Genomic DNA, 286206 nt, shown 5'->3' with positions numbered 1-286206 from the left:
CAGGGCCACCCCTCCTATAGTATCTGAGATGGAGCTTGTTGCATATTATCAGCAAGTTGCACCTAATTTGTTTTTACAACAGGCTTCAAAATAAGAAGAGCAGAGCAAATTTGGCAGCTGTCATTTTACATATGTATTTCCAACACCTCTGATGCATTTAGATTGTAGGATGTTTTAGTTCTATCAGTGTAAATCTTTGTCAATTACAAAGGGCTTTTATATGTAAAAGTACATTAACATACCAAGAATTGCACTGTATGATGTGAAAAATTGCATAAATCCTGGCAAAATTCTATGTGTAGACTAAATCTTGCAGGCTAAACCATATGGGTGAACAATGGTCTTAAACTGTAGAATCAACCTGAATTTTTGGCTTTTATTCAGGTTGTTGATGTCACTATTAACATGACAGAGGACCTAATCCTTCCTCTTGTGAGCAGCCAGTTGGAGTCCTATTGTCCTAACTCGGGTGCATCCAAAAGTTTGCATTTGTGGCAAACATGGCATTTTTGAAAACCACTTTTTTTGGATTGATTGGTTGAACTTCTTAACTCTTCATTGCTTTCTAGAGTAAGAGGGAAAAAAAGTATCAAACTTTACAAACAGAAGAAAAAAGGAAAGAAAGAGAAGAACACACAACAGCAAATGTTGGACACTGCGTAACTTCATGGAAGGATAGTAGAGCTTTACACAAGTGCCTTGGTAAAGATAAAGATTTTTAAACATATGTGAGTCTTGTTTCTGATACATCCTTGGCTGCATCCTCAGTTTCATTCTTATAAAATGCCTGAAGTCCCCAGGTTAACATCAGTCTTAGATCCCACCTCATATTTCTTCTCATTTTCTGTTTCCCAGGATCCAGTTAGCTCAGCAAAAAGAACTTCTTACCATCTTTTGCAACCTGACTGAAATTAAACTGGCCATTTGGGATTTACGGAAGCAGTGCCCCGTGGTTTTCAGCCACATTCTGCTCTTGAAGAGGTTGGCACTATATAGAGGTAAAGATTTCTGTATTGCAGCAAAAGATGTCAGTGAATAATCTACTTTAAAAAAAAAAAGGTAAATAACACCAGAGCAGCCCGTTACCACCTCTTCTCAGCCACGTTCCCTTTCAATCTGAAGGCCCAAGTTTGTGAATAGAGTTAACAGCTTTCCTGGAAAACTGGCCCATGACATTATTTCCTTGTGAACTCCATCCACCTGTCATGTTAGGGCTTGGTGCGATGCCAGCGCTGGCAGGAAATAATAGGCAGCAGGATGCTGGTGTGTGTCGATGGCCCTGACCCTCCCATTCCTGAACATGAATAAGCTTCGAGCTCACAAGGCGTCACAGCAGCGTGGCTGCTGGGCCCACAGAAGCGCATGGGTGGGATGCACAGCCACTAAAATAACATCCAGCCGGCCCAGCCGCAGCAACAGAGCTGCATGGGAAGGGACGGTGTCACATTCTCACTGCCTGCTGCTCTTTGTTCTTTCTCCTGCACTCTTGCTGGGCTGCAGATAGGACAATGGCAGCTTAACAAAGGAAGAAAGAAAGTACAAAGCATGCCTGTGTGTGAATTAGCTGAGGTTCCCCAAAAGAACACAAAAGCTTCATCGAACAACTTTCACCACTTCTCAAGGGAAACGCACTGGTGAGGGAATATAAGATATCAGCTTGAAATGATTTGCAGCTAGCTTTCTCCTGACACTGCACTGTTGTCCTTGGGAATGCTAGTTCAATTCAGGATTTAACAGGACGAACTCTTGGGAGATTAAATGATGACTTACAGGAGCCCAAATCATCCCTTAAATGAGATCTGGCTGCAGTTTGTGGCGTTGTGTTCTCCAAGACCACCCCTCGCTGATCTGGGCAGTCGGAGTCCCCAAATCCTTCACAGACCTTGGACGGAGTGCAGAGAGGAATATGGGGAGACTTCATATTCCCACTTTCCCCTCTGCCAGACCACATGTGACAAAATCTGTTCAGGTTATCATAAGGTAATTCCTTTCTGAGGTACTCAGAGTGTCAATCTGGAATAATAGTCCCTATGCTCCCCATCTCAAAGGTGTAGGAAATAGCTGTGCTCTCCTGGAAGGGCATCTCATTTTTAAAGCCAAAGTCACTGATCAATTTTTTAATATCTTGAGCTGTTATGTATTGGTAAAAAAACTGGACTGTATATACACACACATGCTGCTTTGACTACACAAACAGGGGCAAATATCTTGAGATATGTATACTTCTAATGCTTGCAGCATAAAAATTCACTCCCCCAAAGGAAGCTTCTTCCCAGGACTGATGGACAAGAGCCAGAATAATTACTGGAAAGGCCAGACATGTTGGGGCTGCAGCTGAAATGGACGTTTGTTTGTAAGCCAGTGCCCACCACCTCCCCGCTCCCTTTGCAGTCTGATGCTTAAGAAATGTCTGGTGGTTAAGAAATGACCTCTGCTATCACATAACCAAAGGGCTTTTTAACCATTACTCCGGCTTTTAAAATAAATTATAAAGAAACATCCTTCCCTATAAATAGATTTCATAAGAAAGTCTAATGACTGGATTAGCTGTTGCCTGATCTGGACCAAAACTGGTATGGCTAAAGTTTAGTGAAATCCAGGCTTGAAGCAAACCATCCTGTCACCCCTTACCCTTTTAACCCAAAGGCAAAACTGCTGAAGTGAATAATGTCATTCCTGTGCAAAGATCAGAAAGACAGTGAAGTTATTGCCGACATTTCAGCTCTTACAGGAGGAGTGATTAAGTGTAATAGGGCCAACACCTTCATTTGCCTTTTAAAATTTAAAAAACCAAACAACTAGAAAATAAGATTTTCTTCCCTTTGAAAAAGATTTGTGTTCCCTCATCACGGCAGCTGGGCCACGGCAGCTGTTGTGCCCTCAATTGCCACCAGCTCCCAGTAGCGTGGAAGATGTAAACCACAAGTGTCGGGCGCAGCATCCGTGTCACATTCGCTGTCTTGCTCAAGCCCTTCCCCGCTGTGTGCTGACATCCCTGGGGCTAAGGCGGCTTCTCTGAGCAGCCACCTCTTCCTCACTGTGCCCGGGCTGCTTGACCATGCCAGGCAGGACTAGAGAGACTTTTCTCCAGGCACAGAAAAGCGCAATTGGACTGTGAAGTGACCAGAAGAGAAAAGCATCTGGAGCTCAGGATGGGACACAAAAGAAAATCAGGGAGAATCCATGTGCAAATGTTTGTTTTGCTTATACTAATATTAAAGCAGAGGTAAGCACTCCAGAGAAGGACTGAAGCACATTGGCAAGCAGCTTGGAAAGGCTTTCACCATTGCTGTTCCCTGGCTTGATAAAGGGCTTCTGCAAAGCAGATGACAGGAGATCTGGGCTACATGCATAGTGTTGCCGGACACCCTGGAGCATCTGATGAATCACAGTGTGTTGTTGCTAATCCACGCCTGGCCGTGGCTTTTTGGGACTTCAGGGGAGCTGGTCATTAGATCATTTCCCCTGGGCCACCAGCCGGAGACTCGATCAGATGGTATCACCTTTCACTCTGGTCTTTGGTCAAATGGCCAATAAAAACCATTCCCCTGCTGGTGGTAAAACCATTTGTGCTTCTGTTGAAGAATTACTACTCAATTGCCTTTGTAATAAAACAAGTTCTTTCCAGTCAGAGCTACAAAATTTAAAACTGGCACCAGAACTGGCCATTATTAAACAACCCAACTGGCAGCCAGACATTCCCCTGCCCAGCAAGCCAAGCTTTACAACTGCCCCAGATCTCAGCGCTTTTCGCTGTGTTTTTATAGGACTCAGATCTCTTAATCCATTAACTTTATGTGTATTTTCTGTTAGCTTCACACTGAGATAGTCACCAGTAAACACAACCAATGGCTGTGTGTGTGACAGAGCAGGGTGCTACAGGGGAACTGGGGGGAACTAGGACACACGTGGCCCCATTTCCTATTGCACAGGTGAGCAGCTGCTGAGCCAGCCTTTGTGCACAGGTCCTGTTCCATCGTCTCCTGTGTCCTGGAGTGGTGGTGACATGGCTGTGCCGGACCAGCACCTGGCACCGCATCCCCTGAACCGCAGCGCTCGCGGAGCTGCTGGCAGAGCTGCCTGCACCAAGCCGTCTGCACAGCACCAAGGTCCTGTTGGAGCCACACAGGGACACAAATTTCGGATATTTTTGAGCGCCATCTACTGGAGTTTTATCCGTTTTCTAATTGTTTGCACACTCAGTGTACTGCTATATATATTCATTTATATATAATACTGTGTTAGAGGTATGAAGGATTTCCAGGTGAGAAGAATGCGAGAGTAAGGCTGCAGCAGCACAATGCTCCCCCAGCTGACAGGCACCCCTACAGTGTAACGACAAGCACTTCGCCATGTTTTCATGTTTCTGACATTCTTTAATTTCCCAGGGTGAAAGATTTCCAAATGACAGTTACAGCTGGTCAGAAACTCCCAAGTGAATACTCTTCCACTGGAAAATAACGGTCTGATTAACGCAAAACATTTCATAGAAATGTAACCATTTTGTTGTGTACGGATTTTTGCAGTGAATTATAATAGTTGTATTAAGATGTTTCATTTTTAGCTGCATTGTTTTTAAAAAATCAAAAAGAGAAAGATGACATGAAACATTTTCCTCTTGCTGGAATGAAATATTATACACATATATCAAAGCTCTATACCCTAAATCCATGCATAGATAAACTCCTGAGACTGAGGTTTGCATCCCAGTTTGGTAATAAAATGAGAACAATCCTGGATTTTTTTCATGGATTGAAATTCCGGAGTGCAAAGAGCTCTGATCCCTGAATTTGTATTTCTTTCTTCTCTGTTGTTTTGAGAGAAAATAATGTGACCTGGGCAATTCTTTCTCTCTGTTTCTGTCCACGCACAACTGCTGATACCTTGCTAAACCCTAATTCTGCCGACGCACTCAGTTCAGCAAAGCCAACAGTTGGCAGTTTCAGTTTCCTGTAGCAGAAGCAAACCTTTTGTACTTTTCCCCTTTGGGCGATTTTCTTTTTCCCAGTGTTAGAAGTGTGCGAGGTCTTTCCAGCTGGGAAATGCACGTTGCAGTCAGTGAGGCCAAGTGCACAAAGAGAAAGGAGGCTCAGTGCGAGCTACGGCACCAACATCTGGCATAGAGATTTGACGTCTCTGTCACCTCCTCTGCTGGACAATGCTCTTGTCCCAAGAGTGAAGTCTTTGTTAAATGCTGGAAGTCCACAAATGTGACTGGCATCAGCTCTGCAGGCTACTTTGAGAGAGGTCTTGTTTGCACAGATCTGTCATTTGAAAGAAGTAAAATCTTCTCCTCAGACCTCCTGGGCATCACGTCCTGAACATCAGGTATTTGGGAAGCCAGCCCGCTGCAGAAAGCTGTAGTCTGAACACAGGACAGCAGGTGTCAAGTTGGGCTGAAGATTGATTTGGAGTGAACAAGACAGAGAGACGTATGGGAGAGAAGTAGTAGTCACAGCTGGCTCTCCAGGTGACTTCTTGTGAAAACCAGCCAGTTTTCATCAGGAGTTCAGGGCTGTTGCTGAGACTCAGGCACTGTCAGCTCCTGCAGCTGACACACCACACGTGGGGGATCCCTGCTATTTCCATCGCAGCCACTCGGTTCAGCTGCTTTGTGGTGGGCGAGCTGTGCAGAGGGCTCATTTGGTCACACGGACAAGTCTGAGAAGGAGTCATGTGAAGGACACCCTATGAAGTCAATCTTCACCTTCTTTCCAGCAATTCTATTATAGAAGGAGGGTTGTTCTGTGGGTATGCTGGTGCTTGGGGATTTATCTTTAATTTCTCTTCAGGAGGTCACTTGTTCAAAAGCCCCTGGACAACAAGTGTTATGGGCAGAAGAGAAGAAATCCTTATTTCCAGCAGAGATGCTGTGTGCCAGTAGTTGGTAGGGGTGAGGTTGGCAGAGCTGTTCTGCATCCCCTGCGCATCACAGGCAGAAGGAGCAATGGTGTAAATTGTATTATATGGCCTGATTTATTTTTTTTTTTCCCAGCAAAATTTAAATCCACCTTGAAACAAAGTTTTCCCTTGGGCTAGGGCAGCAGTTCAGCTGAACATAGAAGATGCTATTGAAGCCATTTTTGGCATGGAAGAGATTAAGTACCATGAAGTCAAGATGAAAAGCTCGCAGTTCAGCAACACGCATAGCATGAAATTTCATTCCCTGAACATGTGAATTATATCATGGTCAGAACTCATGGCCATCTGACAACTGCCTTGGGAAGTTTTATATTAAAGTCCTGTTGAGTGTTACCAGTGTCCTAAAGTGATGAGGGAATGACTGATTAGAGAGGGGCCTGTAGCGTGGCTGGCAGCTGCTAACGAACGGCCTTGGACTGTGCAGAAACTCGGCGGGCTCCTCATGGACGAAGAGCACGTTCCGAAACATTTGCTCGTTTTAAAGGATTTTTAAGTCTGTAAATGAACATGTACATCCACAAAGTGGCCTCCTTCTGTGTGCTCAATGAGCACACCTAGATGCTAGAAAATAAAAAGCTGTGCTGTTTTTTGAATGAAGACCTTTATAGTGGGTCCAAGGAGAGAACTCAGCTGCCATGTCCATCTCTACATTTACTCTTTCTTGCAGAGGATGGAAAGAAAAGTGTCTACTTTTTAACATGTTCCCATTATCTTATTTGATATATGAAGCGTAAACAGGTAACACTCTCATGCATTGGGCTGTGTTTGTGTAACTTAGACTTATAATATGGTGTTGGAACCCTTCTATAGTGTTTGCCAAATGTAAGCTTGTGGCTCAAGTTTCTGGATATATTTAACAATTTTCCAAGATGGGCTCATTAGCTACACTTCCCATTAGTCACTTTCCCCTAATTGATGAAATTAATTCTGACTTGATTTTCTTGAAGTTATTTTTTCAAACATAATTTGTTTTATTGTTTGTTTGTTTTTAACATCTGTGCAATTAAGCAACATATTATCTTTGTGCATATAAACAACCATCCTGTAATGCCTCACTCTTTTCTTCACTAAAATAGATGATCTGAAAAGATTAATTCACCAAGTTTAGAAATGTGCCCTGAGCAACACACCTATCAAACTATGCAGTATAAAGAAGCTACAGAGCTTCCCTTATTCTGAATCCACCAGTTTATATCTTTGTCTCACTGTTGATAATAACACAGCTTTCAGATTTCCATAAACCAAGATTGTGCCCACAGCCGTCTATCTGTTGACAACTACTTTTTCTTTATAAAAGGAGTTTCATCTTTACGACAGTTTTATGGAACTGAAGAGAGAAATTTATTTCGTTCACTAAATCAAAGTAGGAAACCATTTCTCTCAACCAAATCTGAGGAACATTGGAGCAACAGATGCCTCCAGCAGAGTCACCTGGACCCAGGTCCAGAATCTGTTGGTGGATCTTTCCACACTTTCTGTGGGGTTTATATCTAGGGCATAAAGAAGGTTCATTTGCTACAAGCAAGAAACTGCTCTAGAATGCATTAAACCAAGTCAATGGCAGGGAATTCAAGTTCCAGAGTTTTTTTTTCTCATAGTGAAAGTCATTTGGTTTGGCGCCATCAATTAAGCAATGCAAAAATCCAGCTGAGCCAGAGTCTAATTACAGTCTAATCACATTGCGGTGAAACTGCAAAATAATCACAGTTGTAATTGCCACACAAAAGGTTGCTGTGAGCTGTCAGTCTTTCTATCACCAACAGGAAAGTCAACTTCCACACTGTTTACAGACCTCGCTTAGGGAAGCTTGGGCCTAACTCCTAAACAAACTTCCTCTGCAATAATTGCCAACAATGTGGAGACTTTGTCACGGGGAGTCCATTATTCTTTAAATTACCATAACACAAAGCCAGCTCACTCCTCTTCAACGCTCATTTTGTTTGTTTAGATGCCAGAAGTTCTGGTAGTATCACAATAAACTAAGAAAGCAGCCTCTCCAAAACTAGTATTGTTTGAATGCATCCAAAGAATAGCAATTAAACTCAATATCAAATCCCCTTATTCCCTGGCCTACGTATTTTATTTGGAAACTATTGAAAATATTTGTTCACATAAAAGTCACTGTGAGGACTGCACTTTGGAATGACGTTCTGCTATTGTTGAAAATTCAGCAAAGAATAGAGATGCTTAAGGTTAAATTCGGGTGCTAATGCTCTGCCCTTCAGGGACAGCTCAACGGGTCCAGCAGAAAGCTGAAACGAGGTGTTTTTCAAACTGCACATCATGGCTCATACAACAAAGGTTTCACAACTCATGGTCACAAACGTGTATTTTTCCCATAGGCCAGGGAAAGAATTTGCATACAATGAGAATATTTGTTCTAAGCTAAACCAAAACACAGTCTTATTTCATGTCTTTCAAGGAAGGCTTGGAGGAGAGCCATGTTCATTTTGAAATCCCTGGACCAGAAATAAGCCGCTCAAACAGATTTTGCAAGATGTGGGGTTTTTTACAATAAAGGGAGGGAATGGATCGTTTTGTTCATTTTGGATCCTAAGGGTAATATTTCATTTATCTTTTTCCAAAACAAAAGTAGAACAAATTGATTGCTTTAAGTTCCTTATTCAGGAACATTCCCAAAACATCACACCTTACGCTTTGGCTTCTGTAATAGCTTTTCCCTGAGCTCTTGACAGCGGGGTTCTGACTTTTGCTGAGTTAACAGCGTGTTCTCCAGAGTAACGGTTCTGGAGGCAATAAGGAAATTGTAAAGCAGAAGCTGGACACAAGATACAACATGCTGGAGAACTCAGGCAGACGGCTCTTTATTTTGCAAGGTCAATCTCAGACTTCACGTTAGGACTAAGGAAGCAACGCCCATTGTAAAGGTCCTTCTACATTTCTCCATGAAACAAAATCTCTTGGGCTTTTATACACATACCTGTGTGTATGTGTGTGTTTATACTTATGTGTATAAAACCCCCAACATTTAACATTCTCCCTTCAAGAAAGGTTATAATCTCTAAAAGTATTTTTATAATCAGAAGCATCCCTTTCTCTGCACTTTAAAGGTAGCAATTGATTAACTGAATTATTTACAGCTGCCAGTGATCTTAATTAGTTTCTAATGAACCCAAATGCATTATAAATGTAGTTGCAAGTCACTCAGCAGGATTCAGGTTTGTTGTTTGAGTATCAAAACTCTTCCAGTTTTTGCAGGGAATCGGTAAGTATAGCACACCATGCTTCAAGTTGATGAAGCCAATATGATACTTCTAAAATCTTTGAATTATTCTGTATCTTTAAAGTGTTCTGAGCAGGTTTGCATCCTCCACAGCAGCATACCTACACGTGGGAAAGAGAAATGTAACCAATTCCCCTGCTGACCTTTATCTTATTGTGTCTGCTTAAAACAGGAAAAGCATGCCCATTGGCCCAGCTAATACCTTAAATAACTAAGAGACACCCTGCTATTCCCAATTCCTGACTACTTCCTTGTTTACTTCCCTCCTGGCCAGCAGCAGCTTGCATATATATTTATATATGTATGCAAATTTTGAATTCCAGACAGGAGGGATGACTGGAGAGCTGGCCTTTGCCTTGGCTGGTGTCTCTGGGAGCTGTGCTGGGACTCAGGCTGGTGTTGGACCCCCGGAACGTGTGGGGAGCAGCGTTGCTCCCACTGCACTCATGGGGAACAGCTGGGGAAGGCGAGGTGCTAATGATGAGCAAGAATTCTGCTTTTGGTGACGTTTGTTCCTTCCAGCTTCTAGTAAACAAGGTGAACCCCAGCCCTTCCTCTCCCTATGTCGCTGCAGCCTGATGTGTTCGCTCTCTTTGCCCTCTCGTGAGAGCTGTCGACCATCACTTTAACAGCAGGAGGCTGCGCTGGTGTTGGCAACGCCTGAGCTCTCTGAGCTGCTGGTTCTCATGGCCCTGGGGCAGGGGCCAGGGGTGTGTTTTGGCATATCCCATGCAGTCCAGACCTCTCTGGAAGACGGTGGCCAACAATCCTTGTGTTTTGCCAGATAGACATGTGGTGGAACTGTCATTATGAGACATGTAGTTTTGGGAAAGGAACATACTTGCAAGAGTGATTATTTTGGAGTGAGTCAGTAGATCCACATCAGCACAGATGTGAGGCAATTGGGAAGAAGAATCCTTCCAGTCTTGTGTAAAATCTCGGCTCAATTTCTGTTAGAAATAGCAGAAACTTGCAAAGGCATTTAGAGAGATACTGTCCCTATATTTTAAGGGAAGGCAGCAGAAAGAAGTCATTGTAGAGTTAAAAATCATCTACCACCTTTATTACATGGAGGAAACGTGGCATGGGATGAAAGGAAGAGCTTTATTTGCTGTTGAAGATGTTAGATTCCATGTGGTAGACATCCAAAAATATGAAGTCACTTCCAAAAAACACAGCTGCTCTGTGAGAGCTATGATTTCCATATGACTGGGTTGTACGAGAACATCTCGGTGGCAGTCGCAGGACAGGAATGTCGTCATGAGCACTGCTGAACTTTAGGGACGACTGGATTGTTTTTCTGGTCGTATTTAGTGACACTATTTTGAAATGCTAGCCTTTTGGAAAAAAAGATTCCCCTGAATTAGCACATTACTGGCTTGTTTAATTAATGTTCTGCCTTTAAGACATGAGATTAAGCAGTGTGTTCTATTGCTCTAAAACTTGTATAGGTTTGATCTATCTTAAAGGGTATATTCTAGCTTTAACTGCTGGCAAATTAAAGAAATTACTGGATGAAATCCTGGGAATGGTCTTTTGCTCAGCTTAGATGTCTCAGATGAATGGCCATGATATTATCCCAAGAGACTGTAGCTGTAGGAGTAAAACTCAGAGTGTACTTCAGTGCTACTGAAAGTCATTAGGACTTGGCACTGACTTTACCTTCCCCAGCATGTTTTTGTAGCTGCACAGTGGAATCTCTCTCTGAGGCAGAAGGCAGTATCCTCTTCCACTTGCATGCTAAATTCTGTAACCATAACATTTATGTTTTCCGTCATTTGAAACAGACCTGGTATTCAGGTTTCAGTGTAGAAAAAAAGAAAGGTATTTTTTTGCCCTTCGTTCTTGCAGTGAAAGAGCAGTAGGATTTTGTTGTTTAGACACTTGTGTTAAAACAAATTTGTCAGCCACTGCTGTGAAAGATTGATGGATGACTAACAGAACCGAGTCCAGCTGCCTGTGAGGTCTGCACTGTGCAAACCCCAAAAGAGCCTAAACACACTCTGCGTGTGGGAGAGGAGCCTCGGCTGCCGTGCAATCACTTATGTCAGCAGACACGGGATATTCCAGCACTGGGCAAATAAATATACCAAAGATGAGGAACCAAGTGGAAGTGACAGCTTTGGGAATGAAGGTAGTGAACCTGTTTGAATGGAACGCACGCTGGGGCAGGGCTGGTGTGGGCTCTGGTTTCAGTGATGGGTTGAGAAGTGTTTGAAAAGAATGAGTGCTGTGTTCTCGCAGGGATGCAGGCAGCCCAGTTCGGTATGATTTCTGAAACTGCTGACAGGTCTGTATAAATAAAGCTTGCATGCACTCATCTGAAGCTCACAAGAGGTCATTGACTTTAATGATGGTTCAGCAGAAGTAAAAATTCAGCTGGAGGTACTTGAAAGGTGGAAAGCTCCATGTTCCTGGCCTCGGTTGGTATTTGGATTTCAGGAGTGTTTCTGAGAAGGCTTTCCCTGCGTGCGGCTTCCATCAGGTCACAGCTCACCACTGGTTCGTTTGGGCTTTGTGCACCATGATAACGGTTTCCCCTGGAGTTATATGTGTAGGCAGGTAGCACAGGATAGCATTAATTGCCATAAATTTACAAAGTCATTTCACCTAGCTCTGAGTGACTTCAAAAATGCCGCTTCTGAGGACAGAGTGCTCCAGCGAAGGCATTTAAGAGGCAACATGAGATGCTGTTGGATTTTGCAATTTACATACCAAATATAAGTTACTTAAGTGTTCCAGGCTTAGACCAAAGCCACAGACAGCAGTTGTAAACACCCTTTCAGAGGACCACACTAACTTTTTGGTCATGCGTGGCTGGTTTATTGTTTGTTTGTTTGTTTTCCTGTCCATCCTCCCTTGTCCAGATCCACTATTTGCTAGTGAGGCCTCCCAATTGCGGGGCTTATACCAATATTCATATTTTTGCCTTCATGCAAACAACGTAGAACTTGAGCAAAAGCTCATCCAGGATCTTGGGGAATTCCCTGCAGACCTCAAAGGACTTTGGAGCTGGTTTGTAGGTGAACAAACCCTTTGAATTAGCAAGGTTATGTTATGAATGTAATCCACGCAGGGCAAAAACCAGCCTGCTGCACACAAACCCCTGAGCTGCTTCCTTCTGTTTCTTGCTGCCTCTTCAAACTACTGGAGAACTTTCCAACATGTGAGTAGTTTATAATGGAAAACAGCTTGTATCTTAATTTTATTTTTTTAAGCCAACACCCTCAGATTTGCCTCATCAAATGTAGGAATTGTAACGATTCAACAAAGGTGTGGATGTGTCTCACTGGGCGCTTTTCTGCAGGCAGCGTGCTGCGTGTTCGGTAGCATGCCTTGGCTCACAAACTTTCACAGCAGGAAGCTTATAATGAAAGGGTTATTGAGCAAGAAACAGCAAGATTTAAACTAAAGGCACTCCCGACTGAACAGCTGGTTTTGTTTTTATTTTGTGCTATCAAGAAGGGATGGGGGTAGCGGGGAGGAAGTTTTCCCTCCTTCATGTAGGGGACACCCATGACCTTCAGGTGCTCAATCACAGCATTTTACTGCTCACTTCTAACACTTCCCCATCTGTAACATCTCTGTTCTGGAAAGTAGTGAAGTGCTTTAAAATCGTGATTAATTGTGAATTTAATTGCCAACCCCTCCCCAAGTGAAGCTAACCACAGCCAGAGCAGAGAGAATAACTGACTGGCCCTGGGAATGCCAAATATTGGAGCTCAGAGGTGGAGGCAGGGCTGAAGCCCAGGACACAGCACTCTGCTTTCTTTCCTGATGAGCGTATATGTTTTGGAGGCAGAAAGTGTGTGTCAGGATGGAGGGGAAGGGTGGAAATCTGGGGATGGAGTTGTACTTGCCAGCTCTCACCATGAATTAATTGCATTTGGCTTGCCCAGCAAGTATTCATTGCCTTGAGAGAATATAAACAGAATTTTGCAAGACTGAACTATCCCAGCTCCAGCTGTGATGCTTCCTACCCCAAGCACTCCAGCAAAAAACTGTGCTCTACCCTTTTTTTTAAAGCACTTTATGAAAGCACTAACGATCTTAAACTTGATAGATGCTTGTTGCCACTGTATCCATCCCCGACTTCTCCCGTTCTGTCTGCAGTATGTTCAGTACCAGCAGGTTAACTCCTTCACCTCCAGATGTGGCTGCATTTCATGCAGGATCTGCAAGCGGTGTAAAGTTCATTAAAAGTGTGGAGCTCTTTATCATGAAAATCGCTCTGTCAGTGTTAGGTATATTGTTGATGTGGCATCTCTTACCAACTGCTGCTGCATTTCTCACACTCAAAGCACGGCCATGGATTCCTGCTGAGCAGAAAGTTTGCACCACTGACCCTCACCTGGGGCAGAGGTTTCGTTTCAGTAGCTCTCAGCTGGGAACAATATTCCTCAGTCCTTCTTAAAGCTGTGTGACTTCTGAAAACTCCATTTGAATGGGCAGCTTCTCCCAAGGAGCAAGTACTACCTGGATTCTCTTCTCCCCTCTTTTTAGTAAGAATGGTGGTAAAGATGAATCTTCTATGTTCAGAAAGATTTTTCCTTCTTTCTTTCTCTCTTGGCTCCATGTGTGATGCCATGAACTCAGAACAACTGCATGCTTGGCTCATAGTGCCTGGTCTTCAAATTCTTAATGAACTGGGCAGTCAAACTCCTATGAGACACAACATTTATGTAGTGCTTTGCACCTGGAAAAGCTGGAAGATAATTGAAAGTCAAACCCAATAAGGGGAAAGCATCTGTACTCCCAGCTGTTGCATCCATATCTGGTACGGGATGATTTATCGGCAGCTCCTGTGTCCCTGAGGCTGCCTTCCACAGCTTCCTGGGGAACAAAACCAAAATCCAGAGATCAAAACCACAACTGGGGGCAGAGCTGTTCCTGGCTGCAGCAAACCTGAGCCCAGTGGGCTCCAGGAGCTCAGAGGCTTCATGGGCAGATGGTGAAGCAGCAGTTTTGTGGTCCTCTCTCATCATGCAAAGCAGAAAGATATAACATATAAGATATAACATATAAGCTGTATATTCAGCTGGGAGAAGTGTCAGTGATCCTAAGCCTGGTCCCATCCGTGATTGCTGGTGGGCAGGCAGTGCTGTCTGAGGGGAATGGCCGAAGCTGCACTGGGTTTGTGACTCCTAACCCTGATACCTGCAGGAAGCCTGTGCTGCTGCCATGTTGCAGCAAAGGGGATTTAACCTGTGATCTGAATGATTTTTGGTCCCTAGATTGGAGGGTACATGCTATGTACCCTTGTCTCTTGAGGTCTGACAGTCTCATACGGGGCAGATAGGTCCCCTCCTAGAGTCCATGCTTGCATCCAGAGCCTTGAGCCGTCTCGCTTGCCTCCTGGGATCCCTCCAGAGCCCAGCCTGCTTCTATATGATAAATAAATCTGTTTTCTTTTGCATTGAAAGGAAAAGGGCTGAGGGCTTCCTAAAACCAATTGGGTAAATTGTTTATTGTGCAAATTTCAATAAGGGTTTTAAAAAGGAAGTGGTCTGTAAGCCCTGATAAACATTGTGTGGTAGATAGCAGTAGGAAAGGGTTGCGGTTCCATCTGAATGTATACACAGACCCGAGTCTCTCATGGGTACGTGAGAACAATGAATTGTATATCATGTACTCCAAGGCTGGCTCCTGGGCTGGGGATGGCCATGTCCCTAAGCTGCTGGCACCAGTGGCCATCGGGGACAGGGTACCTGGTTGGTGGGACCTGTCTCTGACCAGGGACAGCAAGGACGCGAGTTCTTGATCATTAGGTGATACAGTTAGTGATGCTAATTGCTGCGGCAGGCTCTCCAGCAGAGACAGCTGCTCCTTAACAGTGCAACAAGAGGGTGAGCACTGAGCGGGGAATAAACCCAGGCAAACAGTGAGGCACAGGCTGAGCTGGGTCTTATGAGTGCGTTTGTTGCTTGAAGTGGGTCCTCTGCTCACAGAGCTCTGACAGATCTTGGCTCACAGCTCACAAATCCCAAAGAATATATATATATATATATATGTATTTTTTTTTTTTGCCTGACCAAGAACTATTTACATAATTAGGTGCTTGAAGAACTGAGTTCCAAATAAAGACATGATTTTAGCTATAAACACATGTTATCTTTCTTCAAAGCATTAAAAACTCCCAGAAGGTAAACTTCTAACTCTGTTTGCTTGAGTTAGGGTGTGTCTAGAATATTAAAAATCAGTGAAGGAAAGATGACTCTTGTGAACTTACAGCAGGAAAAGTGCAATATTAAGTATAAAATGAATGTCACCTATGGAAGATTACCCTTTTTGTATTGTTAAGGAAGATCATGGCATTTAGCCTAGTGGTTGTACTCTAGGACTTGCAAATGTTTGTTCCAGCAATTGGCTTTCAACTGAAATGATTTGTTTCTCATTAAAATGTAGGTAAACCCTTGCTGTAAATATTATCTTAAAAGAAAACAAACAAACAACCATACCACAAAAAACCCTCCACAAAACAACCAAGCAAAAACAAAACAAAGAAAATAAATTGGAACTGACATGGCCAGAGAAGAATCTCATTTGGAAGACGTATGAGAGCCTCATAGGATGTTGATTCGTATTGGCTCTGAAGTCCTTCATGTAATAGTTTCACTGTCATATTGAAAGCTATACATCATCTGTGGCTCAGTTTTTTTTCCCATGGTTGCTGAGAAATCCCTGGATACTGGTCAAGTTCTCTTGACAGATGAAGAGAAAATATTTGGTGTACTAAAATTGTGCTGGGATGGATTAAATAATTTAGTGGCTGTTTCTGTGAATCCATATGAAAGAGCTGCCATCTTCTGTAGGCACGCTTCCACTAAACCTGGTGGAACGGTATGAACAGAAACTACTCCTGCGAGTAAAGCTGTGTGGACTCGGGTGCGAGCGTTGCTTTGAGAGAAGGATGAAGGTGTGTCTGATGCAGCTGCAGAGGGTCATGGTGCGGATCACAATGAGGTAATAGGAAGCTCTGTAGTTTCTCTTGGTCCAGATGAGAGAAGTGTTTGTGTAGGAGTGTCCTCCCCAGAGCTGGGTAGTGGCAGAGTCGTAACACTTAACTTGCATTTTGGAGGTAGAGCTACAACTCTCTCAGGGTAAGGGTGGAAGCACTGCAATCAGCTTGATAGGAGAGGTGGAGAGGAAATGATTTCCCAAGTCACTCCTAGGAACTCTGTATTTTCATATGAAAAAGGCAGGCTTGATGGATTGTGCTGCCAAAGTGTTGGCTGGAATAGAAACTCCTCCTAGTCTGCTTTGCAGATGGGTACAGGACAGCTGCGCTAGCTTCTTCGGGGTATGGTTTTTTCTGCTTTAAAAATTTGGAGTATTTTGAGGATGCATTTGTGCATCAAGACTACCCAGTGGAGCTCCACAGAAGTAGTTATGATCCAGAGACGCCCAGCTGCTCTGGCGTGCAATGCCCAGTTAAATGTGGGTGTGAACATCCTCTTGTTCAAGGAGTTTAGGGGTCAGCTGGAACAGCCAGGGAGGAGGTTTTGCGATCACTAGTGCACCAGTGAAAAACCAGGACCAAGAGACCAAACAGAGGGCAAAGGATAATATGGCAAAGTAGAGTTTTGCACGTCACCTGCATCCCAGTTCAGCAGTGTGGCCTCGAGGCAGGAGCAGTGAAGTGCTGTCATCTCACATCCTGCTTCCAAGTGCTGGCAGGATTATGTCCTAAACCCCGCAGGACGACTGCTAGCCCCGGAATACTGTTTGTTGTGGGGTTGCTACTGGAGTCTGTGGTATAAGGGAGTTTCTCAGGCATGTTGGTGAGTCATCTGAGACAGGAGCTACACGTTGCCCCATGGCCCAGCAGCCGATCCTGGACGGTGGCTGCTATTTAAATCGACAGCAGAAGTGTCAGTGTATCTGTGACATTTTTTTAAAGATGGCTGAGGAGACCAGGAGCTGACAAATGATTCTGCCACTTCTCCTGGCTAATTTTGGATTAGCTGCATTTACAAACAGGTGCTGGTATGTCCACAGGTCCCAAAATTCCCAAGTGTGTCTCTTTGGGGTTTCCAATACCCAAATCTGCAGAGCAGAGAGTGGTGAGCTCAGGTGTGTCAGTGTCCCAGCTTTTGGTATGTCATGCATCATCAGGCTTGGTTTTAAATGCCTTCTTGGTTGATCTCTTAGAAGGAAGCTAAGAATCTTTCTACCAGCTGCTCTCTTCCACCCATGTTTTTGTGTAAACTGTGGGTTTTGCTCAGTTGTGGCTCAGAGCTTCGTGTAAAGGTGCCCAAGATAGCCCGGAGCCTGATCCAGCAGGGAATTGTACTGGTCGCAGCAGAGCCTGTGACGATGGAGAGATGACCGTGAGCTCAGCCTTTGCACCGCTCTGAGCTAGTGGGAAGCTGGACATGGTGAAATGGTTTTTACCACAGCAAGGCAGTAGAAAATGTTGCAGAGGAGGATGTGGATAAGAATTCAGAACTTGGGGGAAAATACGATGCCCTTGACTAGCCTGTTTTCCATGCCCCTTTAGTGGATATTGGTTGAAGGACTCTGAAGAAAAACAGGGCTTTAAATCAACATGCTATCAAGTAACAACACTGCAGAAAACAGAGCTCCTCAGAGCTGCTGCAGCTGAGCTGCCCTGGGAACTGCACAAGCCTAAGTCAAAAGCACTGACCTGAATTAGAATGAGACCATTTTGGGCAGCTGAAATTTAATGTGGAGCCTGAATAAATGGCCTTCCAGTTCACTGGGAGTAAATGTGAATAACTCACTGTTTCTTGGCTGAAATTGTGGTGTTAAGAGCAGACAGCAGCATTACACAGCACGCTTTTCATTACTGATGTCAATTTTGATACAGTCCCAGTGGGACTATAGAAAACTCTGCCCCATTATGTTTCAGAACAATAGGATCACTGCAAAAGAAAGACACCAAGTGAGAACATGCCAAGCTGATTCCTTTCCAGCTTCAGCTTGAGCAAAAAACATTCAGGAACGATCACCCTCTGATCCTGAGGTGGACAGAATCAATATTCGGCTTTGTGTGATGTGGCTCTTTATGGCCTTGCTTTGTTTGTACCCTGGTTTTCGCAAGGATGATGCATCACTTTCCTGCTCTTTGGAAAGGCCATTCTGTGTGCGTGGTAGGGCCCTGGTGCTGTGTGAGGGCTGGGTGCCAGCAGCACGTTGGGAAGGGCTGTTGTGGGCTATGACACCGATCCACTGTGTCCCGTCTCCAGCAGTGGTTGTAATGTGAAGGTATAAGATTGATTTTTGGTGATGTTTGGATGAAGATGTTCATTCATAGCATACATCTCCATGGACTGCTTTCTAGGATGGCATGGTTGTCAAGGAAGTGCTGATGTCTTATTGACCTGACTTCTAAGGGGCATTGGGGCTTCACTAATTTAATGGCAGATTTATAATTAAAGTCAGACTACTCTTCTTGTACCCAGTTTCGCAGAGAAGTTAACAATAAATGATCAGGACACTATTGAAGGTGTTTAACAACTCTGTAAATGGTGAGTTAATCCTGAACAAGCAGTTGTTGCCAAGCTGCTGACTTGGGCTGAGCCAGCAGGTGTAGTGAGCATGGCATTTGTCCCCCTATTTTTGTGTGTGTGCCTTTGGACAAGAACTTGCGGCTTCTGTCAATAAGAAAGTAACCAATGGGAAAGATATAAAAGCTTTCTGAACAGAAGCAGTCCTCATTTAACTATATCATGAGCGTTATAAATACATCAGAGGGGTAAGCAACAGGGAGGAAGAAGAGCTATTTAAACAGGACAATGTTGGCAAAAGAACAAATGAGTGGAGACTGGCCATAAATTTACTTGGGGTGGAATTTGGAAGAAGGTCTCTAGCCATCAGAGAGAATTTCTTTCAGTTAAAGGAGTGTGGGAAAGAAACTGATTATTTTTTTCTTCCCCCTAAGATGAAGCTCACTAATTGTCTATGAGCAATTACACGACACAACTGCTGTCTGCAATTCTGCAGATCCCTTCCTGATCTGTGCTCCTGTTTCAAAGGATAAAGGAAGATTTCCATTGCCCCACTTTAGCTATTTTTTGTAAAGAAGGACTTCCTGTGCAGTTCCTTGAAAACACAAGCAATTGTAATACCAGCTTTGGACAAAATATTCAGATTTCCAATGACTTTTTGAGCCTATTCAGAACAACTGAGAGCACCAGCTGAAGAGCGATGTGAAGAACTGCTCGCAGAACTCACTGGCATCGTTCTGCAGTTGACTCTTCCAGTGCTACGAACAGCAAATCATTGGAAACTGGAATTTGCAATAAAACCATTTCAATAGATAATAAACTGCAGGCAGAAGGTAGTAAATCTCTCATGTCTCATCTCTATAAACCAAATGATGAAATCCTCAACTATTCTGAAGGCTGTGTATTTTATAATCGGAGCTGGTATGCCTCTTCCGTTTTGGAAAGAAAGAATTTCATCACATGATGGGATGCAATGTCCATGTCCTCCTGTTTGCTCTGTTGGACTGGAATGACTCGGTGGGGGGACATGCAAGAAACAGCTGCCTCTGTTTGCTCTTCTCTGTCTTCTCTTCTATGTCCTTGATGTTTGCAGTAGCTTCCTCCGTGAGCATCACCCAAGAGCTCCTTTTGTCCCCAGGAACAGGACCAAATTCAATAGAGTTATCTCAGAGGTTCATGACTCAGTATCTCTAGCTCAGGTCTCAAGCACATCTTGTGCTTCATGGCCTCCTGGTTTGGGCCCAGAGGCAGGTCCATGTCTCCGTGTGGCTCGTAGCACCCCTTGAGTTGCTTCCAGGCCTTTGGCAGACTAGTTGCTAAAGGGGTTTCCCAATGGTTCCAGACAACAGTCCCAACATGTCTTGCACTTGATTTGGGGAGGAGAGTTTCCCCACTTGGTGAAGCTGAACTTCTCTGCAGAAAAATGCTGTTTCCAGCTAAACTTTCACTGTAGTTCTTTGATTAAGGGTGGAATTTCTGGGCAAAATTAAAGTTCAAGTGAGGCCAATTCTTTTGTTTTCTTTCCTCAAGATATTTGGCTCTTTCAAATCCTTTGTTGCATCCTAAGGGCACAACTGTTTGTCTGTAGATCACCCCTTCAACCTGCTCACAGCTGCTTTTTCCTCTTCTCTGGCTGGCAGTTCTCATACTTCTAGCTGGGATGAGCCTCCCTGTTAGTCCTAAATTATCTTCATACTCACCACTTCTTCTAATCTCAGTTTTAGGAGCTACCTGGTTTAAGACAGAGTAGACAAAATGTGTGGAACAGAGGCTTGTGGGAGTTAAGAAATCTGCCTCTGGTCCTAGTTTGTGGACCTTAAGGTGAAATCATTGGTTATGGACTTTCACCCCCCAAAAAACTGTTTGCTCCATTCTAAACAACTGAGTTTCAGAAGTTGGTGTTTGTGTTTTGTTTTACTTACCCCAATAACATATTTGGAACTGGTATTAAAATTAGATAGCTATGCTGCTAAAGTAAGCTCAGAGAAGCTATAATAATGTCACCTGACAATCTATACTGATAATATCAGAGGTATAGAAACAGTTGTAAACAAGCAGGTTTAAATTGCTTTAAACAGCCTTTGCTACAGAGAACTGAATGTACAAACCATTGCAAGCCATTAGGACAGCTGATATATGAGAAGATACTTTGGTGTTCCTTTACAATCAGATTTCCTCCCGTGATATAACCTGATTTTACTTCAACTCCTGCCTCTTTGTATGATTTCTCGTAATGACAAATTACCCAGCCTTAAAGAAGTTTATAGTTCTCAGTCATTAAGGGTGGAACAGATGCCAGTGCTCACATCTTCCAGTTGTCCTCTGAAGATGCTGTTACTGGCCATGGGGAAACATTGTCAGGAGGTGATTTGTGCTAATAAATATTTGTAGGTGCCCCTAAGCAATGGGAGATGTAGGCAGAGCTCTGAGATGGATTTTAATGATTTTGTGTAGTCAATTTTGTTGCCCTTTCCCCCCCACCCCCTCTCCCAAATGTACTGTAGGAATAAACTGAAAAGCAGTGTATATGTTATAAGCCCACAAGGAAATGAGCCAGAAAGTGGTAGGGTAGGTTTGAGTTATTAAAGTCGGGTCATACCCTGAAGGAGATTGCAGTAAGACAAGCCAATATAAATATACAGTATATTTCTGTCAGATGTCTTTGTTACCCTGGGTGGCCTGCAGTCAATTAGCAGGGCAAGGGGAGAAAAGTAGAATATATGAGTATTACAGGATCCTAATGTAACTGGTTGGAATCCAGTTTTCATTAACTAATTTACATTCCTTCTCTGGACCAGAGTTTGATATTGGTTTGGTGTAAATCTGCAGAAATGACTCTATTGATGTGTTTACTGAATTCAAGTCCTCCAGCTGTCAGAATCTGCCTCTTTTCCTTTTTTCTTGTTGAGTGTTCTTAATCCCCTAAATAACAAATGGAGATTTTCAGTCAAACAAGAGTGCCTAGTGATAAGAAAACCCATACTATATTAAACGCAAATCTTGCACAGCCAGTCTGTTTTACGGATTTTCAGACCTTGATCCCTGGATAACCCGCAAGGGAAAGCTCACAAAGGGTTTGGAAAAAGACGCACAATATGCTGGAAAACATTAGCATATTGGCCATGAGTACAGAGTCTTATCTCTTAAGATGTAGAGCCAAATTCTGGTTTTCATTAAACTGGCGCAAATCTGGAAAACACTGCTTGCAGTGCTGTCACTCAAGAGTTGCTCTTGGTGTAATAAGAAACAGAGAATTGTTCCAACCATTAAGCCACCAGCCCACACAGAATTAAGCTCTGCTGTTTAATCTGGGTATATGCAGGGTTGAACCTGAGCTGTTTGTGTCAAACACAACACTTCTAAGTGGTGCATGGGGAAGGGGTGCTGGAAACACCCATGCGATGGGGCTGGGAGCTGCAGTGCACAGCACAACCCTTAGATGAGCGGGAAATGCACCCGTGCTGGGAGATGGAGGCTTCTTCCATTGGAAACCACCATGTGTTGGCACCACAGTATTCCTGCTTGAATCCTGGCACACCTGGGAAAGGCCATTTTATTGAGCTCAGTCAAAGCACTATATGAGTTTTGGGCCACCACGAGCCTTGTGCGCAAGGTGCAGCACTGTCCCTCGACCTTGCAGGGAACTCGTATGGGTGCCCACCAGTGCTGTGTGGCTGGGATGGGTGGGCACGGGGAGGTTCTGCACTCACCCTGCTCCATCCTATGGCTGTAAAAATAAACACACGTGGTAGGGGGAAAACCCTCCAAAAACCTCACTCATTTTCTTTCCCTATCTTAAATCTAAACACAATATTTTCTCATTCTTGGGCCTGTATCAATTTCTGACAGTACAATTGGAGGCCAGCGCCCAGACCGTATTGTCTTGAGGAGCTTACCAAGGAAATCGAGAGTTTGGTCAGCAATTGTAAATATCCTCCTGTAACTGAGTTTGTTTGTTCTGCAGTGTGCTCCGGCGTCATGGGCTGTGGGACACCCTGGCACCAGGTTACTGGTGGGAAAGATCCACTGCTCAGATAAGGATGGGAATAAACTCCACCCACAGAAGTGCCACAGAAAACCCCTGATTTATCCATTAATTGCTTTAAGGGGTGGTGAGTGCAAGAACAACAATGGGGTATTGACAAATCCTCCTTGGCAGGAAAAGGGCTTTCCCCTTGCTCTGTGGCTTTAATGCGCTCATTCTTGGAATTATTAAACATTTGCAAATCCTGCACTGGCTCAGGAATGCAAAATGAAAGACAAGTACCCAGCAAAGAAACCGCATGTTGGAATGGCTGTTTGCTGCTTGGGATGAAGCAAAACGCTCCTTTCATTGTGAAATACTCCGTTGCTGCAGGCTGGGAGTCCAGTTGTGATGGAGTTTGTCTCAAGGGATTATTAGTTTTCTTTTTGCAACCTGCTCCTTTTGTAGTTCACATCGTAGATGGTGTCCTGGGTTCTCAGTAAGTATGAAGGAATCTGTGAGAGAATGGTTTACAAAACCCAGACATGTTCTAAAGGATCGCACGTGGACATTAGCAGAAACCGGGTTTCGGCCACCAAGGGCTGCTCCACATTGGGGTGGCAAAGAGCAAAGGAGCAAGCAGGGAGCTTGACCCCTCAGGCACCTGAAACACCGGAACTGCTGGGGTTCAAATGAGAAAAAGTGCTAAAAAGATATTGATCAAACCTCTTTTAAGTCTTTTGAGAGAGCCGGCCCTAGGTCAGTGTTCACACACCAATGTGATGCAGTACATTGTCTCCCTGCGGAGGCTGGGAAACTGAGGCACAGCTCATTGTTGAACCCTCTTGAAAGATGACAAAGATGCCAAAGGATCAAAATCCTCAGCGTGGCCAGGCCTTTGGATATAAGTGATATTGAGCCAGTTAGAACTCTATCGCCTGTATCTGACTGGGGAGACGAGGAGCTATTTTCTGTGCTGTTTGTCTTCATGTGCTTGTAAAAGCTGTGAGTGCTGCTGGGAGGGGACACCAGGGGCCACCACCAGCCAGAAAGGAGCAACCTGGCCCTCTATACAGCTGACCCACAGTAGCATGTTCCTCCATTAAGGGTTTTCTTCCCAAAACCCAGTATAAACAGTCTTCACTCTGATGAATGCATTAATAAATCAAATCCAGCTTCAGTGGACTTACTACGGAGGAACTAAGTATGACACACAAAAAATACCCCTGGGACTCAGGATTCATCACTGTGAGCTGCTTGTTGCTGTCCCATTGCCTCAAACTAATCTGCTTAAGGTGCACATACTCTATAGCCAGGATTTTGGGGCTTTTCTTTATGTCTGAAATGGCTTCTAAAGAGACATTCTCTGTTTCACTCTGTCAAGCAGTTGAAAACCTTTCCAATGCTACAGAAGTGGCCTGTTGCAGGCAGTGGGTGTCAGGCTACAGTTCAGTGGCATGTCATGCTGTTTTCACAACAAGGGAAAAAAAATGGGCTTCAGAGGTGTTTACCTACTGGGAATTTAATTTCAATGTATGTTCCCTTGGTAATGAGTCAGAGGTTCAAGTCTGTTCCCTATTATGCAGCACAAATCTAGAAAGCACACTAGATCCTGCTCTCTGTTAAATTAGGTTATGCTGTGAAAGTCAGTGGAGTTGTTCCAAATTTCTATTGACCTAATAGAGAGCAGAATAGGGCCCAGCAGCCCAACTGACAGCAGCTGAGTCAGTGCAACTCAATGTGACCGAACTAGTGAGACCATGAACAACTGGCTCTTACATTTGCTGTTTTATGACCAGCCTGGACTGCTGTAAATATTCCTTGTCCACCTGGTGCATAAGGTGGTTAGAAGATGCTTCAGTCCAGCAGTTTCTTTAAACCCCTCATGAAAGGTTTGGGTATGATGTTGTGTATATCTGCATATGGCTTGGTCCCAAAACACTGATGGGCACTTATGGAGGTGAGTTGCGTGGAGCTCTCTGTAGCTGTTGTCACAGGTAAGATGTTTGGTTTGTTGTGTCATTGAGCACTGGGAGAAGAACAAACTCAGTGTACGAAAGTACAAACACCTGAGCTCTCCAAACCTGCAGCATCCAAAGGGGTGGGCAGAGGTGCCTGACCAGAGCCCGCTCTGCTCCTTTTAAAGGCGGTGGGAACCGCTCACAAATGGCAGGAAATAAATGACGCTGTAGATGTGATATTGCAGTGCCGACTGCTGAGCAGATAGCAGATATCCGAGGTTCGTGGGGAGGAGAAGTTGGGCACATTGTGTATCTTTTAAAATGCCTATGGCTCTATTGTTCGCATGTTGTGCAGAGGCTGTTCCCTGGAGGAAATCCTGTCTGAGACAACCCTGTGCCAGTCTGCTCCATGCCTATGGAGGGGCTGGATGGTCAGCGTGAAAAGAATTAACTACCACCTCGTAAATGCAGTGATTTATCTGCAGGAGTGAAGTGGGCAAAGAAAGCCTAAGACTTTATCCCTCTTGTTGCGTTTTTAACTGGTGTGGACATCACAGTTTTGCTCCTGCTGGTGTTTTCCAGTGATGGTTTCAGGGATGTGCTCGGGGTAACAGACCCATCAAGCACTTCCTTCCAAGAGAGCAGCCGGTGGGGCTGCAGGCACAGTTTGGGCTTTTTGCCCATCCTATAACTTGCCCCTTCAATGCCAGCACTGCCAGTTGCACCAGCAGAGCTCTGCGTGCAGGGACATGGGGTGTTCCCAGTTTGGGGGGATGGTTGGGAGGTTGGGATGGGAACAGGCCCCAGGGTGCTGGCAGCAGCCGCTCTGTTCCCATCGTTTCTCTGTAAACACAGGCAAATGGTTCTCATGCAGCTTTTTCCAGTGAAAAGTACAGATTTGGTGACATCAGGATGTTTTCTGAGCTTATGCTGTGTTTGCTGAAGCTTCTGTTTAGATTTTTAGTTTTGTCTCTAAAAATACCTTCCATGTCCTCTTCTAACATTCTCAAAACTAAGGTGGTGCCCCATTTCAGGACAGGGTGCTGGAAACATCTTCAGCATTTCCTTCAATCGAGTAATTGAAAAAAAATAAAATTTGAGCGGGGACGCAGTCACAGTTTAAGCCCCATTTTGCAAGTGAGGCCATCGGGACATGATTGTGCCCATCATTTCATCCTGGCCAGCGGCTGTGGAGCCGCAGCCCACAGTGATTTAGCTTGTCCCCAAGGGCAGCAATTTATCTGGCCTTGCTTTCCCCGTCAAATTGGTCATCGTTAAACTCGCCTGACCTTAGCTTGCTCTGTTAGCTGGATGCTGGTTTCTGAGCAACGCCAGGGCAATTGGAGAGGATTTGTTGTATTAACAGTTATAAATCAGAGCCCCGAGCTGAACTGCCTCACCAGAACTTTCCTAGCGGCTCTTTTGCTCTCCCATCCAGAAAAACAGATGGTCGCCCTCCTCCCCTGTGTCTGCAGAAATGCATCACAAATCACACAGGGTGTGTTTTCGGATGTGTGTGTATGTGGAAAAGTCAGGCTTGCTCAGCTTTCGAATTTTACAAGAATCGGCAAGAATTCAGATTGTACTTTCCAACGGAAGGGGAAAAGAATTATTTGCTGCTGTTTGGCAAATGCAAGAGGGTGAGGGGCACTCAAGCCAGCGCCGTGATCCTTCCCTTTGGCTGCACCAGCAAGAACATTGCTTCCACAGAAGTTTTAAAAGGAATTACTTGTTTCAGCACTTCATTTGGCTACAAGTTCCTTTGGAATGGCTCAAGTCTGGCTTTTAATGAGCTGAGAAGTCTTGAAGTCTTCTGCACCCAGGCTTGATATTCACCAGAAGTCCAGCTCTATTTTGCTATGCACTTCCCATGAGCAAACTAGAGATGTGAGCAAGGCAAGGTTTGAAATTCCTCATCGGAGAGTTTCTCTGTGATGGTGCAGAGATGCAGGTCCCATGGGACACCATCCAAGGGACGAGGAAGGACCACGCTGTGTGCTGTGGTCCAGGGAACGATGGGACATGTGGGGCTCATCTCCTTCTGCCAGGCATGGACACGGTACCACAGGTCCTTGGTTTTGGCGGTGGATCGTGATGAGGTTGCTGCAAACGCTGACTCATTTGGCAGCTGGACACAGCCCGTGAGTCACCATGAACCGCATCCGTTGCATCTCGGGGTGCACCGCTCCTCTTGAACCCTTTGATGTGAGCTATACGTATGATTCCTTGGAAACAGCTTCCCTTAATTAAATCAAAGGAAAAGCATTACTGGAGTTCAGAGCCTCACTTAGCAGGAAAAGCAAACTCCAAACTTAAGCAGTTAAACCCATTTCTGGCAGGACACACCGAGCTCTGCTTCATGCAGCCAGGAGTTTCCAAATGGCAATGAGTGTTGCAAATGACATGATGAAGCTGATCCCAAAAATTGCTTCAATACAGCTTAGAAATGACCAGAGACAAGCAGCCAGGCTCAGCCTTTCCTCCCACGGCCGCTCCGCAGGGCAGGGCTGCCGCTGGCTCTGGAGGTGTGACCGGGGAGGGTAACTTGGTACCTGTGGTCTGCTCCAGAGGCTGTCAAAAGCATTCAGCAAAATCCCAGTGCATTCCATTGAGTTTTGCAAAGAATGCAGGCGAATAAATACTCTAATCGACTAATTCAACAAAGCACTTAAGCACATCCTTGAAGCTAGATGACTGTTTAAGTGTCTTTATGAGTGGGAGCCAAGAAAACCAGGGAACACAGAAGATAATTCTTCCCTGGCCTAAAATCAACAGCAGCTTCAGCACGTCTAATACAACCACCACCTCCAAATCCCATTTCTTCCTCCCCATCCCGTGTGAGCCCCAGTTCAGAGCCACCGAACTCACCGCAGTTGTCACCTCTACGCTGGAGCTGGCGTCACCTTCCTGCCAGCCTGGCTCTAAAGTGGCCCTATTCATCATCCCAAAAAACATGCTTTAACCCTAATTTTATCCATGCTATGACCCACTCTTTTTTTCCCCTCCAAGTCTTTCTGATTGCTTGAGGCTAGAGGTTTTTGGCAGGCTTTTCAGATGAGCGGGGCTTGAGATGCTGGGGCAGCAACGCCACTTGGGTTGGACCGGGGCAAGAAAAGCCAGATTACTCTTTGTGGCTCCCACTCTTTGATCTTTGATAAACACCCTGTTCGCTCTCTTTCCTCCACATTTTTCTTAGTTTCCTCCTCTGGCTCAGCCCTAGCAGGATTGGGAGAGCTGGGTAAATCCTTTACCTTTACCTGGACAGGAACGGCGGCTGCCCAGTGTTTCTTCTGTGTGTGCATGCATTCATGGATACAAGAAAGAGGGAGCTACACATCTCATCTCAATGAGAAAATGGGAAATAAGTTTTCCTCTTGGATATTTTATTATCAATGATTAGTTTCATTAGTAAGTGCCTGCACTTTTTCCTCTCAGGCAGAGTGTTCCTGACTCAGTGATTCTTTGGTTTTGTTTTGTTTTGGGTGGTGGTTTATTTTGCACAACAGCTGCTGGGAGGCAGCAAAGCTGTAAACCAGCCATAAATCCAGACTGTCAGTCCCCTGTGCCCAGTTGTGAAAACAGAAAAAAAGAAATGCTGTCTGCTTTGTTGGCTCCATTTTCCTTCACTTGAGGCAATTTCCTTTTGCAGTCGAGTTAAGCCATCCAAGGAGATGGTTGCTGCAAGAGAAGCTGTGCATTAACTGGAATCAGTGCATCTTGACTCTTTTGGTATTATAGGTTATTGCTTTTAGTGCTTTTTTAATCAGAGGAAAAAAGTACATAAACTGGGGAAAGGAGTTGGTCTCCACACAGTGCACACCAGGTGACACTCAAATTATCTTCTCAAACCCACTGTGTCAGTCCATGCCATGGCTGACTCTTTAAAGAGGAGCTTCTCAGGGACAGAGCCTTTCCCTCATTAAGTGATTTTGCTAAGAAAGGGAGGCCAGAACTCCCTTTTAGCTGCTTGTCCTTGGGGTACAAATCCTTACACCGTGAGCACCTACGAGATGCATCAGTCCTTTCCCCCTCACCGGGGTGAATGGCTGGTGGAAAAGCCATGTGTAGGAAGGCAGGATCCTGCTGGGAAAGCCTGGCTGATGCAGGGTCCACATCTTCCACCTTGAGGCTGGGCTGGGATCAGGAGCTGAAAGTGGAGTTCTAAGAAGTGACTCTAAATAACCCCTGTGCCACATGTTAGCTTTGGTGCGTGATCTGGCGAACCCAGACAGAGTCTTTCATCAACCCTGTCACAACAAATGAGCAAACAAAAAAACCACCCCACAATATAAAGAAAAGTGTTTTGTGAGCAAAAGAAAATGGGACAATTTGTTGCCAGTAAGTAAAGGAAAATAAAACCAAATGGGCTTAAGGGATACCAGAAAAACAACTCTCTGCGTTGTTCTTACCAGAGAGGCAGACACGTTGTAGGGGACAGAGGCGTGGGATTCCTACCAGAGCCGGTGTGGGTTGTGTGGCTGTCTCCTGGCTGGCTGTAAAAATCACTTCCAAGATGTATGTCTGTGGGGATGTGTAAATTACGGCAGGGAACACAACCCAGTCGAGTTTGCAGCCCTGATCCAAAGGAAGATGTTATTATTTCCTACTCTGCTTGAATCTCTCTCGTTGCCACTGGTAAAATATTCTTAACTGTTGATGCTCAGGTTGTATTTAGTGTGAATGTGGGAACTCAGAGGAGATCCTCTGCCCAGCTTGGGCCGAGAGTGGCCCTACCTGCTGTTTTTATCAGTTTGCAATTACATTAACATCTTGATGGTTGGATTTAGGATTTCCTGCTAATAAAAGTGTGGTGGTGCTAATGGGCTGGCGATCAGGAGACGGGATTAAGGGCCATTGCCGCAGTGGCCATGCAGGGTTGGGACACTGTGTGAACCCCACAGTGAGCCCTGAGCGCCTTGGCTGCGAACTTGCAGGCAGAACATCTGCTTTCTGTAGTGTGGTTTAAGTTACTGGATAATTTCCCCTTCTTTTTGCAACTTCTGGGAAGAAAACCCCAGGCTGGTGGTGCCTTGGAGATTTCCTTCGCAGTTAGATGTGCTGAGAGGCAGCTGTGACTTTCAAGAACATAATCAACGCTTACCTAGACATGAACATATTGGGGGTTAGAGCAAGGTGTGCTCTGCAGGCAGGGCAGCTCTGCTGGTCTGGCTCCATATGTGACTCTTTTGTCCCAGGGTCAGGAGATCCTCGGCCCCACTTTGATCCAACCTACTGAACTGTGTTTGCAGGATCAACGTTGAAGTGAAACATGAGCAGGTCTGATGTTGCCATGTTAACAGCCACTGTCATCTGCTTAGGGACAAATGCAAACTGTTTGGTCACGGAATACATAGTTTTGATATGTGTGCATGTAATTACTAAAATCAAGACCATCAGTTTTCATTTCTTAACATTTCCAAACTTTTTTCATGTCTAATCTGTTGCAAAGTGCTGGTGCTGCAAGTTCAGTCTTTCCTGGGTTAAGAGGAATGAATGCCTTGCACAGGCTTTCAGATGTTCTGTCTCTGTGGTTGTTGAGTTCAGCATTTTTGGTGTGTGTGTTTTAAGGAGTTACTCACTTATTTGTGCTCAGGGCTAGCTCGGTTTCAGCTAGGAGCATGCCAAGGAGGATATGGGTTTGGTTTTGCAAACCTCATCAGTGACTTTCAATTTGCTAATCCAAAGCCAGAACTAAAGGGTGGCTTGCGTCCAAGCTTCCAATTTATCTAAAATGAAGTGACTGAAGACCAAAGCTGAGCCTTGGGAACACAGATCTCCTTTTAACCCCCTCTAGCTCCATTATTTTATCTTCTCTTTGCAGAAGGAATGAGCAGGAGACTTTCTAAATGAGCATCAAATGCCAGAAAACTTTTGATGGCATCTTTTTTGATGATGTGCTTCTTTCCTGATTGTGACTTTATATTCCTGCATGGGCAGGCAGTGCTCAATACAACCCCTTTGCCCCCTTTTTCCCTGTCTCTCTGGGGTGTGCTCCTGCACAAGCGAGCAAGGGAGCACAAGGCAGCAGCTCAAACAAAAGATTTCGTGTCAGAGGATTTTATTTTCACTTTGGCATTTCAGACTTCCGAGAGCCTCCAAAACACAGCACTGCAGTGTCTGCGAGTGAGCATGAGCTGCACATCTGGTAAAGGTTAGGGTCAAACATATAAATGGAGGAAGCACAGCACATTTCATTAAAATACTGAATCTGTGACGTCAATTGAACTGATCAAGCCCTTCTGCGTTGCAGTCAGGGAACCATTAACTTTATCCAGTGGAGTGTGTTTATACGGAAAATATGAGGCCAGGAAGTTTCTCCTGATTGTGATATTAAGGCTATCAAAGGAGCTCGCTTCCCTCCCCCCCTTTTTTTATCTCTACGTGTTGCTTTTCCACCCCATTACTGTAACTCCAGCCTCCCCCCGGCCCCTGCGGGTGCCACTCGCCCTCCCCGCCAGCCGAGCTGCTCCTCCTTCTCGTGGACTTGGATGCCACCGGAGCCCATGGAGCTGCTCTCAGTTGTCCCGTTCTGCAGGGAGCTGTGCGAGGCGGCTTCTTACCACACGTGCACAGATTGGCCACTGTCCAAAATGTACTTGGGAGAATTAAGATTAGGTTTAGGAGTATAATAAAAAATAGCTTCCATGGGGGGAAAAAAAAATGCTCTTGCAGTTGTTTAAAAATCAAGATGGTATGTCTACAATGATGTAAAATATCAGGCGATCGATGTATGACACCCTGATGTGCCCACAGAGCACTTACCATTGTTGGCCTGCTGCATAAAACATGAAAGGCTCTGTGTTTTTCTCCAGTAATTCCGATTCCTTCAAAGCCTGTTCTCTTCCTGCCAGGCAAGTAAGAGTCTTGATTTCTGTGCTCCAGGAAAAAAAATATAACGCTGCCATTGAATGACTTGATTACAGTGTCCGGTTCTTGGAAACCTGACCAGCGGTAACAGTGGAAGCGTTCATTATGTGTCTGGAGAAACTGTTCTCCCGGCTGTGCTGGGGAGACCTCAGCCCCTGTATTTCACTTGTGGTTGCTCACGGTTGAGTTTCTTAAGTTACTGTGGTAGCATCGTTTTCCTGATGTCTGTCTATCGGGAAGGGGATTTGATGTCTTGTCTTAAATCCTGGGTATATATTTCCGTTGCTGAAATCTTTTCCTGAAATTCTCTTACCTAAAAGATATAGTCAGATCACACCCAACGCACACACCTTGGCAATGTTAGTCATGGGCCAGTTCAGCCTTGGATTTCTTGCAGACATCTCCAAAGCAAATTCTTCCTCCTTGTAGAAAGGGGCTCCCTGCAGGTGGGCTTTTTTGTTGTTGTTGTTTTCTTCTTTTTAAACTTGAAAGAGCTTTTGTTTAATTTCTGGGAAAGCCCTTTGCTTTCAGTGACCTGATCTCAGGCTCACAAACCAGCTGGGAAAACAAGAGAGCTGTAAAAGCAGCAGTCCAGCAAAGACATGGCCAAAACCATGAGAAAAATGGGTTTCTTGCCATGCAGCTGGGTGGTCTGCATGGACCCTGAGTGTCACACTGAGTCCTAACACATCTCTGAGCACAAATATCTGCTCTCAGGATCAGGCATCTTGTTTACCTCCTGTTACATCCCAAGTTTTTCCGACAGCCACGTGCTGCTGCTTTAAAACTCTGCCCTTTGTGAAGCTAAAGGACATTGGACAAGTGCTGGGGGACTGATTTCCATGAAGGTTTGTGGCTTCTTAGTAGTTTTCAGCCTTGGACCTGAAAAACACCCTTTGGTGTGAATCCAGCCCAAAAGGAGGGCTTTGTTCTGTCAGCCTCCAATGGCAGCCGATTGTGCCACAGAAGACCTGGAGATGTAACACACCCGGGTGTCACAGAGCACAGCCTCTTGCGATGGACTGAGCTTGTCATGGCCTTCAGCACAGCAGATGTGGCTTTCTGCCCTTGCAGCCTGGGTCAGGTCACCCAGATAAACCCATGGAGCTGCACACCCCTTCCTTGCTGTCCTGTGCTCACCTTGCCTCCAAGCGCTCAGATGCAGATCAGTCCCAGCACATGGTGGCTCAGCCCTTCTCCTTCCCAGCTCTTCCAACAGCAGCAGTAAGGCAGGCTTATCGGTGCGGGACTGACCCCTGCCCTTGGAAACAGCCATCTCAGACACGTACTCAACAGGAAGGACAGAGGAGCTCAAGAAAGTGGTGGGACGTATGGAAAGCCCTAAAACAAAATTGTTGTATCTGCAAAAAAGATAAATCCTCCATGCTTTTTCCACATTAATCTGACCTTTAAATCCATATGCTTACAGACACACACACTCATCCCGTTCCCTTCATCACTGAAAAACCATCCATGTCTGCTCTGGAGTTTCTTGTGCTGCTTGGTGGTTCAGGGCCATGCAGTTGGGGTTGGGACAACACACCAGCGTGGGTCATTCTAGACCTCTGTGTGTCCCCCTTGAAACAGTGTCACAGGGTGAATGGGCAGCTCCTCTCTCCTTACCGCAGCTGTGAAGCTTGAGCATCTGTTTGATGAGGCGAGGCACAAACCTTATTTTCAAAAATATGCATGTGAAGCTCTTGAGGTCGCGGTCCAGGATGGGTCAGCCAATGTGCTGTTTAAAAAGCATTACAGTATTCAAAATGAAATTATTTTTCTCCTTTGAATCACGACAGTCAACTGAAGTGCTTCCAGACCAGGGCCAACTGTTTGAAATTGGATATTTAATTTGTTTTCTGTAGTTTAGCACTGAGTCTCCATATTGTCTGACCATAAATAAATAAATAATTAAATCCTTCAAAGCCAAAAGTAGTTGCCAAGCATGAGACTATTATTTTGCACTCTAATTAGCTCATCTTCCAGAATAAGAATGAAAACAACACTTGGCTGCACTTAGTTTATTGAGGTACTGCCCAAACTAGGACAATACTGATGGTGGAGTTCAGACTTTTCACCATCAGGAGGTTCAGCCATCACTGCCCAGATGTAGCCCCCATGCAACTGAAGTGTGATCAGGGAAGTGGCACCAAAGAAGTGCTTGTTGTGCACCAGTCTCACATGGCACCAGGTTTTCCTTTGGTTTGGTTATGTCTCTGCACTGATTGAGTTTGTGTGCAATGCATCATTAACTCGCAGTCAGAGACAGCACACAGCTAACAATTTGACTACAGTATCTCTGTTCCAAGCGTTTATTGATTATCTGAGGAAAGTTGTGACCAAGAGCCACAAAATACTAGACAAAAGACAGGCTTGTAATATTAAATTGAAAGTAGACGTCATTCTCAGCACAAGAGCATAAATTGCTTTATCATCCTCCCTTTTCACAGGATGACCCACCTCTGACACAAATGGTGGATTTAATGTGTGGAGGATTTAAAGCTTAAGCTCTCAAAATTTCCTCTTTGGCCATCTTTGCTACATGAAGATTAAGTGTGCTGCTAATCAAAAGAAGCTGCTGAGCAATGGGCTAAAACTGTTGAAGCCATTCTCAGAAAATAATGTATATATGTCAGTTTTGCTGTGGATCTCATTTGTATCCTACCAATATAGAAAAGTATTAATATATCCATTTCTAGGGAAAAGCAACCTGAAGTACCAATGTAGAGTGCAACTAGGACTATGGCTATTGAAGTGATTTTTCAACAAATCCTATAAAACTCTAAGCAGTGCTGGATTTCGAAACAGAGCAGCATTTTGGCAGGAGTTCACACAAATGGGTCTGTAGTAGAGCATCACGGGGGTTTTGTTCAGCTAGGCTTGGGGGAAGCTCAGGGCAAACAAGTTCTCATTTCATGTTGTGCTTGTGAACATTTTCATGGTTACCTTCCCACCACCTGGACTTCTACTTCAGCTCAAGGCTTTTTGGTCAGTTGAAGGAAACATTTGATTTGAGTTCAGGTGAGTTTTCACTGAAAGAGGTTGAAAGACATTGACAGGAACAGAGCGAAAACAGAACTTTATGAATTAGCAGTAATGACATGTCTGATGAATGACATCAAATCTTGACTGAAGCTAAGGCAACAGTGAGCAGAAGACAGATAGAAACCACAGAGGAAGCCAAAAAGGAACAATGCAGCAATGATAAGATAGTGGCCTGGAGAGAACAATGCAAAAATGATTTGGGCTGAATTTGCATTAGAGAACGGTGCCTGGTGCCAAGAAAGAAACCCGAGGAACATGGGAGGACTGACTGCAGTATAACTGATGGGTGTGGACAAGAGAGAGAGCCCAGGTGTCAGAAGCAAGGCTGGAAGGAGGAGATCAGAGGCCCAGGACTCCCAACAGCATGGGGACGTGGTTCCCTCCTTGTCAGAGATTAAAAACTCCCAGGAAAAGCCCCTTGCAGACTGGAGTCTTGGGAATACAAAATAAAAAGGTAGAAGAAGCAGAGAAAAAAAAGAAGCTTGGTGGTAACCAGAGTGGAAGTGGGTGAGGCAGGGGAACAGGAATCAGTTCAGACAGACACATCAGTTATTTATTACTGTTTGTATCCCGATATCTTACATCTCAGAAGGAAGGCAAAGGCTTTGTCCTCAAGGGCCGGTTATCTGCGCCCGAGGGCGGCTGGCAGTAGCGTGGTTCCCATGACGTGGGACCATGTCCCGGCCATGGAGGTGACGCCAGGCTGACCTTGAGGTGCGGTGACGGGAATGGGAGCTCGGGGCACCGGGGTGGTGACAGGCTGCGGTCACGGTTAATCTTGCCCTGCGGGCAAATGAACTAACCGAAAGAAACATGTGCTGCTGTGAAGGGGGGAAAAGAGAGGTGACAACGCAGATTAGGTCTGAACATAGTGTGAATGGCATGGTTCAAGGAGTCCATCTCTATTCAGCGAAACACAGAATCATAGAATAGCTTGGATTGGAAGAGACATTTAAAGGTCATCTGATCCAGCCCCCATGTAGGCATGTGCCTCGCTGCAGGCATCAAACAAGTCCTGCAGCCTTGACTGAGGATTAGGTGTAAGCCTTTTCTGTTTTTATAAATTAAACTGATGCTTCAAAAACTTTGTGAACTTGAAATCAGGGACAGCAAAGCCACTCTTGCTCTATTTTTTCATATTTGTTCCCAGAGGCTTGTTGGCAAAATTGTACTCTGTGTACTTTTACAAAAGAAATCTAGGACATAATTATTTGAATAGAGAGCTATATGTGATAAAAATCTGTTTATACCACAACATCTCCAGCCAAATGATTGACGTATATGTTTCTGTCCTTCCATTGATGTAACTTTTCAATTTCCTGTTGATGTCTAAGCTTGATTTATTTTTCCATTTATTTGGGTTTTACAAAGAGCACTAAAGAGCTTGGCACTTAGGTCTCTTTTTTTTCATCGTTTCAACCCTCTTAGTCCTCGATCACTTCATTGTTTCTGCAAACAATGAAGAAGAGAGATGGAAAGAACAGCTGTGAACAGCTGGTTTGCTCACCGGGTGTCTGACTGGTATTCAAGTATCCTCTTTTGAGGGAGGCCTGTGTTCCCTGAAAACCCCTGAAAAAGCTAAATTCAGAGTTCAGTTTATTTGCTGCCTTGACACATGATGTGACTCAGATTTGCAGAGATTCTTGCGAGGAGCCTGAAAAATCAAAACAAACAAGAAAAGCTGCTTCAGGAAACCTCATGTTTTTTTTTTCTCTCTGGTCGCACCCCAGCTGAATGAAGCGGAATGCTCTGCAAGACCTTCCCAGGCAGATTTTAGAGAATCCTTCCTCTTCTCATCATCCAAATCCTCTCTGTCATCTTCGCCCACCGTTGTGTTCAAGAAAGCAGCAGTCAGGACGCAGAGCTGGAGTCCACTGGTTTTGTGGGGACACAACGGTGATGACTCTTGTTTTATTCTGCCCGCAAACCTGCACACTTGGGCAAAGAGCCTCCACCATTCCCAGCTCACAAAAGTCCCCTGGTTCCTTGAAATTTACCTACGTGTGGCCAGTTGTCCCAAGAGTCTTGAAAGAGAATCAAGAAAAAGCAGATTGAATTCAGAAGCAAAGCTGATTTATTGCCTGCAGATTTGTAACACGATCACAGCAGCACTCAAACATGCCCCAGGAATAGTGATGTATTCCTTACATCCCGCCCCACTGAGGTTTATTCAAGGCAAACAGAAAGAGAGGCGAACACCCGCATGTCACCCTGAGGACAGACGTACAGATTTTGTGCCGAAGAGAACCATTCAGCAGCTCCATCAGCAGTGGCAGAAATTGGTGTGCAATGTCGCCAAAAGTTGGAGCCTTCGGTTCCTCATCTTCCAGGCTGGGCACTGGAGTTTCTCCTGGATTCTTTAGCACCTGGCTTTTCTGGAAGGTCACCGAAGGGATCCGGCGCCTGTTCTCCTCTTCCAGGCTGCAGTTGTGTCGGTGAAGAAGTTTCTGTCCCCAGTGCACCCCCAGCTCTTGTGCACCAAGTGCCTCTTTCTAACATGCTCCGGCTGCTCCAGTCACAGGGAGCCAGATCTGCAAAATCCCGATTTACTGGGCCTGAGGAGGGAAAGAGTATAGGCCTTAATCTTCATAAGCAATAATACAAGAAGCTGTAGTGCTCTGAAACAAGAAGCTATAGCTCTCACTTTGTGATTTTTCATGTTAAGTGCTTTACAACCTATGATAATAATTGTATTTCTGGCAGCCACAATGTAGTTAATAGCCCAAGTTCAGCTAAACACATATGCCTGAGCTGAATGCTGTGTGTGCCTAAATCCATCCCAATTCAGCAAAGCATATTAGCATGTACTTCAGTGCCAGGGAAGTCAGGGAAGTGTTTCCTTAAAGACTTGGCTAAAGTTGTCTATGCAGCAACCCAGAGCAGTGGAAAGGATGGAGAGCTTACAGAGTGTAACTTTGAGATTTATAGTAAACTCAGATGCAACCATGTCTATGTCATTCTGATTTCATGTCTGCATTATCTTGATTAGCTCTTGCAGAAGATGTTACGGGGCAGAAGACAAGCCAAGCGAGCAGCCCAGCTCCAGCAGAATCAAACCCAATCTGAGTGTGCTTTACCCCTGTGTGATCCATTCCAGGAGACTTGCATTCAATATGAAACATTTTCGTTTTCTTACTTCTGTTAAGTCATTTCACCTTAATACTGAGAAGGTATTTACATGTGCATATGTTTCTCAAGCAGATGAGGATAAGCAGACTGACTAAATCTTGACTGTTGATATTGGCCTAGTTATATTGATGAAGTTATAGTGATACTGGATTTTAGTTTTCACATCAAATCTGTCTTCCTGTTTAACAAAAAAGTCAATTACATTTTAAAGCATTCCATATGAACATTCTGCATCATTTGCATTACATCCTGCTGGAGATCGTGAAAAGGAGCGCTGCCTGTCACGCCTCATGGACCCACTGGCTGGGGTCACAGCATCATAGAGGTCAAGCTCTCTCACCCCCCAGTCTGTTTGTCATGCATCATCCTGGACTTGTGCACACTTCTTTATCTTTTTGCTTGCAAAATCCAAATCCAAAGCAAACGTCACAGCACAAAATCAGATCCTTTGGGGTTTTGTTTCTTGCAGCACCAAACAGAGCCAGCCCAATAGGAGTGAACATCGACACCCCATTTCTGTTTGATACATCCCAGCTGGGCCATGGGTTTGAGAGATATATCTCACCTGGAGCCCTGAGACAAAGAAAAAGCAATCAGAAAAATAGCTGATCAGCATCTGCCCCCTCATGGTGACTGGCTTCGTTTTACTGAGGACCAAATCCTCTCCAGCTGAGACTTTTCTGGTAAGATGATTTACAGATAAAGGAAATTGGATTTCAGTCAGTATGTTGCCCTGCTGGGTACAAAGGCCTGTAGCTGGGAAGTGTTTTCATGCAGGTGATAGCAACAGTGTCTAAGCTTTTAGGGAAAGGAGTTGAAGATGTGCAGGGAATATTCACGAGCAGTGCTTAATATGGCAAGACTTCAGCTTTTGTTTTGAGCTTCTGACTTTGTTCACCACGGTTCAGGATGTGCTTAACCTCAAGTGCCTGTCTCTGTTACCTCTGGAGGATTTTCATAGTCTCAAACGTTTCACTGACTAATATATCTGGGGGTTTGGGGTTCCAGGAGGGAGCTGCGATACAAATAGCTAAGTAGACCAGTTCTGTATTAAAATGGCTATTTTGTATTTTTCTTTTCCATCTTTTGTCTTGTGTATCTATTGCTTTCTCAAAACCAGCATTTTAATAGTTGTTTTCTAATGCTGTAGAGATCAAATAGATAACAAATAGACCTCTAAAGCAGAAAATGGTTTAACTGCTGCACTCAAGTGCACCCTGAGAAAGAGCAGCTGATAAACCCCAAACAGTGGAAACTCCTTTCTCGCTTCAGCTGCTGGCAAAAATGTGACACCACTGACCAAAAGAGCCCACAACAGTAGAGCTCCCCTTCCTAACGAGTGGGGTTCTGTCTCGTACAGGGGAATTTGCTTGAGATGTGGGGTCCTGTGCTGGGCACAGGGCTGAGGCTGCTCTGGGGTTTCATTAGGAAAGCAACAGCTCCGGCGTGTGGTCAGACTGGAGAATGCTCTGCTGAGGAGCGGACAAAATCTGAGCTCAAAGAGGCCTGTAGGAAAAAACAGGGGTGTAAGTCATGATACTACCTTGTACGGTTTGCTTTGGGTGCTGCGAATTGAGGCGTGTGCCCCTGGGCTCCTGCCTGTCCCTTATCCCTCGTTATTTTTAGTGGCACTGGTCAATCCTAGTCCTGTTTCGCTGAAGTCCTCAAATGTATTAAATTGCTTCCTGCACTGTGGAAAATAGGCAGTAGGGGACCCAGGGGAGTGGATTCTTGCAGAACAGGACACTTCTGTATGCAGAGTAAGGGGGGGTCTGAGCCCTCTTGCACCCCAGCGGAGCTTGTGCTGTGGGAAGACAAGACCTCAAGAGCCACACACTAAACATGCTTGTGTGTGTCCCCTTTACAAACGCCAAACACTGTTCAAGCAGGTGTTTGCAGCCCCCCAGAGCTGTCCCCAAGGAGGAGCTCAGTGACCATGTTTCTGCCACTGTGTGCATAGCAAATCTGCTTTCACTGGGTTTGCCCTGAGCATTTAACATTTGAACTTGTAGGTATTGGAGTAAATAGAGTTTGGTTCCTGATCGCACCAGATTTCTCGCCAGTGCCCTTAAATCTCTGCAGGTTCCCTCTTAAGCTGACTTATTGTATGAGGAAGGCGAAGGACGTGGCAGCTGCGCACAGGCTGTGAGCGCCCACCTTTGCTGTCCCCAGCTGGGGGACAGGGCAGGACGAAGTGCTACCCAGGAGGTAGGTCTGTCACTTCAGATACCCCGTCTCAGTCCATCTGTTATTCTGTTTGAAATGTGCTGGGGGTTCTGTCATCTGTATTCCCCTCTTTCTCACTGCGCCAGGATTGAGGAGGTTTATTTCCCAGGGGCTATTTTTAGCCATGACACCGCAATTAAGCCAATCGAGCCTGGCAGTTTGCAGCATGCTGGCTCCAGACAGGGGCTGCTGTGAGCAGCCCCGGCTCCTGGGAACACAATAAAAGCATAAATGCGAGATCTTCTTGCTGTAAACCAGGCCCTGGGTGCAGCCTTCGGGAGGTGTTTTGAAAGCAGAATGTATTTTCACTCCAAAGCAGTGTTTTGGCAAGCTGTGGAGATGTAGAAAGGGTGGAGGCTTTTCTCTCTCCCAGAGACCATGTCAGCAGCAGCACAGAAGGTGGTACAGTAATCTAGCCCCTGATTTTTCCTTTTGAAAAGTCCCCCTAAAACCTGGCGTGATGCCTATCTAAATTAAACACTTAATGTCATGTATCTCTCAGCTGCAATATTAGACAGAAATCTGAAACCAAGCCACTGGAGTGGAGGACTTTAGAGGAGACAATTCAGGTTTGGCAAACTTGCTGATACTCAATAAATGCAAGGGAGAAAAATCCCCTAAACCTTCCTTTGCAAGCACAGTGCTGAGTTTTCAGAATTTGGGACTAGTTTAAAATCCTATCTCTCTCTCAACACATGAACTACGTAGTATTTATTACTTTGGTACTAATTTTTTGTAGTGGAACATGATTGAATTTAAGACCATAAACACTATCACCTTTTGAAGGCATTTCGGAGGCATTTTGGAGGGATTTTGAAAAGATTTTCAGTTCCCGCCGAGCACGGAAACGAGGTCCCAGCTCCAATCGTCATTGCTTTGGAGGGGAAGCACGTAATCAGAAGCCTTATCCTGTCTGGAAAAATCTCAGCCTCACCTCAATCACACTGAACAGCCAAATGCCTGCCCTGTTCAGATGTGGCACATGATTTGCAACAGATGCACAACGTGAGGGTCATGTAAATGTGTGTCCTTGGTTCTGTGGGTTCCCTCCTCCCTGCCAAGCTCCCGCAGTGCCGGCCTTGGGATTGCTTCTGAATACAAACTTCTGGGCTCAAGAGAGCCGGGAGGGCAGACGGTGGGGGACGCAGATGATGTTGGCCTCAAAACGAGCGGCGTGTGTTGAGGATGGCCCCATGACATATTTCTTACTCACAGGTTAGACGTGCCGGATTGGATTCCTGCTGACACGTAAAGCCCTTTTCCACAGCTCTGGCAGCGCTAAGAGCTGGGACAGCCTAATCTCTTCCTAAAACCCTCCTGCGCTGTAATGCTGACCAAAACCTTGGAGTTTTGCGTGGAAGCGGCAAGGATGCTGACATAGGGTCTTTGGTGCTCATCAGCATCACCTCCCGCCCTTCCCATCTGCCTTCCAGGTATCTTACACACTAGTACTTCTCTTTTATTTTTTGGAGGAGGGGTGGTCTCTGTAGCACAGTTTTCTAGGGAAACAAGCAAGCGCTGTATGGGCAATGCATGGCAGCTATATGCGTGTCCCTACTCGTGCATCAGTGTCAGGGATGTCAATCTGGAAGACGCGAAAAGTACTTACAGTTTTATGGCTGGTCAGCCACAGGCGGGGGACAGCCACATCACAAATTTCACCCTTTTTTTTAGCAAGCAGAGGCTACAGAAATGCTCCAGTCGTGTTGCACCTTCTTGTACGCAGGAGACTCAAAGGGGACACAGCAGCCTGTGGGAAGCACGTTCCTACAGCTCATTTGTGCAAGACTGGCTGGGCAGCGTGTGATACGCTGGTGAGACACGTACCAGTAATCCACACACAGAACTGGGTAATAAGAGTCTTTAATTCACTTTGAAAACCCTTCCATAGCACTTGGGCAGGGGAAAAACTTCTTAGTTGAGATCAAAACCAGGCTTATTAGATTTTGATAAACCTTACTTTCTCCCTAATTTCTTTCTGCATTCATTTACTAATTACACAGCTCATTTTTTCTTTTCAGCCCATGAGCCAAAAACCACTTGTAGAAGGGAGGTTCTACAAAATGTCCCTAGAGGAAACCTGTCCATCAAGGAAAGAATCCCTGAGCAAGGGGGATGTCTTCCTGTCAATATAGCATTCAAATTTAGCTTCTGCCACTGTAGGCAATGTGGCATTAAAAGAAGGCGCTTAAGTTATTAAACTGAGCTGCTTTAATCATCCAGTTCGGGGAAATCCATTGCTACAGGAGACCTGAGGATTAATGTATTTTTACCGCAAAGCCAATACATCTATTCCGATCAGTTAGCAGTCGCTCACTTGTGCATATGAAACTTCATTCTCTGGGTTTGCACTCAATAGTATGGGACCAAATGGAGTTTTATTTGGAGATTGACCCTGTTACCTTGAATCTCATCATTCTGGTGGCTAGTTATGTTATTTTGCTTCTGGTTTTCCTGATCTCCTGCGTGCTTTATGACTGCAGGGGGAAGGATCCCAGCAAGGAGTATGCTCCCGAGGTCCCTGCGGACACCCAGCCTCCGATCCGGCTGGTGGTGATGCAGCAGGGCTCCCCCGGCACCCGCTGGGCAAAGGGGCTCGTCTCTGCCTACGAAAACTCCTCCGATCTGCCGGGAAAAAGGACTACTGTTGTGTAAGGGGACCCTGCCTTGGAGCTCTCGTTTCTGCTGATCACCTTGCCTCGTCTGCTATGTTTACTCTCCGTTTGCAAAAGGATATCGCGTTCACAAGGTAAGTTGAGATGCCGATTTATTTGATACCATATCATTGCCAAGGGGGTCATTTTGCATTCGGCGGTGATCTGCATCGATACAGGCTTGCAGCCCTGCCTGCCATCCATAAAGAGACTGATTTCCATTTACGCTGCTGCTGCCTTGCAGCCCACTGGCAGTCAGAGGCAGTGACGCTGTTATCTACTCTGACACTGAAGAAGGGCCTTGGTTTAATCTCGCGTTGTGCTCGGCACTGTTATTTTTGCAGGAACACAGTGTTGCTCAACGCATCCCACCCTGATGGGCCGAGCCGTGCTGCCCTGCAGCCTCGGCACATCTTCCTCAGCCCGCAGAGCGCAAACGACCTTGGCAGGCTGTTTATCTCTCCAGTGAGGAAAGAAAAGCTAAGGATTTTAAAAGGATAGAGATAGTACCTTTCTGATAGAAGCCAGCTGCTGCTCCCTTCAGAATTTAATACTTTCCATGTTGTCTGTAAGCTCCCCAGAGGGCAGTGCCAAGCCTGTCTTGGCACTTACTTTCTGTAGGAAAAACACGAGCTCTGCTATTACAAGGCAGAGCACCCTTTGCCCTGCACAAATCCCCTGACAGGATACAATATGCTTCCTGGAAAAGCTGGGTACAATGCCTCCTGCCCAAGGGAAAGCGTGAACTGGGGTAAATTTACCAGTAATGTGATACACATGAGTCATCGCCGCTGTCTGCCCCACTGAAATGGGAATTTCTGACCCTCTGCAGCAAGTGTGACCTACGTCCTGGCCCTCAATGTGCATCTCCACGTGTCTGACCCTGCCTCCTCCCCTGAGCCTTCCTTCAGCTCTACCATCTGGGCCACACGAAGGTTGTTATTCTATCTCCAGTAAATCTAATATTATCTGCAACAACTCTTTTTGTTCTTCACATAATTTGGGAAGCTATAACCTAAAAGCCTTTTTGGCTAACAAGTTTCTTCCATGTCTTGCTGGTTTTCTCCCTCTTGGTGTTAGATGGAGATATCCTGAGCATCTTGCAAGCTCAGGTCCAAGCTGACAGCATGGGAAGGTGCTGGTACGCTTTGCTGTTGAGTAAAACTGCACTCGTGCTGGTCTTTGCACATACTCTGCATCTGGCCCTTCCATCGCTGCTCCATCACGGTTTTGTGCCTTGCTTCATCTTGACTGTGCCTCTGTTTACATGTTTTCCTACAGGATTAGGCAGTATTTTAAGGCCTGGATACCTAGCATAGAAATACTGTTTTGGAATGGGTGCCATTTGCAACTGAATAAGATGTTGGTAAAAATTGTGTTAATGTGTGTTCAGAAGCAGTATGAGTTGGAGAGTGTTGGATGATAGACAGGGATTTAGGAAATACACCCCATTTCCTATTGTGCCCTTGGCTTATGGGCAGCTCATGTTCCCACTGTGCTTTGCTCCATGTGTCTCTGCTTCACATTAATTTTCTCTGCTGTTCTGCCCTCTGCACTGAGATTTCTCTCTTAGACATTTGTGTGGTTCATAAGGGGGTTACTACAAAACTGGCACTCTACATGCTACGAACTAACCCCAGTAGGTTCAAAGAGAGCAAACTAAAACATGCTTCAACAAAGAGAGGATGGAGCGGAGAAATTGAACACTGGGGAAACATGGACATAGAGCCTTAAGACACTTGCTTGGGCGAGCTATGGTCATCGTGGCTGCGTGATGATCTGTAGCTCTTTGGCTTGAAGGGAACTGAGTGGTAGTGGGAGGATTTATTGCTGTTCTGCAGGAAGCAGGGATTCAGTCTGCACTGGCTTGGTTTCAATTGGCTTTAGTGCCCTGTTAAAGTTAGGTATTGCTGCTTCTGTAAAGCCTTTATTAAAGGGTTTCGCAAAAACAACAGAAAAAAACAAACAAAACACAACCAAACAAACAGCACCAGATTTCTAGATTTCTCCAACATTAGTTCGAGTCAAACATGTCATTAAATTCACTGAAAATATATATTTCATGGGAGCCTGTTCCACTGTAAATATACTGTCTTAAGCCTCGAGGTTGTTTTTTTTTTTAATCCCTAATAAGCCACCACATATGAGTAGAGGATTAGTCCAGACAGACTAACCCATATTCAGGAGGGAGAATTCCTTCCCATGCAGGGATTTTTTTTTTTTTTTAAATTTTTTTTAAATTTGAATTTGAATGGGAATAAATCTTCTATCACTTTTTTTTTTTTTAATCATATTGTTCTTCTTTTCAAATGCTCATCCTCTGATACCACTAAGTATAGAAGCACAATAGCATGTCCAAGTCAAACCCCTTGGCTCTAAGAAGAGCTTAAGAATATCTTTTACTGCCTAGAACTGCATCACCTTGTGTTATCAGCTATTCAGCTTGCACGATGTTGGCACTTCAGTGGGAATGCCAGGAGGTAGGAATTTATATTGGGTGTTTAATCGGGAATACTGTTCATCCAACCATGCGCCAGTACTATTACACTTCATGCTTAGGGGAGCCCTACAGCCCAGAGTGCCATCTTTTAGATGGGTTAAAAATAAATGCAGGCCCATGTCTCTCAAGCTACTTTTGTATTTTTTATAAGGCAAAACATTGACCTGTATCTTCTTGTCCTGCTCCAGTCCAAAAGATGTTGTGATTCTCCCAAGGGCTTGGCTCCCTGTGCTGTATCTGTCCCGTCATGCAGGGTCTGGGTGTTGAAAGCAAACGCGTATGTGCTGGTGATGATCCCGAGGGGACTCCTGCAGCATGAACCCAAAATAGCTGCGTTTCAGTGGTGGGTGAAATGACGGCCAGAGCCGTGGTGAGGACACACACGAGGGAGGCGTGAAGGAAGAATGGGGATGTGCGCTGGGGTCTGCTGTGGCTGTGCTGCCCAGAAGGACTCTGATGGAGAGATCTGGTCCTTCGTGCTTGAGGGATAGAAAGTCAAATTAATTGTTTATAAATACATTCACAGCAGAAAGCTAGCTAACTTAACCAGCAAAATCATACCACAAATATTAAAAAAAAATGGTAAATGAGAACAGCTGCCATCTCTAACTTCTGTTCCAATTCCTGGTTTTGTCTTGTCACTCCCTCCTTCTCACACGTGCTGGTTCCCTTGGAAATGCTGCTGCTTAGTTTTCCTCTCCAAGAATGACGCTGTTTGACATTAACCTTTCAAAGAGGCGTTTCTACCCTAATGCGATCATCCGGTTGCAGTTTTTTGGGGCAGATACTTGTCAGGAGGCATTGGAATCCAGCATCTGGTCGCTCACCCAGGCTGTGGACAGGTCAGTCTCTTCCCAGCTCTGCAGCAGATGCTCTGTGTGGGCAATGAAACTGTGCCCTAGTTTCTCCATCTGTTAATGGCAGCAATAATTGTTACACAACTGAGGTGCTGGGTTGATTTCATTAATGTTTAGGAAGGAACATGACATCCTTTCATGGGCAGTGATATCGAGATTTTGTTAATTAAGAATGATTATATATTTGCCTCTTTCTGAGTGCACAGGAGACTTGGACATATTGTTTGAGCACCCACATTTTGCACTCCTGCAGTACTGAAACTTATTTGGACCACAGCATAGCTCTTCATTACCCTAAGAATACACTGAATTTGAACTTAACTGCTATTGACTTCAGCGTGAGGAAAGAATACAGGCTTAGCATCCACTGCTATTTGTATTAATGATATTGCCTAAATCATCGATATTTTTGTATAACTTCATTAGGTCATATTTTTCATGTTCTTTTTTTAGCTCAACCACTTATTTTAAATAAAATAAATTTACGCATTTGGGCCAATTGTAGGTCTAAACCTTTCAAGAAAGGTGAGGGGAGGCAGGAATCTGGCACATCCTTCCCCCGATGCCACCTTCAAATGGCACAACAAAGGTCTTGACACTCTGAGGCGTTAATGTGAGCTGCTGCAAGCTTATTGCTGGAAACTGGGCATTCATAAATCAAATCCAACAAGCATAAATGTGGATTGAAATAACATCTCTAAGTAGCAGCACTCGATTCAATGTCTGCATGTGCCGTGTTCATTTGGTGTAGCCCTGTACTGCTTACCCTCCCCAACAACAATGAAAAAAGCCAGTACTTGATGGAAGCAAATTAATAGTGCTTATTACAGGAGATTTCTTTCCTATTCTCTGCATGTTCTTCCCCTCTCAGGTGCATATTTAGCACAGACTTGAGATGTCACATGCTTGTTTCCTCAAAAAGAGGAAACCTACTTGTTTTCCTTCCTTCTCAAAGAAGGATGCTGCTGTCTTGCTGGAGCACGGACACTTCGTGTGTCCAGAGCCTGAAGGACACGTCCCTTAGCAGAGAGAAAGGTTCTGTCTGAATGTCAGTCTGCTCCCTGCCCACAGCATCGCAGGGATGTGGTTTGCTGCCCACAGGGCTCACAGCAATGTTTCCATTGAATCATTTCTCATCAGCCACCAGCAGCTCTGCAATTTCCAGCCCTCTAGGCAAAGCACGCAGGTTACAATGGCAGATAAGGTGTGAACCCAGGGACACTGCAGGGAAAGAAAATCTTTTCACTGAGATGGGAATAGTATTTTATCACTTTTTGGGGCAATAGTTTTAGACCAGGTTTACTCTGGAACCGGGGTGGTTTAATAATGGATGGGTGTTTTTATTACTAGCAAAAACTCTGATGCAGACATGATTACACCAGGAAAAAATAATTTGACAATAAGCCTTATTTTGCTTGCTGAAACTATGCGTACTAGCTCGGCAAACAACCCCCTTAATTAATTGAAGCTCTATTTAGAGTCAATGCAGAGAGACAGCTTGTAGGGACATGCCATCAAGTCTTTTCTAGTGCGGACAAGGCTCTATAAAGCTGCATTTTTACTTATATACATCTGCAGAATTGAAAATCAGGGCAGCGCTGGTAAAGCCAAATGTTTTGTCCCTGGGGTATTGAATAGAAGGCAAATCTTTGGCATCAGGAGGCTCCGTGTTTGTTTTGGGAAGGAGAGCTGGCAGAGATCCCAACGCTAACTCTGAACATCTGAGGAAAAGGCTGGCTGGAAAGAATTATGTCGTGACGCAGACAGGGGAAAGCCAGGAAATTCAAAGCCAGGACGGACTCCCACCTTAACTCATTCTGGCATGGACAAAATAATTGTGAAGTGTTAACATCATGTCCTTGGGACACTTATTTACAAAATGTGCTGGTGTTTAAGAGCTGCTTGGGAGGATGGAGGTTTTTACCAATTTGTTGCAGTAGAGGTTAGAGAACCGCTTAGACAAGTGGGAGCTTTAAGCCATAACTGGAGGAGAAGATGCAGCTCATCATTGTCATGTCTGTGTGTTTTAGCAACTGTCTTGGTAGGGTTATTTGGCCTGGGAGGACACATGTACTCTCCCGTTTTTTACCTCTATATAGTTGAAGGGACAAAGGACCCATTATCTTTCCCTCCAACTTACTTTGTCTTGCCAGCTTTGCAATGTGGCAGATCCCAGGGGTTCCCTCCTCTTCTGATTTTGTGTTCTCCGTGTTACAAAAGTCCATCTGCTTCTTGAGTGACAGTTCAGCCGCCATTAGGAGGATGTAATATACTATCATGGGCTGGTTAATGGCAAATGGTTTTGCAGATGGACTTGCTGCCCTTCCCCTTTTGCAAACAGATAATTCTGTGTCTGCTTCATCTGCTTAGGGTGAATTGGAGGTTTTATTTTTTTATGTTATTGTGGCAAGAGGGCAAAGAAAGGTCCCAGCAGCGGGGGGGCTGAGGGGTGCTGGTTAGAGCTTCCCCCAGGGGTTACTGCAGTGTGTCCCGCAGGGCAGAGCTTCAAAGCCGGGTCAGGCTGTGGGGCGGCTCTTTCCTGTTGTGTTCAACAGCTGCTCGGGAGGAGGCGGGTTGTGACTGCGGTTTTCTGTGCCCTTTCTGCTGGGAAGCGCGTGGGGTAACCTGGAGTAACAGACCTCAGAGAAGCCAGATCATTTCAGTTTCTTCAGAGCAGAAGTCAAGGCATACTTACTAGGTGAGAAGGATGAAGGAAAATGGCTTCAGGCCAGGCTGTGCCCTCATCACATAAGGGTGAACTGCCTCTCTTTCTACGCTTAGCAAAGTCTTACTCCTACCTGGACTGGGCTAGGTCCAGCTTTTTGCTATTGCTTCCTCTCCAGGCAGGTGTACAGCTGCACTCTCACCTGTCTGCAATGCAGAGAGCACCTTCGATCTCCAGCTACTTCCCATCCTGCGCAGATGGGTGGGCTGAAAGCTGGAGCTCAGCAGCCACCAGTGTGTGCTCCAAGGCTGGACCCACAGATGCACAGCCCGACCTCTCTGGGTTCAGCGCATGGCAGTGCTGCAAGTGTGGGGCGGCTTCTTGTGACCGCATCCTGTTCAGTGCAGGGCTTTAAAGCGTCTTCTTGGGTCAGAAGCGTTTTACTGCTCTCGTTTGATGTAAGTGCTACCCCATCAGATTAGCTCTGGTCCTACAAGGCACCAGCTTTTCCTTCTTAACGGATAAACCTCCATCAGCCAGATCACATCCATCTCAGACTTGAAGAATAGCCCACAAGAAGGCAACAAGGGCTCAGATAAGCCTGGAGTTCAAAGGGACACTTTGGGCTTAAAACTCACTATGTGCCTGATTGTGACTTTAACCTGGGGTGGGGACAGCAAGTGCCTGAGATGACTGGAGCAGGGCAAGGCCACGAGGTTTCAGAGAGAGAAATAGGTTTGTAGGTACAGCCCTGGCTGCCAGCACGGCACAGGCTCCTGCAAGGGGCATGTGGGGAAGTCAGAAAATGCTTTAATGTTTTGCCACGGATTTAGAAAATTGAAACAATCATAATGCGTATCTCCTAATAGAAGATAATAGAGAAATAAAAGCAACTGTATCAGCTTCTTTGGTTGTCATACCCATATTAATGTGTAATGCATGCATATACCTGCACACTGGGAGATGTGTGTCTTTGTGCACATAATTGCAGGTTGTTGTATAAAGATTGCAGGTGCTTCTATTTTAACTGTGTAGTAGAGTATCTTTAATTCAATGCAGAAGTCACTCCAGCTTGATTCTCATTCTTCACCTTACCTCGGATCATGCTCTTTCTCATCTCCAGAAGCTCACAGACGAGGCAGATGATTTCACCGCCAACTGCATAAAGCAACTTGTGTCATCTTTCCAGAAAGCATGTTCTGGGATACAGGTACAGCCCACCATGTGTACTTTGTGTCTCCCCACAAATCATTGGTCTCTCCCTGCTCCAGTTTTTGGATTTGCGGGGGCCAGATTCTGCTGCATGAATGTGGACCAGCTCCAAAGCTGGCGGGCTGTGCTCTGCTTCCCCTTTCCCCGCTGCAGGCGGGAGGTTACTTGAGGTAATTCAATGGGATTTCAGTGGAAATACCCAGGGGTGACATGAGTGCAAGTGCAATGCAGGAGAGAAGGTCCAAATTTGCATGGGTACAACCACGATTAATATTTGGCTGCCACGCTTCAGAGCCTGTGTCAAGACACGATCTGGCTGCTGGACATGCTGCCTGAGTGTTTCTGCAATCTGCTTCTGGTTTCAGGCCCAGCGGCTCTCTGGCTGTTGGTTTGCACACTCCCTTTGTTGCTTTTTGTACAACAACAGGACCACTAATTGCTGCAGCTAATTAACTGTTAAAAGACAGTGTCTTGGTCCTCAGACCAACCCATGGATTTGAGGAGAGCTCTTCTGAGAAGCAAAGGCAGTTGCAGATCTGCATGCCCTAAAAGCACGTCATTGAGCGTGCGCCTGGGAGACACAGCATTTCGCTTTGTTTTCCTTTCGAGGGCCTCGAGCAATGCTTTTTCTTAGTCATCAGTCAGGATCTTCAAGTGGACAGATGGCATTTTTCAAGCGGAAATGGAAGGAATGAAATCAAATAGTTGTTTCAGTTTGAACTAAGATAACTTGGCTAATCAGACTATCTTCCTCTGATGTCTGTCCATGAAATACAAAGTGGCCAGCAACAGCTTTGGCCTTCAAACTTGAGTCCTTCCTTAAGAGACCAAGTGTCCTGTTCAGCAGAGATTTCACTGCATTCCCAGGGCTTTCCTGTGTTATTTAAGCTTTGATACAATAGCAAAAATAGCTTCTTTGCTTCTTTTGAAGACTGCAGTATCTGGCAAAGCACCTCATTCTCTGGGTAGCTTTGCACCTTCAGAACTGGGGTCCTGTGGATGAAGCCCCCCCAGGTCCCCTGTGCAGAGGGCATGTGTGATGCTGCTGGTCCAGCAGCGCTGGGAGCAAGACCCTTGTTTTGGTAGACCAGAGCTCCCAATTCTGGCAGATCTGTACAATGACCATGCAACCCAGAAGGCAAACTTGTACACAAGCTATAAATCATCAGGTCTTTTCTTTCCCTACCTTCTGCATATAAGGTAATAGCAGTCCTACTTTCTTTTGGCAATGCAGTAATTTATCATTCAACAGTGGCTTAATGAAAACACTGCTGTTCTCGCTATAATTTGAGACTCAACATTATAAAGAAGTCCTTCCTTGACCTTTCCCTCTTGGCCACTCCTGGAAATTAGTGTCTTCATTTTAATGAGCTCAGAGGTTTGGGGAGTTGCAAAGAAAAAAAAAAAATCTGCTTCAAAAAATACCTTTCCTCCTCTTGCAAATATGTCAGGACATGTTTTTAGATACAGAGCTCTCTTACCTGATCAGGCTTGTGCTCTTCTTATTCTGTGACTTCTCCAGCTGAGCTATATCTTGGCTCTAGCCTATGCTTTATGATGCAAGGTCATGTTTACTTTGCATGAGGTAAGTTGCAACATATAGACCAGATCTTCAGCTGGTACAAATCATCCAACTCTTTGCTCCCCTCTTTATCATTTCCACAGTCAAATCTTGATGGCAAACCATGGGTCACTTGTTTGTATGTGTATATATGCATATACACAAACACACGCATTTGCAATATATATACAGCTTTGCAAGGCTTCCCTTCCAGGAGCTGTATCTAAACTGACATTGCAATTGTGTAAGCAAAATGGAAGAAAATGCACTAAATGGAAATGATAGAACAGAATCTTTTTTGTTGAGTGAGACGATGTCTTCCAGAACTGGTGTTATGTGCTCAATCAGATTTCAAGCCCAAGCTCCTGGCTCTGGAAACACTCCTTCTCTTTTACCAGCCTGAGTGCCTGTTTAGAAATCCAGCTGGCTTTCCCAGCCCAGGGAGAGGGATGGGTACCTCCAGGGAAATTCAGATCTTAGTTAGATTTGGTTTCTTCTGAAAGCTGAAGGTGGTGACGCGCTTTATTTGGATGCTTAAGGTTCAGCGGTAAGAACGCAGGTTTGGTCTGTACTGTACATTTCGGGTTTCTGGTCCTGGAGGTGGTGTGAGCGCAGCTCAATAGAAGAACCAGTTCTGTGTCTTAGAAAATATTTGCTGTGTGAATTAGAATTCATATGGGTTTGGATGTTGTGTAAATAGTAGTCTTTTGTAGTAATACGCACATGCTATCTTGCATACATATTTATTTAGCAGCAAGACGGAAAGCTTGGAAGAGAACCATGTTTGCAAAGGGCTGTAAGGGCAAATGTTTCCTTCTCATGTCAATGTACAGAACATAACGGAAGCCAAAATATAATTGAGAATCTGCAGGAAAGTTAATTTATTCTATCAATGTCAAATACACATACAAACCAGTATGGCTCTATATTTATATTTGCAGAGATTATTAGCACAAATAATGGTGAAGTGAACAAAAATAAGCCATAGTGAACATAAAACAAACCATACTGAAATATGGGAGAAGTGTCAGTAAACCTTTCCTTGCCGCTGCTTCAGCGCATGGATCCACCGCTAGTGCCGAGCGCTCCCAACCGGGACTGAGCAGTTCAGCTACGGGAGAGCCCAGGAAGAAAAGACAGTGATTACTGTTTATGAAATCAGGGTAACATCTAGATGGAGCAGCCATATGTAAACACGGACATTGCTTTATGAAGGGATGAATGTGCATGTATAAAATTCCCTTAGGCCTTAAATCACAACAAGTGTCTTGCGGTGATGCTGCCCCAGGATGGGGTTGCTCTGCACAGAGCGGGACCTGCCATCAGCCAAGGGGTTCCTTCGTTAAGGACGGCCTTAGCCTATGCTGGTTTTAGCCCACTTTTAGTAAAAAACCCGAGTTTCACTATTTCCCCTGCAGTGCAGCAGAACACAGGGCTCACCCTGTCAATGCTGCGTGAGTCCCACCCAAAGAAAAGCGATTGCAAATTCCTTGATCGTGTCAAAAAGAAGTTTCCCATAGCTGACAGTTTCTGACTGTGACGTCTCTGGGGAGCTGGGTGTTATTGTTCCAGGTGGGATGGTTAAGAGATACCAGCTTTGCCACTACAAAACGAGGAAAACAGCTGCAGTTTGCAGAGTCAGGTAGCTAAGCATGGTCATCCCCGAGTAGGAATATTGTGTTATGCTCACCTGGCTGTAGCGCAGTAAAAATTATACACGCCTCGTCTCCCCAGGGATTTTACAGCTATGGAGCTGAGGCACATTAATTATCCTGCCATCAAAACAAGCCGTTCTCCTGCGCTGAGGATGGAGCTGCAGCTTGGAGCTGGAACACCAGGGGCCAGGCCAGGTCAGGGCTGGAGGTGAGTGGCATGGGGCTCCCCGCATTCCCTCACACTTAGCTCAAGCTACATCCCCCCTATCCTGCCCATTTTTGACAACAGAACAGCCTCACCACCTCCTCTCTGTGAACACTGGAGGATGGTTGGGCATCGTCCCGTTCCCTTCCAAGCTGGGAACTCTCTCCAGCGTGCAAAACTTCCCCGTTGGTGTAGACACACCACAGCCCATGCTGCCACCAGCCCTTTTGTGTCAAACGGGTGCACAGTGTTTGTGTGTGGGGGTCCCCAGCTGGGGGCCCATCCTCACAAAGCTTCAAAACCAGTAGCAGATGACTGGGATGCAATCCCACGTGGACTGGTCGGTCCTTCACAGGTGCCAAGACTGAAATGGTGATGAGCAGAGCTGGTGTCTTCACAACGCTCTTCTCCATCCCCTGTTCATCAAACCCTCATTGTAGTGGGTAAATTGTGACCGAAACAGAGACTCTGAACTGCTTGGTTTGTGTTTTCCCATTTCAGTACAAAAGGCAGGATTTGGGATGCAAAGTTGTGCAGCTAATCAGCCAGAAGAAAGGCCCAGAGAGCAGCTCTGGCTCCCACCGGCTGCGCTGGGGTCCCAGCTCTCCAGAGGGGTTGCGGATCTGCCCGTGGAGCCGAGCAGAGCGGCTGGTCCATGCCTGGCGGGCTGTGTCTGCTGCTGAGTGTGGGACTGGTGCCAGAGGTGGGCACATTAATCACCCGCAGCAACGTTTAATAGAGCACCAACCTTGTTGGCAGCTGTTTGTTGTAGGGAGGGGAGACAGCTGATGTGAACTGGATTTGTAAAGGTGGTTGTACAAATATTTGTTCTCTGCTACTTAGCAGCAAAGGGATGACTACAAACAACATCTCCATTTAAGGTCCCACTCATTACAAAAGACTTAATCCAGTTTTGGTTTTGCTATGGACCTCTGGCTTGTTCTGTAGGTTGTGTAACGTGTAGCTCAGCTCCCACCCCGCAGCACTGGATAGAGACACAAGCCTCAACAAAGCAAAGCTGCAATGACAGAAATCCCTCAGCACAGGGAAGAGCTTTGGGCTGGGTAATGCCTGTAAAAAAGGCACCTTTAGGATCCCCAGTCACTAGGATAATCCCTCCTACATCTACTTATTGCAAGCACCCATCTGCACCCCGTGACTGTGGGATCCAGCCACAAGCCACCAAGCAACCGCAAACCCAGTGCAGGTGATTGTGTACCTAAGGAGACATGGCTGCTCCAGGCAGTTCCTTCTCCTGCAGTCGCTGCATCAAAATACACCGTTCTTACTGTAGGAAGACAAAATAATAATAATTCTAAAGACAAAAAAAGTCACAGGAAAAATTTTAGCATGCAGATTGAAGTGCACAAGTTAGATTAGCACTGATCTGTAAACAATGCAGAATCAGATCAGATTATCAAGACTGCAGTTTATAAGACCTCCCTCTCCCAGCTTGGATTAAACCTTAGTCCACCTATTGAAAAGTAAAGAGAAAATGAAATATTGAATAGCTGTTCCCAAAGTGAATGTGGTCTACCCAGTGTGTGATTTTTCCTATAGGAAAAATACTGTTTGATTAGGGCATTAAATACTGTGCCATATTAGACATATACAGAAAGAGTCAACCAGAGTTGACTTTAATTCTAACGCTCCCTAATGCTAAGGCCTTTGATTTTGCAACTTAATACTATTCTTTTATGCTGTAGGTGGAGAGATTTTGTGCTTCAAAATGTTAAACCAGCCCTTGTGTGGTGGAGCACAGGTCTCTGCTGTGCCTGTAGGAGAATGGAGATAAAAATAACAGTTGGAACAAATTATCTCGGATGATTCCAAATCCAAAAGCATTTAGCCTTAATTTCCTTCAGTGATTTCCTATCAGACTTATATCATCACTGTAATTTGATACTGATATTTTTGAAGTTTAAATACGGGAACATTTCTGGCAGTTGTTTTTAGTAAGTTCCCCATTAATGTCTACTTAACCGGAGACAGAAAGAGTCGAACAAACATTTAATTATGGAGATGTCTGCATGACAGCGTAGAATCTCAAATGGAAAAGAAACACTCTTTTAATATGAATAATTTGGAGACTTAAAAGTATCGGTCATCTTTAAATAGCAGTATATTGATGACTAAAGCAGCACTAATGTTGATTGCACTACACAGCCTGCAGTTTAAGGACAATTATTTTAACTGAGGTTGCAGGCACAAGAGTGGAGCCCCAGTGTATCCCTTGGTGTGGGTGGGACCAAAGGTTGGGTCTCTGCTCCCCAAAACTCCAGAATAAAAGGAGAGAGACAAGTTTCTCCAGTGTCCCTGAGCTCTGCTGAGCAGCATCTCTCCTTGGAGGAGATTCCCTCCTTTTGGTCTTGAAAGACACTGAAGATCTTTTAAACAGCTAACATTAGTTCAAATGTACCAAATAGAGCTCTACTGCCAAAATACGGGAATTTGAATTTCCACTGAAAAGCTGAAATGTGCCTTTAGAAAATTCTGATTGAAACTTTTGTCATTTTCACCGAAACCTCCCCAGAGTTTGTCCTAGTGCCAAAGGAACTAATAGCTCTGGGTTTCTTTTCTACAATTTAAAAATCTGGTATTTAAGTAAAAAGTACTATTACAAGACTCCAGTAAAATTACAAGGAATTCAAACCCCCAAATTCCTACTTATATTAGATGAGAGGCTGTTTGAAATGAGTCACGAGGAGCCGATAACAGCAGGGGGCAGGGAGGGCAGGGACAGATGCCACCGTGGTTGTCACCTGTGTGACATCCACCGTGACGGGCCAGCAGCAGCAATTCCCCATCCTCACCCTCACGCCTGGGCTGTATCTCACCCTGTAATTTAGACAATTGACCCTGCTGAAACCAAGCAGCAAGGAGGAGAGCGGTGTGACCTCACCGGGAGGAATGGTCCCAGCACCGTGCAGGAATTCCCGGGCTTTGATCTGCTGCCAGCGCTGGGGAAGCTGCTGAGGAAACAGGTTTTGAAAGCGTGGCCTCCTCCGGGGCTCTGGGTTCCATTCCCAAAAATGTGGCCTTGCAATTTTGCATCCACAAGCTACAGATAAGAAGGCTGTGACGTCCCATGCAGCAGAACACGGTGAGGTTCCTGCCCCTCTCCTTGGATAACCAGGAGCAGCTCAGAAGTGACAGCCCCAGGGAAGGAGCAGCTTCTGAAAAGCCACATTCTGTACACACAGACATTTCTATTTCAGCTCTTCATTGGGGATGCTCTCTGATTATTTCTTGGTTTTGTTAAGCCAGTTTATCTTTTCCTTATAAATATTGCTAGCTGAGCCTCAAGACCCAAGAATCCGGAGGATGGGAATTTGCCGTCTGATGGTCTAATCTTGAAAAACAGCTTGAGGGACACCTGTGCCCCTCTGGATTGTTGTTTACCCGCTCAGTGTCCAACTGGCTCCTAAAAACCTCCCAGTAATTAGGGTTTTTTTTTTCTTTAGGCTTTCCAGCAGTTACCGGTGGGTCAGAGTCTCATAGGTGTAAGCCAAATCACTCGGTTACATCACTGGAATGCCATAGACTTCCATCCACCACGAGAAGTCAGGTCAGAGTCTGTCTGAAAACTTATCCCTTCCACCAAAGACAACACAATTTATAACTCTGTCTCAAGGGCAGGGTGAAAATTAACTGGATGCTGGAGGCAAGGCCACACAAAGGTTGCTAATAGCGGCAACATTCATTTTGCAATCACTGTTTGCCAGCCGAGCAGATGAATTTGAGCTGGAATCAAACCTCTTGATGCCACGATCTCCTGCGAGTCCTCCAACCCCTCAGCATCTTGGCCTGTCTGCCAGTAATTCAACAGTAAATACCAAGAGTTTCATATCATCCCAAAGGGACATTGTGAAACTGAACCACTCTTTATAACATACCACAACCAAGAGAATGTGTTTGGATTTTTGTCCTTGAATGCCATAAGTTATTTCTGCGGAAATACTGGAAAACAACATCTCTCAACATATCAGGGGAATTTAAAGTCAGACAATCTCCCGGCTCTTCCCCCAGCCAGCGCCTCCGCCTCCTCTTTCCAAGGCTAATGAGCATTATTTAGATTAGGAGATATGGTAGGGACAGCGTGTCTGATGTTCGTTGGACTCTAGTAAAGAACCTGTTCATTTCGCTTCTATTTGTAAATATTTGCAAGCAATAGAGAAAAACGGATTAATATTTCATTAAGTCTGTTTACAAAACCTAGAAGACCTGAGAGAATGCCATGCATTGGAGGTTAGATGCTTTCTCCCTTTCCAAATGTATTTAAAGAACCTGAAAAAATATATACATATATGAACAAGCTGTCAGCAAATGCTTTGTGAGAAAGCCCCAGGGTTGCTGCAGGAAGGGCACAGTGAGTTCACCGCCGGGGTTCCAGGACCCAGCAGGGCAGGCAGGCACCCCCTAATTCTGCTGACTTTCACTCATCTTGATCTTCATCTCATGTATTTGTTGTTCTCTAAAATGCCGAGAAAAGTAGGCACCATTTTAAGCTCAAATACAATCATTAAAAATAGTACCATTCAAGCAAATTTATCTTCAAAATCTCAAAATGAGAGCGTATCCAAACAGAGTAAAATTTCAACCATTTAGCCACTGAGAATAAATCATTTTGTTTTATTTTGCTAAATACGTTTAAAATCTCTAAGCAATCCAAATGGGATGTAGAAATCATTTCTTCTCAGTTGACAATACGCTAAATTCCACCCCTCTGTTCACTTTAGGCTTGACCTAGAGCTGATAGGAAACAATAGGAGTCTTTCCGTTAACTTAAATGGATTTTATGTCATATCCATTAAGTAACAGCTTATTTCACTTCATTGATTGTGATGTCAAAAATGAGGTATTAAGAGCGATTATGGATGGCAGATACGTTCACAGAGCAAAAACCCAGTGGTGGGCAGAAAAAAGTAGGGTAAGAGTTTTTGCATGTCAGTGTCATAAACATTGATTAAAGATGGTCTGCTTTGCCTGTGGGAAGGGATTTAGCCATGGAACTGGTTTATTGTGGCTTGGGTATGAGCATGAGTGTTTTTCGCTTACTTTTGACAACGCAAAAATTTGTAGATATATAAAATATTGGGAACGAAGAGAAATTATTTGTTCTGCACAGGTCACAGGTTGCAAAGAAAAATAATAAAAATTCTTCAAAAGCCTCCACTTTTTGAGACTCAGCATTGATACAAAAATCCAACGTCTGCAAGAAGGTGATTAATGTTCTTTCTTAAAATTTTATTTTATTTTATTTTTATTTCCAAGTGTGGGGTGCTGCTGGTGGTGATGCTTTACTTTGCAGGTCACAATAATGAGACTCCACCAGTGTAACCAGAGGAGTCTCAGTGTCCTATTATCTGCTGACTCTGAAAGTATATATTGTTATAGTGCAGTTAGAGGAATTCTTCATTCTCTGTGGTAGACCTCCTAAAAGCAGGCTACAACACAGTCTCATGACTCTGTTATCCCTTTGGTTTAGGATCTGTGATTTTTTGGGGGTTCTTGACAGTACGGTCCAAATTGAACCTGCAGATGGCAGCTGCTCAGCTCACAAGTCAGGTTGTCCTGATTTGGCCTTTTGTATAAAATTCTCTTTATGAGTGAATTTTACCTTTATATTGCCTTTTAATAATCTATTTGCCTGTTAGCTTAAATTACATACTGATTTCTGTTGGAGGAAGCGACAGATATTGCAAGGAGTATGGGTTACTGAGCCGTAACCAGCAGGTTAAAATCCCCGATCATCTTTTTTATGGTGCAAATACTAAAAGCCAAAACCCCCTGATGTTATTTCTAAACAAGTCTGGAATTCTGTTAGCTTTATGACTAAAGCTTCCCAAAGGAAATGCTACAGAATCAATATCTGAAAGCAGGATATCTCTGTATTTTCTGAAGTAAAAGGTCTCTGCAGTCATCAACAGACTTGATTCATCTGATGACTCAGAATTTGTGTGGCTGGTCCAAGGCCAGTTTGGAGCGTGACAAGTCTCTCCTTCTCTAAAGATGCATCTTGTCTCGGTTACACAAAGCAGCTCCCGCTCTTGTGTCAACTCCTCCATCTCAGGAGAAGGTTGAATGAGTAACATGCAACAAGGAGGAATTGGATTTTTCACTCCAGCAGAAAGTTCTCTTTGTAACAAATAAACCAGTGGGATCCTCCTAGAAAAATGTTACTGATTGAAATACATTTGAGGTACATTGTGAATCCAGATCAACCCAAGTTTGCTAATCAAAACAAGGAAAAATATCAGTGTTTTTGAAACAGTCTCAACAACTGGTATATTAGATGTCCTTGTGGGGTCAAGTATGCCATGGGATCTTAGCCCCCTTCAAAAAACCAATCTTTTCATATTTTCCTTTTTTTGAAAAGATAGATAATTGCCAAATTTGATCTTCATTAGTTTTCTCAATATGCATTTTGAAATCTATCTATCTATCTATCTATCTATCTATCTATCTATCTATCTATCTTTTTACTACTGGAAACGCAATACATGGCAGGACTATTATTTGATACACAGACTGCAAAATATTTCTCAATTATTTTCCTGATGATGCAATTAAACTTTGTTAGTCACATGGATAAACAAATTCTAATTTCATATCTGTCTCTTGTTTAGGAGCTTAACTCTCATTGATTTGAAGTCCCTAAATCAGTGAACAAACAACATATATTCTCTCTACATTTTGGTTTAAGTTTTCTAAACAATCTGAACTTACGTTTTCTGTGGCATCAGTTCCTATTCCTATTGACTTGAAGTAGCTTTGTATTATTTCCCAGGGTAACTGTTTATCTTGCCCACAAAATCTGGTGGGTTTGTGGCCACGAAAAATACACTTTTCTCAAAAATACTGACAAAAGACCTTCAGCAGAATTTAAAATGTTCTTAACTAGCCTAATTTAATCTAATAGAAGGCACATCCCTCTAAAATCACTTGTTTTCCTTGCAGTAAATCTTCTCTATTATATTACCAGGTAATGCTGTAATCCCATTTTGAGTTTAGTGCTGGCAGCGAGAGCGCGATGACATCAGGGAAAACTTCACGTTTCACCATTTCCACTGCAAGTGGCTGAATGTGCCAAGGAGCCAACCCTCTGAGGCACCTCTGTCACCCTGCAAAAGTTGTCCAGGCCAGAACTAATTCCATTAGTGTTTGGAAAGCTATTTATAAGCCTGTCTTCAGCGGGATGACCTTATTAATTAGATTGGGGGAAGGCTGAGGGAGGGAGAGGTGCTCGTTTCACAAGAGTGTCGACACGCATTTCAGTGAGAGATGCTTCTCCTTTACGCCGTGCTGAAAAAGGCTGTTAGATAAAGCAGAAATCTGGGTCAGTTTGCAGCAAGGGAGAAAAAAAAGAAAAAGCTCTATCCATGCTGCCTGCAGGACCCTTGTCCTGGTTCAGACCCACATGGCATTTGGTAGCGCTGGCTGTCGTGCGTCCTCAGAGCTGCTATGGGAGCCCAAGCGCTCTCTGAAGGGCTCTGGTTGATTTGCCCACTAGGTCTGTGCTGCAGAGACGTGTCCGAGGACACACACAATCTCAGCCTCATCTCCCCGTGCTCCGGAGCATCCCACAGCTCCCACTCCCACGTGAGCTTGTGCCCAAAGCGGAGCACGCAGTGCTTCATCTTGGGCTCACCCGAGACCTATGGCTGTCCTGCTCTTACAGCCCACGATTGCAAAACTCTTTTTTGTATCAGAAGTTTAAAGAAGAAATATAATTTCCTTCAAAAATTACACCAGTTACGTCTTACCATCCAAGAAGATCTCTTTAGAATGTATTTCTACCGTAGGCACACACACGTATGAAGCAGGCACTCAGCTACAGCCATGCCTTCCTCAGAATTCACTCTCAAAAGAGCTTTACCTCTAAAGTTTGTAAACCAAACCTTAGTGAAATCATCTCCTTCCCCCATTACGATGTACACCCCTAAGAGAAGAAGGCAAGATCCTCCTATTCAGTTTGTTACTAAGTCAAAAGAAGACAGAAGGGTATTTTTCTCCACCCTTAATTTACCAGAAATGCTTGATTTATTCTCCCGTGCAGACTGGGAGAGGAGTTTCACCTGTCAGACTAGTTTCTCGTGGCTCACCGCGGGCCGGGTGCTGCTCCGTTTCCCTCCCCACTGCCTTTCACTTACGAGGAGCTTGCCGAGCTGCAGTGTGCTGCCTCCAGAGCCAGCCTGGCAATCCAAAAATCAGTACCTGGGACCATCAGCACGGTCTTGTCACCCATACATCCGTTTTGGCAACCATGGTGCCGCTTATGCCTGTTTGCTTCTCTGTTATCTGTTTTACAAATCAGATTAGTTGCTGTGCAGGCATATAATGAGAACTTGTCTGTGCCAAACGGCGAGAAGAAATTCAGCTTTTGTGTGAGATGTTTAGTTTTATTGATATAACCTCCCAACAGAATTCTTTCACCACTGGCACCTCATGTGGCACTTAGATTTTCATCATGAGTGGGAAAAGGAAGCTTTCAGCAAGTCCTGCCTATTCATTTGATATTCATTTGATAGATTTGTGCAACCCAAGACAATTTTGCGATGCAGTGAAAACTACAGACCCCACTTTTGTGTCCTTACTTGCATAATCCTATGAAATCATTTGATGTTTGATTCAGAAATTATGTATGTCTGTGTGTGCTGATTAATGTTTATGAATAGTCCAGGAGTACTAATTCTTCCATCCCTAGACAAGTAGATAGTGGCTGTGAAGGACCAGCAGGAAATTCTGCATGGGCAAAATTTGACCTAGAAATAATACTTTTGGACTAATGGATAACATAAGCAATATGAAACTTTATTAGCAGCGACACTGTTAAATCAGATGACAGATTGTACCGCCTTATTAACAGTGATGCCTCACTGAGATTAATGGAAGTGCTTCTCAGGAACTCGCTTGGCTCTGTGTTTCAGGAGCTCTCCTTTCCAGGAAAAAATCTCTACCCTTCCCTTTGTGCAAAGCTGAGCAAGTGACTGAACGCAGTGGCCTCCTGGCCCAGCCCCAGCCGTGCAGCAAACCCCTGATGGAGACCAAAATCTGCATTTTGTACCAGAAGGGCTAGAGAAACCAAGGGGCAAGTCTTGCCATGGCAATTTACAAAGCTGTTACCACCTAGTTGTTTGCTCTCCTCCTGGCATGGAGGAAGAGTTCGTAAAAGGGACTGAGAGCTGTGAAAAGTCTGATTTAGCCTCCCTGCCAGCCAAGTCGTGGTGCTCACGCTTCCTTCTGCTGCCTGTGGTGGAGGTGGTTGCCTGTTCAGCTGGGGAGGTGACTTAAAAACCACAGCGGCAGCAGCCAGCAGATCTCAGTCCTACCGTAAAAAGATGTTGATGCCGGGTATAGTTTATTTGTCTAAACCAGTGGTTTGCTTTGGCGTACCTATGCTAATCACTTTTGTTGAGGGCTGGAACCATTTGAAATCCCATTGTAAACAATATCTTAGATTAGAAGACAGACACTTTAATAGAACTTAATTCATGACTGATTCGTGCTATACAAGGCAACACCACATTCATCTTATGGAAGCATGCCTGACAATCTCTTCACTCATGTAAAATAACCCCTGCTTGCAAAAGTTTGGTTTGAGTAGATAAGGTTATGGCTTAGGGCTGCGGGAAAGAGGAAGACAGCTCGCCAGGTTATCACGAGCAGTCTAGCCACTGTGACCTTGATTTAGAGCCAACTAAATTGTTCCACGTGCAGCTTCGAGCCCTGGCTTTGCCGGAGCGTGGTGCGGTGCTGTCCTGGGCCACGCTGGGCAGGGTCCCTGCGCAGGGGCCCAGAGGTGAGGGCACCCCCGGGTTGCAGCCTCACTCAGCCTGCGCCATGTCCCTTGCAGAGGGCTCTTTCAGCTTCTACAGGATAAATATCAAGCGTGTTGAAACCGCCACGTCCTCGGCTATCTGCTTATTGGGGGGAATGTGTTGAGATGATGGCAACTCAACCACCACGTCCTGGCACTGTTAAACCGCGGCCGCCCCTCCCGGGGCTCCGGGCAGAGCTGGAGGTGCAGCCCCGGCCCTCGGGGAGCCCCCTCGGCCCCGACATCGCTGCTGCCCCTGGTGTTCTTCTGCAAGCCCAGCTCAGCCAGGCTGCGGACCCCGCCCGGCGCTTCCACCCCGAGCCCCCAGCTCCCGGGGTAGACGTGGCCGCGCGGAACCGGCCTCGGCCAGCGGCCGCCGTCTCCCCTCGCCCAGGGGCTCCGCACCGCCAGGCCGCCTCCCCGCCGCCATCCTCCGCTCCCTCCCGCCATTGCCGCGGCGGGGGCGGGCCCGGCCGCTGGGGGCGGGCAGGGGCGGAGGGACGCGCGGGCCGGGCGGGCTGAGAGCCGCCGAGAAGCCGGTTAAAGCGGCCGCCCGCAACCGCCCGCCCGGCTCCCGCGCCTCACCGACGGACGGCGGCGGCCGTCGCTCCGCGCCGCGGCGGCTCGCACGCCAATGAGGGCCCGGACTCCGGCCCTCGCCGCCTCAGGAGCCGTCCGCAGCCTCCCGTCCCGACCCCCCGCCCGCAGCCCGGCCGGGGCGGGCGGCCCGGACCCATGCGGCGGCTCCAGGAGAGGTTCAGGAGGTGAGGTCGCCCCCTCCCCCGGCGAGGATCCCCATTTTCTTCGCCGCCCGCGGCCCCCTGGAGGGATGGGACCTCCCTCCCCGCTCCGCGCTCCCCTCGCTGCGGTGCGGGCGCGCTGGGGCTGGGACGACGGCGGCCGAGCTCGGGGTCGGGCTGGGCTGGGATGCGGGTATCTGAGATCTCCTCGTTCCCCGCTGCTGAGGCGCCGGTCGCCATCGCCGGTGCCGGGCGGGGGGAGCAAAGCCATGCGGCCGGGTTGTGAGGGGAGCTCTGCGTGTCTTTGATTTATTTATTTTCTTTCTTTTCCCCCCCGTTTAAATGGGTGAAGGTTCGCGCATCCGGCCGCGCTGCCTCCCCCGGCCCCGGCCGCGCCTCCCGACCTGTGGCTGCAGGGCCGGGCGGGCCCGCCGCTGCCCCGGCCGCGCTGGCTGTGCGCGGCCCCGCCGCGCCGGGCTCTTTGTTCGGGTGGCTCTCAGGGCGGGTTGAAGATGCTGCTCGTATTCACGGGGGGTGGACGGTGCGGTCGAGGTTCTTGGTAAACGTGTCAGTGTGGGTTTCAAGTACTTCACTGCTCCAAGTGCCGGGCAAGGCCAGTAACTGTTGAGTGAGGGTCTTGTCTCCCAGATAAGACCAGTTTCTGCCATGGTTTCCCTCAGCAGGCACACTGCTGTGGGGCTGCCCCGCTCTCCTTTCACCTACTTGACCAAGAAACCAAAGTCTAAGTACTAAAGGGGACATAAAATTGAAAAAGAGAAAAATATGAATGTGGTCAGCCCTGGTTTGTGTAGCAGCCCACACCTCGGCTGGTGCGCTGGCTGGTAACCTGGCCCCAAGCTCAGGTGATGGGCCGTGACTTCTGTTCCCCCCTGCTCCTCACTTAAAATTTGACCTTTCATGCTTGCCAGAAGGTTGAGGCATCTTTTGGGAGGTCAGTGGGATGCACAGATGCTTTTTTTCCATCACCTAATCTATACATGATACCACACTTGTTAGTGGATTCTTGGAGTATTGCAGATTTAATTTTATGTTTAGGGTCGTGCTGTAGGTACGTCAACCTTTACACAGCCTGTGATTTCACTGATATTTCCGAATAAGTGGTCTGCTTCAGATCTGAATTATTTCTGTGACTCAGTTGTTCAGCAATAGTAAAGGTTATGTGAACAGTTACAAACCACAAGAAGATATTTTCTAATCCAGGAAGGAAGGTTCCTAGTCTAGAGGTATATGGCTCTATTTTGAACTCAATGGACTGAATTAATAAAGAAGTATCTGCTAATTTGGTCAAAGAAGGCAGGCTTTTTATAAACCTATTTGTTTCTCTTCAAAATCTTGCCTAAATGGTCATCATGGAAATGTAGTGCTGTTTTATTTTGACCTGCTCGTGATTGTTGTGGTATTGTTTTTCCTGTTGAAAACAAAGAGCATAGATCACAATAAAATGGCTTCAGTATCTGAATATATAACCCCATTTAATGTGTGCTGCTGCTGGTTTTGTGGAGTTATCCTCACCTTGTTGCAGTTTCTCATATACCATTATTGTGGCTTACTAGGTCTAAATGGTCTCTCCTGCTGCTGGAAAGCACAAGAAAAAAAGAAGATGCAAAGGGGGTGATGTGTTTTTAAGCTGGTAAAAGGAAGTATGAGGCCTTTTGAGCTGAATAAAGGAAATGCACTTCCTGAAAAGACTAAAGAAGGCCAGATCTTTGAATCTATTGTCAGTGCTTGCTGTTTGTACTGACGTTTTACTTCATGCTTAAAGGAATAATTAATTCAGTAGATGGGAATCAAGACTAAGGCAAGATTTGAAAAGTGCTTTTCTCCGCTGCAGGTTGGGGTATAAGCTCACTGTGATACCAGACAAATGGCACACAGATAGGTGGAATCGATTTGGGATTTTATAGTTTATTTTTCTAAGTTGGGTTTGCATGCAGAGACAAAGCATGAAGAACCCACAGATTTTTCTCCTCCTTTCTCTCCCAAATACTATGATCTCTTAATTCTGGAGTCACTGTGAAACATACAGCATCTACTCCTTGGCAATGAATGGGAACTTGAGATCAGAGGTCTCTCACAAAGAATGGATTAATCTATATGTTTAAAATTTTAAATATTTGAAATGTTTCAAGATCAAAGTTCAATTAGTACAAAGGGAGGGGTAAGAGTTTCTTCTCTCTGGTTTTAAATTGTCATTTCTCAACACCCCTTTTCTGCTTAGATTGGGAATGTGCTCACCAAAGGTTGTTTGCCTGCTGTGAGATTATGAAGCTTGGACTTCCTCGGCCTCAAGTAATTCCTGAGCTTTAAGAACGTGTTTAAATTGTGAAAATGAACTGCTAGCTCAGTTTGGTGCAAAAGCATTCTGCTTGCAAGTGGGTGTTAGTCTGTTAATTTCAGAGACTTCACATTCTGATATTGAAGGAGTTAATATATTATAGATCATGGATTGTCAGTATCTTAAATGGAGAAGTATTTATACGTTCTTGTGAGATAATGCTGCAGATCCCCTCACGAAATGACTCGTCTTTCACTATTAAAGAGCATGTTAGAGATTTGTTAGAGAATCGGAAGGTTTCACTTAAAGATGTTTCCTGTAAATGGTAGTTCCTGTTCAGTGGGACCTTATCAGACTGTCGTGTGATTGATAATAACCTTACTAGTTGTATTATAAAGAGCATTTACTTCAGAGTAAACAGCCTCTGAATGCGGTACAGGGTGTTTCAGAAAGATGGACCCAATTTCAAAGCAGTGTACGATTCATATTTTGTCCATCTTTTTGTAACTCTCTGTATATGGAGTTTCCACTTTCAGGAAAGTGAGATTATATTTCACACAGTTATCTCTTTTAGAAGAGACGAACTTGACCCGCAGATAGGAGGGAAAACAATGTCCCTGTGTGGCAGAACTCACGTGGCAGAAAACAAAAGGCATTTGTTGGTGCTGGTGGTGTGGGTTCATTTATTTATTTATCTTTAAGAAAGAACAGAACAGTTTTTGCCTCTAGACTGTCAATAAGTCTGCAACCAGATTCTTTTGCCTTTATAGTGCAATGTCATACATATATATGTGTGTGTGTGTGTATACATATATGTAACTATGGGAGTTTATGACTGTTTTAACCGTGTGTCAAAACAATTTCTCCTGGTTTTGCTGAATACTTCAGCGCAGGATCCCGAAGCAGCTGTTTTCAAACTTCAGGTCTGTTTCTTAAGGCGTTAAACATGAACTGTTAAACTGAAAATTAAACAAACTCAAGGGAAGCATTGGTTGGAATTACTGCGCTATTCAGCCGCTTTTGAAATGATCCTTCCTCTGAAGTTCTTCCTGATAACGCTTGTGAATAGTATTATAAAAAGGGAAAGGGAAATAACCGAAGCTTTCTGTTCACCAGCCACGTTACTAAACATTTTGTTGTTGTTTTAAATTAAATAATCAGAATTGAAGCATTTCTTAGAGAAAAAAGAAGTTTGAGATGTTTTGTAAGCTTGAAGTTGTCTGAAACGCAATGCTTGTTGTTTTGCCAGCCCGAAGTTACCACCCGGGTGAATATTTGCATCATTCCTGTGCAGGCATGAACTAAGGGGAAAAAACCCCAACTCTTGTGTAGATAACAGGAAGGATGGCTTTGTTAATGTCTTTATGTTCTCTCTTGCTGCTAGTAACAGAGTCTTTAAATTAGTGAGAATAAGCAGCCCCAATAATAAATGGACTTTTCTGAAGTGTGTGTTCATAATTCTGTTTAAAATCTAACATTATGCCATGTTCTGTTGTGGCTGCTTTAGAAAGATCCAGTGTATTTTCTACTAAATAAATATAAGTGAAAATGGAAAAATAAATAAAAGTAATCCTCTAATGGATCACAGACAGTCCCATTAGCAAGCTACCTTCAACTGTTTATAGATTTTTAGATGATGGTAATGTCTTACATTGAAATTTGGAACAACGGAAATTATAGAGCTAATACTGTGTATAAACTTATTCCTTTGAGTTCTTTAGTTTGGGGTGTGTTTTGGGTTTTTTTTATTGCCTACTTCTTGTGAGACTTCCAAGGTACCACCATGGCCTTTGGGGAAATGTAATCATATTCTAGATGTCATCAGTGAAAGGTTTCGCGTGACGCTGAATTGATGGAGTTGAGCAAGGACAGTCTAACCCTGGTCACCCAGCTGAGCCAACAGATGCTTTTATTTTTAAATGTTTTCCTAACTTGGAAGCAGAACTGAGTAACTGAACGTTCCATCTGGAGAGGATGCTGAGATGGTCTCTAGCAGCTGTACAGACTGGGCGACAGAATAACGTTCCAAGCGTTCTGTGAGCCTGTGTACATGACTACGATGTCGTTGTCCTTGTGGAGATGAGCAAGGTGTCATTTGTCACTGATAAAAGAACTATGATTTTTAAACAATATATTAACTCCCATGTATAATTCATTTGCTAGCAACCTTTTATACATGACATCTGTGAATGAAATTTACCTTTTTCGTATGCTTTATATTAGTTGAAATTGGTTTTTGAAATTGCCACAATTTGGGGAGAGATCATGACACTAATTCTATCCATGCTGTTAACAAAAAATGGTTTGCTTGTCTGATTTAGTGAGTAGTTTCTGAAGAAAGTGTCTTCCATGCCAGAAACCTGAACTGCTTAATCAAACGGTAAGGTTCTGGTTGGGGTTTTTCTTGGTTGTTTTTCCCTGGTTTGAGATAGGCCAGTATTTTATGGGTGTCATAAAATTAGGTCTGGTTTTGTCTTCACCCGTGGGGGGTGTGTAGGCTTATATACAGGTGCCTTATATAAACCCAGCTAACAAAGCTGCTCTCAGTTCTGAACATACAGACGTGCTCTGTATTGGTTGTGAAGCTGCTCCTGGCTTGTTGGATGCATGACTAATTATCAGTGCATAATTTTATAACAGTCTGGAGGAAAACGGAATTTATTAGTGAAAGAGAATAATTTTTGCGTGCTGGTGTAACATACACGGAACCACACCTGGAGTAGTTCATAACTTTGATTTGACTGGTTGCATATAGATGTGCGCTGTCTTTTAGCAGTTTGTATACACAGACTTAAATTGTGTAACTTCACAGAAACAACTCAAGTGTTTGGGTTTCTTAGACTAGTTAAATGCAACATTTGTATTGGCAAGTTCTTCCAAAATCTTCTGAAGTTTCACCATATTTGGTTTGACTTGCATGGACCGTGTTTGCTGTGATTGTTTGTTTCTGAGGTCATGTTTGAAAATTCTTAGAGAAAAAGGTGGAATGTCTGTTTTTGTAAGCCTGTTGAAATCTTTCCTCTTTGGGGTTAACCATTGGGGTCTCCTTCATCCCTCTGTAGCTTTGCTCATAGTTACAGACAGAAGGTTGGACTAGCCTCAGAGAAAAATCGAACCATCTAGTGCTCCAAACACAAATATTACTTGCAGTAGGAACTGAAAAGTCAATGTCCAAATTGGTTTATTCTGAGGTGTTATAGAACTGAACTATTGCTGTAGTTTCAAGAACTTAAGAGTAACCCTGGGCAGCTATGATCAAGTCTATAATTCAAGAACAATTTGAGTCCATATTATGTAATTTAAATAGGAAATATTTCATTCTTCACCTGACCAAGCCGTTGGAAAAGAGCAGATCTGACTTCTGTATACAAGGTGTGGATAAAAAGATAACCGTCCACTGGCACAGGCAGTCACGGGAATTTATTGAACATGTATTTCTGTTAAGAGAACTTGTCTGGGAGAACTTGCAATTTAAGTAACAGTTACTTTTAACCTATCTGTACTTATAGTTTTTAACACTACTAGGTTGGATGTATTCCTTTGTGGCACTTTAAAGAGATTGTTTATTAACTTTCCTTAAAATACCTCTTTATTATTCAACAGGTTCATGAACCACCCAGCGCCAGCGAACAGCCGCTACAAACCCACTTGTTATGAACATGCTGCAAACTGTTACACACATGCAGTAAGTACATTTCCTTTTTTTTTTTTTAAAAAAAAAGAGGTGTTTTGGTAAATGTTTGTGCATTTGGCTGGCAAAATGTTTATCTTTGTCTGAATATATTCCTATTTACAGCCTCTCTGGTTTTCTTATATAAGCTTCAGCTATCACAGCCCAGAAAATGTAATGTTAATTAGGTGGCTGGTAATCACTAGTCCCTGTTCTGAATCTCTAGGATCTCCAGATTCCTTTTCACCCGAGTGAGTTACATGTCTTCGATGCTTTTCCTCTCTCCCAGTCAAAAGATGGCTATGGTAAAATAGATATAGTGCTGTACTAGTTAGTCTTCAAGGCAGTTTCCCAGTACTGTGCTCATATGGTATTGTGCAAATCATATAGTGGGTGTATATGAAAGATTTATTCATGTTAGAAGTGGAAGGCTTCATAAGACTGTGGGTATTAGCTAGAAGAGCAGGAATAGCTTGGTTCTGATACTGAGTATCTGTGGATTAATTCTTTGAGAAATCTGCTATTTTGAAAGAGGCACTAATAATGCAGACAGCCCTACTAAAACTCCCAGTCTGTCCTTCCTTCTGTAGTGTACAGATCCGTACTAGATTTGAATATACAGTATATGCAAAATAAGTAAAGCAGTCTTTTTTTTTTTTTTAATAATTGGGAAGTTTAATTTGCTGTCTGGCACTTTGAAAAGGACTTAAAAATGTGTTTGTTGTTTTTTTAAGATAGCATTTGCCCTCTTATAAAAGCAGCCTGTGCCTCTCCTCAGCCCCTTGTTTAACTCCAAACATCTGAAGTATGTTTGACTTTGTCCTCAGTCTCTTATCTCCAGTGTGTCTGAGTGAGCTCCAGGTACAAGTGATCAAGGTGGTGCACAGAACCCTTCAGTTCTGGAAAGAGCTCTGTTCTTCAAAATCCTTCTTGTCTGTTTTATAAATACCCAGCGCACAGCTCAATGTTGCTGGTAAAACCAGAATCACTGTGGTTTCCATATAGAAAAGCTGAAGGGATGTGTTTTTAAGCTGGGGTCTCATATACACCATTAGGTAAATAAGTGCTTATTTGTCTAGAGAATGAAGCAACTGTTAGTTAGCACAAATATGTAGTTTATCTCATAATCCTTGTACAAATCCTGTTTACTCTGGCCACGAAGTCAGATTTCAAAATATCTGGCAGAAGTTGCCGTACTCCTTAGCAATTCTGGCCTTCGTCTGCTTGAAAACAGGCGTGTGGCATTGCTGCCTGTCAGCTGTGGGTTCCGGCCAAGGTGTTTATCAGTATTTTCTGGTATGTTGCTGTTTGCTGATGAAGCTACTTATTTCTGAGCTATGTGCTAAAACCTACCATGAACTGCTAACAACTTGGGAATATCCAATGTTAACATACATTGTGGAAGAAGATAAAGTGTAGTGTAATAGAGGGATTGTCACTCCTTAATTGAAACTATATATAATAAATAACTTTTGATCAGAATTAAAAACCTTGGAATAGGAATCCATTGTGGGAAAGCACGGTGGATTATACAGAAAAAGCTGGGGGGGATTCTTGCTTTTCCTTTATGTTACACCTTATGTTGTACTAAAATGATAGAAGGTCAAGTGGTTGAGTCTTTACTGCTGGATTACAGTCTGACTTTTCAGTTAGACATTTATCTGATTTCTACAAAGCAGAGTTTAGCAATGGTTCTCCATATTTTTTTTTTCAAAGCTTTATTCATAATTCAGAAAGTATTCAGCTTGTGTTTTACAAGCATGGCTGTATTGTAGATATCCTATCTGGTTTTTGACTTAAAAATACACAGTAGTCTGCTTAGGCAGATGGGAAAGTAAATAAATAAACCAAACACCACCAAAACAATAAATGGGGTTACAGAGTCCCCCACACAATGTTTTGTTACAATACCTGAAAGCCAACTTTGGGCAGCATAGTAAGATATCTTCAAATTTCTAACGAGCAAGGCTATGTCTTGATCTTTTTAGCTTTAAATGGTATTGAGTTTAGGCGCTGGGAGACAGGAAGAGCAGCTGAGCCGTTAAGTACAGTGACAGAAAAGACTGTCTGTGTTTAGAACAGGAATGAAACAGTGCATGAGAAAAGCAGGAGGCACGAGAATTTGAGTTGTAAGGTGAGCTAAATATAAGGCAGAGGTAGAGATTGTAGCATCGTGAAACTTTCTGGTGTACATAAAGTTAATCAGAGAAAAGAGATGCTCTGTTGCATTAAAACCTCAGAATTTAGGCATGGTTTGCTTTCTCCTCCTCTAAAAGTTTCTTCCAACTGCCTTAAAAGGAGGAACTATTCCTAAAATAAGTTACAGTCTCTCTATTCCAGACTTGGGTTGTGCGGCGCATGGAAAAAAGAAGTATAAATATTTTACCAATGAGGCTCGGAGCATTTACCAGGCCATTTGAGCATGGAAGAAGGGGTCATCAAAATTTCAGAAGGGCTCTTAGGATGAAAACGTTTCCATTCTACCTGACCGACACTGGCGCTTTCTCCGCTCTGTGTGCGGCGCAGCCCGAGCTGGAGCCCATCGCTGCACCTGCTTGTGTCCCTGTGCCAGGACAGAGCCGCGGAGCAGGGACACGGGCCTTCGTGTTCCTTCTAACTGCCACGTGTCCTTTTGGCAGCTTTGTTGCTTTTTCCATTGTCTTCCTTTCCACAGAGGAAGCGTAGGGACCGTTTTTATGCTGCTTGTGCTTCCCTCTCTGTGAGCTCACGACAATAAGGCCGTGCTTGGCTGCGGCGGCTCGTGCATCAAAGGTTGTTGTTGCTGACTACGTGACCTGCGTCGCCTGGTGTGCAAAGAAAACAACTTAATTTGGCATGAACGTTATACACAGAAGCGGATTTTTAAACCAACCTATGGGAAGGGTTTTCTACAGATAAAATACCAATGTACCAGGATCCTAAGCAACTCCAGATAGATGGGAGATCCCAGATCCTTTGCTAGGAACCAGAGTGGGATTCCCTGCAGTGTGCCTGGGGTCACAGCATCTTTCTTTGTCCCTTATGGTGTTTTGCAGTGGCTGTAAAGCGGGGCTTGTGGTGTTCTCCTCTTCAAGATTCCTGCCTATAGCTGTAAATAAACACATTTTAATCCTTTGTCTTCCTCCTTATTGCAAAGGAGTTTGTAGCTTCATGCTCTCAATTTGTTCCGGCATTTCTTTAGAAAACTTGGTGAAGCTGTTGCCTGCTTTCCTCTTCTGTAAATCTCTCTACAAACCCCATTTGTAATTTTTAGTGCCGTCATTAATACTTGCTAAATCACTAAATCGGAGTGTCACGCTTCTCGGTTTGTTCACAGTACCTTAAGTTGCTGCGTTTGAGGATATTTATTTGGAAGAGTTGCACTTCATGAGGAAATAAGCAAAGTTTTTTGTGGCTTGAAGGTAGTTTTTTAAATAGGAAGGCTGGCTCCTTGGAAGTGCTCTGTCCTTGCTATAAAATGACACGGCACAATCACACTCATTCTATTAGTTCTGATTCTTTGTCTACTGTTTTGGTAAATACCCCTCCTTTGAAAGGACTGATTGATTTCTTCTCCATTCCAAAGATTAAAATGCAGTTGTTGAGCTAGACATTTTTTAAAATGAACATGGGAAAATCTGCCTCCTTTTGTTGACTAAAGTGTTATATTTCTTTCGTAAGATGGATGATATAATGAAGTCCGTTGTGTTGTATGTTATCTGCCATGGCATTAGTATCTAAAGAACTTTTATCCAGTTGGCTTGGAACAGCAGGCTATCATTTCTGGATTTTGTCCTTCATCTAGCTATTTTTGGTCAGAAAAAGAGTAATAAAACATCTCTTGTTTAGTCTAACTGTTCCCATGATGCGTATCAGGCACAGAGGGAAAGTGTTTCCAAATAGAATACTTAGAAAAAACAATAAATCCTTCTCAAGTTAATATAGTGCTGTTCCCTGTGAGAAGTAGAACTGTTCTTCAGAGCCAGGACAAGGCAGAAAAGAGATTAATTCAGGTCTTCTTAATCCACGCACTCATTTGTAGCTGTATTCTTCATTCTGAAGGTGCAAAGAAAGAGGTGATAAGAAAATTGCTTATTTGTTTTAACCATATTACTTTATATACAATAATTACTGGAGAAAGTGATTGACATCAGATTCCATTGGCCCATCTGAGCATTGCACATCATAGCTTAAGACTAGTAAACAGCTGGGATATCTGTGTAAGAAAGGCGAGTTTTTCTGGGTAATACCTTAATCTAGTTTCCAAAGAGATCTCTCTTCCTATCAAATGGTCTCAATCAGAACCTCTGCTCTTACATGGTGTACAGAGTGTTTACCTGCCCTCCTGTTGCTTAAGGACTTAACAATGGCCTTTTGTTTTGTAGCTCCTCATTGTTCCCGCCATCGTGGGCAGTGCCCTTCTCCACCGGCTCTCTGACGATCGATGGGAGAAGATAACGGCGTGGATGTACGGCATGGGGCTCTGCGCGCTCTTCATTGTCTCCACAGTATTTCATATAGTTTCGTGGAAAAAAAGTCACCTAAGGTATCACTATAGCTCTTGTATGAGATTTTATTTCAATGTTCTGTGATGTTTTCCTATTGTGTTTCTCAACTGGTCAAAAACATGTGGAAGGCTGGAGTGGTACATGGTACCGAATCATCAAAAACCACCTTTGACTCTGTTGGAACAAATAGCGAGCCTTTCTGCAGGGAAAATATGTTGGTTTTTTTCTAGTCCCCGGTGGCTTTTAGTCCAAAGTGTGTAGGAAACTGAGGTCATCTTTCCAAAATCTGACTTGGTGACTTGTTCTCTCTCACTAGGACAATGGAGCATTGCTTTCACATGTGTGACAGAATGATGATCTATGTCTTTATTGCGGCATCGTATGCACCATGGTAAGAAATCTGAAACGCAGCTTCAGAATCAGAGCTTTTTTCCATGTAAACATTTTATCATTGCAGCTTTCCAAAACCTGCAGGTATCTTCTCAGAGGCAATTGACCACATTCTGCACTGTGCAGCGCAACATAATGTAACCTCCTGGGATTTGCTGAGCAGAAAGCGATAATAGAAAACAGCAGAAAGTAGTTTATTTATATTCCATATACACCAGTTTATTCTTCCCTCACATCAGTGCAAAGCATCCAAGCATCTTTTCCCCCATCATGCCTAAGTTATAGCTCTGAAAATGTATTTTATCAAGCCCCGCTACTGTTGTGGCAGTACGGTCCATTCACTGAGCGCTTTTGTCTTGTGAAACCTTTGTACCACCAGGTTAAATCTGCGTGAGCTGGGACCTCTGGCATCTCACATGCGTTGGTTCATCTGGCTGATGGCGGCTGGAGGAACCATTTATGTATTTCTCTACCACGAAAAGTAAGAATTATTATTTGCATTTGACTTCAAACTGAAATTAAAAGGTGGGGGCTTTCTTGCATTCTGAGTGTTCCTATCCAGCCTTTCACACGTTGAAATAAGAGCTTTGAAACAGTGGGAATATGTGATGAGAATGACACAAACTTACATCTTGTCAGAAGGTGATTGTATTCATGCTGTCATAACGTGTCTTTAGGCTATTTTATTGTCTTTTCATAAGGAAGAGGGAAAAGTTTAAAAAGCTTTAACTTTTGCTGCAAGCAAGTAGGGGTGAAAGTGGGTAAGGTAAGAAGCCAGTTGAAATGATGGCTCTTTTGCCCTAATTTAATTGTAGCGTCGTGTATAGATTAAACTGCAACATTAAATTGGTTCTCTATACTGATGTGTGTTGACTCCTGCTGCCTTCTTGTTTTTGTTGTGACATGTGAGCCCTTGAGTTCCAGGTCTGAATTCTTGAGTCTGTTTTCATTACTTATCTCCAGTGTGTTTTATTTTGGAGATGAGCTATTGGGGTTCTTGTCAGATAAGAAAATACAACTTGTCTCAGTGTTTTATTCTCACTAGTACTTAATACAAACGAAGGCATCTAGGCAGTGTTTACAGAAGGTATTGCTTGCAACTGTGGCGTGCAAAGATAAATGCTACCTTTATTTTTGTTGTAAAACATTAGTTGTCTATCTGCATAGAGAGCTTTTTGAATAGTTTAATGGACCCATGCTAACATGAAATTTAAAATATTTACTGTTGAAAGAAATGTTCATTCTCTTGTACACCTTAAATGACTCAAATTGTTCCTTTTTAGGTATAAGATTGTTGAGCTCTTTTTCTATTTAGCAATGGGATTTTCTCCTGCTCTGGTGGTGACATCCATGGTAAGGAATGTGACTATTAACATTACAAACACAAACTCCCCTTTTAGAACGAGCCTAAGTTCCAGTGCAATGTTCTTTCTTCTGCAAAGATGTTAATTTTAGTCCACCATAATTTTAAATATTCTCTGCAGAAGAACCATATATAGTCGGTTATATCTTGGGTTTATAGTTTATATTCAATAAAATGCTACCTTGTTTTTGTTGAATCTGGGACATCTACATTTTGCGAAAGAAGCTTTTTATTTAGGAAAGTGGAATGGACTCCTGATAACATGTTGTCCTTTGTTCTGGTGTATGTTAGAGCTGTCTGGAAAATTGAATTGATTGATTCTGTGGTCTGGACCTAGATGGGGGAAGTAAATTGACTCTTGCCTCTTCCAAAATTACCTAGGGGCAACAAAGCTAGAAGATTTTGTCTCTTACTAGAGGTTTCTTTTATCAGTGAAGCAGGGGAAAATTGAAAAGTTGATGAGTAGTTGAACTGTATTAAACTGGTGCACTTGATCTCTCAGCACTTGGCACTTTTTTTCTTAAAAAAAAGGTTTCTTGGTGCATCTATAAAGCATCCTGCTCTATCTTGTCCACCTCAAACCTATGACATTTATTTATACTTAGGCATTTGAAATAACTTTGAATAACCCTCTCTGCTGCCAATACAAATCTGCCGCCTGTACAAGGTGATGCCAGTTACAGCACTTGACTGTTGGATGGGAATGTACCAACCCCTTGCTGGGTGAATGTACCAACCCCTTGCTGGGTGAATGTACCAACCCCTTGCTGGGCGCTTCCTCCAGCTTGCAGCATTAAACTCACACTTACACACAGTGATGCGGTTTGGTTTGGTTTGTTTTCCTCTGCGTTTGTCTCCTCCGTTCATGAGCATGAAGCAAAACACGAGAAATTCTTGAGCCATCACTTCCATAGTGCTGTTGAGACATATAAATATATTATTACCTATTTCACAAGGTGTTATATAAATATATAGGGATTGTCACTTGTCCATCTGTCATATCCAGGATGTTCTGAGTTGCGACGGAAAGGGCTTTGTGTGTAACACCCTTTCCCTGCTTTACACCCCAACCCTGATCTTCCCTTATGATTTGGCAGAGCAACACGGACGGACTTCAGGAGGTGGCCTGGGGCGGCCTGATCTACTGTCTGGGGGTGGTTTTCTTCAAGAGCGACGGCGTCATCCCCTTCGCCCACGCCATCTGGCACCTCTTCGTGGCCACCGCGGCCGCCGTGCATTACTACGCCATCTGGAAGTACCTGTACAGGAGTCCTGCAGACATAATCCGTCACTTGTGAGATATATAGTGAGATATATAGATTATATAAAAGATAATCTGCACTTGGCCTCTGTAACAGTATTATTTGACTTAAGGAATTCGGGGAAATCGGAAAATTGCACAAAAACAAACCCTGCACTGACTTTGGTAGTTCTCTGAACATGGTTACTGTGAACTGATGTGTGTGTCCGCAACTGCCCGTCGTATGGCAAGTGCTGTAAATAACCAAGATACTGTACTGCAGTACCGAGAGTCCATTCCATGTTGGTAGAACTGGCGACCTGATGTTTACAAACAAATTTTGTATTCTAGGTTAATTTTACAATTTTTAACTACGTGAATTTTTCTAAATTAGTGATCCAAATGGTGAAGTCAGTGCAATAGTGAAAATGTAACTCTTGGGTTGAAATTGGTTTCTATCACCTTTCCACTAGCCGTTTATTAAACATGAGTCGCAAATAATCTACTTTTACCACCCATTATCTTGGTGTAATGTGACTTTTCTATAAGACTTTGGTGTTTTTTGTAAACTTTAAGAGTACATTTATTGAACTGAAAACACGCAACTGTCATCTATGCAGTTACTCCTGTTGCAAAATCTTGCAAGAAATGGTTACATTCCACATACTGTACTGACAAGCAAACATTGTACCTCTTCAAAGGTTGTATTACAGTGTAATTGTAATAACCACTTTTACTGACTAAAACCTAAATGTGATTCTGCTGAGTTTTAACGTGATAGCATTCTGCTCATCTCTAGTACCACTTAAAACAGCACCTTGATTTGTCTTTGATTGGAATGAAGTGCTTTAAAAGAAATAGTTAACGTGAGTTTCTCCTCAATATTCCCAGTTTAGTTGGTGCAACAGCTGGGGAAAAGCTGATTTATCCCGGGTTGCAGGATGATGGGAGGTGGGCAGGATGATGGGAGCTGGGCAGCCGGTACCCAAACCCATCAGCCGCTTCTCCAGGGTATGTACATGGATATTGGTGCTGTTATATTCCAGCTTGGATTCTCAAAGGGATTTAAATCAGCCGACAGAACCAGTTCCCACCAGCTCTCGCTGGGCCGGTTCTGTTGGGAAATCCTGGTCAGAGCGATTTCCGGCTGCGTTGGTCGCTGGTTCCTCCCGAGCGCAGCGTTCCAGGGAGCTTGAAGAACCCGTCGCTCTGGGGCCTGACACAGTGAAACTGGTCTTTATTTTCTTGATAAACCCAAACGTGGTAGCAAGTGGTGACTGTAGAACACGTGCGTTAAATGACCAGATGTAGAAGAGTCATTGTAACACTGTTTGTCCAATCATTGTAATTCTCCCACTATATAACGAATGTCTTATATTAAGATTGACTTTATCCTTTTTCTAATTTACTCAGTTTTTCATGTCAGTATTTAAAAACAAAACCGAAACGTGTTGCCTTTTTCAGATTTTGTTCTGGATATTGCCTGTCTGCAGACAATAAGTACCAAGATAGGGAGGTTTTTCAAGGTACCGTTTAATATTGCACCTAGATTTGGCAGCGGTTTGCGTATTTTAGAATATATACGTTTGTCTACAGAATTTACAAGAGGGACAAACTTTAAATTCAAGGCGTTGAGGAAGAATTGCTGTGTGGTGTGAAGTGATGGGAGAAATGGCACCACTGCAGCAGCTGTGAACTGCCCCAAAGGGAACAGCTGGACGGGTCGTTCTTTACAACAGTCTCACACATCTGGATGCCTCAGTTTTTTAACATTGTGTCTATTTTAATATTTTCCACTTTTTGTGAGTTCATATCTTTTGTTTAAATGCAGTACTGTTAAAACCACTAAAATACATAGAAAAGGTTTTCTGTAGTCAAAAGTGAAACTATTGCTTGACTATGTTTTAATTTTAAGTTAATTTTTCATGGCATTGCTTTTTGGAGTGTTTGAAATGGTTTTTAAAAAATTTCAATTCGCCAAAACTCTTTTGAATTACTGTATTCTAGTCGATATGATATTGAATGTACTAGACCTAACAATAAACATTTTGTGCAATTTGGAAGCTGTTGTGTTCTTGGTGGTTGGGTTTTCTTTCCCCTCCAGCCCTTCTGCAGGAAAGCTGAACTAAAAATGTGTTTGTGTCTGGAAAAACAAGTATGTCAATTAGCCTTTTTGTTTCCCCTCTCTCTATTTGCAGCTCTGGGGCTGGTTCCTCCCAGGAATAACAGAATCCCAGAATGTCAGGGATTGGAAGGGACGTCGAAAGCTCATCCAGTGCAATCCCCCCATGGAGCAGGAACACCCAGATGAGGTTACACAGGAAGGTGTCCAGGCGGGTTGGAATGTCTGCACAGAAGGAGACTCCACAACCCCCCTGGGCAGCCTGGGCCAGGCTCTGCCACCCTCACCATGAAGAAGTTTCTTCTCAAATTTAAGTGGAACCTCTGGTGTTCCAATTTGAACCCATTACCCCTTTTCCTATCATTGGTTGTCACCGAGAAGAGCCTGGCTCCATCCTCCTGACACTCACCCTTTAGATATCTGTAAGCATTAATGAGTCACCCCTCAGTCTCCTCTTGTCCAGCTCCAGAGCCCCAGCTCCCTCAGCCTTTCCTCACACGGGAGATGCTCCACTCCCTTCAGCATCTTTGTTGCCCTGCGCTGGACTCTCTCCAGCAGTTCCCTGTCCTGCTGGAACTGAGGGGCCACAACTGGACACAATATTCCAGGTCAGGGAGGTTCTCCTGCCCCTACTGACCACCCCCTTCTAACCCTCCCCAGGATGCCATTGGCCTTCCTGGCCACAAGGGCCCAGTGCTGGCTCATGGTCACCCTGCTGGCCACGAGGACAGCAGTGCTTTTGCTAGTAATGGTTGTTGCAGTAGCAGGGATGGGATTTCTGAAGCAAATATTTTTAAAGCACTTGCTTCTGTATTTTCAGTGCTTCCAGGTTTTAGAAGCGCAACAGGTACACCAAGTGTAACTGAAGTGATAACATGTTTTAATTTTGTTGATGGATCTTTCCAGAGGATGTCAAGGATGCAACAGGTACTTTGAATACCGTATAATTTCAGGTCATATTTTTCTAGCACAATATTGTGTGCACTAAAAAATAATTCAGTTATCTGATGGGCATTCATTTAAGGAGTGCGCAGTTTCTTTGTATTCTTTAATCTGACGCTCAGGACTCTGCCGCTGGTTTGGAAACCTCTTTGAGTCACCTATACGATTATTTAGGTCGGGTGTACGTGGCCCCACGCTGTCCCTGCAGGCTGAGCCGTCACAGCTGCATCACGTGCTTGACTAAGCCTTTTCCCCATGCTTTGCTATTTTTAAAAGAATGCAGGATGTTGGTCTCTGCTTGCTAATTGCTTTCCCTATCAATAGGTGTCATAAGATTAAAGCTAAAAATAGGTACCAAGAGAATGAGTGGGCTGGGCAGGGGGGTGTGTGAACAGCTCTGTGGGTCGCTCAGCGAGAGGCTGCGTCCTGCTGCCTCAAAGTGTTTCATTCATCATGTGGCTGAATAAATTCTCTAAGCACTGTCATAGTCTGGAAAGGGAATGTGCTTTAAGCACCTGAAACGTTCGCTGGTGGCAGTTTGGAAATGTTTGGATGCTTTAATTTGGTGTTAAAGCAGCGCTGGGAGGACCAGTGATGGGATGTGCTGGAGGCTGCGCATCCCCAGGCTGCTCAGGGCTGGATTTGCGCTTTGCAGCCTGGCTTGAAAATTCAGAGCAAAGAAGAAGCTGGAGGTGAAGCACCCGAGAGCATCTGTGCTGTGGACAGGCTGAACTAATGGAGCAGTTCAGTCTTACGGGCCCAATCTCTAGGGAAAGCAGGGGTTTCATTAAAGAAGAGCTTTCCGATTCCTGTTTGGGTGGTGGTTTGTGGTGAGCTGGTGTTTTGTGGTGAGCTGCGGGTCTGCTTGCTGGCTGGTTCTCACCAGGCACCTCCTGTTGGTGCTGGGAGTGGTCAGGGTGGCAAACACTCATTCCCTTTGCAGAACCAGGGCACTGGTTACTAAGGATAAGCCGGGGACCCAAAATCCTCTTGCAGAAGGCCGGCAGTGGAGCCAGCACCGGTTTTATAACCAAAGTTACATCATGGACTCCAATGAAGCGAGCAGCTCTCCGAAGGATCTGCTCGGGTGTCTCTTGCTCGGCAGCACGAGCCCTGCCAGCCGTAGCTTTGTGCGCCCAAATCCTTTAGGTGCCTTCCAAAATATCCCTTAAATTTTCACACAGGTGAAAAGCCCTTAGTAGAGAACTACTGAGTCAGTGGTTTGAGCTCCGGCAGACGTCTCCTGGCTTTCTGGTATGTTGTGTTTCCTCCCAGGAGTGCTCAGAGGTGTACGGGCAGCAACCAGCCAGTTTGTGGTTCCTTGGCATGATCGGCCAGAGACCGAGTCTGGTCTCCAGCAGGAGGTTCAGAGCAGAGCACAGGATGCTTGGAGGGAGAGCTGTTGTTATTCAGGATGTGGAAACAGCGAAACCCAACACACAACATCTACAGAACTTCAGGAGCCTGCGGTGTGTTCGGCTTCAAACAGCGATGAGTTAGCAGCATCGTAAATGCCAAAGGGTTGAACATCATTGCTGTGGGGAGTCAACCAGCTTTCAAATTAAAAACCCTGCACTTAGGAAGCTATGGATTAGTTTAGGAAGGGAATATGGAGTTTGTGGTTTTTTTTAAATGTGTATCTTCATATGTGAACATCTGAGTGAATGAAAATGGCTTTTGTCTTGCAGCTGACGGTGGTGCTGAGCAGCTTAATCAGCCTTCTGCTAAATCACTGCACAGAAAGCTCGAAGGAAGGGACTCGAGATATTTTTAGCCCGTCCTGTGCCCGCAGGCGGGATGAACTCTGCCTGTCATTCCTGACGTGCCTGTCTGACCTGTTCTAAAAAGCCTCTGACAACGGGGATTTCACAATCCTCCCAGGCAGTTTATTTCAGTGTTTCACCCTCTGCCCTCTGAGGCTTTTTGCTGCTGTCCAAGCGATATTTTCTTTGCTGTAACTTCAGCCCGTTACTCCTTGTCCTGGCTGCCATGGGCTCAGCTGTTACACAGCTGGAGATGGTCACCACTTCCCTGGCTTGCTTCTCCCTTAGATTTAAACACACACAATCCCTTCAGTCCTTCTTCATGGCCACCTCATTTAACCATTAGTGGGGTGTCCCAGGATGACTTCAGAAACAATTTTCCCAGCTGATAATGTGACATAAGGACATGAGAAACTGGCCACAGTGCACAAGGAGGGAGAGGTGGGAGCAGGAGCTGTAATTCTGTGTTTCAGGAGAAGGGCAGCGAGCCCGAGGCAGGTGATACCCAGAAACCAGCGGAGAGCCCAGGGGGAAACGCAGAGACAAAATCAGCCCCTCCTGGCTGAAGGCTGCAAAAGCACAGATGTGAAACAGCAACTGAAATACGGTGGAGAAGAACGAGGCCACTTGGCCAAAGTCTTTGTTAGAAGAAATTACCTCTGGCTTGTTTCATCAGTCCCAGGTGAAACTTGACTATTGTTTGCTCCCTAATAGTGTGGCCAGTTCTCGTATTTTGGTTGAAATTGGGCCTCCTAATATGCAAAATATTTGATCATCATCCTCTTAGGGTCAAGTATTATATGTACTGCAGCGTCACAGAGGGAAAAATGCATTCAGGAGGATACGGCCAGATAGGAAGGAGGAAAAGCCGCTGCACAGCTCTTGCGTGACCTCTGCTGTCGGTGCTGCCGAGGGAGCTGGGCTCGGTGATGTTGACGGTGCGGGTACCACAGGGGGAGGATGGTGCGGGTGCCGCATGGGGAGGATGGTGCCGGTACTGCACAGGGAGGATGATGCGGGTACCACAGGATGAGGATGGTGCCAGTACCACACAGGGAGGATGATGCGGGTACCACAGGATGACGATGATGTCAGTACCGCACGGGGAGGATGGTGCGGGTACCACAGGATGAGGATGGTGCCGGTAGCGCACGGGGAGGATGATGCGGGTACCACAGGATGACGGTGATGTCAGTACCGCACGGGGAGGATGGTGCAGGTACCACAGGATGAGGATGGTGCCGGTACCGCACAGGGAGGATGATGCGGGTACCACAAGATGAGGATGGTGCTGGTACCACACAGGGAGGATGATGCGGGTACCACAGGATGAGGATAGTGCCGGTACCACACAGGGAGGATGATGCGGGTACCACAGGATGAGGATGGTGCCGGTACCACATGGGGAGGATGATGCGGGTACCACACGGGGAGGATGATGTGGGTACCGCACGGGAAGGATGGTGCTGGTAGCACAGGATGAGGATGGTGCCGGTACCCCAGTGGGTTTCCGGCAGAGCTGGAGAAATGCAGCTCTGCCCACACAGCCACGGAACGTTTCTCTCCCCATGGTTATTTATATGTACATGTGTGTATGCTAATGACTAATTCTATATGGAAATTTTCTGTCATACATCACTGTATATTAAAAATACAGCTCTCTCTGTTGTATTATCTGTTGTATACATTACATAAAATAATAAACAGCTGCTAAATCTACACCTCATCTAAGAACACATAAGCACATGGGGCACGTGTATCGTATTACAGTGATCTGGGCTGATTGTGGGACTTGGTACCTGACAAACTTTGGTTCCTGTCACCCGAGGCGGGGTGAGGGCACTGATGGATGTGTATAGCCCCAGGAAAGTGGTTTACATCGTTTTCCTGTAAGCACACCTTTATATACCACTAAAATCTGTTTTGTAAATGGCAATATGATGAATTTATTAAGAATACTCTGCTAAATATGCTTTCTGAAAACATAATTATTGCATTTATAGCTATTTGTCCATATAGCTACACATGCACAGGGACACTTGTGCATACATGTTTTTATAACAGATACTTTGTGTGTAACACAGAGTTATATTAAACACAGAACTTTATGGTAATAAAACACCTAATTATGATACATAAATATAAACCTAGATTACTACGTTCTGCTAAACATGCTGTCTGAAAATATAACTGAATTTATACCTGGATCTACAATGGTGTATGTGTACATATACACACCATGCACAGATTGGGGTGTGTATGATGACAAATCTCTCTGTGCATAGTATACAGAATATGTCAAAACCAGACATTGATAGCAACAAAATCTATCTATATATTACAAGCCTATATTAGTAAATAGTGACAAATACACTATGTGAAATATAATTATTACATTTGTATCTATATGTAGATATACAGAGAGGGACTGAGCAGGACAGGCAGGGGATCTGACAGGCGGGTTTGAATGTCTCCAAAGTAGGAGACTCCACAACCCCCCTGGGCAGCCTGGGCCAGTGTCTGTCACCCTCACTGGGAAGAAGTTTCTTCTCAAATTTAAGTGGAACCTTTTGTGTTCCAACTTGAACCCATTACCCCTTGTCCTATCATTGGTTGTCACCGAGAAGAGCCTGGCTCCATCCTCCTGACACTCCCCCTTTAGATATCTGTGAACATTAATGAAGTCCCCCCTCAGTCTCCTCTTGTCCAGCTCCAGAGCCCCAGCTCCCTCAGCCTTTCCTCACACGGGAGATGCTCCACTCCCTTCAGCATCTTTGTTGCCCTGCACTGGACTCTCTCCAGCAGCTCCCTGTCCTGCTGGAACTGAGGGGCCACAACTGGACACAATATTCCAGATGTGGTCTCACCAGGGCAGAGTAGAAGGGCCATAGGATTTCCCCCAGCAATTGCCTGAAAAGGCCCAAGTTTGCCTTGCTGAAATCCAGGGTTGCAACTCTGCTTGCTATCCTGCTCCTGCCACATGAGACCCTGAACTCCACCATCTCATGGTCGCTGCAACCAAGCCAGCGCTTCAACCAGCCCCTCCTCATTAGTGAGGATGAGGTCCAGCAGTGCGCCTCTTCTAGTCGGCTCCTGCACCTTTTGCATCACAAAGTTATCGTCAAGGCACTGGAGGAACCTCCTGGACTGTGACCGGCCGAGTCGTCCTTCCAACAAACAGCAGGGAAGTTCAAGTCCCGCACCGCAACCAGGGCCAAAAAAACCCCTCTGCCCAAGCCCTGACACACCAAAGCAAGCACACAGATGAGAGAAGAAAAATTTAAAAGTTTATTAAACATTAAGAATAACAGACAAAAAATAAAATAAAAATTGGGCCAAACAGCACGCAGGATGCAATCCATTTCATCTCATACAGCTTGATCTTATGTGTTAAACTTGTATTTAAACAGATGCTGTCTTGTGGTGTTGCCAGAAATACAATGGTTGATCACTTGTTAGTTTTAATACTTTTTTTTTTTAATTTCCACTTTCACATAAAAAAGTCAAGAAAATAAAAATAATCTGCACATCTCTAGTGTAAATTACATGCAAAAATAGATTTAAAGCAGTGAGTGGGGTTATTTCAAACCCGCAGAGGCCAGAGATTCACACGTCAGGTCCCCCTCTCATGTCGAATCTCTCGCGTCTGTGGATTCAAGTCAGAACTTTATTTCCATGGTGCCAAGTTTAGCGCCTTTAGCACCACTCAGTAACAAAAATAATCCCCCCCGCCTCCTCTGCCCTGGGCTTTCCCACGGAGAGCCCCGCGCTGCTCGTGCTCACAAATACATGGCAAATTCAATCCATTTGTAGAGGGCATTCTTTTGTAAAAAGAAAGAAGTCACTAAGTTTCAGCAAAAAACAAAAAGACAAGCATTTTACCAATGCTTACGGTTTAATAGAGGTCAGTGAATTATTTAGACATACTATTAATTATTCTGCAAATATAGATATTTCTGGTTTTATAAAATTACAATTTCATATACCTACAAGCTCCTTCATGAGCAAGAAAGCCACCAGAGGTGTGCTGAGCCCAGCTATGCTGCCCTTGGGAACCGAAAATGAGCTAAACTTTCTTTTATTTATTTTTGATTGTTATTTGGGGGCACATAACCAGGTTTTTTCCCAAGTTTTAGACCACATATTTTGTCCTTGTATTTTTTTTCCAGGTCCCATGGTCAGCGCTGGGAGCCCAAGTCCCACCGGTTCCCCAGCAGCCCCAGTTCACCCAGCGCATCCCAGTCCTGGGGCTGCTGGAAACCCCCATGTTCCTCTGTGACCTTAATTAATAAATCTCTGATATCCAGCCTACAAAACCTACCGTCTCCCTATCTTCCCTGCCCAAAAGAAATTAAAGAATTATCTGTAAGTTTTTGTTTTTCCAAGCTGCCTTTTACATTTTAAAGAGAGATTTGCGGTGATGTTGCAACTCACCAGCGGATCCGACCAACCTCATGCACCCCATTCCTCCTGGTCAGGAATAATCACCATGATTACAACCTGTTGCAATTCCCTGTGTTGCCGCTAAAAGTGTGTCCTCAGCAGCAGCTGGTTGAGCCCCGCCGGGGGAAATATACAGTTGATTTCATAGTGGTGACAGCAGATGCACCGAGTGGTGCCAAACGCCGTCAGTCTCGTTTCGCTACCCGGGCGCCCAGCGGCTCATCCTGACCTATAGGAAATAACTTACAACACGTGAAACTTTGCTGCAGCACATGGAAATTCAGTTTGCTGAGTCAATGGTCCACAGGTAAGTGCTGCACGTTAAGGGATGCGGACAAGTCAGGGATGCTTGAGGAAAAATACTGGAAAAATGCCATTGATAAGAGGGTGTTTTTAATGCTGCACAAAAGGTTGAGTCCTTTGTAACAATCTCCTGAAGCGTGAATAATGATTTAATGGAATGAACCACCTTTTTATTTGAAAATAATGTCAAAACACTTAGAAAACTGTGAGCAAGACATGTAGCACCATATTTTCCTCACATGTCAATAACCGTGTGCAGTACGTACAACTGCATACACGAACAGAGCTATTTATTAGAAACAAATCAGCTGGAACCAGACTCTAGCAGCAGCAGCAGATTAGAAATTACGATGAGGTTTTCTTTGTGTTGTGTTATATTTTTCTGCCTTTAGAAAATATTGTATTGTCCAATCAAGAGTTGACTAAAATCCACGTTGTGCTTTGTCCCTATTCAACAGTTTATTTGTTTCTGATGGAAAATAATAAAGTGTCTCTTTTTCAGTAATATGGAACATTCTAGAAAGCCATATGACTTCCATAGGAATTTAATCTCCAGCACAGAACATGCCAGCGGTAGGCTTAAAATATTAAAGATTTTTTTCTTTAAAAAACAACAACCAACAACCCACTAAGCGTTTCCTTTCTGTACAATAATGGAGAATATATATCTTTGCTATATATTTCAAATATGGAATAGCTCTTTCTTTTTGCTATATATATGTCTTTCAAAATACATTGTCAGTATTTGTACTTGAAAAATACTGTACAAAACAAACATACTATAATTATTCTGTATAAACTTTATACATTTTATAATATCTATTCTTTTGGTCTATAGTAAACACTTAGATTGATTGGATTAACCACAGTATATGACAACACCATCCCCTCCTGAAATACACCAGTGTCTCTTACATTCATTTTTCAGAAGTCCACTTTATATTAGAACATACGCGTTCAAAGCAAATAGAGTTTAAAACAATAAAGTTCAGAACCATCAGTTCATGTCACACTCGAAACAACAATCACTAGCAAAAATGGCCTTTGCGAACCAGTGACGTCCTCTAACTGAATAAAAGTGATTTTTAAAACAGCAAGATATAATCCACAGAAAATATATTACAGAACATGGGAAAAACCAACTGAATTTAGGTATTTAAGTTTTAGTCACAAAATGGAACTCGAAGAAATGCAGAACTAACTGAAAACAGAAAAGCCCCTCCGATTTCGACATTGGATCTGATTCGATACTATTAATTTTGTTCCCGTTTCAACTAATTATCCTGCTTCTTACACATGCGCTCCCTTTAGCAGGGGTACAATTAGCATGCTCACGTTAACGTGTCTTTTACTTTTCGTTAAAGACGTTAAAAGTCCTGTTGGGTAGGGAAACCGTCCTACGTCCACTAGAAGACCCGGGCAGCATGCGCGCTAGCGTACACGGGATTATTGCTTCGGGTACGGGCAGTGCAAACACTCTGTGCTCTACCGGCCGTGCTCCCACCGACCTGGGTCCGAGAGGAAGGAACCTTAGGAGCTAGAGAAGCCGTGACGGGATCTAGGATGAGTACAGCGAACTCCGCCTAACAGCGCCTTAAATCTGAAGACGATTATCACCAAAACTTAAAATACAACAAAAGCGATCTATAAATTAATATCTCTGCAGTGTAGTACTAAATTATTATTTGTGCACTTTATTAGCATGTTAACTCTTCTGATTAGACATACTTAAACAATAGCTTGTTACTCTCCAAAAAAACTGAGATCTACATTTTTTTCTTTTTTCTTTTCTTTTTTTTCCTTTTTTTTTTTTTTTTTTTTTAATAATAATTTATACTGGGATCTTTCCAAGTAAATCAGGAGGATGGAACTGGTTACGATAACATAAAAACCCTAATCTGAAGCAGCACTGGAAAAAAAAAATATATATATAATAAAAAGCTTACTATGGCGGCTCTCAACAGTCCAGGTAAAAATGTGGCACCCTCTGAAGAGGGTTCGTAAAAATGGGAAGTGCTGAGATGCACACGCACACGCACGCAAGCGCACGCACACATACACGGACGTGTGAACACACATACGCAGGTACACGCACGCGCAAACAACAACAACAAAAATGACGTAAGTCAGTTGTTTTTCTGCTTCTGGTAAAGTGCTGAAGACAGAAAGGTTGGTTTGGGTGCGGTGCTATCGAACAGGAAACACATTGTCCATCTAGTCAAATGCCAACCCGCAACAAAAAGAAAAAGAAAAAAGAAAATAAACAAACCCACTCCCCCTCTCCTTGAATTTACAGGGGGCCGTGTCGAGCTTCGTACTTTGCAAGGACGTTCTTGCACTTGCCCAGCTCTTTCCGTAAGTCGGCCACCTCCTGGCGGAGAGCCGAGTTCTCCTTCTCCAGGAACGAGGCGCGGATGGCGATCTGGTTCTCCTTCAGCCGGCGCGCGTCCCGCGACCGCTTCGCAGCCATGTTGTTCTTTCTGCGCCTCGCCCAGTACTTGTCATCCTGCTCATTAAAGACAGAAAGACAGACAAAGACGGTATCAGATTTCAGCAAACTGAGCGGCCAGCAGGACCTGCTCTTCGCCACGGTCTGCAGACTGGTTATGACTTAACTCGGCACAAGTGACAGATTTACACGGCACAATCCATCCTGTCACAATGTTGGCACTAACCCCCTCATCCTCTCGACTGTGAATTCCTCCAAGGAAAAACGAAGCGATATGCCAGCAGTACAATCCATCTCCCATCCACGCTGACCTTGTTAGCGTATTCACCTTTGCATGTGCTGACTCTCTACTGGCTGCTGGAGCAGTACTAATTACCTCTTGCATGTGTGTCTACTAATTACCTCTTGCATGTCCCTCATCCCTTGGCTCCTCTTTCCCAGTCAACACAGAATCACAGAATGTCAGGGGTTGGAAGGGACCTGGAAAGCTCATCCAGTGCAATCCCCCATGGAGCAGGAACACCCAGATGAGGTTACACAGGAAGGTGTCCAGGCGGGTTGGAATGTCTGCACAGAAGGAGACTCCACAACCCCCCTGGGCAGCCTGGGCCAGTGTCTGATACACTCACTGAGAAGTTTCTTCTCAAATTTAAGTGGAACCTCTTGTGTTCCAGTTTGAACCCATTACCCCTTGTCCTATCATTGGTTGTCACCGAGAAGAGCCTGGCTCCATCCTCGTGGGTCACATTCTTGGTATCATCCATTTTGTCCACCGTTCAGCTCCTTTTCTCTGTTCAAAGCTCTTTCTCTACAGAGCCCCAGTGCACTCCTGTTTGCACCTTGAACAGTGAGTCGCTGGAAAAGGATTCCTTGGCACAACAAGGATGGCTGTTCTGGTACCAACCGCCAAGGGATTAGTGCAATAGGCTTTGACTGGGGAAGAAAAAAAAAGCATTTGCCAGAAATAGGTCCACTAAACTCTGAAGTTTCGTAAGCTGACACATCCCCAAAGCGTTAACACTCAAGATTTGCCTCTAGGAGGCATAGGTGCATAAATGGCTCTAAAGCTACTACTTCATTTCACCTGATTCTTCCACTCTTCAGTGAAGTAACCTTCAGTGAAAACAGCAGCTTCAATATTGCTTTAAACCTGAATGAAGTTCTAGGAATTTAGAACAGGTCAGTAAAGAAAAAAGTGGGCAGCATTTCTCACAAAAAGTGAAATTCAGTTCTCTGCAGAGGAAGCGATGCAGCCATTCAACCCTCAAACCCCCTGGTCAAGTTAAACAGCTCAAACTCCACCTCCCGCAGTCATCCCTCCGTTTTTATACGCTCACATTTGCTTGTGTGGCTCTCGGGTGTCACCAAGCACGGTGGCACAGCACCATAACCACTACAGGGACCCGGAGCCGCACGCTCCTCGCTGCACCGAGCGCACAAACGCTCCATCGCTCCTGCGTCTGCCAGCACGAGGCAGCCCGGGCCTGACACGGCTGCTCTGCATCTTCTCCCGCTGTTGCATAAAGACAAAGCAAGAGCAAAACGACTGCTGCAAGAACTCTACAACTGCTTCATATTAGCTTAATGAGGTGTGCAGCATTGATGATTTTGAGCCGCAGTATCTCTACACTGCTCTTCACCTGTATTTAGGTAGGACTCCCAAAAATCCTCTTAAAAACAAGCATGCAGCAAAAAGCTATGACCCAAATCTTGTTTATAATTTCCCATCTCATTCCACCCTATAAAAATCAGCTTTAAGCAATTCATTAGTGTGCCACCTAGGCTTCATCCATCTTTATTTTAACAAATTGCTATGGCAAATCCCTTAATCCAGGCCTGAAAGAGGTAAGGCTGGCATTTCAAAATCACATGCAACCCAGAGACGATTGCCTGGTGTAATCTGCTTACCCTCCCCCAGACCGCGGCAGCCGCTCCGCACCCAGGGCCGAGGCAGCGCCTGGGTCGAGCCCTCTGGAAGGAGTCAAGGGCGACCAACGTGATTATCTCGGGAAACGAGACCCTGACCCTCCCGTTCACTCTTCGGCCGAACGCCCATGTGAGTGCTGTGAGAAGCATAGACAAGGGTGCTCTTGCTTTTCAAATACTATCGTAATATACTTAAAATATTGTATTAAAATACTCTTTTTGTTAGAATAATTTTACTCTGTTTTCTGCTTTTGATTCTCTCACATAGATTAGTAGAGTCTACTACAGTGTTCCCATTGATTAATAAACACAGAGCTAAACTTCCACAGAAGACACAGTTTGCTCCATTCTGTCATTATCAGGGACATCCATGGACCCTGTGAGAGACGGATTCTTCCGTAAAAAAACCCACAGTCCATGCCGATGAGACAGAGAGAGGATGGAGGAAAAGGAAACATGATCAGATTGTTTCATAAGTGGGAAATATGGGACAAAATAAGCTTGTCCAAGGTCACGCAGGAAGTTTCTGGCATACAAAGGAAATTAATATAGATCCCATGAATTTCAACTGTTGCATAACTAATAAGGGACATCCTCCCCTCAGTCTTATTCAGAAACATTGTAGTTTTATTCTGCAACTTTAGTTTGGCAGATTTACCTTACAGGAGAAAACAGATTCATACTTCTATGTCAGAAAATAACTGTCATAGAGTCTGTACAAACACCCTCATCACCAGTTCCAATTTACCTTCAGGTCATCTGGAATGAAGACTTTGCGAGCTTTCTTAATCATCGGCTGTGGTTTCAGCTCTTCTTCAGAGAATTTGCGCTTACGAGGGTCAAACATCTCCTGGCCAGGAATACTGGAAAGAGCAAGATCTGCAGGGTCGGGTTCGTAGCCAACAGGAACTTGGATAGTCTCGGGATCAATGGGACTTGGTGTGTTTCGGTTTGCTGGCAAGATCTGACCTACGGAAATAAAGGACAAATTCATCTATGTTAGAAGAAAATATGTAAATAACATCACTCAATATGGATTTTAGAAGATCCTGAAAAACTTTACAAGCAATAGGTATTCAAGCTTTCACTGTAAATATTAGATTGTCCATTTTATAGGGCACATATCCAGATATGCTCATGTCATTATTTTCACAATTGGTGCCTAATTTTGGTTGCTAATCTTGGCTGCCCACTTAAGATCACCAAATCCAACACCAAGTTGCACTGGACTGCTGGCAGAATACATATCGCTCTGACTCGTGTCATTTCATTAAGATCCTCAGGAACAAATCATAACTACTGTCATTTAGCTCTGATTTATCCACCATGCTGTGATCCTTCCCACTTTTCTCATGGATTTCTTCATACATACCTTTGAGGGTAAGTTTAGTTTACAGTCGAACAATGCACAGCACTCGCAATAGGACAATATCTCATGAAAATGTACTTTCAAGCTGTGCTGAAGCACTCCACTAAGGAGAGCGCTATTTTCTATGTGATCCTACCGGTGATATTCTAAAAAGACAGTGAAGGAAACCAGCAACACCAAAGGCTATGATGACTACTTAAAGACGCTCTGCAAAAATGAAAGAACACTTCTTTATGCCAAATTGCTCCTTTATGGCATATAAAATCTGATAAAATGGAGCCTATCTCCCCAGAAGAGAATGATATCACCCATTTTTCTTTTGTTAATCCTAGATACAGCCTTCAAGATCCTGCAATACCAATTCAGGCAGCATTTCCACAAAAAAATCCAATTTAAAATCTCAACCAAAGGTTTCAAAAATAGGATCCTAAAGTCAGCTGCCTAAACATGGACTATTCCCAAGGGCAGAATTTTCATAAGTCTCCACATGCCTCAGAAGTACCAGCCTCACAGACTTCAGAGGGAAGACTTCTGATTGAAGCAGATAGCCTTTTATAATTTTGGCTATTAGCTAATTCACTTTGACTTTAGAAATACAACAGCTTTCATAATAACTACACAAACATCCTGTGACTGTGTAATATTTCCTTATTTGTGTCTGCATCTGCAGCATTTAGGGTGTAAAATGGTAAACATTAAATGTCAGTTCTAATTCTAAACCAAGGCCAGTGTTAACAATGTAGTTTTTATTTTGATTTAAAAGATCACAGCAACAATATTGGAACTGCATAGAAAAATGCACCGGGGAATTGCATTGTGCAAACCAGGGCTTGCTAACTGTGAGCTCATCTTTTGTAACTTTTATTTTAAAATAGCACTGATAAAACTGGCTTCCAGGAAAGGCTAGTAAGAGCCTGGGAAAAGAGAAAAGGAGGATCAAAGTTATTAAAATAGATGTGGACCTATAGGAGAGGGAGTGAAAGGATCCCGCTACCCACATTGTGCCAACATCACCGCGCTTCCCCTCCAGCCTCCGGCCCCGCAAGGTTTTTTGCTGCTGAGCGCTCGCTGTTTGGTGCTGCGGCTCGTCACGGCCAGCAGACCCCGCCGCCGGCCAGCAGGGGGCAGCAGCAGGCGGCAGCGGCCTCTCCCCGCGCGGCCGCCCGAGGGCGCTCCCGGCCGCCGCTCGTCCCGCCGCCTGGAGCGGGGGTTGCGTGTTCAGCGGTTCGAGCCCCGGGGGCGGCAGCGCGGACACGGAACGGCACGGGGAACCCGCAGGGCCCGCTCCGCTGCCCGGGGCGCGGTGCGTTTCCCCAGGGAAGCGCCTCGGCCGTGCCCGGGGACAGCGGCGATGCCCGCCCGGGTGTTCAGCACATCGCCGTGTCTGTACAGAGCCAGCAGGGAACTGCTTGAATGCACCAAGGCACTCATAGCCTGCCTTTAAACGGATGGCTAATCTCATCTCATGTCAGATGTATGGGCTGGCAGAAACAGGCTTATTTAAAGGATTAAATGCAGGAAAGCTTCCTTTGATGTATGCTTGTACCAGAGCAGCCAGATATTTTAAAAATGCAAATATATAGACATACTCACATACAAATCTTGCAAATTCTATAATACAGATAAAAATGAATCAAGACACCAGCTCTGAATACTTCTATAATATTCCAGGTGACCATGCAGAGTGTTTCTAAAAGTCAAACAGATTGTGAAATCTGCCCTGGCTTTCCAATGGCCCTAAACCAGAAGAGCCTGTATTTAAATATTGCTGAAGTTCTAGATACACGGTATCAGTTTACATATTATCATTTATCTACAATGCGCCATATTACGCAATTACATGAGCTTTGTAATCATTGGATTCAATAAACTGTACAATAGCTCTCTCTGAAAAAGGTAAAGGGAAAAAATGCTCTTTTTAAATACATGGCATTGAGGTATCGCATCTTACCAACGCAATAGCAAAATAAAGGTGAGAGCGATGCATCTCCAAGGTGATCGGGGAGAACAACCTACAGCAATCAAGATCCTGCCTTGTTCCCTACGTGCACACATTTCACTTTCCCCAGTCTAAGAAGCTCTCGCTACTAAAGACCTGGTCCTTCAGCAAACAGAAGATGCCCCAGGTGTCAGCGTGAAGCTCATTTGAAGTAAATGCTGTTCACTAACGCAAAGCCTGAACAAGTCGTGCACAGAGCTGAACGGTATCACCCAGGTGCCTGAAGATTCTTGCCCGGTGCGATGTTCCTGCACGCACACCTGTATCAGCCCACGCGGGCCGACTCCCTGTCCTGTCACACTCCTCTAGGTGATCAGGAACTCCAGGGAGCACAACGGAGTTAATAAGGGTGTCTAAAACCCCAGACAGAAAAACCAGAAAAACTCCTTGTCCAGAGCTTTACATTAGGCAACTCCTGGCATTCCGTGACTTTTTATTTATTCTCTCAAGTTTTGCCAACAACACAAGCCAGGAACCTGTCCTTGTTAGTTTACTGGCTAACGGCCATTGCATCTATGTGATGCAGGAACCCAGGGCGACAGCGTGGGCTGCGCTGGACTTGGCGCTGCTGCGACTGCAGGAGCACACGGCTGCCCGAGCTCCTCGCCACGGCGCTTGAGCTGCGCATCCTTCTGCCAAATTTGTTCAGGGTGTTATTTTTACGCACTAAATTCCTCGCAATCAGAGGTAGGTCAAATAAGCACAGCAATCTGAACATCATGTGCCCAGCAGCCGACTAATCCTCACATCAGCAAGCTTGAGGGCTGTCACAACACCCGGAGACAGAGCCGCTCAGAGGCTGCGATGCACAGGGAACCAGCCGCCGAGGCCGGGCCAAGGTAAAGCCCCTCACCACTCGGCATCGGGACCAGATGCCTTTGTAGCCAGTCTCTGTATTATTTAAACACTCTGCGCTCACAACAGCGGCCAGATTTTCAGAGCAGTGAAGTGGCTGGCCTGTTTAATGTGCTTAGCTTTGTTCTCAATGGGGGCTGAGATTGCCAAGTGTTTTGGAAAGAACTCGGCCCCTCTATTTAAGCTGATGAAATGAGAGCTCTTGAGCATTAAGCTCTTTTGGAAATCCAGCTGCAGAACTCCACAGTGGTGCTGGTGGATGCAAGCTGGGAACAATGGTTAATGGAAACTTCCCTTCATACCACCCTGGTGATGTGTCTCAACCACGGCCTGGAGAGACCACAACTATGTCAACACTGGCCTCTTTTCTGGAGACTTTCCCACTGTAGAGCTCTACTCAAGAAACAGCAAGAACGCCAGGACAGACACAGCTCCAGGTGCCTCCTGGCCAAGGACCCAGCAGGTTTTCACAACCCCAGCAGTTACAGCTGCCCCAACATCTTGCTAATGCGTTGCTTTGGCAGATATTAGCAATAGCGGAAAATTTTCCAGAAAGAAGGACTTGAAAGAAAGTTGGCTGTCCTAACCCTTTCAGTCCTCCTCCTCGCAGCAGAGGTTACCAGCGAGGAAGTCCAAAATAATGGCAATATTTTCAGTGTGGTTCCTTGTTCAAAGAAAAATGGACCGAGGCCATTCACTTGTGTCATCTAGGTCACCAAATTGCCGGTAAAAAAAAAAAAAAAAAGCTTTTAATTGCCTGCAATAATTAAAATTCATAATTCAAAACTACAGTAGCATTTTTATATACCTGCAAAACCAAAATGCTGATCTGGTATCATGGGGAGCTCAATCACCATATCCTGCTTCTTAATTTCCCCCTTTTGAAACATCCCACCTACCAGATGTGCCCAGGAGAGTTAAGACAGAAATAACCTCTTCAACTGCACCACTGCTTGACAGACTTCTTATTCGTATTGCAAGGGATCCCTGGTGGATTATGTGGAACTCGGTTTTGAATCATTCAGCTCCTGAAGAAATGTGCCTGATTTTCACAAAGTCTCCCTTCTCGCAGCCCTTCCACACTTTTCATCAGCTCAACAGCTGGCTGGAGAACAGCGACAAGAAAAAGAAAAGAAAAGGGAGCGGAAATGTTCTAATCAAAATATTTTCCCCTGTTTTTCACACATATGTTGGAGGGAAAGAAAAGAGGAGTTTCTCATTCAATTTATTAGCAGCCCAGAGGTAAAATACGTGTTTGCTAATAGTTTTTCCTTATATAAACTAAAGACACTTTGGGTATGTTGGTCTGACTGTGCAGTACAGCAGTTAAATTGACAGATAATCGTCATGCGGAGCCGCTCCAGAGAAGCCCACAGCTCTGCTGATCGGTTTTCCAAGTCGTCTACCCGCCTGGCGGCCGGCCAGCTATTTGGGATAGTTCTCTTACTCCAAATCCTGCGCCGGACTAATCTGTCATCTCTGTCCGCATTAACCCCTTCAGCCTCCAGGAAAAGTCATCTCGATGCAGAACACAAGGCAGCGCGCAGGAATCAAGGCAGGCAAAAATCCCCACCGGCAGTAACAGAAAAGGAAAATTCTGGAGACCAAGGTTTAACTAAGGACAATATTATAATTCCTCAGTCACGATATTATAAGAGAAACCAAAACAATTATATAGATAACCAGACCATAATCTATACGAGCACTAAAGGGAATGACGAGCCACAGTGTGATCTTCCAGCAGGACAAAACCAGCCCCTCTGCCTGGGGTGGAGAAGATACTTCACCTCTGTGTATATTTATCTAACACAGTTATTAGAGGAGCTTGATTTTCTTCTGAAGCAACAGCAGACTAGTGTATTTTTGACCGGTGCTCCAACCTGGCACAGACATTCCTCTGTTCCTTATCTTACATGAACTCGATTCTGCTGAACGCGGGGTGACGGCAAACGCTTCCTGCGGAAAGAAGGATCTTAAACCAACGCAACCACAACACACTCGCTGCTTTTAACACGCACTAAAAGACTGGCACACACAAGCGTTTTTAAAATGTGTACTTTTTAAAGATACCAGCATTGTTTACAAACCTTGTGCATTTAATTATAAGAGAATTGTCATTTCCCCTCTCAGCATTGTGTGCCTCCTGCTCTGGGCCTCTCCACTATTATTTCAGGCAGGACTGGTACTCTTATTAAGATTATCTGACACTTCCCATTAGACGATGCCGTCTTCAGTTCCTCAGACCGTTGCCAGATTTCAAGCGTTCTGTTTGGATCTGTATGTGCCAATTATGTTTCTGCCAAAATGGGTCTAACAGTTTCCCGAAAAAGGTTCAGCAAAAAATATTATACTTTGTTTTGAACCTGTCAAAAATTTCTGGCCAACTTTTCACTGAACTGAGCTAGTGGCCTGTGCACTGGCTGCTGGATCTGTGTTACTGCCCTTTTGTTTGCCTTCTTAAAATCCAGCTACTGCAGGCATGAATGCACCCAGCAGAAAAGCATCGTTGAAGAGAACAGGGCAGGAGTCCCTTGTTTCACCCATTTTGATTTATCTAAATGGGCCCATGCGTTCTTTGCCACTAATTATTCCAGCCTCCTGCAAAGATACAATTATCAGCTTTGCAGGAGCTCCAGCACTGACAGCTTCTGCACCTGTGTGCTTCACAGAAACCATCTTTTTCCCCACAAGACCCCAATGAAAAAAGGGGCAGCACCAGCTCTTTACAGGTGAAGAAGTACAGACGTTTTAAATCAAAAGTATGCAGCCAGCCTCTCAGGTTAGCGAACATTATCGGCATTTCAAATCAACTCTCACCGACTTGTTGGAGGTTGGGGGCTGTACACTGATGTGAGGGGTGCCCAAGGTATCCAAATGGGAAGCAAACATGCAGTGTGACAAGCCCATATAACTAAGTGATTTGCTCAGAATTCTGCTGAAGCTTCATGGCAAAATCCAGTCTCTCTAGACAAAACCCTTCTGTCTTTCCTGCCAGATTTTCCCTTCTCCTCCTGCTGTTCCCCAAATCCTCTCACATCTGCAGAAAATGAGGTCAAGATTCTACAGACAACGGCTTCCTTCCTGATACAGCCCTGATTCAACCCAGAGCTGCTCTGACCTCTACGTTCAAAAAGGGAAAAGGGAACACAGAGGCTATAATGTAATTAAAACCTGCATTTGCAAGCAGACAAGGGAAGGGGGTGCTATCTGAAGCTGGACATGTGGCCTTTGGTCAAATGTTTGCACACTTTTAAGGGCTTGACTTTGCAACTCTTGTATGCCATTAGCATAACGTGCATATAACATGCTATGCCTGCTGTGCCAGTAACATTCTGCCCTTCAAAAGTAATAAAAGATATGAGGCACCAACAGGTAAAATCTTCCACTACGTCTACTGGACTTAAGACTCTGCTCTTGTACAAAATCCATCCTCTGCAAACCTTACGCTGTCTTTAGCCCGTGTGAAGGCGGCACTTGGCTCCACGAGGCCCCGTTTCTAAATGCTGCCAGGAAATAAAACCTTTTTTCTCTCCCAAACCAGCCCCTGCCTGAAAGTAGTTGTTCCTGTCCCCAGTGTTTCCCTTGCACAAGCGCTACCCACAGAAACCAGGGGTTTGATCCTGCTCCCAGAACACTGCCCAGGGATTTTCAAATTCTTGAAAAGCATGGAATCCACAGCGCTCTCAAATGCCTTTCTTGATCTTCTGTAGGGCGCTGCTTGCCCTACAAACACAGGAGAAAATGGCATTCGGTGGGGATGGGGCTTGGAGAGAAGCTGCAGGAAGCACATTCAGACAGGTAGTTAATTTTGATTTACACTCGGCTTAGAAGCATGTTTCACTTCAAGATGCTGGTATTCCCTGGTGCATTGGAACTTCGTGACGTCCTTTGGCATATCTATATATATTTTCATTAATTGGCAATTCACATATAGTAAGGTTCCTCAAAAAGTACTATTATTTGTTTTCTTAAAGGGAAGGTTCCAGAGAAGCATCACAATTGTTAATAAAAAGACAAAAAGATTTGTTTTTCTTTCCTTGGACAATTACATACCCAGCTTTAATAAACCGAACTCAAAGAGCAGATTTTAGATAGAGCCCCCACTTTAGATAACAGCCGCATATGGCATCCATAAATATGCCCTCACGTGGAATACCACTCAAAACAAAGCCAACGCTTGTCCTTAAGTTGTGTTTATGCCACTGCCAATGTGCTCAGCAGGACTCCAGACCAAGTAAGTTCCTCTCACATTGTTCTATTTATTTGGCTAACGCACATCCAGGACAGCACGCTCCCAGTGAGTAAACAGGTCTTGCAAAAAGCCACCGTGTAATCCCGAAAGCATATGCCACCCATGACTCACGTATCTATTACCCAGTTCTGGTACCCAAGCCCATCTTGCTTGGGTGTGTTATCAAAACACAGCTAAGTGAGATTTCCAATGGCATGGAAAAGCCACGTGAAACGGGTTCGTTTCCTCTGCCTCCCAATCGGCAGCGGGTGGCGAGGCAGGAGATGCTATCAGCTGCTCGCTCAATACAGCCCTGAAGAAAAAGGGTCACTGGGCAGAGCCACAGGAACTCGCAAAGCTCGCCTTTCTTTTGATCCGTCCTGTATGCACAAATCCCAACTCTCCGTTGACATAGCTTTTTATTTTTATACTTTTTTTTGTTCGATAAAACAAAGTACACTATGTGACAAAACTAAATTGATGCTTTATAGAGGGTCATTTGTATAAGAGAATCACATTTTAAGAAGTAGAGCTGCCAGCATGGAGATACACTGTTCCCATAACGCTCCTTAGTACACTTTTTCTCTCTGCCTTAAATCAGGGCCCTCTAGCATGTTTTGGAAAACAAACACAAACCAAACCAAAATAAAAAATACACCAAACAAACTAAAACCAAAACGAAACCAACACAAACACTACACCAAAACCCCGAAGCTTGTATTTGGTTTGTTACAGCCAATAACTGCAGAGGTCCAATCTGTTTTACATACTATTCCAAATGAACACACACAAAGAAAGCACAAGGGTGTGTGGTTGTATCTTTTTCGCTATTGATGTATTTATCTTCATTTGCAAAGTACACAAAGGCATGAGTCTCAGGTAGTCTGAGAAGTGGTTCAGAGGAGGAAGGGAACACGGAACTGTGGATCAGAGAAAATTCCAGGAGAACAGACTGTCGCATTTGGACGGTACCCACGTGTCCGCAGCTACTTCTTCACAGCTGCTGCATAATGCAGGTTTTCATGGCACATCAGACACAGACAAAACCAGGGAACTTCAAAAAGAAAGTCTGATTACAAGAAATGACAACACTGAACACTGGGCAAGACATTGTTCAACTTCACTTGTAAATGTGAGAGTCGTTTGGTTAAAAGGAATGCATTCTCCTGCTCGCATGGGCAACCATCACTGGTACAAAACACCACTATTTGGGGTTTATTCAGGAGGGGGTCAAGTGCCAATGTACTTATCTCTGACACCTTCAGTCTCTACAATACTTACAATTTATATTAAATATAACAGTGCTTTACTAAAAGCTGATTCCCACAGAAGTAAATCCACTGGTCTGGTTCTCTTTTCACAACGGCGGTCATCCCATCCTCCATACAGGACACCTGCAGGACAGCACAGGCCTTATGGCACTTTATTGTTCAAGGCTTTTGAGAGGATTTGGGGGATGACGGGACACGACACAACCCCTCATTGTTTTCCTCTTCTTCACCTGTAGGCAAAGACACCGCAGGCTCCCGTGATGTGCCCCTGCCGATCGGAGCACCGGGTCTGCAGAAGAAGGCGTATCCATGCCCAAATGAAACGAGGAACACTGGGGAGCTGGCAAGCACCGCGAGCTGAGGGCAGCGACAATACATAGGCTTGGAAAATTATGTGGGCTTTACCTTTCACACTCCTGTTAACTCCGATTTTCATGAAGTAGGTGGTGTTGCTACAGCAACTGTCATATCACATCATTTCTGCTGTCTCTGTCACAGAGATCACCTTATTTTATCTTAAACTCAGATATGCAGCTTTTCTTCCTCTATTCTAAAGCCCTCTGTATTTTGGATATAAAAAATTACACAAAATAGAGCTGTGCCATATAAATGATATTTTTTAAAAAGGTAGCAAAGCTTACAGAACATTTTTATTTGCTCTCCTTTTACAAATGCAGAAGGAATAAAGAAAACGGAACTAACCAGCTTCATGGCGCTCCTGAGTTTCACAAATAAATTAAGAGCTGGTTTCACGATACAAATGCTTTGTGCCACCTTCAATGCTTTCCTCCTACAGAAGCCAGCCCTGTGTTCTGGTGCACTTCTCCAGAAGTAACTCACCTATTCACAGGTGAGAACATCTCGCTTCCTCATGCCCAGGTTGTGTGTGGGTACATTCCGCACCCTCCACACCCCGCTCGGATGCTGCTGCCCATCCGCGCACTGTTCAACCCGCTCCGCTCACCCGCTCGACCTGCAGCCTGGAAGAAGCACTCACTGAAGCAGGAGTTTCAACCCATCTTGACCTGTTTCAGAAGGTTTTTTCCGAGCTGCTAGGGATGAGGTGGCCGCCCAGCTTTGCAGCTCCCTTGCTCAGTAACACCAAAATTTGGCTCTACCTCCTTTGCCTCCATTTTGCTGCCTGTATAAGGTCCTTGAGGACTCAACACACAAGCAAAACTCAATAAAATCCTGATGACGAAAAGGGTCTATTAAGGTTTTGTTATTAACATGCATTCCAACTTCTGTACTCACAGATCTTCCTTTAAAAAAATAAAAAACTAATGTGGAACAGCAGAAATATTCAGTTACAGCCTCAGGCTACTCAGGAAACTAAAGCAAGCCCTATCTGTCCTCAAAGATTATTGCACAGACCACTCAGCCGCTAGTGCAGCTCAGACCACCAGATCAAGCTCTGCTGCAGCCGAAGCTGGTGAGTATTTATATCAGCTGCTTCGTAAGCACTTCCAGTCACTTCCAAACCAAGCAATGCACTCACCAAATTACACTTTGCTTCTCCACAGACAGGTCCTGGACAGATACAAATCTGCTTGTGTGGATTGAAACTGTGGGCAACTATATCCCATGTACCTGGCTAACGGCTAAATACACAATCTAGATACCAAGTGGCCTTTCAGTTCCCTCAATGACTTTGCAAGCTTCATTTCAGTGCCCCAGTACTTGACAGTTATTCTTTAGCTCATTTCCTAGATAAATGAGTTCTGTGCAATTGTGCTGTGCACGTCTGTCTCCTCCCAACAACTCTTGAAACTGTTGGCCAACTTCATAGAGATTTGGTAGAGAGGTATCCACAGGTATTACTAACAAGCTTTGTGAAAATGTAAATGAAAGATCTTAACTCCCTGGCTGGAGGCACCTCCTTATGCATCAGAGAACCCACGGAGATGTTGCTGCTCATGGAACCAATTCCTTGGGCAGGCAGTAAGAAGGAAAAAGTATTCACCAAGTTATTATCTGTTATGTCAGTCAGGAAAGTCACTAAATCCTCTTGTTCTCTACTGGAATTGAGGATGTCTTTTCACCTTACCTCACCCACTCATTTACTATTTCCAGTAATCGCAACCAAAATTATTTGACAACTGCACTGTGACTTGACAATTTCCACGCAGACACATCTGGTGTTGATAGCCATTAAAACAGCCATGCACATGCCCTGCCTTAAAAATCAATGGAGAAGACAGTCAGATGTGGACAACCCAGCTGTCTGGTACCATCTGAGCATTTATTTATTCTTATAATATGTAGTGGAAACCAGAACTCTACTAGAAAGAGGTTTTTTATATTATCCGCAGCAGTTACACAAGCAATTTATGCCTTCCAAGCAAGACACAGTAGGAGTGTTCGGGAACCAACAAATTTGCTCTGGTAACAATGAAACATTCATTATGGGGTTTGGGGTGGGGAAGGGTTTGGTTGGAGAGGGAATATTTTCTATTTTTTTTTAAAGATTTTGTTAAAATGCAAGACAAAATGCTAGGTGACGGACACTGGGTTGGACCCACCGCTAAGAATCAGAGTGCTCTGGATTTATGCTGCGTGTCTCTGCCCACTTGAGGGATACACACTAATGCACAGACCAGTATTTGGAAGATCAGAGATCCCTTCTCTTCCTCCTGACCCCCACTGCTGTTATCTCAGCCTTACGAATGTCCACAATTACCGAAGCTTGGGGAAGAATGGGTTAAACTCAGCAAAGCAAAAAAAAACAAGCAAGAGAAACACCTTTCCTCTTTCTGCTTAACTGGATAATTGGTTAGCAGGAACCTGCTTGATGAGTTTCAGCAGCTCCTGGAGATCAGGCAAGGCTGTTTCTGAGCGCTGTTAAAGCTGCCGACTGTATAAACATCTTTAAGCCCCTCGCTAAGGTTGGTTTTTTTGACAACTAAAATTTCCAGCAGGCAACGAAGCAGTTTGTATAACAAAGATCCATCCAAACCCAGTGAAGAGCAGCAAGCTGAACTATTTTAGGCAGAATATTTTAAAGATGTTATATACATAAAACTGTCATGGTGAGAATAAATAGATGGTTTTTAAAATGTTTAAGTGAATGAAGAAAGACTAAATAATTCTTCCTGCAATGGAGGGAGTGTAACAGTAAGATTCACGTGAATAAATAACACGTTCTGTCTTAGTAATTTAAGGGGCTAAGAAAATTCTAGTCTTGAAGGATCACGTGACAAATCCAAGGGCTTCACTGGATCTGTACAATCCTCTGGGCTTATTACTTGATACCATTTATCTATAATGCAAAAGATTTTACTCAAGTAATTAGTGATTTTGAGTCCAGTTGGCTAAAAAGAAAGTACACAAGGGTTTATTTTCACACAGGGATTATCTTGTCCTATATCAGATGTGTGTGCAAGCACGTGAGTTTAAAAAAAAAGACAAACCCTGTTCAAATCTTGCTGTAAGTTCAAACCAGTCACAACTGCAAAATCACCAAAGCAGCACCTACAGCGAGCAGTGCAAAATGCTGGAAAATATTTACTTAGAACTGTCCACATTATCATCTTCATTTCTATTTATTCACCTTGATGTTTAACTTAACTGAATGCTGCAGTTGATAAATAGACATGTCAAAATGCTGAGTTTTAACACCAAGAATCAAGCTCTCCCTGCGTGAAGCTCTGTCAGTCGACACCAGGTGAGGGTCTCACCACAGGGCTCATTCTCCCAGGTTCCTTTCTCTCTGAAGATTCAGGAAATGCTCAGAGGAAGCATCTGTATATTTATAACCTGAAGAACAACATACAGATTTCAGGAAAATTATATCAGCTTTTGCGAGTATTGATCCGCTCAGAAATGACTCGAAGCGTCTGATAAAGTCACCATAAAAACAGACTTCCAGGCTCAGTACTGTCCACATAAAACAAACCAAACAACCCTTCCCCACACTTCAAGAGAAATGTCCCTTCATAAAAACAGGAGCTGCTCCTCCAACACTACTGCCCCCGATCATGTTTTGTGCCCCCTCCCCAAGCATTATGTCTTTTTGTACTAATTCTTCATCCAAGGGTGCCCTCAGAGATGTTGGGGTTTCAAACCCAGCGCCAACTTTCCAAAATATGCTGTATTTTGAAAAGCCCGTTTTTGTTTCACAGAGAAATAAATGAGTTTCCATCATAAAGCCTTTATCCCCCCAAACCCAAAGCCTCCCATACAGTTAAAAATCAAATCCAGCTTTATTTTCCTGCATGAGTCAGGCTGCATGCAAACAGCTCAGGGTGGAAAATAGAACTGAAGTAAGAAATCCAGAGAGGGATACTTGTTCTTCTAACAGCACACTCCTATTTTCCCAAGACATTTGCTAATATTTTCATTTTAAAACCAGAGGAAAACCACCCTCTTCCCCCCAAAAGAAGTTTTAAAGATTATAAAGACACACAAGGACACACTTTATTATTTTAACAATTATTGCTATTTTCAGAGCTTCAGCACAGCTACTTCCTTCCATAATTGGACTTCAATCAAACCCCAGCAAAGCTTTTGATCTTGGAAAGAGTAACAACATAGCTCTGTTATCAGCACACGGGGGCAAAGAGTAGGACATCCAGAATTTTTTCAATAAAAGAAAGTTAATTGCTTTGACTTGTATTTATCAAAGGTCATGGCCACAAGTTCTGAGTGCACATACATAACGGTGCACACTGAGAAATCCTGTACAGACTGGCCCAAGTAACTGTTGGGATTATGCTATCTGTATGCATCTTAAAAAAAAAAAAAAAAAAAAAAAAAAAGCAGCAAAACAATGCTAGATTACTATCCAAATATACCCCAGTGGATGTCCTGCCAAATAGCAAATATGTGGCTGTAAGCTCCAAACTGAAATAAAAGCTTGGCCAGAAGCCCAGAGCTTCACTGTATTTTGCTCAGCTAGCCATAGTCTGGCAGAACAGAGTGAACACATTCTCAGCCACGTGATGGAGGAGCCCGTCGGGCCAAGCTGATTTCCTTGTGTTGGTTAATTGTGATCTTCAGACTGTACACACCAGCGGCTTTGGGAAAACGTGAGAAAGTGGGAAACAACAAGCCACGGGCTATAAACTGAAGGGCAGATAGTTAAGGTGTTTGCTTAGACACTAGCGTTGCCAGTGCTGTATTTTAACGGTGTGTTAACTGGGCTCGTAGCACGGAGCACACTCGGCAAGGGTGCTGAGCACTGAGTGTTCACCTGGATTTTCACAGGACTTACACATCATCAGCTCCTTCAAGGATGCAGACTCCGAAAACACTTGACTTGGAAATGGAGCTGTAAATTCTTCATTGTAGAGGATTACGAGAGTGGCTCAAAAATGCCAAATGCTGAATGACTTCAAACTCCATGTTCAGGAGAATTAGAAGTACTAAGGCCTCTCAGACGTGGCCCAGTACAGGCAGAGTATGACTGATGGTGATATATAACCTCTACGGCTCTGATTTTGCTGACACTACTTAAATCACCACCAAGTAGCACTCCTGAACAGAGAGAAACATCCATGAAGTGAGACAAAATTTGCCCAAAGCATTCAATCCAAAAAGCATGCAGGATCTAATGGGATAAAAGCTGCCCTGATGCTAAGGTGTTATATTTTGAAAGTAGTGATAATGATGTTTTTAAATAAGTGAGTTAGGCAGAGACAAACAGCATCCCTGGCCAGCATCAGAGCTGCACGTGACTTGTGAGAATGTGCTACACGTGGAAGCAGAAAGAAAAGCCTCAAAATGTGAGACCTCAGAAGTACATCCTGGCTACAGATAAGAGCAACTCGGATGAAGCAGTCATGAGTACATAAGAAAAGTGAGATTTGTTTACTTTTTAAAAGAAATTAGTTGATAACCCAGACACGTGCAGCAGCTGGTGAAATCGGAGACACACGAGTGGACAATTACACTTCTAATTCTTTCCCTCTATTTGGCTAATGATTTCTTTTCACGTGTTCAGAACGGCTTCCAGACAGAGACTACCACAGTTTTCAACAATGACTTCAACCATGTCGCCCTGAGAAAACTGAACACATAAGGGAGTTTGGAAAAGGGTTTCCCAAACCTGGTGATGACTCCAGTCCAACAGAAAGAGCAGCCACGTGCTCACGGATGTACCAATGTCAGGTCTTGGAGTCTGGACAAGCCATGCCCTGATTTTCCAAGTGCTGAGACACCAACAGCTACGGTGCTTCACATGGACACCAACAGATATGGTGCTTCACACAGACACCAAACTACAGCTGCCCAACATTTGTAACTGAAGGCTTGTGGTTTAACCTCCTCAAAAGCTTGACACACAGGCTGACTTTAAATATACCACACTTGTTCCTAATTCTCTCATTTAAATATACAGTTGAGTGATGCAGGTGTTCACAAGGTCAACCTCCTGCTCCATTTTACTCAATTTGTGTTACTCAAAAAATGGCTCAATCACCAGACTACTACCATTTCAGAAAAATCTAATAAACTAACTCATTTTTTTTTGAATTAGAGTAAGGCATTGTAACACCATATTGCTAAGTAACATGACACAATCTTGATATGACTTATTAACCTTATCAGTTATTTATGCTCTTCTAAGAAAAGTAATCTTCACTACAGGCAGGGGAATTAACTCCTCATTTTCAATGTACATGTAACGATACTGAGCGCAGTCCCACAGGCAGCTGGTGCCAAAGGCCATGGTGTGGTCAGTCCCTGGTGACTAACTTGCTCGGACACATGTGGTCCTTGGAGAAGTCTGCAAATCAAGAGTGGGAATTAAACAAAGGTACCCGAAGGTATTTGCAGTTTCACTCGCCAAAGTCTGCACACTTTACCGGTCTCCAGAGCAGCGATCGCCCAGCTCAGCAGGGCTCTGATTCTGGCCACCTTTCTCTAGCTGCAGGGCCTCCACTGGAAGTCAGTCCTTACTTCACCCTCACTCTGCCCTAAGCAAAGAGAATTAGGCTACACCATGTGGCCAACCCAGCATATAAAATTAAATTATCTCAGGGTGTATGTAACACAAAAAGATATACATTGCTCTGAAAATTTTACTTTGACATCCATAGGCCGCTGTGGTGTACTTCAGGCAGCAGTGAGCTCAGCACTTGCAGTTATTTCAGATCTGGATCTGATTTTTTAACTCTTGCAAAGTTAAGCTCAAAGCAACGCCTTAGTTTAGAAAAAGAAACAGGGCAAAGAAAAAGGCAACGTTTCCCATAAACGTTCTCCAACTTAATCCTGAGAAAGCAGGAAAAAACTCAAGTGACTCTTCATATAGCTTTGTTGTTGTTTCAAAGACACTTCATATAGCATAAACCACTGCCAGACCAAGTGGATGTTTGGGCCTCAGATAAGTGTTACCTTCCCACAAAGGGTATAGAAACGTCTGGATGCTGTGCTGGGAGAACATGGGAACACAGAGAGGTTCTAACCCATCTCTAAGTGCCCCAACAAGTCTGTGCGCTCAGGGGTAGAGGGAACGGGAGAGCGCGGGAGCAGCGCTGCCCCGCACTGCGCGTTGTGTCGTTACAGCTTTATCCCGACACACCCATATTTACAGCACACAATGTACTGTACAATTCACAACGCCAAGAAACTCAACATATCTAATCTGGCAAAAAAACAAAGTCATATCAGGTTAATCCAATTCTTAAATTGCACAACTTTGAAAAGCCAATAGGAAAACAAATCTTCTCCCAGCTTCTGCTCCCCCTGTTCCTCCGCCCAGCACACATACCCTGCCACGACCTACTTTTCCTCTCTGATCCCTCAACATTTTTAGCCCACTCTCACTGTTCCTTGTTTCCCATTCACTCCTAACCCACCCCGGTAGCAGAGTGGAAAGTTACACCGACCAGAGGAAGCCGTACAAGGCAGCTTTGTGTGCGGGTCCCAGGCCAAAATGGGCCGGGAGGGATGAATGGCAAGACGCGTACACAAGGTCGCTTGGACACCTGCCCGCATGTGATACTGCAATAATTGCGATAAGATAACAGGCCGCAAATTCGAAGCTGGCTGGCTGCAAGGTAGTTTCAAACCGGGCAGCGGAGCTGGGGTGCTGCTGCTGCACAAGGGGAACAACATACAGCAAGGTTGTGTGAAACTTCAGGAACTTCTCAGGTAAAATAATTGTGCATGACTTCAGAAAGGATCAAGATCGCTCCATTGCCTGGGTCAGCGCTTTCAAGATTTGCCTACAAACCCTATAGCTGGTTATCTAACGTATCTTTTTAAATGAAACCTTCCTGTTTCATATAAATCACAAGACTCCAGGAGCTGAGAACTTTAAAGGAAGAATAATGGTGGAAAAATGTTTGCGATACGCTCCCCCCAACACGCACTAAATCAATTAAACCTGGTTCCTTGCATATTCGTTTCTCAAAGAGAATTGACATCTCATGGTGTCTAAAAGGGTGTCAGCTTTCCCAGAAGCATTTCACACAGATCAAGCATTTTAAAGGTCTTATGTAAATTCTCTGATGTAGGAAATGCACATTTACATTACGGCTCTTCCCGCTCAGTAACATATTTCCACCCTATACACTCATCTATTTTCATGAAATTTTAGGAATATGATTATTCTTTCAGAATCACAAACTCCTTTCCACATTTGATTAACATCAGCGGATATACTCAAAAATCATGAAGCCGGAACACGCAAGAGGCCGCACATACCTAGCATGACTGGATACGGTTTATTTTCATAGCAGATCACAGTAAGCAACAGAACTGCAAGAGTTACATACAGAAAACAGCCAAATGGCCCACGCTGCAATGAGGGGTCGCAGCTGCAGGGATTACAGACGTCAGGAACATCTATATTTCCACTGTGCAGCACAAAGAGGGACCCGTGGTACGGCTGATTGCTGCAGGGTCCTTCACATTAAGTCAGTTTAACCCTCTCTGTTTTGATGAGGAGCAGGATTTGGTTTTGAGTATTTGGTTCCTGCTTACTAGGCATTAAAAGCCAAGCGTGCAGCTGTTTTTTAAGGAGACTTCTTACTGGAATAAGACCCATTTCTGAATGTTGAAATGGCGAGTTTGTAAAAATGACTAAATTAAGTCACCTCCTCTGTTTCAAAGCAGCTCTCTTGCTTTGAGCCTGTTTCACATCCTGCAGCCTTGAGTTATGTCCTCTTCTACAAGCAGGTTTAGTGCTATTATTTCAGTAACCTTGCTGTACTAAAATATTGATTGTGCTGTCAGAGTTCTGCAGGAGTATTCGGTGTTCAGAAGTTTGACAGTACTGTTCCTTCACTTTTTCAAACGGCAATTTACAGTTTCCTTCCTCGCCTCCTTAGAATCTCAAGTTATAAGCAGTTACTAGTGGGACCACATCTCATTTCTGTTTTGAGTGCTTTCACCTGTATTATGACTGCTAAGTTACTAGGTCATCACAAATATACTAGTAGTAACATCCACATACAAGAAGTGGGTAGCCTTGCAGGCGTTTTAGATAAAAAAATTAAGACCCTGCCATTGCCACACAAAGCAATGGATCTTGCTATGGACAGAGAACCCTGTTCATTCATTTGTTTATTAAATTCAGGAGTACCAACTAGTTCTGTAATGAATTACTTAATCTTTGACCTATTGTCCACAGCCATGTTCCAGAACAAGGAATTTATAGCAAGCTGAGCTCCCTAAGGCTAATTGGAAAAGAACTCTTTTTTTGTTAAGCCATCCTCCATCCTCAACAAGTCTTTTACAAACTACCCATTTTTGCCTCTCTGCTTATACACCTACATATCTAAGGATGACTCTGTTACAGATGAGTCGTTGCTGTAGTTCACTCTAGCATCTGCTTGTAGTAAATGCATGCTAATACAGCAATCTGTGGGTTTCTGTCAAGTTTTGTTTCAGCAATAATCTAGATTTGTGTTGCAGTTAATAAGGAGCTGAATTTTCTAGGACTCTAATGCAATTTGGATTTTTTTATTTCCTCCTACAGAGGGCCATACACCAAAACACAAGCAAAGAGCTGTAAGATCCTCAATGATTGTTTTCATTAAATGGCAAATAATAGGAACAAGAGAATACCACCAGTAAGATGAAGAGCTGAAGCTGTTTCTCTCAAAGCTGGGCAGAGAACCCTGAAGCAAGAGTGTGCCACATCACAAGAGCTAAGCTATGGGGTTGGATTGCGTACAATGAAAATCTGGGCCAAATTTAGCCCTAGCAAGATTTAGTTCAGAGAATGGAACTGGGAAGAGCAACTCTACAACAGCTTTAAGTGTGTCAGAAATTTGACAGGTTGAACAATAACTTGTATTCGTTTAAAACTTGATGGATAGCAACTCGGTTATGCAAAGCTGAAGTGCTATGGAGAGCCCTAGCAGAAAAGAGAATAAAACAAACAAAAAAAAAAACCCACAAAAAGTTGCAACACAGGCTGCCTCACCTACCTGTGTCAGCTCTCCCCCCTTGGGCTGCGAAGCTCTCAGGACCACATTTGGTCATTAAAAAAAAAGGCAATACAAGCTACAAAATCTGTTTGTCATGCATTCACTTTGACACAGTTGTGCATTTTACATTCATGTTCTATACCAACTCATTATGTATAATTTACTCCAATAAATGGAGTAGATTTGAGACATAAGTAAATGTTTTTTTTGGAGCTTTCATTATCTACTTAATGTAGAACAAATCAAACCACGTTTTTTCTTGAATACAACTTAGTTGAAATAACCTTTTCTGATAATCTTAGTCTTCTGTGGAATTCAGACAAAATACTGAAAATAGATATTATTTGTTATGAAAGTAAGACTTTAAAGAAAAGGAAACTTATGATCATGTTTCTGTGATATAAATACTAAACAGCTCCATGAGGCCAACCAAGCTTCTGATTTCATAATGCTCTAAAGTCCTCTTTACCAGATATGACTCTGTCCTTTCATCCTGAGAAAGCTCCACTGGTGCACCAAGAGCTGTAAACCCCGCTTGAAAAAAAAAAACAAACAACCAAAAAATCCAGACTGATGAAGGACAAGAGCACAAGTGGTGACATTTTGCTGCTCCACCTCGGAGCTGATGGAGAGCGGTCAACACGCTGCCTGCCTGCTGAGCAACCCTGAAATCAGTGAGACCGCATGAGGAGTGAAGGACTCATTGCTGAGACTAATTGGGCAGAATCTGGCCACTGCCAGCTCCCACAATGGCCAATCTGCTGTCATACTAATATGCAGAGATTGAACAATTTAATGTGTTTCCGAGTAGCTTTGTCTAATCAGATAACACTAATGTCTGCTTCGTATACATCTCCTGATGAGGTCTTCTCTCAACTATAACATTGTTTTATGAACTTCAGGGTGTACTCGCTTCTAATCACTGCACTAGAGAATAATTCAAACGCTCTCCAACACACTTAAAGATGTGAAGCAAGGCTCTGAGGAAGACGCTGTAATTTTTCGAGGTAACTACAACAAGTCCAACACTCAGACATCCTTGAAATGTCTTTCTAAGGGTACAAAAACCCTACTTGTTCCTCTTCCTAGCAGCAGACAGCCCTTACTTGCCTGAGTAGGTCTGTGTGGAAAGCACTATTCCAGATGAGAAATGAAGACTCAGGCCAGGTATATTTTTTAAAGTATAGCATAAAACCCAAGATGTTTCATGCTCTTTACTGTTTGAACTCTGAATTAACTTCAAGTTCTTTCATGTAGTCAAGCAATTACTTAACCAATAATCAACGTGTAACAGTGAATATTAAAATCCCATCTCTTGAAGGAGAGACAGCGTTCTTGCTTCTAGCACTAACAAGCCTTGTGTGTTCAGCACTTTTCTCCGTTATCATGTGACAGGCTATTTTTAATATTTGCCTGAACATATCTTGCATCTTCCTTTGATCCAGAAAGCAGTTCCGTGCGGCTTGTCTGCATATTGCATTTCCCTCGCCGCTGCGCTCCAGAGGCGCAGCTTTTCCGTTTCCCTGCAATTTGGGCATCAGCTGGCGGCGGCGGGAGCGCAGAGCCGTGCGTGCTGCTCCAGCACAAGCCGCACAGGGCACGGCCACGTGCCTGCAGCACATGGTCATGCAGGCAACCACCACCCGGAGCCTCACGTGAGAGTCAATGTGAAGAGCAGCTCTCAGTACCAGCCTGCATGACGGTTTAGCCGGTCATTCCCATGCCGTCACGTGGGAGAGCGGAGGTCAGGAAATTCCCAGCTCCTCTCGGGGCTGGAGGTAAGAGTGCTTGGACTCTAAGAGAGGGAGCTCACGCAACACCTAGTAACTGCTGGTAAACAGTGATTAAAGCTTAGGAGAGGATTCCAGCTGGGAATGCTGCCCTTCACGCTGCAAATGCTGCGCTGGAAGAGGAGGTCATGTTAAGAAACACGGGGGAAGGACGGCTGCAATGAAGGGAGTGTTGCACACACACCCTTTTGTGGGCTGCCCCCTTCACCCCGCCAGCCCCAGAATGCAGCCGAGAGGCTGGATGGAGCAATAACCACCTCTCCCAGTTGGCTGCTGTGCCTGTCACAAACAGGAGTTAAACAAAAATGCTGAAAATGACCCAATCACACCTTGTGTCAGTTATTACAATTCAGTATCCGTGTAAGAATTAAAAGGTAATGATACTGCGCTCTAGATGAAATAGCTGAATAAATAAAACATGGCATTTAATAAAATCTTCACTTCAAATGGAAACAGTTTTCAGCTTTTTGATTAATGTACACCTACTTTTTTTTCTCATTGTAAGTAAAGACTTGCAGATATTGCATATGTGTGTATTTCCACAGCAGATTACAAAGCTGCTTTTTTTTTGCCTCCCCCCCACCCCGTTAAATAATCTTTTGCAGACCCTTTGCAAGCAGTCTAAAGCACCAAACCGTCTAGGCAACACCGACTGAAAACCACTGTCACAGGAACACAAAGACTGAGTTTATTCAAAGCCTCCGACAGCCCCGTTCCCCTCATGGAGCACAGCGGTGACCAAACCTGGGCTGTCACCTGTCAGCAGCATCCCTGTGACACGGCCCTGCATCTCAGGCTTTGGTGGCAAAGAGAAGATTCAGATCTAACCCACAAAATCCCAAAAACCTTCTAATTAAGGTCTTCCACCAGACGGTTCTAAATTCTAATCCGCTCCGTTCAAACCCTTCACCGATTCATCCAAACAAGGGCTACACAGGGAAAAGAGCCAGGTAAAAGCAACCACCAACTGGTTACCTGCAAAATATGAGCCTCCTTTTATGTACAAAGAGCTACAAATCCATCCAATTTCCTTAAAGGACTCCACAGTTAAATGGAGATTTACATTCCACCAAAAGAACTGGCAAAAGACAACACAAAGTCTGCAACCAATGAAGAACCATGAAAAAGTGTTTGCACTAACAGGTTACTTTAAAAGCTCACTTGATAAAACCTGTTTTTCCGAGGGAGACTACAGATTTCAACCAACTAATCAGCACCCAATACAGGGAGATAAAAAGTTTTAAATATGTCTACGCATCAAAATGAGTGGTGGTCTGCAGTGCTAAAAATAAAAAATAGTATTGTAAAACAAACCCATTATTTTTAGAAAGAAATAACATCAGACTCCAATCTTGCAACCGCCACCAGCCTGTGTCCCTCCGCTTCAAAAGAAAACCAGTATTTGCTGTATGTACATTCCCAAAATAGAAGTTTATGGGAAAGTAGGTGCTTGCTTTATTCTTTGCTGCGGTCTAGAGAACAGACTATGAACAGAGCCTGAACATTCTCCCATCGACCAGAAAAACTGAGCTGGAAATATACAATTAAGTTAATTTTACAATGAACCTTTTTGTTGTTGTTATTTACCTTAAAAAACAAAAATCAGTGAGGAATTTGTAATGTCATGTTTACTGTCAGGGTCAGCGCAGCTTTGCCGAGCCTGATGACACTTCTCAGCGAATGCCAACGCAGATCTCCAGATCTCTCATAGACATGGTATAAAAAGCATATCTGGGCAATACCTTTAGCTTCTGAAGACAGCTAAGGCTTGTATATCAACACACACAAAATTAAATCTTATACCACTCTCCTACAGACCCTCTCTGCCCAAGACAGACCCTGTACGTACACGAGTCACCCTCGGTGTTCCACGTGTGCGTCCTCCCCCCCAGCACATGGGGGGACAGGAGCTGGGACCGACCGCACGTGACGCGGATGCTCAACGCGGCGGAGCCACTTACAGCAGGGACAGCACAGATCGGCGTCCACAAGCTACATGGGCTCCCAGTGTCAGACAACATTCAGGGAAATACTTTTAGGAGAATTACTATCACCTAAAAAATTCAGTTTTCCTAAAAATAGTTAACATCACAAGGAATTAATTTTTATTGAAATGGTATACTATTTCTTCTTGGGTTTATTACGATAAAACAAATCACAACAGCCACGCATACCAGAACAGTACGTCACACCAATTAAAAGAAAACCCTTTCTTCATGTGACAGTTTAAAAAAAAAATGTATTTTAAAAGTCTTAAGATATATTAACCAAAAAGTTCCATTATAATAATTTTAACATTTACCTCCAGACTAACTTTCGTATTTCAAAGCAGCACATTAGCCTTGGCACTTTTGACCGCAAATTACCCGTTTTACTTTTACTAAAAATTTGGGGTTTTGCAATATACACTCTCTTATTTTAAAACCTGCTCAAATGCAAAACTCTAAGATGATCTTCTCTTCAAAACAGATTGTCAAAGTACATGACAGCACAACATTTCAACAAGCAGATGATAAACCAGACTGCTGTTAATTAAATCATAGTACCTATATGTAGTGGGGCTGAGGGAAAGAAAACATTTTAAGAAACGGAATGAGCTTCCTTTTAAAAAACACATTTAATCAAGAGAAATTGTATTATTCATAAGGCAAGATGGCATGAGGGAAAGAATACCTGAAAAATTAGATGTTTTTATCCTACCCCAAGAGACATGATTTCTTTTACAACAATAAACATGTGTATAGCATTTCTGGTGAAAAAAGCTTGTAACCCTGAGCTGCAAACAGCTCGGGAAAAACTGAAAATAAAATCAATGAGTTGAAAAGTCATGTGGACAGCTGATTACAAATAACTTCTGACAGGTGATCATTAAAAGCCTGGCTCACAACCAGGCTCCTCTGAAAGAAAGAATGAGGACAAATTATCTGCTTTTAATTTTATGTGTGCATATGCAACAGAAAACGGGGAAGCATATACACGCTATTTTAAAAAAACTGGCTAAGAAAAAGCAAGGGATTTTATGTTCTACTCTTGCCAATTCCAAATATATTTTGACTTTGGATATACTTGTAAATGCCTAGTTAATTGTGAAATGCCTTGAAACTGAAACACAAAACAAAGTCAAGTCCACATAAAGTAAAAGTAAACGAAATCCACGATTAAGCACACACTCCTGACTTGGGGCCAAAGAGTTTGTTGACAGGTTTGGGGTGTTTTATTTCTTTTTAATGAGAAAGGAATGTTGCAGACTTGTAAGACTTTTCTATTTCATCCTGCTCCACAGCTTTTGTCCTTCTATTTATTTGTTTTGCCTCCTTATCATACGATTCTGACAATGACTTCGCACGCTGAGCGTGGCAAAGGATCAAGCAGAAGGGACAGGAGTGGTTTCCTGCTCTCAAGAGCACACTTTGCTCTAGCAAACCTTGTGTGAGCAGAAGAGCAAATAAGTCACCCTTGGTCTTTGTTTTCTCTCTTTTTTTTTTTTTTTAAAGAAAAAAAGGCAAAGCTGCTTGTTTTCCAAACTTCAATGTTGACACTATTCCACTGACTGTGATCTCAGCCCTGCTGGTGTCAAGCCAGAGCAGTTATTCTGGATTCGTACTAGTGTCTCTAAAGGGATGATTTCAAGAGCTAATAAACTAATAGAAGACTTCCACTGACATCAAACGGGTTTGAAGAATGCATTACAGCCAGAACTTGGACTCTCAGATGTTTTCTTTGCCTTCAGCTTAAGGTGACTATAGATGTAATTTATCAACTCGGGTCAGAGCTATGCTCAGTTTATGCTAATCTAAGCAAGATTATAATGCAGCTCCAAAATTTAGTTTCTGCCTCATGTACTGTGGCAAATTTTACTTTGCTCAATAGCGAATAAAATGATGGCCCAAGTTTCAAACAGGAAGCATAGTCTTTAAGTTTTAACTTCAAAACAATTACCAAATCCTGTGTTCTCACACCAAATATTGGCCAAAGGAATATTCTCTTTTATGGTCCTTCTGCCTGTTCATTTAACGCCAAGGCACCTATGCATGACTATTCCATTTGTGGTTTTTTTTACATGCTAGCAGCTAGGCTACCAAGGAAGAAAAGATGATAGCAAGTTTCCTTGGAATTCCCACAGCTTCCTTACATAATTTAAATAAGAATCCCAGTGGAACAACTTCACAATAACTTGACCTATTATTTTTATTTTTTGGAGTGCGACTTGAATCATACTGGCCCTCTCTAAGCTGCCTGTCAACCCTACAGGGAGAAGTAATGATTTGCACTGGGGAGGAGGGCTGGTGTGAAAATCCACAGGAAGTTCTGAGGGCTGATTTACCTGGTCTGACGGGGCTCTGCATGCAGTTCTGCGACACCATGCCTGGATGGACTGAAGTAGAAGCCCTGCTGCTGAGGTCCATGACAGAAGGTGATGCTGAGGTAGCTTGCTGGAGACCTGACTGGTGCGGGCTATGCTCATGCTGGTTCGGACTGGGCGGAATGCCATTTTCTGAGAGGAATTCTTCCAGGTCCATGTATTCCAACTGGAAAGTGTCTCCATCGTATGGCAGTGTCTTGTCCCATAATGTTGGGCCCAAGAAAGCTGACTGAGGGACTGTGGTACTGGTGCTGTCATCATCTAACTTCTTCTCTTTGTCTTTTTCTTTTCCGAATGCTTAAACGAAACACATAAGAAAGATGTAAGAGCTGAGTAATTAAAATACTAGCCAGCATTACTTCAATTATTTCCCCTGCGCTCTCATTCGTAAGAAACAAATATTCCATAAAAATAACTCATTTGATGCATTCCATTCGGTAGAGAAAGGTCATGCCAACTGAGCACCTTCGCTGGATCCAGCTGTGTTTTTGAGATTTTTCCTCTATTTTTAGTTAACAATTGCCCCTTGCATGGCTTTGAATGTCAGTTGCAATAAGTACTCAACAGACTTAAAGTGAGTACACTGAAGTTAAAAGCGAACTGGAAGAGGTTGCTGTATACTGTTGAAAAGGAAAAGTATTAACCTAAAATCCCCCTAGTTTATTAACCTGTCATACTTCTAAATTAAGGTCCCAGTCTTGCTAGTCCTTACACAAGTAAAGTAGCCCTCAAATGCAGGGCTTCTTAACATTACAACAGTGATGTCTGACAGAATATGTATTTTAAACTGCAGAAGAGCTAACAAAAAATCCAAAAGTAGAAGCAAAGCAAAAAAAAAAACAAGTTAAAATGATGCTTTCTGCTCTTTCCCACAATATCCAGCGATTTCAACACTCATTTTTTTTGAGGTTATCACTTGGTTTCTCTACAGGATTTGCGAGAATCTGAACCAACAGAACTTTCCACCGACTATCGTGCCTTCTTAACGTTTTGTTTTCAACCACCCCGGCGAAATCCAGCGAGCGGCTTCGCGATGAAACGCCGCAGAGACAACCCCCTCGGCTCTGCAAGAGCTCGCACAGGGTTTTCCTTCCAACGTGCATTTGATTCATGAGAAATACGAGGTGCAATTATGCCCGCACTACCCAGAAAAGTTTCAACTTTCTGCCGTTTGAACGCTTTTCAGTTTGACGGGGCCGGGTTTGGAGGAGGAAGGTTCGTTCCCGGCCGGTCGCCCCGATGAGCGGCTGCGGCGGGACCCGGGGGGTTCGCCCCGCTCGGGCCCCCCTGCCCAGCCCCGAGCCCCGCGCACATCGCGCCCCGCCAGCTGGTTGTTCCAGCGGCCGCAGCCCTCGCCCTCCTCCCGGTGGAAAACCGAGCGCCTTCCGTTAGGTCAGGCCGCCTGCGCCCATCGCTTAATTCCCGCACCGAAATCCTCCCGCTACTTAATCGCCTCGGGGGCGGAGGGGGGTCGGAGGGAGGGGAAAAGGGAAAGCGAGGCGGCGGTGCTGGGGGGACGGCAGGACGGGGGCCGCCATTTCGGAGCGCCTGGGCTGGGAGGGGGCGCGCAGGGGGCCTGGGGGAGCGAGGGCTGCCCGGGGAAGCCTCACCGTCTTCGTGAGCGAGCGGCAGCTTGAGCGGGTTTTCCAGCAGGGACTTGAGCACCCCGTAGGTGGGAGGTAGGAAGGTGGGGTTCAGCGGGAGCGGCCGCGACATGGTGGGCTTTCCCTCGGGGCAGCTGCGCGCCAGCGGTTCCTTCCCCTTCCTCTCGCAAGCGCCGCTACGGAGCGCGGTGAAGCGGGCGCTGAGCTGAGCCGAGCCGAGCCCCGCTAGCGAGGGGGCGCCTGGAGGCCGCCGGAGCCAGGAGCAGGACAGGCCGCTCCGCCGCGCAGCTCCGCACCGTTCCGCTCCGCACCGCCGCTCCCGCCGCCGGCTCTGCGCCGCGCGCCTCACCCGCGCGCCCATGTGCAGGCGCTGCCGGCGCTGACGTCACCGCAGCGCGGCCCCGCCATTGGCGCGGAGGGCGTGGCGAACAGCCCCGAGCCCCCGCCTCGCCCCGCCCCGCGCCCCCCCCCCGCCCGCCCCGGTAACGGTAACGGCCATGGCACCGGCCCGTGCGCGCGGTGTGTGGTGGGAGCGGGGGGAGAACGCGATCGTGTCGCTGCCCCCGCCCGCGAGGAACCGTCTCCCCGGTCACCGGGAGGAATGTTAACGATGGTGAACGCTTGACCCCGCTCGGTGCGCCCGAGCGTGAGGGCAGTGGGGAGCGCGGCGGGCCTGGGGAGCCGGGCCGGGCCGCTGCGCGAGGGGCGGCGGGGGAACCTCCATCCGTCTGAGCAAACCGGTCACTGGGCTTGTGAGTGGCCGGTTCGAGCCCCAGCAGAGCTGTCGCACCCCGGGCTCCGTACGCAGGTCCTGTCACCTGTTACCGGAATAACCAGCGGGCCAGAGCTGCCACCGCTGCACGGTTCGTGTCTGCCGGGACTCCCCGCTCCTCTCCCGAAGATCTCCGGTGCAAGTCCAGCTGACTCTGTACCCTCCAGCCACCCCCAGGATCCAGCCCTGCCCGCACACACTGCCCCACACCTGCTCTCTTGCTGCAGGAACTTCCACCTTCCAGGTGCTTGTAGGCACTTGTATCTCCCTGCTTTTTCTTCTTTTTTTTTTGTTGGGTGGCATTTTGCAAAGCTTTACCATCCATATTTAGTTGTTAATTTTCCTTCAAAAGTCAGTTCTTTTACTGTTAACAAATATAAATACTCACTGTAAGTAAATAAAGGTAAATTATGTGTACAGACTTCCAGTTGGAGTGCCCAGTAATTAGAAATAAAAGCCGTCTGAGGAACAGAAGTCTGCCCTTAACAGTTATGTTCTCCCCTTATCTATGATTATGTGCACTGACTCGCGTCTGGTCAAACGATCCGACTAAAACAAGCAACTAATCAAACTCCAAAGTGCATCCAGATCAATAAAACTGTACTGGCACAAGCCAGACCTGAGGACCAGCAGTTGCAACGGCCGGGCCCTTCAGAGTGTGACAGCAGCAGCACGGCAGTTTTTCACTCACCTAACCAGAAAAAAACACTAGATGATTAAATGATCACACACATAGCAACGTCGCCTCTGATGGCCAAACTGCTGGTGACTGGAAACCTTTAATTACAGAGGTACAGAGTGAGACCTAAAGATACAAAGATAAAAAGATGAAGGCACCGATTGGCAATCCATATGTAGATGCAGTACAGAATGTTTCCTCTATGCAGTATAAGGAAAAAAAAAAAGATACATTGAGGAGATTTAGCAACAAAGAGTAACCAGAATAGAACATGTAAAACTAATTGGGATATTGGGAAACACCATTAACAAATGAGATTAGTGTGAGATGTAATAAAAGCTCAGTTTGAGCAGAGCTACTTATGTTTTTATGGTTATTGACCATTGTAAACAAAATATAAGCAACAAACAGCATTTTTAGTGCAGCAGAATGACACGAAAACCACAGAGTTTCACCACTTGACATTGAATAGGCTGAATTATGTTTAGATCTGTACAAGTGTGGAACAAACTAAAGCAACCAGGCATCAAGGCCCACGTACAATTACAAACCCTGCGCTCCCTGGCATGTATTCGTAGCTTCACATTCACCCAGAAAACGTTTTATGGCTTGTGAAGGACTATGACAGCTACTTAGTTTTGTATAGAAAATATCTTGATTGATCCCCAAATAAAAAACCACAAACCTCAGCCAATGTCTCTGCCCCTGCTGTTTTTAATCACGAAATTTGATCAGTTATATGGCCCAAAGATCCTCGTTTTTTTTCCAACCAAGTACACGAGATTATGCCATCCCCCCCCCCCTTTTTTTTTTTAAGTAATTCTTATCTTTAGCAAGGACAATTTGAAAACACGCTTTTAAACTCAAAAAGCCTTTACATTTTTAAGAGGTTCCTTCTACCTACAGGCCAAGCACACCAGGATCACACAGACCATAGCCCAGGCCCTTGCAGCTGAGCCGGGTTTACTCTGGGCCCGACCTACTAAGCCCGGTTTTGCACTGCTCTGCACACAAAAGGCCTTTGCTGAATGCACAGCTGCTCATACACTGTTTTGTTTTTAAGTAGGGAGGCTTACGAACAGGCATCTGCAGCGCTTCACCCCCAGCACCGCACCCAGCCCGGCTGCGCCAGCTGGAACAACCCCCGTGCGAGGAGCGCTGCGGCAGCTCCAGGCTCCTTCTGCACCGGCCGGAGTAACGGCGGCCGCGTGGGCTCCTCCCTGCTCGCAGCCCGGTGGGACCGAGGGGGGCGCGGCACGGCGGGGAGCGGCGGCCACACCGATGGATCCGGAGCGGCGGCCACACCGATGGATCCGGAGCGGCGGCCACACCGATGGATCCGGAGCGGCGGCCACACCGATGGATCCGGAGCGGCTCCGAAACCGCTCCGGTCACGGCCCCGCCGCCCTCACGTGGAGCGGAGCGGGGCGGGGCGGGGCGAACGGCGCTCGCGGGCCGTCACGTGAGCGCGCGGGCTGACCTACTTTGGGCCAGTGGCGGGGCCCGGGCGGGCCGCGCGCTGCCCACGGCGGGAGGGCGCGTGGCGGGGCGGGGCGGGCAGCGCTGTCCAGCGCGCGGCCGCGCGGCCCTTGAGGAGCCGGAACACGGCGGGGCCAGAACACAGGGAAACGCACCAAAAACCCAGAGAACCTGCAGAGACTTAAGGCTCAGCCTTTGTTTTAGTCCTGATTTGCCCTACACCAGTGAAACGTTTCCACACTGGCCTCAGACAGTGGGACATTTCCAGCTGTGTTATGGGACATATAACTCAGAGGTGCATAAAAACCCACGTGAGCGCGTTCAGATACCCACACCCGAGCTGGAGCTAAACCAGCACGTTTTGCAGACAAGGTTGGGAAGTGCTAAGAGGCAAAGTCCATGCCCCAGTTGTCCCCATGGCAGAGGCTCTGGAAGCAGCTTGGCTTGGCTTTCCCAGTGAAAGCCGCTACCAACAGCGCTGAATTACTTAAAAACTGATGTTTATTGCCCACGTGGTGTGCAGCTGAGCGAGCTGCTGCAGCTCCTCCAAGAGGAAAAATACTTGTTGAATGAACCATGATCTGCCCCCGCTTTTTTTTTTTTTTTTTAAGGTTTAATTGAGTGTGGGAGAGACAGGTTTGGAACTGCTTTTGGGTGATGGCAGAGGAACTTCTCTTAAGTAATCTGGGGTGGTTCCAGAAGGCACTCCAGTTCTCAGAAAAATAGGTATTACTAGTCATTGCTTATGTGCTATGAGTTGAAAGATTAATAATTTTCCGTGCCAAAGTTTACAGCCAGCCTGCACCACGACAGTGGATCAAATACATGGACTTGCCTGGACAGCTGACCCAGTTTGAACTCAGCGAGTGTTACTCTCAGTGATGACTACGTTTTTGGAACAAATATCCCGCTGCGTTTTTAAAGCAACCGTAACCTTGTAAAGCATTAACCAGCCTCTCAAGGCCATTTTGTGCCCTTGGGGAATTATTTAGACCCAGTAGGTATAACCAGCCAGATGACAGAACTGGATTGAGACAAGCGATAAGGGTGTCGCTGGCCTGTTTTGCAGCCAGGTCTTCCCCCGAATAAGGACAACTCCCAGCTGGTGCCAATGGGAGAAACAACTCGACCCTTCCATTCGCTCCTCTGCGCCCCATTCCTCTGCCTTTCTGGCTTTTGCCTTGCACGCTGCAGAGAGACAGTTAGAAATAGCTGTTCTTACATGTTCAGGCTGTTTGATTTGGGCAGCTGGCATTGGTTTTGCTGGAGATAGAAGAGCACCCACGAGCACAGAACAAACCAGCCCATCCGCAGGCAGAGCTGTCACAGAAGGGAGGAGCGAAAGGTGCAGGGGCTGAGCTGCTGCTCCTTATTCAGAGTTGCTATTGAAGTCAATGACCCAGATTTCTCTGACTTCAAATGGCTGTTTCCAGAGAGCTTGCTGCAGGCACGCCGCCGGGGAAGGTCAGGCAGAATTCAGCCTCAAGAATTGCGTGCATGGGCTGATCAGACCTGGATCTGTAGAACGTGATACTGAAAACCCATGTTCCTCAGTGAGGTCTGTGAAAAACCACTGAAGTGACTAAGTACCCTGGGCTTCAGGCTTGCAAGGCTGCCCTAAGCTTGGGATTTCTTTCTGTCCCGTAATTCTGTGACCAGTTCTGTGACATCCCCCTTGCTCCCAGTTTTCCTTCTTAAAAAACCCCCACACCAAAAAACCTTGCAGAAAAACTAGTTTTTAATCCCGTGGGTTTGGATTAAGAACCCAGAAACGTGGCAGACCTCTCTTATCTCTGACAAGAAAGCCTGACCTTCTGCAAAAAATTCCTACAGACAAAAACCAGGCTTATGAAGATAAAAGCATTATCATGCTGTGTCTCTTTATGAAAGAATCATCGTAACTGCACATATTTTAAAAGAGCAGCAAGTAGCGCAGAAATGCATATTATTCATCTGTATGCAGTTTATCCTGTAGGTTTAGATTCATTAGATCATGCAGATGGGACTGGTTTGAGTTCCCCCCACACGCCTTCTTTTTAGCGTATCCCACTTCAGTTCTCTGCAGCAGCAGAACAGTTCTCGATACCGATGTCGACCTGCAGGTCAATTCCTCAGCCCAGCTGGGGGGATTCTGCTAAATTATCATCTCTCTTATGGCCCATTTTATTCTGTTTAAATCTCTCATCAGAAATTTCACTTGGAAACCAGTTGCTATCTCAGTGTCAGAATGTGCACACTGAATATGTTAAATATCAGTGTATAACAAGCCTTGCCTTTTTGAGACATATTTATGCAAATATCATAATGCAACGTAGAGACAGCAGCAATGAACCCTGTCCGAAGAGGTAAATGTACCCTGCATCCCATGCACGTGTCTTCCTGCTTTATTTGATACAGAAAGCCTGATTAGATCTCTAAAGATTACAGTTTAAAAGGGCTCGGAAAAAAAAATAGAGTATTAGTAACTTGGATTTTTTTTAGTGTATATTCAAACAGACAATCAGCTGTAATGATACTCACTGAGCATCCCAGAGCTGGATTTCAGCTGCATGGCTCTGTGTTTATCGGAAGGGAAGGGGGTTATTTTCCCATCATCACAGGTTGGTTTTGTGTTCCCGCTGTGCGGGCACCGCGCTGTGACACGGGATGGAGCCGCTGGGGCCGTGCTGGGGCCAGGGACAGATTGGGAACGTCCAGACCCCGCATCCCCTCCTGCCCCGCTCTCTGCAGTTGGCAGCTCCCCCCTTCACCTTCCGAAAGCGCAGACTCATTGCCAACGACCCCAGCGGGGACAGGTGTGTGCAGAAAGGATGCGCGCTGGAAGAGATGCGTAATATTGGCCATTTCCAACAGCGTTCAGCTTTGTAAAGTCGTTTTTATGCATCAAAGCGGAATGTTGAAGTTAACTGGGATGAATACAATGACAGCTGGCAGCTGTATCATTATAACCCTTCCACACACTTGCAGACTCAGGGAAGCATTGCTATTGTTTGTTGCTTTATTCTGCCTTTGACTTCTTTTTTTTAATGTCATGTTTTCTTTTAAAGTGACCTGCCCTGATCTGCAGTAATGTGTGTGCATAAGTGACTGTATCTGCACATATTCTTGTCCACATGTTTTTTTTGGCCACACATTTAGGCTATAAGCTATATTGAAAGCATCAGGGAGAAAGTTATACAGAAAACATCAAACATAGCTAGTTCACTATTAAACCAGCTTTGTATTTTTAAAAAATTTCCGTTCATTTAAAAAAACCTTTAAAAAAACCTATTTAATTAATTGCCTTGCAGAGTAAGTTGCTTTGGAAGGCTGACAACTAGCATTTTTATAGGCAGGGTGATTTCTTTTTAATGACCAAAGGGCACAAACACACAGTTTCCTATAACCATCTGAGAGCATGTGTGGAAGGAAATAAAGATGTCCCCCTCTTGTATTTTCTCACAAATGGTTTTGACCTGGAGAATCTATTATGTCGATTGACATGAGAAAGAAGGCGGTGATCTTATTTTTACTGTTTGTTATAGCGGTTTCAAACTTATCAAAGGAAGAAATAGAGGCTTTTTTAGATGGCTGCTTGCCAACATCACTAATCAGAATTTTAATGAGATTTTTCTTTTCAAGGCCTAAATTAGGTCTAATTAACCATATATAAAGCAAACGTATAATGCCATAAAAGGGATGTAGCCTACTGCATATAGAACGCGTTTCAATCTCTTTACAAATAGAAATATTGAAGACAATACACATTCTTATGCTGGTTTAAACATGCGCAGCTTTTTTTGTGTGTGTCTTATTACTGTTATGCCTTAATTAACAAATTGCCTTTAGAAAACGTGCTCCTAAGCTTTGCCATCTCGGAAGGGGAATAACGTGAACGCTTGTGGCTGAACCCCCTGTGCGATTTCCATCCGCTTGGCCACAGGCTCCCGAAAAGCCCAGTGGGACACAGGAGCTGGGCCCTCGTCCTTCCCCCAAATGCTCCGGTTGCCACCATCATGCCTATTGTTTGTGTGCTGGAGAACCCGCCCGCAGCGCCCGTTTCCCAACCGTCACAAAAAGGCACGGGTTATATTTAGTCTACGCACGCTGTTTTTCCTCCAAGCATTTAAGACAGAAAGTTATTAACTACGCATCATCTTCAAAACACAGTGTTGTTTCTTCCCCCCAAAGTATATTTTGTGCAAAGAGGGACAAAACAAAAGGACTTTGCTCTTGCCACCCCTGCAGGATTTTGTTGTTATTTATCATACTCTGTTTCAGTTTCTTGTCTAGCTTATCTGTTACGTATGAAATATTCCAAAAAAAGGAAAGCAGAGTTGCTCAGATGCAGCTTAATGCAATTAAACACCTCAAAGTACAGAATTGCAGCTTCTGCCTGAACAAACCGTTTTATCCACATACTCCGGCCATGAACCGGGAAGTCTCTTGCAAAGCGTTCTTCCAAATTTCATGTTTAGTAAATAAATCTCAGTTCTTTATTCCAGTTAAATAAATATATCTTGTGACTCAGCTCATGAAACTAAAGATGAATAGCAGCAGTAACAATGGGGGTAACAAACCCACCAAAGCGCAGCAGAACAGAATGAATATAAACCCCAGACCAAATATTCCCCCTTGCACAAGCTCCAGGTCATCATTTCCAGTAGCTCTGGGCTGAAGTGTCCAGAACAACTGAGCAGGACTTTGCTCTAGACCAAGTTTATCTGGAAAGCTGTAACTAGACTTTACGCTAATTGGCAGCATCTGGAGTTAATAAAATCATCTATCAACTGCCCATTAGCTTGAACTAACATTAGACATATTCTAAGTAAGCTTAATAGCCATTTCAAATGTGTATTTCTTGAAATGTGTAAATAAATATCTCCACAGCAATTCTAAGGAAAGAGCCAAACCACGGGGCAGAGGGAGCCAGAATCATTTCGCATCTGTTACAACACTCTGGATAATGTTTTGGTTGATTTATAGTGGAAATATTTGTTTTTCAGCTGGAATTTTGGTAACTCAGAACAGATGTTCACAGCAATGTTGGAATACTGTCTACCCATGCTTCCCTGTTAAATCAACCATTACGCATTTAAACTAATCTAGGAAAAAGTTAATATACTGAGAAATGACTACTCTTACAAAAGGTACATAGTAATGGGATTCCAATTTGATCATCTTTCCATTCTATCAGAACCTCAAGATGTACAATAACACATGCAAAAACCTATGGAGCGGCTAGATTTCATCTGTTTTGTGACCCTGGACGGAGAAGTGCGTGTCTGTCATTATTGTTTTCTCAGAGCCTTGTCGTGTTGAACCAGCTCAGCTTTCTGACTTTTTTCCACCTTCACTGAGCTACAGAATATTTGAACAAGGAGAGCAAAGAAGGTTCTTGCAATGAGAAAGTTACTTGTGCCTCCTAAAAATTATTAAGAACTCAGCATATTGTTTTTAAAAGTTCCTATTTCTATCACTTAAGGCGCTCTGGCTGCAGAGCATGCACAAATACAGGCCTCTTGTGTCCCGCAACATTTAGCCAGAGAAGGAGAGGGAGCGCGTCTCTGTGCTCATTAAACAAGCTGCGTGAACAGCACGGTCTGAAACCCACAGATATCTTTGCATTTGCTTCAGGGGCACCGAGCTCAGAAATGACCAGCGCTTCTGGCAATTGGGACAGGCTGCCTTTTAATTTTCTTTCCTCTTTTTCCTGGGGAGGCAGGTTACAGCCTCCTCTCCAAGCGCAAACATCCAAAGCCATTTAGCTGATGCGAATCCCAGACTGCCAGTGGAGCTCTGCCTGATGCCTTTACCTTATGAGCTCTGTTGTTTCTTCTAGGAACTTTCAGATGCCCTGCTGCAACGTTCCTGCTTCCCAGGAAAGGTCCAAATGAGCTGGCATGGAGCTACTTAATGGTTATCCCATTTGCAGCTGCCCTTCTCGCCAAGTGGCATCACTATATTCTAACAAGGTCAGGGAGGAGCTGGTGGCTTGTTTCTGCATGAAGCAAACGTTTTGAATTACAGTTATTGCACTAAGCTCTTGAAGATGTGCACAGGGATGTTTCCTCGCTGATTGGAAGCACTCGTAATAATTCTTGGTAATAGGCTGAGCCTGGGGAGGACTTTCTGGTCAGTCCTTAGTGCTGGCAGCCGGGACACAGAGCTGCAGAGCATCTGGAGCTCGGCGCCTCTTCGGGCCTTGGTGGTTTCACACCAGTATTGCGTCCTGGGAGGTGCACTAGTAACACTGGAAGAAGTGGAACCTCAGTACAAGCTCGTTGTGCAAATGCAGATTTTACTAGAGTACATTATTTGCAAGCAAGTTAGTATTTATAGCGGTGACATGAGTCACTTTCTTAGATACCATGGATACAGCGTTTCGTCTCCTAACTCCACTAAGTACAATCAGCTTTTCACAATATTTTGCACCTGCACGTTTACAACTGGATGATTGTTTTGCTCCTCGGGGCATTCCTTCCTCTGTGTCCTGGCAAGAACCGGAGCCAATGGGCATTGAAACGCCGCTTTGGCCAAGAAGCTTCCATGCAACAGAAACAAAATGGCAGCTGCTGTAGGCTTTTAGACAAGATCATTGGAACATTTCTCCAATGGAAAAGTCCAGAATCATTTTTTTAATACTGTATTTGGAAAATAAAGTTTTCTTCTGACTTAAACCTTTACTCTTGCTCTGCAGCCTTCACCTATCAGGACAGTTGGGTACAGGGGTTAAAACACCAGCCTGGTGACCAACGCTCAGCTCTCCAGCCTCTGCCACCACTTGCTGCGTGACCTCAGGCAGGTCACTCCGTGTCTATCGCTGTTGTCTCATTGTCCCTGTTTCCTGTAGGAGCAGGTGGGAGGATCTTAAGAGAGCACCATCAGTATCCCAGGTGAATATTTGCAGGAGTTAGCTGTGTGCTTTCATATATAAACAAGGTAACAAGGCCCATTATGATGTTGATAGGCTGCAGCCCTCTTGGACACAACGGCCAAGGACTTGTTTCCAGTAATAAGTCCTGTAGCAGTACTTTATGTTTCTCCAAGCCTCGCAGTAATATCCACTTGCTCTCTCCAGCCCTGTTGAGCTGCTCAGGGGCTGGGAGGTGGCATCTGCCCAGTACCAGCGTCGGGACTGATCGCAGTGATTGCAGATTTCTGCACGTTGCTGCCACAGACAAGCAGTCTAATGATTGCTCATCATAAGAAATCTGAACTGCCGAGATCCGCGTTAGATCCTGAGGGTCTGATCCTGCTGGCTGCTGGTTGAGATCCGGGCCCCAATCTGTGCTGCGGGTCCCATCTGGTGTGGACAGGGAACCCGTGCAAGATGCTGTCCCACCAGAAAACACCTCGGTTACTCTGGGTTACTAGTAGACAAGACTAGTTTACCTGTGAGTGGCACTGAGGTCCTTTGGAAGTCAGTCAAAGGCTTTATTATGCTAAGATTAGTAGCTCCTGCGTAATCCCTACTAAACCAACTCTCACTAGGCTGTTGAAATTTCTGTATCTCACTGCCATGTAGACTGGTTTTTCAACTCAAAGACATCAGTGGAAATGCTGCATTTTGGGCATAAAGGTCAGAAAAGGGTCCATTGTGCTCCGTGCCACTGTCTTTTCGAAAAGGTAACACCGGCTTTTTTATAAGTGTCATCTGTAGGTGCTTGTAAATTTTAACAGAAAGTAAAAAATGCATGAGCTGAAGGGAGAGGATTGTGGATCTCACACGCTGCAGCCGCAGACACAAAATGTTGCGCTTCTGGTTCATTTGGAGAATCCACATCTCAGCACTCAGAAACACCCTTATGATAAGGCACCAGCACTAATGAGAGATTGAAAATCAATTGAGAAAAAAAAAAAAAAAAAAGCTTTCCAGTTGTATAGTAGGTAACAGGAGATGTGACTTTCCAATATTTATAACAGTTCCCCTCAAAATTACAAAAATCAACCCGATTTAGCTCTTTTCTGGGTTGTAGGTGCTCCAGGGGAGTAAATGCTGCTCCTGAGCAGGGGCATAAAGAGACCTGAGCACCCTGACAGCCTGTTCCCAGCCATCCCATCACTGAGTGAGGGGCAACAAAGGACGGCGGCAGCTATTCCGAGCTGGCGCCTCCCCGAAGTCTCTTTGCTTTAGTTCAGCCATGATTTTTCTTCTGCTCCAATAGCTGCCATTCCCTGATGTGAACAAATACGCCAGCCCGGTTTCCTGCAGCAGAGCTTTGCTCTGCTAGAACCCTGCGTGGAAGTTGTCCACATTTCCCCGTCCCTTGGTTTTTAGGTGCTATTTTACTGCTGTGCACGTGGCTGCCATAAACACTAGAACAATAAGCTGGCAGCAAGCAGATCCATCGCAATATTGCCACTGGGTTTTTCAAAAGAGGTGAATGTTCACTCTAGCTCTGGGTCTTACCAAAGCAGATTAGGTTCAGTGACTTCTCCTTGTGCCTCGGTGTTTGGGCAATAAGAGAACCGCGGAGGAACTACGGTGTTCCCACGGGTATCGGTCGTGTTAGGAACGCAGGGGAGGCTTCCCAGGAAACGTGGTGCCACTGCAAGCGGTGACTCCGGGGAGAAGCTGCCAGCAGCCTTTTCATCTTCCCTGCACCCCGACTCATGAATAAACATGGGGGAAGATGAAAAGCAGCCGGGACCTGTGTTGCTGCAGAGCTGGGGATCTTCCCGGCGTTAGCTGCAAGCGGCTCCTCTCTTGCTGGGCTACCCAGTGTTTTATAAATATATTCGTTATAAGCGGCAGGTGTCTCGGTGTCTCCCCGAGGGAGGCAGAGCCGCCCGTCGCACCCGTGCTCAGCAGCTCCGGCTGATTTTAGGTCATGTTAACAGCAAAGCGGAGGGAACAGGCTGTGCTCCCGCTCCAGGCAGGCTGGGAATCACCCCCTTGTGATCTGGCCTCAAGAGAGGCTCGAACATATCTGAATCCCATTGTTATCTGTAATTTTAACACGTCCCCCACCTCTCAAAATGGCACGAACCAGCACAGTGCTATCATGGCTGAGGGGCTTACCCAGAAGCTGCATGTATATGTGCAATAGTCTTAAAAATCTTGACAGGTTAACTTTCAAGCAAATCTTTTGTTAGGCAGTAGTCACCACTAGCAATTACCATGCTTTTATCTGTAGCTGTCAGTGCGCTGTAAAAAGGGGCTGTTATTCCCATTTTATAGAAGAAACAGATGTTCTAGGGGCGTCAGAATAGTTTTAATACAGAAATTGCATGCCTAAAAGGTGTTCTAGAAAATCCCATCATTATCACAGCACTGATTTTATTCAGTGCACCCAGGAATTCTGCAGATCTGCTGGTTGTACTTTGCTTCTCTTCTTGTTTGGTTTAAAGTAATAGTTTAGAATTCTTCATTTTACTCCCCTTTCGCGGCAGAGGAAAAGCTGAAACAAGACAAACTATCACAATTCTCTTTTCAAGGCAAACTTTCAGGTTGGGATTTGTTCGAAACTTCTTGAGGTTTAATTTGGTTTTGGGATCAAGAGACACAGAAGTCGCATTTGTGAAATCCAATTAGGCGCCAGCCCTGGCAGGGACGCATGACGTGAGGCACGTACGTCCACCTGACTCCTGTCCTTCCCTGCTCTCAAACCCTTCAGCCTCCGCGGCAGAGCCGTGCTTCTTATCTCAGGTATTTGGGATTACAGCAAACTCAATTTACCTGTTTGGGGTTGTCAGATTTACAGGCTTTCCCTTGGAAACATGGTAGACAGCGAGGAAAAGGCAGCTGAGAACGGCTTTTCTCTAGGGAGTGATCAGAACTGGGTAGGGCAAGAGGAGAGATACAGGTGGATGTTGTGTTGGCATCAGAACCGTGAGCAACTACCAAACGCAGTTAGTACAAAAAGAGATAGGAGGCTGTGCTGTGCCTTTGGTTTTAACAAGAAATTACAGACATTTCGGTGGATATCTCTACTCATTGAAGCATCCTGCCCGGAGCTAAGTGTCAGTACTTCTACAGAGCAGACTCTTTTTTCTGGATTGAGGATGCTCCACTACAAAAAGCTAAAAGTTGTTAGAGCAAGGAGGAGCTTCCCTGGCAGTGATCCTGTCTCAGGAACCAGCTCTCGTGCGCTGGGGGTTCAAGGACGTGACGATGGACCCGACCACGTGTCGCTGCCTTCGTTCCCAGCTCAGCGTCCCTCCGCTTGCCTTCCCGTCTGGCTGCAGCAAAAAAGAACCCGGTGGTTTCTCCGTACTTGGAGCGCAGCCATTTCAGCCAAATCAGAAACCACGTTGCTGATGGCCCTGCCGTGATGCTCACCTCTCTGGGGGATAGCTGTCCCTTGCTTGGATGAGTCCTCTCGTAGCACCCAATTGTGTTAAAAAAACAAACAAACTGCATTTCCCCTGGCTAACGAGTTTTCCTGTAAGAGGGAATCTATGTTTTTATGAACATGGTGAAGTAACTAAGGCTTTTAGCTTCACTTTCCTGAGACTGCATTCACTTGTAAGTAGGTTGATGTGTGGATACATAACAGCCAGGACAAGCAATGATAATGAACCTGGGCTGAAATAGACTCCAGAATTTTCTACCGAACCACCCCTGAGCGCAGCAGTAAAACAGATTTCTCAGTTATCTTCAGCCAGCCACAGGACATGCCTGTTAGTGTACATTTACTATTGATTTGGTTTTGGTTTTTATATCATTCGCTGCGGGACTCTAAATGGTTATTGGAACACCGGAGCCTGTACTACGATGCTACTTCAGCATCCAAAAGCAGAATGGGTTGAGCACATACACTGGGAGCTCAGGCCCAAGTGATTAGACTGTTCCTAAAGATGAGCACCTGAAGAAATGAAGATGAGATTAATTACATTTACACATTTTCCTTTAGTGATAAAGTAATTCCTTTTGGTTGTATCTTTTAAATAGCCAAATAAGAAGAGAGTCACTTGTTTTTCTCAGGCCACTGTGGCTGGAAAGGAGCTGGGATGCATTACCAGGCTTTGGAGTAAAAATGAGAACTTTAGAAGGAACCCCAATGCTTTGCCTTTCCTTGGATAATTTTTCTTTCCCGTATCAGTGCTACTGTTGTTATATTTTTATTTTAGGCCACAAACAATTTTCTTTTTCCATTTTAATCGTATGATTTAATGAGTTCTCTTCACATACAAGAGTAAGGATTGTTCTTGATGATAATAATAATTGGGCCATAGGGAAATATTGACTGCTTAATGGCTAAAGATCAGGGTACTTAAAAACAGACTAAGACATTTCTGACCCATGCGTGGCTTTATTATTGTTTATTATTGGATTTCAACTACCCATCCTCATATTTGGAAACATGAGGCTCTATTTGTAACAGATTTTAGCCCATTCCATTTTTTTCCCCCAACTATATGACTCAATGATCAATGATACAAAACTGACTGCATCTTTCTGAGAAGAGAATACTACTATCTTGCAATAAAATAACTGATCTTAAAAGAGTGTTATGAAAATATCAACCTATTAAATCCATGGCAACACCAGCCACTGTTTGGGGAAAAAAAGATCTAAAATGAGTAATAAATCATCAAGCCACCAAAAAATATGAACAGAATCTGGACAGTACAACCTGTGAGATGGCTGGTATTTTTAGTATTAAATGAAAACAATCCCCAGGGAAAGGCAAAGCTGGTTACAGAGGACAAAGGCTTGGCTTTATTCATTAGTACTTGATTTTTGGTACGCTATCATTGCAAGCAGTAAGGGGAAAGATTTAGTGAGGTATTTATGTACCTAAACATCCCCCAGTGGCATTTATAGCAGCATCTAAGTAGGTTAGGTGCCTAATTCCCATTAACTCCATCAACATCTTTAAGCTGCTAAAGATGCGGAGCTGGCGCCCAGCCTGTGCCAGCAGGTATCCCGTGGGTGCCCAGGTATCTCTGCTCACCTGCAGCGGCCGGAGCTCGGGCTGATGCTCCTCGCAGCGGGACGGGATGGGACGGGCGGCACATGGGGACCAGCGGCACACGTGTGAACTGCTGAGCTGACTCCAGGTTTTGCTGCTGACTTAGGGCAGAGCCACACAAAAGTCACCGAATGCAATCTTTGCAAAAAAGGCCACTGGGTTTTGGTGCCTGGAGTAAGCATTAGGGTGTGTGACTCAGGGAGTTTCTTCAGCGGGGTGTTAAGAATCCCATCAGTTCCCAGGAAAATCGAGATTTCACAGGGCAGGTCATGGCAGCATTTGCTGAGCTTCAGGAGAGCCTTTCCCACCAGTCCTGCAGTCTGGCCTGTTCCACAGCCACCAACAGTTTTCTTTAAGGATTTCCCTTCCCTTAATGCCCATCAACACCTTCCTGTCCTTAAGAAACAGGCTTAAGGAAATCTACCAAATAATTTGTTTTGGCTTCACAAAGCAGCCTGTCACGAGATACATTTCACAGTACGTTTGACCACAGTATGTTTGGGATTGGAAGGGACCTCAAAAGATCATCTAGTCCAATCCCCCAAAGTCCAATCCCCTATTTCAATAGATGGTGACCATTCTGTGGGACAGATCAACCCGCGTTAACCACTCTGCCTGACTGAACCTGTCTCTCAGCGCTTCGGCTTGGCAGGTTCATCTTCCCCAGCAAAACACTGGTGGGGAAACCCAGTTGTCCCTGGCAGCCGTGACACGGCAGCGCGGCCACTCACCCACCAGCACATACGTCTGACTGCTGTGCTTATGTGATGCTTATGGAACAGCCGCTCACATACATACACGTGCTTATGTTTATCTGGTGGGGTTGACGAAAGGATCATCTAATTTATTGAGACCCTGTGTAGTGTTACAAGGAAGTTATTCAGCACCTGTGAAGCTCAGTATTTGTGTTAAACTATTTGCTTTGTTGGGAGAAGGTGCCATTTTAAATTTACTGAAATACCTGCAGTATTTGAAAGGCAGTGTGGTACACGTATTCAGGTAAAGATTAACACCAGTATGTACCAGAACAGTATTTTTCACGATGTCACTTTTACATGGAAAATAATCTGAGGCACACAGGAATAACCTTTGGCCCTGTGGCCATTCCCTTATATAGTCGCATTTTCGTTATTTTAAATGATATAAGGTGCACTTTCATTTCTTTTCCACTTTTTTTTTTATTCTGGAATAAAAATGAAAAGTTGTTTACATTGTTGTATGTTTTGACAACGGCTCTTTACAAATTCTTTTTAAGTTATCCTAGAATCATCTTCTCCATATACACGGTTCAGCTTAATCAAAATAATTTCACAAACTATTTCACAGAAAGGAAGAGGCAAGAGGAGACAGAGAGAAATAACCTAGGAAACAAGTATGCCAGCGTACAAAAATAGATGAGAACATTTGGAGATTGCAGGTATGAAAATGCAGTCTCAATAATGGAGAATCTGAACTAGCGGATTATCTGAAGAGGTAACGCTTGCTGGAGAAGCAGCTAGATAGACGCGGAGATCTATTTCTAGGCAAATTTATACGAAAGAGGGAGAAATAGTCTCCAAGTTTCTGCAGCGCTGTCCTGCGTGGGTGGGGAGAGCAGAGAGCAGCGAGCAGGAGCTGCAGCTCGTGCCCCGCACGCTCGGGTCAAGCTCATTACCAGCTCCCCAGGACATGAACACATCGCTGTCCTCCTCCTGCGGATCGGACAGACTGGAATTGCTGTTTATGAACGCGTGCAGCCTGCCTGATCTGGAGTCTCCTGTCCCTGAGAGCTTCTCCCGTTTGAAACACCCAGCTGCTGTCACAGAGCCACAAGCAGCGTAAATCGAGACTGCGAGGGTCAAGGGGAGACTCAAACCCCTCAGAAAACTGGAATCTATATGCAAGCTGGGTAGCATGGAAGTATGAAGTGAAAGTGCCTGTCATAAAGCATCCAAATGACCACTAAGGCTACAGCAAACAAGGAATTCAGAACATTATATATTCTCTGTGGGCCATGAGGCTGGGCCATTTTCAGAAAAGATGTTTAAATAAAAATGCTTCTGTGATGTCCAAACCTGAAACTGAAGCACATGCTCTGTCCCTTCAGGTTGTGTTCTCTGGGAACACAAAGGAGGCTGTGAAGCACGGAGGAGCCATTGGAGCAAAATGTGGCTAAAGCATTTATGTGTTATTGCTATGAGAAGTTTTCTTAGAAGTATAAGTTACTGTGGGGCTGCTGAGCAAGCTTCTTCCTAATCCACACCACCTGTGTAGATTCATGGATAATTTGGTTCTGACCTAGTTAAAAGTACAAACCACATTTTTCCTATTTGCTTATTCAATATATCCTGACATCTACTTCCAGTGAAGCCTGCAAAAAACTCCTTTGTGAGCTGCGCTTTGTTCCGGCAGGCAGAACGTTTGGTGATGTTCTACAGCCCCCAGGCCACATGCAGCGGATTGCTGCACTGCTGTTCAAAGGAGGAGCTTGACTCGGATTTTATAAAAAGGGATATAATTTTTGATTCAAAAAGATCAACAGCTACAGTGTGCCTGACTTGGCTAAGGACAGAGAGTGCGGCATAGGCACCAGAACCATAGATAAGTCTGGTCTACGTATCCACTCCTCAGAGGACAAGGATATTTAAATCCAGTGCCACACCTGCGGCAGACAGACCTCAAAAATGTGATTGCACAGCCTCATCCCTTTGTATCAGCCAACAGAGGTGAGCTGGAGTGCAGAGTGTGCCTGAACCTTTCCGGGGACGTTCTGAAGTCCCTAAGTGTGAGGCTCAGAACAACGCAGATTGCAGCCTGTGCTTTCCTCATGCTGTTACAATCCCATTTTCCTTCTCGGACTTAAGGTCAGAGATAGAGTTTTCCTTTGGCATATTCATCAGTGCTTCTGCAAAGTTTCAGGTCTTTAGTCGATACTTACCACGTCTATTATTCACATACACATGCTAGTGCTAGAGTTAGGTTATGGTTGGACTCAATGATCCTGAGGGTCTCTTCCAACTGAAATGATTCTATGGCTCTATATCAAAAAAGCCACCAGAAAAACGTAGCATAGAATCATATATTTGACAAAGCTGACATCATACATTGTGCTGTGAATAATGAGATTTAAAATATCCTGTGCTATTAAGGTACAGTGAAACCTGTTCATTAGCTTGCACTAGCAACCCATGCCATTTTCTTTACCCTCTTTAAATCATCACCCGTGTGTGCAAAATGATTTTGTTCTACTTACAGATCAACTTTGAGGAGGTGACTGATTTCTGCTGATCCTGGAGGTGGTTTCACAGGTTTCATTGTACTTGAAACTTCACAGCTTCCACTCAAGTATTTGCTGCATGTGTGTATCAGTTTAACAGAATACAAAAGTAGAATAATTTTCATTCTTGCCTCATATTGTTGACAGAGTATGGTGTCCTCTACCAAAACTGTTTCTTTTTACTTGACAGCTTATCAAAGACTCATTTTTCTAAAGCCCAACCACCAACCTTACTAAGTATTCATTTCAAAAGTCATCAGGGCTCCAATACTTGTAATAAATTGCTAAATTTCTATTAGCAAAACATGTTTGAAAATTGCTTCCATAAAAATAAACTTTTTCAGTAGTTGAAGAAAAGGTATCTACATGACACTCACTAGCATTGGTTAACAGAAGGAAAAAGGTCACCTTGCATCTTTCAGTCAACGATTACCTGGAATTTACCATGTGAAATTACAACCAGTGGCCCAATCTCAGCTCTCACGCTGGTCAAAGCAGCGAAAATCTCCCTTCAGTGCAGTTATGCCAGGAGAGAAGTCATGGAAAGACTGGATTGGGCTCTAGGATAAGACTGATCCCTGCACACTGAATTGGGACAGATTAAGGACTGAAGGGAGATTTCTGCAACACCTGCATCTTTTGTAGCAGCACTAAACCCATCTGAAAGGCTGGCAGAACTGCCTCTGACCTGAAGAGGAGAAACGTCATCAGGTACTATCACGTTAGACTAGAAAGCACGTAGATTAAAAAGCGTGCATCTTCTCACTAATGTATGGAAACTAGACAAACTACTTTCTGCCAACAGACGTCCTCAGCTCTTGGACCCGGGGAGTTCTCTTATTCCATCGTCATCATCCTCAGAGCAAAGCAAGCTCAGTGCGCTTGTTACAGGATGGATCCATGATGTTGTCTGTGTCACATGGCTAAAAAGAAACCAGAAATGCTATTAGCAACCCAAAAGAGGTTCACAAGAACAACAACATTTTCAAATACAGCATCCTCTTTTTCTTGCTAGCTGTGAGATTCTACAGACAAAATGTGGAGTCTTCTGGGTGCTAGAACCTGGACTGAAGGTCTCATATTCCAATATATTAGAGAGAATGCTTTTGTTAGAGACTCCTGGTACAGACTGGGGTCATTTCCTGTGAACAGAGCTGTAGACAACTAATCCAACAACAGTAAACAGCCCAGATTAGCGAAGTCTTACAAAACTCCCACAAGTTAGCAAGGTATTGACTTTGCCATCATACCAGTTAAGGGCTGAGGCACAGCGGTCAAGAGGGAGTTGACCAAATGCGGAATCACGTCACAGAAATACACTCAGTTTGTCAGAACACGAACTAATAGTCTAGCGCCATTAAGCCATTTCTCTTCTTGCAGAAAAAGGCTGGTGAATAAATAAAAAGAAAATTATGTTTTTTACGTCCTCTAGACCAAATTCTGGACATGCTTCCACAGCCTTTAAACATGTAATAGAAGGGAGTCAGTACTACTTTTTAAGGCTTAAGTCCTACACTTGACTTGCAGTCTAAGGTGCTTTATAGTTTTTAGGATTCTATATGAATGGAGAGAACCTGATGAAGGCTCAGTAAGGACAGATAAGTGGAATAGGTTTACTGTTTGCAGGTGAGAACACTGCACACCTCCTGACGGGCGGTATGTGCGCCAGCCATACTGTGTGTGGGCAAGACACAGCCTCTTCTGCCTTCTGGAATAACGTGTTCTTGGTGAAGGAAAGAGCTTCTTTTCACTTAAAAAAATCTTGTTAATAAATTCACAGTTTTTACAGTCAAGTCGGTGCAAAGATGAATTTTGTAATATGAGTTCATTACAAGAACTAGCTGAAAAATACTGTAGATATAAAATGCTGTTCATACGTACTGTACCATGACAGACAAACAGCTCTTCTCACAGGTTATAACACAGAGTGTCCCTAAAGCCCAGGCCTATACGCACCTTTCAGGTGCACTGGTTTAATTAAATATGAAGTGCCACTATGGAATTACTCTAGATTTACTTCTTCAAGTGAAAACAGATTTTGTCTTTCTGTCTTCAAGAGACAGAACTAGTCATTATGGCTTAATACTGAAGCTATAACTCTAAACTAAAGTCTCAGCATGTGATTTTGTTTATCTGCACAATGACACAGAACTCCTTGCAATACCTGCAGAACCATGGGAGCTGAATGAACCAGATTCCACCCATTTCAGCCCTGCCAATGCAAGATCTATTGCCTGCAGTACTACTCTGAGTGTTTAGATCGTCTGCTTTTATCAAACCACTTCTGAGCAACACTGAATTACTGAATTTAAATAAGAATAAAATTATTTTTAAATTTCATGTTTTTCCCATTTGACTTCCCCAGGTACCATGACTCGACCTCCTGTGTCCTGAAACTCTTAGCTCTATTTTTTCATGAGCACACAGTATCACTCCTGTGAAATGGGAGAGAGTGCACAGGAGTAGAAGAGTTGTGTGGAAGAGCACTCATGGATCTTTGATGTAACCAATTAAAAAATTCTTTGGTAAGTGTTTATTCTTCAGAAGATTTTTCCTCCTACATACTTAGGACCAGGAGGCAAATGACAGCACGCCCAACCTTCTGCTAAGCCCTGTAAGAACTTGTGTTCTCACACAAATAAATGCAAGGATTCTCCTGACCTTTAGTAGTGCTGAGTTGTGGCACTGAAATTACGATTATGATTTTCTATATTCAACGGCATAACATTGTTCAGTCACCACTAAGAAGGATGACTGAACCATTTTCAAAATATACAGGCAAAATTTTTCTCTAATGGCGATCTGCTGTAAATGGTTCTGATTTAAACTCGGTTCTTTTAAACTTGCACTAGATTTTATCCCTTGAACGCTTCTGGTAGGATGGTTTGTTTTAAACCCTTTGCCAAAATCCTTACTAGGAAAAGAACTCTTATAAATAAACATTAAGTCCAGATACCATGTCTCACATTGTAGACAGACACACACAATACGCGCAGATTATTTAGGTACAGAATAAATGTATAAACCCTGCTGCTATTTATTTTTAGCTCTCCAAAAGTGCTGTGGCTAAAGAGCTTTGACATAATCAGTCCAAAGAGATAATCCCAGATTTACTGGTTTGCAGAACATTCTTGTATTAGAAATACATCCTCTCTGATTTGTGTGCTAGGGCCAGCAATAAAAGTGAGAGGGAATTCAAATCTGCCTCTAGGTTTTGCTTAATTGATGAAACTGTTTTGAATATTAAAGGAATATTCAGAAAGCCAGTATTACCAATTCTAAACGTGAAATGTTTTCCATTTGTAAATGTTCTCATTCAAAAGATTAATTTCCTATTTTCAGAGCAATTAACAATATTTAAAGATTTTTAGGTTTTTAAACACGTCATTGCTATTGGAGGGTAGCCAAATTTATTGTTAGGAAACAAACATTTGATCTGGAAATACGTTGGTAGCTGTCTTTTTAACATTACTAAATTGCTGGTCAAATTTCAGAGCTTGGAAAAACAAAACATGAGAACACAGGGAAATTTTTGGCACAGAAACGGCAGCAAATTATTTAAAACACCATTATAATTACCCTCACTATGGCTCTTACTTATTTGCAGGTAAGATGATTTATTTTAAAATGAGAACTTAAGGCAACCTTTAAGGAAATAATTATTCAAAGGAAAAAAAATGTCTGCACCTTTGTCGGATTTTGAGCATTATCAAGATGTGCTTTTCACCTTAAATTGCATTCTCCAACTGAGGTCAAACTCTGGAGCCCAACAGGGAATCATGAAGAGTCCTGTAGACATCACACCCGCTGCAGTATTAGCCAACTGCTATTATTCAGTTTTAATGTATGCAGTTACACATAATTCTGTGTCTGTAAGTGAACACCATAAAAATTCTGGTGCAGCTTATTTGCGAATACATCAGCACGTGAAGATCAGCTGTGCCCGTCCCGTGAAGAGCTGCACAACCAGGTTCCTCACCTCGCATCAGTCCTGCCTTATCATCACGGGCCTGATACCTTGAGAAGATCCATGTTGCAGACTTAGGCCAAGATCACGTTTTTTTCTACGACAGCCTAGAGCATGCTCAAAGCTTATGTTTAAGCGTGTACTAAAATGAATTAAAGCCTAAGTGATGGCTTAGGCCCCTGGTTCAGATGAAACACATACTTCAAGCCCTTGCTGTGCATTGTTCTCCCTCCGATGAGTCTCTCAAAGCCCCGGGAGATCTTGGAGAACTGAGGGTGCATGTTTATTCCATAAGTGCCAAATTCTACCCTAACAATGGAAGATTTAATAGGAGTCTGAACTTGCACATTTGCAGTCCCAGTCACAAAAGCAACGAGATAGGTGTGAATTAGATCTTTGATTCCATCAGAGTAAAATTACCCAGCAGAGGCAACAAACATCAGCACACTGAGTTCAGTGGGATTTGTAGGTCTAGAGCAAAAAAATAACTTCACCTTCATATATTTTCTCACAGAAGAAATGTTAACTGCCTTATATGATAGGCCAGAACCTGGACGGAGGTGCAGTATCTGTGAAGCTGAAAGAATTTTTCTCCATTTTGGTTCTTGATACTCAACACCAAACAGCCTCTCAGGAAAAAAAAATAAAATAAAAAATAAAATAAAAAAAGTTGCCCAACCAAAAGCAGCTTAAGGTCTTAACATTCTTGTATTACAAGCTCATGTTATCATAAAACCCAGTGCCAAGTTTCCTACTTTTACATCTGAGGTTATTTTCCTTTTGGCCATGCAAAATGATTTCAGTGAAAATCAGGGAAACTGAATTCCCTACAACCCAAGTATCTGTCAATAAACCATTTCTAAACCTTAGAAATTATTTTAAATGCTTTTCATCTGATCCTGGCTATCTGTAAGTCCTCGTGAATTTTTAGTTAGCAAAACATCTCACATTAAATCATTGCTGTGTCTTTTAATAACGAGTCTTCCTTCATTCAGCAGTGACTGTGAACAAAGACCAACCAGAGGGCACAGTTTTAGAAGAAGACTATTACTTCTGGATGTATTTATTCCTAGTGACCAGCTTGAGACACAGCAAAGAGTCAGGTACTTTAGATGCCAGGTGTCAACACTTGGTGAAAATACAAGTTCTCTGAGACATCTTAAGTTGGTTATGCAAATACCAAAAATGTCAGGATTACCCAAATTCATACGGTCACATCTGAAAGTGTTTGAACTGATGTTGAGCTGACAGATGCAGAAAGATTAGGATAATTCTACATTAAAAACTAGTAAATAACAGTTAGCACTTAGTGCTGAGCCAATTTTACTTAAATATTTGCCGCTTCTTGTGACTACATAACTATTCTTTCCTCTATTTTCAGATAGGGATGGCTTGAGGATGACAGGTAAAGAGAAACATTTTAAAAAGCAACCTGTATTTTTGAGTGATATGTAAAACAGGAAAGGTCCAATTTTAAGAGTCGCAAAGCAACTGCATCTTTCTTTGAACTCAATGAAAAGAGAGAGCACTCCATGCCCCAAAATACCCATTTCCTACTCATAAAACATGGATGTTATTACGATGGGGACACCTACAATGATGGTTTTATAACTGACAATTGTGATGCAACTAACCAGTGTAGCGCTATGCAAGGAGCTGGGAGCAGAGCTGGTGGCGTCGGGCTCAGTCCAGGGGGTTTCCTTTGCACGTTCAGTGCAGCAGATCACGGGTTTTCTTAGTTTGCTGCTCCAAAATCACTGAAACTCGAGCAGGACATACAGAATTTTACTTCTAGATCAGCTCTGCTATGATTTGAACTTTATTGAACTTGATTTCTTCTAGGAAGGGTCACTCCAACCATGACTTAGATAACCTGCAGCTCACTGGTAAACTGTAAGGTACCAGTATATCCTGGAACACAACAGCAGAGATGAAGCTGAAGACACCTCAGTATGTTGGGTTTTGGGTCCTTCTTTTATAATGCAGTAGAAATGTGTGAAGTACACTTATCAAAGGAACAGCTTTGTTTTTTCAATTTAGCATGCAGTAAATAAAATCAACTGTGGTTTATTTTCCCTTTATGATGATACCTTTAGCTCTCGTGCTATAAAACATCAATGTTTATACTACAGAAGTTCTTAATCTACAACACATGCTTTGCTATTCTTAGGTCAGTCATAAAATCATAAACAGCTTCTGTGAAAACCCAGCTTCCAGTAAAATTAATGATGGCTCCTTCCCAAGCAAACTCAAACAAACTAGAATATTATAAAATAAATAAGTATGATGTGTTTGCTTTCCAGGTAGAAGCCTGCCTTGTTAGGAACGATTTCAAAAGCCACCAGAACACATCACACGTGGTTTTTATTATTTGTATTTTACAAGTATTGACTTAAGTCTCTTACTTAATATGAACCAAATTCTATTCTCAGTTGTACCAGTGAACTCTCAGAGCACTTCCATTGTCTACTCTGTCACACTGAAGCACACTATACTTGCATATGAAACTTTCTGCTGAAAGGTAACACTAAATCAAATATTACCATTTCCCCTTTGGTATAAGATTGAAAACATCACAGACCCTAATATATCTAAGGGAAAAGATCCAAAAACATGAAAATACCTGGGAACTTTTCCTTGTTTTTCAGGAAAATCTAATTTAAGATAAATGTTCTTGAGGAAAATAACAGTTAATGTGGAATAGTTGGAACCTAGTCCTCTTAAAAAGCTAGAAAAACAGTGTTTACAGGGGCAAAATTCACAGCTGGTCCTTCCAAACTGTATACATTTGCAAGGAGTGGGTGGGAGTGGGAGGGAGAATAGCAAGGCCTTACCTAATTTTAGGTGCCAGTCTCATGATACAGAGCTGCCATATGTTAAAGGTGAACATAGTGGAAGGATGGAAGTGATTAACTATAATGCGTTTTCTGGGAAAAAAATTAGCATCCTAGGTATGCTTTTTTATACTGTTCCTGTGTGATTCTAAACCACCAGTGTACAACCATTAATTAATTAGCATCTGTGGTACTTCACTGGGAGAGCAAAGTTATGCATAGACTCTTCCTCCTATTTAAAAATCAAACCCAGGATTTTGTTCTAATAATGGTTACAACACTTAATAAACTCATTCAGTGTTACAGCTGAACTAAGCCTGGGCAAAACCAGCCACATCACCAGCTTTAAAAGTGAACAAGGGGAAGCTTCTCTTACAAAACTTTTCCCATCCCAATGCCTTCTGGCTGACTGGTTGGTGCACACACACACGTCTGAATGTGGGTGATACACCATGGGGGCTTGTCAGCCCCTTTGTATTTCTGGGTTTTACACACAAAATGTCTATTTGGGACAGGAATTTGTATTGGAACACGAGTAATTGCATTTATCACAACAGAAGAACAGCCATCTTCATCATCTAGTACGTAAAATTAATTAACATGTAACGTATTACGTGGGGCCTTTTCAATACACTGGTCCTCCAAATTCAAGACAGACACTGGAACAATTGGAGAGGATCCAGTGGAGGGTCACCAAGATGATTAGAGGGATGGAGAACTTGGCACATGAAGAAAGGTTGAAGGAATTGGGTTTGTTTGGTCTAGAGAAGAGAAAGCTCAGGGGCTGGGGTGTGGGTGTCTAATCAAAGTCTTCCAGTCTCTAAAAGGTAGTTATAAAGAAAATGGAGGCACTCTTCTCACAAAGATGTATGGTGATGGACAAGAAGCAATGGGCACGAGTTGCTTCAGGGGAAATTCTGTCTATGTTAAAAAAATGTTCTTCACCATGAGGACAATTAAACATTGGAACAGGGTGCCCTGATAGGTGGTGGAATCTCCCTCACTGGAAATACCCAAGACTTGGGCTCTGGATAACTTACACTTCAACAGAAGGTTAAACAAGATTATCTCCAGACACCCCTTCCAAGCTCGACTTTCCTATGGTTTTACTCTATGATCTTGGAATTTGAATGGACTGCTGAAAACCCCATGAGGCTACATTCAATTGTCACTTTGAGCAAATGAGGTCAGAATCTCAACTCTTCTTAATCAAAAAGGCCGATATAAACCGTGATAGAAATATCAAATGTAAATTGGTGAGAAAACAGGCACCAGTAATGTGTTTCTATTACACGTTAATTGATGGGGCATCAATCTGGTGATACGTATAAATTGGATATGACTGACTGCATTGCTACACGCAGAATAAAACAGTGCTTGCTCTCTCCATTACTTTAAATTACACTAGGTTATCTTAAAACCTGTTTGGGGCCAAATTCAACCTTTACTCTGAGGAAATCTCAGTTCTACTAGCAATGAAGCTGATCCCAAACTTTTAGTCTACTAGTGTAATTTTTGTCCATCTGATAACTGTTAAATTATGTTGTATTAGTAAGATGCACCAGCAGTCTAAAAGGTCGTTTTCTCACACTTGCCAGTACTCTGTCACTGTTATTAGCAACCTGGTTGACTGAAAATCAGTTACTGAGAGAATGAAGTGATTTCCTGACTGAAAGAGGTGATTTCAAAGACTGTCTTAAGGTTAGTATTCATGGGCAAGCTACAGCTTTTCCTGGTAGGTACAGAGAGCTGTTCGGCCCCTCAGGAATATAGCCATGTAAATGTTTTATTCATGTCAGTTATTCACATAAGTGGGTTTCACTTTAGTGTGTAACACAAGCCAGCTGGTTTGCTTCTTTTAAACTCTGTTTTCTCATGCACTTCATATTGCTACACCCCCTTCAGAGATATTTATGGAAATTTCACAGCAAGCTGTCTCAAGCTTATGTGCTATTAAGATTCCATTCTGGGGTGTTTACTGCATTAGATTTATAACATAGAGATTTATGGACTCAGCTATTTGATGGCCCAATAAAGCGCATTGGAACTGAAGGCAACCACTAATTAAAATAATATTTGATTGTCCTTAGCATATTGTAAAACTGCTGTGAGTTTAAAGAGAGCCATTCCAGCTTCTATATAGCCTCACCGCCCAACTGCATAAGAAGAAAACTGATAATTCATAGATAACATCAGTTTGTGGCTACACTTTGGGGATTATAACTTGTTTTTCCATCTGTTTGTATACATGGAAGTGGGTTAGTGTTGAAATACTCTTAAGCACCTCATGGCCTTGGCTGTTCTAAACACCAAAGAATAAAAGGATTGAAATTCACAGCCAGAGAGAACAAGAAGGTTACAGCATTAATACCAGGGCTGTAAAGTATCAACTATTCTGCTAATCCCCATTTAAACAATTAGATTAAATCCTACTGAAAAGGATCAGCTGATAAGATGCACCTCAAGCTAAGTTCCTCCTAGAAAAGGGTATTTTTAGTGTTGACTAGAATTTTCATCATGAAATCTCTACCTTTCAATGTTAGAAACAAGGGACTTTTGCAACCCCTGCTCCTTGCTCTAAATGGTTCACTTTCTCAGACTGACTTTGTACACATTACCAAGTGTAGTAAGAGGTATGAGTTTTCAAGCATGCAAAAAGCCCGACTTATGCTTCGTAAAGGCATTTGGAAACAGCGGTGACAGCAAAATAAGGAAATAGTTAAAAGGAGTATTAATCACCATAATGTCTTATTGCAATGCTCAGTTCATTCCACTCTAATAAACTGCATTCAGAGCTCTTAACACCACTTTGGCGGGGTGGCTCCATTCAGAATAGACGTTTTTAAACAGTGGTCATGAAGAGTGATTTCATACCCCTCTCTGAAACTAAAATGGATAGAATTTCCTTGCCTGCCACATGAAGACTGGCAGGCAGAACTATATAGGACAGATTTCAGAAGGTAACAATGACAGAAAACCTGGGGTTCCATCACTTGTAAAGCTGGGAGCACATTAAGAAGAGGCAAAAAACATTCCTCAGTCATTAACAATCAAAGATCAGATATGCAAAAACTCCTGAAAAAGCTTTTTCATGTGAACTACTCAATTCAAATCTGTAGTTTCAGCAAGTGGAGATAATATGCAAAACATGTGATGTTTTCTGCGAATCAGGCTTCCCCCACCTAGACGAGTTGAGATTCTACTGTGGCTAATATGCATCTGCTCCTCACATCTGCAGCAGCTCAGCATCCAAGTGCAGAATTTCAAAGACACGTCTTGCGCGTATTCAGCAAATCGAGCTTTCTGCCGAGTCATCAAGATATGCACTTGAATGAAAAGCACAGTAACAAAACCAGAAAACAAAAAGAGACGGGGAAAACGTTTTGAGAATGTGAGATTTCTTCTGTTATGCTGCTAAGTTTTATTTGCTGTTATTGCTAGATAACACTATTTTCAAGCTCAGCTTCCAATTACGCCAGTATAAACCCAGAGTATCACAAGTGTTTGACTCAGAACAGCATCCACCTTAAATTTCCAACTGCCCTAAAACAGCTCCCTGGATGAACAGATGGGGACCAAGGCAACAGTGCTCTATTTTAATAGCTGCTCTTGTATTTATTTCCATTGCTATGAAATTGGCTTTTCATTCACTTTCATTTCCTAAGTTATTTTTCTGCATTTTTTTTTGGTAGAATTCCATGTAGTAACCTACATCTGTCTGAAAAGAAAAGCCGCCCTTTGATTAGAGCTGGAATGCAGCATCATATACGGTGTGTTTGGAAACCTCTGCAGTAAAAAAACATGTCTGCTTTAATACATCTTGCTGGAGGCACCACGGGGTGAGTCGAGGACAACAGAGCAGTATGTTTGGAAAAAAGAAGAAAGAAAAAATGTCCCTGCTTTTCTTGGCCACCTAACACATACATTTCAATGTTATTTACGTGACTTTTATAAAGTTTGGGATAAAAGTCATTTTCTCTCCCTGCAATGATTTATTTGTTGCCCTTTCTGTCTTTTACAAGTCCACCTGCAAAACGGTGACTTCCTCAAACCTATAAGAATTAAACAACATGCAAATTTCAACAGCTAGAATAACTTGCTGTTAATTAAACAATGATTCATGATACATATAATGGGGAGGAATTACATTTTTCACTCATTGTTTCAAAGTTTTAGAGGAATAATAAAACCCCCCAATTATATGAATATTCTGGAAAAAACAACAGCATATTGTCCAGTTTGCTTCCTGAAGCTTCTGGAATGTATAACATGAACTATTTCATTTTCATGCCTTTTTCCTCCAGAATCAGAGAATACCATTTAAAAAACCCACTTTCCTGTAGTATACAACAAATTCTTTTAATTTTATCAAATAAGCCTTTGTGAAGAAGCTTTCAATTCTCTACCTGCAAGACATCAGCACTATACAAACCATACTTTGGATTTGGTTAAAATAACAATATAATTTTTTTTCCCCACCTTTCGTAAATAATGAATTTGTGCTGTATATTTTCCTCCTGTGTTTCAGAAAAATTGTCACTATGGAAATCTTATAGTTAAGGAAAGTCAAAAAGCAAACAACAAGGGCCCAAGCTCAGTGCTTTGTTGTTTCTTTTTCTCCCCCAGGTGATTACGTCTTCACGTGATTACTGCTTTTAAAGCTTTTGTAGAGGTTTTCTTTATGCTTTAGACACTGTGTTATTGTAACGTTTCATCAATGTCACCTCTCCTCTAGTCTCTGGAGAGTTTAGAAAAATTAATTTGTTTGCAATATCTTTTAAAAAGTCACAGCTAACAGACATATTCTTCTGTAATTTTTTTGGTGGGGGTGCACAATATCTGCTCACTGTTGCAATGTGTATCACCTGCGAACCTCTCCATTTGTTAATATAAATATTTCCAATCAGCCAATTACAAATAGAATTAGCAAACCCTATGGAAACCATATGAATAATTTTCACGGGGTAGAAATCCAGAACAAAAAGGAGTATATATGAGAATATGATAGAAGGCTTTAGCACCTGCTGTAGCTTCAGAGGCATTATTAATGGAATGAAAGTTGCTTAACCTGCCATTAGTGTTACTGTGAAATGTCAATATTCTGTGATACTCAAATCAGTAAACCTCCATTTATCACCTTAAGAGTAGAGTATAATGACTTCTAAATTAATGGTGTGGCAATTGGAAATCTTCTGATCATTTAATAAATATAACTAAATGCTTTCAGTCCTGTTCCTTACTCCTCTAGAACCCCCTGGACCGTGAAGTCACAAAAAAACCCAGAAAAGGACAAGTGATGTTGGTAATAAAGACGTATATAACACATATGACAGCTTTTGTTATTTTCCTTATTTTTCCATTAATTCTAGGTTTAAAAATGTGTTTAGTTTGCTGTGCTTTTATTTCAACTCTGACCCATTTTCTGCCAGAACTACTCACTTGATAAAGTACTTGATTCCGTCTGCTGTATAAGCTTCTTCCCATCCATAAGGCAAACCTAAGATGAAATGAAGAAATAAGGTATTTCACAAAGATTAGGTGACACAAAGAACATGGTTTTGAAACGGTGTTAGAATGTCATGTCATAAAAAGACTATAAATTAATTCTTGCTATTTTTGCAATAGATAATAACATAAACAACACGATTTAATACATCTTTGCTGGGCCACAAAGCTATAAACCATTTGACGATACTTTTATTACTAGCATTTCTTTTGTAGAAGCTGACAGCCTGGTCAAATCAGAGTGTAGCCGCTATGTCTTTTTGGACATTTTATTGTAATTTATACCTATATGCAGTGACCAAAAATCCCCCTATGCCTATGGTTTGCTGAGGTCTGCCTTACTCTGTTTTCACAGCTATTATGTACAGTTGCCAATAACTATATGAGGTAGAAACCTGGGCAGAATGAAATCCTCTGCTGTTTGGTTTATTACCAACTGCTGTGTTCATACATCATTCTTTGGGAATTTAGACAGAAACTCCAAGACATTTAGAGGCAGATTCAGAGAAAATATGTACAGGTATTTCTATGTATGTATTTCTATGTATACCTACCTATGTCTACATATCCTGGCAGAAGTTAATTTGCTAAATGCACTGTTTAATTTTGTGATTTACAGTAATGTTTCTGGGAGTTAAAGTATTTAATGCTGCAACGTTTAGCATAAAATCAGTAATTCTGAAAGGGTGCCATTTTTACACGTACTAAGAAGCTGCTCTCTTTTCACCTTTTGTAATTATCAGTCATGTTAATCTTCAAAACTCAGCCTTGGATTTTGTTCTTAGTTTGGAATTCCCACCCGTGAGAAGGAAAAGTAATACTTTTAGTAAGGTGCTGCACTATTTCACTTTAAAAATATAATTTTCATAGGAAATCTTTACCTTTTCTAGCACTATTTGTTGAAACCCAAATGTCTGTAGTGTTTGAAAAATGCTGGAGAAAGAATGTGCAAAAATGCTCCTGATGTATACTTCTGAGATACTGTATTGCTATAATATATAAAAGGTACAAAGTCCTGAAAATTTTCCCCGTTTTTTGAGACTAGAAATACACATATAAAGTTAAAATACGTGTGAAAAATTGTTCTGTAAGTTCTTTAGCTTGAAAGTCATCTTGAAATGTTTGTGTTGTAGGGGTTAAACTATTTTCATTCAAGTCACAATATATCTCAAAGCCCAGCTCATTAGGACCATCTGTGAGCCTGCTTTAGATTTAAAACTTCTATTTGGAAAATGTGCTGGATTGCACGCACCACGATCTTTGAAAGCTGCTTCAAACCAAGACAAGCCCTAAGCGCACACATATATTTCAGTTTTTAGCTCTTTCTTGAAAGGCTCATTTTCTCCCATTGTCACACTTTTGTCTCCAGTGTGGTCCTTCTCAAAACATCTGGAAAGGGGTAATTCCAGTCCTCAAAGATGAACAGAGCTCATTACAGCTACTGAATCCTCACTTGGCACAATGGAACAGGTAAAACCAGCTGAGAAGTAATTATTCCTGTAGGCACCAAGGGAAGAGCAACAAGTGAATCCACCAAACCCCCAGAATTGAGGAAGGGAACTGGAGAACTGGCCGCTGTAGAACAGCACCATTACTGTTCAGTACAGCTTAAAAAGCACATTGGACTTTTTTTTCCCATTTACTTTTACCCCGTATTAGTCACTTATCTCAGGCTGCTTCCATTTTCAATTTAGCACAGATCTATGCAATCTGTTCCTCCCAACATGCCACCTACCACTGTTGAGAGAGAATAATCCACAACTATTTCCCTTTAAACACAAGGTAGTTGCTGCGTAACAGGTTTCAGGCTCTGACTCTGCTGAAGGAAGGAAAGGAGGTTTAAAGTTTTAAATATGCTAGACATGATCACCAGTCCTTCCTTCCTCTCCTATAAAGATGGGACCTTTATTCAACATGGATATTTTTTAGTGATTTAAAAGGCAATAGGATTCATCCTTCAATTGCTTCCATCTGCCCTGGCCTTTCTTTGTTCCCGCATGCAATGTGTGTATCCAAAATAAATGACAATGGATTTGTTCAATTACAAATAAAAGCTCAGCATCTGCTCTGTGCTCACATGGATCACCTACACCATCTATTTCATTCCCCAGTGATAATTATACTTTTTTCCACTAGTAATTTGATTATATTCTTTATTCTTCTTCTAAATAAAGAACAGTACCAATGGCAGGTAGCAGTGATAACTGATGCTCTGTATTCTTTTCTTAACCACACCAGACTATGCTTTTCAAAAACACTGAATAGATTCTCACTTAAAAACAAAACTCTGGAGATATCTCCACAGCTTTATTTGCCTTTTTGATTTATATGCATTAGATTGTATATCCTATCTATTCTATATATGCTTCGAAGTTCCACCTGCATCTGTAGGTTTCTTAGTGCCTTTATTTCCCACATTTTTTGACTTTCTCCACTAGTTTTCCCACTGCTGTTCCCTTTACTCCTTTCCTTCACAGTTAGATTTGTACTTACATTTCTTGGTATTTCCCCTGGTAGCCAAGAGGCTCTCATGTTTTGCATCGTATTTCTCTAGACATCATCTTCCCTTCCTTCAAGCTCACTTTCTCCATGAATCATGCATGAGCTGATCCACTTCCTACTGCTGTTTTTTCACACCCCTCCAGGGTTGGATTTGTTGCCTGTCCTAAGACTTTGAAAGACTGCTAAGCTATCACCTGGAGTAAATGGGAGGTAAAGGAGCTCAAACAGTCAGAAATACAGCCTGAAAGATCCAGGATTTAGCCTATATAAACTCTGGCAGTCTTAGGTTTCCTACACATTTAGCATTTCTTCTGTGAATTGCTACAGCCTTTGATGAAACTTCATAAATAATATATCTAGGCTGCAGCTGTCTGTATATATAATCTTAAAAAAATACAGATTTGCAGTATTGTAGAATAATTTCTTTTCACTAGAAAACACAGGGCTTCTTACTCTTCAAATATTTGTAATTATTTATCTTTTGCGAGGTAAAGGAAAGGTAAAGTTGCTAAAGTAATTTTGTGTGCAAAAGAAATGGACATAGTCCAAAGCACCCTTTGCCCAAAGAGAATAAACAGCCTCCTGAGAGAGTGCATGTTAGCCAAAATACCTTATAACCTACCATTATTTTGTTCTGAGTATATGCACTTAATTAGGGTTAATGCAAAAGAGATTTCTCTAGTGCTATGCAAAAAGAAAACCAACAAACCGCTGGCTGCTGTGTGTGGACCAGGAGCGTTGCAGCTGGTCACAGAGCGGCAATGCAGCATCCCCGGCGACCGCTCGCGCCGCAGCTGCAAGACGCCTGCTGGGATAACCACGACTGTAAAGTTAATATTACATAAAGCAGAATGGAAATGAAACTCTAGGGCAAACAAAATTTGCCTGATACTTAATCAAGTGTGGGTCTCATCGATCTTTATCGCTTCCTTGGGATAACAGGACAAAGAAAATGCACCAGCGTCGGTACTTGGGTGGTAGCAATAAAGAAAAGCATCAGCCCAAATTATTGTGACAGACATGGGAGATTTTGCCTGCTGTTGCCACAGCAGAATCCATATATTCTCCCTCAGTAAAAGCTGCACATAGCATGATCAAAGTATGCTCCTAAAGAAAAAAGGAGCAAAATACAGATACGAGGATAAAGCCTCATTTTACTGAGCAGTTATCAAACCTAGAAACTGTGCAGCAGTGTAGTTGGGTGATTTTTTCCAGTAAGTTAGTTAAAAAGTATTAAAGCAAAAGAAATATTGTGTCCAGTTGTGGCCCCTCAGTTCCAGCAGGACAGGGAACTGCTGGAGAGAGTCCAGCGCAGGGCAACAAAGATGCTGAAGGGAGTGGAGCATCTCCCGTGTGAGGAAAGGCTGAGGGAGCTGGGGCTCTGGAGATGGACAAGAGGAGACTGAGGAGTGACCTCATTAATGTTTACAGATATCTAAAGGATGAGTGTCAGGAGGATGGAGCCAGGCTCTTCTCGGTGACAACCAATGGTAGGACAAGGGGTAATGGGTTCAAATTGGAACACAGGAGGTTCCACTTAAATTTGAGAAGAAACTTCTTCATGGTGAGGGTGGCAGAGCCTGGCCCAGGCTGCCCAGGGAGGTTGTGGAGTCTCCTTCTCTGCAGACATTGCAACCCGCCTGGACACCTTCCTGTGTAACCTCATCTGGGTGTTCCTGCTCCATGGGGGGATTGCACTGGATGAGCTTTCCAGGTCCCTTCCAACCCCTGACATTCTGGGATTCTGTGAAATGTGGAGACCAGTAGGTGACACTAACAAAAGCAGATACCATAGCATGAATTTTCAGTTGACTCAAAACTGACAGTTATTTCCCTACATCTATATATTGCAGTCAAATATGTTTTAATTTTCTTATTTTCTGACAAAATTACTCAAAGTAAATGAGAGATTTAGAGACTATAATAAGAATTGTTCAAAAAAGTACTTTTCACTAGGATTCTATCTGGATCTGGCCAAAGTGAGACTATGTAGATGCTTCAAGATAAGCATGTCCTTAAGTGCTTTATTTTGGTCTTAAGGCCAGACTTCCAACCCCAGCTTCCATTCTAGCAGTCACACAAACATTACTGATGAATCTGAAAAGACTGCATGGGCATTGCTGCCCACCAGAGGTGGTCATCCCACCCTAAAAACTCTTTTCTGGAGCATAATCCTATTTCCAGCAGTGTTCACAGCTTTGTCATCCACCATGAAAAGGATGTTTCGCTACAGTTCGTTTCCTGTCAGAGCTGAACAATCACATGGCTCTATCATTAAACCACCTCGTCTGGAATTAATATGAAGTATCGAGCTTAAGGGATGCGATATCTATCTGGAATTCAAAAGCCACACAGTACAAGTACTCAGTTTCGCAATAACCACATTCTTTGACCAACAACAAAAGTAAGGATGTCTTTTTTATATATCCTTTTAGCTAGCTTCATTTTTCCTGTTATATGTATTTTTTAAAGTATGACAGCATAAGCTAGCTCAGAAGTACCCCTTTTTTACCTCCTAATGATTGATTTATATTTAACATTAATGATTCTCCAAAACTAGGAAGTTTTTGGAGAAATAGGAATCACCTGTTAAAAGTATTTCTGATATAAAAGATTTGCTAAAGGGCATTATAAAGTTTTATCTGTCACTTGATAAACGAGTGTTTGAATTCTGATCTCTATTTAATATCCACCAGTTCAGCTCTTACCAACATGTAAACCTTCCTCATGTGGCCTGAGTAATAATAATAGAAAATTTGTTACTTAAGATCTCCAGTGCTTTGGCTCTTCTCTTTGAGTTATTGAGGCAATACAATGAGGATGGAAAGCTGAAGATCTGACTTGCTGGTCCTAATTTATCTGGTCTTGGACTCCTGAGCGCTACTGGAATACGGGAACATCCCAGGTATGAGATGAGAGGTATCATATGATGAGAGACTGGCAGGGGAAATTCTCTGTGAGCCATATAATTTGACACAGCTAAAGCAAAAATTTGTGAAGGAACATCCAGCCTTGCTTGTTGAGTGTGTTCAACAGGGTGCAGGCATAAAATGGCCCTTTATTTTGGGGGGCTATAGATAATACATACTGTGTTTTACTGGTTACTTTGAATTAAGTATAAAAACTCAGGTTCAAAAAAAGCCAGCTTTCAGAAGTTAATATGTACTTCTGGAATTTGCTTGTGTGTCGCTTTATTGTTTAGAGTGTTTCAAGTGCTCTTCCCACAAACAAATGTGTTTCATTTTATGAATAATACTGCACTAAGGGGACATTCCATGCCTTTCTTTCATATACCAAATTCCATTTTGAATAAATTGTTCTTTTTCTTTCATTGTTGGTAATTTAATAAAACAAAGATGGAGTAAGTAGTTTTCAAGCAGAGACATCTGGGAAATACTAGTGACTGAAATCTACACTAATTTAGAGTAAGGTTGGCAGATCGGCTTAAGTCCCTTCACTCTTCTTCCTAGAAACCACACTTCAGGAAGAGTATTTTTCTTACTTTGGTTATTCAGCACATGGTGAAAGATAACCTGTGTTTTCCCATTTCCTATTAATCATAAGATAGTGATCCATCTATGTTGGCAAACTCATTAGTATCTTATTAAAACAATTACATCACATCAAGTTACGACTTAAGATGAGAGTTATAAAATAGTTTGCTTCTCGCGCTAAAGAATTATATGATCTTTACGGTAATTTTGAAATGACAAACTGTTAGAAACGGTTTTCTTCTGTTCTAATACTTGTCTGTGTATAACTTGGTACAGTTAATTAGAAACACTATGGATACAACAGAAATTGTAATATATGAACAATGACCAGTCAGCTGACTAATTTAAGGAAATAAGAATGATCTCAATCAGTACATGTCATCAGACATTACTGTAAACATATTGCTCTCCTACCTAATAAACAAGGAAATTCAAATTTCAAACAGTCTGTCCAGCATGTGCACTGAAGTTCTTTACAAATGAGTGAGAGCTACAGTCATCCGAGCAATGACGTTGCTGCTGGGTGTCTTTGAGAAGGATAAAGAATTATCTTCCCGAAACACTACTTTTAAAATGTGCCTTTTCAGAAGCAGAATATTGGAAATACAACAAACCCCACAAAACTACAGGTTTTTCAAACAAAGACTAATATTTTCCTTTCGAAAGTTTTGTTCCATTTTTAATGTTAAAAGGCTGCAGTAACCGTCTCAGTGATGCAGCAAAAGAAACAGTACGCTAGGACTGTATCTCTATAGTGCTTTCCTATAAGATCTTAAAAATGGTGTGTTCCCCATTACGTTTTTTTTTTTTCAGTCTTATCCATTCATTAAGCAACAGCTTAAAAAAACCCCAATCCTTTCTATTAATTAATCACAGGCTTTTTTCTACAGTCCTCCAGTGCTGGCCATTAACATGATGCTGTCTGTTTGGGATGGGTCAAGAACACTCTATTATTTCCATTGCTGATTGAATACATCACAGTTTACAAAGTAATTTTGGAGGAATAATTGCATAAGTTAAAATTCTTTTTCTTTACACGTACAGGTCTTCTTAAACTGCTGAAGGCATGAAACACATTACTTAGTATTAAATCGGAGAAATGGTCCATAACTGGGAAATTATACAGAAATGCCATATATTAGATTTTAATAGTGGTTCCTAGGTTCCTCTACACATAGGCTAAAAAAGTTAAATTCATTAAAGCAAAGTACTCTCTGAAGAACATTCGTGTTCTGAGTTGGTACAATCCACTTCCAGCTGATGAAAATGATTGGGAATAAAACATTCTCATTGCAGAAATACCAACATCTGCACACAGGGCATTCACCACCAGGACCAGGTCATTAGGAATGCCCTGGAATACCTCACCGCATGGCCCAGCTCTAAACCATTTATTTTTCTTCCTCAGTTTCCCTACCCTTATGCTCCTCTGATTACTCTTTGTTCCGGAATTCATCCATCTCCTCCTTTCCTTACTGGATCAACTTCTCTTGTCACCATCTATTGTGCTATCCACCCACCTCCATCACTGTCAGCTCACACTGCTCGCTGACGCATGTGACTGTTAAATATAAGTTTAATTAGAAAGCATTCATTGGTAACAAATTAAAATGATGTCTCTAAAATTAGAATTGAGCAGAAATTGTCTGAGATTTAAAAAGCTATAGTATTTATCTCATGGGCCTTTCTTGCTAAGTAATATCTTACTTTTTTGCACTGATGATGACATTAAACTGTGCAGGGGGCTGGAATGAACCGCCTACAATTGAGCGACACAGAACTACTCTCTGCTGAGCTCGTTGCGCAGTAAGTACAGACCAAAGTAATACTTTTTCCTTTTGAAGCAAGAATTGTAGAAATACATTAAAACAAGATCTCCTTTTAGCCTGCTAGTAAAGCCACTGTAGCTACGAACAGATACAAGCAGGGTTTTATTTACAGGAAGATATGACTTAAAAGCCAGCATATTTTAAAAATAATGTCAAAAGTTCTTAGAAACTAGGATGCCTTTCCTTTTCTTGTTATAAACCTGAAGGGGAAAAATATTCCACGATGTACCTAAAATAGCATAATTTACCTTAATTGTAAAGGACTCCAATATAACACCTGTAGCAATCACTAATGCAAGGCAAAGTCTCCATCCTTAACCCCCAGTTAACGACACACGTGCTTTATAGCATGAGGTAATAGATCTAGTATGAGGCTTTTTGTACCTCATTTTGGTCTCCTCCATAAGCACCAAGCCATTATGTTCTCCTCCTGCAAATTCTCCTTAAAATACACTTTTAAAAAGCTTTCTATATCATTCTTGGCAATCAGCTTTCTCTGTGCTTCTTTCCATTTAAATTATCACACTTGTGCACCATATATGTCTAAGTAACTCTGCTAGCCCTCAGTTTCTCACTCCTGCCTACTGAAAAAAGTAAAGAAATGTGACAACTGAAGGAGCTGTCAGAAAGCACACCAACCCTCTTCCACGAGATGAGTGCTGAGAGCTTTAGCACACATTGACATTCGAAACAAAGGGCTGCTCGTTCCCCCCGCTCCTGCTAATCCAGCTCTCTGAGGATGCTCATAGTTGTGTAGAAAATTAACTCATTAGCTGCACAAAAGTACACGCAACTCCTTTGGTTCAGCTCCATACTGTACCCATAGAATCACATGAATATTCTGGTTGAAAAAGATCCTCAAGATCGAGTCCACCCATCAACCCAACACCATCACTAATGCATGTCCCTGAGAACCTCATCTCTGCCTCTTTGAAACCCCTCCAGGGATGGTGACTCCACCAGTGCCCTGGGCAGCCTGTTCCAAATTTGAAAGCTTTTTTTCCTCCTCCCTTATGTCAAAACATCTTACTATAATTAAGGATTAATATACCAAAATTTTAAGCATTGTGTCAACAGAAATTAACAGAGGGATAATTTAGGAAGTATTTACTATCCAGTAAAACTGTTAATTCTGGAGAGTTTTGACTTTGGTCTCCATAGTTACCAAGAGCAAGTCCAATTCATATGGAAAGAGGCACAAAGTCAATTAATTTTTTTCATAGCTGGGTCACAATATGAACTACATGAGTCCACAGACTTTTAAAGGTCTGCTCTTTAATGAAGTCTTCCTTCTGAGATGCTGGAAATCAAGCTAACAAGACTGCACTAATCTTCTTAGCTGATCTGCATTTTAAGGTATAATAATATCACTTACTTGTTTTTCATTATTAAAATGTTTTGATTTGAAAGTCAGTACAGACAGTGCCTATTCAAAAGCTGACTCATCTTTTCTCATTAAAGGTAAGTGAATGAGAGAATAAATTGCTTTTCTAGCAGTAACAACAGAGTTCTGAAATCTAGGTCACATTATAGAACTGTCTTAAATACAAGCTTTAGACACTGAATTGTCTTTTTCTTTGCTGTGAAACACTGGGAATAACATACATGTTCAATCACCATTAAATTAGTTAGCAACTTGTTAATAATTAATACTTTAAATATATTTTTCATTTGATCAGGCTATAAAATTATTCCACCCTTATTAGTGTCACCTTTTATCTAGTTTCTCAGCTTGTACATAATCACAAGTTGTAATGTTTTGATTCTCAGCCATAAAATTAACAAGCAGAGTCTAATTTCTACGTCCTGTAACAACACCCGCCAGTAAGACCGGCTGGGTGAAAACAATGTCATTCCTCACTCACATTCAACAAAATGTGGTTTTAGTCGAGTGAGGAGAGTTCAGAGATAATTCAGGATTTAAAACCCATTTGTACACAGACATTTCTTTTAAATATAATTGAAAAGCAGGATTAGAATTTTTTAAGAACTTGACTAACTGGATCAAATGTTTGAAATAAATAGGGTGTAATTCAATAAAGACAAAAGCAAAGTACTGCACTAGGTGCGACTAATCAGCTGCACAAAAGCAAGTAAGGTGCGTCTTGCTGGCCTTTGGTTCAGCAGAAAAGGCGCTGGGAGCACAGGAAAGCCCAAACTTCATATGAATCAGTGACATGAAGCTGTCAGGGAAAGGGAACACCATGTGGGGATGTGAGAGCTGGTGTGCTATGGAGTAAAACAAACAAATTTATTATTCCAGTTTGGTCTCAACTACAGAACTCAACACAGTTTTGATGAATTGGAGAACTCAGAGAAGTGCAAGGGTGACTACACAGCCAGAAGACATGTTCTGCAATGGAAAAATAAGAAAACTAATATCGGTTTGTTTTGGGGAACACTAAAGGGAGTGGAGACATGATATGGACTTCAAAAGACCATAGGTCTTTAAAAGCTGCCTCAAAGGGGAAAGCAGTAGAGTGTTTTCAATAACTATAGGGATGGAGACAAGCAGCAATGGGCTTAAACTGCAATGAAGAGAATTTAAGACAAAGGAAAAGCCTTGTAATAGTAAAGATAATTACGGATGGGCATAGTTAACATACTGAAGCTCTGGAATACGCTAGACAAATACCTGATGGATTAATGTAGATATAATTCATGTTGCTGGATGCAGGTGGATGAGCTACCTAATTCCTAGAGGTCCTTTCTAGCCAAATCTTTTCTGATTCCTTGGTGACAAAGTACTATCTAAGTGCTAGTTTTCTAAACTGTTGCATAATTTGCATTACATGCAGACATTTCTTCTGCTTCCCATTTGCAAGGAATTTTTATGTGTGCCAAACTCTTCACTCGTCTCCTTCCAAATACTTATTGTAAACCCAAACCAATCCTGGCCAAAGAAACGGGCTGTATAGTATGTTTGTTTTAGGCTTGTCAGCACCTGAACTCACACTCCAATAATACTAAATCCAAACCAACATAACAACAAAAACACAGCCAAGGGTGAAACCGTGAAAGCTTTTTTTGCTGTCTACTAGCTTTGCAATAAACTGTTGAACCTTGATTTGGCTTCTCTGGCCTTTCAATGTAACATTATAGGCACTGCTTCTAAGTACAGGTATGCACTTCAATATTGCTACTACAGCAGTGACGATAGTACAGCTCAGTGGTCTCAAATTTTTTGAGTCAGGCATCGCTACCCACCCCAAAAAATTCTCATAGATTATCCTAATTAATCTTTAATTGAAAAGAATGTAAAAGTGCTAAGTTTCTGTAGATGAGCTGTAAATCAGTTATAAGAGTTTTGTGGTTCAGTGGCTGCTGACAAACTACAGCTCGGAAACCACAGCTATAATTCTAAACTCCTTTGAAATATGTGGATAAACATGTATTAAAAATTTAATTGGGATCAAGTACACAGCACTGAAATATATCACCATACATACAGTACTAGAAACCAAAACCAGTAAAACTTCTTCAGAAAACTTCGCGGATCGTATACTGGCTGTCGCTATTAAGTCTCTGCTTCCTCACTAGTCATTCTCCTTTTCTGACGAAGCCTTTAAGAGGGTAAGACAGCGCAAAGGTGCCACTCAACACTGTTCCACAGCCAAAGCACCAACTGACATTTCTGTTTAATGAAAACGCAATGCATGAATATCATGTTCAACAATGATAAACCAGAGACAAAGTATTTTGATAAATCACTAACAAACTAGACAGTTATCTAAGAATACAGAAGAATATTATCCATACTGTAACAGATCATAGTAACAGTAGGTTACTGTCCAGGAAGATATATCAAGATCACATTTATATAACTCAGGAGACTTCTGTTAAATCCCCACCCTCCCCAACTCCCTGCCCATGACTGGGGCAGCTGCTTTGTGGCTCAAATTGTGTGTCAGAAAATGTTTAATTGACAAATATAACTGCTTGAGCTTTAAAGCATGTGGCACCGATCTCAAGATTTCTATTGCTAGTCAAAAGCTATTAAAAAGAGGAGCTGTACAGATGCGTTCAGGATATACATGGTATAATTTAATAGGTCTCTTCTATTTCTGATTTCAGTAATTCACTGAAATATTTACGGCCTTGGCAGAACAATGAATCCAGAGTTATCTCTTTAGTTATCATTATGCTGCTCCTTCCCGAGTGGCTCTTCCAGTAAGGAAGAAAAGGTACATTTCTAGTTTATTGGCTGAAAGAACGTTAAAGGTAGGCTATCCTACCAAGGCAGAATTAGCCTCACAAAGATGATCTTGCAGGAAATAATATTCTCTTTCTGATACTAAAAATATAAGAAGACAAGCAGCGCGAGCTGCAGCAAACGCTGGCAATCAGACAGTATTCTTGGGGTGAACAGAGGACTCATATGTTGATATTCAGTATCTGCAAATGCATCTTTTTAATATCACTAGCCTAATTAATGAAAGCCAAGTTCACCAGGGTATGCCTACCCATGTTGCAATTACATCTGGATTTTGATGCACGGACCTAAACCAAAATAGGGGCAGGAAATAGCCCATGGTTACCTGTCAGCTTTTTCAGAACTCTCCTGATGAATTACAGCCAATTATCTACACACAATTATAGCACTGTTGTATCTTTACTTTCAAGAACAAAATTGTAATAATGTATATGGCATGAATCCAGTCGTCATAAAGAAACACACCAAGGCTGCAACAAATAAAAGGAATATAAATACTTAAGAAAATTAGCTGTTCTCAAAATAGCAAAGGTACAGTGACTACCGTGACTTGTAAGATCAGTATCAGTGAGGCAAGCAGGATTTTTGGAAGCTATGTTAATTTGGAGATTGTTTTAGTGAACTTCAGCATCATTATCATGTGTCAGATCCCAGGCTGACAACAGATTAAAGGAACATGATGGGAAAAAATAGTTCAAGATGTGCTGCTTGAGGTCCTGCTGAGCAGAGCAGCGGCTTTCAGAGCACCTGATGGCTACTGGTGACTGGGGTCATATCAACAAGAGCAAGATTGTATTTTTGGATAGAAATTTCAGAGGCAGAGTGAGGAAATTAGCAGTCAAAATACTTAAAAGTACCTTACGCTAGTGCACATTTCAAAGTGCCGATTGCCTGCTATTTTATGAAGGGATAAGGATGTTCCAAGGGTTAATCAGATTTTTGCCATTACCAGCACCAAGTGTATTTCTTTTCTAATTTTGTAATAGAAAAGAAAATGCTTTCTCAATTCTTTTTAGCTCAATTCTTTTTAGTATGATTTGCACCATATGGATTACTAAGTGCAGCCAGCAACTACTTTCAAATGCTACAGTTCTTTCACTAAGGCATTATTATCCGTTGTATGATGAAAGTAATTTTCTTCATGTCTTCAGGAGATACTTGTATTCTACAAAGCAGAAAGGCCTCTCAAGACTTATTTTCTAAAAATAGCTTAGAGTCTTTCAAGAAGATGAAGGATGAATCTTTCAAGGGATAAGCTTGATTATTCTGTTTATTACTTCCTTATTTGCATTTCTGGATCTTGAGGAGTCCGTAGTAGCAAGCGCTGGAAAATGAGTTGTTTTTTTCTTAAGCAGAGCCCTCACTTGAAGAATCGCCAAACCGACTTCACACACCTGTCATTCAACCTGCAAAGCTGATCTGCAGCATTATCGCTAGGCAATATGTCCTTGGAGATTCTCAGGAATACACAGAACTTCTTTAAACCTCTTCCTTCCAGCAAAATGTCATGCTGTTGCACAAGAAGAAGAACATTTCTGTGGCTAATTCATAAATACATCATTTTGACCTGGTTGCAAGGGATGATCTTTAACAGGTGAAGCAATTCTCTTTTGGAAGAACACTCCACAGCTTTGTCTTTGCACCTAGACTTTGTTTCACATGTACTGTAAATGAATGAAAAAGGTATTTTGGTTGGGGCTCCTTCACTTCATGTTGTACAAAATGAAGAAAATCACAAAAGAGAAGTTATATTTAGAAGGTAAAATATATGATGATGGTTGCCCAGCTCTGCATTTTTATCAACTTAGCAATCTCAGAAATCCTAACTGCAGTTCTCTAAGAATTCATTAAGAAGTTAATATATTGTGAACATCTTTTCAGAAAAAAAGGAAAACCTTCAGTCTGCAATGTAGCGTCTATTATACTTTTTTTCTTTGATATATATTTATGAAACACTATATCCATGAGAGGCCTTTGTTTATGACAGTCCATCTGCAAGAAAACTGAAGATCACTTGGGAAATCTTTTGTGAGAATCTGGCAGGGAGGGCTGCAGACAGAACGCTATTAAATAGTTACTCTGCCTTATCTACTAGTTTTTTTTTTAGAGAGAGAAAGTGAGTGAGGTTTAAAGCTTTAATCTCGTATACAGGCTCGTCAGAGCCCAAATCTATCTGTAATACTCTCCAAATCAGAATGAACTCAGAAGGATGACGTTCAATCTTTAAATCCTTCTCTGCAAAGCTATTTTTAACTCTCGGCTTTATAAAATGGATCCCTGCAATGGCTCCAGAGCTTTCTATCATGTATCCTACCTATTACGTTTGACACAACCACATGTTTGAATTCAGTTGCACTTAGAATTAGAAGTTTTCCTTGCATGATTTCTTGTGCAGTGTGACCGAAACAACTCAATGTGACAGAACTCCACCAGTGTCACCAGTGGAAAACAATTATGTCCTTTCCTGGCCACTGGTATTGTTTTCACTTCCACCAGTAACTCTAATTCTGATGTTGCAGACACTTCTGAGCAATTTTTTCACCTTCTTATTTTGTTTTCTTCTCCATAGAGTGACATAATAAACACACGTTGCATATATATAATGTCAAATAAGGCATTTTCTGTATCTTGAAACAATTCCTCAATAAATACATTTATTCAGTCCCTTTCTAAATTCGTTCCCAAACAATGTAAAGAGGATATTCAAATATTTGATACAATGGTTACCAGCTTCACAGAAACTCCTGTAAAATGTCAGGCCATTTCCATTCCATTTTTGCAAATCAGCCCACCCAACCTGGATTAGAACTGAGATGTCTGCTCAACTATATGTAAATACAATCAAAATATACAATAGTTTCCATTATCTGTACCGGCAATGATATAATAAGCCACAGATTTTCTTAGATTTCCAACTGCAGGCAGTTTACTACAGTAACCACTTAGGAAATAGCAGAATTTTTACCAATGGGTGAGATTTCTGTTAATGACCTGAGGATATACACGTATCTCAAAATGAAACTGCAGGCTACATTCACTCCCTACAGCAATAAAATCTTCATGAAGACACTATTTGACACATGTTCATGGAAATTCAACAGAATAACATTTTGTAAACATTCCGGTATGAGGATACAGCATCAGAGTGAGGAAATCTTGCTAGTTTTGCATGATTCCGGAAATCTTCATATTCCTCATTTTAGCATTAATTTTCTGCTTCAGATTTTCCAGGAAAATACATACTTTGGAATAACGTCATATTCTTATTATAGTTTGATGAAGGTGCATATTGAACTGACACTGAACCTGCACCACCCTCCAGCACTATGATTTATTCTGCCAGTTCACATCCAATTTTAAATAAAAATATCTTCTTTGCTAATGAATTGACACCATATTTAAAAGCCCTGGAGGGTTTGCTTTCTCAAGAGCATTTCCTGACTTCAAAATTCACATTTAAAAATTCTTAACAATAATTCTCCAATTTCTACAGATTTAGATAAATCTTCTCATTCTGGTACAACCTTCTCATGTTGGAAGGATCTGTATTTGTGTGGTTTAAGACACCAAGTTATTAAAGCCTGTCTTCTAGAATCCTGTTGACTTACACTGCATTCACCATTTTGGTTTAAAGCCCCTCAAGGTCTATGGAAATATTGCTATGAATCAATTTCAATGAGCTTCAGATGCCTTTTCAGACAAGGAAACCCAAGGCTCTAGAATCCCACGTGATGCGTACTCCTTACTTTTACTAATGTTTAGAGTAAGATGGTCTCGAACTACAGAAATCCTCGGTATCTGTTTTTGGAAGAGCGATGAATGCTATCAAACAGAACCATACAACTTTTTAATATTACACTTCCACTTCTTCCTTTCATGAGGTTGTTGTAAGATAAAAGCCTGAACCCGAAAGTGAAGAGCGCAAAAGCAAAGCTAACAGAAGAACGAAAGTAAAAAGAAAAACTGAGTCCACGGAGAGATCACTGTAGCTCTAAACAACCTGCTCGGTAGCAGTACCATCCATTGGTTTTAATACGCTTCACTACAGGCGACTAATCTCAGTTTGCATAAGAAGCTCTTGCCCAGTCAGCCCTTCTAGAGTGGGATGAAATGTGTTGTATAGCTTTGAATTACTAGGTCTTTTCAGAAGTGTATACCTACTCCCACATTAAACCTCAGAAGAATAAATATTTTCTTGATTGATTAGACCACAGTATTATTATTACTAAAAGCTAGTAAAAGAAATAACAGAGCATGCTATCAGAAATAACATAAGGAAACAGAGGGAATAGAGTGTACTATCGTAACCCCTACTCAGGATCCTTTTTCCACATCTGGAAAAAAATCTCATGTGGTGACTACTGAAACGTGTTCTCCTCAATTAGCAAGCAAGATGCTAAAGCCACAACACTCGATGGGAAGAAGCAAGTATTTATATGTGTGTATACATGCAGACACAAACACTCACTCACAATCTACTTCCAAAATGGCACGGACAGACTTGGCAAGGTCTCTGGCTTCTGCTGCAAGGGCTGTTGTGACAGTAGGTCCAATCCTTCCCAGGCGTGCAAGAAGTGCTTTAGTAGACAGTGTTGTTCTTCTGTCGCTAAGAGAACAAAACATAGTAATTGTGTATTTGTAAGATTATAAAAGCAATGGTTACTTTTAATAAACTTGTATTTCTAGATTGGTTTTGGTCTTACTGTGTGAACAAAGGTTCACACTACCAAACTGATGAGCTCGCCTCAGCAGTTCTGTCTGTACAATAAAGGTATTAGGAAAGTTAAAAATTAATAACAAAAAAATTATACCCCACTGTTAAGGTTCCTTGCAATTTTAACTAATCCTTAGCACAGTATAATTACTTCATGGAAACATCCAGGCAACCACAGCTATGTAATTACTAACTGTTTTAATTTAATTCTAAGGTTTTTAATGAAGCTGTATCCTGAAAGCCTAATTTATAATTCATGTCATTCCCCCCCTCCCAATAAAGGGACATTCAGAAACATATAGCAAAAACTATAGGAAAAAGAGCTACCAGACAGTTTCTAGAGACTTTGAAACAATAGTTGAGTGTTTTTATGTTAATATTGCTGTGCCAATGTTAATAACTATGCCATTCATTACCTTAAAAGTGTCGAAGAAGTAGAGTTATCTGAAAGTATTTCATGCACAACCTGTTGGCGACAGGCAACAAGTTAACAGTTCATAGATCAACACAGTCAATAAGTTAATATCTTAGAATTCAATGTTCTATTTCGGTGTGGGGGATTTGATTTGGAATTAAAGTCTAGTCTCTCCCAGTCAGAAGTGTAACAGTAAAACCCAAAATATTATAACCTCTTTATCATAATGTCACTTTTTGTTGTTGTTGTGTCATAACATTTCAAAACATTACCAGATAATACTTTTTCTGCCTTTTTCCTCTCAGGACTTTCACAGAAATTGATATGAGTTGTGAAAAATTAGGTGAAAAAAAAAAACGTGATCAGTTTCATTTGTTTAGTTTGTTTACCAAAACATAAAGTAAATTGTGCATCTGTACATACACAATCTTTATTTCCAGCAATGAAAGGATCTTGGCAAACTAGCCTGTAGGCAGTTTATTGTGTTTATTCCTCAGAAACATCAACACAAAACTTTTCCAAATAAAACATTGCCAGAAATGACAAGCACAGTTACCTCTACAAATTGCAGCAATTTTTCAGTAGCCACCTCAAAGGTCTTCCTGGCCGACTCAGATTTCCGCAGCTGGCAGTCGAGCACTGTAACTCTCTTTCTCAAGTCTTGGATGTTATCCTGGGAGGGATATTTTAAGGCTTTTATTCTAATCATTTTCTCCAATAGCGCACACAGATATCACGTGTGAATTGAAACAGACATCTGAAATGTTTAACATACATTCTTTTCTGCATTTCTGGAAAACATAGCTGCTCCTGAGGCAGGTGTGCCTGATCTGCTGGCAAATCAGCTCCCAAACTGCAACAGATTTTAGGAAGTGATATAACGCTAAACTGAAACTGGCAGCTAACAGCAGTGATAGGGCTAAATCTTAAGACAGTTTGAACTGATTAATGAATGGATCAGAAATATCAACCTGATGGTGACAGTATCTGTCACCAGGGCGGCATAAATAGCCAGCACGTGAACAAGCTCAGCTCACTAATTTGTATCTGTACATCCTTTGGCCAACAGAGTAATGACGGCATATCTTGGAGGAAACGACCCCCTAGGATTGCCCTACATGCGCTTGTATAACACATCAATCAGTGCTATACGTCGCTTCAGCTACAGAGAATGGGAGCCCCATTAAGTCCAGCTCTGGAAGCTCAAGGTTTCAGCTTGTTCGTGTGAGAGGACCATGTGTCTATGGGGACACGTGTCTATGGGGACGTCTGTTTAGCCAGGCTAAGGAGAAGATCTTGAGCAAAATACTCCCCGAAATTAAGAAAATACCATTATCATTAAACATCAACTTTCACATCACTGTAGGTGATCTTTTCTGAAAGCCCACTACCCGGTATAAAACTCTCATTAAAACAAAAACCAAAAAGCCACTTTACTATTGGAGAGGGAGCTGGTAAGCCCTCAGACATACCTCATTCTTTTATACTAATATGACTATATTCTATTTCATACCTACTTGCTACTGCTTATTTTGAATAAGAAATGCAGAGAATTAAATCTCACCTCAGATTTTTGAGCGCTCACACAGAATTTCAGGAATTTGAGCTGGCATCTCAGAGACAAATCTCTAAGAGAACAACCCACACGCTCTGAATTTCTTAAAATTTTGGTATTTATTCAACTCCTAGAAAACAAGCAGTGCTTCAAAAACACCTGACATAAGGATGATATGGATGGGGCATCTCACCAGACGTTCTCAAATAAGAACTTCTAGGGTGTGATTCACCTCACCACATTAACTCACAATTAGATGAGAGGAATTCCTCCCTGGGAGCTATGTGTTCTTGCTACGTTGCTTCTTTGCAAGCTTGTATACCACAGGGCTCAGTTTTACCTTTTAATATCTTGTAATATATTGAATTAATTCTCAGGATGAAATAAAGTAATATTTCAGTAGGTTTTCTTCATCGATTCATAGGCACATGCATTTTTTATGAGACAAACAAGGTAACCACACCAATGCCAACCACCCTGCACTTGTTCAAACTGCGTGTAGAAAATGATTTGCAATTATGTGGAAAAACATAAAAGTGCCGCAAATATTTTATTCCTTAGCACGTTTTGAAAATGCCTCACTGAAGATGAAGTCATATTAAAATATGAGGTTCAATTAAAAAAAAAAAAGTAGAATTTTGGTAGGATACTTTTAGTAGCATTTAAATTATTACCTCGATTAAATCCAAATTTACTTAAGAACAGTACCGGACTTGATATTGTTATTATTTGTCTAACAGAAACATGAATATGAAGGCCATTTTTATATAAACACAAAAGCATACAAATTACATATAGTTTTTAGAGACAATATCTCTGCAGTCCAAAAACTGTTCCATGCTTTAATGCTCGAGATGTGCCATCTTGACCTATGACCCACATTTGCTTCTGGCTTCTATTTTTCCAGCCCAAAGACATCTCGATAAAGGAAGGCTCACACACTTCACATTACCCCCTTCACTACGCATCCTTCCAGTTATTGAATAATACAAGACAAACAGTGACCTACTTTAGAAAAGCAGATGAAAAGAAAATGAAAACAAGATACATGACAACAGCGAGGAAACCATGGTAACTACGACAGGCGACTGCTTTGCTTACTTTATTTTGGCCAGAATGATCGGTGAGCTGAGTCTTCAGCTCTACAATTTCAGCTTCTAATAGGCGAATTACTTCTTCATAGTCCATCTCCATCCCACGAGCCTGCCTTTGTGCCGCCTCTGCCAGGTGAATCCTGCTTCGCAGGGCTCGTGTCTCTTCTACAGCTGCCTTGGCTTCCTGCAGGTGATAGGATTTAATTGAAAAGTTACAAGTGCAGCTAACAAAGAAGTACAGATTTAGCTCAAAAGTACCACAGATGGCATCAGGGCTGCCTTTTAGTATTCACAGTTAGATGGCTCAGTTGCTAATTTGTAAGTGTATGATGTTCAAACAAAGAACAGGTATTTACTGAGATAATTTTCCTAATACATTAAATCACAAATTCTATCATTACTGTAAGTCTAATTGAATGAAAGGTTTTACAGAAGTGCATCTGGCGCTGTTAATCTGCCCCATCGTTTCCGTACTTTAACAAGACGTGATTTCACTTTACTGTTATTGCCTGAATTCACACAATTCAGAGTTTGCACATCATGTAGATGGACTTCTAAAGCAAATATTCAGTTGACATTGTGCTCAAAATAAGTGCTGGTTTTTAGTTTTCTGCCTAGTTCCCGCTCTTACATTATTATCGCCTACTATCACTGAAGAGTGTTATATGAAAGTGATATAAATAATATATAGAAAACAGGGAATTAGAAACTGTTAGCTTTTAATTCAGCCAAAGTAATCCCAAAACGTAAAATCTGATTTAGAGAAGGATATTGTTCAGTTATTTTACTACTGAATATTAATTCAAGTCAAACTAAAGGTCTGGACACCAGATGAGTTTACACTAGGAAAAAACAAACTGCTCATCAAAACAATGCAGACATACAGGTTCACTGGCACCAAAACCAGTAAATCATCTTTCCCCTTAGCTTTTTATTAATCTGTGGAAAAACTCACTTTATGTGAATTTCCTGAATGATTTGAGTTATAAGCTTTAAATATACTAATCCATAGAGCTACAAATTCTTTTTACAAATTCCTGAGCTAAGGCTATTTAGGTGAAAGTCCTATTCCTAGCTTACCTATGGTATTTTATTATTACAACTATTAATATATCTTGGTTGGGAATGGGACTAGAGGGGAAACAGGTAGGGACAGAGAAGAAACAGACAACAGGAATCTATAATAAGTAGGAAATAACACTCTAGAAACTAGACTTGAAATCACTGTTTCTGAAAAACCTAAATGACCAAATCTTTCAATTTTTTGGAAGAAATGTCAGATAATATTTAACAGGTGTCATAATAGAATTGTCTAGACAGGTCAGATAAGCCTATAAAGGCAGATTTAATCCTATTCTTTCCTAACTTAGAAGCATTTGTTCTGTGCAATCAATATTCTTCAAGTCAGGTTTTCTTGTACTTTGTCATAACGTTTTCTCTGCAAAATGATCTACCAATCTCAGTTTCAGATTACTTTTAATCTGTACACTGTTAGCCTTAATAGACAACATATATTTATTTCAGGCTGTAAGTAAATTAATCTCAATGACATACATAGGACATCATCTTCATATTTACAATGGTTTTGCAATATAATACCAATTTGGATGATTGCAAGGGACATTCTGGTCTCTTAGAAAACAAAGCATTAGAAGAAGTAATCACATATGTAGCAAAGAGCAACATCATTAGTGACTACAGCTGACATTGGTGTTATACAGTTTAGAGGTTTCTGTTATAGGGACACAAGGGATGAGGCACATTTAAGTAACCTTTAATTTGACAGCGAGTATAACAACTTTTATTTTCTTTTCTTTTGGAAGCAAAACCCATTAGATGAGCTTGTTCTACATGACCATCATTTCTACCTGGAAATGCAGAATATTCCAAAGCCCACTGCCACGTGTCTTTCTGGTTTAGGCTGTTTCAGTTTAAGGCTGTTTGCACAGCAGGACCAGCAGTGCAAGGGGCTGTTATGAAAACTCCCACTGAAAGCCTGTCCAGTTTGTGGCCACCAGAACAATCCACCCTCCTGCAAGCTGCTCATCCCAGTTCTTTTTTCCTAGAAGCAATTCAGAGAACACAGGGGCTTCTAAGAAGGTGTGAGACTACATAAATAAAGGTCAAACTTAGTGCCTCTGTAGAGGGTGTTTTCTTGCCACTGTCAGAACCAGTGAGACTCAGCAGCAAGAAAAGCTGGTCCCTGCTGGTACAGGGGATGGTCTGCTGGTCTTCAGGAGCAAAGGTGTCCTTCAATAACGGGCTGGAAGTGGGAAAAAAGACTCTTGGAGACAAAAGTGAAAAGATGCTCTGGTATTAAGTTTGACTAATATAATTGAACACAGAGGCCTTGACAAAGGGTGGCATCTTCAAAATGCACACGTAGGAATTCTTGAAATAAACTGACATCAGGAAAGTCATGGGAAAATTGCTATAATGAAAAGGGAGGTCTTCATTTGGAAATACGACTTCCTTTAGATAAAGGTTTAATCACTTATAATCCAGAATTGCCTTTACTCCTCCATTGTTTTTTCAGAAACCCAATTGTTGAATATTAATTTCTCTGTAATGGCAGACTAAGTATGACCAGATTTCAACCGTGAAAGACCTAAAGGAATAATTAACGAACAATGGATTCTTACATTACAATTAAGTGATTATCCACACTACAACTGAATTAGAAAAATTTCCTGACAAACCAGCGCTGTTTGCTACAGCAGGGAGGCAAAAGGGAACGATACCATCAGGTTTCCCCGTTCTACCGCTACTGAAGCTGGAACTGTGGGGACCTGGTGTGTTCTCTGACTTAGGCAGGTAAGGAGCCCTCACCAGTGAAGAACAGACTTCAGGTAACCAAAAGTGCCTTTCTATGTTTTATGCCAATTTAAGCTTCCCTATGATTTCAAGGAAGACCTAAAAGTAGCAGCAAAATCTCAAAGCAAAAATATATCAACTAATATATTTATCAACTAATATATATATCAACTATATATTTAATTGCCATAGACCACTATTAGAAAATAATTACTACCTCATTTCAAATTTAGCAATATTTCTAATCTTAAGGTTTTATCTTGTTAGCTACTGATTCAAGCACCACATAACGAATGGGTGCTAACAAAACATGTGCATTAACCAGAATATTTGCACGCCTGTCCTAATTAAGCTGTAATTCCTGCAATTCGTAATTAGCAGACAATAGAAATACCACAAAAGATACTCCTATATACGACTGGTAGCCTGTATCCTCATTTAAAACCTTGTTTTTTTTAAGGAAAGCAGTGATTTTAAAGAAAATGTTTAAATTGTACTGAATTCAGAAGACCAGAAGCACATACTTAAGCTGGTTTGTTTGTTCCCTTTTAATCAGACTATTAGGGCTCAATAATGTACTCATTAACTAATTTCACTAACTTCAGCTCAAGCACAAATATCATCATCACATAAATGGCAACTTGTACTTTCAGTAACCTATTTTTTTAAACTTCACACTACCATGAATCTCAGCACTAACATTCGTTCTGAACTATGGAAATATATATAAAACACTTGAAAAGGTACCACATATAAACAGGACTAAAATTTCCATTAAAAGCTTCCTTGTATTGCCTAAAATAGGTCACACTGTACTGTAATTACATATAATTTATTATTTCTTTTTCATTTCACTATATGGAACCTCTTCAACAGAAGTTACTTAAAACATTTAATAGAAATTCAGAGTATTTATCCTCTGGAGGTTTGTACTGCAAATTTGACCTTCACTGTCACATGACAGTGCTGGACAGAAAAGTAACAAGGGCCTCATGTGGTAGAAAATGGGCATTGCTCCCACTTAAACCAGACCATCTTAAACCTTCTTTGCCCAACTCTGCCTTCCTAATAACAGCAAGTATGTGAATGGAAAGACTAAATGCCGAGGACCTGATGTCTACCCTGTTGGCATTTTGGGGTTTGTACGTTGTGCTAGGTTTAGTCTGGACTGATAGACTGAATATTTGCTCTCATCTAAAGCAACAGACTGAACACCCACTAGCGAATGGAAACACGAGGTGCACTACTGGAACATCCTTCCAGTTAAATTTTATCCAAAAAAGAATCCAATTTATTTCCCTGCTGTACCACAGTGTACAGGTGGCAACAGCACAATATTAATGGAAGAAGCTTTCAAGCCGTTCTCTTCTACTGAACGAATAAAAGGTGATAATGACAGCGCTGAATAAATCTATGTATACGAATAAAAATGTAAAACTAGTCTTAATCTAACAGCATATGGAAAGATTTTTAAACTGTATCTTGCATTTTGACGCATGACATCTGATGGAACAGGTAGCCATCGGAAGCCTACATAGCACATTTGTAGCAGCACAGGAGAGAAGAAAGGCGACCAGCTCATGAGAAGAAAAGAGCTGACAGGATGATGTTCAGTAGAACCGGGAAACAGGAAAGTCACTTGGATTTGAATCCAGGCTATAAATGACATGAGACTTACGTATAGTTGGAAGTTTCCTTTAAGAGACACAAGAAGGCTAAATTTTGTAAGTTGTTCTGATTTCTTCTCTCACAGTTATAGATCAATATGGAGACAGAAACAACACATTCCTCACAAAACACTTACTGCCATTTTTTTCCCTGATAAATAACGTAGAATTGCCAAGTGTGTCTATTTTTTCATACTTAAAACTCTGGTTGACATATGAAGTAGCTAAAGTGAGGACTGTAGATTAGGCACATTGTCGCCTACGAACAGCAAAATCACTTTAAGAACACTTAAGACCAGACAGATACTACTACATTATTATCCAATTTATCTAATCCAGCTTGTCTTACAGTTCCTACCTCAGTTCAACAGCACAGAAGTTATTATTGCTCTAAAAACTTAAGGATCAATATTCTCCAATTCTAATTAAAAACTTTGTTGTAACAAAAGAACCACTTAGTGTTGAAATCAGTATGCAGGTATAGTCTATATGAACATAAAGAGAGAAAAAAGTGCTCCCTTCTCCCTTCCATAATAAAAGAGTGAAAAAAGACAGAATTATTACATTTTTAACACATTTCGACATACTTGCTTGACTATTTGTAGCTCCTCTGTTAACTGTTTCTGTAAATTCAGGGATTCAGACAATTTTTCCTGATTAATGAAGAAAAAAGGAAGAAATAATTAACAAGCAGATCTAAAAGAGTTGTTAATCCTAAAACCCAATTACGTCTTTTGAAACTACGGGTAGCAATACTTCCATCAATGTGCTTACTGCCTTCCGTACAACTGCCATGTTCCTAGGCCACAACATGTATCTGTGAAATATAACAGGGGCAAGTATAGAGTCTTGCATCTGGGTAGGAACAACCCCAGGTTCCAGTCTAAGTTGGGGAATGACCTATTAGAGAGCAGCGTAGGGGAAAGGGACCTGGGGGTCCTGGGGACAGCAGGGTGACCATGAGCCAGCACTGGGCCCTTGTGGCCAGGAAGGCCAGTGGTACCTGGGGTGGATTAGAAGTGGGTGGTCAGTAGGTCAGAGAGGTTCTCCTGCCCCTCTACTCTGCCCTGGTGAGACCACACCTGGAATATTGTGTCCAGTTGTGGCCCCTCAGTTCCAGAAGGACAGGGAACTGCTGGAGAGAGTCCAGCGCAGCCACCAAGATGCTGAAGGGAGTGGAGCATCTCCCGTGTGAGGAAAGGCTGAGGGAACTGGGGCTCTGGAGCTTGGAGAAGAGGAGAATGAGGGGTGACCTCATTAATGTTTACAGATATCTAAAGGGTGAGTGTCAGGAGGATGGAGCCAGGCTCTTCTCGGTGACAACCAATGATAGGACAAGGGGTAATGGGTTCAAATTGGAACACAAGAGGTTCCACTTAAATTTGAGAAGAAACTTCTTCTCAGAGAGGGTGACAGACACTGGCCCAGGCTGCCCAGGGAGGTTGTGGAGTCTCCTTCTGTGCAGACATTCCAACCCGCCTGGACACCTTCCTGTGTAACCTCATCTGGGTGTTCCTGCTCCATGGGGGGATTGCACTGAATGAGCTTTCCAGGTCCCTTCCAATCCCTGACATTCTGGGATTCTGTGAATTGCCTGTATGCTCGAACCAGTTTTCCAGTCCTGTCCAACAAGAAGAGCCAGGTATGCTAAATACAGAACCAGTAATTTTTTATCTTCTGAGTAGTCAAAAAAGAAATTCAGGACCATAGGACCATAATTGTAACCCAGGGTGCTAACTAAAAAGAAATACATTTGTTGCTTTAGGTCTTATGTATTTTTTAATGTTTGTGAAAATACATATTATTTTGAAAACATATTATTTTATCCTCCAGTTCTGACTTCTCTCAAAAATATTAGCATATGCTCAGACATTGCTGTTACTAGGATCACACATTTCCAAATAAAATTTCTATGCAAATCAGTCACTTCTCCAAATTCACTTTTGTGAAATGTCTGCTAGTCTCATTTCTCTGTGAATCAGACTAAAAATGTGGCAGTAATCGGTATAACAAATCAAATTCACTGTCTTCAGAAATATATCGTAAGCATACAATCTTCAAACATAATTAGGACTGTTTGCTCCGCCTTTTTATTTATTAATCAAAAATGGCACATAAAATTCAAAAGTACTATATACACTCAAAATCAGTCTCTTGAATAGCTTAAAGCAAATAAAAATTAAACATTACCTTTAATTTACTAATTTCTTTTAAAGCTTCATTTCTTTCTTTCTTAAGTCTTTCCACGTCATCCTCCAAAGAATCAGAGGTTACAAACTGTGCATATTTAAATAGATAAGATTAGAATATATTGTTAATTGCATCTTCACGGCCTTTAACATCTTATCTTAAAAGGTCTTGTTCATAAAATGAGAGGAAAATCTTTATTTTAAAATTATTTAAAGCTCTGAAAATACTAAAAATTATTAAGAAAATTCTGACTAACTTATCTTCCAAATGACCAATTATTTTTCCTGTTCAAAAGGATTAATCAAAATATTTTTGAAAGTACCAAGAACACAACACTATTAGCCCCTGTTTTCTTCATTTTTTTAAATAATACAGAAATTTATTTTAGTATTCCTATGCTGCAAATGCTCTTTCTTGAAGTCACCTCTAGAATAAAGTGACTTTTATTGTGGCAGTAGTTCAAATCACTGGGCCCAATAATTGTTTATCACACAAGTAATAGCAATATGTTTTCCATCAGGAAAACTCAGTAAATCACTGTTGTCCATACTTACAACAAATCACAACATAATTACGTGAATTGCTTTCTGCAAAGTAGGTTGCTTTAAAAAGCTTCCCAGAAAGTAGGTTATCTTAGAGAACACCATGATACGGAGCTGTTCTAAACATCTGCTCAAGATTTGGAGCAATCTCATACAATAAGCTCTCCAATAATCTCCTCCCAACAGTTACACAATGTACAGGCACACATTTTACCTGTGAATCCAGAAAGCTGGCAATTTCATTGACCCCAAATGTGACAGATTTTTGGCCATCATCCATCGCATTCAACTGCATAGAGAGCAGATTCCTTGAAACGTCAACAAAATCTGGAGAAAAAGTTTAGATTTTGTTCCTTTAGTCTACAAGTTCAGTTTAGTGGCAGCATCACTCGACGCAACACAACTACTGATATCCCACTGCAGGGCTGTTCTTTATCAATGCAGTGTGTGCCCTCCGTAAGTTTTCTTAAGGAAAATATAATTCACCTACAGCGTTGTCAGACACATCTTGCTGAACAGAAACATTTGGTAAAGCTGGTAAGAAGAAGAACAAAAACGTTCATCAGGTCTTGGCAGGAAATACCCCTGAATCAAGTTGTGGAGAAGAAAACAAAAGGTGAAGTTCACCTTCAAAGTACCTGGTTAGAGATGCTCTACATTTGTCAGGTCCCTGTGAAAAATTAAAAGCAACATGCACACCTGCTACACACCCGCCTGTCCCAGTGAACTGACCTTACTGGAGGCAACACAGCACCTATGCGGGAAAAGGAACAACGTCAGGCCAGCTCACAGCCCATTGTTTCCTCTGCACGTTCTTTAAGCCCCTAACAGAGCCCTGGTAAAAGTGATGCTGGCAAAGCTGGAAGTTTTAAATATAAATGCTACAGCATTTTTAATCAACGTAGCTTGGATGACCCAATATCTGCTACAATATGACAGAAAAGTGGAAATATAAAGGTCAGTATGTTTCAATGGCATAAAATCTGATGGAAGATCCAGTATCTTTCTTGATAAGGTTCTTGAAAGTCCAGTGTGGTTTTTGCATGGATAAGTACAAGAAATTATTTTTCATACACTTGTGTTTCATGCTGTTTTTCATAAACTTAAGGAAAAGTGAAATTTCCATCAGTTTTAGCATCAGAACTATCATATGTCTCACAGTTTATGACAAATATTCTTAAATTGTTAGTGTCACCTACCAAAATTGTCATAACCAACAGAAACAACTCATCCCCATCAGAATTAGGTTTAGCTAGAAGAAGAATCACTATGGTCTCCATGCAAATCTCTTTCTACATGCAACAGATGAAATGTTCCCGCTTCTCACAAACTGAAGTTAAATAATCCGTCAGTAGAGCTGCTTCAAGATGCCTCTTTAACCTTCAATACTCTCCCAAGTAATTTCTGGAACAGTTACAGTACTCCATTGTCAAGGCAAAAATTTCAGAATTTGTGAGCACAAAATCCAAACTTTCTCAAGGCTGCTCTTAATTAGATAAATTTGTGATTTGATTTCCAATGACTTCGCTTCAGAATTCCAAGCTTACTCTAACACAGTAGAATAAGGTTCTTGCCTCAAAGTATCGCTTTATTTTCAGTAGCAATCCAATACTGACAGAAAATATATTAATGGTTATTATCTATCACTTCTATTTTCCTACAGGTCATTATTTTCCATGGTAATTAACAAATTATTACCTCCAAAAGACACTGTTCCTTTAGAATCTTTCTGAAGTTGCTGCCTCAGGGCTTGCTGCTGTTCATCTGTGGGCTGAATCCCAAGATAATTCAATGCCTGGAAGGACAAAACTTATTTTGGAGAAAAAAGAAAGGACCAGGGAACACAACTGCAGGGACATGGGGGAGTAATTAAAGAGCTACACTTCAAAGAGCCTTTGTATCACAGCACGCTCTCGCTGACAACACTTTTATTCCAGAGCCACTCAATGGCTTTTCCTTTTAATTGAGAGATGTTCAGATATTATTTAACCTTGAATACAGATGAGCATAATAAGCAAAACTCTTTGTCCTTAATAACTGCCTTAAAAATCCTGAGGGATGTTCAGATTCCCAGATGATTTAATCAGTAATTAGATTAACAAAACCAGTAATTTGCCCAATATATAAAATGAAATATTGGCCAGCAACCTGAAAGAACTCTCTAAATAGAAAATTTGGTGTATAATTTATACCTTAAAGTTTGTCAACCTAGAAATATTCTCCAGATGTTCTACATGCACCATGAAGGGGGAGAAAGGAAAACCAAAAATATGATAAGTATTTACCCTCTCCAGCTTTTCTGCTTTGAGATGAATAGTGGAGTCCCTTCCTAGCAGCTCACAGTCACCATTCTGGCTCGGGGCAATAACTAAGAAGTGAAAAAGGAAAAACATTCAATAACAATACAGTTGTAACTATTGCTTTGAAAAATTTGTTCTGAAGCTCTGCTCATTAAATGGATGCCAGCTAAACACCCACTTGCGACAAATAAATGTTAATATTTAGATTGACCTTTTTTTTTTTTTAAAGGACAGAATTGTAATAAACAAAAATTATGGGTATCAATCACTTAAATGATTTTTTCACATCAAAAAGTGACAAGTAGCAAATTAGCAGGAATAAACCAGGAATAACTTTGAGTGATCCATCAAGCATATGGCTTATACTTGTGGTATTTTCTGTTCACTCAGAGATACAGTTACTCTGGAAACACACTTGTGAATTCTGAGAAAGTGCTTCAAGACATACCCTGAGCAGAATCAACAGTCCCCAAAAGCAAACCTAGTGATCTGGAAAACACTGGAAAGAGAGGGAATGATGACCAAGGGCTGACTAGAGGTGCTTTAGACTGAATTCTAGCAGGCTCCTCAGCACATTTTTCCTGGGGAGGAACTCTTTCCAAGAGCTACATCCATTAAAGCCATTGTCCATCATCCCCTCCTCTCCAGTCCTTGCAGTCAGAAATACAACAAGTCTGCACAATTTTAGATAATTGCATTAATAACTTATGGTGCATCTATTTTATTTCCAACATACACAAATGATGAAGCTGAGGAAAGGAAAATAACCAGCAGTACTAAGCAGCCCACGTGCAAGATTTCAGAATAATTGTGCTTTTTTTTGGTGTATGTGCTCAGTTTTAATGGAACTTTGTCATGTTTCAGACACACCTGTGGATACAACGCAAGAAGCAGAAACCTTTGGAAGCCTTTGTTCACAGACAGCACGCAAAAGGGCAGTTACCTATCAGTTTCTTTGGATTTTAGATGTACATAAATGGAACAAATTCACTGACCTGTTTTTTGCAGCAGAATATGGAATACTTACCTGCATTCATTATTTATAAATATAATTTAGATCGTAATTCATTAGTTCATTCATGGACTAGAGAGGTACTGAAACCAAACCCAGCATTTGAAAACTAAAGGATCTTGCAGTTCAAGATTCTCTCTAAAGGAACAGAAGGAATTGCATGGATTTTTTTTTTTTTTAGTTTCACAGCATATCTGTTTCCAAGCTCAAAGTAATTTACATTCTCTTTTTATGCCAAAAGTATAAACCAAAACATCTTGAAAATCTCTGACACTAACACCTCTCACAAGCTATATTAAATTCTGAAGACAGTGGGCTAGAAGCTCAGCTGAATTGGCAACACTTCCTTTCATCTCAGAATGAAAAAGCCTGTGTATGAGTTTGTGCAAGAATTTCTCAAAATCATGCTGATTCTTCTTATAGCATTTAAAAAAAAATATATTCTAAGAGCTACGTTAATTTTTCAAGGTTATCCTTGAAAGGTTATCCTTGAAAAAGGGCAGCATGAGAGAAGTGGCAGCTTTGACTAAAGATGTGCTAAGACTGAAATGAAAAATGACAAGAAACAGCACAAACTGGAGCTGCAAGTATTTCTGCTTTCTACTCTACTAGCTACATTATTCAGATATGTTAAGGGACTGTGGCCTTCTTGGTCTCTTTAAGCAACAGTGATGCTCCTGTGTATTGCATTCTATTAACCAAGAGTTAACCAAGCAAGCAGTATACATCCACAGAATTGCATTAAATCAAGAAAGCCCAGTTTCTATGGCAACCTAATCTTGATCTATATGTGAGTTTTCATTCTCTGGTTTCTACTGAGTCTATTATCATTACTGCTGTATAGCAAATGTTGTGATCACTCATTTCTGTTTGGTTTCAGCTGTTTGTTAAAGACAATGTAAGTTATATTTGACAGAATCTACTAAACAACTCATTGATCTCAGTCCTTTACTTGGTACTACAAAAATAGTGCAATACTGCTTTTTTAAAAGACCATTGAGTCTCAGTATGTACTATTTTCTGTATGACAGTTATTGAAGAAAAAAAAAGGGTGGCAGGGAATTAAATCAGCATTTACCCGTGGCAGACACATCAGCAGGACTGCTGTCTAGAGAAGTAATTGGAGATTGCTGTCCTGTCTTGACTCCAGTTTCCATCTAGGAAAGAAAATAAAGTCATGAGACATCATTTCTAAAGCAGATCAAAAGCCAACCTGGAAATGCACATTAATGTAAAAAGAAAGGGAGAGGAAGGAAGACCAGAGGGAGAAATAGGGCTGGACAGATCGAAACAACCCCAAGAGGCAATGAAAGGTGGTGGTGATGGGAAGGAGCGCCATCCAAAACACTTCCATCAGGGCCTTATCAAAACCTTAGTTAGCTTTTGAATATCTTCACAGACTAAGATAGCACAGTCTCTCTAGGCAACCTGTTTCAATATTTAGATCTCTAATGGGAAAGAAAAATGGGCAAGAATTTTAAGTACAAATATAAGGACAATTAAGAATCACCTGTTTGGGGTCATGTTTGACATGGAACACTTTATTCTTCCTCGTTCAAAGACAACACTTTATTTAGTTTTAAAAATATGATGAATTGCAAAAGTTTTTTGAAAAATTGAAAAAATAGTGTAGTTTAAATACTTATTTCTTATGATAAACATTACTTCTTTACATAAATAGTGAGCTGTGTGAATTAAACCAGCAATTGTTGCTTAGCCAAAAGTAAGGTGGAAACCCCCACATTCTTCTAGGCCTGATTCTTAAGCAAAAGTCTCACCACCATGCATCAAGTGCAACTTGTGAGACTGTTCTGTACTCACACATGTAGTAATCAGATGAAATGTACACTACATATATCTAATTCTGAAACTTCACTCCCTAGAGAAACAGTAAGGAGAACTTTGTACCTAAGACCACGGTTAATGCTTATTTTATTTTGCTTTCTTACCACAAGTCAACCAATACTATTCCTCTCATCAGCGTGGTTTACTCTACTGTAATACAACATGTTTTCTGGAAAAGTCTTGATATTCCAAAAAAATTACATTGTGTAGGAAAAAGAGCCAGTCATTTTCTTACTAGAATGGAAATGGGATTAAAATAACCCTATACTGAAATTCCAATAAAATTAGGAAAAACAACCATTGGCTCCCTTTATACTAAGAGGAGTAATAAGTATACTCACAGCATTCGGAGCAAACGTTGAAACAAGCTTCCCATTAGGAGATGCAAGAGAACTAAGTACTGCAGCCTGCTGCTCTCCATTTGCTACAGAAGGCGTTAAGAGGCTGGAAGGACGTTGCAGATCCTCTGAATAACTGGGAATATTCTTTTGTCTAATAAAAGCTATTTCCCAAAAACTGTCAAACCTAAAATAAAAATTTAAAAAGTTTCAACATGCTGTATACTAAAAAGTTCACAAGACTACATGTCACTCTTGCAAAAATTACATTTTCCCAACCACTGTGTGTGATTCCATTTATTTATTTTTCTAAAAGAACATTCTATTCCCCATCATTTAAAAAGGCAAAAATAGTTGGTTTTGTTTTTGTTTCATTTTTATTTTAAAAGGAATGAAAGTATAATAATTTTACCTGTCTAAAGTGTGCATTTGAGTCCTTTTCTATGAAATAATGCAACTGAATATTTTTTAAAGATTAATATCCCTCGAGTCTCCTCTAAGGGCACATGATAAGACTTTTCACATTATTCTGATCATAAATATCATACAATAAACCATTTTGGAGGGTTGGCTGTTTGACAGTAACAGATACCTCATCTTTGTTCTGTTGATTATAGTTTTTGCCTCTTCATAGGAAACACCAATCATTGACTCTTTGTTTATGGATACAAGTTGATCTCCAGGTCTCAATCGTCCATCCTAGCATAACAAATAAAAAAACAAACCCACAAATTTTATATTAATTGCTAACACTGTAGAAAGAACTGTATAATCACAGCACTTCAACACATTCCTCTGGATCTGTTAAGACAAGAAATAGCAAGAATGGTGCTACATTTTCACAATCACAGAATCCCAGAATGTCAGGGATTGGAAGGGACCTGGAAAGCTCATCCAGTGCAATCCCCCCATGGAGCAGGAACACCCAGATGAGGTTACACAGGAAGGTGTCCAGGCGGGTTGGAATGTCTGCACAGAAGGAGACTCCACAACCCCCCTGGGCAGCCTGGGCCAGGCTCTGGCACCCTCACTGGGAAGGAGTTCCTTCTCAAATTTACTAGCCATATTAATGAGAAAAATTAGTCTACTTGGAATTCACTAGTCTGAACCACGATAGAAATAATATTGTCAACTTTGTGCTTCTGTTGAATTATTCATTGCAACCTTTCTACCAAGACATGAACATATCACATTTCTGTCTCAGAGGCTCTAAGACAAGACTTTAAACATGCCAGGGTAGATTTCTCACTAAGATAAAGTTTTCTTTACTCACATTTTAAGAGAGACCTCAACAATGTATCTGAAAATTCATGCAATTCACCTATGGTGACATAGTTATTGCATTTTTCTGATGTAATATACATTAAATTACACATAACATGTCTGTTATATGTACACATAACAAGTCTGTTACACATGTATGTTATAACATGTGTAAGAAATTAATCACAGAACGAACCTGACCATATGAAACAAACTGTGTTCAGAAGAACCTACATAGGAAATAAGTAAAAACCTTTTTAAGACCAGTATTATTTTACATATCTAATGCCCATATACTATAATTTTAGCTGTGTTATATCAAACCTCTGACAGCACTTTACTACATTTGTTTGTCACTCTAGTGTTTTGGTTTTGATCAAAGAAAAATTTGTAGATCTATATTTCGCTTGCATCCAGCCTATTAAAAGATACCCACTTTGATGCTGCCCTCATGTGGCACAGACCTAATATGCTTGTTACTCAGGTTTCTCAAGACAAACAAAATTAGGATTTCACTTCTAGTATCTCTAAAGTTGCAAATTAATGTCTTACTTTCAGTCCATCCATTATGTACAATAGACTTCAAGTTATATCTTTACACAGAATCCCAGAATGTTGGGGATTGGAAGGGACCTGGAAAGCTCATCCAGTGCAATCCCCCCATGGAGCAGGAACACCCAGATGAGGTTACACAGGAAGGTGTCCAGGCGGGTTGGAATGTCTGCAGAGAAGGAGACTCCACAACCCCCCTGGGCAGCCTGGGCCAGTGTCTGTCACCCTCACCATGAAGAAGTTTCTTCTCAAATTTAAGTGGAACCTCTTGTGTTCCAGTTTGAACCCATTACCCCTTGTCCTATCATTGGTTGTCACCGAGAAGAGCCTGGCTCCATCCTCCTGACACTCACTCTTTAGATATTTGTAAACATTAATGAGGTCACCCCTCAGTCTCCTCTTCTCCAGCTCCAGAGCCCCAGCTCCCTCAGCCTTTCCTCACACGGGAGATGCTCCACTCCCTTCAGCATCTTGGTTGCCCTGCGCTGGACTCTCTCCAGCAGTTCCCTGTCCTGCTGGAACTGAGGGGCCCAGAACTGGACACAATATTCCAGGTGTGGTCTCCCCAGGGCAGAGTAGAGGGGCAGGAGAACCTCTCTGACCTACTGACCACCCCCTTCTAACCCACCCCAGGTACCATTGGCTTCCTGGCCACAAGGGCCCAGTGCTGGCTCATGGTCATCCTGCTGTCCCCAGGACCATCAGGTCCCTTTCCCCTACACTGCTCTCTAATAGGTCATTCCCCAACTTAGACTGGAACCTGCGCTTGTTCCTACCCAGATACAAGACTCTACACTTGCCCTTGTTATATTTCATTAAATTTTTCCCTGCCCAACTCTCCCGCCTGTCCAGGTCTCTGGATGGCAGCACAGCCTTCTGGCATGTCAGCCACTCCTCCCAGCTTCATGTTATCAGCAAACTTGCAATGAGAAAATATTTTTAGAAGCCACAACAAAATAGGAAAAAAAAAAATAAAAAGAATAATGATTACCATTTATCTACTAAAAGAAATCCTGGAAAACATGGCATTTTTTCCTTCCATCTTGGCATTTTAATATTAACCTGAATCTACCAAAATTCAGTCACAAAAAGGTAAAGACTGTTTACAGGCAAAACTCACTGCCTATGCAATTAACTTGTACCCTCTTCCTTGGCAAGAGGCAAAAATTAGTTATCTACACATCAAAATAACCACAACTCGGGATGCAAAAGGAGACACTTGGCTAAACAGCTTTGTGTACTTGATCCAGACAGTTCTGTTATTATTTATTTTTTTAACCTGACAAATCTGCCTGATTTACATATTGCATTTGTCATAGATGAAAACAGTAATCAGTACTGATTCATACATTTATTACTCTGCACTATCAGAATTTTTCTTTCTAATTTGCCTGCACAATGCTTTCCAACTGCAAGGATCCATCTAAATTAAGTCTAAGGGAAAAATTATTTTTTGAACGTCCAAGAAAAAGAAGAGATGCAATCGGTAGCTCTGTCTCATCCTTGTGGATTTAACTTGCATCATGCAACCTCTTAAAGAAGTTGATTTCTTACTTTCTCATAGGTAAATTGGACAGCAAGACCCTCATTTAGCTCAAATGAATTAATGAATCATTTTCATTACCATGTAACCATGCTATGGTGCAATTCTTCTCAAAGAAGAGGAAGGAGAAACACAAATTTTGTTTTTAAAATATAACTGTATATATAAAATATTATACAGAAGTAGGTACCAAATGAAGCCAAAACTACAGGTGACTGAAGGGGAAGGGAAGGAAAAAAGGTCTTTACCTTATGACAATCACCGCCGGGGATAATTTCTTGAATATATACCAAAGGCCCTTCATTTCTGTTAATTCCTCCTACAATATTCAAACCCAGGCTTGTTCCTTTGCAAACAGAGATAATCTGAAATGCACTATCCCTACGAGAAGAAAGAAAACTAGAATTACTTCACTGAACTAGATACTCAACAAAGACTCAAGTGATACGGTATCTTATTGATTTCACAAATGTGTATCAGAGTAACACTGCCTACTTACTACAAAATCAGGAACTTCAGGTGTTACTTCCACCAATGACAAAAATAATGGATATATTATTTTATAATAATAAAAGCTCCTCTCTACCACATACATATCCAAGGCCTATGGAAGTACCTAGGTACACGTAAATCAGAAGAATTAATTCATTAGGAGATGCTAAGGTCAAAATCTACCAAGTAAGCAATAAATAAATGAGAAAACAAAACATACTAAAACAGAAAGTTTGCAATATCAATGGTATTACATGGTACAGCATTAAAAAAAACCAAACAAATTGAACACTGAGTGCTCAACCCAAAATTTTCCTGGCCAGCATTTTCTACAGCTCACACAAGACAGTTACAGTCAGTTTTGGAAATTACTTTGCAAGATTTGGAGATGGTGCTGGGACGGAATTATTTTTGCCGATGGTGATATTATCCTTCGGATGCAACTGAGGACTCTGTGACCTTGAGGATGACCCAGAAGAAGGGCTGTCTATAGATTTGGCTTAAAGAAATAATGAAAAAAAGAAATAAAACACACATTTGGGAAAAAGCACAAAATCCCAGCCCATGTAAGTTCAAGAGGACTATTTTCATGTCAGAAAACAGAGAAACTAGAAGCAATCAAATAACTAAAAGAAAGCTTAAGTCTACACAGCTAAGAAGCGTGAGCCACCCGGGGTTCCAGGAATAATTTGATAAACCACAGCAAGTGATGACTTTTTTTCCAAACTGTTTGCAAAAATAATCCAAACTGAATAATTGCTTATGCTAAATAAAGGGATTCTAATTAGGCAACAGTTCTAGGAAGATCAGAATTTATGGTATTCTAGCTCAAATTTTTATTAGTGCTTTGAAATCTTATGGTACATTTAATCTACAAATACCAGATACATTTCACATTATTCATTAATTAAAATTGCTGAAAGCAGGTGGCTGGATATTTATTTAAAGAGTTGGGGAAAATTACACACACACCCATCAAATTACATGCTTAACTACAAACTAAATGTTAAAGCCTAAGGAAATGTGTCATCCTGACTTTCAGTCGCTTTGTCCAATATACCCTCACCCCAAACGAGAAGAGTTTTAAGTGCAAGCTCCTACTCTGCCAAGGTGTGACTACTGTCCTGCATGGTTATGTGAGGCCAGGACACCATTTCTCACCAGATAATAGTTGTGTTGGAGAACTTCTTGCAGAGCTGGTGTCGCTGTGAGAGCCATACTTATCCATCAGGTCATGAAATTGTTTCCTGTGGCAACAAAAAGATCCTCTTTGTTAGGATTTAGCAGTAGTTTAAATGCAGCCTTAGAGAGCAGCATAGGGGAAAGGGACCTGGTGGCCAGCAGGATGGCCATGAGCCAGCACTGGGCCCTTGTGGCCAGGAAGGCCAATGGTACCTGGGGTGGGTTAGAAGGGGGGTGGTTAGTAGGTCAGAGAGGTTCTCCTGACCCTCTACTCTGCCCTGGGGAGAACACATCTGGAATATTGTGTCCAGTTGTGGCCCCTCAGTTCCAGAAGGACAGGGAACTGCTGGAGAGAGTCCAGCGCAGGGCAACAAAGATGCTGAAGGGAGTGGAGCATCTCCCGTGTGAGGAAAGGCTGAGGGAGCTGGGGCTCTTTAGTTTGGAGAAGAGGAGACTGAGGGGTGACCTCATTAATGTTTACAGACATATAAAGGGTGAGTGTCAGGAGGATGGAGCCAGGCTGTTCTCGGTGACAACCAATGGTAGGACAAAGTGTAATGGGTTCAAACTGGAACACAAGAGGTTCCACTTAAATTTGAGAAGAAACTTCTCAGTGAGTGTATCAGACACTGGACCAGGCTGCCCAGGGAGGTTGTGGAGTCTCCTTCTCTGCAGACATTCAAAACCCGCCTGGACACCTTCCTGTGTAACCTCATCTAGGTGTTCCTGCTCCGACGAGGGGATTGGACTGGATGAGTTTTCGAGGTCCCTTCCAAACCCTGACATTCTGGGATTCTGTGAAAGCTGCTCCTGTTTGCACTGAAGAGTTACCCTTCCTCAGAGAAGGAAGCTCAACCTCCAGTGAAAGCAAAAAGCCCTGTCAAATGTTTGGAAGAGGCAGGAAAAAGATAACGCAATACAGAAGCAAAAGTATGGAACAGCAGTAGACTATGAATGAAACGGACTATTGGTAGAAAAGCTTCATTATTACCTCTCTCTAACCTGGATTATAAAACTTTAAAAACTTGTAATTCAAGTCAAGATAATAAGCCAGTGGTATGACTTAGGTCTAGAACAAGTAATTTATATAAAAAGGAGTCAGATAATATACCTATAAGTGTACCTGTATTTTTAAGCAACACTTTTAGTTCAACTACACTGAACAAGAACTCAATAGAGACCAGCAAACAAAGCTGGGGCACCTCAAAAAAGAGAACAGAAGAATATTTAATAATTATTCAAGAATCAGCAAAAGCGATGCAAATTTTTAACTTCCACTTAGCTTTCTCAGAAATGTGCAGTCTTTCATCCAAGGTAAATATCATTATGTATTAAGTATTGTGTGTGCTTGGGCTTTATCTTTTCATTATAATATCTTTTTTAAAAACGGATTAAATAAAGGGCAATTCTTGGTCAGGTGCACTGTTGAGAAAAATAATACTAAAAATGAAAGCAGAAGTTCTTTGCAGAAACCAATCAAAAACGTTCATAATCTGAGCTACAGTGATAACAGATTAAAAAAAATTAAAATAATCTAGAATGATGTAAACCAGAAACATCAGCAAATTAATATTATAGAATTAGAGAGAGAGAACATAACTGATTGGAGGGAACATAATTCCCAAGTAATTCCACTGGCTGCAGAGGGTTGTTGAAATCTGCTGGGTGCATTATTTAAGTGACAAAATGTATTGAACTGATGCCCAGCCCAGGCAACAAACATCAACACAGTTGGGTATAAATCAAATAATCTTTGAGCTCAGGAATGTACAGTCAGAAGAAATTTATTCACAGGTGTCTGAGCGAGGGACTGTATATAGTGGCAAATTCTGCCCAGACCACTGGGCATACGACCAGAACAGTAAAAGGACTGATGGATTCTAATTATTCAAGGAGTTTAGAGGAACTAGGTCAGTATGCTTTAGATAAAAGCAGATTAAGAGTGGACCTCACAAATATCTAGGCAGTCTGAAAAAAGGAGAGATCAGAGGCTACAGCATGATTTAAATGTCTGTCAAATACAAAAAATATAAAGGAGCAGAGAAAGGAAGCTTAAATCGGACAAAAGGCTAAAGGAGTTTAGAGAAGATTCCTTTATGAATCGATTGTTCTGTGAGGGGAACATCCCAGGAAAGGCAAATAACAGCAGATACTCTTGCAATGATTCTCAAATACAGTTACATAACAGCTGTCTACTCCAGAGATTTAAGTCAGGAGGGGATACAGACCTGGATCCTCGCATTTCTGATGATTCTCTGCCAATATTGGCTTATATGCATAACTTCAGACAGCAAGGTTAAAGCAAGGTTTAACATAAATGTCCTTAGAATGGACATATTTTGGACTACCTGCTGCAGTGAACAGTTTAACCTACTTATCCAAACTAATTCAAAGCTCATTAAAAATTGAAAAGCAAACTTCTGAGGGGAAACCAGAGCTAAATCCGTCTGTTTTTCAGGAGGCAAGACCATCTTAAAGCATACAGTTCTGTGGTACTGTAGGTCTAAGCTATTTCTCATTTATTATTATTTTAGAATGTGCGAAGTATTAAAAACATAATCACAGCAAATAGTTTTTAATGGTATTAGCTGGTAACATAGCATTTCAATCGTCTTCATTAAACCAAAATTGGTCTGAGCTTGCTACTTCAATTGATGCAAAGAGCCTCAGAACGGTGTCAAATACTACACAGAAAAATGTGACATGTGGTGCAATTTTGTGATTAAACTCATCTGAAAAAAAAAAATACACGCAAGCCTGCCTGCCCAACCTTAGCTATAGTGTTGGTTTTTTTACTAGTTCTGTGGTTGAAACTATGTTTTTTCCTCTTACTTTGCTTCTTCATCTCTGGCAACAAGCAGAGACATGTGATTGGATGCTGATGCTGTTCGCAAGATGTCAACAGCCCTAGAAAGGGGAAAAACAGCCAAATAAATATATCAGGGTCCTGTCAAGAAGTACACAGTGAGTGATGCTGGAAGAGCAGAAAAAATGAACAAATGCTTCATTGCTCATGATTTCCCCCAGCAATGTATACTATAATTTTCCTTTGAATTCTGAATTTCCATCTCTAACACTAAGCTGCATCAATCTCTGGTGATCCAGCTACAGAAACTATCCAACGTATTCTACAGATTTTTCTAAACAATTCCTCCTTCGTTCTCTGATTACAATGGCACTCATTAGCTGTATCAGTTACAAATGCTAATATTGAACCAACGGATAGGTATAAAGATATTTTAACAGCTTAGTATGTTTTCATGCTCTTTTCACATACATTCTATAATCTACATCATTAAGAAACTAGCTTATTCTGTCATTACAAAAGCATATGAAGTCCTGCCACTTTTCCACAATAGTTTTGTTGAATTAGTTTAACAGGATAAAATAATTGCCAATTGAACTCCAAGGACCTCAGCAAAGTTGTGCTCTTTTAATCAGCAGTCAGTAATGTCCAAAAGCACCCATATAATATTCTAGCTCTAACAAACACTTAGTAATCAGTACAAACATACCTTTCATTAGTTACTCCAATTAGATTTTCTCCATTGACATCCAAAATTAGGTCACCAGCAAGCAAACGGCCTGGTAATGAAATCAAGAGTAATGCATGAATCAACAACTGTTATATCACTGTAATAAAATAGGGCTTTTTCTTTCAATTTCATGTGACCTAATGCAATAAACATCCTTATGACTTTTAGCAGACTAGGTTCTGATCCTAATTAAGCTACATTATTGTCATAAGACTAATAATTATCAATCAGTCTTATTAAGCACAGAATAGCCACTGAAAGTGTTATTTAGCTATTTGTATTATTTACACATAGCATATATATTTGTGGGACTGGAATTTACATTTCACAGCTGTGGAATTAGCTTTCAGCTGAATTTCACTCTTAGCATACATCTAGGTTACCACATATAGATACATTACTGCTTGTCTCTTTTTTTCTCACATTTTCAAGAACTGAGAGTATTGAAAACTTTTTGCCATGTGGGGTCCAAGCTTCATTTCTCTATCTTATCGTAAACCACAAAATCATGAATCCTGACTAAATGATGCTATTTTAAATATCATTATCCACAAAGTAAAATAACTATGACTTCTTTTGACAGCTTTTTATATGCAGTGTGCTTGTAAGAAAAATCTGAAAATTACTTACTATCTACAGCAGCAACCCCTCCGGGTAGAATTCTCTTTATGAAAATCCCATAATCTTCTGCTGTTTGTGCCCGATAACCTCCAATAATTTTAACTCCTGCAGAAGAAACAAGCAAGAAATTGGTTATTCCACCTACTACGCTAAATAGACTTACAGTCAAATTCATGAAAGCCAGATAAATTAAACTTCTATGGATGACAGTGTGAACTGGAAAAGCTCACCAGGTGCTTCTAGATTTGGTTTACTCTGAATCAACAGGATGTGCAATATAATTACCTAATCCGTTTTGACAATCAGAAAAAGAAATGCGGTGAACAGCCCGATTGATTCCATGAGGGCCCATAATAGTCCTAAGGAATAAAAGAAAAGTCATTAAATTACAGAATTGTACATAGTAATTCTGTAATTACAGAAATGTACGTAGACCTATGTTAAAATAGAAGAAATTACAGTGAGCATGTTTTTAACTCTAACAGAAACCAAAACCAGTTTTCTATAACTGACAAGTTTATGTTGTTTGATACCTCTGTGCCAACCCTTCCCCTCGATGAAAAATCAATCATAACAAATGCAAGATAGTAGGGGAAAATAAAGTACACACAAAATTACACAGAAATAAAACCCCACTACCTGGTCCAGTTTAGTATTTAGGCATGAAAAACACATCATAATATCTTAGACCAGGTAATAAACCAAAACCACAGCTAAGGCACTGCGTACAAAAATATTTTCTAGTATATCCGATTCAGTACTCAGTTACCCCAGGTTCCAGCATAAGTTGGGGAATGACCTATTAGAGAGCAGCGTAGGGGAAAGGGACCTGGGGGTCCTGGGGACAGCAGGATGAGCATGAGCCAGCACTGGGCCCTTGTGGCCAGGAAGCCAATGGTACCTGGGGTGGGTTAGAAGGGGGTGGTCAGTAGGTCAGAAAGGTTCTCCTGCCCCTCTACTCTGCCCTGGGGAGACCACATCTGGAATATTGTGTCCAGTTGTGGCCCCTCAGTTCCAGCAGGACAGGGAACTGCTGGAGAGAGTCCAGCGCAGGGTGACAAAGATGCTGAAGGGAGTGGAGCATCTCCCGTGTGAGGAAAGGCTGAGGGAGCTGGGGCTCTGGAGCTGGAGGAGAGGAGACTGAGGGGTGACCTCATTAATGTTTACAGATATATAAAGGGTGAGTGTCAAGAGGATGGAGCCAGGCTCTTCTCGGTGACAACCAATGATAGGACAAGGGGTAATGGGTTCAAACTGGAACACAAAAGGTTCCACTTAAATTTTAGAAGAAACTTCTTCCCAGTGAGGGTGCCAGAGCCTGGCCCAGGCTGCCCAGGGAGGTTGTGGAGTCTCCTTCTGTGCAGACATTCCAACCCGCCTGGACACCTTCCTGTGTAACCTCATCTGGGTGTTCCTGCTCCATGGGGGGATTGCACTGGATGAGCTTTCCAGGTCCCTTCCAACCCCTGACATTCTGGGATTTTGTGATATTGAACATACAACTTTGTGGTTATTTATGAACATAACATTTTCCCTACAGTTGCTTATTTCTTTGATCAACATTGTTACCTTTCTCTGTTTTAAAAAATGCTTCTTTCCAAACTCCATTGCCTGCTCCCCGTGCATCCTCCCACCCCAAGGCAACATACCAGGATGGCACCTGAAATTGCCTAAAGGCAGCTGAGTATTTTGGAGGTGGTTGATAATGGTAAAGAATTAAGGAAGAATAGAAACTCAAATTAGAGTTTTGAAACCTAAATTTAGAGTTACATTGGATACACGACCAGCATACTGCTCTGAGAATGCAAGGTATTAAGAATTACTATAAATCAAATTACCTTTTACCATGTTTTAATTTAATTTAGATGAATTCTTATTAAATAAAATATCCAAGTTGCACCATAGCTCCTTTGTCCTCCACTGTACCACATTTGGAGAAGACTCACCAGATCCCTTCTAGGAAAAAGCAGAAGCACCACTCAGGATTGTCTGCTTTGACCTACATATTGTTCTATATTGGACAGTGAGTTGCATTTTCTAGATCATGATGTTAAAGTGAAATGGAACAACTAGAATTCATTAGCAGAGGGGAAAAGAAGATCAAAGTGGAGGACACAGTGACCCAAATCCTCCCACGCAACCAAATCCAGCACACAGCGTGAAGTCCACGCCTGAAACCGGGTATTTCTGCAAAAGCCAGAGTACACGTCATTTCTATCAAGAGAAAAGCACTTGCTCTGAAAAGCAACAATTTGTTCCACGACCTCAAACTCCCAAGTATTTGTAAAATTAGCCTTTGCTTGAGAAAGGCTGGCCATAAGAACAGAGCTAATAATTCACCTTCGGAAACAAACACGGAGCCTATGCTTCAAACATGTCATCATTTTCATTTTAGTAGTTCTTGCAGGATTTGTTTCATAGGCTAAAAAGAAACGATGAAACTTAGTGAGTGTATTTGGGCGCTGCCGAGACTGCACGTGGCCTCGCTGCCATGTAACCCAGCACAGGACACGCTTGGGAAGGCTAAAAGTGAACCCAACTGCTTCTTAACCCCAGGCTGAAAGGAGGAATAAATCCATGACTCTGCTGCTTCTCTACTAAAACATTTTCAATAAACTACTTCTATGTGACAACAGCAGAGTATTTTGCATTAATTACTAGTACTGTCCTTTCAAACATCCCATGAATTTAAATTGTTTTGAAGCTGAAAGACAACATCCTAGTCATGTTCTTTACAGGTCTGTCCTGATTTGTATCCATCTCTGAAAACTAAAACAAACTACACTGTTCTTTAAAATAAGTAGATAATTATTATATTCTTCTTCTGTCTTGCCCTTTGCTGCTACTGGTCTGTTTCTTGCTCTGCCATGCTCTCCACACTTTTCACACAGCAGTTTTTTATTAAAATAAACAAAAAACAAGAACAAATGTTATTTCAACCCCGCACAGAAGTTTACTTTTGTGAAGTCTTAAAAGATCAAATCTCAAACTTTAAGTCTGAAGTTCAGAGTTCACCAGCAATGGTAAAACCTATTTATGTACTACCACACAAAAAGATCATGAAATGTGGTCAAATCTGGGCACAGAACACTTAACAGGAAAGGACCTACAGTTCTACAAGTAACAGGTGATATTGCAAAAGAGAGATTCTAATGACATCAAATGGATTCTGACAGAGGATACAGAGAAAATACAAACTAATAATTTGCAATGGAGAGGAAGAAGATACCTCTGAAACAGTGAAATTATCATAAAGTTGCCACTCATGATTAGAAAAACTGACACATAGAACAGGCACCTTTACAAGGCATTTAGTTGTGTGTATCCTCTAAATACTAAATCCCTCCAATACACGTGGTTTAAATCACTTTATCACATAAAAAGTAAAGACAACGATCTTCAAATGCCCCAAATTTGTTTAGCATTCCACATCTTGCTGACTTTCAGTGTTAGTTTTTCTCCTATGACACTTAGAAATGGAACTTCAAGCTACTTCTCATAGTTCTAATCAAATAAACAGGGCTTTAACAGTTTCACTATCAAAATGATTGGATTTAGCACCCATCCAACAGTTATTTCATGTTATCATTATTTAATATTCATGAAGTGTTAGAACACTCCCCCCAAAACATTTGAAATATGCTCAACAGTACAAATAAGGAAAGGAGCTTCTAAACCAATTGGCAGCAGTAACATAAAATAATTTCAATGTTCTTTTGTAGAAAAATATGCAAATTAAATAATCAGATGTCACTGCTCATTCCTCCAGAATTCATGCAGAAATACTTGCGAGCGAGCTTTTAGCACCCCGAGAAGATGTGAGGCAGCAGATAAAATAAATACAGCAGAAAAAATAAAATACAAAATGTATAATAAGTTTGCTATGCAAAGATCCTCAACTCAATATTCCAACTGCAGTCCTGGAATGCTAATAAACTAAGTGCATATAATTTTGTGTAGATGTGCCAGTAAAGGCAATTAAAATGAAGCCTTCCATACTTCTTTTTCTATTACTTTTTAGCCCCATACACAAGCAAGTTCAACAGCTTTACTTATCAGAACACTTGGCTCTGGATATTCTTGTGAAGTGTATTCCTGAGAAATTATTAGTCATTTATGCGAACAAACACAATATTTATCTAGATATATCTAGAATAATACCTTTCCGTCACAGAACACATATTACTTGACACTTCAACAAAAATCTAAGCTATAAACTGACTGCTAAAGAAAAGAAGCTGAAAATGTCTACAGTTTTTAAATTACCTTTACTGTACTTTTCTCAATTACAGACTAGGAAAATGCCATCAGAACCTAATGGTTAAGCATACCAGTATAAGAGAGAAAGACCATCAAAACGCTCGGGTTCATCTTCATCTCCTGGTGAGAGCAAGGACATTCTTCAGTACGGCAGCAAAGACAACACAACCAAAACACACTGGAGGTTTCCTATTCAGCTGGATAAATGTTCCATGCAGGACGATTTCTGTCCCTAACTAAAACCAAACCCAAACAGACAGAGCTCAAGATGAGTGTCTGCCTGCTTAATCTGCTCTGAAACCCTCTGCGTCACATGGACTAATTCACCTATCGAGGTAACGTTTACTTTTCCTGTTTGAAATAGCAATTCTTGGAAACTTTAAAGACCGATAAACGCAAAGGAGGGAAAATTTACTTTGATTTACTGCTCTACAATCTACATCTAGCAGCCAAAGGCAAGTGAAATAATAAAATAAACTTATTTTCTCATGTTCTTCTGATAATTTATTTACATGTTCCATCCAAACAAGGTCAAAAGCAATAACTCATGACCTTTCTAAAGCAATTGTCCTAGCAGACTGGATTATGGACAAAAGGGAAAGCCAACAAAGCAGACTGAAAGCATTAATGAAACAAATGCCATTACGCTATTTGCATTCTCAGTCATGGTACTACTGACTTCTGTCGTGCTTCAATTTCATTTTCAGTCTTTCGATATGCAACAGTCAAACCTTAACACGGAATTTGGGTTATATATTTTCCCTAGAAGTGGAAGCTGACACACCTGTGTTTTATGTGACAGTAAATAAAAATTGTGAATTTATGTCATTACACTGCTAATAATGTAGTTGAAAAAGTAAAAACCTCTGTTCCCAGAGGCAAGATTCTCTTCTGAAACAAGGCTTGGTCTTGCACAGATACACATATTTTCAGAAGTTCAGAGCTTCTGACATCAGTTTGATTAACTGCTATTTTCTTCCAGGCTTGCATCAGCAGATGCACTCCTATTCCTTCCCCTCTTTCTGAAAGAGCTTTAAAAGATGACAGTTTAAAACGAAAACTGAATATCCTGTGTTCACCGAGGGCTTTGTTTAAGCAGAAAGGTGAATCCTCTCTAGCAGGGAGTCACTCTGTGACCAGACAGCATCTGTCAGCGTCTAGAGCCGAGCAGGACAGCTTGGCTGGGGGGGAATGCACACGCTTATCTCCTGGGTTTTTTTAAAGTTGTAGCGACTGCGGTTTCACTAGCACGTCATTGTTCCCTGGAGGGGATCGCTTTGCTTATAGGCAACATGCTATAGAGTGTTCATGCATACAGAGGTCAGGCCGTAGAGCAATCCACACACAGAAGGGTAAACAGACCCACCACACATTCAGGAGCAGATCAGTGGTGGAAGTGGGAACACGCCACAGCCTCCCCAGTTCCCGAAGTGGGAGAGCTCCGCTGGCATCATTTGGGCTGCTCACATGCATTCTGTGATGAAAATGTGGCCCTTCGTAGTTTTTTTCCTCAATCGGTTTAACCCTGCAGGTGTTACTGGCATTCCAGGCCAATGAAAGAAAAGCTGTTAATATTTTATGCATCGTATCAATTAGGTTTGCTCCAGGTGAGGTTATAGAAGATAAAATGAAAAGAGCCTTTCTCAAAAAAATTGTCCTGAACATCAGCTAAATTCAACTTGTATCAGTATCAGGAATATTTGTCAAAACAAACCACTCAGACCAATATGGTTAGTTCCCAGTGTCATGTTTTCTGCAACAGAAATGCAAACACACCACACCCCCAGTTAAAAGTATGACTCAAGGCTACGCATTTCCATTATTAATGATGATTTTTATTAGACCAGGAACGACAAACTTCCCAGCAATTTAAGCAGATACAAACTAGTGTTGAGCTTCTTATTCTTCCCACACCTTTTTCTTAGTTATTATCAAGAATACATCGCTTGTTCAAACAATTGCTCCTCCACCCCTTCTTCCAAGTGAACTATGTGTTGTTCAGCTTCCTGAACTCATCCCCAAGGCTTCTAACCCCCTTTACCTTAAAATTCTGCTGCTCTGCTGCTTTTAATGTTTCTAAAATAGTCTCCTAGAAAAATGGCATTATTGCTTCTTTTGCAAGGTCTCCGCCTCTCAAGAACGTACTCAGAGGAACACAACTTACTCAGTACTTCCAGAAAGATCTAGAAATGCTATAACTTAAAACCCCATAAAACCTACTATCAGTAAATAAATTTTCAAAATGCGTCATGTATTATTTTATGCAGCAAACAAACTAAGACTCTTTTTTCAAACAGCTAGATAACTATTCTCTTCTGGCAACATTATTATGACCTCACCTCTCCCAAAGGAAATTTTGTAATGCTTTAGCAACTGAGATGGATTACAGGACAATTTAGCAGATTACAAAAAGATATGCAGAATCTTTGGGAGCAAGATGCACAAGATCTTTTGGTTAAAAATAAAACAAAGGTCTTTTACAAACATCCCATACAAGTTCACTATACAAATGTAGCCTTTCAGGTTCACTAACCCTAAAAGGTAAAAATTCATGATGATACTAAGGACCACAGCCAAAAGAACGCGGTATCATACAGCATCAACAGACAATTAATTCTGATCTACCCAAAATCACTAATTATTTAAAATACATTTTGCTGATTAAGTCATAAAGATTAGAAGAAAACATATGTCATTATATGGCAACTGTTAAACATGAAAAAAAGGCTTGAGCAACATTGTAATTGTGGAGAAGCATGAATGGTTTGAGGCTAACCCCGTGTGTAGAGAAGAAAGCTGTTATTTAAAGGTTAGGTAAACCTCAATTAACATATAATAAGCACATTCTTGGAACATTGTGCATTGATACTGTCTCCCAGATTAAAAAAAAAAGTATAGAAAATGATAGTTTTCTACCATCACGTAGATAAAGAGCAGTTATAGGCACCTTTCATGTTCATCTCTTAGGTGAAAAATTGCCTTTGGAATACAGTGATCTGGTAACTATTCACATAATATACTTTCCACATGAATCTAGCAAACCATAGCTGTTTTAAAGATATCTTTGTATCATATACCCTGCATTTCCATCAGACAAGTGAAGTGTTTGCTTCTTCAGATTCCAGTAAAGAGCAAGCAATTTTTAATGTTTTGCGGTTTGTTTTTCCAAAAAAAAATAAAGTTATTTGTGAAGTGGCATAATCCAAGATCTATGCTAAATTGTTTGACAATACTTTTGAATACTATTTGCTGTATTCTGCTGCCTAAGCACAGGAAACATGATAGTCCAACCAGAGCTGTCTGTGCCTGGTTTTAATTATGGTTTTGATGACAGTGTTGCCATGGTCACTTAGCAGGGTCTGGAGTTACGATTTTCAATCATGACTGATTCCAAGTTTGCCATTTAGAATCTGCTCCAACTTTTAGCATTTAAATGGATAACATTATGGTTTATAGAAGGAATATAATTATCATTATATATCCCATAGCATTGGTAAAAAATAAGATGGTTCCAAAGCATAACATTAAAGGCATGCAGAGGTAGTATTCTCAATAAGTAATGCATTATAATACATAAACTGTACAAAGTGTCTTATGTTACTGTAGTTACCATATATATGCAAGGAGTTAATTTGCTATATACATTTTCACAGTCACAGAAACATTAAGGAGTTTCTACACAGAGTTTCATCTCTACAGAACCAGTCCAAACCAAGTGCTGATTAACTTAATTAAAAGCTTAAGAGCTATTTCTTCCCTTTATGTGTAAATTGGTGTTGATATCAGTTTGTCTACAAAGTTGCTTCAGACTGTTTCAATATCAAAGTTATTTTTCTTTACGACTTCATCAAGACAAGATCCTACTAATGAAACAGTAGTGATTTTCACATTGCAATCCAGTAATTGTTGTATTTCTGCATGCGTGGGGAAAAATACTTACTTTTTATCTGGATTTGTTAGGGGATCTGTACTGCACATCTTCTTAGGTGCACTATTTTAATACAAGTTCAAAATGAAGAATTCTGAAACATGAAGCACTGGGTGGTAACCAAGATAATAACTTCTGTAAAAAAGGAGAAACCACTTTTTGAAATTTACATGGCTATGTTTATTTTCAGACCCTGACAGCAATTCCTATTTATTACTGACCAGCTAAAATCAAGTGAGAAAGGAGAATTATCACGATAAAACAGATATCCTTCATTGCTGAAAATAGTAAGCAGATAACAACTCAGATTTAGCAGCACATTATACTAAACATCCAGCAGCCTAACGTCCTCTTTTGAGTGAGGAATCAGGAGTAAACCTGAACCCCCTGTAATTGAAGTCTTCTAAAAAATGAAGAGAGATTACAATTCCAGGATAAAGTAATGTTAACTGCTGAAGGCAAAAATAATCTCTACTTTTCTTTCAGCAAAGGTTATTGTGGGAGGGAATGCTGTTTGAACATAAGGTGTTTTGTGTCTCTTTTCATGTTTTTTAACTCTAGTATTTGGTGTATATAGAGTTGTCATGTGAAGTATGTATGACATAGGCCAAAAGGCATGCAAAATAAGGTTATGTACTACTAACATAGCAAAAAAACATTAATTTGCATTGTATTATTACTAGCGCATATGACAAGTCCATAAGAAACACAATCATAAAAGTACTACCAGCATTTGAAAAATTACGGCAAAAGCACAAATGCAAAAATATCTGTTTGTATCAGTAGCAAATCTTCCTGACCTCGTAAGCTGTACAGCTAAACCCTGACATGGCCACAAACCAGAAAAAGATATTACTTCTAAGACTCGGTAAAAGGGAGACAAGGAACTCTTCAAACAACGCACAAGCAAAAAAGGCCACAGGTGCTAATGGTACCAGGGGAACACTACAAACCTGGGCTAAAACGAAGCAGGCTCCCCAGCTGCACGGCATCAGCCTCCACAAAGCACACTGAGCAATTCCTGCAAGTCTGTATTTCTGCATTAAAAAAATTGCTAAATTTCCTTTGGAATACCACAAATTTTCTTGCAGTAAGCGCTTTCACATCTCTTACTAAAGGATGAAAAATAACGTCATCTGAATACAAGGGAAACACCACTATATTGCTTTGCTCCAGGCTTTATCGTTCTCTTATCCAACACATCTATATGGAAAATGAGGCAGTACCAGGAGCTGGCAAAGTCACTGTGTGATTCCCATCACGAGAGATGCTCTAAAGCAATAAATTCAAGCACCGCTACAGCAAAGTTTGCTACAGTGTATGGGACCCGTCCCATGAAGAGATCGCAGCTGCGAATTTGCCTGACCTGAACTTATTGCTGTTTACAAACAGTGAAAGTTTCCACTTTGTAACATGTCAATATTTGTGCCTGAACAAAACCAAACCCGTACATAAAGAGAGGAAACTGACCAGGAATCAAAGCACCACTAGGGAAAAAATAATCATCGTTGTTAGTGTCCGCAATACAGAGAGCCCGGCAGCAACACAAAGGGACGAAGCCCCCTCGCTACCCGCAGCAGCGCGGCGCTGAAAGAGGAGGAACGGGGGCACAAAGGAGACTTTCCAGCGCTTGGTCTTGCGCTCCCAGCCCCAAAGGAACCGGCCAGGAAGGTCCCGGCGTCCATCACCTCGCCAGGGCGCTCGTCCCCCGCCCCAACCCCGCTGGGGTGCTTACAGCGGATAATCGCCGCTCCCGCCGCGCCTGCCCCGCTTAACCCGCTCCTGGCGGACTGCTCGGTGTTCCCGGCACCGCTCGGACGAAGCCGGCTGGGTGCACGGCGGTGCGGGGGCGGCTCCGAGAGTGCAAAAACCCGCCGCCCTCGAGGGCTGCGACAGTTACCTCGATGCGCAAACTACCGCCCGAGCGGTCTTGGTGGGGAGGGACAGACAACCGGCGGGGTCTGCAGGGGCCCCCCCGCGCCTCAGCGCCGCTCTGAGGGGTGAGCGACGGGCGAGGGCTGCCCGCCCCGCTCCCGCAGCCCAAGCCCGGCCGCCTCCCCGGGAACGCAGCGCACACGGCAGCCCCTCAAACCGGCGGCCGGGCGCCGGGAGGGGATAAGGCGGGGCCGCCCGCTCCCCTATCAGCAGCCCCGCAGCAGCGGGAGGAGGCGGTGCCGGACTCACCCGCCGCCTCTCGCGAGAAGAGCCGCGCTGCTCCGCGCCCCGGCCGGTGCCGGCAGCGGCCGCCGGGATGGGGCTGTGCGGGCGGGGCTGCGCGGGCCTGCGGCTCTGCGGGGGGCCGGGGCCCCTCCGGGCGCTGGCGCTGAGCCGGGCCCTTCCCCCCCGGCCGTGCCGTACCGGGGGGTGGGCACCCCCGCGGCCGGAGGGGAAGGCTGGGTACGGGCTCTGGGCGGGCGGGCGAGCGCTGGCGCCGCGGGGGGCCCGCGGGCTGCGGAGCTCCAACCCCTTCACCCGCGGGCAGGAGGAAGAGTGGCGGCGCCGGAACCGCTCGGCACTGGCCTACATCGCCGCCGCCGCCGTGGGCATGGTGGGCATGTCGTACGCGGCCGTGCCGCTCTACCGCCTCTACTGCCAGGTACGCGGGAGCCCCGCGGCCTCTTCCCGGCCGCTGGAACGGGCCGGCGCGGCCCCTTCACCGCCTTTCCCTTCCCACAGACCACGGGCCTGGGCGGGACGACGGGCACCGGGCACAGCTCGGAGCAGATCGAGCGCATGGAGCCGGTGCGGGAGCGGGTCATCAGGGTGACTTTCAACGCGGACGTGCACTCCAGCCTGCAGTGGAACTTCAGGCCCCAGCAGAGCGAGATCTACGTGAGTGGAACCGCGCACACCCGGACGGGGCAGCACCACGTTCCGCCTCCCCCGCTTCAGTCACCTTGATCCCGATTTGCGAATCTGGGCCCTGAGCTGGAAAAACACACCACTGGGGGCACCTGGTTCTGCAGTACTTCCAGTTCAGAATTGTATATACACCATAAAAATGTGCATATATATATAGATGTGGACCATCTCCCTTATGAGGAAAGGCAGAGGGAAGCTGGATCTCTTTAGCTTGGAAAAGAGGAGACTGAGGGGCAACCTTATTAATGTTTATAAGTATGTAAAGGGTGAGTGTCAGGAGGATGGAGCCAGGCTCTTCTCGGTGACAACCAATGACAGGACAAGGGGCAATGGGTTCAAACAGGAACACAGGAGGTTCCACTTAAATATGAGAAGAAACTTCTTCTCAGTGAGGGTGACATATTAGAAAAGCACTGTATGCTGCTACACTGAGAATAATAGAAGTCTCAGTGGCAAACTGGGTAATATTAAAAACGCACACGTATAACAGTATTGGTGCTTTTACTTTTGAATTGGGGTGAATTGTCTATAAGGAAAATAATTCTGAAGTAAGCAGCCTGAAACAGCAAAAGAGAAAATGAACAAATTGTAGCTAGCATACAAAGAACTCTGTTTGAGGTGTGGAAGGCTGCAGTGTATTAAAAATCACTATGCAATTGCTTTATACAGGTGGTACCAGGAGAGACTGCACTGGCATTTTATAAAGCAAAGAATCCTACTGACAAGCCAATAATTGGAATCTCTACCTACAATGTAATACCCTTTGAAGCAGGGCAGTATTTCAATAAAATACAAGTAAGTGTGAACAAAGCAAAGATTTCCTTTTTGTTTACATGAATGAAAATACTTACCTATACATTAACTTTTACAATTTTCATATTGGATAGTGTTCTTTATATTATAATGTTTTAAGAAAATAACTTGATTTTTTAAAGTGATGGTGCATCAGTTCATTCTTATCCATACTGCCTTCATACCAAGCTGCAGTACCTGCTGTTACAGTGGCTCCCAAATACATGATATTTAGTACACCTGACTTCGAGCGCAGGTGGTAATGATGTGAAGTAGCCTCGCCAAGTTGCAGATTTAGACACTTTTAATAAAGCTTTTATTTTTTCCTGTAACACAAGAGGAACAGAATTGGTGTCTTACTGCTTCATCACAGGATTTTAGGGATGTACAGGGAACAGGAGAATAGGAGTTAATTGTAAAGCTAAAGCTTTCATTTTGGTAAAGTTTACCATAGCTGTTGTTTAATTGTTGTGGTGTGTTTGTTTTTCCTCCTCCGTGCAGTGTTTTTGTTTTGAAGAACAGCGGCTAAATCCTCAAGAGGAAGTGGACATGCCTGTGTTTTTCTACATTGATCCAGAATTTGTAGAGGACCCTAAAATGGCTAAAGTTGATTTGATCACCCTCTCTTACACCTTTTTTGAAGCAAAGGAAGGACAGAAGTTACCGCTTCCTGGATATCAGTAACGGGCAATTTCTACACAATTTGACTTCTGCTACCAGTTGTGAAACTATTTTTCCGTGGAAGAAAAAACTGCAGGAGTACTGTGCAATATGAAATTGTATTATTAAACCATCGTGGGCACATACTGCTCTTATAAAAGCACATACTTCTATTTTTTAAGAAGAAACCTTATGTAGCTGGAATATTATTTCTTAGGAATAGTATTTCTTCATCAGACAACAGAAAGGAACACACTGTTCCTGGAAGAGAGAGGGTTTTCTGAAGCCATCTTTTTACAAAGTGGTACATGTTATCTGAATATGGTGAGCCAAATTTTTAAACCCAAGGGTAAATTGAGATCTTCATTTAAATACAGAGGAACAAATCAGTTTATTACACATATAAAATTGCATTTCTGGCTTGGAAGAATAACTTCTATGTACCTGCTTTTACCTTTTAATAAAGTAACTAATCAGTTCATGAAATGTCAAAAGTAAACAAAGTGAGACTGTATTGCTATGTAACCCTCCTGTGGCACCGGAGGATACGATGATTCAGAAGATGATGCACTCTCTCAAATTATTACTGAATCAGTAGTTCATTTGGTAAGAGCAGGCTGCTCTCAAACTGTTATCATTTCAATGTGGAACAGTAATTTGAATGTAAACATGTCCAATCTGTTGTATGGGTTTTATTTAGAAAAAACATCTTCAAACTTCCATGTTGTGTTCAACTCATTTAAAATATCCGTACTGCTACTGACTTCACTTGCATTCTGCAGAGGGTTGTACACCTCTACACAGATAAACTTGGCTTACGTATGAAATGCTTTGAAGGGAAAGGCAGTACATAAACAAATACTCTAAATTGCAGGCTAAATAATATAGGAACCTCCCCCAAAACCAAAAGGAAACCAACCACATTCAGAGAGTAAGTCCCACAACGCCTGCCCAGCAGCCCATCAGTTGCTCAGGGGTACCCGAGGTTCCCTGTTTACCATCAGAACACATTAGCCTATATTTATGCAACTTTTGGTCATTATCTGTGGGGTCAGGATAATAACACTTCATCACAGCTTTGCACATGGGGAGTTGCAGAGCAAGTTTAAGTGACCTCCTCATTTTCAGGCAGGAATTTATCTCGGCCCAGTATCTCATCTGCTAGGCCTGTTCTTTCTACCCCGTCAGCAGAGGAGATCTAAGAAGGTAAGGCTCATGTTGGTTGGTTTGGATTCCATAAAGGTCATGGGTATGTCAGAATAACTTCCAGTTAGTCTCAGTTATGTCTGCATACCATAATTTCAAAATTGCTTTTTTGCAAATAAATGGATGCTACCTTTAAAATGCATTATTGTACCAATTATATGTGGTGTTTAAATAGATTCTGCATGACATTCATGTCAGGTCTTCACTGTGTATCTATTAAAGTTTTAAAACTTTTATTCTTTCATCTCTCTAATGCATATGATCCAGCAGAACTTCTTACCTGGGTTGTCTTTTGTTCATTGTCTTTTTGACAGTTGTGCTGATTATGGGAACTTTCCACACATGGCTTTATTCTGGCCACATGCTTCACAAGAAAACTAATATCCTGGCAAGTGCCAGTTCCATAAAAACATGGGCTTTTCCCTCAGTTTGAAAGCTCAAGTTTGCACAGATACTGAGCACATTCCCAATATTAAACAAGCTCTCTAACCTCAATAATGAACCAGTTCCCTTCAAAGCTTCCATCTATCTGTGACCATTTTTCTTCTTTATATATGGAAAAGTTCAATTGGCACTCATCGGTTATGGATTGCCATATTGAAATAGCCTATTTTAATCTGTTACACTTCAGTGGGCTTGGCTTTTAAACAACGCAACTAAACTAAGGGGAAGAAAAAAACCATTGATCTGCCTCCTTTTTCAGCAGTTTTCTCAGGCTGCTGTCCAAAGAATTGACAATAATACCAGAAAAATAATAATAAAGCAGCTTACCTTTTCGCCTCCACTTACCAAAAACCCTGAACTTCAAGGTTGTCTTTCGGATAGAAGTAAGGTGTTCTAATGGCACTACAGCAAGCTGCAAAATTGCTAACCATGCGATGAAACACCATGGATTCACACTAAAATACTTCCAACACTGTCTGCATTTTGTACTTGGAATACACATATAGTCTGGTAAAAACTCAAAAGTGATGGGGGTTAACTTCTCAGTAAGTGCTTGCTTTTATTTGGAATATTATGCCACAAAATTGCATAACCGACTGAGAACTACTTATCACTTAAACACTTAACATAATAAACACTTTAAATGAAGTATTTCACAAAAATTAGCTTATCAGCTATGAACACAAACTAAGTTCTCAAATTTTATATCAATTATAAATTCAGAGAACTATACCTGTTAAAGTGCACATTTTGCATTCAGCATTAAAATAGATAAGGCACTTTAATTCTTAAAAGATAAAACTGTTATTAACAGGGTTAAACAACTTGATTAAAATAAACGAATAACTATTGCTCATCTGCATTGTAGATGATTGGTTTTTCCTTCACCAGAACAGCAATCTCTGCAGGGCAGGAACATTGAAGTAAATGATTGATCCCCTCCAATATTTACTGAGTAAATAAAAGCAACAACAACAGAGGAACAAGCAGGAGGTTTTTTTCTGTTCTGTTAAGCGTGGATAACAGCACCTTGTGTCCCAGCTCAAGTTCTTACCAAGACAAAAATTCAACTATATTGTGGGCTTTTAGGAAGAAAACAGAATCTGTATTCAAAATATGGCCGTAGGAAAGGAACAGTGTGTTTTCAGATATCTATCAAGAGGCTCCATTTTAGAAAAGTCCTCCACATAAAAACCCATCATAAATTTCTAGGGAGATAAGCACAGACAGCAATGAGGCCAAAATAGAAATTGGATTCTGCAGTTTCTGTAAACGTAACATTCTATTTTGTTTTGTTTGCTGCATAAAGGGGTAGAGCAGCAAAAAAGAGCAGTTGGAAGAAAAATCTTTCTTCTATAGTTGCAAGAGTCCTTTTTCTTGTGTCAGGTGTCAAGTGTTAACTTCATACATGGGTGAATTTGGAAATCATATTTTAAAGGCCCCCAAAATACTCAAAAAATAATTGTGCACATCACCTTGAAAAATACACAGGCCAAGTTATCAAGGTGTAGATTCAAGTAACTCTTCAGCTTCCACAAAGCTTAATATTCCGATAGTTGTTTGTTGTGTCCAAATAGAAAAACTGTTCTGTTATTCACTTGTACATTATAGGAACCGCTGCACAGGACCAGCATCAGCAAAAGGCTTCACCTCCACCTTCAGCATTCTTTTTAACTTCTTCCTTCAGCACGACATCAATTTCTTCATAAATAGCTCTGAAAGAAGAGGAACAGGGAGACTCCTGCACCACAGTTGTTTCATTTGGACAAAATGCACCAACAAAATCCTGCTGAAGTTTGAACTGCTAAGAGTATATAGTCCCTGCCTAACAGGGTAGCACCAGTTGTAGGATGCCCAGGTTTCCATGGAAACAAAGAGCCAATCCCGTGGTACTTCTGTGGTTAAACATTTCATGAGATACCTCTGGACATCATGACTTTTGATGAAGTCTGGGAACGGGACTGCAAAATGCAAGTGGCCAGCATGCCATGGTCATGCAATTACTAAACCGAACTTCATTGAGGATTTTTCTACCTCAGAATTCGATGGTTCCTCAGAAATAAGGTTTTGTGTAATGGCTCAATTTTTTTGCAGTTTACTGGCAAAAAGGAAAGTTCTGCCATCTGTTTAGTTTCATATTGGTTTTCTATCTGACTGTCTGGCCTCTGGAAAGCCTGAGCACCCACTCCCTTTTGTAACTTACATTTAAATTGAGGATTTTCTTGATATGCAGTAGAACAACATCCTTAAAAAAAACACGATTGCAGTGACTAGGAATAACTTCGGTTACCTTGCCCTGGAACTACTTGTGTTGAAGTGTCAATCAGCTTCCTCCCCTAGGACAATTACCATGTTTTATTCACCCTTTTATGTCACTGAAGAGGATTTTAGTAGCTAGTTTTTGACACAGCATTACTACTTTTTTACAGATTCTGTTCAATGAACACACTACAGAAGTTTATTCCTTGATTGATTATACCCAAAATATCGGAAGAAAATTTACAAAACATTAGTACTCCAGTTGGTCAGTTAACAGTCTGAAGAGTGTGGTTTGGTTTATCACCCAGAAGAAAAAGCCATCTCAGAAGCCTTCTTGCATTTGGCACCTAAGAAAACTGTAAATCATCTATTTTAAAAGTCACTTACTCTGTGGGAGCCAAGGGATCAAATTCCATTATCTCGTAGTAATGACTTGACTGTGACTTGTTCTTTGATCCAGCTGAAGTATAAAGACAGGCACATAAATCCATATTTAAAGGTAAATGAAAAGCATGCTTACTGCACGTTACTTTTTTACATCTTCCTAAAAGTGGCAGATTAGCTCCAACATACCTAGTTGTTTTAAATGCTACAAAGGACAGATGCATTTAAGAGAAGACATGAGGAATATGAGATTTTGTTAATGTTGCTGCTCCCACCCTTTAACAGCCATTATGTAAAGCCCTTAAGTTCTAACAAGCAAAATACATCTCCATGATGGAGATGTACATCTCCATGTGGAGATGGAGTGGAGATGGAGATGGAGTTAGGTGGTCTGCTTTATTCCTTACCTGCTGGTGATGGTCCATTTAACGATGTAGTATTTCCAGTCTGTAGATTTACTGGATGCAGAGGCACTGGGCTTAAGAGAGTCGCCAACTAAGGACACCAAGCAAAACAGCACATCACCATGTTATTCTGCGAGAACTGGTTTGACTTAACTTCCCTAAGTGCTGACTTCTCTTTAGACTCTCAAACTATAGCAGGTAAATTCTAAGGTCAACAGTTACCAACCTAACTTATCACCATAAAAACACTAAAAGATGTTTTGAACTTATCTGTAGCACATTCATGTGTGTGGAAATACTCAAATACACAAATAATACAGCAAGTGCTTTCCGCAAACCCCCCACTGAAATTGTGCTGGACCTAAGAAAATATGCTTTCATATTGGCATCTGTGGTAACAGAAGAGGAAAGTTGGCCTGGTCACCAAATACAGTGTCCCCTGGTGCATGAAGGGCCACAGAGTAGATCTTTGTATTGCATTTGGACAGTAGTCGGGGCAAATCCAAACAGTTCTCATTTTGACAGTTGCCAGCAGAGAATGATTGTTCTGAACACAAGTGTTACTCACATTGCTATATAAGTGTCCAGCTGGGTTGCTTACGCTATTGTTTTGTGCTTCAGTTGCAGATCTAGGAGAGAGTAATACATTGAAAGTGACTGAGAAACTACCACAACTGTACATTCTGCTTGTTATATTATTTTTTTGCTGGTCTGTCTTTACCTTATGTCACAATTGACAGCAGCATGGGCACATGGGCCAGCGGCCCATTCACATAAAATGTCAGGAGCTACAAGGACACCTCTCCTACCTTAAATTCTTCTCACTGACATGTACAACTCATCTGTTTCTCCCTTTCGCTGCAACACTGGCAACACTCAAGCAGAAAGTCATAATATCTTAAGTATGTTTTGACCGTTGAGATAAATTTATGCCTATAACTAAACACTGCTGCAGGAACAGTGTAATTTTAAGCATGTTAAGCAAGGTCTAGCACACAGGTAGTTTTCACTTGCTTTGCTGGCCTAACATGGAAAAGTAGTAAATCAGTGTTCTCAGAGCATACTACAAACTCATTAGATGAATTACAGAGTACTAATAACTCTGAAGATCTGTTATCCATTACCATTTCTTGATAAGAGATTACTCACGGGAATTGCTGAGCTTTTGTAGCAGTTGGTAAATCTAGCTGTGGATAAATTGATGGATGATGCCTGTTTTTATCTTCAGGGTGTGCAGACACGCAATCTGAAATTCAAGGCGATAATTAATGATCATTTAAACATTATTAAGTGAACGTTAGTTACTTGTACTATGAACATTGATAGGGTAAAGTTTTGTTTGGAAGGCATAGAAAGAATCTGAAACAAATTGCTGTTTATAATATGAGAGGCAAAATCTTAACTCTGAGAAGGTTTTAGATGCAACACATTTATCTCCTTTAAATGTCAAACGCCATCATTAGTGCTATACATGGTAGATACCACTTAAAACTCCTTTCACTGTTTCTCAAAGATGGACATAGAATTATTGGCATTTATTCCTGGGGGCACATTCACACCTTTAATTTCAATATATGGACTCCCCTAGAGAGAATAAAGGAAGAACTTCTGCAAACAGTAATTCAAGGTACCCAAGTCAGGAGCTTTACTCACTCCTCTGACTATGGACAAAGTCTGAAGTTAGAGGAGATGTGAACAGTTTCTAACACCAAGCGCCTTCTGAAAAAACTTGGGAAACCAAGAGGGCATGAGAAAAGCCAATCTCTGTTTCGTCCTACCAAGTGTACAGAACACACAACTCCCACAGTATTCTGCAGGCTTCATTGTAATAGGAACCGGAGCACGTTCTACTGTTCAAATTTAAGTAATGGGGAAAGAGAAGATTCTTGCTTCCACTGTAAACAAATTACAGGAAACCTTTTACTATCTTTTTTTCCTATATACATTGGTTTTCTTTTAAGGAGATATAAAGAACATATTTAAAGTAAAGGATAATTTTTGTTTTCTTTCTTACAAGAAGCTTCTTGATTCCTCCACTATGCTGTTGTTGGTTTGCTTTAGGACACCAGACCACAGGGAAATGCGAATTCATCACTTACTAAGGCCCGAAGGAGATGCTGCAGAGTCAGTTTTCGCCACTGTTGACACAGGAGAGAGGTCCAGGAGATCCCTTGAGGGCGCAGACGGCTGTTTGCTGTACAGCTTCACATTGGAAAAGGAATAAAGCTTGGTGGGCTTTTGTTTGTTTGTTTGTTTTGAAAGGAACTTGTTAAACAAATTGCTGTTTTCACAGAATATAAGATTTAAAATCACAGTAATAAAATTTGGCAAGTATGAGAGAAGACCGGGAGATAGATATATATAAATATATATATATACACACACACATTTTTTTTTCCTCTTTTTTTGTGCATGTGGAAGATAGCCCATGAAACAAAACAATACCTTCGAGAAAATACCAGTTTGAGGAATGTTGCCGTTTCAAAAATTTAAGGAAAACAATCCTGAACTAGGAGTAGGACCCAATTCTAAACAGCAATTGTCAGCTTACTGAAATACAGGTTTGACATTGACCTTCTGATTGATCTTGGGCAATTATTTTCATGCCACTTATTTGTGTTTTGATACTTGATACACACTTAGGAGACTGATTTTTTTCAGTCCTGTTTTGGATAGGAAAAGTTCAAAATCGTGACAATGTTTCCTAGACACAGAAAAGGGTTTCCTTTGTTTCTCCAGTGAATGTATTAGAATTAAAAATGTAGCCAACCAAAGATCTTAATAAAACCATATGCTTGAGTCATATGGGCTTGGTCACACCAGATTAACAAAAGAAAAGATGTATTTTAAACTTGGAGACTCCTGAGTAATATAAAAATGTTCAGACTGCACCATTTGGACTATTAACTAACCCAACAGTATATCCATCAAGCAAAAACATCCACCCACATAACCAGAATGTAGTAATAGCAGCTTTTCAAGGAAAACAAGATCATCTTCTACCTTTTTCTTAATAATTGTCAGCTGTATTTCAGCATTCACAATGCAGTCATTTTCATATTGAGGCCTAGGCAGCTATACAATTATGGCTTAGCAGAAGCAGAAACGTGCAAAACTACTTTGGGCAACAATCATTAACAACCATAATTATCAATCAGTGAAGGACAGTCATTAAAGATTTGCTACAAGCTATTATTCATAACTCAGAAAAAGGTTTGACTCAAAAAAACCCCCACAACATCAGTAATAATGAATTCTAATAATGTAGTAATATTTCAGTCTATAAATGCTTAACAAAGAACAAATGAAAAGAAACATCACAGTTCTTAATTTTGTACATGGCAGATAATAGTGTTTAGCTGTGGAGGTAATAAACCAGCATTTGAACAGATCTCTCTCTCTCTCTCTCTCTCTCTCTCTCTCTCTCTCTCTCTCTCTCTCATTTTCCTGACCAAGCTTCCACCTTAGGTTTGACATTATTTGCTACTTTATTTATGTGAAGTTGCATTGAATTCTGCAAGCGAGGCTTTAGAAAATCCACGAGCAGTACCAGGCTGCTCCCTCCTGTGCCTCTCAACTAGAGAATAAAATTCTGCATATATCAAAAGTGCATTTTTCACGATGAACAGAAAAAGGAATATTTACAGTCCTGCAGTTCACAAGTTCATCTGTAATTACTCACCTCTGCGCGTTCACGTTGTATCCTCTGATTCTCCAAAAACCGAACTCTGTTCCGAGAGAACCTGTTGGAGTTGCAGAATTAACTGTTCATTCTGATATTTCTGTGATGTTATTTGTAAGAGCAGGAAACCAGTTATGATCCAAGTTTGATTATCAAAGCACTACGGGTGTTTTTCTCTCTCAGCACTACAATGTGACTCTCTCCAGCCCAGGGCTGTGGTCCTCTCATCACCTCCTCTAACACCACTTGGTTTGTTCCTGGGCTCACTTTTGGAGACAGACACCTGTTTCTTCCGTAACAAAACTGAGGCATAGCTGACAATGAAGTTGGCCTCTGTTCACGCCAGATGAACAAGCACTGTGCCAAATCTGTCTCCTCCTGACCAGAAGACTCTTCCAACCGAGCTCCAGGAAGCTTCAGTCCTCAGAGATTCCCCATGTTCCCTCACACCATCTCAGGACAAACCACACATCTACTCTGGGACACAGCCCTCTCATTAGTTCAGGCATTTGAAATCACCTTTTACAAGAATTGGAAGCCAGAAAATCCACCTGCATGAATATTTATGTACCAGGAGTTGTAACAGTGCTGCAATGGGTGCAGAGGAGACCCAGCCAGTGACATTCAGCACCCACAAGGTCCACCCATTTCAGAAGTCAGAGCCTTAAACGGTACAGACATGAGACCATCTACACAACTGCATTTGCTATTCAGGGTTACCATACTGGTGAGGCTCACAAAGACTATATATATATACATATATATGAGTAGGAACACAAGAAAAAAAGCATTCCAACTGCAGAACATAAATATTTATCTGAAATACAGGAAGAACCAACAAATTGGTGGAGCCACTAGAGGGAGTCATCGTTACACACACAAGGCCGGTTTATTGCACAATGGTGATTGCTCCTGATTTAATTTGGACTCTATGTTAATAACCAGAAACAGAGAATGCAGCATGACTTGTCTTCAAACCATACACATAGTATGAAACAGATGCAACTTGTTAAAATTAGTTTGTCCTTTACACATCTCATTGCTCAGAGGGAGTTCCAAAGAACAGATCGTCTGCAGCAAACACTAAACAAATACATTTTAATACTTATCAACTCTAAACCAGGAAGACTCATTGCGTATGAACTATAACATTATAGTACTAAAATGCAGTTTTCTGTCCAGTTTCACAATGGCCAATTAATTGCTCCTTCAATCACCAGTTGAGTCTCTCATAAGGAATTTATTGAATTATATCCACAAGCCGCTATTCACAGTTCAAGAGGTTCTTGGCCTCACCAGTATTCATCAGTCACATAAAAACTGTAAGCCCGCATCTGATTTCAGTGGATTTACAGAAGCTGAACAGAATGCTATTTTTGCTCTACTAAAACGAAAAACTTCCCAAAGCAAGTAGTGAGCACACAAGGCAGTTACTGTAAAACACACTAACGCTGCTGATCACACAAGATTTAAGGATAAATGAAAACTAAAGGTTGTCAAGATTAGGCCTAAAGTTTGTGCCATGACACTTAGAAAAATTAGTGATATTTTCAGTGCATCATTCAGAAGAGATTTAAAAAGAAAAGGTTACTAAATTCTAAACCTGCTAAATTTAAATCATGAACCATTGTACTTGATGCATAATGATTTCTAGAACATTTCTTAGCCATGGAGGAGATAAACTACTTAACATGGAAGGCTAGTTCCCATTAAACCATAATAGTCTCCATGAGTATATTCACTATGATGTTTTGGGAAACAGTACTGGAATTTTGAGTTTGAAATTAATTCCTGTTTTGCTAGCATCTAGTCATGCTACCAATGATCTAAGAGACGAACACACAGGATGTTAATGCAAGCACTGCAGTGCTTCTGTGTGTAAAACAAACAAACATTTTCTGCTGTAAGACAAGTAGAACAGCACGTTTCAATCCAGTTGAGAAAAATCAAGCAACTCTCTTAAGCATGCAATGAGGCAGAATGCTATTCCATGGCTGGTTTCTGCAGTAAAGCTGTCAAAATTGCTTAAAAAGGAGAAGAAAAATATTCTTTCCTGGAAGTATATACACTTAACAGAGATAAGGACCATCGCCAGTACCAAAGGATTTATAGCAGACTGGTGACACTGTGCACCACCAAAAAGGAATGTCAAATACCAAAGTGATTTTTCCTTACATGCCTCCATCTGATTTCCCTGTCTACACTGTTCATTTGTTTTGTCCCATTCTAATGGTTCTCTAACTACTTTTGCAAGCACTGTTTAAGGGAAGGCAAATACATAAAATTATTTTATAAATATATATATATATATATATATATATTTTCTGGATAAAAATCTGCCTTCTTTTTGAGGATCAACATTAGATGTAGGGACCATCTGTGTCCATTAAGTGAGCTCATTCAGTTACGACACCAAATGTGAGGAGAATGGCCCTGTCCTTACCTTTCATGTCCCAGGAGGACATTATTCAAATCTTCATTTACTTGTATTAACTCAACTATCACATCTTCATTCTCCACTGTCACCAGCAATTCCATGATCCTCTCCTGCATCATCCGACAGGTCTTATACAGTTTCTGCCAGAGGAAGAAAAAATCAACTGTAACTGTGATCACCCAATTTGTTCAGTTCTGGAGAAGAATGATAAGATGCTTGAGCGCTGCAGACTCACAAGTAACATTCCTTAATTTATACAAACCACACACATACCAAACGTTGAAAATTATGCTATTTGCATGTCTTTGATCACTGCAAGGCAGGTTGACAACTCCTATCATCACAGCCAACACTTCTACCCCAACCCAAGCCCTACCTCTTGACCCACCTTTATTTTCCAAAGATATCTCTGTCTCTAAAGTCAAAATTACAAATTGCAAAATAACAACGACACCTCTGGGTGATGCAGAGCAAATTTGATTTGATCTTGTTTGAAGCTGATTAAACTCAGCAGGATGCTTCACATGGATGTAATGGATGTGATCCTGTTCTACGTCTGCTTGAAGAAAAGAGAATAGTCTGAAGGGCAGGAGTGCTCCGTGATGCAAATCTTGAGCTCTGAGAGGGGAAGTTTGGATGCACTTATTCTATACACTTTTTGAGAAAGTAACACAAACCTATTAGAATCAGCTGATTGGGGAATGATGAGAGTTTACTGAGCAGAATTTTGCATTACTGCCAGTTGAAATGGAGGATGGTTTATTTATATTCCTCTCCACTGCAGATTTTGCATGTTCCAAGAAACAAATTCTTTAGCAACAGGAACTTCATCTCAGCCAACATTTCCCACCCCCCACAGTGCGTTTGCAAATGCTGGCTGGCTCTGCTTAAGAAAAAAGGAAAAAAGAAAGAAAACTACTCTGTTTGCACACTACTATTCAGAAATTGTTCTGGTATCGTTTTCAAAGTGATCCGATTTTTCCTCAAAAACCCCATATACTTAGTGTAAATAAATGATTTATGTAAAAAGAAATTTTGCACCCCTTTGCCAAATCTACATAAGGATTACAGAGTCCTGTACCTTCCAGTTGTGTATCTTCAGAGCCCGGGATAAAACACACAGAAATGTATTCAGTTTAACATCTGTAATTTAAATTTGAAACCTGTCCACACTTTACTATCTGATTTGCATTTAAAAAAGTGTGTTGTTTCTTATGACTCCATTATACAGGCAAACTTTTGAATAAAGAAACTGAGATACTCATTTCAAGCATGGATTTGCCAGGTTCTGTTCCCACCCAATGATGCCTGCACTCTTACATGTTGAAAACTGGGGCTTTACAATGATTGACTGCCAGCTGGTGTAATGATCACCAGAGATTCCAATGAATTTGTGATAATTCTTACCAGCTCATGATCTGGACTTAAATTCTACATTTCTATCAGGTATGTCTATGCACTGGTTTGTGATTCTTTTTGGCGGACACTGCTTCAGCTATTCCTCAACTACTGCTGCTGGTCGGCACAAGATCTCAAGCGAGATCTGCCACCTTAAGCCTTGTTCAAAACAGGGTGGGGAACAGGAGGAGCTTAACCACTAATGAAGCCACAGAACTGAAAATATGTTGCACTGAGTTTACCCTAGTAGAGTTTTTATATTGAGAGATTCCAGATACTCTGAAGGACTGAAATTTAATATTTGCAACTTAAAGCCTAAACAAGCAGCTCTTTGCATAAAGGACATTGTTCTCTGAAAACAAAAACCTAATCCAAGCAATCCCGGTAGTGCCACAAACAAAAGAGAACATTAAACATTGCTAAAGCAACAAGCTTGCCATGCTTAGTGCTTTAAACCACCGGGTGCAAGGGGGAAAAGAACAAAAAGAACAACAGTGAAATTAGTGCGGAAGGAATGAGTTTTCAGTCACTCCCCCACAAATGGGAACTCCACACCCTGTCCTCAAACTTTTGCCAACAATTTTATTACTGGGAGCGTCAATAAGAATCCACTGGTTTACTGTGGCAACCTAATCTGTGCGCCAACATGCCGAAGGGCCATAGTAGGAGACAGGAAACCAAGGACATAATTTTCCTGTTTCACAACCCGAAACGCTTCCCCTGCCACAGATGGACAGAGGCGGCCGAGCGCACCAAACCAGCGCAGTCTCTCTGGCTGGTTAAATCATCGAGGCCAGTTTGCACCTTGGCAACCTCCCTGATGGCAATAGCAGTACAGAAGTATTGTTTATAGAACAGCCATAAGTCGGCTAATTAGGTGGCGTCCATCACTGGCACAACCTATACTCAATCCTCCCGTGCAGGCAAAGCAAACCCTCTGCGATCTATTACAACAGCTGTTTGCCTTGACTGTGTTTAAAATCTACTCTGCTCACATTCTTGCTTCACAGGCCCTTCCCTCCTTGGACTTCAGCTCCACAGATCTCTGCAAAAGAGACAGTGTTGGAGATACGAGGAATTCCCAGGGGAAGAAAAACCACTGAGAGGTTGTGTCTGTCTCCTGTCTGGTTCCCCCAGCCCAGCAGCACTGCCTGTAAAGATGAGACAGTGGCAAACAGCTGCTGTCTCTGTATCTCACCTCCAGCTGTGAACCAACCTGTAAACTGCACAACCTCAAGGGCAAACCAACAGCGCCCAATCGGGGTTCCTGGCAAAGGAAAAATTCTCCACTGGGCAATAAATGCACACCGAACACTTGCAAACAATTAGTTCAGTCCTCCAAAACATTTAATGCTGACAAATTACCAAAAATGCTTCCTTGTCATAGAAGTTCAGAGGCAAGTTTAGAAACAGAAGGGTGTGATAAAAGCTTTTTAAATTCTTGCAGACAAAATGAAACAGAAAAATATCCATTGATATAGGTCACTATCGCAATGCTGAAGTAATACTGCATTTTAAATTTCTAAAATAGAAAATACAGCACAAGCAAGTAGAAGAAATGACGTCACAGGAGGAAGAATGTGTGCACGTTCACTGTCAAATCTAAACTGGACTATTGCAATACACTTCCTCCAGGCTACACTTTAAGAGTACATGGATTCATCTATAGCACAGCGAGCTCCCAGTCTTTGAGGTCACGCACATAAAACTAATGTTTCATATTCTTCACCGGCCTTCCGTCTGCCTTGAAGGTACTGGTAATAATAAAGAGAGCACAGAAATCTCCAAGACGGATATGAGAGACTGTGTCATCATCTATTTTCCCACAAAGCAACAGCGTTCAACTGGAATGTTCTCGGGGCTGTTTGACAGAACATGCTCAACAGAGAATGCTCTATTATGAAATCCCTTTGCCCTTGGAATTCCCTAGAGCTTAAATTTGCATTGCAAGCTGTATTTTCCTTTCTTGACTATCTATAATGATATCACGGGAAGGTGAAGGCAACACGGGAAAGCTGAGCAAAACCAGTGACAGAAACCTGTTGTTGGATTGTATTTGGCAATCTGGATCCAGATGTTACAAGAAATGATACGACATATTTTAAAATCAGCTTTGACTAAATCAAACCAATAGCCCCTACCAAAGAATTGTCACATACCTGTAAAAGATTCATATCATCTGGATTTTCAGAGCCAGGAACATTTTCTTTCAATATTGATGACATGACTCTCACATTCATTTTTGCCATATCCAGTTCACTGTACAATTTCCCAACCTGTTAACAGAAGAGAATACTGTATAGGTGAACTGAGCAAGCAAAATAATTCTTAGCTCTAGTACATACTTTCTTCCGCCTTAGGTACAATATGGGCCTAATTAGCATTATTTCACTCTAGTGACATACCATGAAAACTAATGGAATTAGCTTAAGATTTTATATTCACAATCAAACTAAGAACCAAGGATGATAGTACTGCTCATTTTCCTTACAGTTAATCCCTCTCGATAATATTACTGTTAGTCTTTTTAGTTAACCACAGGCCAAGCAGGAATGGAAGTAAAGTGTCCTTTCCTTTCTGCCTTTTATAATAATCTCTTCACACAAGCCTTATGCAAAAGTAAGTTCGGCTTTCTCACTTATCTTTGAAGTAACTTTTACCGATTTGCATAACAACATTGTAAGACATCATTAGATATGCTCACGCTTGCGTAAATGATTCCACTTTCTGGCTGGGGTACAGCATGGCATTTATTGAACTCACTTCTGCCTACTTTGCTTTGGAACACTGCCGCATAAAACATCTTCAGGAGAATGAACCTAAATCCCCAAATACAGAACGATGCCACTTGAACTGATGGTCCCTTCCAGTGGTCTAAGCACCCGGGTTGTCACAATCGCACATCAGCAGTACATTTCCATGGACCTGCCCCCCTCTAAACCTGTGGTACTGCACCTGCTCCGCGGTCAACAGTAACGTTGGGCCTGTGGGAAGAGGCAATAAGGAACGACTTGCAGGATTAGCAGAAGATGGTGATGACTTTGTAGAGGGCTGAGATGAAGTCTGAGGAAAGATAAGAGAGCAGAGCTTGGATTTAACAAAAGAATTGAAGAACACATCCAGTTGAGAGAGCTGCAAAGCATCTTTGTCAGACTAGACAACTAGGCATTAGCTTTCTCATAATCAATACTCCTAGGGAATTTGTTGAGCAAGGTCTACAAGAATGAATCTAATGACCATTTTGTAATGAATGAGGCTTGGAATTCAGATACTTTTTAAATGGGTTTACAAGGAAATTCCATCACAGGATAAAGTGGGAAGGCTAAGACCAGGCTGGCTCCTTGAGCTCTTAAGCCATCTAACAGCTGAGAGCCCTTCCCAAAGTGCCACTGCAATTTTACAATGAAGGATAGCTTAGAATACAATCACACTTGGAAGCAGTGGAAAGGTCGGGTGGGTAACTCTGGGTGTCCGCAGAAGATGAACTACAAAGGCCTTCTGGATCAAAAAGCTGGAACACTTTGTCTGCAGAAAGCTTCACTTGCATTGCAGTTGAATTAAAAAAATCCAAATCCAAAACCCACCCTGCACACTTCAAGTCCTTCACTCTCTACAGACTTGAGCTAAAAAATGCATTCAGGTCTGCTGTTGCTGAGATCAACAGAAGGTTTGCAGCTGATTTTAACTGGCAGATACATGTGGTACAGAGATTAGTCTCTACTGTACTTGGTGAGGAAAAAGAAAATTGTCTATCAAGAGCATTCTCCACACAGCTTGTTCAAACAACCTTTCAATATGTAAGCTTTTGTACATTCTGCTATTCAATAAGAAAAACTCAGGATAAATCTGAATTATTCCTATCTGCTCTATCTGCATCTTACTCATTTTAGTTGAAGCTTTCAGAAGTTGACAAGTTTGGAGCACTCAGCTTTCATTCATTTTGAGGTAAACGGCATACCAAAATCCTTTACACACTTTGAAAGCCTCAAGTGAGAGATGATTCCTTTTTGAGAACACATCCACTCATCTGAGCTTTGAAATAAAATAAATAAACTATTATATAGGCCAGGTTTCTTTGTTGTTATCTTAGCTGTTATAACTGAAACTGTTTTCTGCTCGCATGCTTAAGTAGGTTGGTCATATTGTGCCCTGGAGCACTTAAATAAAAAACACAACAAAACAAACACACCTCCTTTATCTACAGAGCTCAAACAATTAACACATCCTGTTGCTGATTGACAATGGTTAATGAAGTATCCTTGTGTATCCCTACCTTGGGTCCCCCTCTGCTGGTGGCAGAAGACGGAAACTCCACTCCTTTCTTCAGCAGTTCTAGATAAACGTCTTTTACTTCGCTCACATCCACCATTCCTTGGAAACCTCGGGCCCACGTCTAGTTTCGAAATAACAGGAACAGAAATGGACAGTCAATGGGTCAGACAAGCGCTTCTTAAACAAGTGCTCCTAAAGGCAGGTCAGTCCCTCCATCCACTCCCGCTATCGTGACTCCACTGGGAGCAGCAGGAACCACCACAGCTCCACAGTCACCTCTTGTCCTGCTGGCTCAGTGGGGACACAGACTGGGACAGGAACAGAAAGGGTGGAAGTTGATGGTTTCCCAGTTCCCTCCCCTTGTCTTCCAGCCTGTGCTACTCCTGCACGCAGCAGGAACAGCAAGAACAGTCTGCCTAAGGAACATGTTCCCATGAGTATGTTATAGTACAGAAACGGGCTGCATCATTAAACGTTTACCATGCCACAGAGACAAACACTTACTGTTTACTCCAGACTTACCATCACAAAGGTCAAGATTTTCTCCTGCAGGTCAATTGGCAGGTTGTATCTCGGATTCAGCAGTTTCACCAGCTTGTCTTTACAGAAATCTTTCTTCACAACTAATGACTGGAATCTTGGGCCACAGTTCTCTATACACATGTCAAGCAGCTGCACACACAAAAAGCTTCTGTTAGATACTAGGAAAAAAAAAAAAAAAACACCAAACAACTTGACTGCTTTTGTTTCCTTTTGTTTAATTTGTTCCAAATGTTATGGGGAAGTGTACAAACGGATATGAATGGATTATTGCCAGCCATCTCAGTAGAGTGTCTGATGAGGTTACTACAGGGAACAGTAACTCACTGTGTGCACTGTTACACCAACACAATACAAAATGAGATGTGTTAGCCAGAGTTACACTATTTTTTACAGAGAAGTAGGGTCACACTTGTTTCCGTGTCATAATAATTACTGAACACATGGTACCTTAACAGCATGAAATTTGTCCATAGCTTAAAAAACAACTTGTATGGATTTAGTAATAGAATTAGTTCACCGCCTAGCACATAGGTACCCTGGTCTGACAGATTCTGAAGAGCTCTACAAGAAAATAAGGCTACTAAATGCCTGTCTTTTGATCTGCCCTCTGAGAAACTAATGAAAAAAAAAAAAAAACAGAAAAGAACAAATTCAACAACTCAGAGCACAATTTCTCCATGCGTTTTAAAGGTCACATTGATTTGAAACAGAAGAGATGAATGGTTCCAATTGTCAGATTCATCTTCACGGAAGAAGTCTACTTCCAAAACTCTGCTTGGAATGCTCAGAGCAGGATCCCTGCAAACAATATGCCTGCCCTACCAAATATAGCACTATGTGATAATGACATAATTCTTCTCCTTTGTGTACCTGAAGGTGACTGATTATAATTCCCATATTACAGAAGAGTTATCAAAAGCTGTCACTGCATCCCAGTCACCTGAAATCAAGCCAGTACAAGTCTCGATGGGAAACTGGGGTCAGATCAGGTGCAGAAGCAGGAACAGAACTTATCTTCCCTGGCTCAGGAGATTGACCACAGGATTATGATGCCCCATGTAGAGAAAAACAGTCACTCTTGTGCTTTTTGCTCTTCAACAATATCTTTACTTTCCATCCCAATTTAAGAGGGAAGATAGAAAGGTGAAAGAAAAGGGCAGAAGTTTAAAAAAGTTTGCAAATTTCATGGGTTTTGAGACAAAACTTCCCCTGAATCACACAACAGACAGATATATTCTCAAAAGGCTACACAGAATTTAAAGGATGCTGTTGTAATCTTGATAAAAGTAGGTTAAATATACTTTCCTATTCAGAGCAGACTACATTTGACTAAGTTGAAATAATTTTAGTAACTCATTTTCTAGCCTCAGGACTTGGGGATTTTTCTCCCAGTGTGATCAGGAACTTACGGGAGAAGAGGCTTAAAACCAGAAGAAAATATATTGCTGAACTGAAAACAGAGCAGAACAAAGAGACGCTGGCAAACTGCTGTGCACAAAACTAACTGAGAGATAATTACAAAAAAAATCTTGGCTCGAATCATTATTTTTCATTTGAAAGAGTACATGAAACATATGCTAATAAACCAAGTCATTTGCCTGTGCAGTACTTCAAAGATGGTCTGTGTAAAACATTTTCAACCCAGTGCATGGGAAATTTGGTATGCTACTCCCTAATATTAATTCCCTACTTAAGGGACTGAGTATTTACCCTCTGAATGAAAGTACTGAACTAATGGGTCAGATCCTCCACTCAATTATGCCGGTACAGCCCACTCACTCAGAGTGAAACTCAGCTGGTGTAAGAAAAAGAAGAGCTTGACTCAATTATTTTTAACTGGACCATTCATGAACAAGCCACTTTCATGGTAATAACACCTTTCGTTGGAATTTCAGTATGGTTATTTCACATTGCAAATAGGACTTCGGCTTCCCAAGCAGTTCCATTGGAATGAATAGATCCAAGGTGGCCAAGTCAACCACTGCTCCACACAGCACAATGGAATCTCAATAGAAACACGTTTTAATAACAGAAAGGGCAAATTAACTTCAACCAAAGCATTAAATGTCCTCTAAATGACAGGCAAGACCTTAGAGCTGTTAAAATTGACAGAGCTGCTTCTTTTATTCCTACTCAATGTCCTTTTCTTTTCCTCTTTGCCCACGTATCCCATGAAGTGTAATAAAATTGACTTGGACATTTTTGATTGGGGAGCAGGAAGGCTCTCTCATGTTTTTGTTTTTCAGATGCTCTGCTTTGTGAAACGTTAATTTAACAAATGAAAATCTAAAGGCCACATTTGCCATGCTATTTTATTTTATTTTTTTTTTCACATCTGAAAACTTACATAATATTAAAAGGAAAACCAAAAAAAAGCCTAAGGCAGCAACCTGCCCCCCCAAAAAACCCACAACTTTCCAAAATTTAAATCTAACCAACAACTTCCTTTAAAATATTTTCCAACTACATAGTGCAGAAATGAAACAACAATTCCATCTTAAATTTCTCCCCACTGCTTTGTATGTCAGAGTGTGCGTGTGGACACAGGTACAGAGCGAGACACGCTCAATAAACTGCTCCGGCATGTACTGTTCAGCTCCTAAGACCTTACAGGCACCAGAAGTTGGGCACTGTGTAAATGCTTTACAGACCCAAGGGAGACCTTTGGAGACAGCTGAACAGGTGTCTCGCTGTGTAAACAGAGTTTAGGTATCCAAAGTCTGCTAGCAATAAGGAGTCAAATAATGCATACGCACTTTGTTGGATTCCTGCCTGAAAATTCTAATCCTGTTCACCGTGACTGACAAATCACTGCCGCCGAGCCTGATCTCATGCCTTTATCAAAGGCTGTGCATGGAGCAACTCCGTGTTCCGACCGCACACACCTCGATCCATGTGACTCCGCAAGCAGCAGGTAAGGTCCCTAGATCAGAGTACACAAAGCCAAGCCACAGCCAACACGTTATACAGCTGGCACTCACCCTTCCTCCTCCGAGTAAATAAACACGCGCCTGTGAGCCAGGAGGAGGAAGGCACTGTTGAGATTTAACGTCTCGATGACAGAATCAGGGCTGACACACGCAGTCATGCTACTTCAGATGAAGACTTTCACATTTCACTCTTGTGTGTATTGTCTGGGAATAAGTTCCTTCGGCAGTTTCATTAGAAAGATTACATTCCAGAACTTCAAGGTTGAGTAAACAAAAGTGGACCAAAGTACATTCCAAAAGAAAAGTGATTTATAGATCTGTTGCCTTCTTAGTTTTATCTAATGTAGGTAGGAGAGACAATTTGATGTAAAGTTTCAAAAGCTGGAAGACCACATTTACTGTAGGAAACATAGGCAATATCTTACAAAGCAGGAAGATGGAGTGTTAGAGGAAAGGCTGGCACTTATTTAAAAAGAAGGAATTAAAAAAATACAGAAAAACAAACAAACAAGAACAAAAAAGATCAAGGAACTCAAGAAGAAACCTGCAGTCAGAAAACAGCAACTGGGCCAAAAGGATGTGATTGACTGGGAGGTACAGTTACATGTGTACACGTGAGTGGGTGAGAGCAGACTTGGAGAAAGGGACCTGGAAGGGTAAAAAAAACCAGTGTCAAGCTACAAGCACAACTGAAACGTGGTACGCACTCCACCTGTAAGTAAATACCATAGGCTTCCAGGTCAATGTGGTGAAGTTCTTCCTTGGATACACCTGAAACAAGATTCTTTTCCCACTTTTACATTCTTAAGAGCTAAGCTATAATGTCACCTTGGGTATATCTGCAGAGTAAATATCCAAAGGGCTCCAGAAATCCAAGCATTGGGTTATCATAACTCCAGCTGACTGTGTTAGATATTCAGAAGAGGACTAAGGTGCACAAAGGCTGCAGGAGGAAGCAAGCAGATCTGATACAGGATTGCAATTACAGTGGAAACCGCATGTTTCTGTTATGCAAACGCATGGAAAACAGAAAAAGTTGACTCATGAGACAGTGGAGGAGGAAGCCAAGAAAGAAGTGTGGAAGTGGAATGAGCTGAAGGTATATACATCAGTATGTGTAACACATTTATCTGCATCTCTAACTTATCAGGAGACCCTTGGGCAATTGCTAAGTGACCTACAATTCAACAATGTCAATCACCCATCTTCCTTAATCACTTCTCAGCATATATTGATATAGATAATGATTTTGCACAACAAATACCAAACCCATGAGTAGCACCCAATGTAATGCAGACAGGCCTCTACAACATCAAAAAAGGAAACAGCAAAGAAAATACTTCTAGACAAATAATGAAAGACACAAATCCCCAACAACTTACAATACAAATGGTATGATTCTTCTCAGAGCTGCACTCCTAGTAGTCAAGAGTAATTCAAGTGGGGAACCCGGGAATTATGACAGTGTTGGGAAGTTCCTGCTACTGCCTTTGTTATCAGTGTGGCGCAAAACGGAGAACTACGGAAACGTACTCCCATAAATCTTAAACTGACTGAAATCACAACACCCCTCCAAACTCTGGGACAGTTTGGAAACAGTCAGATGCTGGAGGCCAGCTTATCTCAAGTGAGGACATTCCCAGCCGCTCCGACCTTTAGTCATAGCATCTAAATCTTTTGTGGCTGACCATGTGCCTCGCTCCCTTGCTTAACTCACCACTGTTACCCTTTCATTCAAGCTTCTCATTTATACACGATAACACCTTTACAAAACAAGTACAGCACATTCTACCACACTGCATACCACGTTTACTTTAACTAAGATCAGTACCACAAGGTGACTAATGGAATGGTCAAATGTGGCTTTTACGTACTATCCCAACCTCTGTATCTTTCACAAACAGGTGGGGCACTCACAGAGGGGCGGTCACTAGAGTAAATAAGGACTATACTATTTTACATAGCGCAGGTTTGGGGCAGAGGGAGAAGGCTACATTAAATTTAAGAATTTGAATCATCCAGGACTCCACGGAACACAAGTAGACCATCTGATCTGCACTGTGGTAGCGCTGTACGCACAAACAACAAAGACAGAAAACATCTCGGAGAGTTGCATCAGTGATAATTTGCATGCCGCCTTATCGTTTAAAATGTTTTCCTTCTTAGCGTCTAATTAATATAAACATAGCTGTACTTACAGACAGGGTAAGCCTGATTTCCTTATGGTTACAGTTTTTTGAAAGCTTTTTCTTTAGTGCTTTAACCGCATCTTTAGGCCTGTGACAAGAAATTAAGTAGAAAAAGTTACCAGTGAAGTTTGTTTTTCTACTTCACAACTTCATCCAACAGCCAAAAATACTGGCCTGAGATATGGGACTAAATTCATCCCTGTATTTACACCCACATAAAACTAGAGCAATTGTCCCACTGATGTCAGCAACATCACTCCAGTGTTGAGCTGGAGTAACAAAGCAGTGAATCAGGTTTGTTACTGCAGACTGTGCATTACTCCAGAGAATTGTGCAGAGAAATAAAGTTATTCCCCTCTACAGTTTCTTCCAAAACTATGTTATTTCACTGCTGTACAGTAGATTTACTTATCTAGCATTTATTGCTGTGAAACAACAATTATCAGCTGTATCATGTATGATGCAATTAAAAAATATTCTCCTGGGAGTGCTGTCAGGGGTAGAGGTGTCTTGGTCAGCTTCCAATCTTCTAATTGCAGGATGCTTTTAACTCATCTGAGTAATTATCATGTATGGATGGACAACTCATTCCACCCCAGAGATAGTGGCATTTCTGGCCCAGTCATTTTGATTTCTATATATACACCCCATATCTTTTAACTATCTTTGTAGGAGGAAAAGGGTGGAAGATGGTATCAAACTTATCACATGCAGGAAACAGCTTTGCCTGATTACTATGGGTTATCTATAGTGTTCAATTATTAGGGCCAGCTCAGCACTCGTGATCAACAAAAACAAGATGTCCTAAAGTCTCTTCAGGATCTCTCTAGCACCTCAGATGGAGCAACAGGCATAAATACAATGTTTCAATAAGAAAAAAATAAATCTTTGTCGAAAAGGTTTCAAAGCCAATGAAACTAAATGGGTATTTACCATTACTGCATTTTTCAGTTTGAATGTTGTTGTATTTCATCAGAAGAAAGAAGAGACTGCTCTATTTTTCTTAATCCTTTGTCACGCCCAGTCATACCAGTTGAGCATCAAGTGATGGACAAGAGCAGAGAAGAAAACTTTCTTTTGCAGAAAGCTGTACCTACTACTATTCCATTCCTGCTTCTCTTACTGAAGCATCTGCAAATGCTCTGGTCAGAAGCTGGATATTGCATTAAAATAACTATTTGCCTAATTAGATACAGCAGTTCTGCTGTTCCTCGTATCCTGTTACAGAGTGTGACTAGTAGTAGTTGCCTAGGAGGAAGTTCTGAGGAGTTCCTCTGTAAGCATAAGCTGTGCACAAGAGGAAGTAGTTTATTTAAAAAAGCTCTGTTGCGTAGAAGCTCTCCATAAAAACTAACGCTGAGGGTCAAAGCGTGCTGCTGCTAATGGCAATGAGCAGAAGGGAGTTATTATCAACCTTCCAAGCTCTAAGAACCACAGGTGAGAGTGTGGGCTTCAAAAAAATGAAAGGAAGGAAAAGCTGATAAGAAAAAGAAACCTGCACAGAAACCAAGGCATACCTCAGTCTCCTGGAGAAAGCTGTCCAGCTGGTGTTAAAATCTGCCACTGCTAGCAGCGAGATCTTGCAATGCAACGCTGCAGCAGAGCTCACACGAGAGTAAATCTTCTCCTCCTTTTATGAGTGGGAACAAGGACACAAAAAGCAGCAAGTGGCTGAGCAAACCAGAACGGGGCCGTTCAGTGCAAGGAGCCACTTCTGTTCCCAAGAAAGTGCATAATAGGGAACTGTGATTCAGTCAAAAGCAGAGTTTTAAATAGTGATGTTGGCAACCAAACACTCAAGGTCTTTTCCAGGCTGGATGTTGCAGAGCATGGGGGTACTTAACTTCAAAAGTGATATAGGCTATATGAAATATGTTCAACTTAGATGAGAAACCTACATTATCACCTTTCTCTAAGGCTTGTCTATGGGGAAGGGACCACAAGTCTGATCCCTACAAGTCCTGATGGCTGAGCAAGAAGTACCGAAATCGGCAAAACTCTTCATAGAACCAAAGACACCTGCTCCCTGCTGCTATTTTGTTCTGGGTAACTTTACATACGCATCGCAGGCCACCTGCTCATTGTGCCCTGCCCTCCAGCAATGCTGGCGCTACCCCTGTGATAAAACCCGGCTGTTCTCATCTCCCCCAGGAAGAGGGGACAGGTCACAGCGCTGCCTGTCCCTCTGACCCCGGGACACCCCCCCGGGCCCCGCTCACCCCTCCTCCGTCGCGTTGATCACGTCGCAGATGTGCATGAACTGCCCCCACTCCTCCGTCTGCAGCGCTCCGAACGTCGCCCGCTCTGCAAAGCCAAGGGGACCCGCGGTACAGCCGGCCGAGGACTCCGAGCGCCGCCGAGCCCCGCCGGACCGGCCGGGAAGAGCGGGGACGGACCGTCCCGCCGCTTTCCTCACAGGGACCGGCGCCTCCCGGCTCCCCTCGTTACTCACCGATCAGGCTGCCCACGACGGTGCTGAACGGGTCCTTCGGAGCCTTCCCGAAAGCCATGGCCGCTGCCCGCGGGGTCGCGCAGCCTCTGAGGGGCAGCCCCGTCTCGTCCCGTCGGATCCGGCCGCTCCCCTCCTTCCTTCCCTCCCGCCCCGCTGGTCGCTCCCTTCCTGGGACGGGGGTGGAGCCGCCTCCAGGTGCCGTCGCGGCTCCCGGTTGCTGATCACACCCGGCCCAGGCGGGCAGCGCCGCCCCCGCGGGGCAGCGGGGACGGGAGCAGCCCCCTCGGCCTCGGAGCGCGGCCCTACCCGCCCGGGGGCTCCGGCCCCTCCCGGACGGGTGAGCCCCGCACAGCCCGGCCCGCAGCCCCCATTGATTTCCACGCGAGGTCACGTACCCACGACCTCCTTTTCCTGCTCTTCAGCCGGTGTTTAACGTGCGGTGGGACCACCGCGCTCATGGCAAACTCGGCGTTCCCACCGCAACCTCCTAAACGGCTGAAACCACGAGGAACTTGGTATTTCATAAAGCAGAGCTCAGAAACATATGGGTCGAACCTACCGAGGGGACCCAGCCCACCTGTTGGCACCTGTGACTTTGACACCTAGGTTAACTTTAGCAGAAAGGGGCAAAAACCACCTGCCTGGCAGCACTTACTCCAAGGAGCTGATCAGTGGTGCAAAAAATACAATGACAATTTTGCCTTTTCCAGTATTTTGAAGAACTTCCTATAGCAGAACTGGCTTTATGGATCAGCTTTACCATAAAAGTGTTAAGACCTTCACTTCAAGGATGAAACCACAGAAAATTAGGCTTTTCAAATGCATCAGGATAGAATGTACACGTCTAAACTGATATCCGATGCATTTTGCTTGTTAAATTGATTACACACAATTAATGTATTTTAAAAGATGACAGCAAATGCACCGGGAGTGACAACTTCTGCTACACCGTACTGCACAATATGCACAGACACATTCCAAACTTCAGCATGCGCTGCTATGAGATCAGCGGGGTTGACTGCTGCTCCTGCAACATTCATTTTTTTTCTCAAACCCATATGTTATTTGCTGTTTCATGGATTTAACAGGAACAGATGCACAGGTCTCCAATAAGCAGGGAAGAAAACCAAAACAAATGAAAGCAAACCAGTGCATGTAAGTTACATTCATAAAGTGCATCCTTCATGTTATGTAGGAACCACTAACACATTCCTCTTACTGCACACACATTTCCACTTGTGTGATTTTCTTGTTACGATTACTATCAATGACTTCCATTGTGTCACTCGATCACAAGTCTGACTCAATCTCAGACCTATATAATACTCGGGAACGAATGTGGCATGAATGAAAGTCTCAGCTGTAATTTTTGTTGACTGAGAGTTGTAATTATTTCAGGATCAAATACAGAATCACATTAACTAGAGTTTGAGTACAGCTTAATCAGTCATACAGTCAGAACATGCTATAATCAAATAAGTTATTTGCCTGAAATTAGAATTTCATGAATTAACAAAGCTGTGTTTGCACAGATTGGGAGAGTTCTTCCTAGGGATGAACTCATTTCACTTTCTTTCACATTTTGTATAACTCTATGGCCCCACCTACTGGATGGCTTTAACATGAAGACTGGAGAGGAGCATTTTTGTCTACCTGCTCTATAAAAAGCAAGTTATTACAAGAACTTTTGGGGCAGTCGATCATGTACAACGAATGTGGGAGCTGAGTCTTTCTTACTTTCCCAGTTGTAAATGGCTGGAGTTCATCAAACAGCCTGGTGAGGCTCCAGTTGAGACTGTTTCAATTTTCCACGCTTCTGTTAGTCTTGTCATTTGGTTATAAGCCAGGCATCATCTGTCAAAACAGGAGGTTGTTTATTTATTCTCGGTTGCAGAATTTTGAAAGACATCCTCTAACTTTAGGTGTTAATTTCATTTGCTCTTTAACACTGAAACCGAAAGAAGGACCCGTCTAAATTAGCCCTTGTTAAACCTGCAGTGTGAGTCAGATCCTGTTTCAGAGAGCATATTTCATTGAGCTGCTCAGGGGAAAAAAGCTGATGAAGCCTTTTTTTCATTGGAATTCACTGATTACTCATTGAAATCAGCTACTGGTCTAGATCTATGAACTCTTAGTGGGCTTCAGATTCTAATTGAGACAAGCTTGCCCAACTCTTCAGCCTTCTCCGGACTGGAGTCCTTAGTATTCATGAGTTGGTGGTCAAAGTGTCCCAGGAGGGTCCTACTGCACTCCTTGCAATTTTACTATGATTGCAGATACATTATTTTACTTAATTATTACTATTAAGGGGCATTTCCCATCTTTTGCAAGCACACATGGTATGATATAAAAAAAAGGAAGAGGATAAATAATTTCTCTTTGCAAAATGTTTTGAAACAAGAGTGTTTAGTGTCATGATTTGTGTCTGTCTCTTGTGCTAACATGTTTTATACCAACATAAGCAGGCTTGTCAATGTAATTCTATTTGTAGTAGAGATTTTGTTGATGCTGCTATGTCCATTACAAATATAAAATCACACCTCTAGTTGCTATAGCTATGCAGAGATTTTTTCAATCTAATTTTGCTGGTTTAATGCTCAGAGTTTTATATATATATATATATATATAAATTAATTCAGGTTTGTTTGTTTGCGTGTTTTTTTTTTTTAAATCACAACTTTACCTTATTTAGTCTTTGGTCCTGCTTTCAAGGAAACACATACACACACAACACTTTGAGTGAAATGCTTGAACAGCTGTCGTGTAAACTGATTTATGATACTGACTTGCACCTGCTGTTATTTGTTATATGAAAATTATAAACCATGGTGATGATTTTTGGTTTAGTTTAGAAACAACATTCTTAAAAGATCATTATTCAGCAGAGATTAGGTGAGGAGTTGCAAAGTATTCCCTCCTCCATCTCCCAAGAGCTGCATTTACTCTCGGTGTCTTTACCAGGAGTCTATTTTAGTGTGATTCCTCCTCGTTATCCAGTACAACAAAGATACAATCAGCAGGATTCTCACTGTAGCTCATTAGACCAGATGCTTGTTATGGCCTGTGCTGGTAGCTCGACTTGAACAAACAGCCAGAGGGCTGTAAATCAAATCCCTTCTGCCTCATCTCCATTAGCTCATTGCCTTCAGATAACAGCAAACCTAATCAGGAGCTATTTGGGCAAATTAAATTAATGTTTGGGACCCAGTTTCACTAAGAAAAAAGAGCCGTCCCCGAATATCTATTTAAGTAATTACTATTTTATATATCTAAAAAAATAAATCCAAAGCACTGTGTTAGCAGCATGTTTGTTTTGCCTGTGTAGCAAAGGGGAGCAAGGCTGGCAGGGAGGGAGGAGGTGGCTGTGCCTGCAGAGGGCAAACTTGTCCAACAAATCTCATTTTTCATGCGGTGGTTTCTCAAAGTAAAGACTGGTTTATCGGAAGGGCAATACCCTATCAGCCATATTGGGTTTTCTCATATGCACGGTGTGGTTTGGACGCATGTGGCTCTTTAGCATTATGGTGCTTTCTTATCATTTGAAATTTAAAAAAGTAAAACCAAACCCCACCACCAAAAAACAAACCCACCACCCAACATGCAATGCAAAGCTCTCAGAAGGTAGAAGAGGGTAAGGGCTGTGGTTTTCTTTAGGATATATGGATGCGGGTCAGGTTGTTTCCCCTCGGTCCTGGGCTGACCACAGAGTCACGGCACACGGTCACTGCCCCGGGACCTTCACGTGAACTCCGACAAATCTGAATTCCTCCCTCTTCCGAGACACTGAGAATTCAAAGTGAAACCCACTTTTTTTTTAATAACACACGATGGGAGTCACAGCTAATTTGAAACTCAAACCATGTGTACCTTGTTTTACTTAGATATGAGTGTAAACGATCTCAGAAATAAGTTGTTGTGGTTTTGTTGTTTGTTTAATATATTGCATATTCCCTCCCTCTGGGATTCTATCCTCATGATATGGTGATAATTGAAAGACTGTCCTGCTTCTCCTCCTCTTCCTTTCAGGAAACAATCTTCCTTTTTCCCTGAATCAATCCTGGAGATAAATATTCTGCTGTATATTTAAGGAAACTTACTAAAGCCTTTTCTCAAGTTCACCTTCTCAGAGACAAAGATGCATCGTCCAATTCCCCCGGCTTCTCTCCAGAGGCATATTTTCCTGCAATGGATTCTAGATTTATAAACAAATGGTGAAATCATTATACTGTAGAATATTGTGAATTTTGACTCAACTTTTCTGTATGAGATTAATTATTAAATACACCTTATTCGCTGGAAGGTAAAATCCCCTGCTTGAATCTCACAGGAAAACTTATAAAGAAATAAAAAACTCTCTGAATCTCAAATTATAGGAATTGTAGATACATTTCCCATGAATGGAATGCAACTGCTATATATATACTGCTGCGCAAAGAGCAAGCTCAAAATGGAAAATAAGGTATGAATTCAGTTATTCAGATTTATAGCAAACAAACATATGAGAACTTGGAAACTTTTCTATCATCTTGTCTGCGAAGGAAAATGGCAAATCACTGTTTTGCATTTAAGCTGACAAAGAAGAATATATGAATTGGCCAAACATCTCTGTACATTACAGGCTATTTAAAGAAGCTTATTTTGTAGGGGATCCCTCATGAATTTGGACAGTAGTAAAATACAATTGTCCAGTTAAAACAGGAATGCCCTCTGAGTTACCATGACACTTTATTTTCTCTGTGATACACAGGAGGGTGTTTAGAATACATGTGGCATACATTGTGTGCTACAGATTTAGTTTAACTTTCTTTTCAAATCATTGAAGTTCACGAAAAAATCTTTCACATCTCTCTTAGCTGCAATACAAGTTCCTGTGCCTTCAATGAACAAGATTGAAAAATTCTGTGCTATTAATTGGTGCGTATTTTAAAATTAAAAAAAAGTCTTGACAAGTGATGAGTTCTTCAGACAGGTGTTTTAATCTATAGGTGTGCTGAAATGTGATCCAACAACAAATATTTCTGTCCGCTGTTTTAAAACAAAATAAAAAGCATAAAACCAATCCCCAAATCTTTACATGTCAAGTATGCAGTATAAGAATTACTCCAAAAGCTGCAGGCATAAACCTGCATCAACCTGAATCAAGCTGGTATTTTCAGTACCAGGAACAATCTTGATTACTTGGAGGCCATTTCAATTATCGGTGTAGAAAGCAATCCTGGAAGAAACTGAAATCCTCAGCCTTTGCACATTAGCAGCAGGTATGGCCTTTAACCAGAAGGTCATTTTTCTCTCTGTGACACTCCCACTGCCACTTGAAGGACAAACCAGCTCTAGGCAAGAGCTTAGCTCAGCACTGTTTCTTCGCCTTTTCTTAGTATTTGGAGAATAGCAAGAACTAAAAGCAGATCCTTTAAAAACACCAATTTAAAGAAAATAGTTTTCAGGCACTGCATCCTGATTAAGTAATTCCAGCAATATTTGCTTGCCCACAAATAGATGTACTGGCTACAGGAACAAGTATCCCAAAGCTTCACAGTTAAATCATGGACTGGAAGCTCCGTGTCACCCCCAGAGCCCTGGTTCAAATCCAAACCTTCTCCAACCGATGTAACGCCACGCTGCTCACACGGCTATCTCCTGTCCTAATTAACCAGGAGTTGCAGCTGAGCTCTCTGCTGGATTTTAATTACACAGTTATTAATTCATGGGGAAAAAAAAATTGACAGATGTTTCAGGTTGGTCGTAGCAAATTAAAAGGCAGGTGCTTGGCATAAAAGCTCAGAAATGATTAAACAAATGACTCACGGATGTTTAGCTGTTTTACAGTGAGCAGTGGACATAGTACCGTTCAATATATTGTAGCGCAGGGTGACTTCTCAGGATAAAAACAACAATAGCAACAGATATTGCTCTGTCTAGTTTTTAAAGATAAAGAAGCTTATAAACCTGTGCTTGTAATTTGGTTTATAGCTTTTGCTGGGTTCATTTGACTCCTCTTTCCTCTAAAAAATAAAAGCCACTGTTTAAAAAAAATAATGTAATGCCAAGGTAAATGAAGGAACTAGTTGGTTACAATTATTGTTACTCAAACTGAGAAGATATAGAACATGAAGTAAAAGGCTAATTTTCACCTCTTATAAGAGACACCAAATGTAGTCATAATTTTACTAATAACTTCAGTCACTTGACAAAGCTACAAAAAGGGCTCTGACATCACTGCTCACTTGACCACTTGCTGACAGAGCATCTATAATACATCCTGTATTTCATTCACTGCCACGAAGGTGCCTATTCTGCAGTCTTGTCTGCAGGACGGACCTTTATTGTCTGGCTTATCTCTGTACAATGAGCCCCCAGACAGCTCTACCTGTACGGATCAGAGATCAGTCTATTAACCCCAAAGAGCTCAAACCTTCCCACCACGCTCACTCGCAATGCACGCTGGTGCTCAAACTCTCCGTAATTATAAATGACAGCATCTATTAATTTCAGCTACTTATATAGTCCCCATTGCTGCAGGATCAGAATGCTTTCTATTCCTTAATGCATCTACCTTCCAATTCCATATTGAGGTCAGGAAGCAACAGCAAAAAGATTAAATGTTAGAGTCATTAATTTCTTTGAAGTCCCTCTTTTGATGACTAGGTTCCAGAGCTCTGATGCTTGATACATGCTGTCAGCTGCGGCTTGACCAGAGACTGGAACATTTTGCCTGCATACCTGCTCACAAAGGCTTTTGACATAACTGAACTGAAAAACTTGGCCCCTCATTCACACCTGTCTTGAGGAACAGTAAGAAACCAGGTGCTCTGCTGTTGATGGAAGCAATACCAGATAATTCTTATTAGAAATAGGTAAGATTATGGCTTCTTTCATAGAATTGGCTTCTGAAAGCCATATAGAAATGATGTGAGGATGCTGCAGGTGTCTCCTTAATGTCTGGCCACTGCATATTTTACTTTGCATTCCATTTAATGAGCCCTGCTCTCCTTACACACCATGTGGGAAGTCTGAGCATCGTCAGGATTCAAACTTTATTTGATGCTTGTGAACCCTGTGTTTTTTTAATCTAGAAATAAGGAATTTGCCCAGGGTTACACAAGAGATCTGTGGTAAATCAGGGAATTGAGCCTAAGCCTCTTATATCTTAGAGTAGGAGCCTGTTGCTTTCAGAAGAGCTTCACTACATTACACCAGCTAAGTGTCTGGCTCAATCACTGTTCTGTGGATTACCAGAGGGCAGATTAACTGGAGTCTATTGAATTTTTAAAACATAAAATAAATACCTGCTATAAGCTCATAACAGGTTTCTCCTAGCAAGGTTTTGAGGAATTTCCAGCACTGTCTTAATTCTGCATCTATATATATGCACAGGAATTGATGGTACACATACCTACATAGCAGTAGAGCAAAGCCTCCTATCGTTATTTAAGGTTAATAAAAACCAATGCTATTCCTGACATCCCAGATAAATTATGTTTTCCATTGCTATACACAAATGCACTGAAATATAGTTAGTGTTTCATCTGCTAGGCAAGAATAACCCCAGCCCCTTTCAATTTGGACTTCTCTAACCACCCATGCCCAATAAGATGTTGTGCATTTACCATCAATTTTCTGATTTCATGGGGAATGAGGGCTGAAAGCAAGGCAGAGCCTCTCATGCAGTGGCTCGTTACTTATAATTTCTTTACTGTGAGTTTGTGCCTGCCCTTCAGCTAAGCCAAATCTGTTTTCAGCTGCATCTGATAATATAACATTCACAGCTCAAGGTCACTAGCTCTAAATCGGCGCTCACTTTTTAACTGGTCTCACTTGAATGGTAATAAGCTTCAAGAAGTGCTTAGTCTTAGCTTTGATTCAGTTAACAGTGCACAATCATCTTGTGAACTGGTACTTAAGCTGCAGTTAAACTCTTGCTGTTCCTGTTGCTCAAATCAACTGCAGAAAATATGCAATATTGTGCAATATTGTCAGCAGATTTCTGAATATAGATGTGCGTTTACCTGCACACAAGGAAAACAATCGCTAGTTTCTCAGGGTTTCGCACCAGTTCTAGATTTTTAGTAAGCCCTGTGCAAACGGAATACAGATATAATAAAGGAAATTAATCCTATTGCCACAACCTGAAACAGCAACACAATGGTAGTAGGTGCAAAGGCACAGATGCCGTGCACGGTGCTCCAGCAGATGTGATCCCGAGACTGCTCCCGTGCTTTCTCTCTGCAGCATGCAAGAGAACTAACAACACTGATCTCAGAAGTTTAATACCACGCTTATGCATCAAACTGAAGCCTCTTAAATACAGAAAAAAAGGTACTGTTCTATCATTAGGTGCTTTCCTTAAATATACTTTCTTTTTTTCAAAAGGTGTTAAGTACCTTCTTACCTTAAGCATGTGGCTAAATCTTGTTAAAACCCACTGAGTTTAGACAAATGCTTAAATGATTTAATAACTTAGATTTTCAAATTAAAAAAAAGCCACAACCAGCTTATTTGTTCTGCTTCTTTATCTCTATGCAAGCTGTATGTGGTAAAAGAACAACCGCCCCATAAATAGAAACAGCAAAAGGATCTAAAATTCTTCTAGGATGAACAGATTGCTCTAATACTGTATTTGTTTAGAACTTTCTGATGATACCAGATGCTGCTGCTGACTAGTGGGTCTATTCCAGGAAGGCACAAATCTGCTATGCAAAAATAAGTGCACATTTAGTGACGTGTCCTTTCACAGATTCCTGCTGGAAGTCAAATCCAGCGGGAGATTTACTTACTGTGCCCAGCAGGCCGGTACGCAGTGAGAGAAATTCCTGCTATTTCTTGCATATGTAGACTAGGTTGCAGATTGAGCCATTTTGATTAACATACTGGGGAAAGAAATCATGTCCACATGATTTGACAGTGTGAACAACGATAGGATGTGTGAAGACACCATCGCTTTTCCTCAGAATCACGGCAAGACCTTTTGGGTGCCCTTGTGGGTCATTCCCACCCTGGGGTCCCCACAGCTGTGCTGCAGTACCAGAGGGCTTGGGCACACAGCCACAGATACATCTGGGAATTTTGTCCCATTTTATCTGGTTTTTAGTCATACCTACTTGCCTTTTTTAATAGAAAGTAAGTATATGGACTGCAATGCAGTGTTTTCCCCCTGCTTTCAGTCCTTGTTGATGTCTTTAAGGTGCTATGGAAATAATGATGATTTTAGCCCCTTGCTATGGAAATACTGATGATTTTAGCCCTTAGATTTTAGGGAATAAGAACCAATGAGAAGTTATGAAATGCTCGACGCTTCTCTATTCTCTAAATGTTGCTTGAAAATGGAGAACTTTTTATTTCAAAACCCATTTCCACTTAGAAAACCTTGTATTTATGAACAGAAAAATGCTAGAATTAAAAGTAACATTTCAAATAAACCTTTTTCCATGAGAGACACGAAAATGCTCCAGTTCAGAATCAAACCCAACTGTTGGAAAACGAGGAGTCTAAAAATACTCAGTGTGGAGATCTGTAAATGTCCAGGGCCAGCTTGGCTTTGGAACCAGAGAGAGCCTCGCTGTGCTTACAGCCTGTGCTGAGAAGTGAGCCTGAAGTGTGTGCCAAACGATGCCCAGATGCAGCTTACGTGTTGCTTTTGGGATTTCAACTGGCATCTTCACGCGGAGCTGTGCATGTTTGTGTACGTGGAACAGAGCAGGTCAGAGATCTCTGATGTACCATGTAAACATACCCAAGACATCTGCATCTTTATCTTGACTCTAGAGAGCTAATTTGATGAAGAAACAAGAGAAACAGCCCAAAAGCAGAAAACATCTGTGGGACTGGACATGGTTTTCAGTCTTGTTATAGCAGTTAGTGTTGCTCGAAGCAAAATTTGCAGGATATTAACTCTTGCTTGCTACGGGCAACTGGATTTGCTCACCTGGTGGTGGTTTTATATCAAAACCAAGTTATTTCAGGTTTCAATAACTTTATGCTTCCTTTAGAATGTTTGCACTATATTGGGTACCTGTTTTTCTTAATATTCCCTACACAGTTACAGAGCTGTGGGACCAGTGGATGGAGGAGGGGAAAACGTCATTAAGTTGAAAGGAGCTGGAGACTGTGTTCATGTCACCACGTTCTCCCTGTGGCACAGCGAGTGATCTCCTATTTCTGACTCCTATCCCCTGGTACTTATTGAAGAAACAAACCATGCCCGTGAGATGTTAGTCATGTAATTCAGTGCAGTACTGAACATTTCTAAGGTGAGAAAAATGTATGAGGATCTCTGAAAAGAGAACAGGAGCTGAATTTGCAAGAGGATGCAGGGGCAGCAGGGATGGACTTTGAGACCAGACTGGCAAATATCCACTAATAATAGTGACAAGTTTAAACTGCACTAACTAAAGCAGGACCTCTTCCAGTTCTAGCCTAGGGTTATGGACCGTGAGGCAAACACTTGTTTTCTCTTTGGCAAGAGAAGATTAATAACTACTTCTGCTTCACCCCTGGTTTTAGTGCTGCAGAAGTGCTGAAAGGGCAAATTCAGCTTCGTTAGAGCAACAAGAATAATTTATCAACAGAATAAATACATAAAATCAAACTGTTTAAAGTTTTAAATGTATTTGAACACATACGGAACTTCTGACTTACAACACCCTACAAACACAACTAAAACCTTCCTCAAAAATTTCTAGTTAGTTGCACAGAAAAAATGTAACTCTGAGCAGCTGATCAGCAGGAGAAGAATAAGGTCAAATACACCTGGAGAATTCAAGATGGAAAGGAACCATCGCCTGATTTTATAACAAAGACCAAAACCACCGCATTTAATTTTGGACCTCCTTATTTCAGTCAACTCTGCTTTTCTCCTATGCACATCCCTTCCTCTGAGGGCTTTCCTACTAAGAATCTACATCAGCAGCTGGGGTTTAAGTTTGCATCAAGCTGGGTTTTATAGTAGTAAGCACACTTGGAAGCTACAAAGACATGGTGTGTTTCTTGCTGCCCAGCTTATCAGTCACAAAAACAATTTCTAGCTGAACTCAAAAAAAATCAGCGCAGGCTCTAAAGAGTGCAGGGCTTAGAAAGGAGTGAAGTGATTCTACTCCAAGGTTTTGGCACAAAACCTGGTTATGAGTCAGGTAATTTTTGGAAAATGTTTTAGATGACTTATTGAGACTTTAGCCTTCAGTCTCAGCAAATTTGAAAGCTGCTGAGTTAAATTATCCACCTAAATCAGGATATGCTGAATAAATTTCAATTAGAACACAAGCTCCATTATTGATGAGGCTAGAGACCCCCAGGCTGACCCTTTTACTTACTCGAAAATCTAATTCACATTGCCCTGAAATTTAATTTGCCACATGAAGGCAATATATAAAGTAAGTATTCCAAATATGGGCTAAAGTATTTTAAAAATCCTGGTAATTCCTCTCTGTAATCCCAAGAAAAACACACAGCAATATATGACACTGAAGAAACCTCACTGCTAACACCAACACCAAGATGACTGATTTTTTTTGCCTGTATTTAGCTAATCTACCTGGGGTTTTCATTAGACCTTCAAACCATTTCACGTGGACCCCCCAGACCCTGAAGAGGTCTTCTGCAAGGTCTCACCTGCAACTACAACCAGCCCAAACAATCAAATCTGGAACAACAGATTCTTTTACTGATGTATTTTCCATAGTACAGTGGTTTGTATTGCTGCAGAGAAGATCTACTCAGCCAAATCTTGCCTATTATTTAAAGCTTGCTGCTGTAGCAGAGTGGCTGTTAATTATTTATTTATTTATTTTCCCTGGAAACTAGCACACATTAAACTCCTTTCATATGTTTTGTTGCCTTCTCTATTAGGATTAACCTTCTCAAATATCCACCTCTCTCACATCCATCAGATGGCTCGCTTTCCGTGGCCCAATTTGTTTTTTTCCCCTACCGTTGATCTGGATTTCAGCTCAGCTCTTGCCAAGCGTAGTTGCCATTCTCATTTAATACTAATGCTGCTCCTGGAGACATCTCAAAAACGCTATTATTTTTCCTGCATGCCTTGCTTCTTTTACTTACTTCCTTCCATTTACCCATTGCTCCATCCAAATACACACAAATTTAGCTTAGCATGGACAGGAATACTATACAATCACTATACAATCACTAGAAGAGAACAAGGAACCAGAAGTTTTAGAAGGGAGGCCCGAGATCGGAGCCTGCAGAGTATCATCAGCATTGAACGTGGTGTGTGCACTCCAGTCTGTTCAACAGGGACAGATGGGCAGCTCCAGCCGGAGATGCACAACACCTGTGAGATGGAACTTAAACAACTTCTTAACCATGAAGACTTAAGCCGGCATTCAGCTTTTCACAAGCCTTCTTTGCAGAAAACATGAGCGCAGTCAATAAAATTTGTCCTAGGTATTATTTCTTCTGTAGCTGAAGCGGGATGGAAGGCAAGGTTAATTATATTGCCTTAAGCCATAGAAAATCTCTTATTCTTTTCAATAACATTTCAGTTTGTCTTGGGCTATTAAATCCTGCCCACAGCTGCTCTCACGCTGATTCTTGGGAAAGTGATGTTGGAGCCGCTCAGCTTGGCAGTGTCGTCGGTGTTTGCAGACAGGGCTGGAGTTTGTCCTTCTAACCTATGCTGATGACGGTGGCAGAATGTGGGTGACTATTAGCCAGATGATTTGCATATATCCCTCATTATCTCTTTTTCTAATTGTGATAAATCCTCCTTAAATTAGCTTTAAAATGCCAATGCCTTACACATTCCCTGTTCTTGTTTTGTCTCATGGGACGATGATGTTTTCTCCAGCACCAGGAATTACTATTTAATAACTTAGCTATTTAAGCAAGATTAAAGTGAAGGCTTGTAGGGATCGTGCATGCATTAATATTATTATAAAGAGATCCCTTTCCAGAAATATCAGGAAATTTGCAGAGGACCGCTGTGTCAAAAGCAGCAGCAGAATCATAGAGGGTAATCTTTTATGTAGGGAAGATGTCTTGACTTGAATACTCTTTGTCATTTCAAAAAAGGATTATAAGTCCAAGCAGCAGTACCAAGCAATTAAGGAAATTACTCTTTTGGGAGGGCTCAGTGTACACTTTTAAATATGTTGAAAATTAGCCACAACCCCTTAAGGAATCTACTTGGAACAAAAGCCAAATTTAAATCCTGAAGTTAATATAATAATATGGAATAAATGTTGAGACTGCTGGTCCACAAGTTCCCTCAACTCGTGTGTTTTGCTTTTTAAGATTTAAAGTTAGCATTTTATCTTGTGCACCTGTTTCTTTATCTCTTTGTTACGTTTAGATTAATATTTTCTTCCTCCTAATATTGTTTCAAATGCAATGCATTTAAAGATCATAATGTCCCTGGGTGATACAAGATAGAACAAAAGTGGGCTGAAGGCAACACAAGACGTAGTTCAAAGCAGCCGGACACGGTCCTTTATCGCTGCAAGAGCCGCCCACGGCACCAGCCGGATCTTTGCGGAGAAAGGCGGGAGGTGTTTTGGGTGTCCCTGGGAAGAACCGCTCTGCAGCATCACTCCAGACTGTTGGAGGAGCCTTTACAGTAGAACAGAAAAATCCAGTGGGACCGAATTCCTGAACTGTCATTTGGAATTTGTGGTCTGGCTCACTTGAAATTTCTAGAGTGTGTTCTAGATCATGTTCTAACTAACTTGAAAGTTCTAGAGTGTTCTAGCTCACTTGAGAGTCATCAGAGCGTCATTAACGATACTTTTCAGAAAAGAGATTCAATTCTATGTGCCCTTCCCTTTTTCCTTTATAATGTCCTCACTGCAACAGACTGGCCACTTCCAGTGCTTCGTTAAAATGAGCCTCTGTAGTTTGTTAACATCTGTCAGACACAGTTTACTCCTTTTTCTTTCATCCTGCCTCTGGAGAGAGCACCATGTGAGACATGGAATATTCTGCTTTATTTTCATGGGGTGCCTTTTTTTTTTTTTTTTTGTATGTGTGTATATATATATATATATACACATATATATATATATATTTTTTTTAAACCCAGTTCTCTATATTCAGTGAAGAATACTATTGGGACTTGAAGGAAGAATGTTCTTTCTTTAACAAAAGTCATTGCAAGCTATGGTGGCTTTTGCCACGCAGCAAAAAAAACCCTTAAACCAAAAAACAAACCACAAGTCATTATTGTTTTCTATCTTCCATTTACTACTCTAAGTCTGTGACAGATCGAAGTAGTCTTTCTTTTTTTTTTTTTTTCCATTACCATCTGAAATCCCAAGAAGGCCACAGAACTGAACAACTGGTGTAGGTGGTGAGTTTTGTACCAGAGGCTGCTTCACTATATAAACCAGGGTGAAATTATCTTGCAGTATTTCAGACTATGACCTTTCAAGTAGACAGACCCAATGATTTTCAGTCAATGCTCCCTCTGCTTGATTTAGAAGCCCATTCAGAAGGTAAAAAGGCCAGTTCATTGTGGCAACTCATTATTCCGCTGTGCTGCTACATCCTGATAGATAACAAATCTGACCTTTGCTACAGAAATAGGTTGTTGTGGGCAGTAAAAGTTCCCTTTGAGTGACACCGTGAATGCTAACACTCCTGTAGACAAAGACAGAGTGGGGCAGAATGTGCAATCAATGCTCCATCCTGAGGTGCTCACTGAAAACCTGCAGGAGACAACTTGTGGCGTCATCCTATTTCAACAGATGGGACTGAGCCCATGAGTCTCAGGACTTAGTTTAGTGTTCTGGGAATATCAATTAGCCCAGAAAACAAACCAGAAGTTCCTTCATTTTCATTTAAAGAAGTGCAGATTCGTTGAAATAAAAAAAATACATTGAGCTCCTTCTTAGATCTAGAGATGCATTGGCCACATTCTTGGTGCCAATTTTAATATTGTGCTCTTGACATTCTGGCTGTAGCTGCTGATGGCGAGCACCTAAAGGGGAGATGTACCCATGGAAAATCAGTGTTTGTAATGCTGTCTCTTGAAACAGGACAGGGCAAATGTCCCACTCTAAGCTCAACGAACTTACACTCAGAACTTACTCATAAGAGCATTCAGTAACATGCCCGTAATATGCCATTTCCTTGTTCATTGTAATCTTTAAATATTTTCTAATACTGAAAATAATTGTAAAGAATACTCTGTGATTTTGGAAACTGATATTTAACTACTCTGGTGAGTAACTAGAATTTCTAGCTGGCCAGTAGAAAGAGCCAAAGTGTTACCTGGTTTGTCTGTGGACTCACTCATTAAGGGGAAAGATGAGAGAATCAGGAAATTTTGCTTTCCAGGCAGGTACTTTAAACCACCAGATACTGCTTTTTCACTTCTGAAGCTGCCAGTCAAATGTATGCTTAGAAGTGCTTATAAATATATCTGTATTGCAGTCTCTTGGGTCTCAGGTTGTGTGTGTCTCTCTCCAAAACTCTAAGAGGAAAAATGCATTTGGAACTGTTATATGATTATGAAACATGCATGTCTGATTAGAAGCATAATTACATTGCATTTTGATACCTGTCAGCAGCAAATAGTGTTCTTATAGGCCAGATCCTAACATAAGCACTCTCAACCCTTAATCTCAGGCATTTCTCAACTGCCATTTGAAGGTAATAATGGAAATCCCTGTTTTAATTTATAATATTTTCAGTTCCTGTTCTTGCAGCCATTATATATTTTGGGAATGAATGGCTGAATCCATCATCCTGTCTCCTACTGAATCTCTAGAGGCATTTTACCTGAACCTTGCTGCTTTTTTCTCCTTCCTACACAGACTTTCTATATTTTCAGTTTTTTAAACCTGGCGTATATTGACAATGAGGACATTAACTCATAAAAACATTAACTCATTGGGGGAAAAAATACACCAAGACAGTGTATCCAACTCCCCCATGTATTTTGACATTCCACTTAGCAAATTGTGTTATCATTTTAAGAGTGAGTAATCCCAGCTCTGAACATCTGCAAGGGAAGTAGAAGGAAGGCACGTGAAGAAGAAAAATGTAAAGGCAGATACACGTATCAAGTGTGTTCTAAATGATGGCAGAACTTGAGTATCAAAGCACAGAGCTTTATCTCCCACACTAAGACCTGGATGCTGGAATGCAAAGGGGCAGCTTGCATGCTTGGTTGGTAACAACAGCATCTGCTGCTCGTGTTTCTCCCGATCACTAAAATACACTCAAAGCTTTTACACGCTGGCATTGCTCTGCATCTGCTACTGTTCACCCTCTTTCTCACCCGGTTCAGATCAGACCAGGGGCATGGCACCCCTGCCCCAAATTTGGTGTGAAGTTCATTCTCAGATAACCCGGAGGTTGTCAGCCCAACATTTATCTCGTCACCACAGACTTGAGGCACTGAAAACACAGAATCACATGGCAGAAAAATCACCAGCAGTCACATCACTACTTTAAGGTAAAGGTGTTTTTCTCATGCTGCCAGATGCAAGAAAAACACGGTTCTTCTTTTTGCACAGCAATTTGGTGGAGCGCATGCCTGCAGTGAAAGGTGAAATGAGCCTACGCAGTACCAGGGTTTCTATAGTCTCCCAACAGAAACCCTGTCCCATGCTGAACTTGGGTGAGATAGTACTAGCAACAAATAGCAAAAAGCTTGTGAATTCACCCAAACCCCATGTAATTTTAACCATGCCTTTAGGGATGTTTTTGCCTCCAGGGCAAGGCAGAGGTGGGCAGAGTACAGGCAGACAGAGGAACTCGAGGTCGCGCAAACTGGAGCAGGGCAAAGCAAATCGTGCGAGGCTGCTTTGACTCCAAAACTTGATCGTACTTAATGATGCTGTCATCTAAAAAAATAACCATTTATTAGAAAATCTGTTGGGGAAGCACATTTTGGAAGGGCTGGGGGTATGGACATAGCAGAGCCCAGCAGCTCCTGGGCACAGTTGGCTGAACAGCAGCCGCTCAGCTGCAGCAGCTCAATGTGTGAAGCACATCAGCCCCCAGCAGCTCTGCCTTAATGCATCTCTCCACATCTCCAGAAGGGATCTGGCACAGGAGCCAGAGCTTTTGCAACCGTCAGTTTAGAAATACCTCAAGAAATGTAAAACTGAAACCAAGGAGCCACTAATTGGAAGGTTTTTTTTAAATTAAGAAATGAAACAGCAGAATGTGATGGAAGTTTGGATGTTTCCTCTCAAATCCCATGTTAGCATTAGCACTAAACAGATGTCCCATCTTCCAAAGAAATGGCAGGTTTGGCACCTCTTCACGGTTAGCAAATTTAATTATGGCTTCAAATGCAATAATGGAGCAACCTTGCTTGGCTATAATCAGATCTGCAATTGGCACCAGCTTTCCTTCCCTCGCTGTGCCATATGGGGAACTGCAGAACAAGGTGCCGCATATGTTCCTGCTGAATTATACTGGGTCAAATCAGGGTCAGATTAAAATATTATGGAAAGGAAGGGAGCGACAATAAAAAATGAAAAGTGGGGATAAACTCAGTGTCTTCCTGCAACTCCAGGTTCTCTGACCAAATTATCCAATTGGATGTGGGCTTCAATAAAACAGCTACTTTAATTAGGAGAACTCCCAGTCTGTCTGAAATAACGCCATGTTCTGGGCAGAAGATCAGGAGAGGCAGAAGAGCTGGCATTGTCTGAATGCAAGACAGTCCTGAGATCACAGAGAAAGGGAAATAACCCTTTAAATACAGTGCAAATTGTAGGGGAAGAGTTTTCCCCTCTTACCTCTTCCCAGAGTCAATGACATTTCGGAAGATTTGGAACAGGGTAGGAAAAAGCCTTCCTGTCAACTCATATTACATGTCTGCAACAGCACAGCAATTAATGGGAGTAAAAAGAAATATAATGCTTATCTTGTTATTTGGTTACATAAATACCCACCTTAGGCAGGCCAGGTAGCAGTATGCACGAGTGCGGCTGCCTGACATTTTCCATTACCCTGTTTTCTGTTATTAGTAACTCTGCCAGACTTAAACCATTTGGGCTGAAATTCCCCTGACCGACTTTCTGTCTTAGGCTGAGTTTGCCTGCAATGTTTCCATATACGTGCATTTATACCTAATTGAGATGGCTGATTCTGATATGAAGTAAGAAAAGGCGACCCATAAAATAATTGCTTCAGCAGCTTTATAGCCTTAGAAAGAATAAATAACATTATAATAATCATTGTGGCATCTCTCCTGCCAGAAGAAGAGGAAAGCTCACTGTGTTCATGGCAGTTGCTACTGAAAAAATGATCTGATGCTAATGCAAAAGTGCTTACACCTCCAGCCAATGTCAGCAATACACATAGGTAAAGTTCTAACCCCACTTAATTTAGTAATATTCTGACACACAATCATTTTCTTTCTCCAGTTGAAACTAATGGGACTTTTCGATTAAATTTATGGAGCCTCAAAGCCTCTTGTTTGTATGTTTCTTTACAATGTGTCCCCCTGTGACATCTCTTAAGGCACCATGAATTACAACCCACTTACACTATTTACTATTTGAAAGCCTAGTTGATAGCCATGACATTGATGAGAAGTTAATTGTTCTTATTTTCCTTTTTCAGTACTTTTTGCTTTTGAAATTATAATTATTACAGATTTAGAATAAAACATGAAATTGCCCATGATAGCACTGAGACCAGAATCAACACAGGAGTCCAGCCATCCTACACCGCACAGTGGTTCTCCTCAAGAGTGGCCCAGTTGACTCTGCAATTAAATAATGTTGCCATGGTATCGGGTAGGTCTAGGGAACAGCACGGTAACACTAATTACAGAAGGCAGAACTGGAAGACAGTTGTGGGTGACTGCTGCACTGGAATTCGGTCTCTATCAGAAAACAACAAAGGAGTGTATAAATATTAATAATGGTTTGCAACGAGGAGAAGTAAGGAAGAAGGCTGCACATTACAGGGAAGAATAATGAAATAAGGGAGCTGTTATTTTTTATGGCGATGTCTGTCCAGGTTTACACAGCAAGTCATGACAGAGCCAAGGTGCTACAATCCTTAATTCCCTCCTGTGTTAAAAACCATCAGTGTGGCCCATCGTTTTCTCATTATTGCTAAAGAAAGTGGGAACCTTCCTGTCACCTGAGACTGGTCCATGCTGCAGCCCGAGGTGGTGTCGCTCACTCAATTCAAGCCAAGTAGAGAGAAAGAGAAGACGCCAGCAATACCATCAGCTGCTGTGGCCACCACCAGCCATTTGTTTCCATCCCAGGAACACAAGAGCTCTGCAGGCTGGAGGTGCCACTGGGGCACTTGTCTCTGGCCCAGAACAAACAGTGAGACCTGAAAACCCCACAGTTTGGAGCAGAAGCGCCTTATAACTGTGCACATCTGAAAACACAGACACCTCTGTAGTGAAATAAGCTGCATGTTAATATCGTCCTTGAAGCAGCATGTACAGAATGCTAAAATCTCAGTAACCAGGAATAAGGGCAAAAGTCTGGAAAATATATTTCTTCATTACCATATCTGGATATATTATGCTATAAAATAATTCAGTACTTTCACAGAGAGAAGAAGGTCTACAGCGATGTCCCAGATGCCACTCTGAATCCATATTGGTACATTCTGAGCTCTTAAGAGCAGAGACCCTCGCTCGATGTGGCTTCATGCCTGGGGTCCCAGCTGCAGTGTGGTGCCAGTTCTCTGCCTGGCCTGTGGCAGACGCTGCTCATCGATGGCCCCATAAAGCACAGGGTGCTAAAGAGTGAGACAGACCGAAGCATCGTGCCCACCGCTCTGCTGTTTGAAGTACAAAATGGAGGCCAAGAGACCAAGTCTCACGTTCACAGACTTCAAAGGTCTCTACAAACTAGTTTGTAGGACTGAAGCTGACATGTGGTACATAAAAAATATTTTAAAGCACATTTATTCCTTTGAAGAAGCATTCCCTACCTGAGAGCTATCACGGATGCAAAGGTTGCTATGGTAAGTAGTTTTCATTTCATTGATTGAACATAAAATTTCTTGGGTATGGCTATTCCCTGGGCAGAGTGGCCTTTGGGCAGCTGTAAATTTATGCTCTGGCCTTTTTATGTAACATTTCGGGAACAAAGGACTTTATGTGAGACAACATAAAGCTGACAACAGCAGCTTCATACTTGTGTGCTTCTCAGCACACCTGCAGCGCATGAGCTATTTGCTCCAAGGAGGGAGTTTCCCCATCTCTGTGCAAACACCTTTGGGCAGCAGCCTCTGCTTGCTGGAGCCACCGAGCACACCAGAGTCGGTTTTCCTGCATGATCAGAGGAATTCCTTTGTCTCCCAAATACATTTGTTGTATAAACAGATAAAAGAGTGGGAACAGAATGTTCCTAGCTCAATTATTTCAAAAGAATGATGATAAGAATTGGTGCCACACGTCATTTGTCTCTTGACTCCAAATTAGTTCAGCGCGTCAATGTGGCATCTCCTGCAGCTGACTATAGACAGATAATCCTATGTCAAATTTTATGCTACAGCTCAGCAACAGCAATGCAGCAAAGAAGCTTCACGTTAGATCCTGGACCCTGCAGTCTCTCAGTGAGACTTTACAAAGGGCATAAATGTAGCATGTAATTCTTGGGAGGACAAGGGGGAATTCCATATACTGGCAGAATGGGTCCTGCTCTATGTAGCAAATTCAGCTGGAGGACACTGCAAAGCTGTCTTTGCTACTTCAGAATAAGAGGGATGGTATTTGGCAGAACAAGCATTAAGACTTAGATTATTTTGGCCTTTCACTTAATGTACAAAAGAAGTTCAGATCCAGCTTTCTCATACATTGCAATCTCAGTCTACTTGTCACCAATAGCAAAGTGCCCATATGACAGGGCAACCTATAAAACATAACACAGGCATAAATCATGATAAATTCATAGTCCTTTTTAGATACAACACTGCTGATAAGTAGCACTTTTGTGTCAGTATTTTGTACGTGTACCACATATTCATATGAGGTCAGATAGCTTGTACCATTTTCCTGAAGGGAATGCCAGGGTACAGGGAAGCGGACTGACCAGCATCTGGCAGGTGGGAAAGACAACCCATGCCTTTCATTTCCTTCTTCCTTTCTTTCATGGTTAATGATTTCACTAAACCTTGAGTTCAGTCAAGTCCCACATACAATTCTGAATGCAAAACATAGTGTAAGGGATCTATTGTGTCATAACAGATGCAGTGTTGGCACAATTAGATTTTATGTTGGCTGTATGTATGTGGAATATAAAATAACCTGTTTTAAAATGGAATGAATTTCTAGGACATATATTTACTACAAAATAAAACTTAAGACATTGTTAGAAAGACCACAGCTTCATTCTCAGTTCCTGGATTAACATTGTGCTCTTTCTGCGAAAGCATAGTATATAGTGTGCTTATATAATCAGAAATAGGGGGATATGCTCCAGCTGGGGAGGTAATAAGAACAGGCCAGAAAACACTCAGTCTGGCATGCTGAGTTTGTGAGCTTGGTCCAAGAAAGCACCTGGAGCACTGGCCTCAACCTGCAACTTGCAGAGGCAATCTGGAGTTCGCGACTGAAGAAGTACACATGAAGCAATTTTTCTTTGTATAGTAGCAGTATCCCATTTGTATGAGCAGGTCTAACGGAATGAAAAATGATGATACATTCTCATTTTGGTAGGAAAATTCCCTCCTCTCATCAGTCTTTTATAACACTGTAACAGACCTGGAGATAAAGTTGGGCTAACAGCACGTGGTGGAAGTCCTTTGGAGGAAAGAAATAAGTTCCAGTGGCTTTTTGATTAAGTTCTTATAGACAGAAATGAAAAATAATACATTTCCCTGATGCCTCAATATCATAGTGATGGCTGTACTGGTTATTATTATTAGGATATTCGCGTCAGAAACATTTCTGCAGGTTTACTATATGCAACTTGTTTTGCCTCTCCACCACTTCTCCCAAATGTGAGAGAACCAGCCTGGATTATTTGAGGATCTATGCTTTAAAATATGGGAGCTTACAGAGTTTCAGTTAGTGAGCTAGCTCATAAATTCAGTATTTTAGATGGCAGCCCTTGGCAGAGAACAGCCACCCCATTAAATCTCGCTGGGCAAGAAACTGTCATTTTGGTGAATCATGAGAATTACTAATTCTGTTATAATGTGTGCATATATGAGAAAGGTAATTCAGTGGGAATTTTACTTTCATCTTTATGGCATCCTTCAGAAGATTATGATCCTTGCTGCTTTTCCCTGTTGTCCGCCCAGTTTCCAGAGGGGCTGTTCGAAGTTCCAACAGCAGCACTTAATAAAGACAAGCAAAGTATAAACCTTTGCAAAATTCATTCCTGTTTTGCTGCTCCCCTGATTTCTGACATTAGCATCCAACCATCATGCAAACCTGATTTTTTCTAAGCTCGGGGAACACACAAGCTCCTCCATCTTCCTCGGCAGGTGTGCATTTACCAACGTGATGCAATGCGCAGGTCCCAGGGCTGGCCCAACGCTTGCACATGCTTTAATAACTGTGCGCCGTGTTCTTTGTGGTCTTGTACAAAAACAGACACCACATCTGGAGGCAGTTCAGGAAAGTTGGATGCTCACCTGAAAAAGGAATGAACTTGTGTGCTTGTGCTTGCGCTGGTGTTCATCCAGCAGGTAAACTCTTGCTTGCAGGTGAGCTCTCCATATTATTTACAGATTAAGTTAGTCAGGACTGCACTTTATATATTATTAAGGCCTTCTTTGAATTTTAAATTAGAAGCTATTTTTAGCCTAATACATATGATCACAAAATTACTATTAATTAGAGAACAAGTATTCTTATTAACTATGAACTGAAATTATCACAGTCCAGTGCGTAAAAGAAATTCAAACAATCACCCACCCTTAAAACAAATCCAAGAGCAGAGCAAACAGTTCTATCTGAACACTGCACACAGAGACAACTTTAGTGGTAGGTTCTGGTAGCAAATATTTAATTTTGCATTCAATCGTTATTTGGTGAGAGATGTGGCAGTAACTTCTATTTGACCTTAATCATTCTGAGAGATAAAAATACATGTGAAAGATCCAAGAAATTTTGCCATCTCCCAATTACACATAAAATATATAAATCTTCTCCCAGATCAAACACATTTACACCGTTAAGGAGATACTAAATGAATGCAGACAGATTTGATGTATTAATCCACCTGAAATAATACACGTTACATAATTCAGTATTAGCACATTTAATGGGAAGGCACATGAGTCCAAAGTGTTGGTAATTTCAGGTCCATAATTTAAAAGTATTTGATTTAATTCAAACTAAAGGAAGAGATAAAAAGCAAATTTGTTCTTTCCTCCACTAATGAAATAGTACTTCAAGGTGCAATAAAGAAAAAATTTGGCTACAGTCTTAGTTCAGTCCATGTTTGGAAATGGCATACGCTGTTCTCGATTCATAGAATCTTGCGTGTGTTTAGGTACTAAAGAATAAGTTGATGCCAGGTTTTGCCACCAATATTTGCAAGACAAGTTTCTCCATTTTTGCATTAGCAGATGTAAATTGCTGGAGGCAACTATTAAGCACTAGTAAACATGTGTTGCTGTTTAAATACTGTCGCTGCTGTAGCAGACCAATGGTATGATTATAAATACGGCCAAGGGGCTTTCTGTGAATTATTTTAATTTGTTTTCAAAGTACTCCTCACGTATGTCCTGTCTTGCTTCCAATATGGTCCCTGAGCCTTTTGTCTTCAGAGAGTCCAGTTTAAGCAGTGGGGCAGGGAATTATTTTCTGGTACATCTTACTGTGTAATTCTGTTAACTCCCCCTCACCCTTGTTTACAAGACACGTAACTACCCTCTTACTTTCCCGTCATAACAAACCAGATGATGAGCAGAATAACCTGGGATTGATCTACAAAGAGATCAAGGACATGTCTGCCCTGTGCAATGGAGCACGGTGAAAACAGTTTTAGGGAATATGTGCTTGTGTCTAACAGCTGCCGCAAGCAGTTTTGCCCATTACATGGTATTATGTCAAGGCACCACTCAGGTCTGAAAAAACAGGGGTAATTAGCCCCGTTACCCTTGCACAGCTATCTTTCTGCTGGTTTTGGAGCTGGCTTGCAGCATCCCCATAGGTTTGCTCAGACCAATGTGCAAAATTACTTGCTCAAAGACACACCAGAAATCAATGGCAGCAGCAGGAAAACAGCCCAGATGTCTTTAATATTGTCCCTGGCTCAAAGTCACTGGAGTGTCTCCTTCCCAAGCACAAAAACCCTTTTTTTCTAGTACACAGGCAAGTCTTGGAGAAACTGCAGAACTCGTAACACACGTAGAGATAAAGCAGCACACGCAAAACTAAATCACTGGAGTACCACTTAACCAACAAACTGCTCTGGCCCAGGACAATGGAAAATCTATGTCTTTACCTCTATCACCGTGATGGACCTGTGCAAATAAATTACACCTGTACTTAACAGCTGAGAATTCACGCAGCCTTGAAGAGTAATGAAGTTTTGACTTGGCTACTGTCACGTTTACTCATGTAAGAGCCCCGAGGGCTGCCCCTGCTTGGGATGGCACAGCAATAAATCCCAAGTTTCTGCGGTCACCGCTGGGTCCCCACTGGAGATCCTGCCCAGTCACACTTCTGTCAGCTGCTGCCAGCAGGATCTGACTCTTAATACACGAACTAGTGACACTTAATGCCTAGAAGGAAAAGTTCAGTTATCTACAGCAACTAAAATAACGCTGTGCAGCTTGTCATACCCAGTCCAATTTGTTCCATAGTTTTTCAGAGGCACCAGGGAAATACTGCATTCTCCACTTCAGCAAGCTTCATCTACAGTATATATTGCTTCCTAAAGAGTTGCTACAGTGCTGAAGAAATGAAGAAAAAGAATAGTTGTTTAAAAAAAACCCTACAAGCTTTCCCCACCGTGACTCCCACCGACTTCTGTTACTGAATTTAAATCTAAAACCATTTTCTCTTTGAGACAATTGCCAGTCTCTCCCTTTTTAAAAACTGCTCACTTTGGTACAGTTCTGCACTGATTTATACTTGCCTTTGACTTCACTTGTTTAGGTATAAGTGGTGGGAAAAATGGCTCTAAATTTCATTGCTTTAAACATGTCTTGAATCTACGGATAACAGCAGCAGACTGACTTTATAAGTTACTGTCATCTTTGTTTCCCAAAAAATCACAGCAGTTGAAACCATTATGTTTTTTTCCATGCACAAACAAAATTCATATCCTTTCACCTTAAATAATTTTTAGACGGCGAGATGCCGAAGTAAGTACCATGACAAAGCACAGTGGGTTTCTCTCAATACATATGGAGCAAAACCAAGATGGAGCTGTTTTCAGCACGCAGCAGACTCCCAGAAAATTGCTCTCACAGTACTCAGCAGCTGTATAAATTTCCGTGCCTCTCACCAGAACATCCAGGCTCTGGTTTCTCTGCCCCAAACCAGCAGAGTAAGAGGGTGTTCAGATGAAATGTTCTTTTGGAGCTGTTTTTCTTCAGTTCATTGCCACTGATAAAGAATTCCTCCTGATTTTGTAAAAACTCTTTGTGGGAAGTTTGTTTGGCAGCTGCTGGCATGGGGGGAAGCAAGAGGAACTATCCCATTCGCCACAAACACCCTCAGGGCTCTCGTGAACACCACTGGGACTTTCTGGAGATAACACTTTGAAGGGAGCTTACAACAGCAAGAATCAACTGGATGAGCACTTAGGAAGAAATGAGCAAAGGAGCCATGTAATTTTTCTTTTGGGTATTTTGTTTCATAAAACTTCAGACAAGCCAACAACTTCTCCATTTCGGAAATCAAATATCAGCTTGGTTCTCCTTGCCAATAATAAAACAAAAGATGCTCTATCTGTCTGCCCACAGAGCCCATTACATGGCCTGCAGTCGTGCCATCTCTTCTTGGTACTGATGCTGAAGAAGGAAAAATTAGAGCACAAAAGAAATGCTTTTGATGATGTGCGAGCCCCAGAAGGATCCAGACCACACTAATTTAAGCTCTCAGTGCTAACAAGGAACAGCTATTACTGTGGGTGCTTACAGACTAGAAGAAAGGGTTCCTTCAGTGAGAAGAACTCAACAGCTGCTTCCCTGGAGGGTCTTAACTTCTTTAAATCAAGTAACGGAAAAGAAGAAATCAATAAACACACTTGTTAGAGGAGGAAGGCAGAAGCTATGGCCCTGCTGAGGCCAGTACTGCCATAAGGAGCTTAAAAATGGGATCAAGGTGTGGTTTATAGACTCAGACCACAGAAATACAGGGAGGTTTGTAGAGAGAGCGTGACTGTGCCTGACTCTTCCTGGAGACCCATCGCGTTGGGCAGCCCCACTGCAGAGGCCGGCCCGGCTTCCAATGGCCGTTTCATAACTCTCCTGTGAAGTCATCTTAAAACAAAATGAAATTTGAACGCTCCCTGTTGTTTGACTGCACACATGGGTTCTGAGAACTCGCACTGTCCTTGGCTGGAAATCTGGCAGTGGGTCTTCACCCTGCGTCAGTCACACCCTGCTTGGGACAGACCTGCCTTTATTAATAACAAGCTGCTCGTACTGCTTCCTACAATGCTGATCCTGTGATACGTGTTTAAAACCACTTGTTTTGTTTATTGTTATTTTAACTGGGTGGAAACATGAAAGAAAAACAACCCCCCCAAAACCAACCAACCAACCAAACAAGTAAGAAACTAAGCTTTCTACACTGTCACAGAGCCCAGTGCTGGGCTGCAAACCTGTCCTGCCTGCCTGGGACAGATTCCTCAAGCAATCCCTGTTAGCAGGTAGCAAATGTCCTTTGAATGTGCCACCTGGCACAACTGCTCATGGCTTCCTAATCCTCCTGGAACAGCATTTTCCAGATGACTCCCACCATACACTGAGCATTCTCCATATGTTTGCAAAATGAAGTCAAATACAAATTTGGTTTGACGTCTCCTGCAAGAATCCTTTATCATCAAAATTTGGCAGAAGAAAAAGACAGGAATTGTTTCTGACCTAATGGTTTCCCTCCCCTGCAAGTAAATTCTTACACTGGGAGACATTTGCATCTTGGAGCTTATTTTTCTTATGTGCTGAACTAACTCCATGCAAAAAATCCAGCACAGCATTACATGATAAAGGAGAAAAATGTCAGTTTTCTCTGTCCAAGCTAAGCAGAAGGCAGACAAGTTCACAGCAACTTTTGCCTCTGCACCTCTCCGAATTCCTCCTTGATTTGTGGCAGAAAGGAGCTCCAAGTCAGAGCTGATTTAACTTACTCTGCTGTGGCAAAACTGCAGGAACTATTGCAGCAGCGGGAGTTGCAGAGCTCTGACCAAAATTGCCATTGCACGTCTATATTTCTGATATTTCCATACACTGACATTATTTCCTGGTGGGCACATCTGCTGCATTTATGGCCTCATTCTACCACCATGGAGAAGATGTTATTTCATATTTCTGAACAGGAACTACTGAGGGGAGGAATGAAAGCCTCCTGGTTCATGCCAAGAACTGTGAGGATCTCTCGCTGCTAGTAATGGCAAAACACACGGCTTCAAAATGAGAGGGACCTTACACATAGTGAACGGCTCTTGGAAAACCTGACCTCTAAGTCAAATTGCAGCAGGTATGAAGCAAACTTTGCTTTGAAGGTTTTGCTATGGACTCCAGGCTACTTGCAAAGAGTAAGATGAGATAAATTTACAAGTCCCCAGTTCCCGCAGTTGATTATAAAGTTTCCCTAGGCAGCTGGTTGACTTCTAGACATCTGTTGATGGATATCTTTAATCCCATACACAAGGAGCAGATTTTCTGGAGGCTACAAGTTCCTTGCTTTCCTACAGGAGGGTTGTACTCCAAGCAGAAGGAACAAACACAGTCTTGTGATTAACACACCGGTAATTTCACGAGGAAAGTGCAATTCCTGCTACAGATTCATTATGTGAGTTTTGCCATGTGCCTCATTTCCCTGCCTACAAACCACCGACTGGAATTCCCCCGTGTCCTGCTGTCGGTGGGGACTGCGAGGTCCTCAAGGTAGGATTGATTTTTAGTCGGTGCTTTACCACGCTGTGCTGTAGGATGGTCCAGTTTTGGTGGGGTCTGTGGCCTCAGCTGTGTGTACCAGTGACAATACGGCTCCTCCAAGGGTGACTTTGTCTCCCACTCCCCAATTTCCTTCTTATCTCAGCAGCATGTTTTAAAGTAACATTTGTGCAGGGTCTTGAGGTCCTTGGTTGAAGTGTTGTAGGAATTATTTAATTACTTCTAAGCCCAGCTATTTGCAATTCAGAAGCTCATGTTACAACATTAAGAGGCTTTGACACAGTAACAAGGAATTTCTGGAGTAGGCTTCAGCAACACAGTTTCTCTTTTTTATCTTCTCTTTCAAGGAGGAGTGACAGCAAAAGTTAAATGCTGTTTTTATTTAGTGCTGTTTGATTGAAAGATTAAGGGTTGCATTTCTAATTTGAAGAGAAATTCTCAATGGAGGTGCAATATTTGTATCTATTAAGAACAAGGTGCCCCTGAAATTGCAATCTGCTGCTCTTCAGAAGTTTTAAATTTCAGGAAATTATGGCTTTCTACCTTCTCTACAAAAAGTATATATCGTTTTATGGTAGCAAAAGTACCTCAAGCAGAATATACATGTATTTCAAATAAAAAAGCTAAACTATTTAACCTTCAAACAAGGAGTGTCTTCCAGCCACTAGCAGCCTCACAATAAAGCAGCTGTTGATCTTATTTCATGGCCACCTCCCTTTGCAGCATGCAAATCCTGTTACATGCAGCTGTATCTGCCATTCCCAAACCAAATCCTTTCGAGTTTCAGATCATCCCAACAAGGAGAATGTGGGGATAACTACAAGGCAGAAATTTGAAAATGGGCAGTATTAAATCCCCAGACATCATCTGCAACGAGGAAACATCTTCTCATCCTGCAACATCCTCAAGCCAAAGGACATGCTCTCCTCCTGATCCCTGCACAAGCCAAATATGTCCACATGGCCCTATGAAGACTCCTGTAATGAAAATGAAGATGCGGAGAACAACAAATTTTACATAAGGTTATAAGCAGTGATCACCCAATGCATGTGAGCCTGCTATAAGAGTCTGCATAAAAACCTGTCAGCGTGGATTTCATCATGGACTCATGTCCCACCACCAGCCCAGCTCCTACACAAACTTGGAAAACTAGCAGTAAAGTTTGAGTTGCCATTAACTCTGCTTTTGACCCAAAGTAGCTCAGCCATGCCTACGAGAGCTGTGTTCCCTACTCCATTTGTCAAACAGCCGTAGCCTGAGCGACCTGCTTCGCAGGAACTGGTGTGAGAAGAGACTTGACCAAGTTGCAGAACAGTAGCAGTTGCAGTAATGGAGATGTCCCTGGCCCCCTTTTAAAGTTGGTTTTGTCTTTAAGGCTCCATTTGCAGCTCAACACCATTGATCCTCACCATGACAGACGCTGAGACATGAAGCTGCCCAACTCATCCTCCATCACCCAAACAAAACACTAGTGATCTATAGACAGACCCCCCCTTCCCCAGCAGATTAATTCAGATCATTTAAAAATAGCTGAACCCAGTCTGATAGTTGTGATTAACTCAGTGAACTGTCTGGTTTCGAAAACACAAGTCAGGCTGGACAATAGAGGAAATGATAGACAACAACAAAAAATCCAGACATTTTAAATGAGGAAAAAAATGTTTTAGCCTCATTCACAATGAGATAATTTCTGTCTGGAAAGCACTGTGGCTATTTATACTAAACACTGTGTTAAGCTCTGTATAAACCAACAGCCCCAGGCAATAGCACCTTGCATCCTAAATTGGGCAAAGGTGGTGTTGTCGCCCTCATTTTACAGAAGCAAAATACAATCATGGAGAGAAGAGGTGACTTCTACAAAACAAGCATGACAAACACATGAACTGGATTTGAGCTCAGATGGTTTATGGGAATGTTTTCACTGAAAGCCTTCCCCTTTTACTGTCTGTGATTTTCCTGACTGCATACATCTAAATTCCTGTGGCTTTCCTTGCATTCAGGCATTTGGATTCCTTCTGTTTCTACCAAATTGTGTAGGCTGCCCACTTAGAAGAAAAACTACCAGGTTGTTCAAGTTATTTCTCTCTCTTTCCATTTCCTTAAAGGAAACTGACTCTAGGCATCAAATACAAAGGCAGTTCTTGTGGGAACTTTCAAAGATGCTTTTATGTCCGCTCATCTTTGTGCTAAAGTCACAGACTGAATTAGTGCTGGCAGAGAAGGGTGGGCAGAGCGTAAATCCAGGCAGCGTGTAGGCGTTCTGGGTAGCAGCTACAGGCACTTTTCCCGCACAGCGCAGGCAGGGCACAGGTGGGATGCTCCTGGCACTCAAGTGAAGATGCACTCAAAACTCTCCTTGCTTCATGTGTTGTAGCTGGTGTGTGGGGTATTTAGGTACGCCTGGCAGGCAGACACCGTGGCGTGGTTGAACACCCCTGCCATGAGCGCACATCTTGGAAATGGGGCATCCGCAGTAACTGCTTGCGCTCCAGCAGCAGGAGAGAAGAGCAGTATTATAGGAGGAAAATGGGTTAAATGAATCCTACATCTTTTCTTTCTGAGTACAAGGAAGGAGCAGCTCCACCCTTGTATGGACCCGCTAATATTGGATGAGATGGTTGGAGAGCCTGGGCTGCCTCTGAGGGACTCCATCGTGCATCTGCAGGCAGCTCAGGTCGGCTGGAGCAGCAAGTTTACGGTGCACGCTCTTGATGCTAAGTAAAACTATAACAATGTCTGGCATTCTGCCTCTAGCATAACCTAAAACGAAGCTTCCTGAACTGATGCTTCAGAGGGCAGCAAAAGAATAAATAAACCCCTTAGTAATACATCTAGCCAACCATAGAATGCTTTACATGAAGAAAAACATCTTTCCTGAGCCCAATAGGAAATCATTTTGTGCCCTGAAGCATGAGATTTGTTTACCCTTAACTTAACATGCATAATGCTAGTTTTGTCTTTTTGCAATGAAATTACTCATTCCCTTTATAAATCTGGCTCTTCAGTTCTCCCTGAAGAAGCTTATGGCATAACTTGGAGAAATAAACCACTGGAATGAAACTGTGAGGGAAATTACTGTTATTTCTCCTAAAGTACTCTCAACACTTGTACAGGTTGGTCAAGAGTTCACACACACCCATCCAGGTGATCACTTCCCTGAGCAGTATTTTGCTGTTAACAGTGGCATACTAAAGTGTTGGCTAAATAACAAGATATATTTTATATTTAATTCCCCTTGAAATGCAGCATTGGAAGTCAAAATAAGAAAGAAGACCGAAGATGCTGGTCTGTATTTAACACTGGAAAGTCTGGATTTTTTCTTCCCGTGTTCAAGACTGTTAATTTTGGGGGCTGATTGTTAAGAATACCATGGACAATTCAGACAGACAGTGTTCCTTAGCACATGGGGGTCACACCACTGAGAACCATCATAGCATGGGGTGGGTCAGATACCCAACAGTGTAATTCCATTGTACATTTTAAAGAGCTACAGTTTTATAGAGGAGACGTATCTTCTACAGGATAGTGAAGGACTTCCATGGCAAGATTCTGCTAACAGGTCTTTTCCAGAAATGTGGATTTACATCAGAGATTAATTTGTTCTAGCAGCCGCATGGTGTTTTGGCTGCCCCTGAGCTCCCCACACAGAAATTTAATCACATCTCAGATGCTCTTTTCCTCTCATGGGAAGCAAAATGGTAGAAGAAGCTGCTTGCAAAGGTTAATGATCTTTTTCAAGGCTCTCCAGTGAGAATAGGAAACATTATTCCAGAAAGAATGAATACTGCTAATCCATAGCTGATACACTCGTAAATATTGACATGAACAACATTTGCTGAAGGGCATAACAAATATTTTTCATATCCACATTCAAACAACAACGTGGATGAGTAAATAGCATGGTCATAGTAGCACGGCTTGTTCTTTCTTTTATAGTACGTGTTCATGTGCTATGCTTGTGTATCTCCATTACATCCCTGGTATTAAGTCTTGCAAGAACTTGCTGCCATTCCCAGGGGCATTATTTCCATTACAAATAGTGACTACGCTGTAGCAAGACACACACAAAAACTTAAAAAACAATCATCAGTTGAGGCAATGCAGAGATAGTGGGGATTCATAAGGGCTACTGCCAGCCTGCTGAGGTTAAGCTCCCCAGGCTCTTCTTTACAGTTAATAAAGAAAGATAGGCCCTCCCAGATGATAAATCTGAGCGGCTAAATTAAGCTCCCGCTCTGAGTAGCCTCTGAGGTGCAGGATCCTGTCTTCATTAACTATAATGGGAGCCCAGGTACAATAACTGCAGTGAACAGGGGCCTCGCACCATCTATTTCAGTTATAATATTTGGCTTAGATACAACTCAGAGCGTGCAAAGTTGGGAGCTTGGGTCCTACATCACTTCAGACAGTGATTCAGGACACCCGAATTGGATGTATTTTGGGGTGTATTTTCATGGCTTACATGGCTTTTTAATTTTTAATTGTGTTTCATCTGGGATGGCTCCTGCACTGCATTGCCCACACAAGCACCCAGGTTCCAGTGCTGGCAGTAGCTCAGTAGCAGTTTCTGTTTCGATTACCCTAAAGCAGTTCTGAAACTGCAGCCTCAGGTACTGGAAGTCAGATGATATCAATATCCTCCTGCTTTTTTCCTGCCATGATCTTTCTGATCACTGTATCCTTAAACCAGGCTCCACCAGTCACCTGCTGTATCTCACTTCTTGCCAGTGCTCAAGAAAAGGAATTTCAGAGAAAGAGAAGCAATATCAAAATTTCATTATTGCTATAGGATAAATTCTATAATAAAGGCTTAAGCTAGGATACAAAACCTATACAGGGAGAGAATGTCTCCACTGCAGAGCCTGTGCACAAGGAAAGCCAGATAAAGGGAGAAGAACAACTTATCCGTTGTTCAACAAAAGGCAAATTAATGGCTTACCTTCCTTTCCATGTGAGCTTTTGCAAAAAACCCCAAACAATCAAAACCAAACAAAAGGCCTCTCATGTAAGCATTTTTGTTACAAGTGTTTGTATGTTTATCCTGGTACAAACCAGCAAGATCACAGCTGGGCTGTCACAGCCAACCAACCCAAATCACAGCTCGCTAGTCACAGTCAGCTCAAAGGAGGAAACAAAGACCATTTTCAAAGAATCCGTCATCTAATTAATTCAAGGTTGTGGGATATGTAAATAGATAAAACATCAGAAAAGGAGAAAGCCCTAAACGTGTTAATGCTCACTCACACAAATATTGACATTGAATCCAATAGGATTACCCTCCTGAGAAACGTTAAGTGTACACCTAATTCTCTGTGGAATTTGGGCTTAGGTTTGTTGAATAAACAGTTTTCTAAGAATTATTCATTTTTTAAAATATATTGCACCATCTGTAGGAATACTGATACTGTAATTTGAATATTACAGAAATACTGATTTTATAAAATATTCAGCTGGTCTCCTAATGCAAGTGAGGGATAAGACAGATACTCATAAAATGAATTCAGGAAACATGACAAACCTAGTCACATTATAACAAACCTTATTCATTCTCTTAGAGTAATCAGGGTTATTAAAAACAAAGGCTGGTTAATATTTTATATTTGCAAATATATTTTTCCACTAATGCCCAAAAGCTTTTGCAAGCCACACACTGAAAACATCCTATGTGCAATCCCTCCTGCTGTGAGCTCTCAGCTGAGCACCCACGTGTTGTGCCACCCATCGGCAGCAGCCCTGTCACCCCCTTCACGAGGCACAAAATGAACCCATTAAATTTAATCTAAATACTACTGCTGATAAACATGCTAATTGAAAAATTACAGCCTAGGTCAAAAAAACCCCACCAACATTCCTCCCGAAATGAATGGCAACCAGGAAGACTGAACGTGCTGGCACCTGTATGAGGGCATACGTGTCCCCTCTGCTAGCAAACCTGCTTCAAAACAATGGCTTAGACACCACTGTGTGAGATAAGACTTGGAGAAGAGGTGGACAAACACATTCAAGCTTTCTGTTTGCTGGACTGCAAAGCCTGGGGTCTCAAGGGAAGAGATGGAGGAAAACAAGTCCATGGAGACAGCACGTCTCTTCAGAGAAACCCACCCATGCGCCAGGGACCAGCATCTTCCAGCATCTTGCTGGCTCCAGCCTGGCTCTGGATCCAGCTCATGGTGAAGCGCCGTGTGCAGGTGGCGTGGGCAGGGCTGGGAGTGCCACCAGCAGCCAGGATGACGTTTTGGAAATGAAGCCCCACTAGAGGACAGTGGAAGCCAAGATTTGCTCCAGGAAATTCAGAGTCAGTAAATAACCGCCCATGTGTGTTTCAACGCATCGTGACTTCTGTCTGCAGCAGGTAGAATCCGCCTGGTGAAGATCCAGGGGAGGAGAGTGCTCAGTGTGCTGAGGTCAGGGTGTGCTGAACGGGTTGAGATTAATTGGAATTCACTGCTGAGGAGCTGCCCCCCCAGCCTGTCAGCAGCCACTGCAGTCAGTTCTTAAAGAGTCTGATGGGTGTAACAGGCTGAAATGTAGTTGTTATGACTCAGAAGAAAATTAATCAGCTAGCAAAAGAGGTGACAGCTGTTTCTCTGATTCCATTTACATCTAATTTGTAGTGTTTACCTAATATCTTAGGTGCACTTCCAAGAACAGCTAAGAATACCTTTGCATTTTTGTGACTGATAAGTAGGTTTAAATTTATGTGACTAACTCTACTATTTCTTACTAAACAGCAGAGATACAGACGGGAGGTAAAAAAAAAAAAAGGAAATTTGAAAATCTCTGTTCTGGATTGCAGAACGTGCTGCATGAACTCACACTGGACATATCTGTGTGCATCAAGACCTCGCAAAGGCTCTATAAAAGATTACAGAATCATGGAAGATGTAAAAGCTGTTGTCACAGATCTAATACAAGCATGTCAATTAACCATGATCCTGCAGAAAGTGCCAGCGTTTCTTCCTCGCTAACCACATGCTGCAAGCAACAATCATTCATTGCTTTCTACTCTTCTAATGGGTACTCAGGTGTGTAATAAATTGAATTTCACCTTCCTGATGAATTTTATTTTAGTTGTTTGGCATGACAGGACATTTCTTTGTTAAAAAGTGAATAGAGACATCTGGCTTTGGCAGGGTGACTAAAATCAGCTGCATTTGGCCAGTGTCTCTCCTGTTTCACCTTAATTTCCTGACACTAGATCCAGCAACGCTTGCAGACTCAGACCAGGAAAGCAGACTGCAGAAGTCACCTTTTACACCTGCCCTGTTTTGCCTTGGACAACTTTATCTCCCAGCGTGTAAAATGCCTCAGCTATTCCTTATGTCACCTGAATGCTGCCCGTGCTGTATCACCCTCTAAGCAAAGGCACTAAACCTGTAAGCACACAGAAGATATTCCCATTACTTTTGCTGGCTCCATGGCTGACAGCATTAGTGTGAGCCAAACAGGCACCAAGCTCAGCTCTTTCCTGACCACTTGTCCCAACTCTGCACTTATGCAGAGAGGCATGAGATGGTTCTGAACCATTAGCATCTTACACACTTTGCAGGGCTGGTATAAGTTACTGGACAAGCTATGGGACTGAGAATGAGACCTGTAATCTAGGGTCACTAGTGAGAGACTGCTGCTGTTTCATCCCCCCTGTAATACCTTTCTTCCTTCACGATGAGTTATTGCACTCCTATTTTCAGCTGTGCTTCATTTGGAAAGCTGGCACAGAAATATTGCTTGGCAGACACAGACCTGCCCTGGCAATCTACTGTTTTAAGGGTTGTTTGCTCTTAACTAATTCATTATTTTGCTCTACTGCAACGTATATCACTTGTTTTCCCCTCCAGCACAGAGTGTTTATTAGACAACTACTCACAGGAAACTTCCCCAAGACAAACCCTTAACCCCCAGCCTCCTCAGAAAGGCTGGCCGTCCTTATTATCAAGCACTAAAAAACCAAAGGCAGCTCAAGTACATTAACAGATACTATTATTAATAATAATATTTTGCTTGTTGTTAGTGAAAATTAGCATTACCATCAGTGCCTTCTCCTGGATTCACCCCTGAAGTAACAGGAACTCATTACAGAGAGATTTGTCAGATTAAACCTGGGTTTCACTGGCTTCTCTCTTCTCTAATGTGATCCGTCTCCATGACCCTAATATTTGACAGACATTTTAATGCTGGTAACTACCCTTCCAATTGGAGAAGGTAATGAATGCCAAAGACATTTAAAGATATCACCAGCCAGCCCCAATTCTGGAGCCATGGAGTCATGTTCCTTAAGAACTGGTTCCAGCAATTTCCTTTTGGTGCACTGTTTATCAGATTTGGGGGAGTCCCCCTGGCATTGCTTATTCCCATGACGGTCACCGCAGATAGTCTTTCTGATCTCAAAACAACCCTGAAGTATTTTGCCCTCAACCTGTCAGTTCAACTTGCAGATGGAAGGTAAAACATTCTTCAGAAATGCTGGAAAAGTGAATTTAATCTCTGCTAGCTGTCCTGTAGATTGTTGCAAGGACACTAAAGCATTCACAAGCTCAGTCTAACTGCAAGGAATTTATTGCACCAAGTAGATGTTGATTTATAAAGACACGGTAATACTAAACTTAAGATAATACAGGCTGAAGTCCAGCCCACGATACTCACAGAAAGAGCAAACAGTGGTAAGCAGCGTTTGGTGCCCTGGTGACATGGGGTGAGCTCCATCCTCCTGCACTTGCAGGGGAAACTGCTCCTGAGCACCCTGGGGAATGACCAGGATCACTGGTGATGGGAGCCAGACACTGGAGTTCCTGAGCCTACCAGATACGAACTTACAGGCTTCCGATATAATAAAAAAAATCAAACTGTTGCGGTGCAGCGGGCTCATGGTATGTCAGCTCCCAGCTGCAGAACAGCCAACGCAATGGCAGAGGAAGAGCACAACGGGACATCATGGAGATCTTTCTGCCCATTGTAATAAAAAATTCACTGAAGAACACTCTATTCAGAAGCTATAGGATTTATAAAAGAGAAAAAACCAACCCTTTTTCTCTTGTGCAGCTCTGGTTGCAGAGTGGCCCCGGTTCTGCTGCAGCTCAGACCAGCAATGGTACAAGTTAAATTTCAGAAGTAAAGAGCTGACACATCACTACAGCTTTTGATGTCTGCGTTACTGTCTAAACCCAGGCAGTGTTCTCGTTGTCAGCTTTGTTGTCATTTTGCATATGAAATTCTCCTGCAAGTCACCCGGAGGAGTATAGATCAGCAGAGAAACATGAAGAACAGAAATGCTGTTAATAATTTGCTCAAATCTTACACTTTGCCTCAGTTTTCAAAACATGCCTTGTGACACTGGCTAATAAAATGCTGCACAAGAAAGCATAGCTTTAATCTCTGTATCAGATCCTGGATTTGTAGGAGTTTTGAGTATATCTGTTTAGACCGTTAAGGAAAGCCTACTGCTAACCATCCGGGTTTACGCTGCTGCCTTGCCAGTTGTTGACATCAGCAGTCCTTGAAATGTTCCCAACAAAGCATCGTTTTTTTTATTTTTCACACCTGGGTAATTAAAGCAAGTAGGTATTGAACATTGGGACCCATTTTTAAAAGACATCATTTTCTCAACCCATAAACATAATTTGCTATCAAATTAAGTATTTCTACACCCCATTTCTCCAGCACTTTAACATTTTAATTTGAAATAGAGTTGATAGAAAGCACTATTTTTCAAGCAGTAGCCAGGTTTGGATGCAATTCTGAACTAAGTAAGTACTTGCCTTTTTCTTATGCACCTCAGCTGTTCATTGCCTTGGTGTGCAGCAGAGACAGGGAGAAATGGAAGAAAAAGCAATAAGAAGGGGAAAGATACCTCATAAAATGGAGGGAGGAGGGTAGGGAGATATGATTTGTTTTACAAGAGAGTTACCACTATAAGCCTTCCTTAGTAGGAATTCCTACTGTACGAAACAGGATTTTTAGTGCAGCATTTTGGAAGTAAGCTTGGTCAATTCAGGAAAAATAAGACATGATCCCTACAGCAAACTCATCACCTTAAAAAATATCCTAACAGAATTTTGCAAGGTTTGGATATCTGGGCTTCACTTGTAGATTCCAGCTGAGATCCAAACAGGTAATATACCAGTATCACACATGAAATAATTTTCTCACAGTAGTCCAAGCAACATATGTAATCTAGTTTATCTTATTAGATCAATTGTCCTGGACACCAAAGTTAATGATTTAGGTGAGAAGGGCCCACCAAGACTGAGTTTTGAGAACTGATTTTCCTTTTGGGAGTGCACAATACAGAAGCACTGTACATGGTGTTACAGTGACTTTTCTCCAATGATCAAATCACAAGATGCCGCTGAAATTCAAAAATTGGGTTTCTTTGCTTTAGTGGATTGTAGTCTAACTATAACCGTAGCTTAATGTGTTTTTTCAAAGTGCTAATTTCATTAGGTTTATTTATACTACAGAATAGTAACAAGTTACTCCATAATTCACAGATCACTCATGTAATAGGAACCATTAGCTGTCACATCAGTGCAGATGAAGTGAGCTTTGACCTGTGAATTACTGGCACAATAAACTCAACTCCTGAAGATACTAATGTCATTCTTGTGCATATAGTGTATGCTAATTTGAAGTAAGTACTTTAGTGAGGAACCTGAGAAATTAAAAAGAGTCTATCTGCTCCCAATCTTTGGGCTTATTTGAGAGCTGTACTTTTAATAAACCTATTTGAATATGCAGAAAGTAATGAGTTACTCAACAAGGAGAATCAGGGAATAAGAGCAAAGGGAAAGACAATTCCTTGCTTGACAGGTGATTTAGTGCCAAATACATATTCAGGTAAAGGGCAACAAAGGAGCTCAAATGCAAACCACATTTTTGTTCCCTAGTAAAGAAACGCAGAAAACTAAAAAGGATAAAGGAAAATGTAAAGAATAATTAGAGATAATTATGGTAATTTGTTTCCCTATTCTGAGATAACTGATCCATACTGAAGATGTAATTATAGTACATTAAAGAGACTAAGCATAAGGTCTGAGGCACAGAGCAAAGACAAGCATGAGCTGAGATACTGTAATTATGATGTTTTGAGAGTCACAATATTTTGATGTCGGCCTTTCAAAATTCACGGACAATGGCAATATAGTCCCCATCATTTCAGTTGTCAAATGTCTACAATTTCTTTCCCTTTCCTTCTTTCTTCAGGCTGCAGTCCCTGCTGCCAGCAAGAAGCAAGTTAAACTATGTGACAGTCCATTTGGTCAGGGACGGCAATTCTGCTGCTCAGGGTGCCTTCTTTTGGTTGCTAATCACACTTCTGAAAAGGCAATTCATTTATTCAAGGGGCTTCTAAACCTTCAAGTCTTTGCTTGTTTGCTTCCTGACCTTCCTTCCCTCTGGCTGATCTTGTGCCTTTTACCCCTCAAGGATGCGGTTCCTGGTGACGTACAGCTGCGACCCGTTGATGTTCCACCTGTCACGTAGGGCACTATGTGACATGCAGGGCTGGGCTATGGCAGCAACCAGCAGACTTCAGCCTTCATTATCCTCTTTGTTACCAGCCTTGGAAGAGCTCCTGAAACAGAGAAGCCCCTCATCTTGCCTAGTCGGCTGTGGATGTTCATTGTTAATGCATTGCAGATACATGCAATGACAATGGCTTTTAACTATTTAGAATATACATTTCCCTGCTGTCAGTCAAGCAGCTCCTTGGGAAGGATAAAAGAAGTGACTCAAAAATAGAAATTCACATCCTAGGGAAGAAGGAAGACTAATGAATTCAGTACTAGCTATTTGCTATTAATTCTGTTATTCTGTGTATTTTTTCTCTGTGAGACATCCTTTATTTACTTTATTGAATAATGAATATAGACTGCTAATTACAGAACATACATGAGTTTGGACTGATTTCAGTTTGTTCCTTTGATATATTTTCTGGGGTGGTATCTATGTTATATCTTGATTGATTTGCAAGTTCCTTATCATTTATCTGTAAACTGGGCCTTAAATATGTCAAAGTGGAAGCTATTCCTCTTTTGAGCCTGCTCTTTTCTGACCATACAAATTCTGAAAGAAGTGTCCGGGCTGAAAAGGATTCAACACAAGTGCTCAGAAAACAAAAACAAAAAAGCTGGCAGCTCTTCTACAACCAGCACTGACAGACTTGGATCACACCGAGCATTTCAGAAGAGATCAAAAGTATTAAAACACAAAAAAATTTAAATGTGTTCAACCTACAGCCAACACCAAGAAGTGCAAGAAAAAGGCGAAAGCTTTGGTCGATAATCCAAGTGTTGCTGGAGAAGCTGCCAAACAGATAAACCAGCCTTAAATTTCTGGGGCTGCAGCTACCTCCTGCCTGCCCAGCGAATAACTTCTTCCATGAACTAATTTGTCTTACTAGGGCTTTGAGCAGCTGCTTTGCGGATCACCTTAAAAGCAACTTTCATTTCATTAGCTGGCATATGCACTAAGGCTGCCCTTTAAAGTTGTTAATCTTGATTCCAATTTCTTGTGTTCCTGCCTTTGGGGCGAGCGATAAGGAAGGAGCAGGGAAGGAAGTTTTAAGCTCCTTTGCAATTCTGCACTTTGGGCACCTGCAGCTCACCTGATCTCAGGCTTTGCTCCTGCTCTGCTTCTCACGCTCCCTCGATGCCTCGGGAGCGGAGCTCCCACCACTTCAGCCTCGTCAAAGCCTGCTCAGAAAAACCCTCCTGCTGCACGGAAGGGCTGGAAATGGAGGCAAAGCCAACCAATAGAGAATTATGCAGCTTTATCCTCGAGTTTATTCTTGGGAAGCTGTTACCATCCTGCTGAAACCAAACAACCCTAAAGAAGCTTTCAAGAGACAAAAGGGTATTGGTACTAACGAGAATAGACAATTAAGTAATAAAACCATAGCTAAAAAGCTGAAAATTTGTGTGAGGAAATAAGAAAATGAACTGTATGAAAACCCAGATCTGCTGTTATATTTACTACCAGAGTTAGTACAATAATAAACCTTTAGGATCAATTTTTGTCTCCAAAGAGACAATTATGCTACAGGTTGCAGTTGCTACTGCAACAGCTCTTTCAAGTATTTCTCTCATCCCTTGTCTTACTTAATCTAGAAATGGCTGAAACTCATCTGATCTTCCCCCAAATCTCTTTTTTTTATCCGAGTTCCCTAAAAACTATCAAAAAGTCACAATGTTACAAAACCCAATTTGTTAAAAACAAAGGTTTAGTCCATCGCTCAAGAAAGTGAAAATGTTGCACCTAAGGGAGGGAAAACCACTACTGAAATAGATTAATGGAAGAAAGTAACGAAGGCAAGAAATAGTTCAGAACAAAAGGCCAAATGCTTCATATTAGACAGGAGGAGAGAGAAAACTGTAAGGTCATATATAATCTGGTCAGCTCAAAATTCTAAACAGATGCATAAATGAAGGTAACAGTGAATGGGGTCTTAAAATGTTGCTGCCAGAACAGTAAAAAAAAAGAGTTGTTTTTTTTTTTTTTTTCCATGAGCAATGCAATTTATGAAATCTGTTTCCCAGTGGCTTCGTGTTCTGTGTCCCCACCTCAGCCTGCATCATCCTCAAATCCCTGCCATGGCCACCATGGCCAGCTGGGCAGCCTAGTGACCCCAGAAGCTCCCTCAGACTGGGGGTTCCCTCGGACTGGGGGCTCCGCTCTGCCCTGGGTGTGGGTGCCAGGGGCAGCTGGTGTCTTCTGACCCTGGGTGATGTTTGCTCCTCTCTCCACTTGCCAGTTCCTGCAGCAGCTCTTATCACGCCGTATATCTCTCTGTTAAATTGGTTTGGGTGTAAACACCTGTTATCTTAGTTACTAAATCCCTTTTCTCTTTCTTTTAAAAAATTGTATCTACATACATGTTTAAAACTTCACATGACGTTTAGTCCTATAAAACTCTCTAGGACAGGGGCTGCCTTCTAATGCCTGACTGAGCTCTGTGTCACCATATTGCAAACATTAAATCATACTAATAATGGAAAAACATGGAGTTCATGCCCAGGCAGCCTTCAGCTTTGTGTCCAGAAACGCACTGCTAAGATCAAGAACCAAGGGGAAAGAAGAAGAGAGGGGAGTTTCCTCCACCTCTGCTCCTTCCCCTGCTCCTGAAACTGCAAGTACTGATGGTGAATATGCTGATTAGAACTCCATCAGCATAAATAACATTGTTTAAATACTCAGCAATTTGACACTGCGGGGTTGGAGAATAATCAACATTTGGATTTTGCTGACTTTTATATCACTGCCCTTATTGAACTTTTTTTCCCCTTATTGACTAGAGGGAAGAAAGAAGAATGACTCCTCATTGTACTCCACTGATGAATGGAGGCACAAACTAGCTTTTGTTGTCAATAAGAAAATATTGTACCATTTCTTCTTAAGAGATCTCTAGCCCTTTGATTTTTATTTTTTTTAGGGAGAGAAAACTCTCCATATACTATGTAAGTAGTGAAATGGCTTCTTTTGAAATCCTGGAGACAATAAAGCTCCTTTGATATAAGGCATGCATTGCACCTCTTTTCACCTCTCTGCTAACAGAGCTCTTTCTCGTTAACTGGCTAAGAGCTATGGAAAGATCTATTAGAATTTCACTGATATCATTTATCACTGCTGTTCACCCGATCTTGGCAATATCTGTGTCTATCAATTATGTGAAGAAAGATGCCATACAAGTTCAAGCAGAAATGAGCAAAATATTTTACTTTGTATGGATGCAATCTCAGACACAGGAGATAAAAGGGGAATCACATGCTGGCAGATGTCACTGCTACCTGTTTCCAAATGTAAGAACAAAAATTATAGCAAAACATATGTGCAATGCGTCATTGGGAAACGAGCGGGGTCCTTTGTCGGTCACCTTAAGAGGTTTATGGCAGAAAAATGTGGGGTGCTTATCTCTCTCAGATTTTTACAATCTCAACAATACTTCACAATATCTTCCACAGCATGAGACCTTAGTGAGGCAGAATGTTTCACAGATCGAACTGAGGCCAGATGTGGGTGCCCAAAATGGCTGCAGAGATTTAGCACAGGTACCAGCCCCAAGACTGTTGTGCTTAAACCTCTGCCTTGCTCTTACAATATTTAAGGATTTTCTTACTAATAAACTAGGAAACAACAGTTTTGCTTTCATACATACCAGATCTGTCTCCATCTTGTGTGACCTGAGCTGTTTGGCCTAACCACCCTATGGACCCACAAATTGGGCTTTGCCATGTCTTACAATTAAACTTATGGCACTTAGTAGCATTCTCCTTTCTATAGATACTGGTTTAAAGCAGTCAAAGATTCTTGATCAAATATGTCTGACAAAATTTCAATGTGTTTTTTCATAATAATAGAAGGAAGACAGAGAGACACACGGATCTTTGGAGGATGACATTTCCAACCCTTGAAAATGAAGAGACACCAAACCAGCAGACTGTATCTCTGGTTATTTGATGATGTTTTCCTACCCCCGCTTCAGGCTCCCACACCAGCCGACAAGCACAGATGCTCACAATCATTCCCTAATTAAATCCCCGAGTTACTGTGTTCTATAAACAGCCATGAAAAGCATTTAAATGTATGTTTAAACTTTAGCATGCATTCAAGAACCCTGCTTAAAAGGGCTGCTTCCTTGACCTGGTGTGTTGAGCTACAGCCCCTTCATGTCTCCTCAGCACACTTGAAAGGCACTAATACGAGAAGATGGTTATTGCTGGTACTGAGAGAAGTGGATAACCCTCTTGTTAAAATCTTGCTGCACAGAGAGGGGTTGTTGATAAGTTCTAGCTTGCAAAAACACATAATGATATTGCCAACTTCCTTAACATAGAGGGTGGTCTCATCTCTAGCAAGAATTTCTTCCACCTGTTTTGTTTATCTAAAGCCCACATTAGTACCTTTATCTTCTATCCAAAAGCAATCCTGTGGAATAAACTGAGGTCTGCTACTGAACTGGCACACACTTTATACACTTACAAAAAAATTAAAGCCTGGCTGATTGCTTTGTGTATCTGCAAGTAGGTCACTAATTAATCCAAAAATATTTATTCTCAAGTCAGGCCCATATTACTTTCTGCTTTGTGATAAATGCAAGTTCATATTCAAAGACAACGTTTACATTCATCACATGAGCTAAGCTTGTCTGCAGTAATTAACAGTTATTCAGACACTGTCCATTATTACACCAAATAATAAAGAAAAAATAATTTCTTTTTCATTAGCTAGCTAGGTCAGTGAACACAAGGGCAGCGTATATCTTAAAATTCCCAAGGAAGTACAGATTAGTTCCAACACTTAAAACCCCCTCAATCACTGTCAGCTGCATTACAGATTCCCAGATGTAAGGAAAGAAGGAAAAGTCATAATATATGAACACACACACACACACACACTCATAAGGTAATTGCTTTTACCCTCTCTCTGTCTTTTTCTCCCTGTACTTCAGAGAGATCACAGAGAATAATTATAACTATTTTTTAAATTCTATCAAATGAGCCCAGTTTTGCTTCCAAGAATCGACTCTGTGCTGCTGGTTTAGCATTAATGTAAAGGATTATTTGGATGAGTGAGAATTGTCTCGGAGTGCCAGGGTAGCCGTGCTCTGAATAGGGAGTTGACTTTTGGGGAGAAGAGGTTATGGTTGAGATTCACTGTGACTTTGACTTTCAGACAATGGGTCTGGTTTGAGATCCACATAGGCTTAAAGGCAATCACGTCTTCATAAAGAGAAGGAAAAACATACTAGATGTTTAGCACACCTGAATTCTCATCCAAGAGTTCCCCAAATGGATCTGAATTGCAAAATTTATATCAGGGGCATGACTTTCCACTGACATCTCTGGAATGTTAGGTGGGAATTAAAGATGAAGAGCCTGAAGGTATTTGCGCCACCTGCCAGTCCTGGCAGGGCGGGAGATATCGCTTGTTGTTCTACTATGGATTGTTGGCATTTTTTTTTCCCAGTTGGGGGAAAAAACATCTAAAACAGCCACAAGCTTGTGCAGAAGGAAACAGAAAGAAGTTTGATCACGTTTCCCTCTGTATTAAGCAGTTCCTCCATCCTTCAGAATGATAAGCAGCTCCATAGTTTTTTCAGGAGGCAGAGAATACACTGTAGGACTAAAATCTGGTTTTCAGTCCTCTCTTCACATCTGTCATGACACTACAGCCCTTCTTTCCCAAGACACAGCTACCACATCCTCTTCCACTTAAACGCTTGAACTCAACAGAAGCAAAGGTCATTCAGGATAAATTCCATTGTGTATGCTTTTACCTTTAGTTTGGGATTTTCCAGGAACTAGATGGGAAATATTCTATCCTAGAACACCAAAAGACTGTCTTGATTTTACCTAAAATCAGGCAACATAGTATTACATGCACCTTGTAGGAACATAGAAAATAAACTACCTCAATATAATTTGATCTATTTTTCTAATAAGTTTTCTAATGAATATTTTATTTTTCGTAGTGCTGGAGTTAATTTTCTTGGAAGACAATTGTCATTACATTAAGGAACAAACAGTTCACTAGAGCTGAGGAGTGCAATAATTGATTTTTCAACTTGGTGGGTGAATTAAGAAATCATTATTTTTATGTTCCAAGCCACATCAAAAAAAGCTGGTGTGGATTCTGAAATCCTTCACTTGGAAAGACTGATTTTGGTGTTTTGTATTCTTAAAACAGGTTTTCTTCAGGACATTTTGATCAATACCTACCTGCTGTGGTCAATATTTCTTTTCCAGTTCAGGTTAAGGTGTTTGTCACCGTCCCAGCTCAGGACAGCTGGGGGTGCCTGGCTGGGCAAGTAGCTCTCCCAGAGAGCAAAGCTACTAGTGGTGTCTTGGAAAACATCATGTCTATCAGGTATATTATCTGCCTGGACATCCTACATGACCAATGAATAAGGCATGTTTTAATTCACATGGGATAAGGCATGGTTCAAAGCTCTGTGCTTGATGCCTATATGTGCAAATCTTTTAGACAGAATTTTACCACTCACTTATTTTGATCTCATGACTGAATGTTCTCTTGATTTAAAAATGTGAGTTCTAATCTTTCTGAGCTTCCAGTTCCCTATATGTGGAAGCAGAACAATCCATGTAGCTTTGCAAAGGTCTTTGATGTCTTCAGATGAAGAGCAATAAACATTAATATGACTCTATCACCAACATAAAATTACTGCTGTATCCTCTCTAGCCCTTGGGCTGTGTTAAAGAAGGTAATGACACTTAGTTCATTTGATGTAACTATGTAAGAATGATCATATATACACAATTAAAAACATAGTTTTAATCAATTATGCAGCAGCATCTCATCTGTACTCTACTAATTAGAAAGGGGAAGAAAAAAGATAGTGGCTGAAAATTAATTATGCCAACATTTCTATACTGTTTAGAACCTAGTTATAAGAATTAAATATTTATATCATTACGGTTTCCTTTACGCATCCTAATGTGATTGCCTGAGAGAAAATACTGTAAGGTGCTCCAGCGCTCATGCAAATTTAGAATTTGGATTCTCCCACGAGCTGACAATGCCGACAAGGTTGTATATAAATTTTATATCTTCAGACAAGAATCTTCTTTCCACACACAAGCTTGCAACGCATTTCAAGCTGCTGATGTGTCACATTGATCTCAGAAAATAAGACATCTTTCTATTCAGTTAAAGAGTGGCTTGAAAAAGTAAAGGTACTGAAATGGTTCCAAATCTTAGTTATGGACCATGAGCTAAATCCAGGGGCTGTGGACTGCTTCCTCAGAGCTGGATGGTTGTTACAGTGTTTCAGGATCACAGGCTTATTGTGTTTAGGAAAATGAATTTATAGATTTTTTTGAGAGTTTTCCGCCCATCTTCTATTCTTATTTGTTTTATACTCCCCTTCTAGCTTTCATTTGCCTGGATCCATTTTCGTTTCATCTCTTGCAGTCTTCCCTCAGCAGCTAGAAACACAACTTTAAAATTGCATCAAAACAAGGCTGTTCACCTTTGTGTGTGCACATTCATCTCCAAATGCCAAGTGTTTATGTAAAACAGGCTCAGCCCTACAGCTCCTGGCAACTCGCCAGTGCAGCTCAAGATTTGCAAAATTTATGATTGTTATTCAATGGAAGAAGGCTTTGCTCTTTGCAGGTAATTGTTAAAAGGTGAGGCCCTGACCCCTCTCATTACACAACGAGTTATTGTCTAGCATTCACCCTGAGGGGTTCTTTACTTGGAACTTTTATAATGACTATAAAACGAACTTGCCTTTTCATTCAGTAGGCTGTTCCTCTGCCATCTTTCCTACAGAATCTAGACCCCCTCTCTAAGTTTCTTAATTTTTAATGCTCATTCCTTAATACTCCTGAACTGAATGGGAGGTACCTAGTTGGCCCAGCATGCTGGGCTCCATTAGAGCCTTTCTGGACTACACAGAAAGTCCTAGACCCTACAAGTCATCACAACGCACACTACACCTCTTTGTAATGAACTCAGAAGCATAAATAACAAATATACATAGATATAACATCTCCCTCGTGAAACAAATTTCACCTAAACACTGGGCAATTTAGGCTGCCAAAAAGGCACTTGAACATAGAAGTTGAAAAAGAAGGATGATTTAAGAAATGATTTTAGGTTTCAAGAAAACACAGAAACATATGGTTAGTGTAAAATATTTGTATACATGATACAGAAAATAGAGATGTCTCACGGGTTTTGAATCAGATGGTTAGAGAGAAAAAGAAGAGGAAAAAGATACCATGCTGTGTCCCTTCTTTAGCGTAGTCTAGAAACAGATTTTCTTAAGACATGTTTATCTGAGAGAAGCTTTGATTAAAAAAAGAAAGAAAATATCTGAGACCAGCATCAAATTTTAAACCCATGTTTGAGCACTTCTCCTACTCATCGCTTTAAATTCCTCTGGCCATACCAAGCACAGCCCTTTGAAGGCAAAGTCCAGACAGACGCCTGGAGACTGAAGCTGGACACCAACCTCCAGCAAAACCAAGTCCTTTAAAAGGGAAGACAACTGATGGAAAATCTTTGAATAAAGAACCCTTCAGGTATGCAAAGTGTTTAAGAGCAAAGCTTTTTCTCCAGTGATATCAGGTCCTTAATATAAGAAAGTAATTCAGAGAACTCTTTAATTTGGAGAATCCCTAGATATTATATGTTCAGGGAAAAAAACAGGAATATGTCTGAAAATAAGAGCAGATAGGAAATGAAGCAGGGAAGGTACAGTGACTTTAATCAGGATAAATGTAGTTTTTAAAAGTGGCAGTACGTTATTGATACTGTGCATTCAATAATTTTGCTTTGCATTGCTTCATGAAAAGCGCCTCCCTCCTCCTGGAGGGCACCCTGCACCATCAGAGACCCTTCCCACCCATAAACATCATCCCTGGCTATTAGACAAGGTGCCCAGGTAGGAATTGCCAATTGCAGGATACAGTGAAATCCAAATATAACCACCCTCAGCCCACCAGAGGCATCGTTATTAATGCCAAATGTATGGAGGAGTCCTATCTAGCAGGTTAGAAGTATAAAGAAAATAGGACAGAACTCTCCATTAACAACAAAACGAAGGTCCCAGGCACTGAAAGCAATGGCCATAGTTCAGTATCAACCTAAAAATGATGGTTTTGTCTCTGTGCGTGGATGTGCACAAGCACACGTGTGTGTATAGAAATTCCTTTGTGTTTAATTCTCAATGCTCAGGAGTCATTAGGTGCTTAGCAAAAGGTGCAGGGAGAAAAATGCAGCACACCAGTATTAGAGAATAAGTCACCTGCCGATTTATGTCCAACAGTCTCTTCACCACTGTTTAACTTCAGACAGCTGCATGGAATGATGGAAAGGTTGCTCTAGGTTGACAGGCACCTGATTACCATATGTAATTATAATATTAGCAGTCATTTTCTTATTGATATCAGGTGGGATTTTTCTGGCTAAAAGGTTGGGAGGAAAGGGATTGCAGGGTTTGAATCACACCTGAAGCTGATTATCATCAGTGCCACTAACACCTGCATTAGCTGTGTGTGGGGACAGAGACCTAAAAGGAGCCGTGTTCTCCTGGGAGCTTGTGTACCAGCAAGGACGGTGAGGTGGGGTATTATGCCTCACAGGACTCTCTCACGATTTTAAATGCTGTCTGACACATACAAAATATGTATGCAGCGTTACATGCAAATAACTCCCTGGAGTAAATATTGTACATCAGTTTTCCTAAAAGCTCGTTCAGGCCTACCTTTCTGTCTTTTTTAGGTCATTAGAAGACCAGTCAGGACGTGCTCGCTCAGTGCAATAAAGAGTTTGAAGAGATGCATTTTCAAAGGACATCATACACTTTTCAATGGTACAGAATTTTAATTTGAATGGCCAAGCAACATGCCTCATTTTTGACCAAGATAGCATCAGTGTCTCCCGATGGGACTAAATTGATCTGGATGCAAGAATGATTTGTGGGAAGAATTTCCATGGCACAAATGGCTATTTTCTACCTCTCTCCTATTGATTTTGAAGTGCCATTCATGCCTCTTCCCACTATCTCTAAGTTGTGTTGACATCTGTTTACTCACCCATTACAAACAATTCATCCAATAAAAATACAGAATGTGGAACATGCCAAATCAATAGCCAAGACCAGTGAAAAATGGAACATCAAAGAGAAGAAAGTGAAATGACTATTTTGACCCTATTTAATCAATCCCAAGAACTAAAATATCAATGAAGAGTTCAAGAGGAGTAGTGATATATTGTATTTCATGCACACAGTGTGGTTAGTGGGATTTCTTATTCATATAAAATTATGGAAAATAGCCTAGATTCACCCCTTCTCTGAAGCTCACGGAGATCAGGGCAGTTGTAGGAGGGATGAATCTTGTGGACGTTTCATGTCGCAGATTTTATTTTTGGGGTGAAGTGAATAAAGTCAGGTCTGTCCTGCTGATGCAGGAGGGCAATGCCCTGCTGGGAGCATCATACCAAGGGAGCCACCAATAACCAGATCTACCCAGAGTCAGGATTTTATTCCATTCTGTCATTTTACTAAATGGGACAATGAGGAAGGTGGTGACATTGCCTAAAGGGCCCTTCATCCCCACCTCTTGTATTTGCTAAGCTGTCCTCTCATATTCCCAGTCCAAGCAAGTTCTGGTATTTTTTTATGGAAACAGGAGTGAATTATCTCTTGGGGTTAATTGTAGTTTTTGTTTTTTTTTTTTTTTTTTTTTCATTTTATCAAAAGACTAATGTTAAGGATGGCAAAGAATTTATAATTAAGCAGATGCCCATCAACATTTTAAAGGAGAAGTTCTATTGGAAAAGCAATGAACATTTTATCTACTATCCCCCTTCAACAGATGTTCTGCCTAATCTACATTCACTTTACTCACTGTCTTACCTTTGACCTTTCTTTTGAAGGTATTCATAGAAGAGAATGTCAGTATTTATCTACCTGCTGTGCTTCCATCTGTCTATGCAGTGCACGAATAACCACAAATTATATTTCCTTTGTGAAAATTTGAATGACAGAATCATTTATAAGGCTTCATATACATGGAATGATCAGATGCTCTCTCCTTGTCTTGGAGGAATTATTCATCTCATATCTGGACATGCAAACCAGGAACAGCTGCCAAATCTGGATTTGGGTTTCTAGTATCTCCACTGAGATTTTCTACCAGAAGTCTTTCTTGGATGCTTTTTCATCATCCATCAGCCTTGTTTTACTTATTTTTCTTGACAGGGAAAACGAAGCAGGAATGTTCATACCTAAGACTTCCACAAGGAAGACTACTTTAGTGCTCATTAAAATGGTCCAAGATAACAACTGTACCACGTAACAGAACTGCGCACAGTCTGGATAAGAACTGCTGCAGCAGGATATACAACAGTTAAGTATTAAACAGACTGGGCAACCTGATTCTGCTGTATTTGCTAAAATAGAGAAGCAATTTAATCTATCACTCAGTTGGTCCATGAACTGGAGAACATATTACAGTTCAAGCTCCTGCCTCTGAGAGGTGTTTGATATTCATTTTACAGGAGACAACACCCTCATATCTGAAAAAGAAGCGTGCCCTGCAACATCTGCCTGGGAAAGTCAGGCTCCTGCAAAAGGAACAGTTGAGTGCAAAGGGAAAACCATAATCACATGTTATCTTTAATGTTCCACAGACCATTTAATGTAAGCATGGTCATCAATTCCTTAGCCTGGCCAAATTCCAGGGTTGGCAACTAAATCTTCCTGAATGTCTACATTACAGTCTAAAGCATACTTCTGGACATAGTGGGACTATGCAAAATTTTACATTTCTATTTCTCTCCACTGACTATAAAAGAGAGTCTGGTCTAGTCTGGCTCTCTTATATGCAGACATCTCAATTTTATGCGCAAATGTTAGGATAAACGAATCTCATCCCAAACTGCTGGGAACAGAAAAGAGGAGAATAGTGCCCAACATAATGAAAAGGTTTACCCAAAGCTGAATGTGAAGGACAAAAATCAGATAGGGGGAACTAGGGAAAGAGAAGAAAAGAGCCCAAATTATAAGAAAAGGAACAACTATGGAACATCATATTAATTATTTTGTATCCATGCGGGGAAATCTGATGTTAATTCTGTATCTATTTACAAAATCAGGGAAATGTGTACAGTGAACTATGTAATCAAGATTTTAACCAACTAGAACACAAATCAATCTGCTTTTCATCCAGTAGTTGCCTAGATTTCCAGGGGAAAAAAGGCAACCAACACTATTAAATAGGCTTACAAAGTGAGGGGTAGGTTAGCCGGTACTTCTGCACTTGATATCACTAAGAATGATATTACACTGAATTTGTTCCCTTAATCCATTAACAATACATGGTTTTGAAGAAGCTCATTTGTTAGGCTCAGGCTCATTTGTTAGGCTCACAGGTCCAGAATGCTCATGATTCAATTACCTGTGAAGAACTGCAGGGATCAGGGAGGCTCTGAAGGATGTCACGTTAAGGAAGGAAAGTAAGAATCAGCATCTTCCCCATCGTTCTCCATACTCTGAAATTTTTGCATCTATCATGGGACTGAAACAGTGCTGCTTAACTGAGTAATATCTGGACACAGACTGAAAAATGTAGAGATTTTTCTGCCATCCTTCAGGATGGTGTTGTCTATGATTTCAGTCTAATCTTCTATTTACTTTACTTCTCTTAACAAAAGACTCTGTCACTTCTCTAAGTCTTGGTGCCTCCAGGCTGCATAATGCTCAAAATCTGACCCTAGAATTGCAAGACCAGGAATCACTTCCATTTGAAAATAATAAATAAAACGTATCTCATAAAGCTTACAATTTGGTGATGCATTATCTGTATCAAACCAAGAAATCTAGCCTTAACACCTTGACAGTATTAAAGACTTGAAGGATTTTTAAAGACTGAATTCTAAGGTTGCTTGTGAGAGCATTCTGACTACAACTTGCAGCAAGGGTATCAAAGAGAATACATTAAATTTCTCTGCAGATTAAAACATTATGAAGGAAGCTACATGAAAGACAGTATTTCTTATAAAGGAAGAGTTGAAAACTATGTTAGAAATTAGTTATGATTTTTGAAAATTAGACTTTCATTTCACTTGCTATCAAATAATTGGTGTTAAGTTATTCTCCTAACTGGACTGAACCCTGGAAACTAAGCAATAATGGTGGTCCAAGCCCTCAATGGAAGTGCATTAACAATGGTAATTTCCGTCAGCGATGTAGCAAATGAGCTGCACGACTTCTGTTAATTTGGGGCTTGCTTCTGCTTTTGAAGTTAGTAGTTCTGTTGATTTCAAGGAAAATGAAACTGAACTGCCTTTCCTGGCAATCGCATGAATTCAGTTCAAAAAGAAATCAAAGCCTCTGCCCAAAAGCTAGTCCGAATTTCCGAAGTAAAACTAATTAAAAGAAAATCCTGATATATGCGTGTGTTCTTTGCATATGCTGGTTTCAGGCAGGTCCAGGAAACAACACCATTGAATTCCTAGATATTTATAGCCCTTTTAGCCTTAGTCAGCTATAAGATCCCCTGGCCAAGGCTTTGGTCTCACACTCTATTCTGGGCTTTTGGCTTTTTCCCGGCCTTGGGTGAATCTGGCTCTGCCTGTGCTCATCCCCTGTTTCAGAAAAGAGGTAGAAGGGGCTCTTCTCTATTTAGATTAGATGAGACCAGATGAAGGAATAATTGTTCTCCGCGTTATGTAGCATAACAAGATACTAACATTTGCTAAGGCTCTTCCAGGCACCTTTGGCACAAAAATAAAAACTTGTAGGCAGACAAGAGCTATTAGAAGTAATGTCTGTGCAACTCCAGCTTGATGAAACAGAACATTGAGGTTTCCTCAAATGAAAGGAGAACAGAATTGGTCAGAGGCTTGCAGGCACCCAGCAGCCAGAGAGAAAACACATGCAGCTCTTCCAAGCTCATTTCTGCTCTGGTGGCTCCGTCCCACATTAACACCCGCCGGCTTTGCTTCTCATCGTCTGACTCCTGGCTATGTACACCCTGGCAAATCCCGCAACCTGACCTGACACCTGCGGTACTTCTCAGGCTTACTGATAGTAAAACAATAAACCTCCTGCCAACAAACTGATAAACCTGACAACACACCCCAGCAAAGAAGAGGAGATATGAGCTGCTGAGTCTTTTCCAGACACACTCAACTTGAAGCCAGCCACAGCAGTCTGAGCTAGAGAGCATGATGGATATTTGATTCCTGATTCACATGTGAATGTTGTCTCTAAATGTCTCCATCTCTGTAGCTACAGGCAAAGCAGGAGCTATTTCTGTGGTACAGAAACTATATTTCTGATATAATTACAGAAGCATCTATTAGGCTTTCAAAGCGACACATTTCAAAGCCAAAATGGATCAGACCTGATACATACAGTACTCTGTCTCCCCAAGGTTAAGAAATCCCTACAATTTGATTACGCTTGTGAACTTTGACAGGGTGGAAATTTTGCATGAACCAAATTAATTTTGAGATAATGGTCAGCTGGGACCATTTTCGATAAAAGAATCAAGTCCTCAGAGTAATTAAGGAAGGCATGAGTAGAAGAAGATGGTGCTCTGAAGGTTTGTGAGATGCTGTCTGTCTGTCTTCACCCTGAAATACACTTTCTGTATGGCTGACATTCCTGTTGCTACCTGGTGCTAAGTGACATGACTCAAAGAAGCAGCTGACAAGTAAGATGCAGGATGGTGCTTGAACTCCTCATTTTGAATAGGAGTGCAGTGGTTCCAAAAAGCGGTCAGTGCGACCCCAGTTATTACCATTATGCCTTTTGCAGTGCTCACACTCACTCTTTGCCAGTTCCCCTCACCAACATCAAAAAGCAGAGAGCTGCTGGTGCCCAGGACATCCATCCCTACACGGCTGTCTCACCTGTAAGACCAGGGCAGAAAGGACTCAGGTACAATTGCCAGCTTCTTACATGGAAGATGCCATCAAACACTATCCCTTCACTTCTCTACCTTTGAAGACATATGTAATCCCCATGGTTTCCCTGAGAAGTTTGCCTTTGCTGGCACAGCCCAAGCAGCATCACGCTGCAGCCAAGCAGCCCAGATGGCTCAGCTCGTGTAGCACCCAGCCGAAGTGTGTCAAGATATGTCTTCTTTGAATCCAAGTCTGACACTAAAATTCACTAAATCTTATATCCTAAATGGTGCCAACAATGAAAAGCCATCGGTGAAGAAACAGGAACAACAGATGTGTTATACATACAGTCTGAGATTGTTGTGAATGTGTGTTCCCTGAGGAGAAAAACAGGGTGAGGGTAAACACAACAAAGCAGGAAAACTATCTCATGCAAACTATTCTGTCACCATCAATCTTCACATCAAATTTAAATCGGGCTGATAAAAAGAGGTAATTTTGCACCACTTGTCTTCATCACGCTCTACAGGCTGTGCCTTAACTTTCAGGTGAGACCTGTCATTAGACCCTACAGCACTACAAACTCTAGACGTGTCTTACAAAACTCAGATCAGTGGTCCATGCAGGTACATATGCTGGGACAACGTTTCACTGGCACTTAATGTGAATAAAACCATGTAAATCTCCAGTGAAAAGACATGGAAAAAAATATTCTTGGGCTCAGTACTAACAGTTTCTCTTGCAACCCTCATCATCTTTTCCCCTTGCTTCTCCTTCAGAGCTGGATGGCCAATCTCTTCACCTTGTTTTCTAAAAGAAAATGTAAGGCGTGTGCCATGGGATCAAAAAGGAAAGGTGATAATAAAAGAGCTTAATTTTTATAGGCTCCAGAGGAGATTCATGTTCCATCAATTCTGAGTTTATACAACATGAAAATGGGCCCAACCCAGGAGTAAATCCCCTCAGAGTGCAGCCTTTTGAGTCAATTTTTCATCTCAGCCTCTCTAGCTGGAGACATCACACATAAATAAACATGTGCAAGTTATTGCCAGCATGCTCTCCTTTATTAATTTTGTGTAGAGCAAGCTGGCTTTTGGGGAGGTTAATTTCCTGAACTGAGAAGAAAATGGCACTTCACCAATTTGAAAATAAATAATTGTGTGGATACCTCAGTTCATTATTTTTAACTCTGCAGAGCCTTTGCAGACTCCAGAGGCGTGCTGACAGCTTGGAGAAACAGAGCTATTTTCACTAACCAGTTTCCCTGTGTGGTGTGTATTATACTGTGTTACACAGAAATTAATGGCTGTTTATAAACAGCAGCGCCTTCTCTAGGTCCTTTTAAACGGAGTCTAGTTAATCTTTGGAATGTCAATTCCGAAGACGTAGCTACTGTTGGAGTAAAAAACACTTAATACCACATTGTTTTAAAGAAAATGCTTTTCAACTCTAACATAACCTGTTGAGCTCCTGTACCTCAGTGGATATCACATCTTTGCTGGCTCTGTTGCTCTTTAACCTTAAAAATTCTTAGGTATGAGAAGTAGTGACTTGAGTGTGGGGGTTTTTCTGTTGAACTACCTGTGAACCAGAACACACATGCCCTAAGTGCCTGTTTTGTTTGAAATAATGGGAAAATGACATTAGTCCATATGGATTTGGAAATCCTGGTTCAAACGTGTTTGTTGATTTAAAAGCATATGGATGCTGCAGAGCTTTGACAGCATCACTTGACTGTGGCTATTTTGGAATCCAGGCAAAAACAGATGGCAGCATTTCTGAGGTTTTGAAACATATGCTGTGAAACATAATTTTTAAATACATTTATTAACAGTGGGGTTAATTTTACTGGAAGTCCTAATGAAACCATATTGGTACATTTTTTAGGAAACAAGTGGAGTGAAAGCTTGGAATTATGCAAATCTATGGCTCCAGAATTATTTTCCCAGACTGAAAGTTTGATAGGAATTCTAAATTACACTCCAAACAATCTGCATTTTTGTGTGTCTCAGAACAGATGAGATTAGGTAAATAATGTAAATTTGAAACCATTTAAAATTCATGTGTCATTTTGAGTTTGCAATAATCTTTTCATCGTCTTAACTAATGTCAGGTGATAGGCAAAAGTACATTAATTTATCTGTCTTATCAAAATGTTTAACATAGATAATGCATGAAAGAGAAAATATTATCTGGCTGACATGATGCAAAGATGTCATTCTGTTCTTCTCTATGCAGATGGTTTTTCACTTCCCACGGTGTTTCACTGTGGAAAATCTGTTGTGTTCTTGGTATTTAATTTGCCTTTTCGAAGCAGTTTTCTCAATTAAATCCCATGCAGATGATGCAGTCATTTGTATTCAGAGGCTCAGACTTTCTGCTCTTATTGGATAAACTTTAATCTAATCCACAGGGTTCAGATTTAGCTGTGTGATATTAATTAATTTTAAATTTAGATAAATGTTTCTTTGGTGGAGATCAAAAGGTAAATGTGGTCCCCAGATCTGAAGCCTACAGGGAGAGCATGTATTGGATGACTCGCTCGGATTTTACTGAACTAAGGGGAATCCAGGTGAGAGAGGATGGGAGAAGTGGCTCCAATATTTAACTGATGTGTGTAACAGGTACCGCTGGAGCGCTGGCTCCATTCACAGCCAGCACGTCTCGGCACCGCTCTCTGACCACTCATTAAGGGAAGGCCAAGCAGAATGATGTTTTCATGACAAGGACATTTTCATCTAAACGCTGACTTGTGGTGAGGGCACAGCAGGGGAATTTTTCCCTGCTGATGCAGTACAATTGTTGGGTATGAAATTCAGGTAAAAAAGACAAGTAGATTTGCAGGAAAACCTTCATTTTCCCACTTGCAACTTTTACCTGAATAATTCAGTAACTTCCTCTCCCCCTTTAGGACCTCTCTTCATTCAGGGAATAGGAGGGAGTAACCAGTAGGCACAACTCAAGTTGCATCTAGAAACTTAAATCTGGTGCATTTTTGTGTGTTTGACTTTGCAACCTAAAGAGTTGTTTGAACCTTCTTTCTATTTAAAACAAAACTGTCCATGCAACTGTTGTCAGTAGCTAAAGAGAAGCATGAAAGCTGACAATACATTTTGTACAAAAGCAGTAAGCCAATTTAAATTTGGTGTTCCCTTGATTAATCTTTGGATACAAGTGAATTCAGCCCTATGTCCTTCATAGGAACATATGAAAGATCTTTGCTAAATTCAGTATTTTGTCCATAGTACCAAGTGCTTTTATTTCTTTCCTAGAGAAGACCCAATAGCTGTCCTAGAACCTTTGAGTTCCATCGCCAGATGAGGACAAGCAGGGTTTGTTTCCTGCTTGTTAGGATCATGAATGAGGATGACACAGCAGGTTAAATATTATACTTTTGACTTCAAAGTTGTAACGAATCCCTTTCTGTGTCACATCAAACAAAAAATTCAGTCTGAGAATGGAAAAGGGGAAGGTCTCTCTCCATTCATTTCTAGAACAGTTGCGAAATGCTGAGCTCCCCTTTTGCCCCTCTAGTACAATGCATTCAAACAAGTTCATCCTGAAAGAGATCTCATAATTTGTTTTATCTATTTACAGAAGGATTTGTTTTTCCCTCTGACTTTGAGTTATTCATAAGATGTTCATTTACACGGCTATCGGCATATAAATATTACCACTGGAGAGCACCACAGTGGAGAGCGA

At 42.1% G+C, this 286206-nt stretch overlaps 6 protein-coding genes across 11 annotated transcripts; 3 read left to right on the top strand and 3 right to left on the bottom strand.

The window, feature by feature from the left end:
* Positions 1-42180: 42180 nt before the first annotated feature.
* SMIM36 (small integral membrane protein 36) lies at positions 42181-42528 on the top strand. The gene has a single exon (XM_082066965.1). It carries the CDS (start codon positions 42196-42198, stop codon positions 42478-42480), a length of 285 nt encoding a protein of 94 aa, XP_081923091.1. The 5' UTR covers positions 42181-42195; the 3' UTR covers positions 42481-42528.
* Positions 42529-63455: 20927 nt separating this feature from the next.
* On the top strand, positions 63456-79203 carry MMD (monocyte to macrophage differentiation associated). Its single transcript, XM_082066964.1, has 7 exons — positions 63456-63718; positions 69594-69675; positions 74025-74185; positions 74464-74538; positions 74917-75018; positions 75821-75890; positions 76998-79203. The coding sequence occupies exons 1-7, from the start codon at positions 63690-63692 to the stop codon at positions 77196-77198; spliced, it is 720 nt and encodes a 239-aa protein (XP_081923090.1). The 5' UTR covers positions 63456-63689; the 3' UTR covers positions 77199-79203.
* Positions 79204-85232: 6029 nt separating this feature from the next.
* HLF (HLF transcription factor, PAR bZIP family member) lies at positions 85233-119307 on the bottom strand (the record flags this gene model as incomplete). 2 transcript variants are annotated; one of them, XM_082067135.1, is made up of 5 exons in its annotated part: positions 85233-88927; positions 89032-89222; positions 91837-92057; positions 117304-117639; positions 118953-119216. In XM_082067135.1, the coding sequence occupies 5 exons, from the start codon at positions 119056-119058 to the stop codon at positions 88840-88842; spliced, it is 942 nt and encodes a 313-aa protein (XP_081923261.1). In that variant the 3' UTR covers positions 85233-88839. The 2 variants fall into 2 exon arrangements, with proteins under 2 accessions (XP_081923261.1, XP_081923260.1); XM_082067134.1 differs by having other exon boundaries at positions 85233-89219; positions 118953-119307.
* Positions 119308-134971: 15664 nt separating this feature from the next.
* STXBP4 (syntaxin binding protein 4) lies at positions 134972-201272 on the bottom strand. 5 transcript variants are annotated; one of them, XM_082067171.1, is made up of 23 exons: positions 201140-201272; positions 199252-199374; positions 191337-191410; positions 191061-191156; positions 190410-190479; positions 189727-189801; positions 186874-186959; positions 186085-186211; positions 185469-185601; positions 182455-182561; positions 181866-182049; positions 180758-180836; positions 178653-178735; positions 178066-178162; positions 176582-176694; positions 175826-175912; positions 174223-174288; positions 169162-169338; positions 167062-167178; positions 166507-166556; positions 165845-165982; positions 149273-149330; positions 134972-137955 (listed from the first exon to the last, which is right to left on the bottom strand). In XM_082067171.1, the coding sequence occupies exons 2-23, from the start codon at positions 199287-199289 to the stop codon at positions 137890-137892; spliced, it is 2121 nt and encodes a 706-aa protein (XP_081923297.1). In that variant the 5' UTR covers positions 199290-199374; positions 201140-201272; the 3' UTR covers positions 134972-137889. The 5 variants fall into 5 exon arrangements, with proteins under 5 accessions (XP_081923297.1, XP_081923294.1, XP_081923296.1 ...); XM_082067168.1 differs by having other exon boundaries at positions 165849-165982; XM_082067170.1 differs by having other exon boundaries at positions 165849-165982; positions 178066-178138.
* Positions 201273-201452: 180 nt separating this feature from the next.
* COX11 (cytochrome c oxidase copper chaperone COX11) lies at positions 201453-204273 on the top strand. Its single transcript, XM_082067197.1, has 4 exons — positions 201453-201835; positions 201916-202071; positions 202771-202896; positions 203395-204273. The coding sequence occupies exons 1-4, from the start codon at positions 201491-201493 to the stop codon at positions 203575-203577; spliced, it is 810 nt and encodes a 269-aa protein (XP_081923323.1). The 5' UTR covers positions 201453-201490; the 3' UTR covers positions 203578-204273.
* Positions 204274-205884: 1611 nt separating this feature from the next.
* On the bottom strand, positions 205885-228002 carry TOM1L1 (target of myb1 like 1 membrane trafficking protein). The gene is made up of 14 exons (XM_082067178.1): positions 227921-228002; positions 225711-225789; positions 220562-220711; positions 220041-220160; positions 218723-218830; positions 217927-218043; positions 214376-214509; positions 211933-211993; positions 210350-210452; positions 209400-209496; positions 208819-208879; positions 208254-208341; positions 207850-207922; positions 205885-206918 (listed from the first exon to the last, which is right to left on the bottom strand). The coding sequence occupies exons 1-14, from the start codon at positions 227956-227958 to the stop codon at positions 206837-206839; spliced, it is 1311 nt and encodes a 436-aa protein (XP_081923304.1). The 5' UTR covers positions 227959-228002; the 3' UTR covers positions 205885-206836.
* Between the last annotated feature and the right edge of the window lie 58204 nt (positions 228003-286206).

The sequence above is a fragment of the Streptopelia decaocto genome (assembly GCF_964273445.1).
Source record: "Streptopelia decaocto genome assembly, chromosome: 16".
NCBI classification, from domain to species: domain Eukaryota; kingdom Metazoa; phylum Chordata; class Aves; order Columbiformes; family Columbidae; genus Streptopelia; species Streptopelia decaocto.
This window is presented reverse-complemented; position numbering and strand designations above follow the sequence as displayed.

Excerpts from the sequence above, each read along its gene's own strand:
- TOM1L1 (XM_082067178.1), bottom strand. The coding sequence starts at position 227,958 with ATGCACATCTGCGACGTGATCAACGCGACGGAGGAGGG. Across the intron at positions 218,831-220,040 it reads CCAGCAGAGGGGGACCCAAG|ACTTCATCTCAGCCCTCTAC; the intron begins GTAGGGATACAC and ends ATCTTTCCTCAG. Across the intron at positions 208,880-209,399 it reads ACAAAAGCTCAGCAATTCCC|ATCTGCAACTGAAGCACAAA; the intron begins GTGAGTAATCTC and ends ACTCTCTCCTAG.
- STXBP4 (XM_082067168.1), bottom strand. The coding sequence starts at position 199,289 with ATGTGCAGTACAGATCCCCTAACAAATCCAGATAAAAA. Across the intron at positions 180,837-181,865 it reads CAACGTTTGCTCCGAATGCT|ATGGAAACTGGAGTCAAGAC; the intron begins GTGAGTATACTT and ends TTTCTTTCCTAG. Across the intron at positions 176,695-178,065 it reads AGGAACAGTGTCTTTTGGAG|ATTTTGTTGACGTTTCAAGG; the intron begins GTAATAATTTGT and ends CTTTTTCTCCAG.
- MMD (XM_082066964.1), top strand. The coding sequence starts at position 63,690 with ATGCGGCGGCTCCAGGAGAGGTTCAGGAG. Across the intron at positions 74,539-74,916 it reads GCGGCATCGTATGCACCATG|GTTAAATCTGCGTGAGCTGG; the intron begins GTAAGAAATCTG and ends TTGTACCACCAG. Across the intron at positions 75,891-76,997 it reads CTCTGGTGGTGACATCCATG|AGCAACACGGACGGACTTCA; the intron begins GTAAGGAATGTG and ends ATGATTTGGCAG.
- SMIM36 (XM_082066965.1), top strand. The coding sequence starts at position 42,196 with ATGGAGTTTTATTTGGAGATTGACCCTGTTACCTTGAATCTCATCATT.
- COX11 (XM_082067197.1), top strand. The coding sequence starts at position 201,491 with ATGGGGCTGTGCGGGCGGGGCTGCGCGGGCCTGCGGCTCTGCGGGGGG. Across the intron at positions 202,072-202,770 it reads CCCAGCAGAGCGAGATCTAC|GTGGTACCAGGAGAGACTGC; the intron begins GTGAGTGGAACC and ends TGCTTTATACAG. Across the intron at positions 202,897-203,394 it reads AGTATTTCAATAAAATACAA|TGTTTTTGTTTTGAAGAACA; the intron begins GTAAGTGTGAAC and ends TCCTCCGTGCAG.